At 47.5% G+C, this 243,793-nt stretch overlaps 3 protein-coding genes, 1 long non-coding RNA gene and 3 other non-coding genes across 8 annotated transcripts; 4 read left to right on the top strand and 3 right to left on the bottom strand.

Moving 5' to 3' along the window:
* The first annotated feature begins 6,472 nt into the window (after positions 1-6,472).
* RAB11FIP4 (RAB11 family interacting protein 4) lies at positions 6,473-177,837 on the top strand. Of its 2 annotated transcripts, XM_060203996.1 has the most exons (15): positions 6,473-6,662; positions 55,990-56,077; positions 58,197-58,285; positions 158,272-158,504; positions 164,130-164,324; positions 164,858-164,995; positions 165,225-165,260; positions 165,994-166,093; positions 166,357-166,460; positions 167,417-167,557; positions 168,936-169,017; positions 169,994-170,131; positions 170,208-170,366; positions 171,407-171,550; positions 172,242-177,837. In XM_060203996.1, the coding sequence occupies exons 1-15, from the start codon at positions 6,504-6,506 to the stop codon at positions 172,356-172,358; spliced, it is 1,923 nt and encodes a 640-aa protein (XP_060059979.1). In that variant the 5' UTR covers positions 6,473-6,503; the 3' UTR covers positions 172,359-177,837. The 2 variants fall into 2 exon arrangements, with proteins under 2 accessions (XP_060059979.1, XP_060059980.1); XM_060203997.1 differs by lacking the exons at positions 6,473-6,662; positions 55,990-56,077; positions 58,197-58,285 and adding an exon at positions 126,706-127,009.
* On the bottom strand, positions 40,182-40,309 carry LOC132542339 (small Cajal body-specific RNA 3). The gene has a single exon (XR_009553422.1). It is a non-coding gene; the product is annotated as a small Cajal body-specific RNA 3 (non-coding RNA).
* LOC132542288 (small nucleolar RNA SNORA70) lies at positions 88,764-88,897 on the bottom strand. The gene has a single exon (XR_009553384.1). It is a non-coding gene; the product is annotated as a small nucleolar RNA SNORA70 (small nucleolar RNA).
* Positions 177,838-190,756: 12,919 nt separating the features above from the next.
* On the top strand, positions 190,757-236,537 carry LOC132542125 (uncharacterized). Its single transcript, XM_060204898.1, has 4 exons — positions 190,757-190,926; positions 209,009-209,449; positions 231,735-231,836; positions 236,336-236,537. The coding sequence occupies exons 1-4, from the start codon at positions 190,757-190,759 to the stop codon at positions 236,388-236,390; spliced, it is 768 nt and encodes a 255-aa protein (XP_060060881.1). The 3' UTR covers positions 236,391-236,537.
* TRNAT-CGU (transfer RNA threonine (anticodon CGU)) lies at positions 197,543-197,614 on the top strand. Its single transcript has one exon. It is a non-coding gene; the product is annotated as a tRNA-Thr (tRNA).
* Positions 209,554-210,763, top strand: LOC132541740 (uncharacterized). The gene has a single exon (XM_060202446.1). The coding sequence runs from the start codon at positions 209,714-209,716 to the stop codon at positions 210,101-210,103; it is 390 nt and encodes a 129-aa protein (XP_060058429.1). The 5' UTR covers positions 209,554-209,713; the 3' UTR covers positions 210,104-210,763.
* Positions 216,946-222,755, bottom strand: LOC132542006 (uncharacterized). The gene is made up of 2 exons (XR_009553132.1): positions 222,605-222,755; positions 216,946-217,079 (listed from the first exon to the last, which is right to left on the bottom strand). It is a non-coding gene; the product is annotated as an uncharacterized LOC132542006 (long non-coding RNA).
* Positions 236,538-243,793: the final 7,256 nt, after the last annotated feature.

The following is a 243,793-nucleotide window of genomic DNA, read 5'->3' as shown; positions in this document are numbered from 1 at the left end:
TTTACCCTGATGTGGTCCAAACACCCCCAGGAGACTGGAGACAGAACGACAGAGATCACAAAGAATTTCTGACATGTCTGGTTCCACTATACAGGAAGTAGTAGAGAAATAGGTCACATAAGTGGTTAGGCATTATATAAATCACAGGGTCCCCAACACCTGTGCTTCAACCTCTGTGCTGATTTGGAAATTACACTAAGAACAGTGTACAGGCTCAGGACCACATGGTGCCCTCAACAACACTTTAGGGCCAGCTGCCAGCTGGGGAAGGGCACAGAGAGGAAGGGCAGGGAACTGAGCCCCAGCTTGGAACAGGGATTTTTTTTTTTTTTTGCTTATTATTTTTTTATTTATAAAAAGGAAACACTGACAAAACCATAGGATAAGAGGAGTACAACTCCACACAATATCTACCATCAGAACTCCATATCCCATCCCCTCCCTTGATAGCTTTCCTATTCTTTAACCCTCTGGGAGTATGGACCCAACATCATTGTGGGATACAGAAGGTGGAAGGTCTGGCTTCTGTAATTGCTTTCCCGCTGAACATGGGCGTTGACAGGTCGATCCTTACTCCCAGCCTGTCTCTCTCTTTCCCTAGTGGGGCAGGGCTCTGGGGAATCGGAGCTCCAGGACATATTGGTGGGGTTGCCTGTCCAGGGAAGTCTGGTTGGCATCATGCTAGTATCTGGAACCTGGTGGCTGAAAAGAGAGTTAACATACAAAGCCAAACAAATTGTTGACTAATCATGAACCTAAAGGCTGGAATAGTGCAGATGAAGAGTTGGGGGGGGGGGGGTCTCTGTTTTGCAGATAGCTAGTAGGCATATTTTAGTTATATTCCAAAGGCCCTGTGGCTATACTAGTTTGTTTGTTTGTTTGTTTTTCCTTGAGCCTGAAATCTGATATGCAGGTGGATCCAAGTTATTGTCTGGGGAGATGATGTCATGGTTAGAAAAAGGACCAGAAAAAGGATCAAGGAAGAGAGTAGCTCCCAAATATGGGAAAGATGTATAAATATTGTGGACTGAAACAGGAATTCTTTTTTTTTTTTTTTTAATTTAATTTTTTTTTTATTTAAGAAAGGATTAATTAACAAAACCATAGGGTAGGAGGGGTACAACTCCACACAATTCCCACCGCCCAATCTCCATATCCCACCCCCTCCCCCGATAGCTTTCCCATTCTCTATCCCTCTGGGAGCATGGACCCAGGGTCATTGAGGGTTGCAGAAGGTAGAAGGTCTGGCTTCTGTAATTGCTTCCTCGCTGAACATGGGCGTTGACTGGTCGGTCCATACTCCCAGTCTGCCTCTCTCTTTCCTGAAACAGGAATTCTTAAAGGACAGGGACAGACAGGAAGAAGAAAAAGCAAGGGCCTTCTGTCAAATTGACCTGATATAGCACCAATGCTTTGGGAAGCTCCTGTTCTCTCCCCTTCCTGGCTGCCCTAAGTGCTCAAGTTCAGAGCTTAGAACAGAATCTCCTCCATCTTGTCTGGAGAGCAGCAGGAGCTTCTAGGCCTGGGTCTTAGTCTTCCCCCAGTAGTATGCAGCTGAGTGAAGTAGCTCCTCACCACCTCTGTTTCCCGTGGGACCAGGCCAGGCTGTCCTCTCCCTCTGTGTTGCTTAGTTCAACAGGCGTTGTGACTCCATTTAATCTCAACCCAAATACAAGCCTTGCCTGAGCACACTCCCATGTATACCTTCTAGTTTAGATCAGAGGTTTCTGCACTCAGGAAGCCTTCCCTGATACTACTCCATCTTCAGTATTACTATTAATCTTTATTTATTGGATAGGAACAGTCAGAAATTGAGAGGGCAGGGGGAGATAGAGAGGGAGAGAGATGGGCCAGATTGGTAGAGCAGCTGGTTGAATGCACATGTTACAATGTGCAAGGACCTGAGTTCAAGCCCAGTCCCCACCTGCTGGAGGAAAGCTTCATGACTGGTGAAGCAGTGCTGTAGGTGTCTGTCTCTCTCCCTCTCCCTTCCTCTTGATTTCTGGTTATCCCTATCAAATAAATAAAGATAAAAATTATTTAAGAGAGAGAGATACCAACCTGCAGCACTACTTCACCACTTGCAAAGCTTTTCCTCCTGTAGGTGGGGACTAGGGTTTCAAACTCGGGTCCTTGCACACTGTAACACATGCTCTCAACCAGGTGCACCATGACCTGGCCCCAATAGCACTCCATCTTGCCCGCTACTCTGAGTTTCTTTTCCTACACATGCATACTTAGTTTGTACAGTTCTCTAGTGGAATGCCTATCTCCCCCCGCCATTCCTCTTCAAGGCAGGAGGAATTGCAGTCACTGTCTTGTCCTTCATCTCCAGCCAAGGATAGCTTTCGAGGAAGCCCCTGCCCAGAGGGAATAGGGCCCTGCCCCTTTATCTGCAGGAGCCAAGTGAACAAGTCTAGGGTGGGCTGATTGTTTATGGCTTCCTGGACCATTTCACCTCTGTGGTCTTCCTGCTCAACACAGACATCTGTGCAGGGACTGCCATGAGGTTTCTCTGACACGGACCAGAAGCCCTTCCCTCCAGCCAAAGCTTGAGGGGCAAGCCTGGCCTTTACTTACACTTTCCCCCTTGATACTTTAATTCTTTTTGAGCACTTCCTGGGAAGAGAGGGCTGTGCATGTGAGGATTGGCGAGCCCAGGAAATTGGGGGTAGGAGGGGGCTGGATGGTGGTGCAGCCAGTAGAATGCTCACATTACCATGCACAAGGGTTCAAGCCCCCAGTCCCTACTTTTGGGGGGTAGGAGTTTCACAAGTGATGAAGCAATGCTACACAAGGTGTCTCTCTTCCTCTTTTATCTCCCCTATGCCTCTCAATTTCTGTCTCTATTCTCCCCCATACATACACACACAGAAATTTAAAAATAAATAAATAAAAAGCTGCCAGGAGCAGTGAATTCCTCATGTTGTGCCCAGAAGTTCGGGTCCCGATCACACACAAGGAAGTCCAGAATCACATGCAAGTAAAGAGCCTTTATTAGCAAGCTTAAGCTTGGGTCTCAAGAGCCTCCACACAGGGGAAGTCTTGTGACCCCAAACATTTTCCATCTCAGCTTTTTTACAGTTAGCATAGAGTGGGTACAGGTGGGGATGTTTACACGGAACAAGGAACAGTTGGTTTCGGGTCAATGGCTGTTCTTATTTACTTACTCACTCATAGAGGCACTGAGCCCCACTGATAACCCTGGTGGCAAGGAGAAAAGAAAGGTGGAGGGGGGGGTCAGGGAGAAAGAAAGGAAAAGAATCTGGTCTGGGAGGTAGCACAGTGGATGAAGTATGGACTCTCAAGCATGAGGTCCCAAGTTCAATCCCTGGCTGCACATGTACCAGAGTGATGTCTGGTTCTTTCTCTCTCTCCTCCTATCTTTCTCATAAATAAATAAATTCTCCTCACCTGCAGGGGGAATGCTTTGCAAATGGTAAAGCAGTGCTGCAGGTGTCTCTGTCTCTCTCTATCATTCCCTTCCCTCTCAATTTCTGGCTGTCTTTTCTAGCCAATAAATAAATAGGTGATAAAATAAATTTTAAAAAATAAAAATATTTTTTTAAAAAGTTCTAAAAAAAAAGGAAAAGAAAGAGAAAAAAGGATATTATGATTGGGATGTTTTGAGATTGAGGGCTTCTTTGCTGACTAGATGTTCCTCACCAAGATATTAATACATTTGGGTCTCAGTTTTCTCATCTGAATAATACTTCCCTATGGAGTAGCTGACGATTAGAACTAATGTATGCCTAGCATCTGGGTGAGACTTTCCCTTCCACCTGCCCTGTGAAACAGAGGAAGAAGTGGAGAATGAGGATCAGGAGAGGAGAGAAATGAGAGACAGACTGCTGGAGGTCCAGCTAGCCCAATGGCAAGGAGCCCCTGTGGTCTTCCTGCTCAGCTCAGAATACATCCTTCAGGGGAATATGCAGTGATTGGCAGAGAACTGGGGGACGGGAACCTGGGAGAGTGGGCCTGAGGAGCAAAGAGCTCCACAGAGGGTGCAGTGGTACCCCTCCCCTCCACAGCTCTGCTAGTGGGCCCAGAGTGGAAGCTGGAGAGCTGCTGCCATCCCCCAGCACCCTCACATTTTTCTCTCCAAAGGCAGCTCACACTCATCTTCTCTCACCCAGAGGCTCAGCACAGAAAGGAGATGGGCAAGAATGGCCACCTTCTCTGGGGAGCTACTGAAATGGCTCTGAGTTTTCCCAGGCATTGAATTCCCCCCTCAAAACAGAGGATCAGAGGGAGACCTGGGAGCTCTCACTCACCTTAGTTGGCACAAGTGGGGGTCTGGTTTACGCATGAACAAGTCCCAAGTGAACCAAGTCAGATGCCCACATTGTTTGTTCTAAAACAGACTCACACCATATTCAAAAGCCCTCTCCTAAGGAGAGCCCACCTACCCTTAACTGTCCTTGCCCACATCCCTCTGACAATTTACTTTTTATTTTGCCATCAGGATTATCACTGGGACTCGGTGCCTGTGTGATGATTCCACCATTCCTAGTGGCCTTTTTTTTTTTTTTTTTCTTTTTCTTTTGATGGAGAGAGAAATAGAGAGGCCTACAGCACTGCTTCACTGCTCATGTAGCTTCGATCCCCTGCAGGTGAGGGCTGGAAACCCTGGTCTTTACACATGATAATTTGTGCATTCGATTGGGTGGGCCATCCTTCAGCCCCCTCTGCATTATTACTCCCCCCACACACAGACACGCCATTATACCCAGGGTCTAGAGAAAGGGTAGTAAGCACAGCCCTTCTCCTGGATAAATCAATGACCAGCTAGTCACCTGGGAGTCTGGAAGGACCTTTGGAGATGGTGTACTTTCCAAAGCTCCCTGGTCACTAGATAGGATCCTGAGAACAGAATGCCAGGGTTTCCAGCTCAAGTCAGTAGCCCCCAGTCAAGCCCTAGTAGATGTGGCAAGAGAATAGAGAATACCATGAGCTCAGCTGTGGTCTGGGGACCTCAGGATGGAGTTTTCTCAAGGAGACCCCCCTTTGAAGAGGGGTTGGTGAGCTGGCCAGAAACCTGTCTCCTCTCCTGTTCATCCGGGTGACCTTCTGCTGCTGTGACACAGCTGGGAAACACATGTCCAAAGGGTGACCAGGATCCCCTTGCACTTTCCCCCCAACATCCATCCACGTTCTAAAAAGAAACATGACTGGTTTGGTTGTTCCCATGCTGAGAGCTGCTCCATCCAGACTGGGTAGGAATGCAGGCTGGCTCTCCCAGAGCTGTGTGACCTAGGATCAGTACTTCAACCTCTCCAAGTCTCAGCTTCCTCTGTGACAGCTGAACACGCTAACACAGGAAACACTTAGCACCCAGTACCTCTGGGTACCCACAAAGGGGGAGGTGGGCAGGGATGGGCTGCCTGTGCTGTGGGGATCTGGGGGTGGGCCAGCGTCTCAAAACTGGATTGGGCGAGGGGAGGGCGGTGACACAACCCGTTGAGCACATACAGGTTCCAGCCCCACTGCCTACCTGCAGGGGGAGGCAGTCCCTTCCTCCCTCCCTCCTTCCTCTATCTCCCCTCCCCTCTCAATTTCTCTGTTCTATCGAAATAAAAAGAAAAAAAGAGGGGCCTGGTGGTGGCGCATCTGGTTAAGCGCACATGGCTTGAAGCATAAGGATCCGTAAGGATCCCGGTTCGAGCCCCCGGTTCCCCACCTGCAGAGCTGTCGCTTCACAGGGCTTTCTCTTCCCCTCCTCTCTCCATTTCTCTGTCATATCCAACAACAACAACAACAATAACAATAATAACAACGGTAAACAAGAGCAACAAAAGGGAAAAAATAGCCTCCAGGAGCAGTGGATTTTTAACCCTGGCGGCAAAAAAAAAAAAAAAAAAGAAAGAAAGAAAGAAAAGAGAGAAAAAGAAAAGAGAGAAAAAGAAAGGATGGAAAGGGCAGGAGTAGATAGTATAAAGGATACTCAAAGAGACTTATCAGCCCTGAGGCTCCAAAGTCGCAGGTTCAATCCCCCACCCCACCATAAGCCAGATCTGAGCAGTGCTCTGGTGAGAGACAGAAAGGAAGAGAGAAAGAGAAGGAGACAAAAAAAAAAAAAAGAGAAATAATGGGAGAACGGAAGAAAGAAAACTGGACTCTGCCTAGAGGGCGGGGCCTCGGTGCTGGTGCTGATCCGAATTTCCGTGAATTCTCTGCACCGCCTCCCCTGGGGGTCCCCTGGGGACGCGGGGGAAACTGAGTCCTCGAGGCAGCGTCCGGCGGCGCGGGGCGGCCCCTGGCGGGCGGGCGGCGCGCGGCACCTTTTGTCTGCAGCCGCCCCGCCCGCCGCGCCCCGCCCTCCCCGAGCGCCGGGAGCCGCGGGGCTGCGGCGCGGCGCCTGACACGGCGGGGCCACGGGGCGAGGCTGCGCCGCAGAGCCACGCGGGCGGCGGCAGGCGGCGGCGGGCGCAGGGATGGCGGCGTGGCGGGGCGGGCGGCTGCGCGGGGCGGCGCGGGGCTCGGGCTAGCTGCCGGCGGCCCGGATGGCGGGCGGCGCGGGCTGGGCGGGCGCCCCCGCGGCTCTGCTGCGCTCCGTGCGCCGCCTGCGCGAGGTGTTCGAGGTGTGCGGCCGCGACCCCGACGGCTTCCTGCGCGTGGAGCGCGTGGCGGCGCTGGGCAAGCGCTTCGGCCAAGGCGAGGAGGTAAGGGGCCGCCGCTGCACCTGCCGGCCGCGAGTCGGGCCGCGCCTTCCCCTCCCGCTCCCCTCGGGGGAGGCTCGAGGGAGCCGCGGGAGTTGGGCCGGAGCCGCGGAGCATCCCCGCCGGGCTGGACCCTCCTCTCCAGCGTGCGCGCCCGCGCCCTGGCCGCACGTCACGCCCAGGGTGGCCTCAGCCCATCTCCCTTCCGGCGGCGCGGGCCCCTGGGCCCGGCTGCAGCCCCTGGCGTTCGGGGCGGGGGGAGCTGTCGGAGCTCGCAGGGTCAGAGCCCGGCGTTGGCATCCCCTTTCTCCTCTAGTGGAGGGGAGGCCGGTCTGCGCTTGGGAGTGCCAGGTGGGGAGGTGTGCGGCTGCCGGGCCTGGCCGGGGGGTGGGGTGGGGTCGGGGGAGGACAACTAGGGGTGCTCTGCAGCCGGGGCGCCCAGACTGCACCCGCCCTGCCTACAGCACTGAAGGGGGTGACTGCTTGCGGCCAGCCTGGATTCTCCCGGCTCCGGCGCCCGCCCGCGCGGTGGGTGACTCCCGCTCTCCTTCCCGGGCGGCCAGGCCTGCCTGGCGGCTGCCGGTATTAACTACAGCGGGCCAGCGCGAGCTGAGGGGTGTCCCCTGCAATAGATTCATGTCTGTTTGGAGGAAAGCACGAGTTCATGTTGGTTTGTTTGCAGAACTGGATTCAGCGATGGCGCTGCCAGTGGGGCGGGTCGAGGAATCTAGATAAATGGCCCACAAACCATTGTCCTCTCGAGCCACGGGCACAGGGACCGGGTTTGGCAGGTGCACATCTGGACCTGGCAGGAAAGCGTGCCCACTCTGAAATGCTCACGGTGTCTTTTTGGAGACAGAAAGAAGCCTGAGCTATGTTTCTAAGGCCACTAAGGGCTTCAGACTGGGCTTGGGAACCTGGGGTTATTGGCTTCTGATGGGCACCGACTAGCATTCTGTTCCTGGGACTGCACAGGCTCCAAAGGAGTGGTCAGGGTATGCCCAGGCTACCTCCCTGTCACCTGGCAAGTGAAATATGGTAATCGTCTCTGCAGGGCACCTGGGCGTGGTGGGGACCTGGGACTTGGGACTGAGAGCAAGAGGCGGGAGAGGATGAGGGCAGGTGTCAAGTATGAGAACTCAGGTGCCCATCCCGGGAAGTTCATACCTGCTGAAGTTCTGCAGGTTGTTGCTCTCCTGTCCCTCTGTGGGGCTTGCCTGCTATCACCGTGATTCTTTCCCAAAGGCCACTGGAGCCTCTCCCCTCCAGGTGATTCCCCTGAGCAACCTTCTCCCCAAGGACTGAGCCTCAGCTCCTTTCTCTCAGGACACATGCTGCAGGGGAGATTCTGCCCATTCCTGGCTGACACCTAGAATTCCAGAGCCACAGCACCTTTGTGGTAAGGAGGACTTCCCAACAATCTCTAGTAGGAAGCCCCTCCACCCCATCACCCAGGTGTCCCCTCCAAGCCTCAGCTTATCCCCAAGCTGGACAGCTCCTGTGCTCAGAACTGTCTCCCTCACATACCCTAGAGCCAAACCTGCTTGTCACTTGTCATCCATGGCAGTTCTACAGAGCATTCACATCTTTGAGTCATCCTATTTGCTAACAGCACCCCTGCCACCTGCACTTCTCCCCATGCACTCCCTTCTGGCTTCCCTTCTCCGGGCCAGACACCCTTGCTTCTCAAATCCCAAGCTATTTTCACACCATTACCCCCAAGCTCCCACAGGGGCAAAAACCTCTGGTTTCAGTCCCTGGAGCTGCTCTTCCCTAATTGTGTGAGTTAGCTCTCCTATTAGTAACACAGAGGGCCAGTCCAGGAGACCCCTGAGGACCATCTCAACCCCACAGGGCACACACACACACACACACACACACACACACACACACACAGGCAGCTTGGAGCCTTTTGAATGTGCTTCCACTTCCACTCACAGGAAGTTTCTAGCGAATGAGCACCCCTCCCCCCCAGCTTTCTTAGGAACCTCTGCCAAGTCAGGATTCTCCATCCTGGAGGAAGATGGGCAGAGATTTTTTTTTCCTTTTTAAGCTTGACATTTTATTGGTATAGAAACAATTTATGTATTATAGGAAATTATAGAGACAAGCAAAATGAAAAGTGTTACAGCCTCATCTCCCAGGGACCCCTGCAGTGAAGGATTAGTGGCCACATCCTTCCAGGGTTCATATGTAGATTTTTCTCCATAAAATGAGATCATGCTGTGAATACTGTTTTGTAACCTGATTTTTTTTTCCCCCAGTGACAGATCAGCACTTTTCTGCTTCAATAAATTCTCATCTGGTTTAATATGCAGACTGTATTCAGGCTTCCCTACGTGATCCCAAAATGTCCATTGACTGTTCTGTTTAGACTAGATTTCCTCTCTACAACTGTGCTGCTTGGTTGTTGCGACCCTTAGGTCTCTCTTACTCTGAGGTGATTTGGGGAAGAAAGATGAATAATTATCTCTTGTTGAAGAGATATCTGGTTTATTGTCTGTGTCGATTTTTTTCAATCCACATTTGTTACTTGGACCTTATCCTGTTAATTTCATCCCAGTATGTCAGACATTAGAGAGATATAAGATCCTACCTCTGTCACTCTAGATGCAGGGCTGCCTTCAAGTTGAAGATGTGGGTGCCTTGTGTTTGAAATCATAAGGCTGATTAGAAACAGAGGGTAGGACCATGGATAGAGCCTGAAGGCACTTGCAGAGGCTGCTCTGCTTACAGTGTATTGACTGAAACCATAGAACTATTGGGTTGTCAGAAGCCATGGTATATTTCTTCTGTTTTTCTTTTCTTTCTTTATTTTTCATGTGTTCTTATTAGTGATTTATGAGACTATATCAGTGGTATAATTCCACACCACTCCCACCACCAAGGTTCTGTGCTGCCCACCTCCCTTCAGCTGTGTTCTCTCCAAGGTCATAGCTATGGTTGATTATATATATTTTTCAAGTTCATGTTCTTCAATTTCCCATATTCCACATATGGGTGAGATCATCCTGTAGCTGTTTTTCACTTCCTAACTTATTTCACTAAGCATAATCCTTGCCAGTTCCATTCATTTAGCTCCAAAGGTCACATTCAAGGCTTTATTTAGCTGATGAGTTTTCTGTTGGGTTGTCGAAAAAGTCATGATGCATTTTTTCATAGAAAAAAAAATACATCATGACTTTTCTGACAACCAAGTATGTGGGGTTTTTGTTTTTGTTTTTTGCCTCCAGGGTTATTTCTGGGGCTCAGTGCCTGCACTACGAATTCACTGCTCCTGGAGGCTATTTGTTCCCTTTTGCTGCTCTTGTTACCCTTGTTGTTGTCATTATTATTGTTGTCATTGCTGTTGTTGTTGGATAGGACAGAGAGAAATGGAGAGAGGAAGGGAAGACAGAGGGGGAGAGAAAGATAGATACCTGCAGACCTGCTTCACCACCTGTGAAGGGACTCCCCTGCAGGTGGGGAGCCGGGGGCTCGAACCGGGATCCTTATGCTGGTCCTTGCACTTCACACCTTGTGCTTAACCCGCTGCACCACTGCCCGGCCCCCCCAAGTATGTTTTTCTATGCAAAAATGCATCATGACTTCACCAGCAACCCAATACATTTTGCTCTATGCTCTGCATACCACACTCAAATAGGCACTGCAAAATAGGGATGTCATTTCCCTGCAGGCAAAGTTCCCTTACAAAATGATGGCTGCTTGGACAGTCTCTATTTTGTTTGTTTATTAAAAAAAAAAAAAAAAAAAACAGGTAGCAACATTCATTTTCTTTTCTTTTTCTTTTCTTTTATATTTATTTATTTTCCCTTTTGTTGCCCTTGTTGTTTTTCATCGTTGTAGTTATTATTGTTGTTATTGATGTCACTGTTGGATAAGGCAGAGAGAAATGGAGAGAGGAGGGGAAGGCAGAGATGGGGAAAGAAAGAGAGACACCTGCAGACCTGCTTCACTGCTTGTGAAGCGACTCCTCTGCAGGTGGGGAGCCGGGGGGCTCAAACCAGGATTCCTATGCTGGTCCTTGTGAACATTCATTTTCTAAACCACTAATTCTCTAGAGTGAATAGGCCTTTAGATGGGGGTGGGTGGGGGTCAGTGAGCTGATTATCCATATTTAACACCTACCCCTAGAGCACCTGTGATACCAGATTCACATGTTTGGTAAAATTGAACTAGGTCACACAGTATAAAATAAATATTCAAGTGGTCACTGATTTAAGTGAGTGAGTCAATAGTAGAAAAAGCTCCTGTGCAGAAGACATTCAGATGAATCATGAGGATGGTTCCCCACCAAGGACGTGGTTTATTCTCTCCTACCCCCTAACTGTCTGGCATGCACACTTCCAATGGGAATCATTTGGAAGGAGGGGAAAGAACAGCTTTCCAAGGAAGGAGTGTGACAAAACTGGCTGCAGTCAGTGATCAAGGTGAACGTCAGCAGTGACAAGTCTTGCTGCCAGTGTGCATTCTTGGTATGATGTGATGAGAATAGCCTTCCTTCCCAAAATCCTTCTCCCCGGTCTGATCATAAAGATATCAGACAAGGGGGTTGGGCAGTAGCGCAGCGGGTTAAGCGCACGTGGCGCAAAGACCAAGGACTGGTGTAATGACCCCGGTTGGAGCCCCCGGCTCCCCACCTGCGGGGGAGTCGCTTCACAGATGGTGAAGCAGGTCTGCAGGTGTCTATCTTTCTCTCCCCCTGTCTTCTCCTCTCTCGATTTCTCTCTATCCTATCCAACAAATGACAGCAACAATAGTAACCACAAGGCTACAACAAGGGCAACAAAAGAGGGAAAAATAAATGACGTCCAGGAGCAGTGGATTCATGGTGCAAACACTGAGCCCCAGCAATAAGAGGCAAAAAAAAAAAAAAAAAAAAAGACATCAGACAATTCCCAACTGAGGGACAGTATACAAAATACCTCACCAGGGCTCCTCAGAACTGTCAAGGTCGTCAAAAGCCAAGGAATGTCTGAGAACCTGTCACAGCCTAACAGAGCCAAAGGGAACATGACAGTTAAATGGAATGTATCCCGGATGGGCATTGGGGAGAACTAGACAAGTGTGAATAAAGCACAGGCTCTGTCTAATAGTGGTGTTATGTTTGTGCTAAGTTGGCCCCTATTGGCATAGGAAATCAGAGTAGAAAAAGAGAAGCAAAAGAAAATAAGTAACATGAGTAGGGCAAAGTGTGCGGCACAGAGCTTGCCTATTTATTTATTTACTTACTGGCTTTTGGGGTATCCAGGTTTTACCTCTAGGGTTAGCACACTATGAATTCACTGCTCCTAGCAGCCATCCCCCCCCCCCATTTATGGAGAGAGGATGGGGAGATAGAGAGGGAGAAAGATCTGCACATCTGCTATAGCTCATGATGTGCCCCCAACCCCCCGCGCAGGTGGGGAGTGGGGGCTCGAACCTAGGTCCTTGCATTTAGTACTGTGTGTGCTTAACCAGGTGTGCCACCACCCAGCCCCACAGAGCTTGCCTTTTTAGAAATGCAGAGATGGAAAGCACCACTGTCCCAGCCCTGAAAGTTTGAACCAGTAAGACCAGCACTATGACACATTCCTGAATGATGACCCAGTGCCCCAAGCTCATACTGGTTCCTAATGTCTATTATTATTATTATTATTATTTATTATTACCGTTATTTATTTATTGGATATAGAGAGAGAGCCAGAAATGGAAAGGGAAGGGGGTAGTAGAAAGGGAGAGAGACAGACAACTGCAACACTGCTCCACCACTTATGAAGCTTTCACCCTGCAGGTGGGGACTGAGGGCTCAAACCGGGTGGGATCCCTGTGCATTGTAACATGTGCTCAACCAGGTGCACCACCACCCGCACCTCCTGATGTCTTTTTGACTGTTAGTTTTAACTTCAGATTCACTTTATTGAGGGAATGTTGATTTACAGAATTGTTGTCTCAAGGACACATTTCCACATTTCCCCCAAACAAGCGTCAGAACTCCTCACTACCCACCAAGCCATCATCCTAGGGGTGTCTTTTTGCCCCCTAATCTTTCTAGACTTTTGTTAGTTCATCTATAAAACAAGGGTGCAGGTTAAGTGCACATGGTGCCAAGCGCAAGGACCGGTGTAAGGATCCTGGTTTGAGCCCCCAGCTCCCCACCTGTAGGGGAGTCGCTTCACAGGCGGTGAAGCAGGTCTGCAGGTGTCTATCTTTCTCTCCCCTTCTGTCTTCCCCTCCTCTCTCCATTTCTCTCTGTCCTATCCAACAACGAATGATATCATCAACAACAATAAACAACAAGGGCAACAAAAGGGAATATATATATATATATACATATATATATATATATATATATATATATACATACATATATATATATATATATAAAACAAGGGTGCTAGTAGTCCCCAGTTGGGTTGTTGTGGGACATAAGTCAGCTACTACAGGTATTTGTATAGAGGCACAGTATTGGAAATGTTGCTATTGTCATTACTTCCTTTTTAAAGAAAAAAACATGTTTACTTATTTATAAAGGGGATGTGTGAAAGAGGGAGAACCAGAGCTCCACTCTGGCACATGCAGTGCAGGGGATTGAACTAAAGGCCTCATGCTTGAGAGTCCAGTGCTTTATTAACTGCACCACCACTTAGGCCATGTTGTTATTTTCTAAATAAGCATCTTTGGATTGGGAGTGTCCTGAGACTTGGGGTCAAGGTCTGGGATCAGTCTCTGGAGTCCTCAAACCACCTTTCTTGTCCACCTCTGTACCTCTAGCCCCTTCTGCATCATTTCAGCAAACCAAGCATGGAAGAACTTGACAGCAGCCAGAGAGCTCATGGGACTCACTTCCTGTTACATAATCTCCTTTTTTCCAGTTTGAAGACTCTCCTTCTCATTAGAAAAATAGAAGCAAAAGGAACTAAGTAGTATCTCTGCCACTGGTTCATACTATACCAGCTCCCTGTTAACACCCCCAAACATGTTATAAATCTCTAGAGACAACAATTCAGCTTTACATAAACTGAGGCTAGACTGTAATTTCCCTTCTTTGCCACTTTGACTACCTATGATTAGAAGTAACTAGGTACCACATTGAGCAGCAGATGAAACAATGCTTACAGGTGAGTCCCCATGTCCCCTCTGCACTAGTGTCTGCTGTGGAGGAGGGAGTAATCAAGTAATAATCAGGGGGTCGAGGTCACTTCTGAGATTTGGGGGCTGCTGGGGTAGAGGTTCTGCCCAGAGAGGGGGGAATTGATGCTGGAGGAGAAGCAACCATCTTCCCACATGTGTGGCTGGAACTTGAAGGTCGGGGAGGGGGCTTGTCAGGAAAGGGCAGCCCTTCTCTGTAGCTGGTACAGGCTCCAGGCAGCCAAGGTCTTGTGCATGTCTGAGAACAGGCTGGATTCAGGAGGAACTGTGACACAGGGTGAGAGAGGAAGAGGGGCTAACAGGGCAATGGCAGGGGGAGTAGAATTGACAGTGACTTAGGCTTATTGAGTACCCACAAGTCCCTGGTGGATGGTACCATTGGAGGCTGTTTCTTGTTTGTTTTTACCAGAGCATGACTCAGCTTGTGTTGGTAGTAGTGCAGGGGATTGAACTTGGGACCTCAGGCATGAGAGTCTGTTTACATAACCATTATGCTATCTTCCCTATCTCCCCCACTGTTGGAGGCTTTTTCTTTTGAAAACTTGCTTGGAGATTCCAGCAGGAGAGTGCAGATAAATATCCATTGGGCTCCAATAGGATTTTGGAGTAGTGCAGTTCTGAGGAGACACACATGAAGTGGTGAGGAAGTCAGCCAGAAAAACATTGGCAATCAGTGAGGTGACAAATGTTGCATTCAGCTCACTTTCACTTCCAAGGTTGTTATTATCATCATTATTTTTTAGACAGAGAGAGAAGGCAGAGAGAGAGAGAGAGACTATAGCACTGAAGCTTCCTTCAATGCTGTGGGGGCCAGGCTCAAAGCCGAGTCAGGTGCACATGACAAAGCAGTGCACTATCCAAATGAGCTATTTTTTGCCAGCCCTCAAAAAGGTCTTTATTATTTATTTATTTATTTGGAGAACATACTCCCTGTGTGAGCCTCACCCCAGTGGGGGACACAATGCCTGCAATAGCTCTGACAAGACAGAAGGGAGGCCCAGGTCCTCTACAGATGGGAGTGCCTGTGACTTAGGGTGCAGGGCAGGGTGAGCTCAGAGAAACCCTCCCTTTTCTGCATTTGAGCCCCCCCCCCCCCCCCCGCTCTTGGTGCACCCGGGAGCATCCCAGTGCTCCTGGGGTTGGAGTCAGTGCAGAAGCCAAGCCTGGGGCGGTAGTCTCTGAGGGCTGGGGCTGGGCAGGGTGGGAGGGCTCCCAGCACCCCCAGGCCTCTGGAGAGCCTGCACTGCAGCTTGGCTGTGCTGGGAGGGAAAAGAGCCCACTGGGGCTGATCCATCTTGTCAAGATATTCCTGTCGCAGCCTGAGTACATGTAGCAAAACCTCACTGAGCTCTAGTGGAGGAGAAAGCCAGGATGTGGACAGCTGGCTGAGGGTGGGGGAAGTTCTTTCCTCTCTTGTGCAGAGTGAGCGAATGGGATGGAGGGGTATCTGATCTGTATTCAAGTCTCCCAAGTGGCAAGACTTCTGGGGCGGGGGGGGGGGGAGTTTCTATAGGCAGAGAATTTCAAAGCATCTACTGGGTTCTTAGGTGCCCTGTGTTCGTGTGTTGGTCCATGAAGAGGGACTTAGTCCCTTTGATGGATGCTGCAGGGGTTGGGGTCACCAGGCTGGGCAAGAGAGGGGCTTTCAAGTCTGGCTTGGCTCTGAAACCCAGGAAACCTCACCAGCGCTGAGTAGAAAACCAGGAAAGCAAAGGAGAAAGGAGATGGAGCTGGTGGATGCAGGGCAGAGGGAGGAGCACTTAGGCTATGACTGATGACTGAGGAGGCAGGAGAGGGGCTGGAAGGACGGGTTCCTGCACATCTGCCTGGGCCCGTGAGAAGGAAGGAGGAACCCAGAGGGGTTCGGTGATGGTGCACCCTGTAGAGCTCATGTTACCACGCACAAGGACCGGGGTTGAAGGCCCTGATTCCTACCTGCGGTGGGGGAAGCTTCATGAGGTGCAGACTAATGCTGTAGGCGTCTCTCTTCTGTGTCTCTCTACCTCTTTATCACTCTCTGTCTCTCACCATCTATCAGAAAGAAAGAAAAGGAGGGGAAATGGCTGTCAGGAATGCTGGATTCATGCAGGCACTGAGCAAACAGTGGTAACCCTATCGGAAAAATAAAAACAACAAAAACAAAAACAGGAATCTGGATGTGAGGGCAGTCTTGCTGCAACATCTGTCACCCCACTGATGGCCGGTTGATTCAGCCGAGCTGGCTGACCAGGCAGGTGACCCCTTTCTCCTTCACGGCTCCATATGCATCCCTCCCAAAGAGTACGGCCTTCCACCAATAGAGACAGACCGGTCTGCAGTTGAGGGTATACAAGTAGCTATGCTCCCCTGTTAGAACCTGCTAGGTGGGGGAGCAGGACTGAGAAACCAGTCCACAGGCTCCATTATCATCTGCATCTGTAGCAGGCAGCCATGCCCTGGAGGGCAGTGTAGTTGTCGGGGAGTATTTCCTCCCTAGCCCTGCAGTGTGTGTGTGTGTGTGTGTGTGTGTGTGTGTTGGGGCAGTGCATCCACTTCCTCTTGCAGTGACCCCTTCAGCAGGCAGAGAGCAATAGGGAGGACTGAAAGCTGGCGTGTGTGTGTGTGTGTGTGTATGTGTGTGTGTGTATGTATGTGTGTGTGTGTGTGTGTATGTGTGTGTGTGTGTGTGTGTGTGTGAGAGAGACAGAGCTGGGGTGCCCACTGGCCTGGAAACAGAGTGAATGTCATGCTTGGGTTCACTGCTGTCTTTCCCTTACCCCCTCAGGATTGCATGAGTACCCTGAAATTTTGTGAAGTTGTCTTAATGGGAATACCTTTTGCATTTGGGAGTTGTCTTAAAAACATATTTCCGTGTTCCTGGAGGTGGCACAGTGGTAAAGCATTAGACTCTCAAGCATGAGGTCCCAAGTTCAATCCCTGGCAGCACATGTACCAGAGTGATGTCTGGTTCTTTCTCTCCTCCTTTCTCATTAATAAATAAAAATAAATAAAAAAAACACATTTCCAAGATTAAAAAAAAAAAGTTTCCTTTTTCCACTAACACCTTGCATAACTACCTAACTTATATGCTCAAACTCTTTCAGAAGCTGGGATATGGGAATGATCTGGAACTTACATTCTGATGGGGGTGGGGGATTGCTGGGACCGAAACAGGCAAAGAAATAAAAAATTTATAAAAGGAATAAAAATCTCAAGCAGTGTTGATACTCCAAAGAAATGTAGTACTAAAGTGAAAAGTGATGGAAAAATTTTTGCCTTTAGAGTGACAGGGAAAGACCTCTTCTTGTTGTTGAGGTGGAGTGTGGAGTGTTTGGGGGCTGCACCTTGCACCTCTGTGGGAGAGGGGTTGGGTCCTGGGAGAAGCAGGCGTCCACCTGGGAACCAGAACCATCGCCAGTGTCCTTCAAGGCTGGAGAGCAGCAGAGGAGGGGCCAGAGAGGGAAATGGACAGAGGTGGACCGGGCCTCCACTTAATGAGAAGAGAAGCCCCCAGAGACTGAGCAGAGATAGGAGCTTGCTGGAGCTTCAACAGACTTGTCTTGGTCACTGTGTGGCAGAGGCCTACAGGGAGCCAGGAGATCAGGGGAGCTGTTACTTCATTCAGTGAAAGAGCTGGAGGCAGGAACAGTCATGAAGAGGTGACCATGTTTGGATAATCAAGTCCATTGGGAGCAGGTGAAGAGAGGAGAGAATTTGGAGACAGGTTACTATCAGCTGGCTTGGGAAGGCTAAGCAGGAGGAGGGTTGGGTGGGGAACCAGGAGTTGCTGGTGTGCTTGTGAAGCCCAAGATATGCTTGGCGTTGGCCAGCACTGAATAGAAAGCCAGGGTCCCTCAGCTTGCTCCTCCCAGCATCCCCATGGCTCTTTGTCCCTTTCTTCTGCTCTAGCACATAAGTCTCACTGCCTACAACAGAGAACTTAATATGCAGAAAGAAAAAACACAGAATATGCTTAAGGTGTGATTTGCGCCCTTTAAAATCCAGCAGTGGGTTTGGGGTTCCAGGGACTCAGCTGGGCTGGCTTGGGGGCATTGTGTCTTCTGGCCAGAAACCATCTCAGCATGCCCACCTTGCCATCTTCTATCTAGGATGTCAACTGCCTGTCTCTTAGCCTCTTGCTGTAAGAGCTGCCCCTCACCCCCTCCCTGCACAGAACTAGCTAGAGCCTTAATTAATGGCTTGAGCATGCTATTAACACCACTGCTAGTCCTCTCACTGGGCCCTAATTGAAACCACCCCTGCAATTAGACCAGGGGCCATTTGTGCCCTTTAATCCTTTACTGTGTCTTCTCCTACCCCCAGTGTTCTTGGTTTTTGGTGTTTTGTTTGCCTGTTTGTTCGTTTTTTTATCATCACCTAGGCTTCACCATTCCCAGCCAACTTTCTCAGATACAGAAAGACAGAGAAAGGGGAGAAACCACAGCACTGAAGTCCCCAATGTAGAAGGGGCTGGGTTCAAAAGTGGGCTGGTCTCCATAGGGCTGGCAAAGCGGCAGTTTCTCTTTTTTTTTTTTTTTGTCTCCAGGGGGCTCAGTGCCAGCACTACAAATCCACTGCTTCTGGAGGCTATTTTCCCCATTTTGTTGCCCTTGTTGTGGTTGTCATTGTTATAGCTATTGTTATTGCATAGGACAGAGAGAAATTGAGAGAGGAGGGTAAGGCAGAGAGGGGGAGAGAAAGAGAGACACCTGCAGACCTGCTTCACCGCTTGTGAAGTGACTCCCCTGCAGGTGGGGAGCCAGGGGCTGGAACCAGGATCCTTACACCAGTCCTTGCGCTTTGCGTTGCACTACCGCCCAGCCCCCAGCAGTTACTCTTCTAAGTATCTTCTGATCCTTGGAAATCCCCTAGGAGCCATCATTTAGGGACTGATTGCTTGCAACTTACCACCCCTGAGGCATGTTGTCCATAATATCTATGCTCTTGGAGATAGGGAGCAAAGCAGCCCAAATTCAGAATTCTGTAGACCAGTGATCTGAGAGCAGAGTAGGCTGTTTGCCACCGCTAGAGCTGTGAGGACCTCAAAGTTCCCTTTTGACTTAAGACCTGCTGCCTATCCTCCCCATACCCATCCATGCAGCCTCCTGACTGTGCATTTAATGATGCATCATTTATTTATCTATTAGCCAATTATATGCCTACTCACCACCCCCTCCATTCATTCACCTGCTCATCCACCTGCCCATCTACCCATCTTTCTTCCCACCCATCCATTCAACCATCCAGCCATCTATCTACGTGCCTATCAACCCACCCATCTGCTCATCTAAATCCACCCACCCATGTCCATTCATCTGTTCACCCACCTTTCCACCAACCTCCCCATCTGCCTACCTGCCCACCGAACTTTCAACAGTTACGAGAATCTACTGTGCATGAGGCCTAAACACAGACCCAGGAGTGGGGAGTGGCCTTTTCCAGGAGTAACAGATGGGCATAGGCTGGGCTGGAGGGGTGAGAGCTCAGCCAGGAGCAGAGGCCAGATGGCAACTCTAAGGAGCACCAGGAGCTGGGAGCACCTGGCTGGTTCTTGAGTTTTAGATGGGCAGCAACACCTGATCACAAGCCAGCCCTGATGGGACATAGCTGTGCTTCTACCTTCCTACCTCCCTTGTAGGCCAGTGAGTCTGGCAGTGATGGAGGCCTTACTGAAAAACAAAAAAAAAGGGGGGGGGGGTCCGGGATTTGAGATTGCTTCAAAGGTGCTTAGTATGATGGTGGATTTCAGTGTTCCTATCTGTAAAACAAGGTCATAAGCCCTACCTGTTTGATCATCTTGAGAAGTGGAGGAAGTGTGTAAAGGCCCAGTGTGGTGCCTGCTGGCATCATGTCTTCAGCCCACCCGCTCCATGACCCGAAGTGGCATCCTCGCCGCCCTCAGTCCCAGCAGGATCCCTTCCCTATACTCCCCCATACCTGGTGTTTTTCCAGGTCTGGAGCTTCCTTGTGCAGTGGCCAACAGCTTTTCCTGCAGTCACTGATGGACAGAGCCGTGAGAACACTTTGTGCAAACTGCCTTCCTGTTTCTTATTCTCCTGCTTCTTCTCCTCCTCCTCCTCCTTCAAAACAACTCTTCCAAAATTAAATTTCAGAAGATTCCAAATTAGATTCCAGAAGGTGGAGTGAGTTGTCCAGGGTTCCACAACCTGGACAGGTGAAGGAGCTGGGATTGAACCCAGGCCTGTCAGGTTCTAAAGATGCCTCCTTGGGCTGGGGAAATAGCATAATGGTTACTCAAAAGACTTGTATGTAGGGAAGGCGCTGGAGGGGGTACCTCTGGTTAACCACTTACATTACAGTGGTCAAGGACCCAGGTTCAAGCCCCAGTCCTCACCTGCAGGAGGGAAAGCTTCACGAGTGGTGAAAGCAGTGCTGCAGATGTCTCTCCCTCCCTCTCTATCTTCCCTCTTCACTCTCAATTTCTCTCTATCCAAAACACATAATAAATAAATACATATTTAAAATAAATATTCTTTAAAAAAAAAAAAAAGCTGCCTCCAGGGCTGGGGAGACAGCATAAAGATTATGCTCCAAGCTCCCAGGTTCAGTCTCCAGCTCCACCATAGTCAGAGCTGAGTGGAGCTCTGGTATTTCTCTCTGCATCTCTCTCATTAAAATAAAATATTAGGGGGCCCGGTAGTAGCGCAACAGGTTAAGCGCACATGGCTTAAGGATCCCACTTCGAGCCCCCGGCTCCCCACCTGCAGGGGAGTTGCTTCACAAGCAGTGAAACAGGTCTGCAGGTGTCTGTCTTTCTCTCCCCCTCTCAGTCTCCCCTCCTCTCTTGATTTCTCTCTGTCCTACCCAATATCAACAATAATAGTAACAACAAGGGCAACAAAAAGGAAAAAACAGCCTCCAGGAACAGTGGATCAGATCGGTAGTGCACCCACTGAGCCCCAGCAATAACCCTGGAGGGAAAAATAAAAAACAAAAAACTGCCTTCTTAGCTGCTAGCAGGTGGGAATCCAGGTTCTTCCCGATTGGGGGCTGAGCTTCGGAAATGTGACAAATTTGAGGTTTCTTCTGGTTTTTTAAATCTAGATGATCTGCGTTCTAGGGGGTGCAGCAGAGCCTGGCAGGAGCCAACTTTAGAAGTAGGTGTGTCAGGGCCAGGTGGCGCCCTTGGTTAAGTGTGCTCATTACAGTACACGAGGATCCAGATTCAAGCCCCTAGTCCCCACCTGCAGGGGGAAAGCTTCACGAGTGGTGAAGCATGGCTGCAGGTGTCTCCCTGTCTCTCTCTCTCTCTGTCTTCCCCTCTCAATTTCTCTCTGTCTCTATATAATAATAATAAATAAATAAGACATTAAAAAAAAAGAAGTAGGTGTGTCATCTGTAGGGCAAGCTGCCTCCTGTGCCAGCTGAAAGGTGGCTGCTATGGAAGGTGCCAAGCAGGCTGCCTGCAACCGCGCCCTGAATTATGCAGCTGTACTTCCTGTTCAAATGGTGATTGAAGAGCTCTGGGGCTGTTTCTCTGGCTGCTCTGGTTTTCTGCAGGCAGGCACCCTTCTGGATCCACCAAAGGCCCCTGAGTGCACCACCAGGGCCGTGCCCAGTCAGGACACTACATCACCATCCTGCCCACTTTCTGGACATCACCAGCAGTGTCTGTTAAGTCTTTTACACCCCGAGTGATGCATAGTAAATGCCAGAGACACTTGTAAATATAGTTGGTTCCACTCATCGTTCTGGGTGGGCCGTCTGTTTTCATCCTTTTATAGATCTTGTTGAATGTCTGCTCTCCTTTGAGTTTATATTCATTTTATACAGAGGAATAGGTTTCTTTCCTCCTAGTAGCTCACTCTGTGGGCTTTCTTTCTTTCTTTCTTTTTTGCCACCAGGGTTATTACTAGGGCTTGGTGTTAACACTACAAATCTACCACTCCTGGCAGCCATTTTTTTTTTCTTTCTTGCAATTTTTATTTGAGAGGACAGAGAGAAACTGAGAGGGGAAGAGGAGAGAGAGGGAGAAAAAAGGACACATGCAGAACTGCTTCACTGTTCATGAAGTGCCCCCCTGCAGCTGGGGGTGGGGCTTGAACCTGGTTCCTTCAGCTTGATGATATGTGTGTTGAATTGGGTGCGCTGAACTGGGTATGACACCTGTGAGAAGGGCAGGGCTAGAGGCCAGGCCAGGCATGGCTGGGGAGTGAAAACAGGAGAGAGAGCCAGGTATGGTGGCTCACCTGGTTGAGCATAAATTATCCCTAATCCCCACCTGCAAGGGGGAAGCTTCATGAGTTGTGAAACAGGGTTGTAGGTCTCTCTCCCCATTTTATTGGACAAGACAGAGAAATTGAGAGAGGAGGGAAAGATAGAGGGGGAAGAGAAAGATAGACATCTGCAGGCCTGCTTCACTGCTTGTGAGGTGACCTCCCTGCAAGTGGGGAGCCAGGGACTTGAACCGGAATCCTTGCACTAGTCTTTGCCACATTTGCTTTTTCTTTCACTCTGCCATTGACTATCTGTGTATCTTTCCTTTTCTCTCCCTTCATGCGTGTTGCTTTATTTTGCAGCGGCCACATTTCCTCCATGAACACTTGTGTGTAAGAACAAAGAGTCTCAGGGGCTGGGAGGTGGGCACCTGGTTGAGTACACGTGTTACAGAGCGCAAGGACCTGAGTTCAAGCCCCTGGTTCCCACCTGCAAGGGGAAAGCTTTGCAAGTGGTGAAGCAAGGCTGTGGGTATCTCTGTCTGTTTCCCTCTCTACCTCCCCGTTCCTCTCAATTTATGGCTGTCTCTATCAAAATAAATAAAAGATATATTTTTGGGGAGTTGGGCAGTAGGCACAGCGGGTTAAGTGCAGGTAATGCAATGCGCAAGGACTGGTGTAAGGATCCCGGTTTGAGCCCCCAGATCCCCACCTGCAGGGGAATCACTTCACAGGCGGGCCGTGAAGCAGTTTCTCTCTTTCTCTCCCCCTGTCTCCCCTTCTCTCTCCATTTCTCTCTGTCCTATCCAACAATGACAACATCAATAACAGCAACAATAATAACTACAACAGTAAAACAACAAGGGCAACAAAAAGGAAATAAATAAATATTTAAAAGATTTATTTTTTTAATTTTTTGTTATCTTCATTTATTTATTGGATAGAGATGGCCAGAAATTGAGAGGAGGAGGGGAGATAGGGAGAGAGAGACCGACACCTGAAGACCTGCTTCACCACTTGCAAAGCTTTCCCCCTGCAGGTGGCGACTGAGAGCTCGAACTCGGGTCCTTGTGCACTCAACCAGGTGCGCCACCACTTGGCCCCAAATAAAAGAGAATTAAAAGAGGGTGGAGCGGTAGCGCAGCGGGTTAAGCGCACATGGCACAAAGCGCAAGGACCGGCGTAAGGATCCCAGTTCGAGCCCCTGGTTCCCCACCTGCATACAGGGGAGTCGTTTCAGGGACAGTGAAACAGGTCTGCAGGTGTCTATCTTTCTCTCCCCCTCTCTGTCTTCCCCTCCTCTCCATTTCTCTTTGTCTTATCCAGCAACAAATGACATCAACAACAACAATAATAACCACACCAAGGCTGCAACAGAAGGTGGGGGAAAAGATAATTAAAAAAGAAGAAGAAGAAGAGAGTCTCCTGCCCAAATAAGTGTCGGCATCACACCCAGGATACACCATTAATTCAGTAACATCATCTGATGCTCAGTCCACATCCACACTTCCCCAGTTGTCCTTAAGACAACCTTCCTAGATGCTTTTTGTTTTCTGTATAGAAGCCATTCAGGGACCAAAGATGTCATCTGACTTGTCATATGCTGCTTTCATCTCCTTGGAATTAGAACAATCTCTGGGTTTTTTTTATATAACGTTGACATTTTATGCCAAGTCCAGGCCAGTTGTCTCGTAGGCTGTCCCCTAATCTGGATTTCTGATTGTTTCCTTACACTTTTGGCAAGATGGGTAGGTTGGTGATGTGTGCTTCTTAGAGCATCAGACAAGGAGCCACGTGATGTCGGTTTGCTGTTATTGGTAAAGTTGAGTTTGGTCACTTGGTTGAGATGCATCCACCCTTCTTCCCCTTTATAATGCACCAGTAATATATAAGACAAAGCTTCCTCTGGTGCTGTGCATGGTACTCCCATGTTACGTTGGGGACATGAACCTAGGTCCTCAGGTATGGTAAAGTGTGTACTTTACCAAATAAACTCCTAGTTCTCAAATTTTTACCTCTTTCTTCCTTCCTTCCTTCCTTTCTTTCTTTCTTTCTTTCTTTCTTCCCTTTTGTTGCCCTTGATTTTTATTATTATTGTAGTTGTTATTGATGTCATTGTTGTTGGGTAGGACAAAGAGAAATAGATAGAGGAGGGGAAGACAGAGAGAGTGAAAGAAAGATAGACACAGACCTGCTTCACCATCTGTGAAGCAACTCCCCTACAGGTGGGGAGCTGGGGGCTCAAACTGAGATCCTTATACCGGTCCCTGCACTTTGCACCACCTGTGCTTAACCCGCTGCACTACTGCCCGTCCCCCCCTTTTTTTTTTCTTAATTGAACATAAAATCTTGGGCTGCTGAGTTAACTGACTTGGGAAGGCACCTACTTTGCCCTGCATGTGGTCCATGTTTGAGTCCCTGACCTCCATGGCACTGGGGATAGCTTTGATACTGCAATATCTCTCCCTCTCTGTCTCTCTGGTTTTATCTGAAAAAAATCAACCCAGAGCAGTGAATCCTTGACAGTGACAAAAAAATGCAACATAAAATTTTGATCATTTAGGGGGCCAGGCAGTAGTGCAGTAGGTTAAGTGCACATGGTGCAAAGTGCAAAGATAAAAGCATCCCTGTTCGAGCCCCCGGCTCCCCACCTGCAGGGGAGTCGCTTCACAGATGGTGAAGCAGGTCTGCAGGTATCTTTCTATCCCCTTTCCTCCTCTCTTGATTTCTCTCTGTCCTATCCAACAACAATGACAGCAGTGACAACAGCAATAATAATAACAACAACGATAAACAACAAGGGCAACAAAAAGGGTAAAAATAGCCCCAGGAGCTGTGGATTCCGTAGTGCAGGCACTGAGCCCTAGCAATAACCCTGGAGACAAAAAAAAAAAAAAATTGCTTCTGTGCTTATGGTTTTTTTGGTTTTTTTTTTGGTGAGTTCATGTGAATCTGTTCTCTAGATTCCTCATGTTAAGTGAAATCGTCTGGTAGTTTTATCTGGTAGTTTTCTTTCTTTGTCTTTACTTATTTCACTAGATGTAATCACCTCCAGTTCTATCCATTTTGCTCCAAAGGACACAATATTGTCTCTTTTTTTTTTAATTGCAGAATAGTATTCTATGCAGTATATGTCCCATAACATTTTTAGTGAATTTTTAAATTTAGTTTTTTATTTTTAAAATTTTTCTTTTTTTCATTTAAAAAATTATTTTATTTATTTATTATTGGATAGAGACAGAGAGAAATTAAGAGGAGAGTGGGAGATAGAGAGACAGAGAAACACCTGCAACCCTGCTTCATGGCTTACCCTCTGCAGGTGAGGATAAGTGGCTTGAACCTAGGTCCTTGTGGATTGTAATGTGTGCACTTAACCAGGTGCGCTATCATCTGGCTCCCTGCCCCATAACTTTTTAAAATAATTTATTTGTTATTAATAGTTTGTAACAAGATTATAAGTTACAGTGTATAGTTCCACACCGTACCCACCACTTCAGTCCCATACCCCTCCCCTCCAGCCTCCTAAAGATAACCACCATAATTCGAACTAGTCTTGCTCAGTTTGCTTGCTTCTGTTTTGTTTGGATTTTTTTTTTTTTTTTGGCAAGTTCAGGTAAATCAGATTTCTAGATTCTACATATGAGTGAAACCATCTGGTAGCTGTCTTTCATCTCTTTATTTCCCTAAGCAGAATAACCTCCAGTTCCATATATTTTGTCCCAACTGACATAATTTCATCTTTTGATCACAAACTAATATTCCATGAAGTATATATACCCCATAACTTCTTCCCTCCCCCCCCAGGGTTATTGCTGGGCTCGGTGCCTGCACCATGAATCCACCGCTCCTGGAGGCCATTTTTTTCCCCTTTTTGTTGCCCTTGTTGTTGTAGCCTCGTTGTGGTTATTATTATTGCCATTGTTGATGTTGTTCATTGTTGGATAGGACAGAGAGAAATGGAGAGAGGAGGGGAAGACAGAGGGGGAGAGAAAGATAGACACCTGCAGACCTGCTTCACCGCCTGGGAAGCGACTCCCCTGCAGATGAGGAGCCGGGGGTTCGAACCGGGATCCTTACGCCGGTCCCTGCACTTTGCGCCACATGCGCTTAACCCACTGCGCCACCGCCCGACCCCAAGCCCATATAACTTCTTTAGCCAGGCATCTGTTGATAGACATTTAGGTTGCTTCTACTCTTTGGCTATTGTGAATAACTCAGTTATGAACATAGGATAGCATATGTTTCTTCTTTTTTTAATTGTTAATAATAATTAGTGATTTAATGACAATTGATAAGATTGCTGCATTTGTCTCTTCTAATTAGTTTTTTTTTAACCAGAGCACTGCTCAGCTCTGGCTTATGGTGGTGCAGGGGAATTGAACCTGGGACTTTGGAGCCCCAGGCATGAGAGTCTGTTTGCATAACCATTATGCTATCTACCCCTGCCCTCTCTTCTAATTAATGTTTGAGTGTCCACTAGGTAAATGCCAAGAGTAGTATTGCTGGATCATAAGGTACTTCCATTTTTATTTGTTTAAGGACTTTCCATATAGTCCCTTTGGACTGCACCCCCAGTTTGCATCCCCACCAGCAATGAAGCAGTGTTCACTTTTCTCCTCAACCTCTCCAGCTCCTGTCCTTTCCAGGTTTGTTGATGGAAGCCATTCTCTCAGGTGTGAAATGGTATCTTAGTGTAGTTTGAATTTGTATTTCTCTAATGATGAGTGAAGTGGAGCATTTCTTCATATGCAGTAGGCCTTGTATATTTCTTCTTTAGAAAACTGTCTGTAGAGGGCTGGGTGGTTGGTAGTGCAGTGGGTTAAGTGCATACGGCGCGAAGCTCAAGGACCGGCTTAAGGATCCTGGTTCGAGCCCCAGCTCCCCACCTGCAGGGGAGTTGCTTCACGGGTGGTGAAGCAGGTCTGCAGGTATCTTTCTTTTTCTCCTCCTGTCTTCCCCTCCTCTCTCCATTTCTCTCTGCCTTATCCAATAACAACATCAACAACAGACAGCAATAATAATAACAACAACAACGATAAACAACAAGGCCAACAAAAGGAAAAAAAAAACAGCCTCCAGGAGCAGTGGATTCATAGTGCAGGCACCAAGTCCCTGGAGGCAAAAAAGAAAACTGTGTTTAGTTCTCTGGCCTACTTTTTTATTGGGCTATTTTTACTTCTTTTGTAGGTCTGTACCAATTCTGCATAAATATTTGATATCAGTTTCTTGTCTGTTATGTGCTTATGGGATGTGTGATGTACAGTTATCTTTTCCTATTCGCTTGGTTGCCTGGTTAACCTTGTATAGTTTGTTCTTGGTGTATAGAATCTTCTTAATTTCATCTCATTTCATTTATTTGCTCTTGTTTTCATTTATTATGCCCAGAGGGTTGAGTCTACAAATACATCTTAATTCAAATGTCCTGCAAAGTTTCACCGACATTTTCTCCTATAAATTTTAGAGTTTCTGATCTAATATCCAAATATTTTTATTTGACTTTGGTGCATAGTGTTAGGTAATGGTCTAATTTCATTTTTTTTACATGTGGCTGTCTAATTTTCCCAGCACCATCCGTTGAAAAGACCTTTTTTTTTTTCTTTTGGCCCCATTGTCATATATTAAGTGGCTGTACATGAATGGGCTCATTTCAGGGCTTTCAAATCTGCTCCATTGATCTAAGTGTCCATTTTTATTCCAGTACCATGCTGGTTTTTTGTTTGTTTTTTAATTTTTGTATATATTTATTTATTGCCTTTTGTTGCCCTTGTTTTATTATTGTTGTTATTGATGTCATCATTGTTGGGTAGGACAGAGAGAAATGGAGAGCGGAGGGGGAGACAGAGTGGGGGAGAGAAAGATAGACACCTGCAGACCTGCTTCACCGCCTGTGAAGCGACTCCCCTGCAGGTGGAGAGCTGGTGGCTCGAACCGGGATCCTTACTCCAGTCCTTGCACTTCGCATCACATGTGCTTAACCCGCTGCGCTACCGCCCAACCATCCCCCATGCTATTTTTTAAAAAGACTTTTTAAATTTATTTACTAGAAATATAGGAGGAGGGAGAGAGAACCAGACATCAGTCTGATACATGTACTGCTGGTGATCGAACTCAGGACCTCATGCTTTAGAGTCTAGTGCCTTAGCCACTGTGCCACCTCCTGGACCACACCATGCTGTTTTGACTGCTATTGCTTTGTAGTATAAAGTGAAGTTGGGGAATGTGATGCCTCCATATTTTTTTTCTTTTTTCTCAGAAGTGCTTTGGCAGTTTGTGGCCTTTTTGTGGTTCAACATAAATTTTTGTACAAGTTGTTCAATTTCTTTTAAAATGCCATTGGGAAATAAAAATTTTAAATATGCCATTGGAATTTTGGTAGGGGTTGCATTGAAACTGAAGATTGCTTTTGGTACAATGGCCATTTTAATAATGTTTTTTCTTCCAATCCAGGAACAAGAAATGTACTTCCACTTATGTGTGTCCTTCTCTATTTCTTTTAGCAATGTCCTATAGTTTCTATTGTCAAGGTCCTTCACCTCCCTTGTGAGATTCACCCCAAAGTATTTTACCTTTGTTGTCCCATAACTTCTTATGCAATCATCTGTCAGTGGGCATTTAGACTGCTTCCAGTCTTTGGCTATTGTGAATAATGCAGCTGTGAACTTAGGGGTGTGTATGTCCCTTCTAACTAGTGTTTTCATGTCCTTTTTTTATTGTTATCTTTGAGAAGGATGCAGAGAGAGACACAGAGAGAAACACCAGAGCACTGCTCAGCTCTGGCTTATGGTGGTGTGGGGGATTGAACCTGGAACTTCAGAGCCTCAGGCATGAAAAACTCTTTGCATAACCATTATACTATCTACCCCTGCCCTGTTTGCATGTCCTTTGAATAAATGTCTAAGAGTAGTATTGGCTAGAATTTTTTTTATCATTTTTGCTTAGTATAAAATATTTAAAAGTTTAAACAAGCCAACTGTCATTACCTTAAAGAAGCTCTCTGATATCCTTCACCACAAATCAGTTTCTAAATATGCAACACGTTTTCCCAGCTCTTTAATTAGAGTGTATTTCCATCTTTACCATATATTCATTTCTCCCAGTAGCACCAAAATGTCAACCTTAAAAATAAATGTCTTAAATAAAATAAATGTTGGGAGTTGGGCAGTAGCGCAGCAGGTTAAGTGCAGGTGGCGCAAAGCACAAGGACCAGTGTAAGGATCCTTGTTTGAGCCCCCGGCTCCCCACCTGCAGGGGAGTTGCTTCACAGGTGGTGAAGCAGGTCTGCAGGTATCTGTCTTTCTCTCCTCCTCTCTGTCTTCCCCTCCTCTCTCCATTTCTCTCTGTCCTATCCAACAATGACAACATCAATAACAATAATAATAACTACAACAACAAAACAATAAGGGCAACAAAAGGGAATAGATAAATAAATACTTTACAAATCTTTTTAAATAAATAAATGTCAGGGCCCATGCAGTGCTGGTTAAGCATACACATTACAGTGCCCAAGGACCCGGGTTCAAGCTCCTGGCCCCCACCTGCAGGAGGATACTTCCCGAGTGGTGAAGTGGCACTGTAGGTGCCTTTCTATTTCTTTCCCTCTCTATCTCCTTCTCCCTTCTCAATTTCTCTCTGTCTCTATGCATAATAAAGAAATAATATAGGGGGGGTCGGGCGGTGGCGCAGTGGGTTAAGCGCATGTGGCGCAAAGCGCAGGGACCGGCGTAAGGATCCCGGTTCGAGCCCCCGACTCCCCACATGCAGGGGAGTCGCTTCACAGGCGGTGAAGCAGGTCTGCAGGTGTTTATCTTTCTCTCCCCCTCTCTGTCTTCCCCTCCTCTCTCCATTTCTCTCTGTCCTATCCAACAACGAATTGTGTCAACAAGGGCAATAATAAACAACGAAGCTACAACAAGGGCAACAAAAGGGGGGGGGGAATGGCCTCCAGGAGCGGTGGTTTCATGGTGCAGGCACCGAGCCCAGCAATAACCCTGGAGGAGGAAAATAATAATAATAATAATAAAATAAAATAAATAAAATAAAATAAATAATATAGGGAGTCGGGCAGTAGTGCAGTGGGTTAAGCGCAGGTGGCTCAAAGTTCAAGGACTGGCGTAAGGATCCCTGTCTTCCCCCTCCTCTCTCCATTTGTCTCTGTCCTATCCAGCAACAACATTAATAACTACAACAATAAAGCAACAAGGGCAAAAAAAAAAAAAAGGAAATAAATATAAAAAAAAATCTTAAGGGAGTTGGGCGGTAGCACAGCGGGTTAAGCAAACGTGGTGCAAAGCACAAGGACCAGTGGAAGGATCCCGGTTTGAGCCCCTGGCTTCCCGCCTGCAGGGGAGTTGCTTCACAGGCGGTGAAGCAGGTCTGCAGGTGTCTTTCTCTTCCCCTCTCTGTCTTCCCCTCCTCTCTCCTTTCTTTCTACTCTATCCAACAGTGATGACAACAATAATAACTACAACAATTAAAAAAACAAGGGCAACAAAAGGGAATAAAGAAAGAAAAATAAAAAAGAAAAATCTTAAATAAATAAATAAAATAAAAATAAATGTCTTAGTCCCCCCAATAGAAACATAAATGTCTTACAATTGGGCTAAATTAATATTTAATATGTTTGGATACTACTAAGGATAAAATACTTTTTTTCTGTGTATTTTCTGTTTTCAAAGTCATGTCACCAGCATATAGGAATACAGCAGGTGTCTAAATTTACCATTGTGTCTCAGCATTGGCATGCAATCATTTGTTACTTTTAGCAACTGGTTGATTCCTTTGAATTTTCTTATGCCTTCCTTTCCTAGATTTATGAGTCCAATTACTTTTACTTTCAAGATTAACGTCAGCAGCATTTCCAGAACTAGTTGGGATGTGTATGATCACAGTAACTGGACACTAACATAGGAAGGCTTGGGGTGAGGCATGCTGGAATGTTAGCCAGAGGTAGGACTCCACCATCTATCTTTTCCATTTCCCTTTCTCTTTCTTTCTTTCTTTCTTCCTTTCTTTCTTTCTTCTTCCAGGGTTATTGCTGGAGCTTGGTACAGGCACTGCCCCTGCAGCCATTTTTTCCATTTTATTGGATAGGACACAGAGAAATTGAGAGAGGGAGGGGAAGACAGAGGGGGAGAGAAAGCAGCCCTGCTTCACCATTTGTGAAGTGATCCCCCTGCAGGTGGGGACCTGGGGGGCTCGAACTGGGATCCTTGCACTTTCTACTACTGTGTGCGCTCAACTTGGTGTGCCAATGCCCAGCCCCCTTCCTATTTCTTTTCTTTTTTTTATATTTATTTATTTTCCCTTTTGTTGCCCTTGTAGTTATTGTTGTTGTTGATGTCACTGTTGTTGGATAGGACAGAGAAATGGAGAGAGGAGGGGGAGAGAAAGATAGACACCTGCAGACCTGCTTCACCACCTGTGAAGAGACTTCCCTGCAGGTGGGGAGCCAGGGGCTCAAACCAGGATCCTTACGCCGGTCCTTGCGCTTTGTGCCACCTGCCCCTTCCTATTTCTTTAAGTGGAGTGGCTATCGCTTACTCTTAGAGTGTTGATACCTTGGCCTGCGTTTCTACTCTTTAGTTCTCTCTATCCCTAGCCTGCCCCACCAGAGCGTTTATTTGTGTAGTTCTCCCAGCAAACAGACTGTAAGGATGCAAGCGTCACTTCACAAATGGTGAAGCAGGGCTGCAGGTGTCTATCTTTCTCTCCCCCTCTCTGTCTTCTCCTCCCTCTCTCAATTTCTCTGTGTCCTATCCAATAAAATGGAAAAAATGGCTGCAGGGGCAGTGCCTGCACCAAGCTCCAGCAATAACCCTGGAAGAAAAGGAAGGAAGGAAGGAAGGAAGGAAGGAAGGAAGGAAGGAAGGAAGGAAGGAAGGAAGGGAGAGAGAGAGAGAAAGGGAAAAGATGGTGGAGTCCTACCTCTGTCAGCCCCACCACCCTTACACCTTGTGGATCCACCAACTCCAACATCAGAACAGAAGGGTAGGGAACAACTTTTGTCTGCCAGAGAATGGCTCTGATTGTGGTCATCTATGCTCAACCAGTTTCAGCTTGTCATCACCCTTGTTGTGTTGTTTTTTCTGTCTTGGTTTCCCTGCCTTTGAAAGCTGGAATCATGCCCTAACGGGGGCCAAGACACCTGAGTATCTCTTGCCAGCCCCATCTCTGTGAATGAGACCACCTCCCATGGTGACACAAACATGGACTCACCTTGACAAAAGGACTCACAGTGCCTCTGGGACACTGTCTGTGAGGCCACCTAGGGCATCCCAAGCTCTTACTCCAGACTTTCCCCCAAAACTGGGTCACTTTGTCAACATTCCAGTCAACCCCTGACTCCCTCCCCCTGCTCACCCTCAGCTGAAGAACCTCCTTTTCTTTATTTTTTTAAAATATTTTATTTATTTATTCATGAAGATAGAAAGAGAGAGAGAACCAGACATCACTCTGGTACATGTGCTGCTGGGGATTAAACTCAGGACCTCATGCTTGAGAGTCTGATGCTTTATCCACTGCGCCACCTCCTGGACCACCGAACCTCCTTTTCTATACAAGAATAATCTTGTTGCTCATGGACCTGGGGCCCTACTAAAATCTCCACCTGCCACAGGGGAGAGTCCTTTGGGCTCCCTCCCTGTTTGCTGCCCACATTTAGTGTCTCCTGTCCTCCGTACACAGGGAGCAACTGATGGCTCCCACACCATGGCTGTAACTGTTCTCTTCCCTCCTGTCTCTGTTTCTGCCCCCCCAGCAATCTCTCTGCCCCCCCTTTGATTCTCACCTCCGTTAGGGTTCAGTATAACCATGATCCCCTCCGTGGTGTCTTCAGCCCTCAGGGTGTCCCACCTCCTCTAGGCTCCCGCTGTAGGAGGTTTGGGTAGCACCTTCTAGAGGGTCACATGATGGTGGCTTCTATTTTACCTACCCCCATGATCATGTAAGTAATTTTTAGTAGGATAAAAAGAGCTTTACTGGTTTATATGCCCCCAGAGTTTTAAACAAATGATCCAATTCATCTTTTTTAATCCAGTCAATTAAAAAAAACGTTAAGGGAGTCGGGCTGTAGTGCAGTGGGTTAAGCACAGGTGGCACAAAGTGCTAGGACTGGCCTAAGGATCCTGGTTCGAGCCCCTGGTTCCCCACCTGCAAGGGAGTTGTTTCACAAGTGTTGAAGCAGGAGGTCTACAGTTATTTATCTTTCTCTCCCCCTCTCTGTCTTCCCCTCCTTTCTCCATTTCTCTCTGTCCTGTCCAACAACAGTGGCAGCAATAATAACTACAATAATAAAACAACAAGGGCAACAAAAGGGAATAAGTAAATAAATATTTTTAAAAAAAAAACGTTAAAGGAAAATTTAGAGGACTGACCATCCCAGCACATGTTAACGTTTTGACCAACTCCCAAGCATAGTCTCTGTATATTTCTCTTCAGATGCAAACATGAGCAGGCTGCTGCTCCGAGAACTGACTTACTCACCCTTGGTCACACGGCTGGTCAGTAGAGGAGACAGGGTGAGAGCTCATCGCCATCTAGTTCCAGAGGCTGAGAGATGTTGTACTGGCCCTGACCAGGTGGCAGTATAACAGTCACCCATGAGCTCTCTATGCTGTTTCCTAGGTTATTTTTACTTCACTCAAAAATAAGACAGGTCATCTGTCCCTTCCTGGGAGCTTGTCTGCCTTCCCAGGGGGCAGAGTCTGGCTGAGGAACTAAGGAACCACTTGCTGAAGGCATGGACAGATGGACTGATGAATGCATAGGCCATTCTACCTCAGAGACCACCCAGGCTTCTGTTCCTTTCATTCCCATTTAGACAGGGAACAAAGCCTACTTGGGTGGCGTAAGAGATCTGGTCAGCAGTGGTGCTGACTGTCTCTTGGTGGCACTGAGACTTGCTGAGTGTCTCAGGAGGAGATGACCTGGGTACTGTGTGACTGGCCATTGAGCCTCAGTTAGCAGGAGGAGACTCAGTTTTGTACAGCCTCCCCCATGATGTAAAAAAAAAACAACAACAACAACAACAACAACAAAACACCTTTACTCACAAAGCTACCCCAACACACACACACACACACACACACACACACACACACACACACACACACACACACACACACACACCCCTTTTTACTCCTATAGCTCTTTGAGGAGTGTCCTTCACCATTCAAGAGCCTGAAGCTTTGAAAACCAGAAACCCATGCAGATAGCTTCTGCAATGCAAATACTGAGAGAAAGGAACTCTTTTCCATAATACATGGGCCCACAGTAGTGTAGTTCCAGGGCTGGTTCTTTCAGGAGTTGAGAGACTTCTTCTAAGACTCAACCCCTTCCCTAGTTCTTTCCCACCCTCTACATGGAAGCCCAAGCTGGTGCCCCTCTCCAGGAAGGTGTAGGTATTGGGAGCACTTCCTGTGGCTTTTCAGCCCACTTCTCCCCATGATAAGGAAAACCCCTCCAAGAGCCTCCAGCACTTGTGTTCTCTTTGGCCTCACACGTAGAATATGCTTTTGCCAGGGGTCAGTGCAGCAAGTTAAGCACACATGGCGTGAAGCACAAGGACCAGCATAAGGATCCCCGTTTGAGCCCCCAACAGCTTCCTACCTGCAACCTCACAAGCAGTGAAGCAGGTCTGCAGGTGTCTGTCTCCTCCCCCCCCCCCCCCCCCCGTCTCTCTTCCTCTCTCCATTTCTCTGTCCTTTCCAACAACAATGACACCAACAATAACAATGATTAAAAAAACAAGGGCAACAAAAGGGGGAAAAAATAGCTTCCAGGAGCTGTGGATTGGTGGTGCAGGCACTGAGCCCCAGCAATAACCCTGGAGGAAAAAAAAAAAAAAAAAAAAGAACATGCTTTTGCCTCAGCCAATCACTGGCAAAGGGGATGAGCGCCCCTGACCGGTTTGGTTCAATTAGGACTGGAGTCCTGGGCTTGAGGTTCCCCAGACTCCTGGTCAGACCTGAAGTGGACATCTCGGTCACACCAGGACTTCCCAGTAGGAAGTGAGAGGAGGGGAGCAGAGGAGTGACCAGCAGTATCTGCTTCAGGCCTTGTCATTTCTTGAGTTTATAGGAGAGGGGGAAGTAAATGGCTTAGAGAGGTTGAGTTATTCCTTCTGGGTCACACTCTAGAGTCCCCAAGCCATTCCCTGGTCATTGATGAAACTATACTGGATGGAAACATTCCCATCTATTTCTACCTCTGTTTTTCTTCTCTTCCTACCCTGAGGCCCACGTCCACCCCAGACACCCCCAGTAAGACATTATGATCATGTAGATGTAAGAATTGGAAAGGGGGGGTGGTAGCGCAGTGGGTTAAGCGCATGTGGCGCTAAACGCAAGGACCGGCGTAAGGACCCGGGTTCGAGCCCCTGGCTCACCACCTGCAGGGGAGTCACCTCACAGGTGGTGAAGCAGGTCTGCAGGTGTCTGTCTTTCTCTCCCCCTCTCTGTCTTCCCCATCTCTTTCCATTTCTCTCTGTCCTATCCATCAGTGAACGACATCAACAACAACAATAATAACCACAACAAGGGCAACAAAAGGGGGGAAAAATGGCCTCCAGGAGCAGTGGATTTATGGTGCAGGCACTGAGCCCCAGCAATAACCCTGGAGGCAAAAAAAAAAAAAAAGAATTGGAAGAGAGCTTCTATATCCATATCCATGCTCTCCAGTGTCCTCATTGTTCAAGTGTGGAAATTGGGGCCCAGAGAAGGGAAGGGTCTCCCCAAAATCACTTGGTGAAGTCACTGATGAGAGTTGGGACTGGGCTAAGAAGCCAAGGTTCAGTGTCCCTGAGTCTCAGAGGGGCTGGAGCTCCTGTGCACGTGTTGTAACAGCTCAGCACCTGCTGCAGAACGATGCCTGCTGGCTGTCCCGTGTCTGCTCCTCCAAGGAGCACTCATCTCTGTTGAGGCACCTTCTGCACTGGAAACTCCCATGGCACGTCACAGTCCACAGTGGCCCAGTCAGTCTTATCTTTAGCCAGGTGCACTGGTCTGGAGTGCACACGGGACAGGAAGCCCAGAGAAGTGGCATGACTTGCCTGAGGTCCCACCGTGAGTGTGTACTATGCCCCATGCAGGGCCGGCTCAGTGGGCATGCTCCCTGTGCAGTCACGTGGGTTTAAACTTCTGCAGTCAGTGGTCCAGGAGGTGGCACAGTGGCTAAAGCACTGGACTCTCAAGCATGAGGTCAGTCCCCAGCAGCACATGTACCACAGTGATGTCTGATTCTTTCTCTCCTCCTATCTTCCTCATATAAATAAAATCTTTACAATAAATAAATGTCTGCAGCCACCATCTAAAAATTCTGATTAACTTTATAATCTGGGGGACAGGGGTGAGGGATGAGCCCAGACCACTGAGGCTCAGCCCTGTCCCCACCTGATTCATCTGTAAACAAGGGACAGAGCCTTTGCATTTTGTACTAGGCGCTGCAAATTGTGAGTCTGACCCCCAGGGTCCTGACTTCCCTGACACCTCATCTGCCTACTACTAACTCAAGGTAAAATTGATGGAGGCCCTGGGACTGCCCTTCACAAGGGTTGGGGGGGACACAGCACATCCAGCTTGGCTTTGGGTGCAGGGAGCTGGGACTACTCGTTTTGGAACCCCTTGCTAGTCCTGGTCTCCAGAGGGTTTTGCTAAAGCCTGACTTCCCTCCCCCATCTCCTGAGAATCGAGGAGGCCAGTGGCTGCCTCCCTCCACCTCTGTGCCCTTTGTCCCTAAGGGGTGGGGTGGGCCCTCCAGAATACAGGGCCCCATTGTGTGTCCTGAAGTCGGGTAGCTGGGCTGCCTGGGAGTGAGTAAACAGACAACACTCTGCCCAGACCAGATGCCTCAAGGGAAGGGGAATTCCTGGGATGGCTGAAGAAGGGTTTGGGGTTGGGATCCCTGCTTTACCTCTGTGTGTTTGGGAATGCGGGCAGGGTTGTCCCTTGAGGCCCAGGAGTTGACTGGAGCCACCAATTATTTTGCTGGAGGCCTGCTGGAGCTAATACTCATTCATTGTTCTACATCTAACTAGCCATCCTGTCTGTTACCCCTTTATCAGCACTTCCAGATCTCTCTCCAGACCTTCAGGAGAAAGTCGAGCCACTTCAGTGTGGTTTCTAAATCTTCTTTTTTTAAAATTATTTTTATTTATTCTATAGAGACAGCCAGAAATCCGGGGGGGGGGGGTGTGATAGAGAGGAAGAGAGAGAGACACCTGCAGCCCTGCTTCACCACTTGTGAAGCTTTCCCCCTGCAGGTGGGGACCAGGGAATTGAACCTGCATCCTTGCACATTGTAACATGTGCGCTCAACCAGGTGCTCCACCACCCAGCCCCAATCTTCTTTTCTCTTTATACATAAACCTAGGTTTTTGTTTTTCTAGGAGAAGGAAACCCCCTTTCTTTAATGGATGTCAAATGTTTTCATTGCTTTGTATCTATTGAGGTGATCACCTGGTTTTACTTCTTCAGTCGTCTTCATTGATTACTTTTCAAATGTGAAACCACCCCTGGTTAGGCCAAGGCCACATTTTGGTATTGTTTTGCCAGCAAGGTTTTCACTGGGGCTCCATGTCTACATGATGATTCCACTGCTCCTTGAGGTCATTATTTTTATAGAGACAGAGAGAAATTGAGAGGGGAGAGACACAGAGGGAGAGAGGAAGAGAGAGACCTTCATCACTGCTTCACCACTTGTGAAGCTTACAGGTGGGGACCAGGGATTTGAACCCTGGTCTTTGCACAAAGTAGTATGTGCACTCTACTAGATGTGCCATCACCTGGCTCCTGTATTTTATGACAATTTATATATTTATTTACTTGTTTGTTTATTTGAGAGTTGAAAAAGGGGCTGGAGGGGGGGGAGAAAGAGAGAACCAGAGTATTGCTGTGGTATGATCAATGCCAGGGATCAAACTTGGCACCACATGCTTCAAGGACCAACACTTTATCCACTGTGCCACCTCTTGGGTCACTGTTCTATTATTAGTATTTGTTTTTTGCCTCCAGGGTTATTGCTGGGGTTCGGTGCCTGCACTACGAATCCACTGCTCCTGGAGGCCATTTTTCCCATTTTGTTGCCCTTGTTGTTGTAGTTATTATTATTGTTGTCATTGTTGTTGGATAGGACAGAGAGAAATGGAGAGAGGAGGGGAAGACAAAGAAGGGGAGAGAAAGATAGACACCTGCAGACCTGCTTCACCGCCTGTGAAGTGACTCCCCTGCAGGTGGGGAGCCGGGGGCTTGAACCGGGATCCTTACGCCGGTCCCTGAGCTTTGCGCCACATGCGCTTAACCCACTGCGCCACCGCCTGTCCTTGCACTTTGCGCCACCTGTGCTTAACCCAGTGTGCTACCGGCCTACCCCCGTTCTATTCTTTTTTTTTTTTTTTTTTTTTTTACCAGAACACTGTTCAGTTCTGGTTTATGGTGGTGTTGGGGATTGCACCTCAGACCTCAGAGCCTCAGGCTTGAAAGGCTTTTGCATAACCTTTATGCTGTCTCCCCAGCCCTCTATTATTCTTAAGAATAAATATTCTGATACTGCATTGAGGGTCTTTGATCATGAAAGATATTGTTCTGTAGTTTTGTCTCATATATTTTTGTCTGCTCATGGTATTAGGGTCATGCTGGCTTCGTTAAATGGCTTAAGAAATGCTCCATCCTCTTTTCCTGCAAGAAACAAAGTATTTGGTCCTGAAATTTTCTTTCCTGGGAATATATAAACTACGTAAGTTTTTTAAAATAATTGTAACAGTATTCAGATTATTTCTAAATGAAATAATTATTGTTGTATGGATTTTGGTAGTTAGTATCTCATATTTTCTTTTCTTTTTAATCCAGAACACTGCTCAGCTCTGGCTTATGGTGGTGCCTCAAACACAAAAGTCTTTTGCATAACCATTATGCTGTCTTCCTGGCCTGCCAGTTTGTATTTGTCAAATAACTGATACAGTTCGTCTGCTTTGTAGAAGCTATGTGCTCAGAACTGTTCATAGTATTTCCTTATTAACCTTTAAAAAATACCTTACTATTACTTTTTAGAATAGGTTAAGTTTACAACAAGATTGAGAGAAAGTACACAGAGGACTGGGAGGGGGCTGGGCAGTGATACACAGGCTTAAGCGCACGTAGTGCGAAGCATAAAGACCCATGCAAGGATCCTGGGTTCGAGTCCCCGGTTCCCCACCTGCAGGAGGCTTCGCTTCACAAGTGGTGAAGCAGAAACAGATCTACAGGTCTCTCTCTCTCTCTTCCTTCTCTTCCTTCTCTTCTCTTCTCTTCTCTTCTCTTCTCTTTCTCTCTCTCTCTCTCCCCCCTCTCTTTCTTTGCTTTTTATTTTTTTTGCCTCCAGGGTTATTGCTGGGGCTTAGTGCCTGCACTACGAATCCACTGCTCCTGAAGGCTCTTTTTTTCCCTTTTGTTGCCCTTGTTGTTTATTGTTGTTGTTATTATTTTTGTTGTTATTGGATAAGAAAGAGAGAAATGGAGAGAGGAGGGAAAGACAGAGAGGGGTAGAGAAAGATAGACACCTGCAGACCTGCTTCATTGCTTATAAAGCGACCCCCCTACAGGTGGAGAACTGGGGCCTTGAACCGGGATCCTTACACAGGTCCTTGCACTTAACCCACTGAGCTACCGTGCCTGCCCCCCCGTCTTTATCTTACCCTCCCCTCTCAATTTCTCTCTGTCCTATCAAAAAAAAAAAAAAACCCACGAAATAATGGTCTCAGGAGCAGTGGATTCATAGTGTGCAGGCATCAAGCCCCAGCGGTAACCTTGGAGGAAAAATAAAGTACAGATTTCTTTTTAAATTTTATTATTATTTTTAATTTCTTTATTGAGGGATTAATGGTTTATAGTCGACAATAAAATACAATAGTTTTTTTTTCTGTAAAAATAAATGAAATATTAAAAAATAAATAACTGAGATACGCACACCATCAATAGTTGTAAAGTCTACAGACTTACATCGGTGGTGGCGAGAGTGTCCCAAAGGTCATCAAGGAGAAAGTGAAGAAAAAAAACTTTCCACACACCCAAACCATGGTGATTCCAGGGAGCTAGCTGAGCACAGCTCTCTTACATTATCAGCCACACACACCTCCCAGATGACTGAGTACAATTCCACTTAAGTGAACCCTCACACTGATCTGGCTCCTTGGCTAGTCCTGGACTGTCCTGGCAAGAAACATGCTGGGCTCTGGGCATCTGTTGCCCCTGGGTGAGGTGCAGAGGCTGTCTGGAGGGAACGATCCAGCTCAGTGGCTGTCCTGAGTCAGACAGAGACCTCCGTGTTTATGTGGGAACCTGCGGAGTGCAGACAGAGGGTGCTTCACTCTGCCCGCCATATGCCGGTTCCGAAAATACAATAGTTTATGCATGCATAACACTTCTCAGTTTTCTACATAACAATTCAACTCCCGCTAGGTCCTCCTCTGCCATCCTATTCCAGAGCCTGAACTCTCCCCTCCATCCCAGAGTCTTTTACTTTGGTGTAATACACCAAATCCAGTCCAAGTTCTGCTTTGAGTTTTCTCATCTGTCCTTATTTTTCAACTTCTGTCCGTGAGTGAGATTATCCCATATTCTTCCTTCTCTTTCTGACTTGTTTCACTTAACATGATTTCTTCAAGCTCCATCCAAGATGAGGTGAAGAAGGTGAATTCACCATTTTAAAAAATATTTATTTATTTATTCCCTTTTGTTGCCCTTGTTGTTTATTGTGGTATTTATTTATTTTTGTTATTGATGTCGTTGTTGGATAGGACAGAGAGAAATGGAGAGAGGAGGGGAAGACAGAAAGGGGGAGAGAAAGAGACACTTGCAGACCTGCTTCACCACCTGTGAAGCAACTTCCCTGCAGGTGGGGAGCCAGGGGCTCGAACCAGGATACTTCCTCTGGTCCTTGTGTTTTGTGTTACGTGCGCTTAACCTGCTGCCCGACTCCCTTTTCACCATTTTTAATAGCTGAGTAGTATTCCATTGTGCAGATATATCACAACTTGCTTAGCCACTCATCTGTTGTTGGACACTTGGGTTGCTTCCATGTTTTGGCTATTACAAATTGTGCTGCTATGAACATAGGTATACACAGATCTTTTTGGATGGGTGTGTTTAGTTCCTTAGAATATATCCCCAGGAGAGAACTTGCAGGGTCATAGGGTTGGTCTACTTCTAGCCTTCTGAGAGTTCTCCAAACTGCTCTCCACAGGGGTTGGACTAAATTACATTCCCACTGTACAGAGATTTCTTACACATCTCCTCTACCCACACATGCATAGCCTCCCAAATTATCAATACCGCTCACCAGAATAGTACACTCGCTACCAAGGGTGAACCTACACTGATGCCTCATGATACCAAAGACCACAGTTTATATTAGATTTCACTCTTAGGTGGGGTACATCCTATGGGTTTGCACAAGTATGTAATGACATATGTCTATCATTATACTATAGTGAAGAGTACTTTATCTTCCCTAAAAATACACTATTCTTACCTGCCATTTTTATTTATGTACACAGAGATAGGTTGTGTGAGAGAGAGGAGAAAAAAACACCCCAGAGTACCACACTGGCACATAAAATGCCAGGGATTGAATTTGGGACCTCGTGGTTTCAAGTACAATGCTCTAGTCACTGCACCCCCTCCCAGGTCACCTTACAAGCCTTTTTAAAGTCTATAAGACTGTCTTGATAATCTGCCTTCATTTCTGATATGTATTTCTTTCCTTTTGAAGATCAGTTTGGCTAGTGGTTCATCAATTTAATCTTCTTCAAAGATCCAGCTTTTGGACTCTGGTTTCTCTCTACTGTTTTGTGTCCTCAGTTTTTTGTTTTATTTATTTTTATTTAGGTAATGTTGGCTTACAAGACTAGCTGAGTTTTACGTGTGCAGTTTGATCTCTCTTCAGTTTGTGCTACCACACTACACCCACCACCAAGGTGTCAGTCTCTCGCCCACAGAGCCCCTTGTTCCCTCTCTGGTCCTCTTTCCCTTGTTCTCAGTTTTAAAATTCTGCTTGATTCTTGATGACTTTTTTCCTCCTTTTTACTTCAGGTTTGAATTTTGTGTTGTCTTTAAAGTTTTTATTTAAGGCCGAATATAAATTTCTTGGAACTTCCTCTTTGATCTCCAGGTGACTTAGACACATATTGTTTGATTACCAAGTATTTCAGAGTTTTCAGACATCTGTTATTCATGACATCTGTCATCTCCATTTTGCTTATTTATTTTAATTGCGTGATGATTGGAGCATACACTTTGACTTCACTTCATTGAAATGTGTTATGTTTTGTTTAACAGCTTTAAGATATGGTCTGTCTTGGTGAATGTTCTATTATTGGGTGAGTTCTCTGAATATCAGTCAAGTTAAACTAGCTAATGATGTTCAGAGGTTTTCATTCTTGTTGATTTGCCATCTAAGTAGTTCTGTCCATAACTGTCCATAACAGAACTACTCCAGATGGAAACCTCCAGAGATGTTTGGAGTTTTCAACTGTAACAGTTTGCTTCTCTTTCTGGTTCACTCCCTCATGCAGGGGTCCCCACTCTTCTGAGACCCACTCCTGGGAGTCCTCCCCCCAACTCTTTGGTTTTTGCTTCATGTATTTTGAAGCCCTGTTACTAAGTACATGCACTTCATGATTTTCATGTCTTTTTATGTATGTAAATTTCTTCTTGATTCTTGGTAGTTTTCCTTGTTCAGGTAAAGTTATTTCTGCTGTCCTATCTTCAAGTTCGCTGTTTTTTTTTTTTCCTGTCATCTCCATTTTGCTTATTTATTTATTTATTGCCACCAGGATTATCCCTGGAGCTCAGTTGCAGCCCTACAAACCCACCGCTCCCAGCAGCTATTTTTTCTTTTCTATTTTATTTGGTAGGACAGAGAGAAATTGAGATGGAAGGGGGGCAGATAGAGAGGGGAAGATAAATAAAGAAGCCTGAAAACCTGCTTCACCACTTGCAAAGTGTCCCCCATGCAGGTGGAGAGTGGGGGTTTGAACCCATATGCATGATAGCATGTGCTCTCAACCAGGCCTACCACTGCCTATCCTCCCCCCTCCATTCTGCTCTTAATATCATTCAGTGAATTTTAATTTTATTTATTATATTTCCCCTTTCTACAATGTCCACTCATCATTTTAAGAGCCTCTGTTTTTCTGCTGAGAATTTCTGTATTCCTGTTTGTTCTCAGAGTATTCTCCTGTACTTCATGGAACATACTTGTAATTGTCTTAAAGTTTTTGTCTGCTAATGACAACATCTGGATCACCTTGTGGCTGGTATTTTATTGCTTTTTCCCTTACATATTTTTTTTGAGTTTTCCCTTTTTCTTTTTGCAAGGGAAAAGCTTCATGAGTGGTGAAGCAGGGCTGCAGATGTCTCTTTGTCTTTCTCCCTCTCTGTCTCCTCTCCCCTCTCAATTTCTCTCTATTCATTAATAAAAAAATTATTAACAAAAAAGGGGGTTCGGGTGGGGGTTGGGTGGTGGTACACCTGGTTAAGCACACATTACAATGTGCAAGGACCCTGGTTCAAACCCCTAGTCCCCACCTACAGGGGGAAAGCTTTGCAAGTGGTGAAGCAGTGTTGCAGGTGTCTCTTTATCTCTCCCTCTCTACCCCCCCCCTTCCCTCTCTATTTCTGGCTGTCTCTATCCAATAAATAAATTTTAAAAAGATAATTTAAAAAATTAAAAATAAAAAAATAGAACATTGTTCTTGAGTTCCTTCCTCTCTGTGATTCCCCTGCTTCCAACTCCCAGGGCCCTTTTGCTGGACTTTCCTTTAGAAATCTGTCTCACACCACCTATGATTGGCATATGTGCTACAGGAAGTGTCAGAGGAAAAGAGAAATAGTTAGTAGGAATTTCTCACACACCCTTTGACTATAGGATCTCCTTTTCCTAGTTTCTCTGTCTACAGGGTTTTTTCTTTCTTTCTCAGGAGTTTTAGGTGCCAACCTGGCAGTTGCTGTCACCACCTAATGTTGAGACTGGACCTCTGGGTAGATCTCGGAGGGGAATTAAAAAAAAATGCCAGGGGAGAGCCAGCAAAATAGCTCTCTTGAATAATATGCTGCTTTGTTATATGTGCAACTGAGGTATAAGCCCAGCCCCGACCACATTGGAAGGAGCTCCGGTGCTCTTTCCCTCTATGTCTTTCTCCTCTCTATATCTTTAAAAAAAAAAAAAGTTGGTGGGGACCAGGAGATAACTTACCCAGAGGAATTTTCCCAAACTTGTAATAATAAGTAATAGTGGTTATAATTGCTTCACTAGAACTAATACTAATCACTGGTTAAGAACATGAACTCTGGAGTCAGCCTACCAATATTCAGACCCCAGTCTGCCTCTTCCTAGCTACGTGACCTGAATCCTCAATGACTTGCCCTCCCAAACCTCAGTTTTCTCACCTGTATGGTAAGAACAATAATAGTATCTGTTTCTGAGGTTGAAATAGATACGTTCATATTTATAGAGTGTTTAAAACATGCCTGGCACAAAGAAGGAGTTACTAAATTGCTGGTTTGGTTAATAATGTAATGTAGCATTTATTAGGCAGCTCACCTGCAGACTGTCACTTTACTCCCTCTTATTCAGATAAGGCAGCTCAGACCTCAGAGAAGCAAAGGACTTGTTTGAGCCCGTGGGGCTTTTATATCTTGGTGCCCCTGGGGGATGAGTAGGGGGCACTCAGCCTGAAGGGAACTGCAACAAAAGTAGAAGGGGAAGCCTGATAACTGAGTGGCCTGAAAAAAAGAAAAATCAAAGCTTCACTGCCAGTAGAAACAGCGACTTTCCCTGGCAGCACTGTGTGTGCACATGCGCGCGCGCACACACACACACACACACACACACACACGCACACACGCACGCACGCGCGCACGCGCGCACAGTGCAAGCATCCCCCATTCCTGCCAGGCCCTGGGAACCCATCTCTCTTGACTCAGGAGCCTATCAAGGCTCCCTAGGGTGACCCATCCACTGCACTGATGGTCCAGGTTCACTGGGAGAGACATGTGGGTGGCTTCTTGCTGTACTGCTGTGTGAACAGGACCCTCCTGACCTGGAGCTTCGCTTCCCTAACTAACTGCAGGACTGACTCAGCTGAACACAAGCCCCTGCCCCTTTAGCGAAAGGTTATCAAGTGTCCGGGTAGGCTGAGATGCTTGGTGACCAAGGTGAAGAATTCCAGCCATGGGGATAAAGTTCCTTTGATGCCCAGGAAGCAGGGGTCCAAACAGCACTCCAGTATAGACAGATGGATAAGGGCCGCAGAAGAGAGTGTAGAAATCCATAGACTAGGGCCAAGGAAGAGTCATCACCACGGTGACCATCCATATGTCCTCACCTCTGGAGCCTCAGCTTCCCCAGCTGTAAAATGAGGGATGGGTGCAGGTGTTTGAGGTTGTGAAGCTGACATGAGACAAACATGGGACTCAGGAAGATTATTAATACTTCTCCACATAAGCCCACACTATTGTTTTTCTTTTTTTTTTTTTTTGCCTCCAGGGTTATTGCTGGGGCTCAGTGCCTGCACTATAAATCCACTGCTCCTGGAGGCCATTTTTTCCCCTTTGTTGCCCTTGTTGTTTATTGGTGGTGTTGTTACTATTATTGTTGTCATTGTTGTTGGATATGACAGAGAGAAATGGAGAGAGGAGGGGAAGATAGGGAGGGGAAGAGAAAGATAGACACCTGCAGACCTGCTTCACCGCCTGTGAAGCGACTCCCCTGCAGGTGGGGAGCCGGGGGCTGGAAATGGGATCCTTCCACTGGTCCTTGCGCTTTGCACCACATGCACTTAACCCACTGTGCTACCGCCTGGCCCCCACTATTGCTTATTTTTAAAATGCCTGTGAGTCTATAGCTGTGGTATTACTAGTGTAATTGCCATTTTATTGTTATAGTCATTTTACAAAAATCCAGCCTGTTTAGCTGGTACTTTCTGAGACCTTTGCTCTTTGTGGAGTCCTGTGGAGTAGCCTGGGCTGTGGCTCAGTGCTGACCTTCAGGACCTCCCCCCCCCAGTGTGGCCTTTCATCAAGCACCTCCTCTCTGTTCCAAGCTGGGGGATAGGCAGCCTGGTTCTGCTACAGTCTGTCACCCCAGGAAATTACAGACTCTGGGGACTATGGAGTCAGAACCTGTTGTTAAAATTCGGATGCTCCAGCTGGCCGGGCTAGCTTCACGGGCGGGTAACAGACGACCAGAGACATACAGCTGGGCAGGGAAGCTCTATTTTTTTATTCAGGAACAACGATTTATAAACTAAGACAAACTAATCACCAAACAGAACTCTCCTGCCTCCTTCCCCCGCAGCGGCACCAAGCACTCTCAAACTTTCCAACTCTGGAACTCTCGGGGTTCCTTGGGGGCGGGGACAAGCGGGCCGCGAAAACTAGCAGGACCAAACCACAATCAACTAGAGATGGGGGGAAAGGGGACCAAGCCACTATGAAGAATACCAACATATTACCAACAGAACCCACAGCCTCTGCACTGCTCTGGGCTCCTCACCAGTCGGTCAGCACTCAGTGGGACTCTGACCTTGACTGGCTACAGAGATAATTCATGCAGAGCCTCCTGGCCTTGGCACAGAGAGCTGGGGCTGGGGGTGGGTTGGGAGGGGGGCTGCTGCCAGTCCCTGCCCCACCAAAGAGCTGTGACTGCAAGGCAGAAGGCGGAGGTAGGGCTCTAGCAGGGAGGTGGGCGGGCTCCCCAGCTGCAGGCTATTCTCAGAAGCCACCTCATCGCCTGGCAGTGGTCTTGGCTGGGGGTGGGGTGGGGGACAGCTACAATGTTGAGGAGGCTGGAGCCTGTACAAACTGGCAGAAAGCTGATGTCCTGCTCCACTGGAATTCCTCAGCTACTCCACAGAGCTCACTAGCTGTCAGGCTTAGTGTGGCAACAAAGAGGGCGATGCCCAGCCCTGACCCCCAGGCTCACTCAGAGCAGACAAGCGGGGTCAGTGGGAATACAGCTACCAGCTCAGGGAGGGAGGAGAGGGACTCATGCAGGGTCCCTCTGTGCTCAGTGCCCACTCTCCAAAGCAGTGCCCACCCTTGCAGTCAGGCCACTGGCACAACCAGAGTTTCAGACCTCTGCTGCAGCTGCCACACTGGGAAGTGTCCACTGGGCTTGCAGGAAACACAGTCCTGGCTTTGGAGTGGATGGGAGACTGTGAGGGCTGGGGACCAGTCTGCCTGATAGTGTTAATAAGAGCAATGACAGAGATACTTGCCTATGAGCCTGCTTGGCTGCTTCCAGCGTACTTTCATATCCACCACCTGCAGCTCAGTCCAAAAGGCGTCTAGAACAGAACCCCTCCAAGGGCTGACTTTAGAGACTGGGGCTGGTTACTGGTGGGCTAGGGATGAAAGTGTGTGACAGTGGGTATGTGCATGTGTTCACGTGTGTGTGTGTCACTGACCATGTGGGTGGACGTGTGAGTATGTGTGCTCTTAGTGGGCCAGCAACTCTTGCAGTCATCCCTGGAGGAGCCCAGTCACTGCTGGTTTCCTGCTGAGATTTATTTATTCATGTATTTCCCGATAGAGAGGAAGCTAGAGGAAGATGTTCCTGCATCTTTTGTGCCAATGGTCTGTAGGGATTCAGCCATGCAAGTCCTGCACTCTACCAACTGAGCCACCTCCCCACTGCGCAGTTGTCACTCACTGAATGAGTGCTTGCCCATGTGAGGTGCTGCCGATGAGTAACAGGGCAGTTCATTACAGAAGTGGGCTTCTTGGGCCAGCAAGCTAGCTCATATGGAAAGTGTACCTGCTTTGTCATGTGTACCACCCAGCCTCAAGCCTGATCTCCACAGCATTGAAGGAAACTTTGTGTGATGTTATTCTCTCTGTCTCTATCTTTCTTTCTGAAAAAGTAAAACAGGATTGATGGGGTAAACAGCTACTTTTATTCATAGATTTTCATCAAGTTTGGGAGCTATTCTTTGTCTTAATCTAACTTTCTAGACCTATTCTCAACTCTGACACCATCTTCCAGACAGTATTTTTGTCCACCTCCATGTTAGCTATCAAACTCAAGCAAAAACTGATAGTCATGAGCCCCTAGGACTTTCTAGCTTTCCCCCCCCCCCAAGATCCCTATTCTTACCTGCTCATTTCCTACTTTCTGGTTCCTGTTCATTAGTCATTTTGTCCTGCTTTATATACCACCTTCCAGCCACCAAATTACACATGCTACTATAATTCTATCCTGACTTCCCTGGGCAGACGACCTCACCAATATTTCCTGGAACCTCACTTCTCCAGAGCCCTACCCAACTAGGGATAGATAGAAACATGCAGAGGGTATGGACCAACCTGCCAACACCCGTGTCCGGCAGAGAAGCAACCACAGAAGCCAGAACTTCTGCCTTCTGCATCCCAAAAAATAATTTTGGCCTATACTCCCAGAGAGGGGAAAGTGATAGGGGAAGATGACCAAAAGGCTCTGTACTCCAATTCCATCAGAACCAAAAGAGGAAAAAAGGAAGAACTTTCTGGGGGTCGGGCGGTGGCGCAGTGGGTTAAGTGCATGTGGCGCAAAGCGCAGGGACCGGCGTAAGGATCCCGGTTCGAGCCCCCAGCTCCCTACCTGCAGGGGAGTCGCTTCACAGGCGGTGAAGCAGGTCTGCAGGTGTCTATCTTTGTCTTCCCCTCCTCTCTCCATTTCTCTCTGTCCTATCCAACAACGAATAGCGTCAACAATGGCAATAATAATAACCATAACGAGGCTACAACAAGGGCAACAAAAGGGGGAAAAAATGGCCTCCAGGAGCGGTGGATTCATGGTGCAGGCACCGAGCCCAGCAATAACCCTGGAGGAGGAAAAAAAAAAAAAAAAAAAGGAAGAACTTTCAGAAGCAGCAATAGGTGTAGGCGTGACTTACAAAAGGAGAGAAGTAGGTGTGGGAGATAGCATAATGGTTATGCAAAGACACTCTCAAGCCTGAGGCTCCAAATTCCCAAACTCAATCCACCTGCATCACCATAAGCCACAGCTGAGCAGTACTCTGGTTAAACAAAAAACAGGGCCATAAGGGAGGAGATGGGCAAATATATATATAAATATAGACAGATAATTATAGAAATAATAGTCAACCTATGTTTTCAACCTTGGGAGAACTACTATAGCTTCCAGTGGAAAGAATGGGGACACAGAACTCTGGTGGTGGGAGTAATGCAGAATTATACCCCTGGTATCTTATAATTTTGTAAATCAATATTAAGTCACTAATAAAATTTAAAAAGAATTTAAAAAAATCAATCTGGAGCAGTGAAACCCCAATAAATACAAAAGAGAGAAAAAGTGAGCTCCTTGGAGAAATATCAAGCAGCTGAATTTCAGATGTTGCAAATCTCAGGGATTGGGGAAGAGACTCTAATTTCAGCCACTAGGTTCCAGATGCTACCATGATGCCAATCTGACTTCATTGGGCAGACGACCCCACCATATGTCCTGGAGCCCTGCCTCCCCAGAGCCCTGCCCCACTAGGGAAAGAGAGGGACAGGCTGGGAGTATGGATCAACCTGCCAACACCCATGTTCAGCAGGGAAGCAATTGCAAAAGCCAGAGCTTCCACCTTCTGCATCCCACAATGATCCTGGGTTCATACTCCCAGAGGGACAAAGAATAGGAAAGTTATCAGGGGATGGGATGGGATACGGAGTTCTGGGGGTGAGCGTTGTGTGGAAATGTACTCCCCTTATCCTAGGTCTTGTCAGTGTTTCCATTTTATAAATAAAAAATAATAAAAATGAAAAAATACAATAAAAACATTTAAAAAAAAGAAAGAAAAGAAAAGAAAGAATAGGGTGGTCCTGGAGGTGGTGCAGTGGATAAGGCTTTGGACTTTCAAGCATGAGGTCCTGAGTTCAATTCCCAGCAGCACATGTACCAGAGTGGTGTCTGGTTCTTTCTCTCTCCTATCATTTCTCATGAATAAATAAATAAAATCTTTAAAAAGAAAAAAAGAAAAGGCAGCACTTAAAAAAATTAACCATTGGGGGTCGGGCGGTGGCGCAGTGGGTTAAGCGCATGTGGCGCAAAGCTCAGGGACCGGCGTAAGGATCCCGGTTCAAGCCCCCGGCTCCCCACCTGCAGGGGAGTCACTTCACAGGCGGTGAAGCAGGTCTGCAGGTGTCTATCTTTCTCTCCCCTTCTCTGTCTTCCCCTCCCCTCTCCATTTCTCTCTGTCCTATCCAACAACGAATTGCGTCAACAAGGGCAATAATAATAACCACAACGAAGCTACAAGGGCAACAAAAGGGGGAAAAAAAAAATGGCCTCCAGGAGCGGTGGATTCATGGTGCAGGCACCGAGCCCACCAATAACCCTGGAGGAGGAAAAAAAAAAAAATTAACCATTGCCCAGAAGTAGGGATAAAATAGCCAGAGTTAAGAACTCTTGAAGGAGAACCGCTTGGCAACTTGTTTATAAGAAGCCTTAAAGACTTAGATGCTTTGCCTGGAGAGACCTCTGATCACCTACTAAACTGCCAAGTGTGAGAATTTCATTGAGTTTTCTTTGTGTCCTGTGTGTTTCTTGTGTATTAAAGGAACAAATTTCACGGAAAGAAAAAAAAGACGTGGATGCTTTGTGTTCACTTATGTAGCATGAAGCTCCTCATATATGCCAATAATGAGAGCTAACAGGCACACAGATGAACAAGACCGGTGCAGTCTGTGCCTTGGGGGAGCTCGGTTTGTAGCGAAGAAGACACCAATATAATCCCTTACAAGATTTATTTATGGGAGTCGGGCGGTAACGCAGTGGTTAAGCACACGTGGCACAAAGCGCAAGGACTGGCATAAGGATCCCAGTTCGAGCCCCCGGCTCCCCACCTGCAGGGGAGTCGCTTCACAGGCGGTGAAGCAGGTCTGCAGGTGTCTATCTTTCTCTCCCCCCTCTGTCTTCCCCTCCTCTCTCCATTTCTCTCTGTCCTATCCAACAACGACATCAATAACAATGGCAACAACAACAACAACAAAAAACAAGGACAACAAAAGGGAAAATAAATATAATAAAAAAAATATTTTTACAAAATGTAGCACACCTTGTTGGGTGCACATGTAACAATGTACAAGGACCAAGATTTGAGTCCCCAGTCCCCACCTACAGGGGGAAAGTTTTGCGAATGGTGAAGCAGTGCTGCAGGTATCTCTTTCTCTCTCTCTCTCTCTCTCTCTCTCTCTCTCTCTCTCTCTCTCAATTTCTGGCTCTCTCTGTCCAATAATCAATAAAGATAATTTTAAAAGGAGAATATATTTTAAATTATTTATTTGTTTATGAGAAAGGGATCAAGGGAGAGAGAGAACCAAGCATCACTGACGTACGCATTGCTGGGGTTAGAAGTCAGGACCTCATGCTTGAGAGTTCAACACTTTATCCACTGTACTAGCTCATGGACCATCACACCAATAAATTAAATGATGATATGAACATGCAGTTACACATTGCAACAAATAGTTTGAAAAATGCAGGATGCTACAGGGCAGGGAAGCAGCAGGGTGGTCCCTCATTAGATGGGGGTGGTCAGGAGAGGCTTGCCTGGTGGGGAATTGGGGCAGCACTTAATAGCAGAGTAAGTGGAAACCTGACGGGTGAATAGACAGTATCAGATGGTGAAGGAGAAGTCCCAGCATTCAGAATATCAGATAGCCTGTGCAAAGGCCCAGAGGCAGGAAAGTGCTTGGTTTGTTTGAGTTGCTAACTGAAGACCAGTGTGGTTGGAAATCAGTGAATGATTACAAGAAAAAGGGATGAGGCTGAGGGCTTAGATCATATGGGGCCTCCAGGCTATGTTGCAGAGTTTGGGCTTGGTGGAAAGCCACTGGATTTTTTTTTTTTTTTTTTGCCTCCAGGGTTATTGCTGGGGCTCAGTGCCTGCACTAAGAATCCACTGCTCCTGGTGACCATTTTGTTGTTGTTGTTGGATAGGACAGAAAGAAGTTGAGAGAGGAGGGAAACATAGAGAGGGGGAGATAAAGACACCTGCAGACCTGCTTCACCGCTTGTGAGGTGACCTCCCTGCAGATAGGGAGCTGGGGGCTCAAACAGGGATCCTTACACCGGTCCTTGTGCTTCTCACCACATGCACTTAACCGCCTGGCCTCCCACTGGATGGTTTTAAGCAAGGGAGTGGGTGATATGGAGAATGAATTATAGAAGTCTGAAAGTGGAAAAAAAAATAGATGAATTGAGAGACTTTCAGAGTCAGAGAGGGAGATGATGATGATGACTATGACCAGGCAAGGTCCTACGACTGATGTGAATAAGAAAAAAAAAGGTTTCTGGGGTGTGTGGGGTGGAGGGCTGCATGGAGGTGGCTCACCTGGTAGATAGAGCTCATGCTTCGTCATGTGTGCGGACCCGGGATTGAGCCCCCAGCCACCACCTGGGAGCACCAACAACACAAGGAAACTTCACAAGTGATGGGATGGTGCTGTGGTGTCTCTCTTCCTCTCTGTCTTTCTGTGTGTCTTACCTTCTAGCTAGGGGGAAAAAAACTTTATCAGGAGTGGTAGAATCATGCAGGCTCATAACTCCAATGATAAAATGGGGAGGGGTGAAGCAGGTGTCCTTGGAACATGACATTTGAACATGGACTGGATGAGTGTGAGAAGGTGTGGTCCCAGTGATGCTGGGAAACTGTGCAGTGGGCAGGAAGGGAGGAAGGAAGAAGTGGACTGGGAGTGGGTATTGGAGTGAGTGACATTGGAGGAGGGGGAGCAGTGGTAATGGCTGGGTCCTCAGTGCACCCCAGAGGCTCTGAGGTGGGGTGAGGAGACAAGAGTCTGATAAAGAGGATGCCCGAGCCGTGGGAAGCCATCATGGAAATGATTATCCACACAGCTTGTGGAAATGCTTCAGAATGAGTTCTAATAGCAAAGAGCTGAAAATAACCCAAATGCCCAACTCCTTAGGACAGTTAAAGCGATTATGATCTAGACACTGGGCAGGATATTTCACCATCACTAGCTGTGGGTGGCTCCCACTGGGTGTTGTGGTGTTTCCATATGCTGCCAAGCAGGGAGAAGCTCTCAACACTGACAGAGCTGGGTCCCTTGAGCTAAACCTTATTGACCTGCTTTAAATAAAACACAAGTGCCAGTAGGACCGAGAGGGGCACTGACCGCAAGCAGATGGCCCAGTGTTCACTGTGTAGCTGTAACCTGGTTCAAGAAGTGGGAACATCTTGGTGCCCTCCTCCCACCCCTAACACATACACATCCCATGAAGTTGATGCCAGTGTGGCCACTATCTGGGCCATAATAGGTTTTGCATTAAGTCTTGTTGGTTTGTAATTTTACTTTCATTTTGGCCTCCATGGTTCTACTAGGGATTCATCCTTGTGTGACCTTTCTACTCCTGGTGGACTCTTTTTCTTTCTCCCTTATAGAGGGCAAGAGACACAGATAGAGAGAGAAGGAGAGACACCACAGTACCGTTCCACTACCCGTGATGTTTCCCTTTGCACAATGCATTGTGCCAGGGCCTCAGACCTGAGACCTCACGTCTGGTGAGGTGTGCAGTTTATCTGCTGAACCATTTCCTACCCCTGTCAATTTATATTTTTCAATATTGTATATAAATGTGACATAGTTGTTTTCTTTCTGTAGACAAAGGGGAATTTGAGCAAGGATTCCCTAGAGCTGTCTTTTAGTAGTTCAGACCTTGTAGTTATAGCTTAGCTGAGTGGAAGGTGGAACGGCAGGCAGAGAGAGCTCTTGCCCTGCATGGGGGGAGCCTTGGCATTAGGGCCCTGGCACTGATACGGTGCAGTGGTGCTCTGGTCCTGTCTCTGTCTACAAAAACAAAGCCTGGGACATAGCGAGGTCTTTCGTTTGTTTCTTTTCTGTTATCACCACCAGGGTCATTGCTAGGGCTTCATATCTGCCTGATGAATCTACTGCTCTCTGCCATTTCTTTTTTCTTTTTCTTTTCTTTCCTTTTTTCTTTGCTTTTTGCCTCCAGGGTTGCCTCTGGGGCTTGGTGCTGGCACTACGAATCCACTACTCCTGCTGGTCATTTTTTCCTCATTTTATTGGACAGGACAGAGAGAAATTGAGAGAGGAGGGGAAGATAGAGAGGGAAAGAGACAGAGAGACACCTGCAGACCTACTTCACCACTTCTCAAGTGCCCCCCCCCCCATGCAGGTGAGGAACCAGGGGCTCAAACTGGAATATTTGCTCAGGTCTTTGTGCTTTGTACTATGTTCCCTTAACCTGGTGCATCATGGCCCAGACCCCCTTTTTTATTTATTTAAGATAAAGGCAGAGAGAAATTGAGAGGGGAAGTGAGAGATAGAAAGAGGGGCCAGGCAGTAAATCCACCTATCCCCCTCAACCTACAAAACACCAAAACCTTTTCCTACGCTCTCCCTGCACCTCCAAATGCACACACTCCACACCTTGAGAAAAAACAGACTCCACAGTCTTCTTCCAATACCAATTGTCGACATCCCTTTCTACCACCGAGGACTTAACACAGCAATTCCCCTTCTATTTTTCCTCTCTTCCAACACTACAAATCCACCACTCCTGACAACTAATTTTTCCTTCTTTTCTTTCTATTTATTTGATAGGACAGAGAAATTGAAGGGATGAGGAGATAGAGAGGGAGGGAGTTTGAGCTGGGTGGTGGCACACCATGCTGAGCACACATATTACCATGTGAAAGGAGCCAGTGCTTGGGGTGGGGGATGCTTCAGGAGTAGTGAAGCAGGTTGCAGGTGCCTCTTCTTGTCTCCCCTTCCTCATTTCAATTGTCTCTTGGGAAAAGCTCAACTAAAAGAGCTAGCTCTCAGTCCCAAGAAGCTGTTATTTTAAAAGGGTATAAAAATCATTGATGGGGCAGGGGAGACAGCATAATGGTTATGCAAACAAACTCTCATGCCTGAGGCTCCTAAGTCCCAGGTTCAATCCCCCGCACCACCATAAGCCTGAGCTGAGCAGTGCTCTGGTGTCTCTCTCTCTCTCTCCCTCTGTCTCTCTCAAAAATAAAATTAATAAAAAAATTTTTTTAAAAATTCAATGCAACAACAAAGGTTAATTAAAAAAAATCATCAATGCTGGGTGGGGGAGATAACATAATGGTTATGCAAAGAAACTCATGCCTGAAGCTCCAGAGTCCCAGGTTCAATCCCCCATACTACCATAAGCCAGAGCTGAGCCATGCTCTGGTTAAAAAAACAAAATGGCCACAAGAGCAGTGGATTCATAGTGCAGGCACTGAGTCCCAGTGATAACCCTGGAGGCAGAGACAGAGACAGAGAGAGAGAGAGAGAGAGAGAGAGCAATACACCTGCAACACCCTTCACCACTTGTGAAGCTTCTCCGCCCCAAAGGTGTGAACTGGGGGCCTGAACCCATGTCCTTCTGCATGGTAACATGTGTCCTACCTGGTATAGAGTAATGCCCTGGTTCTCTTTTTCTCACAGTAATAAAATCTTTTTTAAAAAATCAGAGTGGGGGCCGGGTGGTGGCGCACCTGGTTGGACACCTATGTTACAGTGCACAAGGACCCAGGTCCGAGCCCCCAGTCCCCACCTGCAGGGGGAAAGCTTTGCAAGAGGTAAAGCAGTGTTGCAGGTGTCTCTCTGTCTCTCCTCTATCACCCACTTCCCTCTTGATTTCTGACAGTCTCTATCCAGTAAATACAATAAAGATAATAAAATTTTTAAAAAATTTGGAGTGTTTGCTTTCCATGGGCTGGTCTCAGTGGAAGCGCTGGTGCCTGAAAGTCTGCCTGGACACACTGGTCTGAGTACTGCAGTGCTGGCTGAGTGGCCATCACTAATGTTCTCTGTCACCATGGAAGCTAGTGGCCCACCATTGTCTGGTGTTTAAAAGTGCCCCTAACCTGAGGGAGGGGGGGAGAGGGCACAGCTGGAGGGAGCAGTGGCTTCCCTTGGACTCAGGTGACAGCCCTCCCTTCATCTTAGGCTCCCTGGCCAGGCTCACCCCAGCTCCAGCTTCATGAACTATCTGGGTGACTCACACCTGTCCCTCTTCTCTTCTCCTAGGTAGAAAAACTTGTAAAATACCTGGACCCCAACGACCTGGGGAGAATCAACTTTAAGGACTTTTGCAGAGGGGTGTTCGCCATGAAAGGTGAGGTTCTGGAGGTGGGCCCTAAGGGTTGGGTCTTAACTCTGATCCTCTCATGTGGGGTCCTAGAAGTCCAGGGCGGAGCCCAGGAGTGGGCACTGCCCTGGACTTTCTCTAGGGGTTGTAGGGAAGGGTCTCGGACTCCCACTCCAGCTGTGGAGGGGCTGTGGTGCCTCTGAGGTCTGCATGGGCTCCCATACCTATCGCCAGGCCTGAGCAGCAGGCATTTCTGCCCTTCCTGTTGTCTGTTACCACCTGGAAAAGGACTCATTCTGGGCTAGAGAGGAAGTTCCTTAGGCAGCCCAGTGTGCGGTGCGGATCTAAGTCCAGCATGGGGGCGCCATGACGCCTGGGAAAGCTCCCGGGCTGTGGTGTCTGTGTCCTTCTAGATCTCTCTCTCTGTTTCTCTCTATCTAAATGGGGAAAAGTTGGCGTGGGGGTAATATAATCATTTGTCAGCAAGACCCCGGCTATACATTATTATTTTTTAATTTCTTGATTATATTTATTTATTTGATAGAGTCAGACAGAAATTGAGAGGAAGGGGGATAAAAAGGGGGCCGGGCTGTGGTGTACTGGGTTAAGTCCATGTATTACCTAGTGCAAGGATCCATACAAGGATCCTGGTTCGAGCCTCAGGCTCCCCACCTGCGGGGGGGGGGGGGTCACTTCACAAGCTGTGAAGCAGGTCAGCAGGTGTCTGTCTTTCTCTTCCCCTCTCTGTTTTCCTCTCCCCTCCCAATTTCTCTCTGTCCTATCCAATAAATTGGAAGGAGAAAAAAAAAAGTCTGCCAGGAGTAGTGGATTCATAGTGTTGACACCAAGCCCCAGTGATAACCCTGGAGGCAGAGAGAATGAGAGAGAGAGAGAGAGAGAGAGAGAGAGAGAGAGAGAGAGAGAGAGCTGCAGCCCTGCTTTACCATTCATGAAGATTTCCTCCTGCAGATGGGAACTGGAGGCTTGAAGCCGGGTCCTTGCGCATTGTAACATGTGTCCTTACCAGGTTCGCCACCATCTGGCCCCTACAACACATTGTTATTATATTGTTACTATTATTGTTGTTGTTGTTGCCACCAGAGTTATCACTGGAACTTGGTGCCTGCATGATGGATGAATCAACTGATCGACTGTTCCTAGTGGTCGTTTTTTCCTTTTATTTTTTTCTTGATAGGACAGAAAAAAATTGAGAGGGAAAGGGAAGATAGAAAGGGGGAGAAACAGAGAGAAACCTGCAACCCTACTTTACCACTTGTGAAGCTTCTCCCCTGCAGGTGGGGACCAGGAGCTTGAACCGGGATCCAGGTGTGACATTACCCAGTCCCCCAAAATTAATAATAATAATAAAAAGAGTATACTCTCTTTGTTTTCCTTTCCTTTCCCCGTGCCCCCCCCCCTTTCCTGAAAGAAGGTATCTTCTCCCTTGGATGAGCAAACGCCTAAGAGTTTCCCAGGACATGAGACCTGCAGTTTTAAATGGGCACAGGGCTGGGCAGACCTGCACCAGCTGGTCACATCTTCCCCACCTACTTCCTTTGTGTCCTCCCCCACTCTGTAGATTATACTTACTCTTTTCCTCTGTCTCATCCCACACACACTGTGTGTGTGTGTGTGTGTGTGTGTGTGTGTGTGTGTGTGTGTGTGTGTGTGTGGTCACTGGGGCTTCACTGCCCCGACTGACTTTCACATTTGGGGTGGGCGGGGTGGAGGAGTGTGAAGGGGGAAGGGAAGGAAAGACACTAATCATAACAAAGCTTCCCCTAGTACATTGGGAGCTAGACTTGATCCTAGGTCAGCTGCATGTGAGTCAGCCAGGGAAGTTATTGTCCCAGAAAGACCTCCTTTATTCTAGTCCCTTTGCCCAAACTGCCTGGCTTCAGCCTGTGGGAGTCTGTGTTCTGCATGTTCCTTGTTGGGGTTCATCCCAGGGAAGGATGGCTGAAAGGCAAGGCCCTGCACTGCTGACTCCCACCACCACCACCACCAACAACAACACCAACAGCCTGGGTGCTGCAGCCTTGCCTTTGGGTGACTGTTCTCCAGCCTCCCCACAGCCCTTCCCACTGAGACTCATTCGTTAGAGGCTAAAGTGTGGGGAAGGCTCTGACTCGCTGTCCGTCTACAGGCTGCGAGGAGCTGCTGAAGGATGTGCTGTCCGTGGAGACCGCGGGGACCCTGGCCTGCATGCCCGAGATCCCGGACTGTGTGGACCAGGTGAGTGGAGGAGGGTGGGCGTCTTCAGTCCCCCTCCCCATGCTTAGTGTCATGCCCCCTCCAAACACCTTTCCACTTCAAAGTCAGGAAATGGTTTTTGCAACCAGAGCAGTGACTCCCCTTGGGAAGCTACAGCAGAGAGCATAAGAGCTGGAGTCTTCTGTGACACCACAGAGAAACTGAGTCTGTGTGTGTGTGTGTGTGTGTGTGTGTGTGTGTGTGTGTGTGTGTGTGTGTGTGTGTGTGTGTGTGTCAGTGTCAAGGTGAACAGCAGTCGGGGCCAAGGCATGCTGCTCCTCTCCTAGCCCACAGCCCACCGAGCTGATAGGCGTCTGTGTAGTTTTCTTCCAAACGACAACCAGTTTTCCAGCTCCCCGCTTCTCTGACCACAAAGGGGTATTCAGTGATTCAGCTTAAGTCTGACATGATTACCTGAAGCCAGTGTGAACCTGCCACTCCCTCACAGACAGACTCTGAAGCAAACCTGCATTTCTACAGAGCCAACTACAAATGTGGGGGTTTCCACCAGCCCCAGGAGGCCTACTCTTCCAACTCACAGGACTCAGGGAAACACTGTGCTTATGATTATTAATTTATTATAATGGACACAACTCTGGTGTGGGTCCAGCATCTGGACCCAAATGACATGAGTTATTTTTTATGACTGAAGCAGCTCAGGGATCACTTTGGCCATTGGTACACTTCTTGGGACCTCATTAGATGCGTGTGTGTGTGTGTGTGTGTGTGTGTGTGTGTGTGTGTGTCTGTGGAGGGGAGCTGGGTATGATCAGGGTTAGGACTGGGTGCAGGGGGTTTGCACATAGTGTCACAGAACCCAGCAAAGTTGTGTTGCAGGGGCATCAGAGACCTACTCAGGTGCCAGGTATAATGTCAGTGTCACTAAGATGGGAACCAGGTGCCTCGACCTCAGAGTGGCATACGCCAAACAGAGCCCACTGGGAAGAGCAGTGAGATCTGGGTTCAGGCCTGCCCAAATGTTCTAGCAGATGTGGGTGACTATGCATGTGGGGCCAACCGTGGGACCAGAACCAAGGCAGAGAACCCCAAGTGTGCCAAGTGTCCCTTGAGTTGTTTGTTTTGGATAGAGACAGAGAGAAATTGATAGGGAGAGAGAAAGAGAGACACCTGCAGATCTGCTTCACTGTTCATAAAGCCTCTCCCCTGCAGGTGGGAACTGGGGGCTTGAACCTGGGTCCTTGTGCACAGTGTGTGTGTGTTCAACTGGTGCACCACCACCTGACGCCCTCTGACTTTATTGGAGTGTGACCCTCATAGCTTGCTGGGCAGTAAGCGGGGTGAAGAGGTGGACTGTGGGATCCAACATTCAGAACTGGGTCCAGGGCAGAGGGTAGTTAGCATAATGTTTATGCAAAGAGACTCTCATGCCTGAGGCTCCAAAGTCCCACCTGCAGGGGAGAGGCTTTATGAACATTGAAGCAGATCTGCAGGTGTCTCTCTTTCTCTCTCCCTATCAATATCGCTCTGTCTCCAAAGTCCCAGGTTCAAGCTCCAGCATCACCATGAGCCAGAGCTGAGTAGTGCTCTGATTAAAAAAGAAAAAGAAAACTGGGCCCATACCCCACTTTGGCCTTTGCCTCCCTGGCAAACAGCAGCAAAATGTTCTCTGTTCCTCTGAGCATCAATTTCCTCGACTTTCAGACAGGGCTGCCCAGCGAGCCTTCCACAGGAGGGCCTGTGAAAGTTTCAGGAGAAAAGGCTGTCAGCACCTGAGAATGCCTTCCTCCTGCTGTGCACTGGAGACCACTGTGGGAGAGCGGTGCTAAGGGGAGTGTGCAGTCTCCCTTTCCCTGTGGGAGGCTGTGTCTGAAAGGTGTGGCAGAGGAAAGGCCTGCTGGCAGGGGCTGGAATACCAGACTTCCGCAGCAGCAGGACCCAACACTCCCAGCTATGTGAGCCTGCTTTGTGGCGCCCACAGGAGACCACCGGTGCTGCCAAGACAGACAGAACATGGAGAAAGGCAGAAAATCGGCATGGAAGAGGGGCCCTCCATAAAGGTGCTCCTCTTTCTGAAGCAACATTTTTCTTTCTGAATACTGAATCTGGAGGTTATAGAGAAGCAAAAAGGAGGCCGAGAAGATACAGCTCACTGGGTAGGGCACAGGTGTCACCATGGCAGTTTGAGCTCTGGCACCACTTGGGAGGTTCTGTGACAGGGTAAGTCCTAGAGTGCCCTCTCTCTCTCTTTCTCTCTCTCTCTTTGAAAAAAGCAACCTGAGAGCAGTGAACTTGTGCATACATGAGGCCCCAACCCCATCAAAGGGGGGAAAAAAAAGAAAAAAGGGAGGGTGGTGGGAAAATGAAGGAACGAAGGAAGGAAGGAAGGAAGGTAGGTTGGTTAGAGAGAGAAAGAAGGGGCTGGGTGGTGGCGTATCTGGATGAGTGCACATGTTACAGTGTGCGAAGACCTGGGTTTGAGCCCCTGCTCCCCGCCTGCAGGGGGAAAGCTTTGTGAATGGTGAAGCAAGGCTACAGGTGTCTCTGTCTCTCCCTCTCTATCTTCCCCTTCCCTCTTGATTTCTGTCTGTCTTTATCCAATAAACAAATAAAGATAATTTAAAAAGAGGGGGCTGGGCTGTAGCACAGCGGGTTCAGCACACGTGGCACAAAGCACAAGGACCAGCATAAGGATCCTGGTTCAGGCCACTGCCCCCCACCTGCAGGGGGTTACTTCACAAGCGGTGAAGCAGGTCTACAGATGTCTATCTTTCTCTCCCCATCTCTGTCTTCCCCCTCTCTGGACTTCTCTCTGTCCTATCCAACAACAATGACAGCAATGACAATAATAACAATAAAAACAAGAAGGGCAAAAAGGGCAACAAAAATAGGGGGGAAATGGCCTCCAGGAGCAGTGGATTTGTAGTGCAGGCACTAAGCTCAATGATAACCCTGGAGGAAAAAATAAATAAATAAGGGGGGTGGGAGTTCCGGGAGATGGCACAGTGGATAAAGCATTAGGCTTTCAAGCATGAGGTCCTGAGTTCAATTCCCCAGCAGCACATGTACCAGAGTCATACCAGGTTCTTTCTCTCTCTCCTCCTCTTTCTCATGAATAAATAAATAAAATCTTTTAAAAAAAGAAATCAGGTCATCTATACCTTTAAGAGAGAGAGAGAGAGAGAAGAAAGGCAGAGTGGATCTCAGCAGACCATAGAAAATGTTCTGTCTTGGGACATTGCGTATGTGCAGGTTTTGTTTCTCCTGATTTCAGTGGCTCCCTCATGAGCCTTCTGTCCTCCATACAGACATGACCCTTTCAGGTGTCTGGGGGGGTCAGAGACCAGCGAGATGACCTTCTTGGCAAGCCCCGCCGTGAGTGCTCAGTGGGGCAGCTCTGCTCACCAGAAATCTGTCCTCACTGTGGCTTCCTGTGTCTGTCTAATGGGCTCAGGGCCCAGGATGCTAGGCTGTGACTTCTGGGCCCAATGGAGGCGCCTGTGATTCTGGGCTCCACTTAGCTAAAGGCCAGGAGGGGCAGGACTTCCAAGGGCCAGTTTGGGTCAGGTCCTACTCCTGTAGGAAGTCCCTTGCTGTGTGTCCCAATTGTCCCCTAGGGGTCAGCTTGAGACCAGAAGCCAGTAAGGAGCCTGGGTCACTGCTCAGGCTTCCCATGTGCTGCTTGGGGCCCAGATCAGAGTAGTTCAGGAACTATGCAGGTTTCCATACAAGATAAGACAACACACCCCATCTCCTCTGGCTCTAGACACAGTGGAACAATGAGTGAGGTTCATTGGCGGGAGGGATGTGCACCTGATTAAGAATACATGTTACCATGTTCAAGGACCTGGATTTTAGTCCCCACTTCCCACCCGCAGGGGGGAAACTTCATGAGCAGTGAAGCAAGTACTACAGATGTTTATCTTTCTCTCTCCCTCTCAATCTCCCCCTCCCCTCTCAGTTTCTCTCTGTCCTAGCAAATAAAAATTAAAAGAAAAGAAAAGAAAAAGGAGGAATGCAATAGTGTAGATAGTGGTGACAGGGAGAGGCTGACCGGGCCCCTGTGGAACTGTCCCCACTGGGTGGTTCCTACTCTGCCCATGACCTCAGAGCCTGCGACACCCCACCCAACTCATGGAGTTCTCAGTTCTGGTGCAAGGGGACTGGCTTTGATGGCATACCCTGGCGCAGGTACTGGGTGTCCCCATAGTCCATGGACAAAGGTCCTTGAGAAATGCTGCCCATTGACTTCCCTGTATTGAAGCCCCCAGTCTGCATGTGGGTGGTCTGATCTCCATGGGAGGAGGTAGACAAGATACAGAGAGCCCCAGGCCTCAGGGGTAAGTGGGGGGGGGGGGGCAGTGAGATGACAACCGACATCAGTGTTGTGAGGTCTAGGCTCCACTTGCACTAATAGGCTCACACAGAAAAGAGTTGGGACCAGCCAGTGGCACACATTACCATGCACAAGGTCCCAAGTTCAACTCCAGCCCCCACCTGCAGGGGGGAACTTCACAAGCAGTAAAGCAGGGCTGCAGCTATCTCTCTTTTCCATCTTTTTGTTGTTATTATCATCTTTACTTATTGGATAGAGACAGCCAGAAATCAAGAGGAAGGGGGGTATACAGAGGGAGAGAGACACCTGCAGCCCTGCTTCACCACTCGCAAAGCTTTCTCCCTGCAGGTGGGGACCAGGGGCTTGAACCTGGGTCCTTGCATATTGTAACATGTGCCCTCAACCAGGTGTGCCACCCCCAGCCCCTCTTTTTCCCTCTCTATCCCCTCTTCCTTCTTAATTTCTGTCTGTCCTAACAAATAAAGAAAAGGAAAAAAGGGAAAAAAAACATGACCCCCCCCCCCAGGAGTGATGGATTCATTGCCAGTGATAACCCTGGTGGCAATTGAAAAAAAAAAAAGTGAGGTCACCCACCCCTGTTTAACCACCATCTTAGTAAAGGATGCCACCATCTGTGCAGTGCCCCAGGCACTCTTAAGCTCCCTCCCCCCAGCAGAGTCCTCCTCCCTCATCACTCCGCCCCTCTTCTCCTCTCCCATCATTGCTGTGGACTCTCCTCACTGTCCGCATGGCCTCAGGATCTTGCGTAGGAGTTGCTGTGAGTGTGCCCGCTCCTCTTCCGTGCCCCCTCAGCCTTAATGGGACAAGACCCATCACTGGTCCTACCTGCTTCCCCAAGCTCATGGCACATCTCTCGCTCCAAGATGGGGACTCTGCACTGCTCTTTACTTTCTGAAATACTGTTCTCTCCTGCCTTGAGACTGTGCACAAGCATTGTCTTTCTTCCAGGATGTCCTCCCACCCACTGTCCCTAGGAGAACTGCTCATTATGTAAGACTTACACACGGCCACCTTCTCTAGGAAGCCTCCCCTGGTTGCCTCTGTCCCTCCTGCCTGCCCCTGCAGCCTGGAGGAAGACCTGCTTTGAGCTTTCTTTTATATGTTTATTATTTATGTATTCTTAGTAGATAGGAATTAGAGAGAAATTGAGAGGAGAGGAGGAAGTAGAGATGAGATAGAGAGATAGACCTGCAACCCTGCTTCACTGTTGGTGAAGTCTCCCCCTGCAGGTGGGGAGCAGAGGCTCAAACCTAGGTCCTTGAACTTGGCAATGTGTGCACCCTATCAGGTGTGTTACTACCGAGTCCCCCTAGTCCCACTGCTCTGAGCTTGCCTTTTTTTTTTTTTTTTTTTTTTTGGTAGGACAGAGAGAAACTGTGAGACGAGATAGAGAGGAAGAGAGACACCTGCAGACCTGCTTCACCACTCATGAAGCTTTCCCCCCTGCAGATGGGGACGGAGGCCTTGAATCTGGGTCCTTGTGCATGGTAACATGGTCAGTTAGCCAAGTATGCCATCACCCGGCCTTCCCTTTGAGCCTTCTTGAAACACTGTGCCCTCTACTGCTGCCTTACCCTTGCCCCTCATGACAGTTCCATGTTCTTAGAGTGGCTCGTGGTGGCAGGTCAGTCCCCATAGTGAATATCTTCTCCAGACCCTGCAGAACATTTTTCTAAGTATTTCTAGGATTAGAGATCTAGAAATAGACCTGATGTGTCAAAGGATTTGCAATTTTATTTTTCAGTAATGTAGCCCAAATCTTCTTTCAAAAAGACTGTGCCAGTGGTATCAGCTAAGAATGCGAGCGAGTGTCCAACCCCACCCCTTTGTCAGCTGTGCTGCTGACCTTCTTCCTGTGGCTTGGCCTCCCTTCCTCTCCACTCCCAGTGGCTATTTTTTCCTTTTATTTATTTTTTATTTTTATATTTTATTTGATAGGACAGAGAAAAACTGAGAAGAGAAGGGGAGTGGTCTGGGAGGTGTTGCAATGGATAAAGCATAAGACACTCAAACATGAGGTCCTGAGTTCAGTCCCTGGCATTACATGTATTAAAGTGATGTCTGGTTCTTTCTCTCTCTCCTCTCTTCTTCATGAATAAATAAATCAATTTTTTTTTGAAAAAAGGGGGCAGGGTAGAGGAGATAGAGAAGGGGAGAGGGGGGCAGGCCAGTGGCACACCTGGTTAAGTGCACACACTACAGTGCACAAGGACCCAGGTTCAAGCCCCTGGTCCCCACCTATAAGGGGAAAGCTTCACTAGTGGTGAAGCAGGGCTTGCAGGTGTCTCTCTGTTTCTTTCCTTCACTGTCTCCCCCTCCCCCTTTCAGTTTCTCTCTAGTAATAAATTTTTTTAAGATTTTATTTATTTATTAATGAGGAAGATAGGAGGAGAGAGAAAGAACCAGACATCACTCTGCCATATGTGCTGCCGGGGATTGAACTCAGGACCTCATGCTTGAGAGTCCAAAGCTTTATCACTGCGCCACCTGCCGGACCACAGAAATAATTTTTAAAAATATTTATTTATTCCCTTTTGTTGCCCTTGTTTTTTTTTAATTTTTTAAAATTTTATTTCTTTATTGGGGAATTAATGTTTTACATTCTACAGTAAATACAATAGTTTGTACATGCATAACATTCCCCAGTTTCCCATATAACAATACAACCCCCACTAGGTCCTCTGTCATCCTTCTTGGACCCTATTCTCCGCACCCACCCACCCCCACCCGAGTCTTTCTTTTTTAATTTTTTTAATTAATTTTATTTTTGAGAGAGATGCAGAGAGTGAGACACACACAGAGAGAGAAACACCAGAGCACTGCTCAGCTCTGGCTTACAGTGGTGCGGGGGATTGAACCTGGGACTTAGGAGCCTCAGGAATGAGAGTCTGTTTGCATAACCATTATGCTGTCTCCCCCGCCCCCAGAGTCTTCTACTTTGGTGCTATATGCCAATTCCATTTCAGGTTCTACTTGTGTTTTTTTTTTTTTTCTGATCTTGTTTTTCAACTTCTGCCTGAGAGTGAGATCATCCCATATTCATCCTTCTGTTTCTGACTTATTTCACTCAACATGAATTTTTCAAGGTCCATCCAAGATCAGCTGAAAACAGTGAAGTCACCATTTTTTACAGCTGAGTAGTATTCCATTGTGTATATAGACCACAACTTGCTCAGCCACTCATCTGCTGTTGGACACCTGGCTTGCTTCCAGGTTTTGGCTATTACAAATTGTGCTGCCAAGAACATATGTGTACACAGATCTTTTTGGATGCATATGTTCGGTTCCTTAGGATATATCCCCAGGAGAGAAATTGCAGGATCATAGGGTAAGTCCATTTCTAGCCTTCTGAGAGTTCTCCAGACTGTTCTCCACAGAGGCTGGACCAACTGACATTCCCACCAGCAGTGTAGGAGGGTTCCTTTGACCCCACACCCTCTCCAGCATTTGCTGCTGTTACCTTTTCTGATGTATGACATTCTCACAGGAGTGAAGTGGTATCTCATTGTTGTCTTTATTTGCATTTCTTTGACAATCACAGACTTGGAGCATTTTTTCACGTGTTTCTTGACCTTTTGGATCTCTTCTGTGGTGAATATTCTGTCCATGTCCTCTCCCCATTTTTGGATGGGGTCGTTTGTTTTCTTGTTGTTGAGTTTGGCAAGCTCTTTATATATTTTGGTTATTAGCTTCTTGTCTGATGTATGGCATGTAAAGATCTTCTCCCATTCTGTGAGGGGTCTCTTGGTTTGGGTAGTGGTTTCTTTTGCTGTGAAGAAGCTTTTTTTAAAAAAAAAAAAATGATTTATTTCCCTTTTGTTGTCTTTGTTGTTTTTTATTGTTGTTGTAGTTATTATTGTTGTTATTGATGTGGCCGTTGTTGGATAGGACAGAGAGAAATGGAGAGAGGAGGGGAAGACAGAGGGAGAAAGAAAGACACCTGCAGACCTGCTTCACCGCTTGTGGAGCGACTCTCCTGCAGGTGGGGAGCCGGGGGCTCAAACCGGATACTTCTGCCAGTCGTGCGCTTAACCCACTGTGCTACCACCAGACTCCCGTGAAGAAGTTTTTTAATTTGATGTAGTCCCATAGGTTTATACTTGCTTTAGTCTTCTTTGTAATTGGATTCATTTCATTGAAGATGTCTTTAAAATGTATGTGGAAAAGAGTTCTGCCAATATTTTCCTCTAAGTATCTGATAGTTTCTGGTCTAACATCCAAGTCCTTGATCCCCTTGGAATTTACTTTTGTATTTGGTGAAATATAGTGGTTCAGTTTCATTCTTCTGCATGTTTCAACCCATTTTTTCCAACACCATTTGTTGAAGAGACTCTGTTTTCCCCCATTTAATAGTCTGGGCCCCTTTGTGAAAGATTAGATGTCCATAGGTGTGGGTGCGCTTGTTTTTTTTTTTTTTTTTTTCCTCCTCCAGGGTTATTGCTGGGCTCAGTGCCTGCACCATGAATCCACCGCTCCTGGAGGCCATTTTTTTCCCCCTTTTGTTGCCCTTGTTGTAGCTTCGTTGTGGCTATTATTATTGCCCTTGTTGACGCAATTCGTTGTTGGATAGGACAGTAGTTATTACATATTTTCTCTTCCGCAACAGTCTTTCAAACAAGTCTATTAAAATTTCTACTTGTTAGAACCTGAGCTGGAATTGGCGTATTGCACCAAAGTAAGACTCTGGGGTGATTGTGGCAGGTGGGGGGAATACAGGTCCAAGAAGGATGACAGAGGACCTAGTGGAGGTTGTACTGTTACGTGGAAAACTGAGAAATGTTATGCATGTACAAACTATTGTATTTACTGTAGAATGTAAAACATTAATTCCCCAATAAAGAAATTTTTAAAAATTTAAAAAAATTACTTGTGGGCTGGGTGGCTTAGCGCACCTGGTTGAGCGCACATGTTACAATGCACAAGGAGCCAGATTTGAGCCCCCAGTCCCCACCTGCAGAGGAAAAGCTTTGCAAGTGGTGAAGCAGTGTTGCAGGTGTCTCTCTGTCTCCCTCTCTATCACCCCCTTCCCTCTCTATTTCTGGCTGTCTCTAGCCAATAAATAAAATAAAGATAATAATTTTTTTTTTAATTTTCTATTTGTGAGTCTGTGGGACAGCTCATCAGATAAAGTATGTGCCTTACCATATGTGAAACCGTGGGGTTAACTCCTCACTGATGGGAGTACTATGTACAGCACCAAAAGGACTTCCATAGATGGTGGAATGGTGTTTGGGTGTTTCTCCCTCTTTTTTCTTCTTCTTCTTCTTTTTTTTTTATAGACTAAGGTTTTTTCGTTTGTTTTAATTTTTTATTATCTTTATTTATCTATTGAATAGAGACAGCAGGAACTGAGAGGGAAAGGGGAGATAGAGAGGTAGAGAGAAAGAGAGACATGTGCAGCACTGCTTCACCATTTGCAAAGTTCCCCCCCTGCAGGTGGGATATTGTAACATGTGCCTTCAACCAGGTGTGCCACCTTTCCTCTCTTTCTAAGGATATAGAATAAAAAATTGGGCTGGGCAGAGTACTCAGCAGTATTGTGCGTGTGCAAGGCCCTGGGTTGATTCCCTGCATACGGAAGTTTCCAGCTGTGACCCAGGAGGTGGTATAGTGGATAAAGCATTAGATTCTCAACCATAAGGTCCCAGGTTCTACTAGCATCACATGTGCCAGACTAATGCTCTGGTTCTCTCTCCTCATCTTCTCTTTTTCTGTCATAAATAAATTAAAAAATAGATGTTTTTTAAATTTTTTTTCCTGCTAGAGATTTTGTTTGAAATTTGTACGACAAGTGGAGAGAATTCATTTCAGTTTGAAATTCATTTTCATTCAGGTTGAAATTCAGTCTTCATTTTCAGAATGAAAATATAACTGAAATTCTTTTTTTTTTTAATTTTTTACCTGGGAGCTCAGACCCTCAGGCTTATATAACCATTTTTAATTTTTTAATGTTTATTTATTTGTTCCTTTTTGTTGTCCTTGCTGTTTTTTATTGCAATAGTTGTTGTTGTTGTTGTTGATGCTGTTGGATAGGACAGAGAGAAATGGAGAGAGGAGGGAAAGACAGAGAGGGGGAGAGAAAAAGATAGACACCTGCAGACCTGCTTCACTGCCTGTGAAAGGAACCCCCTGCAGGTGGGGAACCAGGGGCTTGAACCAGGGTCCTTACGCCAGTCCTTACACTTTGCACCACGTGGGCTTAACCCGATGCGCTACTGCCGGACTCCCTTATATAACCATTATGCTGTTTCCCCAGCCCTAAGTGAACTTCTTATATTACATTTTTGAGAGTTCTTTTTTAATCCAGGAGCATAGTTTATATCATTTATCCTGATCTTCAGCAAGGTGTTATGATTTTCTCAACTAGGTTCTAGACATTTCTTCATAATAATTTGCCGGTGTTTCTTTTGCTGTTATGTAGGACTTTCTGGTCCTGATATTTTTTAATTGGTTGTGGCTCTGAATAGGACAGCTTTTCATACTGGTCTTGCCATGACAACCAACTCATCTCTTTTATTAGTTCTAATTGCTCACTTATATAAAGGAGGTCCTGGGATAATGTTTCATCCAGTGTCACTTTGTTGATGTTGAAACAAGCAACAGCTGATATTTCTCATCAGCTCTTTGAAGAAAAAGAAACAATCATTTCCTGGCGAAAGGCACTGTGTGTGGGGTTGGCATGTTCTATTTCCCCAGGTCTGCTTGGGTTTTTCTCTGAGCACTGATTTCCTCCCACGCCCCAGAGATGAGCACATTGAGCTCACTGCTGTGTCTCAGTCTTTACAGTGTGAGTGAGTGTGTGCGAGAGAGAAGGGGGGAGGGTGGGCTTGGCCGGGACTGGTTCTTGTCTTGTGCTCTGAGCTGCCAGGAATAGACTCTGACCACCTCAACCCCTGAAATGAAATAGAAGGATTGGAAAAAGAATGAATGGGAGGGGATGGCATAACGGTTATGCAAAAAGACTTTCATGCCAGAGGCTCCAAAGTGCCAAATTCAGTTCCCCATACCACCATGAACCAGAGTTGAGCAGTGGTCCAGGGAAATTAATTAATTAATTGATACAAATTATAGTTTGATATTAGAAGTATCTTAGGTCTTTACTTAGAAATGTACTGATGTCTTTATAACTAGAATTGTACCATAAAAACTTGCCTCTTGTCTATATCAATTAGGCTGTGGTGAAATTTGTTTCCTTAGAAATTCCTTCACAGGAGCCAGGCAGTAACACAGCGGGTTAAGTGCACATGGCATAAAGCGCAAGGACCGGCATAAGGATCCTGGTTCCAGCCCCCGGCTCCTCACCCCCCGGCTCCTCACCGGCTCCTCAGGGGAGTCGCTTCATAAGTGGTGAAGCAGGTCTGCAGGTGTCTATCTTTCTCTCCCCTTCTCTGTCTTCCCCTCCTCTATTGATTTCTCTCTGTCCTAATAATGATAACAACAACAACAACATGGGAAAAATGACCTCCAGAAGCAGTGGATTCGTAGTGCAGTAACCCTGGAGACAAAAAAAAAAAAAGAAAGAAAGAAAGAAAAAAGAAAGAAAGAAAGAAACTCCTTCACTTCACTGTGTCATACTCTTTTCCTGAAAGGCATGCACTACATTAAGTGAAGATTTACTGTGCTATATTCCAATCTGTTTAATCACTTTCTCATTTTTATTTCTGATTAATAGTTACAAGATCGTGGTCTGGGAGGTGGCGCAGTGGATAGCGCATTGGACTCTCAAGAATGAGGTCCTGAATTCGATCCCCAGCAACACATGTACCAGAGTGATGTCTGGTTCTTTCTCTCTCTCCTATCATTTCTCATGAATCAATAAATAAAATTTAAAAAATACTTACAAGATTGTAAGATTATAGGGTATAGTTTCACACTGCACCCACTACCAAAGTTCTTTGCTTCCACCCTCCCAAAGATAACCACCATAGTTTTCACTAAGTCTTAGAAACTGTTTGCTTCTGTTTTTTTTTTTTTTTTTTTTTTTTTTTGTAAATTCATGTGCATCAGTTTTTTTGTCCAATCTGTTGATAGGCATTGAAACTGCTTTCATTCTTTGGCTATTATATATAATGTAGCTATTAACATAAGGATGTGTATATCCCTTCAAATTAGTGTTTCAGGGGATGGATGATGGTGCACCTGGTTGAGTGCACATGTTACAGTGCACAAGGATGGGGGTTCGAGGCCCTGGTCCCCACCTGCAAGGGGGAAGCTTTACGAGTAGTGAAGCAGGGCTGCAGGTGTCTCTCTGTCTCTCTCCCTATCACCCCCTTCCCTCTTGATTTCTGACTGTCTCTATCCAATAAAAAAATTAGTGTTTCAGTGTACTTTGGATAAATTCCCAAGAGTGGTATTACAGGGACATAAGGTAATTTCATTTTTATGTATTTAAGGACTTGCCATACAGTTTTCCAAAGGGGCTGGCTGCACCCATGTGTCTTCCCACCAGCAGTGGGCAGAGTTCCTTTTTCTCCACAACTTCATCAACACCTGTCATCTCCTAGTTTGTTAAACCTGTTTAATCTTTATGGTAATATACTTATTATTTTTGCATAAATTTGAAAAGGTTATATAATATTTCATCATAAAGAGGTACCCCAGTTTTCCAGTTCTTTACTGTTGTGTGTGTATTAAGAAAACCAATGTAATAATTATTCTTTTTTTTTAATTGATTTAATAATGATCAACAACTTTGTTGGATAAGCCGGGTACAGTTCCACACAATTCCCGCCACCAGAGTTCTGCATTCCATCCCCTTCTTTGGAAGCTTCCTATTTTTTATCCCTTTGGAACTATGGACCCAGGGTCACTGTGGGGTGCAGAAGTTGGAAGGTCTGGTTTTTATAATTGCTGCTCTGCTGGACATGGACATTGGCAGGTTGATCCATACTCCCAGGATAATCATTCCTTTTTCTTTTCTTTCTTTTTTTTTTTTTTTTGCCTCCAGGGTTGTTGCTGGGACTCAGTGCCTGCCCTACAATTCCACTGCTCCTGGAGGCCATTTTTTCCCCTTTTGTTGTCCTTGTTGTTGTCATCATTGTTATTATTGCCATTGATGTTGTTGTTGGATAGAACAGAAAGAAATCAAGAGAGCAGGGGAAGACAGAGAGTGGGAGAGAAAGATAGATACCTGCAGACCTGTTTCACCACTTGTGAAGCGACCCGTGGGGGCTTGAACTGGGATCTTTATGCCAGTCCCCGCGCCTCACACCGTGTGCACTTAACCCACTGCACTGCTGCCCGACACTCAGAATAATCATTCTGCTATTTAAGTTATTCCCCATAGCAATGGTCATTGCTTTAGAGTGTCAGAGGTAGATGGATTATCTTGTCTAAAAGCCATATCCGGCAAACTTTATTTTGATTGGTTTGGTTGGGTGTTTGTTTTGGCCACCATGGTCATTACTGGAGTTTGGTGCCACTGTTTTTTTCTTTTCTCTAAATAGAGAATGAAAGACAGAGAAAGATTAAGAAAGGGAAAGAGGAGAGACACTGCAGCACTGATTCACTACTCATGAAACTTTGTCCCCCTTCAGGTAGGGATGGGAGCTTGAACTCACAACCTTGAGAATTAGTAACTACCATGTGAGCCATCACCTGGCTTCAACAAATGTTAAGTCTTTTCTGATACATCTGCAAGGTTTTTTTTTTTTTTTATTTTCCCTTTTGTTACCTTGTTGTTTAACATTGTTGTGGTTACTGATGTCATTGTTGTTGGATAGGAAAAGAGAAATGGAGAGAGGGAAAGACAGAGAGGGGGAGAGAAAGACAGACACCTGCAGACCTGCTTTACCGCTTGTGAAGCTACTCCCTTGCAGGTGGGGAGCCGGGGGCTCAAACTGGGATCCGTATGACAGTCCTTGTGCTTTGCACCATGTGCACTTAATCTGATGCACCACTGCCGGACTCCCATCTGCCAGATTTTTTTTAACCAGAGCACAGTTCAGCTCTGGCTTATGGTGGTGTGGGGGTTGGACTTGGGACCTTGGAGCCCTAGGCATTTAGAGTCTGTTTGCATAATCATGCTAGCTCCCCCACAACCCACCCCCCGAAAAAAGAAGATGTCAGATTCCTTTCCAGAAGAGTTGTCTCAGTCATTCTCTTATCAAGACTGTGTGAGATTTCCATTTACTCTTTTAATGTTGTTACTGATTTCTGACATCTTTCTAATTTGAGTAGTTAAAAATAGAATTAGCTCACTAGGGAAAGATAGAAACAGGCTAAGGTATGGATCAACCTGCCAACATCCATGTCCATTGGAGAAGCAATTACAGAAGCCAGACCTTCCACTTTCTCCACCCCATAAAGAATTTTGGTTCCCTCACAGAGGGGGAGAAATGATAGGGTAAGATGACCAAAGAGCTCTGAACTCCAACTCCACCAGGATGCAGAGAGGGAAGAGAAAGGAGAAAAAAAAGGGAGTCGGGCCATTGCACAGTGGGTTAAGCACACGTGGTGCAAAGCACGGGGACCAACGGAAGGAGTCCTGTTCAGTCCCCGGCTCCCCATCTGCAGGGGTGTCGCTTTCTCTCCTCCTCACTATCTTCCCTCCTCTCTCTATTTCTCTCTGTCCTATCCAACAACAAAGACAGACAACAATAATAATTGCAACAGTAAAGCAGCAAGGGCAACAAGAGGGAGTAAATAAATTTAAAAAAAAAAAAGAATCTACCAGTGAAAGCTAATAAATTAGAAAACTGTTACATAGGCATTGATAAAAGTAGATTACAAATTTAAAAATAAATAAACTATTTAAAAAATAAGATTAGCCCAGTGAAATAACTCACTTGGATAGTGCACTTCTTGGATGTGTGCTTGACCCAGGTTTCAGCCTGGCCCCCACCACATTGAAGGAAGCTTCAGTGCTATGGACTCTTTCACTCTCTGACTCTATCTAAGAAATAATACATACATAGATGCGTCCATACATACATACATAAGTGGAAAATATACATAGGACTCTACTTCTGAATTAGAATATGAGTGAACTTCTTAAATTATATTTGTCTGTCATTAGTTCATTCTTCATCTGTCACCTAGACACATCAACACCCTAATTTCTATAGTGTTCATTTTCATGGATTTAAAAGAAATAGAAACAGTACCTTTTGGGAGTTGGGCAGTAGCGCAGTGGGTTAAGCGCATGTGGTGCGAAGCACAAGGGCCGGTGTAAGGATCCCGGTTCCAGCCCCTGGCTCCCTACCTGCAGAGGGGTCGCTTCACAGGCGGTGAAGCAGGTCTGCAGGTGTCTGTAACAACAACAATAACTACAACAACAATAAAGAACAACAAGGGCAACAAAAGGGAAAATAAATATTTTTTAAAAATTTAAAATAAAGAACATCAGGCATGAAAAAAATTTAAAAAGAAACATTACCTTTTTAAAAAATTTATTATCTTTATTTATTGGATAGAGACAGCCAGAAATTGAGAGGGGAGGGAGTGATAGAGAGGGAGAGAAGCAGAGACACCTGCAGCACTGCTTCACTACTTGTGAAGCTTTCCCCCTGCAGCTGGGGACCAGGGGCTTGAACCTGGGTCCTTGCACATTGTGACATGTGCACTCAACCAGGTGTACTACCATTACCTTTTTGAACTATATTACAGATACTTTTTTTTTCCTCCAGGGTTACCACTGGGGCTCAGTGCCAGTACTATGAATCCACTGCTCCTGGAGGCCGTTTTTTTTTTTCCATTTTATTGGATGAGACAGAGAGAAATTGAGAGACGAGGAAGAGAGACAGAGAGACACCTGCAGACCTGCTTCACCTCTTGTGAAATGTACCCCCTGCAGGTGAGGAGCTGGGGCTCCAATCAGGGCCCTTGCCCAGATCCTTGAGCTTTGTACTATGGATGCTTGCCTGGGTGAGCCGCCACCCAGCCCCCATAAACACTTTTCTTCATCTTGTCATTTATTTTTAACCTTGTTCATAATAGAAATTTAAAAAATATTCATAGTCATCAAGTCAGTCTTTTCCGTTACAACTGTGGTCTTTGCTGGAATGCTGAAAAAGGCTTTCCCACTCAACACAGTGAACTGTTCCATTTTATTTTTAGATTAAGTATTCAGCTTTTATCTTGAACATTTTGATTCAGAGAATGAATTTTCTTGTCTCCAGTGGGAGAGCGACTCAAGTTTTCTTTTTTCTCCCTTAGCCCCTCCTGGCCTCTCTCTCATCCACCTCACCTGACGAACCAGGAGCTCATTGTGAGGTTGTGCTCAAGCTGGCAGCACAACTAATGGGGTTTGCTGGGAGCTGAGACGTCATACTGAGTCCTGACTAACTCCTCTCCTTGCATTCAGAAGGAGTCAAACCAAATCCCTTTGGATTGGATTTGGATTTTGTTTGGTCAAAAGAGTATTCAAAAATCTACCCTAGGAGCCAGGTGGTGGTGCACCTGGGTAAGTGTACACATCACAATGCGCAAGGACCTGGGTTCAAGCCCCCAGCCCCCACTTGCAGAGGGAAAGCTTCGCACATGGTAAAGCAGGCCTGCAGGTGACTCTGTCTCCCTCCTTATCTCCCTCTTCCCCCTAAGTTTCTCTGGTTCCTATTCAATAAAGTTAGAAATATATTTTCATATGTATACCAGAGCACAGTGGTATGGGGTATTGAACCTGGGACTTTGGAGCCTCAGACTTGAAAGTGTCTTTGCATAACCATTATGCTATCTACCCCACCCCCAAAATAAAATAAATTGTTATTTTTTTTAAATCTACCTTGTGTTTTTCCCTAGAACTGGCCTGGGGGGGTGCTTATGGACCTGAGGTCCAAGTCCACCCATTGCTTAACTTTATCCTGGAAGCAAACATTTCCATAGCCACATGTGACAACAGCACTTTTAAGTTCTAAATATACTTTTCCTGACAAACAGCAGTCTGATTCTGATTCACTTGTGCTGGCGGAGATGTGGGTGGTGGCATCATACTTGTAGTGGTGTGACGAAAGGGGAGGAGGGTTCACTGCTGTGGCAGGGGCCAAGCTCTATCCTTTCTGCTTATTGTGACTCCAGTGTGTGTGCCTGCCTGCCTGCCTGCCTCCCTCCAATATTTCCAAAAAACTCCTTTCAAAGAGAAAGGTAATTCACTGATCCTGAACCTCAGAGTTTCTGTAAGAATAAAACAATTCTCAGTTCATACCTGTGGGAGGTGTATGAATTCTGCTTAGTCCAAAGGTGTCTGAGACCAAAGCAGAGCAAATCTAAAAACGCTTTCGTTTGCTCCCTGCCCTGGTCTGCCCTGACTCTGTGCTCCCTGCCCCAGGAAGTTCTGGGCTGCGCTTGCCCTGAGCATCCACTGCCCAGGGTAGCTTTTCACACCACCCCAACCTAGTCTGCAGCTAATGCCCAAGATCACACCTACCTTTAGAATCTAGACTCTGAGTTAGAATTTGAGCAGACTTTAAGGAAGGGCCACTCCTCCTCCCCCATCTTTTTAAGGCTAAGCAAAAGGGAAATATTTGGTTTTATTACTTTTTAGTATATTAACTATTTTGGAATCTAACTTGGCAATCTGACTTTGGCATTCTTTTTTCTCATCTACTAAACATACTTTGAGCCCCCCCACCATCACCACCTTTGAAATATTTGTCCAACCCTGCTGTTTTTCTCATTAAGGAACCAAGAAAAATTTTGACACTGGTACCTGGAAAAGTACACACCCACAAAATCGTTAACAGAAACCAGGCCCATTGGTTGCTATTCAAGAGGCCAAAACTCGGACACAAGGAGCTTTGTGTTGAGGAAGGGCATTTTGTTTCCTCAAGAGGACCGGCAGTAACAAATCCTGAAATTACTGCCCCTCCACTGCAGGAGGGGGCTGGGGTGCTTTTAAAGGAGGAAAGGACACAGGTGAGAAAGATCCTGAGTGGGGTCTGGGGAAGTGTCTTTGATCTCTTTGAGGTGGTGGCTGCTAGACTTGCTGGCGACTGAGCATAGGTGAAGATCTGGATTTCTCGATGTTGTTTTAAGTCAAATAATAATATATTGTGTTGGAGTCATGGGGTAATAGTTCCCAGCCCTTTGGGTCCTCAGGGAGTAACAATCACATACATCCCTTTAGATTAAGGAAGAGACATTTATTTGAAAAGTAGTGTCTAGGCCATCAAAATAGCTCTCTTGAATAGTCTCCTGCTTTGCCATGTGTACAGCCCAGGTTCAAGGCTGGGCCATATTGCACTGAAGACAGGTTTGGTGCTGTGGTTCTCTCTCTCTCTCTCTCTCTCTCTCTCTCTCTCTCTCTCTCTCCCTTCCCTCTCCCTCTCCCTCTCCCTCTCCCTCTCTCTCACTTCCTGTCTCCCTCTTTGTCTCTATAGAAAAAGAGAGAATATATATTTATTAATTTTATTTTTCAAAAGAGACAAAAATAGTTTTCTTATTTTTTACCAGAGCACTGCTCAGCTCTGGCTTATGGTGGTCAGGGGTGGGGAGGGATTGAATCAGGGATTTTGTAACCTCCAGCATGAGGCTCTCTTTATATAATTATTGTGCTGTCCCCACCCCCCAAACCCATCACCACCACCACCAAAAAGTTGTGTTTACTTTTACTTCTGTAAAAGGAGAAGCAAATGTCTTGTAGGCAGAATGGGTTGGGTGAATGGGAAGCCATAAACTAGAGTTGAAGGGCGGGAGGCGGAGAGTGGCCCCTTTTATACTTTAAGGACATATGGAATCTTCCTGCCTGGTCTTAATTTCTTTGATCACAGTCACATCAAGACAAATGTTAGTTCTCAGAGACAACTCAGTCTGGACTAGAGATTGTCAACCCTAGCTACTGATTGGAATCAAGTAGGTACGGTACTTTGCAAAAGGCACTGGTCTCGCCCAGAGATTCTGATTTCATTAGCCTTGAGAAGGTACACTTAACTATTTTGAAAAATACCCAGGTTGTTCTGATCCACATCCAAGTTTAAAAACCAAATGTTTAAATCAGAAGTTCTGAAACCCATCTACTGTTAGAATTCCCTGGGTCTTGATGTCCTGGTCCTGAGAAGACCAGCACCTTGAAGGGTAGAACCCAGACTGCAGCAGGTGGTTTTCCTTTGTTTATTTGCTTTCTGTTTTCATTTATTTGTTTTACCTCCAGGGTTATCTCTGGGGCTCGGTACCTGAACTATGAATCCATTGCTCCAGGTGGCCATTTTTTCCATTTTTTTTTTTGTTGTTGTGGATATGACAGAAATCGAGAGAGGAGGGGAAAACAAAGGGGGGGAGAGAGAAAGACACCTGCAGACCTGCTTCACTGCCTGTGAGGCAACCCCCTTGCAGGTGGAGAGCCAGCGGCTCAAACCAGGATCTTTGCACTTCACACTATGTGTGCTTCACCCAGTGTGCCACCTCCTGGCTCCCTGCAGCAGGTTTTTAAAGCTACTCAGAGGCCAGAGAAATATTGTTACTCTTTTGGAGAGTGTGCTGCTTTGCCATGTGCACGACCTAGCTTTGAGCCTAGAACCCATTGAAATGAAGGAAGTTTCAGTGTTGTGATCTCTCACCCCCCCCACCTCTATCTAAAATAAACGAACAAATATATTCTTTTTTTTTTTTCTTTGCCTCCAGGGTTATCACTGGGGCTTGGTGCCTGCACTGCAAATCCACTGTTCCTGGAGGGGCATTTTCCCCCATTTTCGTTGCTCTTGTTGTTATTGCTGTTGTTGTTGTTGTTGTTGTTGGATAGGACAGAGAGAAATGGAGAGAGGAGGGAAAGACGGGGGGAGAGAAAGACACCTGCAGACCTGCTTCACCGCCTGTGAAGCAACTCCCTGCAGGTGGGGAGCCAGGGGATCAAACTAGGATCCTTGCTCTGGTTCCTGTGCTTAATCCGCTGTGCTACTGCCTGTCCCCCTCAAATAAATTCTTAAATGATTCCATGAAGTGTGATCCCTACAATGTCCTGGATTCTGGCCAATTCACACCAGCCCTTCATTCTCTGAGGAAGGAATACAAGAGCTAGGTGGTGGGGTGAGTCACCAGACTCAGCAGCAAAAAAATAAATGACCCCATTCAAAAATACTGGGGAGAGGCTATAAACAGAATACTCACCAAAGAAGAAATCAAAAGGCCAACAGACATGAAAAAATACTCCAAGTCATTGATTACCAGAAAAATGAAATGAAGACAACAATGAGGTACCACTTCACCTCTGTGAGACTGTCATACGTCAGAAATGACAGCAGCAAATGCTGGAGAGATTGTGGGGACAGAGGAACCCTCCAGCACTGTTGATTGGAATGTAAATCGGTTCAACCCAGTGGAGAGCAGTCTGGAGAACTCTCAGAAGGCTAGAAATGGACCAACCCTATGATCCAGCAATTCCTCTCCTGGGGATATATCCTAAGGAGTCAAACACACCCATCTAAAAAGATGTGTGTACACCTATGTTCATAGCAGCACAATTTGTAATAGCCAAAACCTGCAAGCAACCCAGGTGTGTGAGTGGCTGAGCAAGTTATGGTATATATGCATAATGGAATATTACTCAGCTATGATAAATAGTGGATTCAGCTTCATCTTGGATGGAGCTTGAAGAAATCATGTTAAGTGAGATAAGCCAGAAAGAGAAGGATGAATATCATAGACAGATGTTGAGAAATAAGAGAAACACAAAACAGACCTTGAACAGGGTTTGGAGTATTGTACCAAAGTAAAAGACTCTGAGGAGGGGAGGTGGATTTTCAGGTCCACTGTACGTGGTTGGGGGGTGGGAACAAGACCTTTGGTGTTGGAAACAGTGTTAAACTACACTCCTATTAATTCATAATCTTATAAGTCACCATTTATTCAAGATGTTGGGAAAAATAGATTGAATGTTTCAAATAAAAAATTAAAAGAAGTGGCCAACACATGGTTGGTGGAATAGATTGACTGGGAAAACATCAGACTTGAATGCCTGAGACTCCTGGTTCAATTCCTGGCACTGCATGTACCAATGTAGTACCCTAGTTTATCACTCTCCTTCTTACTGCTTTATATGTAACAAAATATTCAATAAATCTTTACAGAAAGAAAGGAAGGAAGGAAGGAAGGAAGGAAGGAAGGAAGGAAGGAAGGAAGAGAGAGAGAGAAAGAAAGAGAGAGAGAGAGAAATGGACAGTGATTGGCACAGAGTGTGTGCACAGCACATGTTGACTGTCCTTTTTCATGGTCCTAGAAGTCGCCACCTGGGAAGAGTGGTTTGAGCTGCAGGGCTCTGGACCAAATTGTCTTCCTGCCCACACCCCCTTTAGTGCCTGGCTGCCCAAATGCTCAGGCATGCAGGGTGCATTCTTGGTACCCAGTGAGCCATGACTTTGCTTTTCTAGAAAGAGGCCCTGCAAAGGTCTGTGGAGACCCTGGGTCAGCAGCACCAAGGATGTTCCGTGTGTCAGAGCCTGAGCAGGAATGTCAGGCTTCTGTTGGAGAAGGGTTAAAAATGGAGGGAGTTGGGCGGTAGTGCAGTGGGTTAAGCCTATGTGGCGCAAAGTGCAAGGACCCGCTCAAGGATCCCTTTTCGAGCCCCTGGCTCCACACCTGCAGGAGAGTCGCTTCACAGGTGGTAAAGCAGGTCTGCAGGTGTCTATCTTTCTCTCCCCCTCCTCTCTTCACTTCTCTCAGTCCTGCCCAACAATGATGACATCAATAACAACAACAATAATAATAACTACAACAATAAAACAACAAGGGCAACAAAAGGGAAAAATTAAATAAATATTCTTTTTTAAAAAAGAATGGAGAGTAGCTCACTTTCATTTAGCAAAAGCCTAGCACCTTACTTTTCCCTTCAATTTTTTATTTTGAAATTTGTTAACTTTTAGAAAAGTTGCCCTGGTCCCCGCCTACAGGGGGAAAGCTTCGCAAGTGGTGAAGCAGAGTTGCAGGTTTGTCTCTCCCTCTCTATCATCCTCTTCCCTCTTGATTTCTACCTGTCTCCAGTAAATAAATAAAGATCATTAAAAAAATTTTAAAAAGAAAAGTTGTAGGAGCATTACAGTGAATACATACATTTCCTCTACTATTTTGTTTATTTACTTATTTATTATTATTATTTTTTACCAGAGCACTGCTCAGCTTTGGCTTTTAGTGGAGCTGGTGACTGAACCTGAGATGGTGGAGCCTCAGGCATGAGAGTTTTTTTTGCATAAACATTGTGCTTTCTCTCTAGCCCTCTACTATCTCTTGGCTGGAATGTTTCTCCCAGCCTCCAGAGACTTCTGTCTTGCCAAAGCCAAGTGTTAGTTCTTGGTTTGAATTTTACAGGAACCCTCAGAGTAAGATAGGACACTTACAACTCACCCTCTCTTCTTGTCCTTCCCTTGGCTCCATTGGCTTCTTCCTACCTCTCAGGTCTCCTTCCTTGGTCACCTTTGCTGATTTCTGCTAAATTGTGGCAGGTCCTAGGTCTATGGTCCTCAGAACTTTGCCGTTCTTCCCCTGCAGTCTCTTCTGGTGAGCTTGCCAGGTCTCAGGACCCCAAATGAACCGTTTCCCTGCAGTTTTCCAAGACAGTTCCTCCCTTTGACTGTGCCTTTTGGCTCCAGACTCCTGGATGGAACCAACATCATGGGACACCTAGATGGCTCCCTGGGCATTCTAAGCAGGCCTGGCATGAAACCTTTCGATCCCACTGTGTCCTCTCCCCTCCTCACAAAGATTTCCCTCATCTTAGTAAATGGTATCACCATCCGCCTGGTTGCTCAGACCAGGAGTCAAATCAGTCTCACTTCTGTCTTTCCTACAGCCCATGAAGTGGTGCTTTGGATGACATGTTAGCCTCTCAAGTGTGAGGTCCTGAGTTTGATCCCTGACATCACATGTGCTAGAGTGAGACCCTGGTTCTCTCTCTTTCTCTCTTTCTAGTAAATACATTTAAAAATGTATTTCTCTCCTTCCTTGAAAAAGAACTATTGATTCTTCCTCCAGAATATGACCTGAGCAACCCACTTCCCTGCCATCTGCATGGATATAAAGCAGGTCTTCTAATTATTTCAGTTTGCATCAGTTCATCATGATATGGTTGAGGAAAACACCCTGGCTAACACCGAGTGAAATGGTGCTATTAGAACTAGTTTTGGGAGTCGAAGATCTGCCTAAAGTTGAAGTTTCCAGGAACCTAATGATAATGTTAAGTGGGGACTTACTCTGCCCCCAAGCCCATTCGAGCCTTCACTGTCCCCCAGCCTCATGCCTTCTCTTGTCCTTCTTTGGCCCATTCTCCATACAGTCTCCAGGGCATTCTTTTAAACTGTTCATTGGTCCTAGAGCTCCCTTACTTGCTTATTTATTTATTTACTTACTTAGTTAATTACCTTTTAAAATTTTTTAAATGTATTTATTTATTCCCTTTTGTTCTTGTTGTTTTATTGTTGTAGTTATTATTGATGTCGTCATTGTTGGATAGGACAGAGAGAAATGGAGACAGGAGGGGAAGACGGGGAGAGAAAGACAGACACCTGCAGACCTGCTTCACCGCCTATGAAGCGACACCCCTGCAGGTGGGGAGCTGGGATCCTTATGCCGGTCCTTGCGCTTTGCGCCATGTGAGCTTAACCGCTGTGCTACCGCCCGACTCCCTCCTTTCTCAATTTCTTCCATCTCTCTCTCTCTCTCTCTCTCTCTCTCTATATATATATATATATATATATATATATATATTCATATATATGTTAAAATGGTTTATTTTACTGTACTTGAGATATACAAAGAGGGTCTCACATAAGAGAGAAGCCAGAGCACTGCTCCAGAATGTGTGGGGCTGGGCATTGAGCCAGGAGGCTTAGCTATGCAGGCCTTGTGCTTTACCAGTTGAATTATTTACCCAGTCACTCTTCCAGAAAAAGGTATTTATTTATAGTTAGTTTGTTGCTGAGGCTTAGTGGTGGCACTTATTCCACTGCTCCTGGTGGACATCTTTCCCCCTTTTAGATAGTTTGAGTAACAGAGAAGGTGAGACACTGCTGTACTGCGCCATTTGTAAAGTTACCTCCCTGTAGGCACTCCCATCAGGTGGCTAGGGGCTCATACCCAGATCCTTTTATATGGTAAGAGTCCCCCTCCTGGGAAGCCCTTCCCCAGAGCCTTTCCTCACCACATTTAAACTCGCTTACCTCTGGAGACTCATTTACTGTCTTTCCTGACTCAGTGGAAGCTGTCTCCCTCACAAGTCTATCATGAAATGATTAGAGAGAAAGTGTGGAGAGCCCCTCAATATGTGCCTGGGAAAGGCTGCAGTTTGGACTCACAGTGAGGCAAACCCTGTAGATTGAATGCCTCCTGCCCAGGGCCAGGGACTTGGGGGGTCCCAGCATCATTCCACTGCCCACCTGCTGCTCAGGCACAAAGGAGGAAGTTCAGCCCCTAGGGCATTCCCAGGAGTAGGTTTGCTGATCAGCTCCTCTCCCAGGGTCAGGACTGGCTCTGTACCAGGGAGCCCCACCTACAGAGTCAGAGAGGCTGATTTGATTAAATCTCTGTCAGTTCCCTTCCTGGTCACTGCAGCCTCCACTGGCTCCTGGCAGGACAGTGAGGCCGACTGAGCCTAATACACCACACAACCACACAGTATCAGGTCTGGTTCTTGAGAGGGGGACTCTCAGTGGGCCCTATGAAGGGACTAAAGGAGCAGAGCCTATCTCCAGCCCTGGTGCCTCCCCTCCCCATCTCTTCTCTTCTCACTCCTCCCCTCCACTCCCTTCCTCACTCCTCTCTTCCCTTCCTCAATCCTCTCTTCCCTTCCTCACTTCTCTCCTCCCCTCCCCCCCTTCTCAGGCTTCACTGTACTGGATTGACATTTTTTTTTTTTGCCTCCGGGGTTACTGCTGGGGTTCAGTGCCTGCACAACGAGTCCACTGCTCCTGGAAGCTATTTTCCTTCCCTTTTGTCGCCCTTATTGTTTTGTTGTGGTGGTGGTTATTATTATTCGTTATTGGTGTTGTTGTTGGATAGGGCAGAGAGAAATAGAGGGAGGAGGGGAAGACAGAGAGAGGGAGAGAAAGATAGACACCTGCAGATCTGCCTCACCACCCGTGAAGCGACTCCCCTGCAGGTGGGGAGCCGGCTTGACCAGGGATCCTTAAACCAGTCCTTGAGCTTTGTGCCATGTGCACTTAACCGGCTGTGCAACTGCCAGACCCCCTGGATTGACTTTTTTTTAGATAGAAAGACAGGGACTGCAGAATAGCTCACTTGGGTAGTGCACTGCTTTGCCATGCGTGCAACCCAAGTTCAGATGCCCAACCCTGACCACATTAAAGGAAACTTCTGTGCTATGGTTTTTCTCTCTCCCTCTCCTTCCCTTCCTCTTTTCCTCTTTCTTACCTTCCCTCCATCTCTGTCTCTATCTAAAAAAAAAAAAAAAAAAGTCATCCTGAAATGGTGAAACCCCAACAATGACAAAAAGAGAGACTGAGGGAGAGGGGAAGACACCACAATACGGAAGCCCCCCAGTGTGCTGGGGACCAAACTTGAACCTGGCCGTTGGCATGGCAAAGGAGGCACCCTCCCAGGTGAGCTGTCTTGCTGGCCCAAAACATTTCTTCTGCTTCTTTAAAGTTGCTGCTGGAGATTTGACAGCTTCTCTTACACGTTCTTTTTAGGATTTTGTGTCAGAACAAAAGTCCTTATAGATAAATAACCTCCTCCTCTTATTGGAGAATATTTCTGTGCTCTCCCTTTTCCTACCTGGGTCTGTAGAAAACTTAAAAGCAAATGAGGTGAATCAGTAACTTTCTATTTAATTATTTACTTGCCTTTTCTGTGGGGCTTGCTTTCATGAGTCCAACTGGGAATGTCTTTTATTACAAATGACCTCCCAGTAAATGAGTCTCCAGCAGTAAATGAGTTTGGATGTGGTGAGAAGCTCTGGAGGAGGGGACACAAGGCCTGCAGTGGAGGCAGGGTGAGGTCCCTGAGGTGGCAAGGAAGAGGCCCTCAGCGCCTCCAGGGCTCAGCCAAGGGGTTTCCTCTAGAGGGAGCAATAAACACAGCCAAGAAGAAGGAGGAGGCGGAGGAGAAGAGGAGGGAGGAGGGACACTCACCTGGAATAGGGCAGAGTGATTTGCCCTGGGGTCTGAGTGCTGGCTCCCAGGGAGGGCAGGGTACTGAGGCCAAAGGTCACAGGCCTGAAGGAAGAAAAAAAAGACTGGTTAATAACCCCTGTCTTCTGGCCTGGGGAACCAGCAGCAGTTCTAGGCAAAGAAGAAATTGAGTGATGAGACCTGTTGGTCTGGACTGTGCTCTCTCAGCCAAAGTGGAGCCAGCCTCATGGATCACTGTGTTCAAAGCCAGCCCTGGGGTTGATCCAGTACTCCCTCTGTTTGTTGACTGACTGCGTGAGGCCTTCCAGTAGTCCTTCTGTAATCTGGGAACAAGCCCAGCCACACTCCTGCCTCCTCCTCTAGGGCTCTGAAGTCATTTGCTCAGGGGGATCCCCAGCTCCCTAAGGAGATCCTAGTGTACTCTCCCCAGCCCCAGTCCTGGCTCCAGCCATCATTGTGGTTGTCTGACTCTAGAGAACAGCCTCTCTCCTCTCTCCAGTTTGTTCCCTCTGGAGCCTCTTCCACCCCTTCTCTGTGTCACTCACTCCTCCAGGCCTAGCCTCCTCACAAGTCCCTTCTCCTCTCAGCCAGCTGCCAGCGGGGTTGACAAGTCCCTTTAGCTGTGCAGAGCGCCTGGGTGTGGAGTCCTGACTCTGGGCTTGATGGCTTCTTGAGAAAATGACTTCACCTCTCTGGTGCCAGCATATTCACTTGTAAAATAAAGATGTCTCATGGTCCGGGAGGTGGCACAGTGATAAAACTTTGGACTCTCAAGCATGAGGTCCCGAGTTCGATCCCTGGCAGCACATGTGCCAGAGTGATGTCTGGTTCTTTCTCTCTCTCCTCCTATCTTTCTCATAAATAAAAATAAAAATCTTTTAAAAAATAAATAAGAAATAAAGACGACTAACCTGGATGGTGCACCTGCAAACTCTTGACCCTGGTTTGAGCCCAGCCCCAACTGACTGCCCTTGGGGAAATTTCAGCTCCTCTCTCCCTCGTTGTCTGCCTTTCTCTTTCTGTCTGAAAATGTCAGCCGGAAGCAGTGAAGCCCTTGTGAGGACAACAACAATAGAAAGAAGGAGGAAAAAAAAAAAAGAAGTTAAAATATCTATCGGACAAATATTTGCCTTATCGATATTCTAAGCTTCAGGCAGAGAGAGAGAGAGAGAGAGAGCTGCCTCTCATACTCTGCCCCGGTGTGTGACACATATTAGTCCTGGGAAAAATTGTTTTTCCCTAGTGTAGCAAATGAACTCAGGGCCCCACTCAGGTGCAATATGGCTGAGCAATCTCTGGGGAAACAAAAACAGAAACAGAGGGAGAAAGACAGACAAAAGAGGAGGGAGAAAGGGAGAGAGTTGAAAATAGGAGCAGGAGACTCAGAGAGAAGAAAGAGATTGCAACATTGCTTTGCTACCCATAAAGCTCCCCCGATGCCACCCTGGGTGCTCACATGTCGCTCCCAGGCTTGACCCGGGGACTCACATGTAGTATGGTGAGTGCTCTGCCAGATGAGGTCACGGAGAATGTTTGTCAAGTAACATGTCACTGTGACCAGAACTTTTCTTTCTTTCTTTTCTTTTTTTGGAGGGCAGGGAGATACTTTATTTATGTTAAGGGGTTACAGGCTGATTCTTACCAGACCTGCACATACTAGTCCCACAGCACACAGCTTTTATCAATTTCAAACTGGGCACAGCACAAACTGATTGGTTAGAAACAGTGTCCATCAAGGTGCTGACAATAAAGGTGAGAGCAGGTTGGCCACCATCAAAGCCCGCCACTGGGACGCTGGAATGTAGAAGTGGGCGCCCACCAGGAGCCTATAGATTTTTCATTTCATCCCCTCCTCTTCTTGTACCCAGGAAATCTTTCCTGATGTATTAGATTACCTCAGTTTACATTCTCTCTGTACCAGCTGTAACTTAACTGTTTCTATAGGCACTCAGTTATAAACTTCACTAAAATGTTGAAAGGCTCTCATGAGCAGAGAAAAACCATACCCGTAGCACCAGTTTATAAACTTTTTTTGAGGATTCTTTACTATTATTATTACTATTATTATTATTAATTTTTTTGAGAGAGAGACACAGAGAAAGAGAGAAACACCAGAGCACTGCTCAGTTCTGGCTTACAGTGGTGTGGGGGATTGAACCTGGGACTTAGGAACCTCAGGCATGAGAGTCTGTTTACATAACCATTATGCTGTCTCCCCTGCCCTAAACTTTTTTTAAAATTTCTTTATTGGGGGATTAATATTTTACAGTTGACAGTAAATACAGTAGTTTGTACCTGCATAACATTTCTCAGTTTTCCACATGACAGTACAACCCTCACTAGGTCCTCGGTCATCCTTTTCCAGGACCTGTACCTGGCAATACAGGTACAGTACATCAACTCTAGTAGTTTATAAACTTCTAAGCTTGCCTGTTTCTTTTCTAAGCCGCACCCACATCTGTTACTTTTTATGTAATACTTCTTTCTAAATAACATGGGAAGCCTCTATGTCTAGGAAGCAAGTGCTCTAGATTGTCACAGTATTGCCTGTGTTCCCCAGGCTCTCCCTGCTTATTCCCTAGCTTCAACATTTCCCCATTTAGGAGTATGGACCAGAATTCCTTTGGGATGTTGAAGGACTGAGTTTCATGCTTCTGTAACTGCTTCCTGCTGACGTGTTTGGTCAATCCATACTCCAAAAGCGACCAGAACTTTTCTGCAGCTTCTCTTCTTTCACTTGATTGGCACACCTTGGACACCCCCCAGAGACCCAACTATCCTAGCTGCTTCTAGGCCTCTGCCCGACTGCCCCTTGCTTTCTCTGCTCCTCCATCTCTGCAGGGTCCACTTTGGGGACAGTTCAACAGCCCCGCAGAAGCCTCCCCCAGGCTCTCCCCCCCTCTCTGAAGGGGGATTATCTGGGGGGGGGGCACTCTGTCGATCTGTGCCCTCTTGCAATTCCCAGAGCAAGTAGGTTGCTGGGTACAGGACACAAGGACACAGAGTGGACTGGAAATTGGTGGTTGTCACAGTGCTCTTTTTCAATCACCCACCTGCGCTTTCAGGTGACCTTTAAGAGGAGAGGAAGCTCCATGGGCACCAGTGCTTTCTCTCCCAGCATAGCCCAGAGCAGGGGCAGGCCTGTGCGCTCACACTTGCTTTGGGGGGTGGGGGTGAGCATTGAAAAGGTATTCTTTTTTTTTTTTTAAACCCTCCAGGGTTATTGCTGTGGCTCAGAAGAATCCACTGCTCCTGGAGGCTATTTTTTTCCCTTTTGTTGCCCTTTATTTTGTTGTTGTTTGTTTTGTTTTTATTATTGTTGTTGTTGATGTCATCGTTGTTGGATAGGACAGAGAGAAATGGAGAAGGGAGGGGAAGACAGAGAGGGGGAGAGAAAGATAAGACACTTGCAGACCTGCTTCACTGCCTGTGAAGAGACTCCCCTGCAGATGGAGAGCTGGGGACTCGAACCGGGATCCTTAAGCTGGTCCTTGCTCTTTGCGCCATGTGTGCTTAACCCGCTGTGCTAGCGCCCGACTCCCCTATCTTTTTTTTTTTTAAAGAATTTATTTATGAGAAAGATAAGAGGAGAGAGAGAGAGAGAACCAGAAGTCACTCTGGTAATGTGCTGCCAGGGATTGAACTCGGGACCTCATGCTTAAGAGTCCAGTGCTTTATCCACTGTGCCACCTCCCGGACCACCATCTAGCTATCTTTTTTTAAAGCAGGATCTTGATTTATTGTAATTGGTTAAGGGATATCTGAAGATCTCAGGAGTGCAGGGCTGCCAGTTGTCCAGAGAACCATGGCTGGGGATGTACTGACTCCAGTGCTGCCTGGGATAAGGCACTTTTTCAGCCTCCATGTCTTCAAATTCATCTGTATTAAACTTGGTGAAGCCCCACTTCTTGGAGTTGCGGATCTTCTAGCATCCATTGGACCTGAACATGGCTCTGCGCAGGGCCTTGATCACATGCTCCTTGTTCTGCAGCTTGGTGCGGATGAACAAAATGACTTGACCGATGTGGACCCAGGTCACAGTGCCATGGGGCTTCCCAAAGGCACCCCGAACCCCTGTCTGGAGCCGAAGATTAGTGACAGCAGGGGGTCAGGCATGAAATGGATACAGAGCAGGAAGGGCTGTCTCCAAGGTCCCTTAGGACAGCCTGTACAAGCATCAGGCCGCATACACTACCCAGGAGACTGCTGTGAGCAGCCACTGCACACCAGGCGCCATGGGGAAGGCAGCACAGTTGGCTTAATTGGCTGCAGATCTTTATTTATTTATATATTTAAAATTTTTTTTATTTACTTACTCCCTTTTGTTACCCTTGTTTCTTTTTTATTGTTGTAGTTATTGTTGTTGTTACTGATGTCGTTGTTGTTGGATAGGACAGAGAGAAATGGAGAGAGGAAGGGAAGACAGAGAGGGGGAGAGAAAGACAGACACCTGCAGACCTGCTTCACCATTTGTGAAGGGACTCCCCTGCAGGTGGGGAGCCGGGAGCTCGAACCGGGATCCTTATGTTGGTCCTTGTGCTTCGTGACATGTGCACTTAACCTGCTGCACTACCGACCGACTCCCATCTTTTTTATTTTTATTTTTTTCTTTTACTGGAGCACTGCTCAGCTCTGGTTTATGATATGGGGAATTGAACCTGGGAATTTGGAGGCTCAGGAATGAGAAACTCTTTGCATAATGATTATGCTATCTGCCCCTGCCCTGAAAAGGTATTCTTTGAATCTGATAGAGAAGTAAGTGCATGGGAGACCTAGGCTTGGTGTCTAGGAGCACTGGTCTCATTGCTTTACTAAAAAAATGTAAAGCTCCAGGCTGGTTGTGAGTGATCTGCCGTGGAGGAGAAAGCTTAGCTCCTCGGGTGTGGACTGAGAGGCAGAAAGACCTGGGCCTGCAGCACAGCTTGATCCCTTCCTAGAGCTGAGTCAGTTCCCGCCACCTCCCCACACACCAGTTCCCTAGGCTGTGAAATGGGCACAATCCTCATGTTCCTTGTGAGATTTGAGCGGAAGTCCTTGGTGTTCCTTAGGGCATGTTGGAGACTGACTGCGAGGCCAGTGACTCGCGTTCTAGCTGCTTTGCTTCTATGTTCTGGCTAAGAACCTTTCATTTCGTAGACCTCTTTGTTTTCTCCTGCCTTCCACAATTGGCAGGAGCAGGTGACTTTCTCTCTGTTTTTCTTTTCACCTAAACAAAACTGGGTCTTTCTAAAATCACTTCACAGGTGTTATCACACATTAATAAAGACCAGCCCTGCTGTAAGCCCGGCTGGGGCATGTGCTGAGCCAAGTACTTGCCATTTCCCAGTCTCCCACCCACAGGTCCCAAGTCGTCTCCCCACAGGAGACCCTTACCCACACACTCTCAAGGATCCCCACTGACCCCTACCCACTGCCCTCCACAGCTCTTGGAACAACCTCACAGCGTCCCTCCCTGCCTATCTGACACAAAGATCTTCAGTCATTTGCCACAGAGAAGCCAGTGCCCTAGTGACGTAGGAAGGACCCAGCCCATATATAAGCCTGTGTCTGCCCACCCACATCATACCTCTAGCCCCCATTTCTGAGACCCTCAGCCCATTCCTGTAGTGCACAAATAAGCAGACATGGGCCAGAGAGGCAGATAGACAGTAGAACACGTGTGAGACCTTGGGTTCAAGCTCCAATTGCTATATGGGATGGTGTCTATCATTAAAAGCAAAAGAACTGCTGCCAGGATAGTGAGCACCAGTTGGGTGATGTAATCATGCCACATGTTAATGTCCTCGGGGATTAGGAGGCAGAGTGTGGTGTTTGGAGACAGCATTGGCCATGGGAAGCCTCTGTTCTCTTCAGGGGCCTGCAGTGAGAGCTGCCTTCAACACTGGGCCAGGTCCTTCCTTCCGAGCCAGAAGGTCACCTGGGGAGATCACGGGGTTGGGGTGGGGGCTTGTTAGAACTCTAGGCCCTGAGGCTGAACTCAGACCTGCAGGCTCAGAGTCTACATTTTAGGCTGGGTGGTGGTGCACCTGGTGGAGCGCACATGTTACAATGAGCAAGGACCCAGGTTCGAGTCCTCGGTACCCACCAGCAGGAGGAAAGCTTCGTGTGTGGTGAAGCAGTGCTGTAGGTGTGTCTCTGTCTCTCTTCCTTTCTATCCCTCCCTCCCTCTTGATTTCTGGCTGTCTCTAGCCAATAAATAAAGATAATTTAAAAAAATTAAAAAAGAAGAATCTGATTTTAACAAACTCCTAGGAGGGGCTGGGTGGTGGCATATCTGGTTGAGCACACATATCACATTACTTAAGGACCCAGAGTCAAGCCCCCAGGCTCAGTCCCCATCTGCAGGGGGAGAAACTTCATGAGTGGTCAAACAGTGTTGCAGGTGTCTAGCTTCCCCTTCCCTCTCAGTTTCTTCTGTCTCTATACAAAATAAATAAATAAATATACAAAAAAAGGAAAAGGTTTATTTACAAAAATATTTTTTAACGCCAGAGCACTGCTCAGCTCTGCCTTATGGTGGTGTGGGGGATTGAACCTGGGACTTTGGAGCCTCAAGCATGAGAGTCTCTTTACATAACCATTATGCTACCTACCCTCCATCCCCCCAAAAAAGATTTTAAAAAGAAACTGCTAGGTGACTTTTTCATTTTATTCTTTTTGTTTATTACGTATGAGAGTTTTTGCATGAGGCAGAACATCACTGTAATATGTCACTCTGCAGGTGACTCTTACACAATCTTTTTTTTTGGGGGGGAAGGGGGTTGCCTGCATGACTCCATTGCCCCCAGTGGCTTGTTATGCTTCCTTCCTTTAGGTAAAGAATGTGAGAGAGACAGAGGAGAGTCATTGAAGAACTCCTCCACCACGTGTGATGGCACCCCTACAGGAGCTCCCCTGTGGTCACCTGGGGCTCAAGCCCAGATCCTTGTGCATGGCAGCGTGCACTGTAGCAGGTGAACTACCTGCCAGCCCCTGACCCTTGCACACATCCTTGCTAAGTATTGGATGTACTTCTGCAGGATACTGTGTCTTGCCCTTTGTTGTCCTTGGGGAGGAGCTTTGAAACAGAGATGGCAGGGCCACACCCCCAGCTCTGATTTAATTGGCCTGAAGTTTGGTCTGGACAGGGACTGGGTACTTTTTTGTTTGTTTTTCCTAGAGCACTGCTCATATCTGGTTTATGGTGGTACAGGGGACTGAACATGGAGCTCAGAGCCTCAGGCATGGAACTCTGTTGTGTAAACCACTGTTTTATCTCCCCAGCCTGAAAGAGTTTTTAAAATTTCTCAGTGATTTGAATGTGCAGAGAGGTTTAGGAATCACTGCTCTCTGTTTTGTGGCTTTAAATTACTGGTCTTCATAAAAAAACAACAAGGGCAACAAAAGGGAAAATAAATTTTTTAAAAAATAAAATAAATAAATGGCTTGTCTTTATAAACAAGACTTGGCAAAAGGAAGGGGCTAAGGGAAGGCTTCTGGCTCTCAGGTGGGTAGGCTTTAACCAAGACCAGAGTATCTGTTTGGAGATACTATCAAAGACCTAGGAGGTGCCCTGTGAGGTACAGAGAGAATATGGCACTGTCTCGAACTCCTGGTTGCAAAGCCTGGCCCCCTAACTCTGCTTTCTAACACCAGTGCCCAGTGGGTGTCCTTGAAGTTATTCCTTCACTAGGTTCATACACACACACACACACACACACACACACACACACACACACACACACTCTAGAGAGAAATGGAGAGAGGAAGAGGAGAGAGAAAGTGAGACACCTGTAGACCTGCTTCACCACTCGTGAAACTTCCACCCTGCAGGTAGTGGGGACCGGGGACTTGAACTAAGATCCTTACGCATGGTAATGTGCATTGAACCAGGTGTGCCACTGCCTGGTCCCCCTGCACCAGATTCTTAATCACTAGGCCACCTCTGCTGAGCTCTGGCTGTGCTGGCTGCCCCCCTCAGAGTTGCAACAAACTGTCACTGAAGCTAGTAAATTGGATCCTTCAAAGCCCGAGGCATTAGCACATTATCAGCAGCACATGCTTCACCCAGACCTGTAATGAACACCAGCTGGAGACAGCCCCACTCACACAGAGGCCCGGGGCTCCAGGCAGGCTGGAGGCTGAACCCCAGCCCCCCCACTGTTAGCTATGTTGGCTCCCACAGTCCCTTCCACCACTCTGGTTCTCAGTTCCCTTATCTGCAAAGTGGGCACAAGATGCTCCCTGGCTGCAGGTGGCTGTGCAGGCTGAGTGGGGTCAAGCAGCTGGTGGAGCTGTAAGTGCCTGGCACACTGGGAGTTGGGGCAGAGTTAATTGGGGTTGAGGGACTCTCAGCCCCAAGTTCTAGATGCCTGAGGCTGGCATTCTCAGCTGGTCTTGGGTGGTAGGAAGTCCCTAAATTTCTAAGCCAGGGGCAGCTCTTTCCTCTGCCAGATGCACAGGCTCCTCCAGGTGTATGTCCAGGAAGGGGGGGGTGCTCCCCAGCTTTCCCAGGCTAATCCAGCAGTCTGAGTTGGCCAAGCGGCCACTGCCGTTGGTACTGTCCCCACTGCATGGCTCTACTCATGACAGAGCAGCTGTGATTGTCATGGTTACTTTATTTTTATTCCTCCTTCTGGGAGCTCAGATTCAAAGGGAAACATCAACTCTGAAAACCGAGGTGCGCAAGCAGTTAGGACATTTTCAGCCAGGACCCAACAGGCTCAGAATCCCAGGATCTCAGTGGGCAAGTCCAGGGAAAAGGTGTGGTCATCACTATCTGAGGTCCTAGAACGTTAAGTGTTCCCCAGCTGGGTTGGAACCTGTTTTTTTTTTTTTTTTTTTTTTTCTGGTCTCTTTCAACAGTTGTCATGGGGAAGCAGTTGAGAAAACAGTCCAGCGATATTTCCATGATAAATTCAGATTCCTGGGCCCCATTCACCAACTCAGGGTGACCCTAGGGCCTGTATCCTTAGCAAACTCAACTGGCTTAAAGAATCCCCACTGGAGGCTGTTCCTATTCCCCCTGGGGAGGGTGGGTTCTTTGCAAATGCTCTTATCTACCGTTAAGCTACTACTTCTGCTCTTCCCATTGTCATTTATTCTGACCAGTCAGTTCATTTTTCTTTTTATCTCTTTTCTTTCCTTCCCATTTCTCTTCTTTTAACCAGAACATAACATTCCTGCATTTTGGACAAAGGGAATGGTTTCAAACATAGCTTCTCCTTATTTGTTTGTTTTGTTTTTTAACATTTTATTTATTGTCATCAGGGTTATTGCTGGGGCTCAGTTCTTACATGGCTCTACTGTCTATGGTGGTCACTTTTTCCTTTTTGACAAAGGGTGAGAGAGAGAGAGAGAGACTGAGATAGAGCTGGAGAGAGACCGAAAGAAGGAGAGACACCTGCAACACTATTGCTCATTAATACCCCCACCAACCCCTGCAGGTGGGGACCAAGGGTGTGTCTGGCAATATGCACAGTTTACCAAGTGAGCCACCAGTTGGTCCATAAACATTTTTTAATTGAATTTTTTAAAAAATTCTTTATTTAGGGCTACAGAGAGCGCATAGTGGCTATGCAAAACAGATTTTCATGCCTTAGGCTCTGAGTTCCAGGTTCAATCCCCCCTGCACAACCATATGCTGAAGGGCTTATGGTGCTCCAGTAAAAATAAATAAGCAGAAATTAAGAGATTAGCCAACCAGGTTTTTGACAGAATGTTCAGATAATTATGAATCAACCGAGGCTTATCAATGTCTTTTCTTGGGCAATTTCCAAATGAAACTGAGGGTTTGTTTAATTCCTATCCATGTGTCATATCTCTGGACATAGAAATACCAGGATCAGGGAGTTGGGCGGTAGCACAGTGGGTTAAGCGCAGGTGGCGCTAAGCACAAGGACCAGTGTGAGGATCCCGGTTCGAGCCCCTGGCTCCCCACCTGCAGGGGAATCGCTTCACAAGTGGTGAAACAGGACTGCAGGTGTCTATCTTTCTCTCCCCTTCTTTGTCTTCCCCTCCTCTCTCCATTTCTCTCTGTCCTATCCAACAACAATGAGATCAACAACAACTACAACAATAAAACAACAAGGGCAACAAAAGGGAATAAATAAATAAATATTTAAAAAAAAAAGAAAGAAATACCAGGATCAATAAAAAATAATAAAATAACAGGAAAAAAAGACAAAAGAAGCCAAGAAATTAAAAAAAAAAAAAAAAAGAAGAAGAAGAAGAACAAGAACAAGAACAAGAAGAGATCAGCCAAAGCACTACTCCAGTACATGCAGTCCTGGGTATCAAACCAGGAACCTCAGGCATGAAAGTTTGATGTTTTCTCCTGATTCTTGTGTCATTGAAGCCACTGGGGAAAAGTTAAGATCCAGAATCCTTACCCATTAATGTGTCTGGAACTTTCTAGTATTCAAAAAGCTATTTCTTCTGTAAGTACCCTCCTCCCACTCCACCCCCAATCTTTCTCACAGAGAAAACTTCTTCTTTTTTATACTTATTTTTCCCTTTTTGTTTCCTTTGTTTTTTATTGTTGTTGTAGTTATTGTTGTTGTTGATGATGTCATTGTTAGATAGGACAGAGAGAAATGGAGGGAGGAGGGGAAGACAGAGAGAGGGAGAGAAAGACAGACACCTGCAGACATGCTTCACCGCCTGTGAAGTGACTCCCCTGCAGGTGGGGAGCCAGGGGCTCCAACCAGGATCCTTACACTTTGCACCACGTGTGCTTAACCCTCTGCACTACCGCCCGACTCCCGAGAAAATTTCTTTTCTCTCAATGGTTCTGGTGGAAACTCAGAGTTTGGTCAAGAGACTGTTGTCCCTGTTTCCTAGTTGAGACTCCTCAGAGGAGACTGTGGAGGGAGCCCTTCTGAGTATCTGAGGACTGAGGGTCCCAGTGAGGTTGTCTGGGACCTGGCAGACACTGCTCTTCTCTACCCACTGCCTGCCCCATGCCTTCTCAGGAGCCTGGGCAAGAGCAGCTCCATTACCACTCTCTCTCTCCCCTTTCATCTCCACTGTGATAGAATCTGCCTGAGCGGTCAGTGCCCGGTCAGTGCCCGGCCAGCTCTCGGGGCCCATTCTAATGAGGGTAACTGAATGCCGTGGCGCAGAAACCCGTCCTTTGTAGAACAGTCTGGGGAGGACTGCCCTTGAGGGTACAGCCTGCCAGCTCTTGTTTACCCCAGCTTGGTATTGGATACACACTGGGCCTTGCAGCCCTCACAGAGGGGCCCAGAAGGTTTATTTGGGGTGAGCTGGGCTGGTTCATTGCAGTTTGCACTTGGTGCTTTCAGGAGTTGGAAAGGCCAACAGCAGATTCGGGTCACAAGGAGGTGGTGGTAATGCTGGAGGTGGAGGGGCTGGCCAGATGAAGCAGGATTTTTTTTTTTTTTTAAACCAGAGCACTGCTCAGCTTTGGCTTATGGTAGGGCGGAGAATTGAACCTGGGATATAGGATCCTCAGGCATGAGAGTTTCTTTGCATGACTATTATGCTGTCTACCCCATCCCTAAGCAGGATTCTGATGCCAAGTAGCTGGGCTCTGGACTCAGGACCCTTCTCATCAGAGCCTCTCTTCCCCTTCTCCCACCTCCCCTCAGCTCAGGACTCCCAGCTGTAAAAATGCATGTGGGGAGACACATGTGAGTACTGTCATATGTCCAGGGCCCCTTTCCCCTAATTTGCAGGCCCTACAACAGAGTGGACTGGCCTAGGAGTCACGCAGTCAGCACCTCCAAACCCTGGAGCTTCACGTCCGTGGGCAGGCTAACTGCTCCATCCTTTGGAGCTTCAGCTTTCTCCTCTGTAGGTGAGGAGAGTAGTGCCCATTCCTGCAGACCCTGACTGTGGGGGCCTTTATGTAAAGGACCTCAGGGTGTCCTATGTCTTCAAATTTCACAAAAGAGATGACTATGAGGACAGACATTGGCAGGGCCCCTCCCAAGCACATGAGGGTTTTAGATGGTTAAGCTTCATTAGCTCCATGAAAAATCCAAATGTGTGCTATCTGCCCAGTGGAATGTAGTAGGATTTTTTTTCAAGTGTTTTTTATTTTATTTTCTTTTTTTTAAAAGATTTTATTTATTTATGAGAAAGACAGGAGGAGAGAGAAAGAACCAAACATCATTCTGGTACACGTGCTGCTGGGAATTGAACTTGGGACCTCATGTTTGAGAGTCCAAAGCTCTATCACTGCTCCACCTCCTGGATCACAATTTTCTTTTTCTTTTTTTTTTTTTAAAGGGAGGGACATTTTGAAAAATTTGTTTTAAATATTTACTTATTGATTTTGAATAGAGACAGAGAGAAATTGTAAGGGGAAGGGAAATAGTGTGGAAGAGAGACAGGGAGACACCTGCAGACCTGCTTCACCACTCCTGAAGCTTTCCCCCTGCTGGGGGGGGCGGAAACCAGGGAGTTGAACCCGGATCCTTGCACATTGTAATGTGTGTGCTTAACCAGGTACACCACCGCCTGCCCCCCCCCCTTTAAAATTTTCTTTATTGGGGGGATTAGTGGTTTACAGTCAAGAGTAAAATACAGTAGTTTGTCCATATGTAACATTTCTCAGTTTTCCACATAACAATTCAACCCCCTCTAGGTCCTCCTCTGCCATCATGTTCCAGGACCTGAACCCCCAATTCTTTTTTAATTTTTATTTATTTATATATTTTTTATTTATAAAAAGGAAACACTGACAAAACCATAGGGACTTCCGGAGGCGGAGCTACGAGCAGCAGATCGCTTTCTCTCCTCTCCTCTCCTGGATCAACTAGGAATACCAAAGGAGACCACCCGGACCGAAACAAGACAGGACTAGAATGACTACAGAAACCCAGTAAATCACCCGTGAGTACAAACACGTGTGGCTGGTGACAGAGAGGAGAGAGGGGCCTAAGGAGAGATTAAGTGACTGCTAACAGTTCGACAGTTTATCAGTGGAGACACCACCTCCACTCTGCTCCACCAACAAGGGGACAGCTGAAGGGAGGAAAGGACTCCCCAGAGATTCACCAAGTACAACTCTGAGTCTCCATTGCTACTACCCTCAGAATCTGGAGCAGCAACAGGGAGGGACACCAGGGCACAGAGATCTAACCGGGAAACTCAGGAGAAGACCTATACCTCGGTGGCATAGCTGAAGGGCTGTGAAAGTCTCTTTGCATAACCACTGGATTATCTCTGCCACACCCTGCTTTATCTCTTGGTCAGGAGTCATTGATTAAGCCAAGAAGCCTATTGATAGTTTAAAAGCCCTCAGGCTACCATAGCCTACAGGGGAAAAAAAAAAGGCTTTTACACCACTGAACTCCAACTCAGGGATTGAAAAAACTGTTAACTTATATAAAATGGTTAAAACAACAAGAAAAAATAATGGAGACTCAAACCAGGACAAGAGTCCAGCTAAAAGTCCTCCAGAGGGCGAAGCACAAAACAACGAGTTCAACATCCAAACATTAGCTAAGGAAATAATAACAGGAGTGAGTAAAGAATTTGAAAAAATTGTAATCAGAACTGCAGGAACAACAAATGAGAATATGGAAGAAAATTCTAATAATCTCATGGTTATTAGAGAGCTGAAAGCTGAAATTGCTGAGCTAAGAAGGCAACTAGCTGAACAAGCTAAAACAGTATCAGAGCAGGGCAACAAAATAGATGAACTCCAGAAAGCAGTAGAGGGCAGAGAGAATAGAATCAATGAGGCTGAAGACAGAATTAGCAAGATTGAGGATGAATTAGAGACAACTAAAGAAGAAGTAAGAGATCTCAAAAAGAGATTAAGAGATGCTGAAAACAACAACAGAGTCCTATGGGATGACTTCAAAAGAAACAATATACGCATTATTGGCTTACCAGAGGAAGAAAGAGAAGGGGAGGAAGAAAGCGTTCTCCAGGCCATAATAGCTGAAAATTTCTCTAGTCTAGACAACACCAAAGACATAAAGATTCAAGAAGCCCAGAGGGTCCCAAACAGAATTAACCCAGACCTAAAGACACCAAGACATGTCATACTTAGATTGGAAAGGAATAAGGATAAAGAAAGGATCCTCAAGGCTGCAAGAGAAAAACAAAGAGTCACCTACAAAGGAAAACCCATAAGATTAGCAGCAGACTTCTCCATACAAACACTACAGGCCAGAAGAGAATGGCAAGATATCTATCGAGTGCTCAATGAGAAAGGCTTTCAGCCAAGAATACTATATCCTGCTAGACTGTCATTCAGACTAGATGGAAGCATCAAAACCTTCTCAGACAAGCAACAGTTGAAGGAAGCAACCATCACCAAGCCTGCCTTGAAATAAGTTCTGAAAGGTTTCCTATAAACAACCAGACCACCACAAATAGGACATATATCAAAACACTCTAAAACTCTACAAGAATGGCGTTAAAATATCTTCAATCTTTGATATCAATAAATGTGAATGGCCTGAATTCACCTATTAAAAGACACAGAGTAGGAAGATGGATCAGAAAACACAACCCAACAATATGTTGTCTACAGGAAACTCACCTAACGCAACAAGACAAACACAGACTTCAAGTGAAAGGATGGAAAACTATCATTCAAGCCAATGGCCCACAAAAAAGGGCAGGAACAGCTATTCTCATATCTGACATGATAGACTTTAAAATAGATAAGATTAAAAAAGATAGGAATGGACACTACTTAATGCTCAGAGGATCAGTCAATCAAGAGGACTTAACAATTATTAATATCTATGCACCCAATGAGAAGCCATCTAAATACATCAAACTTCTACTGAAAGAGCTACAGCAATATATTAACAGTAACACAATCATAGTAGGGGACTTCAACATCCCACTATCTCAACTTGACAGATCATCCAGGAAGAAAATCAGTAAAGACATAATGGAGCTAAATGAAGAGATAGATAAACTAGAACTATTGGACATTTTCAGAGTCATTCATCCCAAGAAACTGGAATACACATTTTACTCAAATCCACATGGATCATTCTCAAGGATAGACCATATGTTAGGCCACAAAGACAGCATCAGCCTATTCAAGAGCACTGAAATCATCCCAAGCATCTTCTCAGACCACAGTGGAATTAGACTAACACTTAACAATCAACAAAAGATTAGTAACAGTCCCAAAATGTGGAAGCTCAACAGTACACTTCTTAACAACTTCTGGGTCAAAGAGGAAATCAAGGAAGAAATCAAAATGTTTCGAGAGTTCAATGAAAATGAAGACACAAGCTATCAAAATATTTGGGACACAGCTAAAGCAGTCCTAAGAGGGAAGTTCATATCTATACAAGCACACATTAGGAAACAAGAAAAGGCACAAATAAACAGCCTGATTGCACATCTTAAAGACCTAGAAGAAGAACAACAAAGGAACCCTAAAGCAACCAGAAGGACAGAAATTACTAAAGTTAGGGCAGAAATAAATAACATTGAGAACAGGAAAACCATACAAAAGATCAATGAAAGTAAATGTTGGTTCTTCGAAAGAGTAAACAAAATCGACAAACCTTTAGCCAGACTCACAAAACTGACAAAACCATAGGATAACAGGGGTACAAGTCCACATAATTCCCACCATCAGACCTCCATTTTCTGTCCCCTTCCTGATAGCTTTCCTACTACCATGTGACCCAAGCCTCCATTGGCTCATGTGACCAGGTTTCTTTCTTTCTTTCTTTCTCTCTTTCTTTCTCTCTTTGTTTCTTTACCAGAGCACTGCTCAACTCTGGTTTCTGGTGGTAGGGGATTGAACCTGAGACTTTGGAGCCTCAGGCATGACAGTCTCTTTGCATAACCATTATGCTATCTACCCCTGCTCCTGATAGCTTTCCTATTCTTTTTTAAAATGTTTTTTATTATCTTTATTTATTGGATAGAGACTGTCAGAAATCGAGAGGGAAGGGAGGGATAGAGAGGGTGAGAGACAGAGAGACACCTGCAGCACTGCTTCACCACTTGTGAAGTTTTCCCCCTGCAGGTGAGGACCGGGGGCTCGAACCTGGGTCCTTGCTCATTGTAATGCGTGCACTCAACCAGGTGCGCCACCACCCAGCCCCCAGCTTTCCTGTTCTTTATCCCTCTGGGAGCATGGACCCAGGGTCATTGTGGGATGTAGAAGGTGGAAGGACTGGCTTCTGTAATTGCTTCCCCGCTGAATATGGGTGTTGACTGGTCGATCCATACTCCCAGCCTGCCTCTCTCTTTCTCTAGTGGGGTGTGGCCCCGGGAAATCAGGGCTCCAGGACACATTGGTGGGATTGTGTGTCCAGGGAAGTCTGGTTGGCATCATCTTAGTATCTGGAACCTGGTGGCTGAAAAGAGAGTTAACATATAAAGCCAAACAAATTGTTCACTTCTTTTTTTTTTTTTTTTATTGTCACCAGGGTTATTGCTGGGGTTCAGTACTACATGGTGAATTCACCACTCCTGGTGGCCATTTTTTCCCTTTTATTTATTTACTTATTTATTTTTGGTTCCTCTTCTCTATTTTATTGGATAGGGCAGAGAGAAATTGCGAGGGGAGGGGTAGATAGAGAAGGAGAGAGAAAGGGGGTCAAGCGGTGGCACTCTTGGTTAAACACACATAATACAAAACGTAAGGACCTGAGTAAGGGTCCCGGCTCCCCGCCAACTGCGCTTAACCCGCTGTGCCACCGCCTGACTCCCACATTTATTTATTTTTTACCAGAGCACTGCTCAGCTCTGGCTTATGGTGGTGTGGGGGATTGAACATGGGATTTAGGAGCCTCAGGCATGACATTCTCTTTGCATAACCATTATGCTATCTACCCCTGCCCTGCATTCTTATTTTTAATTTCTGCACATCCTTCTAAAAGGCAGTCTGGCTAAGTGACATCAGTAGCAACTACTGGGTTCTACAAAAAGGCAAGCAAGGGGGTTATCTTAGAGGCTGGGGGTGCTCATGGTGAGAGATACAAGATACACTGAAACTATTAAGACAAAGGTCAGACTTCAAAGACTGGGAAGCAGGAAGAGCCCACATTTCAGGTCCTCCAGAAAACCAGAGGGGTAACTAGCTTGTCCTTAGGCTCCCCAATCAGAAATAGGGGTGGGGCACAGTACATAGCTCTCATGATGCAGTGGAGAGAGGCGATTGGACCCGAATGGGATAGCATGGGAGCCAGCTATCCTTAAGTGCCTACTACGTGCTGTCACCCACTCTGCTAGGTGCTTGAGCCCTATTACCAAATAGTCCTTAGGACAGCATTAAATTGTAGGTACTAGAGAGTTGGGCAGTAGCGGGCAACTCTTAACGTGCAGTTAAGTGCACGTGGTGCAAAGCGCAAGGACCAGCATAAGGATCCCAGTTTGAGCCGCAGCTCCCCACCTGCAGGGGAATCGCTTCACAGGTGGTGATGCAGGTCTGCAGGTGTCTGTCTTTCGCTCCCCCTCTCTGTCTTCCCCTCCTCTCTCCATTTCTCTCTGTCCTATCCAACAACAATAATAACAACAACAACAGTAGTAACTACAAAAATAAAACAAGGGCAACAAAAGGGTATAAATAAATAAATATTTTTTAAAACTTGCAGGTACTTTTATCTCCATTTTACATCAATGCAGCTTCAAGAGGTAAATGAACTTATTCAAGCCTTTATCCTTAAGCTTGATGAGGGATTATGGAGAGGTCTTTAGAGAGGTGACAAGGGCCACATAGTAGATCAGCTTTTCTTTTCCTTTTCTTTTTCTCCAACTCCAGTGTCACTTTACTAAGGAAATGTTGGTTTTTCAGGATTGTTGTTGCAATAAGAGTGCATTTCCACATTTCCCCAGGATAGATAACAGAACATTTCATGACCAACCAAACCATCGTCTTGTTCTACCATCGGAACATGGGTCCTCAACCTCCCCTTAGTGACCCTTCCTCCCCCTTCTAAGTCCCCAATCTCCCTCAATAGATCATAAATCCACTGAGGGCTCACCTGTATTTTCCTTTACTTTGTTTCTTAGAGCCCAGCTGTGCATAAGATCCCTTGGTATTTCTTCTTCTTCTGGTTAATCTGCTCGACAGGATTTCCTCTAGTTCTATCTATGTTACAGCAAAGGAGAATATGTCATGATTTCTTTCTTTCTTTCTTTTTTTTTTTGAGTGCCTGCTTTTAAAAAATATTTTTATTTATTTATTAATGAGAGGGGTAGTGGGAGAGAGAGAAAAAAAATCAGTTATTACTCTGGCACATGTGCTGCCAGGGACTGAACTCAGGGCCCCATGCTTGAGAGTCTAGCACTTTATCCACTGTGCCACCTCCTGGACCACTGTCATAATTTCTTACAGCTGTGTAGTATTCTATTGTGTAAACATGCCACAACTTAACAATTCATCTGTTGTTAGATACTTGGCCTGTCTCCAAATGCTGACTATTACAGATGGCACTGCCATGAATATAGGTATACATACATCTTTTCAGATAGGTGTTTTTTTTTCTTATATTTTTTATTTTTATTTTTTAACCAGAGCACTGTTCAGCTGTGGCTTATGGTGGTGCGGGGAACTGAACCTGGGACTTTGGAGCCTAAGGCATGAGAGTCTGTTTGCACAACCATTATGCTATCTACCCTCCACCCGAGATCGGTGTTTGGTGTTCTTTGACTAGATTATCTAGGAAAGGAATTCCTGGGTCAAATGATTGGTGCATTTTTAATGTTTTCAGGAATCCAAACTATTTCTAAATTTATTTATTTTATTTATTATTTATTTTAATTTATTATCTATTCATTTATTGACTAGAGACAGTCAGAAATCAAGAGGTAAATGGGACAGTGAAGGAGAGAGACAGAAAGAGACCAGCAGCCCTGCTTCACCACTTGTGAAGCTTTCCCCTGTAGGGAATTGGGGCTCCAACCTGGGGCCTTGCACACTATTGTGTGTGCTGAATCAGGTGTGCCACCATCTGCCCCCCCCTTTTTTTACTTTTCATTGATAAAAATGAAACACTGACAAAAACCATAGGATAAGAGAGGTACAACTCCACACAATTTCCACCTCCAGAACTCCATATCCTGTCCCCTCCACTGATATCTTTCTTATTCTTTAACCCTCTGGGAGTATGGACCCAGGGTCATTATGGGATGCAGAAGGTGGAAGGTCTGGCTTCTGTAATTGCTTCCCTGCTGAACATGGGTATTAGCAGGTCGATCGGCAAATGCTAGAAGAAGAAGCAGGTCGATCCATACTCCCAGCCTGTCTCTCTCTTTCCCTAGTGGGCCAGGGCTCTGGGGAATAGGGGCTCCAGGTGGGAATCGGGGCTCCATTGGTGGGATCGTCTGCCCAGGGAAGTCCAGTTGGCATCATAGTAGCATCTAGAACCTGGTGGCTGAAAAGAGAGTTAACATATAAAGCCAAACAAATTGTTGACTAATCATGAACCTAAAGGCTGGAATAGTGCAGATGAAGATTTGAGGTCTCCATTTTGAAAATAGCTAGTTGACCTATTTTAGTTATATTCCAGAGGGCCCATGACTATACTAGGGTTTTTTTTTTTTGTGCCTGACATCTGATATGCAGGTGGATCCAAGTTATTGTCTGGGGAGATGATGTCATGGCTGGAAAAAGGACCAGAAAGCTGGATCAGGAAAGAGAGTAGCTCCCACATATGGGAAAGGTGTATAAATATTGTGGACTGTAAACACCATTGGTTTGATGTGATCTGGGGCCCATATTCAGCTTAGGAGCCTATGTGACCTCTGCATTCCTGTAGATCTAAGCTCACATTCTGTGGCCATGAGTAGGTGTCGTATGTTTTACATTGGATTGTTCTAGCCCTCCCCCGCCAAGAGAATTGGGTGAGTCCTATTAATTTGGCGGGCCTGCTTGGCCCCGCCCCAAAAAGGGACCCCGAGAGAGGGTTCCTGAGACAGAGAGTTCCTGAGTTCCTGAGTTCGAGAGTTACAGAGTTACAGAGTAAGAGAGAGTTCCACAGTGGAAGAGTTTCAGGGGGTTCCCCAGTACGAGAGTTCCAGAGTTCCAGAGTTGGAAAGTTCCTGAGTTCCAGAGTAAGAGAGAGTGCTTGTGCCGCCGCAAAGAGACAGCCGAGTTCTGTTTGGTGATTAGTTTGTCTTAGTTTGTGAATCGTTGTTCCTGAATAAAGAAATACAGCTTCCCTGCCCAGCCGTTGTCTCCGCGTCTCTGTTACCCGCCGTGAAGCAAGCCAGGCCGGCAAGAGCATCCGAAATTTTAACAACAAATGGCGCCCAACGTGGGGCTGACCTGCGCATCTCTCAGATAAGTGAAGACAATTTGGCTACCTATGCATTATGGCCTTCTCTTCTGCTTGTGAAGAGATCTCCAAAGGCCTCTGCTCTTTCTTCACGAGACTGTTTTGCTGTTTCTAGAACATTTATCTCTAGACCACTCTGTGGTTTCCACTCGCTCGGGCGAACTCAGAACAGCCAGCGGGAAGAGCCAGTGGGAGTGAGGTGAGGCGCTGAGCTGCTGTTTCCACCTGGTTAAACAGCCAGCCAGCCGGCTGCGCCCAGACAACCCCGCGCACCGCGCCCGCAGCCTCGCAGCCCCACAGCCCGCTGGAGGCCTACGCCAGCACACAAAAGCCCCAGGAGCCCAATGCCAACATGCTAGAGCCCTATGCCAACACGCAAGAAACCGAGGCCAGCACACAAGAGCCCCTGGAGCCCAGGGCCAACACGCAAGAGCCCGAGGCCAGCCCACAGGAGCTGGCTCTCCACTGCGTGGCGCAGGACACTGGATGCGTGGTCCCTCCACGCTGCTCGGCCACTGCGAGCAGGGCAGCAGACATGGCAGGGCCATGGGGCAGGGCCGCGGAGTTCTATCATGGCCGCCACCCCTGGGCACCTAGGCTCACGCCTTCTACAAAGATGGCCTGCCTGCCCTCTTTCTATGAATTCTGGAACCATCCCGGGCCTCCCGGACCCCCGGGCTCCCTGCCAAAACTGGGCACACAAGATCTCCAGCTGCCGGTCCGGTCTGAAGGCAGACAGGCTGGAGTATGCAGAGATCGCAACCTGCAATTCCTAAAAGTGAAGCTGCGCGGGAAGCCACCTCTGGATGGTGAACCCCCCCCCCCCAACAACTAAGACAGTACAGATTTAAATTCGTGTTTAAAATGACATGTCTTCGTAACAAAGGTTTCTCTCCTTGTGTATTAATGACCATGTTTATGTGTATGTTTAAAGTTTGGTAAACAGTAGCTTTAAGGCTAAATTCTTACTAGTCAAAGTTAAAAAAGGTTTTCAATATAATTCTCATAAAGATAAAAATTAACTTACATTTAAAGTCTGAGGTAAAAATTAGTTAACAATCAATATATTTTAACTAAGTTGGTCTAAACAAAAGGTTAAATAGACTTGTTGATATGTAAAACACTACCTTCTCTATTAGAAATGGTAGATCGCACAATGGCTATGCTAATTATTCTCAGGCCTGAGGTTTCCTCTCCGGCCCACACCTAGGGTGTGTCTCCATCTTGAATGGGTGTAACAAAAGGTTAAAAGACGTTGTTGCTATGTAAAAGTATCAAATTCCTTCTCTATTAGAAACGTTGGATCGTGCAGTAGATATGCTAATAACAAGTTTTGTTTCATAGTAAGTAAGTTGCAGCCAGCTGCCTTTGGGACCCTAGGCCGTTCCCCACCCCCATACAATAGCCCATCGAGGCAAGTAGCCCCCCAGAGGCAAGAAATGTTTTTTTTTTCAGATATGGCCCCCTCAGGCCTTCCCTTGGCAACATGCTGGTTTTTGTTATATATGTTTCTGTTCACCCCACACCCTTGATACTATAGTCATTTAGTTAAAAAGAAAAGGGGGAATTGTCGTATGCTTTACATTGGATTGTTCTAGCCCTCCCCCGCCAAGAGAATTGGGTGAGTCCTATTAATTTGGTGGGCCTGCTTGGCCCCGCCCCAAAAAGGGACCCCGAGAGAGGGTTCCTGAGACAGAGAGTTCCTGAGTTCCTGAGTTCGAGAGTTACAGAGTTACAGAGTAAGAGAGAGTTCCACAGTGGAAGAGTTTCAGGGGGTTCCCCAGTTGGAAAGTTCCTGAGTTCCAGAGTAAGAGAGAGTGCTTGCGCCGCCGCAAAGAGACAGCCGAGTTCTGTTTGGTGATTAGTTTGTCTTAGTTTGTGAATCGTTGTTCCTGAATAAAGAAATACAGCTTCCCTGCCCAGCCGTTGTCTCCGCGTCTCTGTTACCCGCCAAGCAAGCCAGGCCGGCAAGAACATCCGAAATTTTAACAACAGACAACCAGGGGTGACGTGTAGGGCCAGGATTGGTTGAAAGGGGGCACTCTAGGATTTAGCGAGGCATAGAAAAACCTGGGGGCGGAGACTGCATCATAATAAGTCCTCAGCAACAAGTAGGAATGTTCCAAGCTGCCCCAATTTCAGGACCCATCTTCCTCAGGTGGTAGATAGAGTATGTTATCCAGCCTCCCTTAGGAGGATGGAACATTCTCTGCCATTGTTAATCTACATTGAGGGCAAGGTCCTGTGGTGGCCCACAAAGAGGTCTATTGTGTTGTTCCTGATGGAGATGACCAGTGACAATGGAGAGAGGGATCTGTTCGAGGTCTAGGCCCATCATGTCTGTGTGGGAATCTCAGGACTCCCTGACTAGGGCCCCAGATGATGGGGTGGCCTGATAGTGACTAAAGAGTCATCATTAAAGTATGCCAGTCTCTTGCCCGTATTCAGCTTTTGAAGTCCTTGCTTTGATAAGGTTAGCTTTGGAGTGACTGAGGGAAGTGTAATAGGAGGTAGGTGAGGAGGGTATCTATGTCTAAGTAGACACTATTTCATTAGGAGCTTTATGGTGTCTTTTTAGGTCTTTCTACTTGCTTGCTGAGTATACTGACTCACTGTAGACTGTTGTGCACTTTTGCTTTCAGGTATCTGTTTTGCCCTAATTTATGGATACATGTGAACATATACCCTGTCTCATGGGACCTGGTCTATCTCTAGGTTTTGGGGCTTTGTTAGGAAGTGAACCAGCCAACCCACCTAACTCAACAAGACAAACACAGACTCAAAGTGAAAGGATGGAAAACTACCATACAGGAAATGAACCACCTGGAATGGAATTAGGGAATCCTATGAGAAAGGAAAGGTTTTACCCAAGTAATGAGGCTGAAGGGTTGACATTCCACGTCTGACGTCTCTGGACATATTCCTAAGTGAAGTATGCTGAGGTTATTCTCATTGCATTGATTAGCTTGGGATCCGCAGATGCAGTATCAGTTGGTATGAATTGAGAGAAGCATGCAGGAAAGTGAGTTCCACCCTAGAGGTTCCAGGACTGGGGGAAATATAGGCTCTACAGAGGAAGCGGGAGGTTCCTGCTGTCTTAGGGTTTAAGAAGGGATAGTTGTTGCTATAATCACATTATTTGGCAATTGGATTAACTTTGAAAATCCCATTGTTAGGATTTTCTGTATCATACATGACATCACCATAATTTATGTCCATTGACATTTATATATAGCTGTGTCTTACAAAGTAACGCCACCAGGTGCTTCTGTTCTCCCTGGTCTAAGCTTTTAGGAGAGTCAACATTTCAGAGAAGTCATTATTAGAAATATATTAACAATTTGAGACCACTCTTAAGTGCTTAGATTGAAGGAAGATATACTCAGCCTGTCTGTGTATTAAAAGGTTTGAAATGGGGAGTCGGGCGGTAACAGTGGGTTAAGCATAGGTGGCGCAAAGCGCAAGGACCACCGTAAGGACCCTGGTTCAAGCCCCCGGCTTCCCGCCTGCAGGGGAATCACTTCACAAGTGGTTAAGCAGGTCTGCAGGTGTCTATTTTTCTCTCCCCCTCTGTCTTCCCCTCCTCTCTCCATTTCTTTCTGTCCTTTCCAACAATAGAACAACAAGAGCACCAAAGGGGAATAAATAAATATTTTTTAAATGTTTGAGACATTCAATCAGTTTTTCCCCTCTCATATTAATTAAATAGTGATTTATGAGACTACAAGTTAATAGTGTACGTCAACACCATTCCCACCACCAAAGGACTTTGTCCCGATATCCTCCCCACCCCCCAGTGAGGCTGAACATCTACTGGTGCCTTGTTCCAAACTCAGTTAGATCTTGCTTTGAGTTTCCCTTTCTGTTCTTCTTTCTCAGCTTCTGTTTATGAGTGGCATCATCCCATACTCATCTTTGTTTCTGTCTTAACTCACCTAACATAATTCCTTCTAGCTCCATCCAAGATGGGTTGGAGAAGATAGGTTCATTGTTCTTAATAGCTGCATAGTATTCCATTATGTAAATATACCGCAGCTTTCTCAACCATTCATCTGTTGTTGGGTACCTGGTTTGCTTCCAGGTTTTAGCTATTATGAATTGTGCTGCTATGAACATAGGTTTACACATATCTTCTTTTTTTTAACCAGAGCACTGCTCACCTCTGGCTTATGGTGGTGCGGGGGGTTGAACCTGGGACTTTGGAGAGTCTCTTTGTATAACCATTATACTATCTACCCCTGCCCTCCAAACTACTTTCCACAGGGGCTGCACTAATCTGCATTCCCACCAGAGTATAGATGGATTCCCTTCTCTACATCCTCACCATCACTTTTTCTCTCTGACCTTTTTAATGTACACATTCTCACAGGGGTGATAATACTATATGAGTCTCTGTCTTCCCTCAAAGAGTGTCGAACAGAGAAACAGGAAAACTAGTCAGTAGTGTAAATGCCAGTGGAGAGAAGGGCTTTGAAGAAGGTAGAGCAGAGTGAAAGGGGAGGAGTGCTGGGGTTCTCTGAGCGATGGAGGCCTCATGTGGAAGTGGGTGTGAGGCCAAATGCTGGCAACACAGCATCTCTGAGTTGAGAGAGAACAGATTGGTTTGACCACAGTGATGGAGGAGCGGTAGAGAGGGGAGGCTGGCTGCAGGGTTCAGTCAGGGGTGCTCAGGAACATGGGGAAGAGATTTTGTTTGTTTATTTATTTACTTAATTATTTTTACCAGAGCATTGCTCAGCTCTGGCTTATGGTGGTATAGGGAATAGAACCTGGTGTGACTTTGGAGCCTCAGGCATGAGAGTCTCTGCATAACTATTATGCTGTCTACCCCCCCCTCCTTTGAGAGGTTTTTTTCCTGGGTGCATCACAGGCTAGGAGAAGGCTTTTGGTTGGAAAGTACAGAGATCAGTGTTGTTGTTGCTTCTTTTTTTTTTTTTTTTTTTTTCCGCTAGGGTTATTGCTGGGACTCAGTAACCGCACAGTGAATCCACTGCTCCTGGAGGCTATTTTTCTCCCTTTTGTTGCCCTTGTTGTTTTAGCCTTGTTGTGGTTATTTATTTTCTTAAAAAATATTTTATTTATTTATTAATGAGAAACATAGGAGGAGAGAGAAAGAGCCAGACATCACTCTGGTACATGTGCTGCCAGGGATTGAACTCAGGACCCCATGCTTGAGAGTCCAGTGCTTTATCCACTGTGCCACCTCCCGGACCACGTTGTGGTTATTATTATTGTTGTTGATGTCATTGTTGGATAGGACAGAGAGAAATGGAGAGAGGAGGGAAGACAGAGAGGGGGAGAGAAAGAGAAAGATAGACACCTGCAGACCTGCTTCACGGATTGTGAAACGACTCCCCTGCAGGTGAGGAGCCTGGGGCTCGAACTGGGATCCTTATGCTGGTCCTTGTGCTTTGCGCCATGTGCCCTTAACCAGCTGCGCTACCACCTGATTCCCATGTCTGTTTTTTGAAGAGACCCTGGGGTGCATGCATGAGTCTATGGAACGTATGCCTTGCCCCTCAGTAGCTGTATAGCACAGACCCCACTGGTCTTTAGGTTTTGCAATTTCTGTATTTGTAAATGTGTTGCCTTCCAACTTGTATTTATAACCCCCAGATGAATACTCACCACATTTTCAGTCTTTACAGACTTGCTCAGGGCAATGAAAGCTGAGCTGGCTAAGGGAGGTTTTGTTTTAACTCTTACTGTAAACAGTACCCTTTTAGCCCCATACTTTTGCATTCCTACACCTTTCATGGATGATGTCAGTACTTAAAAGTGGCCTAGGCATTTACCCCCAGAGAGTGAATGCATCTTTAAGCATTCAGTGTTTGCAGGAGTGTCCACAGCTGATGTCTTGTGCAGGACACTGGGCCACATGGTATTTCAGCATGCAGTTTGTATTCTCTGCCTTCAGCCCCTTGCACTCTTAGCACCCTTGCTGCTGTCTTTCACTTTGTCACCACTAATGATTATTTTGGTTTGTCTAGGGGGAAAAAAAAGTGGCCTAGGAGGTAGAACACTGGACTCAAGTATGAGGTCCCAAGTTCAGCCCATGATATCCCAGGGTGCCAGAGTGATGCTCTGGTTCTCTCTCTGTCTTTTTTACCCTCTCATTTTCTCTCTTACCTTCTCTTTTTCTCTTAGTAATAACTGCATTATTTTAAAAAATATTTTATTTGTTTATTAATGAGAAACATAGAAGGAGAGAGAAAGAGCCAGACATCACTCTAGTCCATGTGCTGCTGGAGACTGAACTCAGGACCTCATGCTTGAGAGTCCAATGCTTTATCCACTGTGCCACCTCCTGGACCACAATAACTACATTATTAATGACCCACCCATATTAGTGACCCAAAAGATGCTGCAGTTGGTAGGGCATTGAATTCTCAAGGTGTCTTATTATTGTTGTCGTTGTTGTTGGATAGGACAGAGAGAAATGGAGAGAGGAGAGGAAGACAGAGAGGGGGAGAGAAAGATAGACACCTGCAGACCTGCTTCACTGCTTGTGAAGCAACTCCCCATGCAGGTGGGGAGCCAGGGGCTTGAACCGGTATCCTTACATTGGTCTTTGCGCTTTGCACCACGTGCACTTATCCCGCTGCGCTACCGCCCGACCCCCTAGATATATATTTTTAATGACCATCAAAAGTAGTACTGAAATGCTGTCTACTTCAAGAAGGCTGTGATATCCTTATGAAGAAAACATGAACTAAACTTGGGCAAGAATTATAATAGTCTTGACTATGAATGCAGTGTTAGTGAATCAACAACATGTATTTAATAATTTGCCTTTAAACAAGTACACATGAAACAAAGTTATGTTCTGCGTAGCTGAGGGAAACATGGCCATCTGAGGCTGGCAGAAAAGCAGCCCCTAGGAGCACAGTGCAGGAGGATTCACTGGTTCGGTGTTCACATGGCTGTTGTACATAACAGCAGTTGACTGCAGGCAAGCTGTGGGGGTAGCAGAGTGGCCATTGAACCTTGGTTGGCCAGGCACCAATGTACTACACTCCCATGAATGTGGCCTGATGGTTTAGAGGAGATGGCAGGGAGAGTGGCCTGGATAAAAGATTTCTTTCTTAGGACACTCTGGGTGCAACCTTTTCCTCCCCTGCATGGGCCTCCTCTGAGTCCAGGTCCTGTCCTGGGCTGGTCTGAGCACAGTAGCTCCTTCAGCTGGTCAGGCTGCGGGCAGCTGCTGCAGAGCCTCACAGGGCTGTGGTTTTCCTCTAAGAGTGGAAGGAACACTGGCTCAGTGTCCCAGGGCCAGGCGCCTTTGGTTTCCGCCTGCCAAGTTGGCCCTGGAAGGGAAGCCACAAAGGAGGTGAGTGTGCCTGAGCCGGGTGGAGACCAGCACTGGCCTGCAGACCGGCCCATCCTTTCTGCTGCTGGGACGGCTGTGTGCTCTGTGGTGGTCAGACCCCCGCCCAGGCGTGCCCAGCAGAGGCCCTCCCTCCACCCCGCAGTACCAGGCCAGCCTCATGCCTCTTCCACAGTGCAGAGCCCTGAGCCCTACTTCTGTTGTTTGTGCTGGTGCACAGCTTGTTTGTTGTGGTTTAGGGTCTTTGCTTTTGTTTTTTCCATTCTAGCTAATTTAGGATACAGTTGTGGAGAGCTGCATTTGCTTTCAAAGGGGCATCCCAAAGCCCCTCAGTATATGTCCTCTGACCTGAAAAAATGAGCAAGAGTTGTCATTGTCTACCTCTAAGACTTATTCTTTCTGGGTCCATACTCCCGGAGGGATAAAGAATAAGAAAGATATCAGTGGAGGGGACAGGATATGGAGTTCTGGTGGTGGGAATTGTGTGGAGTTGTACCTCTCTTATCCTATGGTTTTTGTCAGTGTTTCCTTTTCATAAATAAAAAATTAAAAAAAAAAGTTATTCTCTCAGGATGTGGCTAAACTCCTAAGTGACCACCACCCTGGAGGCTGAGCTGCAGGCCAAGGATGGGGTGATGCAGAGAGGACAGCCACTAAGGAGGGTGGGCTAACCCCAGAAGACCTCGTGGGCCACATGCTGTGGAGAGCAACTGAGGGTGGGCTGCTGTCAGCAGCAGCTTGAGGTGGGGGGGACTCATGATGAACCTGTAGAGAGCAGACCTAGTGCCAGGCTGTGGAGCTGTGGAAAGAGCCTGGACTGAGTGAGGGAAGCTGGGTGGGGACCCACACTCCTCCCTGAACTGCTTGCTGTATATATATACAACTGTGGTGAAGACATGGGCTGTGAGGGCAGTTGAGGTAGCATTCGGACTCCTGGCTCCTGGGCATGAATGTGTGCTCACTTGCTGATGGCCAGTGGGCACCCAGCCTAGCACACACAGCCCTAGGTGTCCAGCAGCATGGGTGTGAGGGGTTGGTGGAGAAGAGCAGGGCTCAGGGCTTTGGTGGTATCTGGCCTGCACTTTCTGCTCCATGGATGTTGTTATGGTAAATGAACTAGTGAACTATGGAATTGTTAATGAATGGGTAAATGGCCTTGATTGCACTGTGGCTACTTAGGAGTTGTCAGATCTGAGCTTCCCTTTCATCATAGTGTGATGGTCTCTGGAGTCACTTGCTTTGGGTTTGAATCTAGACCTTCACTTGCTAGCTTTATGTCCTGGAGTAAACTCTGAGCTTCACTTTCCTCATTTATGAAATGGGTCACTGTGATGATGACCTGAAGTAATATTACATGGGGCACTTGGAATAGAACCCGGTTCTTAGTAAATGTTACATAGATATTTATTGTTAGTAGATTTTATTTATTTTCAATTAATTTTGAAGACTTGTTGACTAATTGTTTAAGGGTTTTGTTTTCTTTTTCTTTGCTCTGTTTTGTTTTCAGCTCTGGCTTATGTTGGTGCTTGAATATCTTTTTTTCTTTATTGGGGGATTAATGGTTTACAGTCAACAGTAAAATACAATAGCTTATACATGCGTAACATTTATCCGTTTTCCACATAGCAATTCAATCCCCACTAGGCCATCATGTTCCAGGACCTGAGCCTTACCCCCAACCCCAGAGTCTTTTACTTTGGTGCAATATACCGACTCTAATCCAAGTTCGTGCATGGATGTCTTTTTACACAACCATTATGCTATCTCCCTAGACCTTGACTAATTTTTAAAAAATTTTTAATATCTTTTTAAAAATTTTTTAATTTTTAATTTAATTTTATATCTATTTATTTATTTATTTATTCCCTTTTGTTGCCCTTGTTGTTTTATTGTTGTAGTTATTGATGTTGTCGTTGTTGGATAGGACAGAGAGAAATGGAGAGAGGAGGGGAAGACAGAAAGGGGGAGAGAAAGATAGACATCTGCAGACCTGATTCACCGCCTGTGAAGCGACTCCCCTGCAGGTGGGGAGCCAGGGCTTGAACTGGGATCCTTATGCCGGTCCTTGTGCTTTGTGCCACCTGCACTTAACCCGCTGAGCTACAGCCCGACTCCCCCCTTGACTAATTTTTTTAAACTTTAAAAAAAATATTTATTTACCCTTTTGTTGCCCTTGTTTCTTATTGTTGTTGTAGTTATTGTTGTTGTTATTGATGTCATCATTGTTGGATAGGACAGAGAGAAATGGAGAGAGGAAGGGAAGACAGAGAGGGGGAGAGAAAGACAGACACCTGCAGACCTGCTTCACCACTTGTGAAGTGACTCCCCTGCAGGTGGGGAGCCAGGGAGCCGGGGGCTCGAACCCTAGGATCCTTACATTGGTCCTTGTGCTTTGCGCCACCTGCGCTTAACCCGCTACATTACCACCCGACTCCTGACCTTGAATAATTTTTAAAAGATTTATTTGAGAGAGAAGGGGGGAGAGAGAGAGAGGGATTCGAGATAAGTGGGTGAGAGATAAGTGGATAAGAGAAAGAGGACCAGAGCACTGTTTAACTTGGCATAAGGTGGTGCCAGGCACAGAACTTACAGCCTCCAGGGCCTCAGGCCTGTGAGTTGGTGTTCTAACAGGCTAAGTTATCTCCCTGGTAGAGAGTTTTATATGAGAGAGAAGCCAGAACACCACTCTGACTCCAGGGATCAAATCAGGAGCCTTGGGTGTACATGTGCTGTGCTCTACCAGCTGAGTTACTTCTTGGGCTGCAATATCTTTAAAATGAAAGTGTGTGTGTGTGTGTGTGTGTGTGTGTGTGTGTGTGTGTATGTGTGTAGTGTGTGTGTAGTGTGTGTGTGTGTAGTGTGTGTGTAGTGTGTGTGTGTGTGTGTAGTGTGTGTGTTAGGAACCTGTTACCTTATTTGCCCACCTCACAATACCAAGACCTTCTGTTGTCAAAGGTTAAGTGAGAAAGGGCCCTGTCCAAAGACTAGAGAAACCCTGGGTAAAAACAATACTGGCTAGAGGTTTCTCTCCAAGGTGCTCTGTAATAATCTCCAAGAAGTGAAGATTTTGTCAACCACAGAACCTTTCTAGACGCTTTCAGAGTGGGCTAGGGTTCTGCAAACTATCTTTAGAAAGCAACAAATACTTCTTCCCTCCTTGCTACCCTGTCTAGAGGGTCCCAGGGAAATGCCAAGATGCACCTCTCTGGCAGAAGTCAACACTGGGAGGTGCCCAGTAATCTGGGCAGGTAGGATGTCATTGCATCTTCAGTGGCAGGACACTCCCAAAAGGTGTCACAGAGCTGCATGTGGGTGAGTCACAGATTATAATCAGTTGTAACTGATTATAACATGGTACAGCTGAATAGTGGGTGATGGCGAGGAGATAAGGCCTTTACTTGTTCACCACCTCTTATCCTACTAATTGGTTTCTGCTGTTTACCAGACAATTACAGGTGCTGACAGTAAGCTGGTGATGCAATAACTGAGGAAGCAGGAAGTCCTAGAGATGGACCAGCAGACCTAGGTGCAGATCTTGGCTCTGCCAGCCTAGCCATGTCACTTAACACTCTTCCACCTCAGTCTCATCTGTAATATGGGCATCTTAGTACTTATCCCACAGATGGTTGGACTAAAGTAAATAAGAAGAAACCAAGTAGCTGGAACACAGTAGACCTTCAGTCATTTGTAGCTGTTCTTCATAATAAACTGTAGAGAAAGGCTCAAGAAGTGGTGCAGTGGATAAAGTATGTGACTCTCAATCATGAGGTCCTGAGTTCAATCCCTTGCATTGCATATGCCAGAGTGATGATCTGTTTCTCATAAATGAATGAACTTTTTATCTATTATTTATTTACTTATTTTTATTTTATATCTGGCTTATAGTGGTGTGGGAAATTGAACCTGGGACTTTGGAGCTTCAGGCATGAGGATCCTTTGCATAACCATTATGTTGTCTCCTCCTCCCCAAAAGTGAACAAATCTTAAAAAAAAAAAAAATGTAGGGAAATGACCTCTCTGGTTTCAGAGTCCCTCTCTGAAGCTACTATTAAGCAGGAATGTCTTTTCAGAGCTCAGACCCCACACATTCTGGAAAGAGAGATTTGGGGGGGGGGGGAACCTTCTCATATCCTTCTTTTCCTCCTTTCTGATCTTAGCATCTCAAAACCAAAAAGCTCTTGCTTAACTACAACTAAGCAACCTCTCAGCTCTCCATTGTCTGTGTGGGTCGCCCTCAGTCTCACTGAGAACCCCAAGTGTTCTTCCTAGTTTCTACTCAGCACCAGCCACATTACTGACTAGAGTACAAAGGCCTGAGGAAGTGGACCCTGTGCTCGAGAAGTACAATGTGAGGAGGCAAAGCACAGCAATACAATGTGCTCCTCACAGTAGCAGAGCTTGGGTGGAGGCATGGATATCATGAAGCCAAAGGTTGGTTTATTCTCACTGGGAGACAGGGAAAGCTTCACCAAGATGTTCATACTTGAGTAGAGTTTTGACAGATGAAGAAGAGTTTGCATAGTGGCCAGAGGGGGCCCCCAGCCCCCAGTCCTCACCCTCATACTCATCTGGGCTCAGTGTAGCTCCTGTCATTGTGACTCTAGATAAGAAGTCACAGAGACTTCTCTTTGGACCATTTGTAAAATGGAATCATTTCCAAGTTTAATGTGATTTCATCTGTGTGGTCCTACATAATGATTTCTTTAAAAAGTACTTATATTTGCAAGACACTTTCACAGGTTTAATGTTTTCTCTGTCAGCGCCCACCCTATCTTACAGACTTGGTCACACTCTCCATTTGTCAGAAGAGGAAGCAGGTGAAGATATCAGCCCTCTGCCTGTAACTGGCAGAATCAAGCCTCAAACCCCCGGTTCCTGACCGTGACTTTGGGGTTCTCTCCATTGTCCCCAACCATCTTTCTCCTTCAAGCCTAAAATCCTTCTCCAGGCAATGCATGAATGATCTTTTATTTATTTATTTTTTTAATTTTCCCTTTTGTTGCCCTTATTTTTTATTGTTGTTGTAGTTATTGATGTCATCGTTGTTAGATAGGACAGAGAGAAATGGAGAGAGGAGGGGAAGACAGAGGGGGGAGAGAAAGATAGACACCTGCAGACCTGCTTAACCACTTGTGAAGCGACTCTTCTGCAGGTGGGGAGCCGGGGGCTCGAACCGGGGTTCTTAGGCTGGTCCTTGCGCTTCGCGCCACCTGCGCTTAACCCACTGTGCTACTGCCCGATTCCCATGAATGATCTTTGATGGGCCATTTGCTTTACTCAGCTTTATGTCAGGTGTTGCTGACCAGCTGGGAGTGGGAGGCACCCAGAGCACTGTGTGTCAGGATGCCAGGTCCTGTCCTATCCTATGGGAGCTATTCTATGGAAGGCAGGAGGAGGGCCCATGAGACACAGGGGTGGGACCTGGAGGCTCATCAAGGGAATGTGGTGTTAGCTGGAGGGCAGGGCTGCCAGGCAGGGGTACAGCTACCATTTCCTAAAGCAGGATTTGGCAAGCAAGTCCAGAGTCCACACCCAAAACCCTCTCTGCCCCCTACCCTGCTTTGGTTTTCTCCAAGCATGTACCATGCATATCACTGATCCATTTATTTCTTCACTGTCTCACAAGAACTAAGACCTTATCAACCACTGCTGTGTCTCTACCACCTCAAGGTACAACTTATCATCTTCCTATAATAGTTGTCTGCGAGACACTCTCACCCCTTGGTTTAAGTCCTTTTCTATCGTCATTTACCAGGATCCTCAGGACTCCCCCCCCTTCCTTTCCTTCTCCTCCTCCCCTAGAGTCCTTTGATGCAATATACCATACCCAGTCCAAGTTAGTAAGAGGTTTTAAACAAAGTTGTTTCCATACATTACTGCACTGGAATTCCTTAGAATTTTAAAAAACAAACAAACAAACAAAAAAGACAGTTAACACCTGGTTCCTACCTGGGCCACTAGAATTTAATTACTGTGGGGGTCTGACCCAGACTTAGGCGTTTCAGTTCCCCTAAGTATATGGAGTGTGAGGGGCAGTTTGGGTACCACTGCTTTACTGTAGCATCCTAAAGGAGCCTGCAGCTGCCTGGTCTGGGAGGAGCTGGGGAGGGTGGAGGTAAGTATTTGGAGAAGAGACTTGTTTATGTCCTTCCAGGTTTGCAGGTCACCTGTGGAAGGGAAAAGGAAAGAGGTGCCAGGTGGTGGCACATCTGGTTAAGTGCACACATTATAGTGTTCAAGATCCCTTGTTCAAGTCTCTGGTCCCCACCTACAGAGGGAAAGCTTCACAAGTGGTGAAGCAGAGCTATAGGTGTCTCTCTGTCTCTCCCCCTCCTTACCTCTCCTCCTCTCTCAATTCCTGTCTGCCTCTATCCAATAATAAGTACATTTAAATATTTTTTATTATTTACTTTCCCTTTTGTTGCCCTTGTTGTTTTATTATTGTTGTAGTTATTGTTATTGTTGTTGTTACTGATGTCATCATTGTTGGATAGGACAGAGAGAAATGGAGAGAGGAGAGGAAGACAGAGAGGGGGAGAGAAAGATAGACACCTGCAGGCCTGCTTCACTGCTTGTGAAGCGACTCTTCTGCAGGTGGGGAGCCGGGGGCTTGAACCAGAATCCTTATGCTGGTCCTTGTGCTTTGCGCCACGTGCACTTAACCCGCTGCACTACCGCTCGACCCCCAGTTAAGTACATTTTTAAAAAGTGGTAAAGAAAGGAAAGGAGAAACAGAAGGTTTTATTTCTTGCCCATACCTTGTTCCAGTCAGAAGGAGACCTTTTCTGACTTAGTGCTCCCCTGCCACCTCTTCCTCTTAGCTAATTAAATGAGTCTTATTGTTTTCCCCACTTGCTGGGTAAGAAACAAAATGAATAAGAAAAGCCACTGCATCCATGTGTGCAGGTTGACAAAACTAGAGCTTGGCCTCTTTGAGGCTTCAGCTGAGACCAGAGTCATCGTTCTAGCACCCATCTGTCCGCACTGCATCCAGCCAGCAGGCAGCCAACATTTTGGCGTCCCGTTTCTAGGGCACACACCTGCGCCTATGATGTGGTCCTGAGCTAGCACAGGGTTCCAGGAGAGGAAGGGATCTTAGCAACGTGCTTGTCCAACTTGTAGCTTTCCAAAGGAAGAGATGGACTCAGATGCCACCACGTTCCAGTTCCTGTGCAGCCCCCTGGACAGGCTCTCGGGGGCACAGAAGGATTCTAATATTCAGTAGCACTCCTGTTTTCTCTCTTTTTTAGGTTCTTTCTTTATGCCACAGGTAGTCCAGAGCCTTACATGTACAAAGCATGTGCTCTACCACTTAGATACACCTCCATCTCTCTCTCTCTTTCTCTCTCTCTCTCTCTCTCTCTCTGTGTGTGTGTGTGTGTGTGTGTGTGTGTGTGTGTGTCTTTGCTTTTCATCTAAGTGGAAATGACTTCCCTTGGAGGTCAAGAGGCCACTGTAATCCCAGAGTCCTGTCTGCTGGTTTGATGTCTGCTTCCCTTTCTGAAGCCGCTGCTTGAGTCATTAGGATGGAACACTGAGACTGAGACTCAGCTGCCAGGACTTGTGGCTGTGGAGTTAAGATTGCTCTCAACAGAGAGATGAGAAGACACATACATGTTTGTAGTAAAGTCTGAGCTGGCTACAAGGAGGCCTTTTCCTACATAAAGTATACAGGTGCTACTGTCTGGAGAAGAATAATGCCAAGTATGAAGTCAGGTTTGACTAATGTTGACATTGGAGGTTAGTAACATATGTCCATCTTTAAAAAGCACTGGGTGGGACTGAGGAGATAGCATAATAGTTATTAAAAAAAAGTTTCATGCCTGAGGCTCTAAAGCCCCAAGTTCAATTCCCAGCACCACCATAAACCAGAGCTGAGCAGTGCTCTGCTTTCTCCCCCCACCTCTCTCTGCCTGTCTCGCTCTCACTCTGTAACTTTCTCTCTCTCTCTCTCATTAAAATAATCTCTCTCTCTTTAAATAATGGATAGACAGTTGTGAGACCTGGACCTATTCTGGCTGTCACTGCTTGACTGTGCAACCATGGGGAGAGAGAGTGATGCCTCATTCCACATCTGGGCTCATTTCCTTGTTGGTAAAATGGTCATCTTACAACCAGTGAGCTAAAACACCGTGAACACAAAGACTTCTGTTCACATGAGCTCTTACATGCAAGTCTACACAGATAGTAGACAGGAGTGGAGTTACATTTAGTGCTTGCTTGGAGCACCCCCTCCCTTTTGCAGGGGCTTTCCAGGTCCCTGAAGACTACAAGGAGCCCACCTTGAGGCTCACTGGACACCCCCCCAGCCTGTCCTGATATTATTTGTAGTTACACTCAGTTCAGCTGGTCAATGTTGATTGCTATCAGTTGCTTAGCTGATGTTACAGTAAGTAACCTCAGCAAGCTTTTTTTCTATTATAAGCACAACAACATATTTCTTCTGGCCTTCTAATGTGCCTTCAAACATGTAGGAAATGTTGCTTCTTTATATCTTGTTGCACTAACTCCTGCATAGTGACAGCAGCAGGAATGCAGACATAGGTAAAGAGCAGAGAGAATGTTCCTCACCCAGGTCAGATGACCACAGAGCCTCCACCCAGTCCGTTTCTAGAGGGTAGTTTCTCCTGCTTGTCAACATTCTACTTTCTTCTGGCTTTGGCAATCAGTGTCACAGGACTAGTCTCAGATCAACAGTGGCAGAATCAGTGTCATGATATAAAAAGAATTCATCAGAGTGTCTTGTCACCTGAAAATTATTCTTGGATACATTCCCTGGGAATGGCTTTCTTTCCTTCCTTCCTTCCTTCCTTCCTTCCTTCTTTCTTTCTTCCTTCCTTCCTTTCTCTCTTTCTTTCTTTCTTTTCTCTCTTTCTCTCTCTCTCTCTCTTTTTTTTTTTTTTTTTTTGCCTCCAGGGTTATTGCTGGGGCTTGGTACCTGCACTACGAATCCACTGCTCCTGGAGGCTGTTTTTCCCATTTTGTTGCCCTTGTTGTTGTGCTTGTTGTAGTTGTTATTGTTGTCATAGCTGTTGTTGTATAGGACAGAGAGAAATGGAAAGAGGAGGGGAAGACAGAGAGGAGGAGAGAAAGATAGACACTTGCAGACCTGCTTTACCACTTGAGAAGCGATCTCCTGCAGGTGGTGAGCTGGGGTCTCGAACCAGGATCCTTATGCCAGCCCTTGTGCTTTGCTCCATGTGCGCTTAACCCACTGTGCTACTGCCCGACTCCCTCTTTCTTTTTTTTAATTAGTGATTTAATAATGATTTACAAAATAATAAGATAACAGGAGCACAATCTACACCTTTTCCACCTCCAGGGTTCTGTGTGTCCATTCCCTCCATTGGAAACTGCATTAGTTCTCCCAAGATCATAGATATATTATTTCTATAACTGCCTATTTATATTCATATATATTTGCCCATTTTTTCCCCAATGGTCCTGCCTTCTCTTCCTTTCTAAGTCACACCTACTACTACTTCTGAGTGTCCTTCCTTTTTTATTTTCTTTATTCCTATTCTCTCTTCAGGTCCTGATGGAATTGGAGTTCAGTGTCTTCTAGTCATTTTCCCCTAACACTTACCCCTGTAGGAGTATGGACCAAAATGCTTTTTTTTTTTCCTCCAGGGTTATCACTGGGGCTCAGTGCCCACACCAATCTACTGCTCTTGGAGGCTATTTCCTTCCATTTTTTTTATTGCTCTTGTTGTTTATCATTGTCTTTGTTATTATTGTTGTTCTTATTGCTATCCTTTTTGGATAGGACAGAGGAAAATCAAGAGAGGAGGGGAAGACAAAAAGGAGGAGAGGTTAGACACCTGCAGACCTGCTTCACCACTTGTGAAGCAACCTCCCTGCAGGTGGGGAGCCAGAGGCTCGAACCGGAATCTTTATGCCAGTCCTTGTGCATTGTGCCACGTGTGCTTAACCTGCTGCACTACTGCCTGGCCCCCATAAAATCCTTTATGGAGAGCAGAAGGTAGAAGTTCTGGCTTCTGTAATTGCTTCTCTGCTGGACATGGGCATTGGCAAGTTGATCTGTACCCCCAGCTTGTTTCTATCTTTCCCCAGTGGATTAGGGCTCAGGAGAAGTGAGGTTCTGGGACACATTGGTGAGGTCATCTGTCCAGGGAAGTCAGGATGGATTCGTAGTATCCTCCGCAACATGGTAGCTGTAGCTTAGTGAGTTTCTGGAGAGATCCTGGTTGTATTTTGTTGAGTTTTCAGGTGATTTGTTGTGGTTTTCTAGTTTATCAGGAGGAGCTCAACCTGAAAAGGCTCCTGCCAGATAGCCATACCTCCAGAAGTCTTCTTTTTGTTTTTTAATTTTATTTACTTTATTTTTTTAAATTATCTTTATTTATTTAATAGAGACAGCCAGAAATTGAGAGGAGGAGGAGGGAAGCTAGAGAGGGAGAGAGACAGAAAGACACCTGCAGACCTGCTTCACCACTCACAAAGCTATCCCCTTGTAGGTGGGGACCAGGGGCTCGAACCCAAGTCCTTGTGCATTATAGCATGTGCGCTAAACCAGGTGAGCCACTACCTGGCCCCTTATTTACTTTTTAACCATAGCACTTCTCAGCTCTGGCTTATGGTGGTGTGGGGGATTGAACCTGGGACTTCGGAGCCTCAGGCATGAGAGTCTCTTTGTATAACCATTATGCTGTACCCCCACCCTTCTTTTTGTTTTTTAATATGTATTCACTGGGGAGGGGAGGGGAAAGGAGAGGAGAGGGAGGAAGAGGAGAGGAGAGAAAGGGAGGGGAAGGGAGAGGAAGGGAGAGGAAGGGAGGGGGGAGAGGAGAGAAGGAAAGGAAGGGAGGAGAGGAAGGAAGGGATGGGGAAGGTGGAGGAGGGGGGCAGAAAACAAGACTATCACTCTGACTTGTAGCGCTGGGGATCTAACTCAGGACTTCTTGCTTAAGAGTCCAATATTTCATTTGCTGTGCCAACACCCAGATTACAGGATTTCTCCTTTTAAAGGGAGCATTCTTTTTTTTTTTTTTTTTCCTAAAAAGGCAGTTGAGACCCCTTAGGAGACTCACAGTGCTGTGCTAGCTCCTGAGGGAGTTTGTCCCCTGTCTAGCTCACCCATGTAGTCCCAGTGGAAAGGTAGGGAGCAGAAACTACATTGGCAAGTTAGGAGCTGGGGTTTCAGTCCCTGCTCATCTGACATCTCAGTATGTAGCTCTGGATAAATCCCTACCCTTCTCTGAACCTCAGTCTACCCATCCATAAAAATGGAAGAAGACTGCATTACTGATCCAGAAAACCTTTTTACTTTAAAATGTTTGCTTCTAGGTGGGTACCATGCGAAATTATGTCCTGTAGTCTTACAATCTTGTAACCCACTATTAATCACAAATGATTTTTTTTTTTAATTTTGCTTCTACCATATATGAAGCACATCTATGTTTAGAGGCCAGGGCAGTTAACTCAGGTTCAAAGGTGGGTCTGTATTTCCTAAAACCTCTTCCAGACCCCATGAACCAATGGCGCTGGCTCCTCCAGCAGCCTTAGCCTGGCACCCTCAGTTCACACATTTCATTCTGGAGGTAGTCGGCTCCCACCCCTAAGTTAGCACAGCTGCCCTGAACCCCTGTCATAAAAGTCAGTATCCTAGGGGCCCAGTGAAGTCACTCATATGGATAGTGCGTTGCTTTGCCACGTGTGTGACCCAGATTCAAGCCTGGCCCCCACCTCACTGAAGAAAGCTTCAGAGCTGTGGTTTCTTTTCAGTCTCCCTCTCTCTGCCTCTCCTTGCCTCCTCCCCTTGTGTGTGTATGTGTAAAGTCTACCGTAAAATCTTCCACAAGCTATTTCAGTTCCAATCCTCACCTATGTTCTCTCCAGCCTTTGCCATGTGCTAGACCCTGTTCTAAGTATTTATGAGGCTCGACTATGTTGATCTTCACAGTAATACTAAAATACATACTACTGTTGTCTCCAGTTTACGCATGAGGAAATTGAGGCACTGGGAAGCAGGCTTCCCTGGGGTCATCCAGCTGCAAGGTGGTGAAATCAAGACAGGGCCCTCAGCTCTGGCTTCAGAACTTATGAAGCTGATGGGCTGATGTCTGAGTCAGTCTGGGGCTTGCCCTTGATGCCAGTAATAACTAGGAGCTGCTATTTTATTGAGGGCCTGCAGCATGGGAGGCCTGTACCAGACACTTACTTGATCATGGCAGGCACACCTCACACCTGGGAGAGGAAGAGCCTTATGTTCATTAATAGAGGTGGAAACTGAGGCTCTGACACATTCTGTGACTGACTTGACTACCTGTGGATGATCTGGTAGAAGGGGTCAGGCTTTGAACCCAACAGAGTTTACTAGCAGCTTCTCTTTAGTGCTAAATGATAATTGCCTAGAGATGCTCCCTGCCCTATCACATCTGGAAAAAATTAAAAAGGGATGGCTGGCACCATCTCCATCAAGGAGCTCTGGAAGTGCCCATCAGGCTACTTCTGGGGTGGGGAACAGGGGGAAGACCTGAGGTTCACCTTCTCCACCGACCTGCTGGGGAGAAAGCTAGGACCCAGAGGACAAAGGTCTTTAGGCTTCTGCTTCTCTTCCTTAGTCTAGGGTGCTTCTGTATTGTGACCTGTTTTCTGGAGACTTGCTGTAACATGAGACTCCGAAAGGAAGAAGGAACACTGAAATAGAACTCCTGAAACCTCATGGGAGGCAGCTGAACTAAGGTCTCAGGGTGGGGCTGGGAGGGCCGAGCGAACAGGCCAGAGTGTGCAGGCCCATTCACATGCTCCACATTTGGTGAGCCATTTGGTGGGCACCAAATGAATGGTGCCCACTGTGCCAGGGTACTCAGCCCAGTGGGTAGCCTGTGCCATTCCTAGTTGACAGATGCAGCTACTGTCAGAGGGGTCATGTTACTTGTCCCAGGACTCAGAGCTGGCAAATTGGATTCAAACCCAGTTCTGTATGTTTCTAAAGCCAGTGTTCTTTATCATACACAGTGCTACTGTGTGTCATGGTTGTGGGTTGGACCTAGAGAAGGGTGGGCCCAATCTGTGTGCCTCCTTCAGATTTCTGAGGTACAAGGCATATGCAAAGAGGAGCGAGCCAGGCTGGTGGAGCAACCCTTCACACCTGTGGCCCCAGCCTTCCCCTGTATGTTACCCCTGCCAGGAGACTCCCCTTTTAGTTAATTTTGTCTATCTTCATATCTATCTATTTCTGTTTTGTTTTAGAGGCAGAGAAGCAGAGAGATCAAGAGTGAAAGAGGCCTAAGCTTTCTGTAGTGCACTAGGGACTAGACTCAAACCTGGGTCATGCAAATGGCCAAGCAGCACACTATCCAAGTGAGCTATTTTATCTGCCCAATGCTCTCTTTTAGAGTTTCCCTGTGAGATACTTTGTCTCTGAGACAGGCCCTGAGAAACAGAGAAGCAGATGGGAACTTATTTGCAGGAAATATCTCAGAGAAAAGTTGGGAATAAAGAGCCAGAAACTAGCTGTGTGTGTGTCTAGGGTGGTGCAGACTCTGCCTGCAAAGCTTCACCTTGCTTTTCAGTGAGGACCCAGGGAAGGTATAGGTTAGTGTCATCACCACCTGAGCCAGACCTATCAGACAAATCTGCTGCCTCTAGTTACACAAGAACCAGCGTCAGGTGAAAGAGGTGCACATTTGTTGGTTGACATTCTTGGCTTTGTTTAATCTAGGTGATAAGTCATGAGGGGTACCAGGTGGGGGGTACATTAAAAAAAACTGAAGGGGAGAGAGGAAAGCACTTCCAGGCACATGTGGTTCCAGGGATTGAACCAAAGGTACCATTTATGCAGTTCCTGCCCTCTACCCGCTGAGCCACCTCCTAAGCTGCTAGGAACTGTCAGAGACATTGCTTTATTATCACTGTATATATTGGAACTCAACAGAGGAACAGAATGGGTCTTCCTCTTTTTTAGTTTTCGTTTTTGTGGTCACTTAGGTTCTTTGTATTCCAGAGTTGCTTATAAAGAAAAAATTGGTTTTGCTTATAAAGAAAACGGTGACTTTACTCGACACGGCTGGAAAGTTGTGGGCAGGATTCGCGATAGAATTCTTTTAGGAGCCCCCCAGAGTCAGGTCACTGTTGATGGCAGGGGAGGCGGGGGGCCAGGTGGGTCTTCATCTGAGTTCGCTGATGTGAACCTGGAAAGCGCTGGCCGGACTCTTGTCAGCGCAGGAGCTGCAACCTGCGAGTGGCCTCAGCATCGGCCAGGTTGGCGCCCTGAGCTTGCAGCCACTTGTCCCGGAATCCCTGAACCCAGATTGCCCAAACCCTGACTGCGGCAACCTGACGACGCGGGCTCGGGCGGGCCCAGGCGAGCTCCTCCTCCGGACCCGCCCGGCTTCGGGCCCCGCCCCGCGGCTGCGCGGCCATTGGTGGACACCGCCCCGGCCACCTGCCCCTACCTTCGGGGGCGTGGCTACCTGGGCCCCGCCCCTTCGCGACTCGAGTTCCCTGGGCGCCCTTCCTTCTCCGAGCCCCGCCCCCTCCAGAAGTCCCTCCCCGGAGCCCCGAGCCCCGCGCCTCGTGATGTCACGGCCGCTTTGATACAAAGAGCCCTTCGACCCACGCGGGTCTCCCGGCAACGGGCGCGGGTGGGGGCGGGGCCGGCGCCTCAACTGTTGCTCAAGTGAGCGCGCGGCCCGGCGCGGACGGCTTGTTTCTGGGTGCCCGCCGCCCCGCCGCCCCGCCGCCCCGCCGCCCCGCCGCCCGCCGCGTCCCCGCTGTCCTCCCGGCGTCCCAGAGCGTCCCGCCGGCTCCACGGTTCACCTAGCGGCGTTCCGGCAGGGGATGCGCAGCCCGCCCCCCGCGGGGGCTCAGGTAAGCCAGCGGCGGCCGCGCGTACCTGGTCGGGTCGGCGGCCGGGAAGTTGCGCAGCTCCGGCTCCGGCTCCGGCTCCGGCTCCGCGGGGAGGCGCGCCCTCAGGGCCCGGCCGGGCGTCCGGCTACCTGCGTCCCGGCGGCGGAGCGGCTGCCGCCTCAGGCCCGCGGCGCGCCCGGAGCGGGGTGGCACGGCGTCTCGGAAGTGTTTGGGGGGACCCGGCGGGCCGGTAGTGGGGGTCGTCCCGGACCCTTGGGACACCCCAAGTCCCAGACCTGTGCGCCTTCGCGGCTCGCGCTGAGGGGTCCGGCGGGGAGTGGAGCCCGGCCGCCCGGCCGCTGGTTTCTCGTCACGGCCGCCCCTCCGGGAGAGCCCCGACTAGCCTCCCCGGCCCGGGTTCGGTCTCCACAGCCCTGCTCTCCCGGAGGCCGGCGGGCGAACCAGTGTCCCTGACCGGCCTCCCGACCTGCTGCGCAGCGGCGTGCGGGCGGACCGGCTTTCCGCACTCAGCACCCATGGGTGGCGATCCGCCGGGTGGGCTAGGGCTGGAACATCCTCTGGGCGCTCCCCCAGCCCTTCCCCTGGTGAAATGTGATTGTGGTGATTGTCAGGTTCTGGAAAATAATAATGAAAATGCTTTCGAGGGGGCCGGGCGCTAGCGCAGCGGGTTAAACGCACATGGTGCGGAGCGCAAGGACCAGAAGGACCCGGGTTCGAGCCCTGACTCCCCACCTGCAGGAGAGTCGCTTCACAGGCGGTGAAGCAGTTCTGCAGGTGTCTGTCTTTCTCTCCCCCTCTCTGTCTTCCCCTCCTCTCTCCATTTCTCTCTGTCCTATCCAACAACAACGACATCAATAACAACAACGATAAACAAGGGCAACAAAAGGGAAAAGGTGGCCTCCAGGAGCAGTGGATTCATAGTGCAGGCACCAAGCCCCAGCAATAACCCTGAAGGCAAAAAAAATTTTTTTCGAAGTTGGGGGGGGGCGCTTGTTGGTTGTGTTCACATTCAGAGCTGTGCAGGGGGCCTTGAGTCCATCCCCACCTTCCAGGTAGCCGTGTGTCCTGGCCTTGGTGGAGGCGCCAGCTCTTACAGGTGGTCCTGCTCAGGCCTCTGCTGAACTGGCAGTCCAGGCTGTGTGTTGGGGGCTGTCGGACTTGAGGACCTTCCCTGCCCTCGGGGTGTTTACTGGCTGGTGAGGGAATGCAAATGCTAACCTGGGTTGCACCTTTTTCTGCCCAACTCTCCTGAGCCATAGGCAGGTTGCTCTAGGCCGTTTCTGAGTTCCTCAGAGTGCATGATTTGGAGGAATAAGGGCAGGCAGTGAAAAGAATTTGGATCTGGAGTCCATAAGCAGCCCTACTTGTGTTAAGTAGCTCTGGGATTTTGGGAGTCCAGGGATTTAGTGGAGGTGGGGTGGGTGACCAGGGCCAGAGGTAGAGATAACACTGCTTCGGGGAGGGACCTGCCCAGCTGGGAGGCCGGACCTTTGGCCCAGGAAGACTAGAAGGAGAGAGACTACGTGGACTTCCAGTCGGTGAGGCATGAGAAATGAGGGGGCCCAGGAGCAGCGTGCACTGGGGATGCTTTGGGCTGCACTCTGAGAATTTTCTGGCCCAGATTCCTCTGGTCTCCACTCTCTCCTTCTCCCTCTCTTGAGGGCAGCTGCGCCTCTCCCTAAAGCACGCTGCCCTTCTCAGCCTGCTGTGGTCCTCAGGGACCAGCTGACTCTCCATCCAGGGCTTTCTTTTCAGACAGTCTCCCCAGGTCCTCTTAGCACTCCCTGTCCTGAAACCCCCCACCCCCTCAAGGTGACTGGAAACTTTGCTTCCTAGGACTGCCAGTCCCTCCTGAGGTGGCCTTTTATGCCAAGAAACTTTTCACGGTTAAACCTGCCTCTGAGGATGTGACAATTTCATTTCATGCCTAAAAGGTGTAGGGAGGGAGCAACCTCTTCTCCCCCCTCTCCAGCCCGCACAGCAGCGGGCAGTTCTTGGAATGCAGCCTCTCAGAGGGCAGAGGATGTTCACCCTGTGCTCTGACTGCTGGTGCAGGGCTCTTTGTATTTGGAGAAGGAAACACTTTGTGGACTGCCTGCTGCTGGCAGAGGGGCACAGTGTGTTGTTTGGCCTTGTCAGGCCCCAGAACGCTGGGCCGAGTTTCCCCTGGGTCTGCCTCTGCTGGCTCCGTGACTGGGTATGGATGACATTGAATATTAGCCTCTCTGCTGGGGAGTGCTCAGGCTTCCTGCTTCCTGGTCTCTGCCTGGGCACTGTGAGACTGGGCACTGTGTGTTCTTCCCTCCTGGAGTCTCCTACAGATGGCATTTCCAGGGCATAGGCCCCTCCTCATTTTGTTTGCTCTGCTGCCACCCAGGGCATTGCCCAGCATAGAGCAAGTGCTGGCTGCCTTCATTCGTTCAATACATATTTAGCATGTCCAGTTTGTGTTGGACCTGTGCTGTCCTGGAAGTGCAGCAGTGAGCACAGACTCCTGAGGACCTTGATGGAGCCTGTGCCATGGCAGAGGGCGGGCAGACAGGTGACGCCTGTAGATGTGGTGGTGGGAGAGAAGGCCAGGCAGTGGGGAGGAGTGCTGGTTATTGTGTTTTTATACAGGACTGGCAGGGATGTCCTTGCAGAGAAGGCGACATCATAACAAAAGCGGGACAGGTTGTGGAAACACCAGCTGCAGGAGTAGAGGCTAAGTGAGGTGTGTCCACAGAGCCAGCCGCAGGGCGTCTTCAGTGATTGGAGAGTTGTGCCAGGGAAAGGGGCAGGGTCACGGCTTAGAGATCTTGGGGCACCACGTGCTGCCAAGGGAGAACCCAGAGCCCTCTAAGGAAACTAAGAGGACAGTTGGACCAGAAATACACAGACACAGAATGCATCCCCTGACTCTGTCCTCTTGAGACCCTGCTGCTGAGGGATCTGGGCATTTAGGCCTTTTTGGGGACAGGTGTCTGTATGAGGGGTGCTGCTGCAGGCCTCCTCTCTGTCAGTCTGCGTTTGGTCAGTCATATAAGTCCAGGCGGTGAGTGTAGAGACAGGTCTTGCCAAACTGGTTTCCACTATGAAGTGGATCCTAGCAAAACTTCATGGTGATGTCTGGAGCATTATTGGTATCATCGGCTGCCCCATGGCTTCAGGCATGGCTGGGGCAAACAAACACAGCTCTTAGTATTCTCAGAGTCAACAACACCAACACTGGGCTTGTCCATCCTCTAGCTTCCTTGGGCTCTGCTGTCCCACCTCTTGTGCTTCCAGACCTCCCTTAGCCCTAGGGTGCCCAGCCCCTTACCCCGCCCTGACTTGTTCTGCCTGTGGACAGCTTTGAGCTGTGGACAGGGCTTTGAGCCCTGGTCTCTTAAGGAGCCTGCAAAGGCACACACACAGCTGGGCAGCAGCACCAGGCTCTAACTTGTCTGTTCCAGTGTAGACACCCCCATGCCCCCCACCACCATGTGGAGAGAGAGAGAGGACATTAGAACATTCACAGGCAAACGGCTGCACCCCTGGAGGGTTGTGTGGATGTCTAAGGGGGCAGTGGCAGTGCTCAGCCGTGGGGTGCAGTGAGGGTGACCACTGGCTTGCCCCAGCTCTGTCTGGTGGGCAGGTAATATCAGTGTACCTCCCCCCACTTCCTGACTTCCTTGACAAAATGGGAAGTTGCTCAACTGCGGGGCTGATGGCTAATTGATTCAACCTGCTTCGTTTTCCTAGACAAGTGGGTTCTTTCCCAACAACGTAAATATGATTCAAATGAAAACAAAGCTCTGTGACAGCTATTATTAATATCAGCAGCTCTGCTCATGGGAACTTTCTTCTAGAGGAGCAGAAAGAGGAAGGCCTAAACAGAACTCGAGTGTGGGAGAGTGGGTGGGAGCTCGCTGTCTTGAGTCATCTTTTGTCACCCCCACCCTCTGAGCTCCCAAGCTGAGCACCATGAAAAGGGAGCCCACATATCCAGTAGCTGGCACTGCCTGCTGCCTGGGGTGGGCTGGAGCTAAGAGTTGAGCCTGTCTTAGCCCAGCACCAGACTAGTCTCCCTCTTCACATAGGAGAGCAAGTAGGAGCAAGTCCTGGGGAGAAAGACCCACCTGCATCTTTGTATCCACACGGGCATCTTTGTTCATGCTTAGTCACTCACTCAGGGGAGACATTTAGAAGCTGGAGAACATGGTGTTTGTGTTCTGGCTATACTGCTTGCTAATTGTGGAACTTTGGGCCATTTAACTTACCTTTTCAAGCCTCAGTTTCTCCATCTGGAGAATGGGATTGACAGCAGTATCTACCGCATAGGCTGATGGTAGAGAGAAAACATGAGCTTCTGTAACCTGAAGAGGAGTGGGTTCTTGTGGGTACCTTGGGCGTGGCTAGGCAGCTAGACAGCCAGGATAGAGTGCACAGGGGCCTGGACTCTGGTCAGGCTGGCTGGTTCAGAGTTTCCAGTCCTGGCTCTTCCAGTTACTATTTGTGGAACCTTAGGCAGATTATTTAATCTCTCTGTGCCTCAGTTCCCTCAGGCCAGAACCTGCCTTGTGAGGTGATGATGTGGATCAGATATGGAAAAGTATGAAAAGCACATAAAACATCTCCTGGCATATGCCTATTATTTTTAGTTCCTGCAAGCTTTTGCTGTTTTGTTTCTTGTGACTGATAACCTTAGCACCTAACAGAGTTTCCTGCTGGGAGGGTGTCTGCTGAAACAGGAAGGGGGCAGGGTGAAGCTGCACTACCTAAGGCCTTCACAGGAGGCTTCTAGGTTTTAAAATAAACCCTCCTGGTCTCTGCAGACACAGACTCTGGGGCCGGAAGTGGAGTGACTGGCACCCTTGCAGCAACCTGTGAATGAGATGCAAGTCACACTCAGAGGTGACAGCCACCTCCCTGAGGTTTGGTGTGGAGCTGCACCTGGCCCCTCCAAGAGAAGTGTGTCCACGGTGCCTGGCTGTGGCGTCCACTACTAGGAGCCAGCAGAGTCTCTGCCCCTTCCCCCTGCCTTCCTAGGCCTGCGTAGAGCTGAGCTCTACAGTCCGGCACAGCCAGCTCACGACACTGCCTGATTCAGGTGTTGTGGCTCTGGCTGGCCGTGGGCCCCAGGAGGCCTGGTGAGGGCTCTGCAGCCACCTGGCCACATTGGGTGACTGACTACTCTTGGTAGTTTTCCAAGGAGCAAACCTACCTGTTCCTCTAGCTTGGCTGCTCAGAAGTCTGCAGCTTCACTGAGGAGAGGCTGGCAGCACTGGACAGCATGGCCTCCCTGACCACATCAAGTGACCGAGTGACCATGCATTGATTGTCTCCTGGCTAGTTGAGGCTTTTTTTTTTTTTGCAGTAAGGAAGAAAATGACTTAACTGATGGAGCTCAGGACTTGCATGCCTGGGGCTCCTGGTTCAATCCCTAGCACTGCATTCATTTACTAGAGCGATGCTCTGGCTTCTCTTTCTCTGGTTTCTTCTTTTCTCTGAGGGTTTACTCTGAAACCCTCTCTCTCTTGTCAAATGTGAAGTAAACAAAATAGATCTTTACAAAGAAAATAAGGGGGAGGGGTTTCTTATTAATAAGGCAGGTCTGACGAACTCATTTTTTGTGTTTACCTGCCAGATTGCATCAGTTCTTAGCCAAGAAGCTTCATAGCAGCAGGGAGTATGTGAGCATGTGGGTGGGCTTCGTGGGTCCTTCAGTTCAAGGAGTGGTGACTGAACCCTCCACACCCCACCTTGACCTCTGCTATATTTACACACTTCTCAGAGATGCTTTGTCTCCCGTCACATTTGAACATCTCAGATTGGTATGTGTCATACATTCACTGGTGTGTTATAATGTAATTGATAGTGGGTTTTTTTTTTTGTATACTTGAAATAATGGTGTCTTAAAATGAAAGGCATCTTGGAGTTACTGAAATGCAGAAACTAGGTAACCTCTGGAGAACTTACATAATTTGCCCAGTTTCTTCAAGGAAGGGAGTAGAGCCACCTTGTAATTAATGGTGGGCAACTTTTACGATGTGGTTCAAGGAAATGAAATCTGACACCAGGCAGACCAGGGTTCAGATTCCAGTTTTCCAGCTCACCCCCTCTGTCTTGGGAAGCAGAGCAGTTTCTCCCTGGCCTGGGGTTGGTCTTCTGCCACATTCAAGTCCTGGCTCCTCAGTCCTCAGATTAGAGTGTGACTGAATGTCATCTAAGGTCACCCTGCTCAACTGCACCCCATTTAACCTGGGAGAGTTACAGTGAGGAGCTCCCTTGGGGAGCAAGTGGCTCCTGCCTTCCCAAGGTGGCACGGGGGGGGGGGGGGGGGTTGTGGTGGCTTTCTGGACTCAGGCTATAGTCCTTGAACATCATCGGTTCAGTCTTCCTCTTCACACTTTGCATTTTCACATGTGTTTCCTTTTATCAGTTCTTTCAAACCCCCTCTCCCTTTCTATAAAACCTTCCCACATGTGGCCCCTTTGAAGCTCCCTGGAGTGGGGGCAGGGCCGGCGCTGTGCCTGGTGACTGGGTGGTATTGGTCCCAAGAGCCTCTACAGTGGAGGTCTAAGTTCTGAAGCCACTGACCTTGCTCATAGCTGCTGTCTCCGCCTGCAGGGCTCATCCAGAGGCTGCTCCTGAGCTGAGTGTTGGACACAGCCGTGGCCAGCGTTATGCAGTGTCCTCTGAACTCTCCTTGCTGCATTTAAATTGGGCCCTGTTCATAGGCCAGTGCTGCAGGCTCTGTGATCTTTTGGAAGTTGCTTAACTTCTCTGAGTCTGGCTGGTGCACAAAAGCAGCTGGCACATGATAGGCGCTTAGTAGGTCTGTTCTTTCCCAGTCTTCCTCAAATGCTCACAGTCATCTTGTGTTTCTTTATTAAGGTGGTAGGACTGTCGGAGCATCACCGACAAGAAATACTGTAAGACCGATGGAACAGTTATGGGCAGGGGAGAGTGTGGGTGACAGACAGCACCAGGGGTCCAGACAAGCACAGTGTCCTGGGATGGCCGGGTTGTGGGTGACAGCAGGGGCCAAGACTGCTGTGGAAGCAAGAGGCAGGAGCAGGCTGGAGGGACAGGAAGATAGCCTCATTGGCTTATGTAGCCACAAGTGGGCTGCCTGGCACAGGAGTGCAATGCAGATATGGGCCAGGGGGAGTTGATCCAGGCAGGCAGTAGTTGCAGACCTTGTTCCTTCAGAGGTGAGAGTCAGTAGCCTGACTTCTTCAGTTTTGTCCACAGTGTCACCTTGGTGAGGTGGTTTCTAGTCTCTGGCACAGAGGCAGGCCTCAGCCCTCATGAGGACCAAGGGGATGAACTCAGCCAGCCCTAGCATATCAGACTGCAGGTGTGGGGGGCTTTATTTACAATGAACCATGGATGGGTACCCCTTTGGGCCCCCCAGGAGGCAGGGCAGCCTTGCAGCTCCTAGCTGGGGGTGGCCTTAGCTGTGTCCTGGCTGTGCTCACTGGGGGAATCATCTCTCTCTCAAATGATAGGTAAACATTGGGGAGGTGAGGGTGGGGCTCATGGGGACAGAAAAGACACACTGGGCAGTGCCCTGGAGTGCTAGAGTGCTGTCGGTTGTCCAGCTCTAGGAGGTGGGGTGTACATGGTATGTAAGTGTTGGGGGGAGAGGTGTTGGGTGTGTTTGTGGCATAAGACTAGGGGGAAGAGATTGGCCTTCAGATGTAGTGACTTTCTAGCTAGGGCTTAGTTAAGGACATTTTGACTCCAGGAAGAATTGCTTGAGGCATAAGGAGTAGCATGTTCCTAGAACTGAAATGAACTTCTTTGGACAGAGACTTGGGGTAGGAAGTGGGGACAGCAGTATCATGTCCTGGCTCAGGCCTGGCAGGAAAAGCTTGAGGGGCTGGAAGTGGGTTCAGCATCCTATAGGGAGTTCATAGATCTCTCGAGGGGATCTTGATGGATGGACTATAGGAGCCTTGGCGTCCCTGGGGTCCTCCCCACCAAGCCTCTAGCCATGACTGGTCAGAACTGGTGCCCTCTCACCTGTCCCCTCCTTAGGAAAGCCCAGGAGGGGTTTTAGCTGGACCTGACAGCCTGTGGCACAGAGGGGTTTCTGCTGGAGCACTGGGGGGGGTCTGGGCTCGGGAGATACTGCAAGGGTGTAAAATGGAGAGGAGAGCCACCCAGTTGGCCAGCCTATCTGTTCCCCTTGTGTCTGTTCCAGAGTGATGGGTCAGATGAAACCTTGTCCATTAGGTGCAGGAGAACACCCACTCTGCGGGGCCCTCCAGGTCTGAGGGTTTCTGTGGGTTGAGGTGGGCATCTGCCTTGGTTCTCCATTGTGTGTGGGGGGTCTGTTTAGGTGTGCCTTCCCTGAAGCAGTCGGGAGCTTCTCCCTGGAGAGTTACTGTCACCTTACTTAAAGGCATCCTACTGAAGGAACACTTGGGACTCTCAGGGGCAAGAGAGCACGCCAGGGCACTGTGGTGCTGCTTTTCCAGCCAAAGCCTTCCATTTCAATTCTTCTTATGATGTTAAAATATGGTGCCCCAAAGCAAGCCCCCACAAACTGTATGAGCAATTAAGCCCTCACTTCAAACAGCCACATCTCTGAAAGCTGTAATTTATAGCCCAAAATAGCTGCCTGTTGAAAGAGTCAGGAGAGCCCTTGATGTGTGCCCCTTTCAACTCTCAGCCGTTGGCTTTTGACATTTGAGTTGCTCACACCTGTGCCTGGTGTTTTTTCCCCCCCTCCTTCCAGGGTTATTGCTGGGGCTCTGTGCCTACACTATGAATCCACTGCTCCTTTGGCCATTTTTTTCTATTTTTTTGGATAAGACAGAAATTGAAAGAGGAGGGGAGGGGAAGGTAGAGGGAGAGAACCAGAGACACCTGCAGACCTGTTTCACTGCTTGTGAAATGATCCCTCTGCAGGTGGGGAGCCGGGGGCTTGAACCAGGATCCTTACGCTTCATACTTTGTGCGCTCAACCCAGTGTGCCACTGCCCAATCCCCTCAGTGGTGGTTTTCTCTCTCTCGCAAAGCATAGATGTAGTGGCTGGCTGGAAATTGGAGTTTCCTGGTGGGCACTTGGGAAATCTTTCTGGGATGATTGAAGTTGGAGTTAAGGTTCATAAGGTGTGACTACAAAGGAAGATAGAAAAAAAAAATGCCCTGTAGCTTCAGGGAAGTGATTAAACTCTGTCAAGAGGAGCCACTATTTACTTACAAGGACTTTCAGGCAGGAGAAGGTGAAGTGTACACTGGATGTGGCCCTGGGCTGGGGGCTGCAAGGCTCCTTTTTGTCAGGTGTGGCTCCTTTTGATATAGACAGAAGGGCCTGTGTAGGGATTCAGAATAGTGGCTCCATTAACAGGAAGCCTCCCCTGACCTGCAGTTTCTCCCTCAGCTGACATGCCTGGAATTCTTGGGGCTGGCTGCTGGGTTTGGTTTCCAGATGTGGAAGCGATTTTAAATTGTTTGTATAAACCCCAGCAGTGTGCCTTGGAAACCCACGTTCTCCTTGAAAAAGCTGGACAGTTGGCTTTACTTAGGAGGCTGGGTTGAGACAGAATGGATTCTTTGAATCCTTTCCGTTCAGAAAGTTGGTTCACTGGAGCACTGTGGTCTGGGGCCCAGGGCTTGGTTGTGACTGTTCAAGGGCTTGGTCTCTACTGGAGCAGATGTGACACTAGGACCACCTCCCATGTGAGTTCTCCTTTGAGACAAGTCAGTCAGATTGTGCGGCAGCACCTTCCTAGCCCCAGTTACTGACCCCCAGTGAGAAGGGGGTCCTCCAGTTCTAGCCATGTCCGAGGGAAGCCGACATCACCTCCCAGCCAGGTGCCACGTGTCCCAGCAGAAGCAGTGCCCTTTTCCCCTTACTGACCACAACAGAGGGAAGAAATCTGCTCTGGATTGCAAGACACCAGAATACACTGCCTGGCATGGAAAACCTGGTAATAGCTCGCGCAATTACTGAGCACCGCTGGCCTCAGAGGCGGTCCAAGCCAGGACTAGAGGCTCTGTGGTGTGACCTGTGGCTCCCAAACTAACTGCTGGTCTCTTTCTTGTAACCCAGTCACTATTTAGGTAAAACAACTTTTACATTTGTGTTATGACTGTACTAACTACAGTTCTGGGCAAATGAAAACTGTCCTTATAATTTTCAATGTCTCTGAACTTTATGATTAAAATATGCTAGAGATCACAAGAACTGGGAACAATTGACTTTGATTCATGTATAAACTTATGAAACATCACTCTGCTGATCATAGTTCCACCGAGATTCAGTTTCACCAAGATCTCTTTAGAGACAGCAGTATCTCAGAAGGAAAAAGGAATCATTCCTTTTGAGGAGATGGCCCCCCCCTGTTGCTATGTTTCATATTGGTTTGTCCCCCTTCCCCCCAACTCTGAGAGAATTGGTTTGGCCCTTGCTAGTTTCGCGCCCCTCTTTCTCCCCGCCCCGTATGCTAAGGACGCCCAGAGTCCCAGCAGCAGCGGCAGAGAGAGAATGATAGGGAAGCACATGGTGTGGTGATTTGCCCGTTCATGAATAAAGATTAAACTGCAGCTTCTCAGCTCAGCTGTGTGTCCCCGAGTCTCTGGTCGTCTCTGTCTACCGCCGCGAAGCTAGCCCGGCCTACTGGAGCCTCCGAAACTTTAACAACACCCCCCTCCCAAAAGAAAACAACCGGGGGAGGGGGCAGGTGGTAGGGCTCGGTGCCTGCATTATGAATCCACTGCTCCTGGAGGCCATTTTTTTTCCTTTTGTTGCCCTTGTTGTTTATCATTGTTGTTGTTACTATTACTGTTATCATTATTGGATAGGACAGAGAGACATTGAGAGAGGAGGGGAAGACAGAGAAGGGGAGAGAAAGAGAGACACCAGCAGACCTGCTTCACCATCTGTGAAGTGACTCCCCTGCAGGTGGGGAGCTGGGGGCTTGAACTGGGATCCTTACGCTGGTTCTTGCGCTTTGCGCCATGCGCGCTTAACCCACTGTGCTACCGACCGACTCCCAGTTTTTTGTTTTTAAGAATTATTATTTTTTTATTATTGTAGTTATTATTGTTGTTATTGATGTCATTGTTGGATAGGATGGAGAGAGGAGGGGAAGACGGGGAGAGAAAGAGAGACACCTGCAGATCTGCTTCACTACCTGTGACGCGACTCCCCTGCAGGTGGGGAGCCAGGGCTCAAACGGGGATCCTTACGGCAGTCCTTGCGCTTTGTGCCACCTGCGCTTAACCTGTGCTACTGCCCAGCTCCCTTTTAAGAATTATTTTATTGGTTACTTATTAAAGAGCTTCACATGAAGCAGAGAAAGGGAAAGAAAGAAGCCAAAGCCCACTCCAAGACATGCAGCGCTAGAGATTGAACTCTGTCAAGAGGAGCCACTATTTACTTACAAGGACTTTCAGGCAGGAGAAGGTGAAGTGTACACTGGATGTGGCCCTGGGCTGGGGGCTGCAAGGCTCCTTTTTGTCAGGTGTGGCTCCTTTTGATATAGACAGAAGGGCCTGTGTAGGGATTCAGATTTCTTCTGAGACTGCTCCTTGACTTCTTGTAGGCACTGTCCTCTCTGAATGTCTTCACCAGATTCCTCCCAGCCGGTGTGTGTCTGTATTCTAGTCCCCTCCTTATCAGAATACCAGTCATACTGATTAGGAACCGCCTTAGTCACCTCATCCTAATTCAGCTGCCTCTTTAAAGATTCTATCTCCAAATACAGTCACATTCTAAGGTGTGATGGGGTTGGGTGGGGACTTCAGCATACCAATTTGGAGAGAAGCCTATAACCAGAAGTCTCTTCTGGAACTACCCTCCAGAGGTCAGATGAGGAGTAGGGTGAGCAGAGCTATCCAGGAGTGCATGGGTATAGTGTATAGGGGTGTGTGTGTGTGTGTGTGTGTGTGTAATCAGTTCTGTCTTCAGGCAAAGTTCACTGTTGGTGAAGGGCCATTGGGGAAGGCTCTTGGCCCTATGTTCTATTTGCAAAGATTCTGGTGCTAGGATTACCACTCATCCTCTAGAGATGATCATTGCCAAGACTTGGGCCATTGTGCCTCTTGACTTGATCCTGTAGAACTTGCTTGCTCCTCATTCAATTAGTTCTTGATCTCGTGGGTTTGCACAGAGGCTGTGTAGTTCCTCTAGGACCCCAATCTGTTGATTGTACCTCAGAGATAGTATTGATAAGGATGGCATCACTTTTTCATATTTGTTAAATATCAGGAATTCTATGATTTTTCTTAAGCAGTTCACTGATTCTGGGGTATCATGCTTTGTATGAGGTTTATTGCCAATAAACCCCAAAAACAAGGTCTGTAAGAATTAGTGACAGCTCACTGCTGTGAGCCCTGGAAGTCATCAAGGATGGGGCCTGACCAGCAGTCTGTCACTTCCTAAGGACTTGCCTGAGAGAGCTTTGCAGTGTGGGTCCCGGTACCACACCTCTCCTCCTCCTGGCTCCAGAGACCACCATGTATACAGACAGGCCCTTCAGTAGCCATGTCTCCCAACCACAAGAGCACCCCACAGCCAGAACAGATCTTCACTACAGGGTGGAGGAGAAAACAACGTTATGAAAGAATTACTTGCCCCATTGCTCTCCAGTGCTTCTACCATTTTTGCTTTGTTTCTGTAGGGTGTGTAGCTCTTGGGAAAAGAAAAAAAAAGACAAAATATTATCAAAACATAAGGGCAGGGTCCATGAGAGGTGGTGCAATGAACAGTGCTGGATTCTCAAGTATAAGGTCCCAAATTCAGTCCAGGACATGGCATGTGCCAGAGTGATGCTCTGGTGTTCGAGTCCTCTCCTCTCTCCTCTCCTCTCCTCTCCTCTCCTCTCCTCTCCTCTCCTCTCCTCTCCTCTCCTCTCCTCTCCTCTCCTCTCCTCCCCTCCCCTCCCCTCCCCTCCCCTCCCCTCCCCTCCCCTCCCTCTCCCCCTCCCTCCTCTCCCTCTCCCCCTCCCTCCTCTCCCTCTCCCCCTCCCTCCTCTCCCTCTCCCCCTCCCTCCTCTCCCTCTCCCCCTCCCCCTCCCCTACCCCATCCTCTCTCCTCTCTCTCTCTCTCTCTCTCACACACACACATCCGGAGACTTGGTTGAGATTAAGTGTTTTGTTAGGAATTCATGGGAGGTTTGCTGTGTCCTTTATTCTGTATCACGTCCAGAGGGCTATGTCCTCCAGTTGTCCCAGTTAGTGTTGCCAGGTTTGAGTAGTGCATTCACGTGACTGTTTGCTCCATGGAAGAGATATGGGAGGGGAGGGGGTTTGAGATTTGACATCAATCTGTAGATGATTCTTTGGTATTGTTAGTGTCTAATTCCTTATCAGCCTTTAATCTTGTGGTTTTATTATACAGCTACTGGGAATAGTGTTCTATTGGGTTGTTGAAAAAGTCCTGAGTGTTTTTTCTATGTAAAAAAAAAATGTCATGACTTTTCTGACAACCCAACATTTTTTGTATCAAGGTCAAGTTTATGTTGTTCAAATCATGTTTCTTTTCTAATTCTTTTGTTTGCTTAAGCCATCGATTACCTAACAGTGAATTAAAATCTTCAGCTTTTAATTCTATTTTGTTTTGTATATTTTGAAACTGTGTTATTAGGTACATAAATCTAGGGGTATTAGCACCATGTTGAATTGATTCCCCATCACTTTAAAAAATATCCTCCTCCCTTCTTCCTTTTTTTTTCTTTCTTCTTCAATATGTAGTATGTAGTGTTGGGATTGAACCCAGGACCTTGCATATGTGAGACATGCATTCTACTGTGAGCTACTTCCTCAATCCCGTGTGTGTGTGTGTGTGTGTGTGTGTGTGTGTGTGTGTGTGTGTGTGTGTGTGTGTTCCTCCAGGGTTATCACTGGGTCTCAGTGCCTGCACTATGAATCTACTGCTCCTGGAGGCTATTTTTTCCCTTTTGTTGCCCTGGTTGTTGTTGTTGTTATTATTGTTATTGCTATCATCATTGTTGGATAGGACAGAGAAATTGAGAAAGGAGGGAGTCTGGCGGTAACGCTGTGGGTTAAGTGCACGTGGCACAAAGCCCAAGGACCAACATAAGGATCCCAGTTTGAGCCCCTGGCTCCCCACTTGCAGGGAAGTCGCTTTACAAGCAGTGAAGCAGGTCTACAGGTGTCTGTCTTTCTCTCCCCCACTCTATCTTCCCCTCCTCTCTCCATTTCTCTCTGTCCTATCTTAATAGCGACATCAGTAACAACAACAGTAAAACAGCAAGCACAACAAAAGGGAATAAATAAATATTTTTAAAAAAGAAATTGAGAAAGGAGGGAAGACAGAGGGGGAGACCAGCAGATCTGCTTTACCTCCTGTGAAGTGACCACCCCCCTGCAGGTGGGGAGCCGGGGCCTCAAACCGGGATCCGTACACCGGTCCTTGCCTTTTTTTTTTCTTTTTTCTTTTTAATGGTAGAGACAAGCACAGAGACCAAAACACTTCTCCATTTTCCGTCCACTTTTTCCCTCCTATCTTTGTTGCTGTCGTAGTACTGGAGCTTGAACCCAGAGTCTTCTTTGGGGTCTGGTCGTGTAAGCCGCCCATCTGGTTAACTGCCCTGGTTTTGCTGGTTTTGCTCTCCAGGCTCTTGGGAGGTTGATTTGATAATGTGTGACCCACAGATCGCCACCTTATGCCACAGTCTGCTTGGTATAGCCCAGGATCCTCAAGAAAACAAAGCTCTTTTTATCAGATAAACTATCATGTCTTGGAGATTACCTTCAAGATTCAAGGACAGAGACCAGGCCTCTCCTGAAGTATATTGCCAGTTATGTCAGTTTCAGTATATAGTCAGTTATATTACTACACAGCACAATGATTTGATAACCTTATACACGGAAATGCCCACTACAGTGAGTCTTGTTACCATGTCACCATACATAGTTCAAATTTTGTTTTCTTGTCATGAGAACTTTTAAGATTTACTTTCCCGGGGCCGGGGATTGGTGCACCTGGTTGAGTGCACATGTTACAGTGCACAAGAACCCAGGTTTGAGCCCCTGGTCCCCACCTGCAAGGGGAAAGTTTTTCAAGCGGTGAAGCAGGGCTGCAGGTGTCTCTCTGCCTCTCTCCCTTCCTATCATCCCCTTCCCTCTCAATTTCCAGCTGTCTATCCAATGAATAGATTTTTAAAAAAGATTTACTTTCCCCTCCGTTTTCAAATATTATTTACTTTCCCTGCAGTTTTCAGTTATTAAGTGTAGTCATCATGCTTTATGTATTATTAACTTAACTTTTGAGGTGTGCAGACATGTTGTTGGAACTGCACTAGCTTGATGGGAAGTGAGGGCACACAGTGACACCCCTATTAGGGTGGATAGCCTGTAGTCTAGTGGATGACTCCATAGTCTAGTCCTAGGTCTGGCCTGTGGCCCAGGAGACTGGAAAACCAGATCTTGTTGGCCCTTTCCGCACCCTTTGGAGATGAGTGCCAGCCATGCCACAGATATAGCTACATGGGAGCACAGCACCCACATGCTGACTTGTCTATTTTTGCTGAGAATTGTGCTCTGACCACAAGTCCAGCAGCCCTTCTCTGCCCCTCTGCAGCAGCACAGGAAAGCTGGCCAGATGGTCTGAATAGATGCTGAGCGCTTCATGCTCCAGGTCCCCTAAGCTGGGCTCAAGGCCTTTGGAGTAGACTGGCCAGGCAGTTATCTCTAAACCAACACCTCTGGGCAGTGCCTGACACCCGCCGCACCCCCTCCACCCCATCTCTTATTGGAGGTACGTTAGATTCCTCAGACCTCCAGTCGCTGTGCTCTGCCACCTTGAGGAAACTCACCTATCTCTGGGCTTGGTTTAGTTCCCCAGGGCCTCTTTGACCTCACTCGTTTCACATTTTTCTGACAGCTGTTTCATGACCCCCTTTTCCTTGAATTCCTGTGATGCCACCTTCTCAGCAATGTGGTTGGGGCTGGAGAGGAGGTTGGTGAGATTAGGGAGAAAGACACAGCTTAAAATTGCCATTAAAACACTGGAAGGAGGTTGGGCAGTAGTAGTGCAGCTGGTTGAGTGCACATGGCGCCAAGCGCAAGGACCGGTGCAAGGATCTCAGTTCGAGCCCCCGGCTCCCCACCTGCAGGAGTCGCTTCACAGGCAGTGAAGCAGGTCTGCAGGTGTCTGTCTTTCTCTTCCCCTTCTCTGTCTCCCCTCTTCTCTCAATTTCTCTTTGTCTTATCCAACAACAACAACATCAACAGCAATAGAAATAACAACAACAACAACATGGGGGGGGGAAATGGCCTCCAGGAGCAGTGGATTCGTGGTGCAAGCACTGAGCCCCAGCAATAACCTTGGAAGCAAAAAAAAAAAAATGACTCATCAAAACACTGGAAAAGGTGATTTGGGTGGTGGCCCAGTGGATTCTCAAGCGTGAGGTCCCGAGTTCAATCCATGGCAGCACGTGTACCAGAGTGATGTCTGGTTCTTTTGCTCCCTCCTATCTTTCTCATAAATAAATAAATAAATAAGTAAATAAATAAAATCCTAAAAAAAAAAAAAAACCTGGAAAAAGGCAGGCCTGCTGTGTGCTACATCTATTAGCAGAGGCTGCTTTCTTGTTGCCTTTTCTTGAGAAACTAGTGTGACTTCTCTGTCCTCTGTTCACTGCCAGCTCCCTCTTCCATGGTGAGTGGGCAAGGGGTGGGGTGGTTAGGTCCAGGACTAAATCTAGTCTCCCTCCCTGATTTAGCACTACTTCTGGGGTGATGTATGTACAACCAGAGACCTTTTTAGCTTTTCCTGCCTGAGATTGATTTGTACCTAAGGAAAAACCAGTTGAAGCCACTCGGGGCAGCTACCTTGAGGTATCCTCCTGGAGGCAGCAGGGGCAGGAGCAGTGAGCTGGTTGAGGGGTGCCTGGTGGTGCTCCTAGGAGGTTGATTCAGGACCCCTGACTGGGAAGGGTAGAACTGAAGGCCACCTTGACTGCCGCCCCACCCTGAGGTTAACTTCAAGGAGGGGCTTCCTGGCTGGCCTAGATGGTGATAAACCTGGTGCTCCTGTCCTTGCCCTTGGCCTTGTTGAGGGACAAGTAAGATCTCTGATCTGAGCTCGGGTTGATTTTTTTTTTTTCAGAAAGCAAGCAAGGTTGAGGCACCAATCTCCCTATGTGGATGCTTTAATCTCCATCCTTGGCCCATGATTGGCACCTTTAATCTCCATCCTTGGCCCATGATTGGCACCTGGACAGCCCTTGTGGAACCAGAGTTGCTAATGAGTAGCAGACACTTATCTGCAGAGTAAGACTTGGCTTAGGGCAGGAGCTGGCAGCCACATGCAGAAATTATACTTGGATCACTTCTTAATTTCTCCTGCCAGCCTCTTTGTGTGACAGGAGCAGCCAAGCCACCGTGGGGTATAAGGAGTGTAGTCAAGGAGGCCCATCTCCTCTCTGTGGACTTGGGGGCACTGGTATCCACAAAACTAGCTCCTTATTCTACTGCTCATGGGAGAGACCCAGCAAGACCTTGACTTGGCCATCACTGCTCCTGGGCTACTGTCTGGCTAGAAGTGTGAGGAGGAATTTCATCTCCACCCAGGCTTCCCAAGCCTGCTCAGCCTCCCCAAGGCCACAGGCTAGCTTCTCCCCTGCACAAGGCTTGGCTTGTGTCTGTCCTTCCCTACCCCCCCATACCTTCCCTACAGTGGGTTTCCACGTGTGCCTGCGGGTGCCTGGCTGTGCGGGAGGCTGGGATGTGCCCGCCCAAGCTATTTTTACCCAGCCCTGTCCCCACAGAGCTGTTCTTTGGCTCTGAGTTTCTGCCACGGGAGTGGAGCTGTTGCCAGTGCAGTGGGTGGGTGAGCCTTGGAACCTTGGATCCTCCTGGACTCCCTGGCCCAGGCAGCATCTCATCCTAACACTTATTAAAAGGTGTAATTAACATGCAGAGACCTTCCAGGAGAGTGGGCAGAAGACCCTGCTGGGAGAAAGGAGGCACTTGACTTTTTTTTGGTGGGAGGGAGGGGGTTGTAGGGGCAGACTTCCAGAAACTCAACCCAGCCTGCTTCCACCTGTGTACTACCAGCAGCTGGGGAGAAGCTGTTAGACCAGGAGGCGCCCTTGGTTGTCCTCTCTCACAGTGAGGACAGTACTAGCTCAAGTTCAGCTACTACTGCTATTATTATTTTATTATTATTATTTTTGGTTTTTGTCCACAATACTGCTCAGCTGTGACTTACAGTGGTTCTGGGGGTTGAACCTAGGACATTGGAGTCCCAGGCATGAAAGTCTTTGCATAACCATTATCATATCTCCCCACCCAATAACTTGGGTTTATTATTACTTTCTGTTTGTACTTAGAAGACGTACCAAGTCATTCTGATACTCTAATAAACTCCATTTCACAGATGGGGAAACAGAGGCACTGAGACCTTTACTCAGTCGCAAAGCTCATGAATGGTGGCACAGGCACCCCTAGCACCTTGCCCTGTCACCAGTCTGCCCACTCTTCTCAGTGTTTCCAGCCTCCATGGGCTGTAAGGCGGTGTTTTGGATCCTCTGCAGTAGTCATGCCAGGAGGTTTATGGATCAGCTCCTCTAACTGAACTTACTGCTCCCAGAAATGGAGTTGGGGTCACCTGGGGTTGGTATTTTCCATGTATTTTATTTATTTATTTTTATTATTTATTTATTTTCCTTTTTGTTGCCCGTGTTGTTTTTTATTGTTGTTGTAATTATTGTTGCTATTGATGTTGTCGTCGTTGGATAGGACAGAGAGAAATGGAGAGACGAGGGGAAGACAGGGGGAGAGAAAGATAGACACCTGCAGACCTGCTTCACCACTTGTGAAGTGACTCCCCTGTAGGTGGGGAGCCGGGGGCTTGAACCGGCATCCTTACGCCGGTCCCTGCACTTTGCGCCACCTGCGCTTAACCCGCTGCTCTACCGCCCGACCCCCTCCATGTATTTTATTACTTTTTTTTCTGTCATTATCAGGGCCTCATTGCACTGGGCTGACTTTTTCAGATATAGAGAGGGAGAGATACCACAGCACCAAAACTTCCTCAGTGTGGTGAGATCCAGACTGGAACTGGGCTACACACATGGCAAAAGCAGACACCCTCCCAGTTGAGCTATCTTGGAGCCTCCATAAGTGTATTTTCCACTAGAACAAATGCAGAGTAGTGATGTGTGTTTGCTGGAGGCAGTGTTTCACTAGGGTGAGATGGGGGGAATCCAGTGAAGTCATGGATTCTGGTCCCCACCTCTTCCCTCCCTGAGAATATGGACAATGGTGCTCTGTTGGCCTTCTGAAGCTTGGGAGTTTCCCCCATGGGTGTTGACACTTGGCCTTTTCCCAGCCACTGAATTCTGCCCGTGCCAACTGGTGGCAGAGAAGCTATGACTGGCACCTGCAGGCAGTGATGCTGCTCTTATTAAGCCTGGAGAGGGCCCCACAGGCAGGTGATGTGCCTACAGGCTCCCAGTTCCAGGGTGGGGATGTGGAAGGGATGGCACAGACCTACCCTGTGAGAGCAGCTGGCTGGGGCCTTTTTCCCCAGGCCCAGCCTCTTGATGAAGGCATTCCTCCTGACTGCCTGTCTGTCCAGGACTACACTGGCCAGAAAAAGACTATATTTCTAGATAGATGCAAATGTTCCATTTCTTGCAGCATACAATTTAATGTGTATGTGGTTAGTGGTTTAGAGTACCATTGTTAGTACATGGGTACAGTGTCCCATCTTGCCATGATAGGTGTCTGCAAAATACTCTCACTCCCAGATTAGGTCCTTCACTTTGGTGCAATCAACACAGCCAACCAGTTTTACTTTGTGTTTCCCCTTTAAATTCTCATTTCTTTTTTTTTTTTAATTTTTTATTTATAAAAAGGAAACATTGGCAAAACCATAGGATAAGAGGGGTACAACTTCGCACATTTCCCACCACCAGACCTCCATATCCCATCCCATCCCCTGATAGCTTTCCTATTTTTTAACCCTGTGGGAGTATGGACCCAAGATCATTGTGGGATGCAGAAAGTTGAAGGTCTGGCTTCTGTAATTGCTTCCTCGCTGAACATGGTCGATCCATACTCCCAGCCTGTCTCTCTCTTTTCCTAGTGGGGTGGGGCTCTGGGGAAGTGGAGCTCCAAGGAACATTGGTGGGGTTGTCTGTCCGGGGAAGTCTGGTCGCATTCTGCTATTATCTGGAACCTGAAAAGAACAAATTGTTGAACACTGTTCTCATTTCTTAAGTTCTTGCCCATGAGTGAGATCATCCCATATTCATCCTTCTTTTTCTTTTTTTTTAATTTATTTATTTTTTTTAAGAAAGGATTAATTAACAAAACCATAGGGTAGGAGGGGTACAACTCCACAAAATTCCCACCGCCCAATCTCCATATCCAACCCCCTCCCCAGTAGCTTTCCCATTCTCTATCCCTCTGGGAGCATGGACCCAGGGTCATTGTGGGTTGCAGAAGGTAGAAGGTCTGGCTTCTGTAATTGCTTCCCCGCTGAACATGGGCGTTGACTGGTCGGTCCATACTCCCAGTCTGCCTCTCTCTTTCCCTAGTAGGGTGGGTCTCTGGGGAAGCTGAGCTCCAGGACATATTGGTGGGGTCTTCAATCCAGGGAAGTCTGGCCGGCATCCTGATGACACCTGGAACCTGGTGACTGAAAAGAGAGTTAACATACAAAGCCAAACAAATTGTTGAGCAATCATGGACCCAAAGCTTGCAAAAGTGGAGAGGAAGTGTTAGGGAGGTACTCACTGCAAACTCTAGTGTACTTCTGCTTTCTTACTTTGGTGCCATACTCCAAACTCAGTCAATTTCTGCTTTGCGTTTCTACTTCTTTTTTTTTTTTTTTTACATGCCTAACATTCCCCAGATTCCCATTTAACAATACAACCCCCACTATTTCATTCATCATTTTTCATGGACCTGTATTCTCCCCACCCACCTGCCCACCCCAGAGTCTTTTACTTTGGTGTATTACGCCAATTCCATTTCAGGTTCGACTTGTGTTTTCTTTTCTAATCTTGTTTTTCAACTTCGGCCTGAGAGTGAGATCATCCCATATTCATCCTTCTGTTTCTGACTTATTTCACTCAACATGATTTTTTCAAGGTCCATCCAAGACCGGCTGAAAACAGTGAAGTCACTATTTTTTATAGCTGAGTAGTATTCCATTGTGTATATATACCACAACTTGCTCAGCCACTCATCTGTTGTTGGACACCTGGGTTGCTTCCAGGTTTTGGCTATTACAAATTGTGCTGCCAAGAACATATGTGTACACAGATCTTTTTGGATGGGTGTGTTGGGTTCCTTAGGATATATCCCCAGGAGGGGAATTGCAGGGTCATAGGGTAGGTCCATTTCTAGCCTTCTGAGAGTTCTCCAGACGGTTCTCCACAGAGGTTGGACCAATTGACATTCCCACCAGCAGTGCAGTAGGGTTCCTTTGACCCCACACCCTCTCCAGCATTTGCTGCTGTTACCTTTTCTGATGTGTGACATTCTCACAGGAGTGAAGTGATATCTCATTGTTGTCTTGATTTGCATTTCTCTGACAATCAGAGACTTGGAGCATTTTTTCATGTGTTTCTCGGCCTTTTGGATCTCTTCTGTGGTGAATATTCTGTCCTAGTCCTCCCCCCATTTTTGGATGGGGTTATTTGTTGTCTTGTTGTTGAGTCTGACAAGCTCTTTATATATGTTGGTTATTAAACTCTTATCTGATGTATGGCATGTAAAGATCTTCTCCCATTCTGTGAGGGGTCTCTTGATTTGGGTAGTGGTTTCTTTTGCTGTGAAGAAGCTTTTTAATTTGATGTAGTCCCATAGGTTTATACTTGCCTTAGTCTTCCTTGTAATTGGATTCGTTTCATTGAAAATGTCTTTAAAATTTATGCGGAAAAAAGTTCTTCCAGTATTTTCCTCTAAGTATCTGATAGTTTCTGGTCTAACATCCAAGTCCTTGATCCACTTGGAATTTACTTTTGTATTTGGTGAAATACAGTGATTCAGTTTCATTCTTCTGCATGTTTCAACCCATTGTTTCCAACACCATTTGTTGAAGAGACTCTGCTTCCCCCATATAATAGTCTGGGCCCCTTTGTCAAAGATTAGATGTCCGTATGTGTGGGGCCTCATTTCTGGGCTCTCAATTCTATTCCACTGGTCAGTGTGTCTGTTCATGTTCCAGTACCAAGCAGTTTTGATGACAATGGCCCTATAATACAGTTTGAGATCTGGCAGTGTGATGCCTCTGGTTCTGTTCTTTTTTCTCAAGATTGTTTTGGCAATTCTAGGTCTTTTCTGGTTCCAGATAAACATTTCTAGCATTTTTTCTATTCTCCTAAAAAATGTGCTTGGGATCTTGATGGGGATAGCATTAAATTTGTAGATGGCTCTGGGTAATATATTCATTTTGATGATGTTAATTCTTCCAACCCATGAACATGGAATATCTTTCCACTTCTTTGTGTCTTTTTCAATTTCTTTGAGTAGTGACTCATAATTTTCAGTATACAAGTCTTTCACTTCTTTGGTTAGGTTTACTCCTAGATATTTTATTGTTTTTGTTGCTATAGAAAAAGGAACTGATTTCTGGATTTCAATTTCTTCTAACTTAGTGTTTGCATAGAGGAATGCCACTGACTTTTGAATGTTAATTTTATAGCCTGACACCTTACTGTATTGCCTGATGATTTCCAAAAGCTTCTTGCTGGATTCCTTAGGTTTTTCCATGTATACTATCATGTCATCTGCAGATAAGGAGAGTTTGACTTCTTCTCTTCCAATCTGTATGCCTTTAATTCCTTGCTCCTGCCTGATTGCTATGGCAAGAACTTCCAACACTATGTTGAATAGTAATGGTGATAGTGGGCAGCCCTGTCTAGTACCTGATCTGAGGGGAAATGCTTCCAGTTTTTCACCATTGAGTATGATGTTGGCTGTAGGTTTGCTATATATAGACTCCACTATCTTCAGGAATTTCCCATCTATTCCCATTTTTTGTAGTGTTTTGATCATAAAGGGATGTTGGATTTTGTCTAAGGCTTTCTCTGCATCTATTGATATGACCGTGTGGTTTTTGGTCTTGCTTTTGTTGATGTGGTGGATCACATTGATTGACTTACGTATATTAAACCAACCTTGCATGCCTGGGATAAACCCCACTTGGTCATGATGAACAATCTTTTTGATATACTGCTGTATCCGGTTGGCTAGAATTTTGTTCAATATTTTCGCATCTATGCTCATCACAGATATTGGTCTGTAGTTTTCTTTTTTGGTTGTGTCCCTGTCTGCTTTTGGTATCAGGGTGATGTTGGCTTCATAGAAGCTGGCAGGGAGTATTCCAGTGTCTTCAATCTTCTGGAAGACTTTTAAAAGTAGAGGTATTAGTTCTTCTTTGAAGGTTTTGTAGAATTCATTTGTAAAACCATCTGGTCCAGGACTTTTATTTTTGGGAAGATTTTTGATAACTGTTTCAATTTCATTAGCTATGATGGGCCTGTTCATGTTATCCACTTCCTCTTGACTTAGTTTTGGAAGTTGGTAGGTATCTAGGAAATCATTCATTTCTTCCAGGATCTCTAGCTTGGTGGCATAGAGTAGTCCATAGAAGCCTCGCATGATATGTTGAATTTCTGCAGTGTCTGTTGTGATATTTCCTCTTTCATTTACTATCCGATTTATTTGGGTCTTCTCCCTTTTTTGTTTTGTGAGTCTGGCTAAAGGTTTGTCGATTTTGTTTACTCTTTCGAAAAACCAACATTTACTTTCATTGATCTTTTGTATGGTTTTCCTATTCTCAATGTTATTTATTTCTGCCCTAACTTTAGTAATTTCTGTCCTTCTGGTTGCTTTAGGATTCCTTTGTTGTTCTTCTTCTAGGTCTTTAAGATGTGCAATCAGGCTGTTTATTTGTGCCTTTTCTTGTTTCCTAATGTGTGCTTGTATAGCTATGAACTTCCCTCTTAGGACTGCTTTAGCTGTGTCCCAAATATTTTGATAGCTTGTGTCTTCATTTCCATTGAACTCTCGAAACATTTTAATTTCTTCCTTGATTTCCTCTTTGACCCAGAAGTTGTTAAAAAGTGTACTGTTGAGCTTCCACATTTTGGCACTGTTACTAATCTTTTGTTGATTGTTAAGTGTTAGTTTAATTCCACTGTGGTCTGAGAAGATGCTTGGGATGATTTCAGTGCTCTTGAATAGGCTGATGCTGTCTTTGTGGCCTAACATATGGTCTATCCTTGAGAATGATCCATGTGGATTTGAGTAAAATGTGTATTCCAGTTTCTTGGGATGAATGACTCTGAAAATGTCCAATAGTTCTAGTTTATCTATCTCTTCATTTAACTCCCTTATGTCTTTACTGATTTTCTTCCTGGATGATCTGTCAAGTTGAGATAGTGGGGTGTTGAAGTCCCCTACTATGATTGTGTTACTGTTAATATATTGCTGTAGCTCTTTCAGTAGAAGTTTGATGTATTTAGATGGCTTCTCATTGGGTGCATAGATATTAATAATTGTTAAGTCCTCTTGATTGACTGATCCTCTGAGCATTAAGTAGTGTCCATTCCTATCTTTTTTAATCTTATCTATTTTAAAGTCTATCATGTCAGATATGAGAATAGCTGTTCCTGCCCTTTTTTGTGGGCTATTGGCTTGAATGATAGTTTTCCATCCTTTCACTTTAAGTCTGTGTTTGTCTAGTTGAGTTAGGTGAGTTTCCTGTAGACAACATATTGTTGGGTTGTGTTTTCTGATCCATCTTCCTACTCTGTGTCTTTTAATAGATGAATTCAGGCCATTGACATTTATTGATATCAAAGATTGAAGATATTTTAACGCCATTCTTGTAGAGTTTTAGAGTGTTTTGATATATGTCCTATTTGTGGTGGTCTGGTTGTTTATAGGAGACCTTTCAGAACTTCTTTCAGGGCAGGCTTGGTGATGGTTGCTTCCTTCAGCTGTTGCTTGTCTGAGGAGGTTTTGATGCTTCCATCTAGTCTGAATGACAATCTAGCATGATATAGTATTCTTGGCTGAAAGCCTTTCTCATTGAACACTCGATAGATATCTTGCCATTCTCTTCTGGCCTGTAGTGTTTGTATGGAGAAGTCTGCTGCTAATCTTATGGGTTTTCCTTTGTAGGTGACTCTTTGTTTTTCTCTTGCAGCCTTGAGGATCCTTTCTTTATCCTTATTCCTTTCCAATCTAAGTATGACATGTCTTGGTGTCTTTAGGTCTGGGTTAATTCTGTTTGGGACCCTCTGGGCTTCTTGAATCTTTATGTCTTTGGTGTTGTCTAGACTAGAGAAATTTTCAGCTATTATGGCCTGGAGAATGCTTTCTTCCTCTCCTCTTTCTTCCTCTGGTAAGCCAATAATGCGTATATTGTTTCTTTTGAAGTCATCCCATAGGACTCTGTTGTTGTTTTCAGCATCTCTTAATCTCTTTTTGAGATCTCTTACTTCTTTTTTTGTTGTCTCTAATTCATCCTCAATCTTGCTAATTCTGTCTTCAGCCTCATTGATTCTATTCTCTCTGCCCTCTACTGCTTTCTGGAGTTCATCTATTTTGTTGCCCTTCTCTGATACTGTTTTAGCTTGTTCAGTTAGTTGCCTTCTTATCTCAGCTATTTCAGCTTTCAGCTCTCTAATAACCATGAGATAATTAGAATTTTCTTCCATATTCTCATTTGTTGTTCCTTCATTTCTGATTACAATTTTTTCAAATTCTTTACTCACTCCTGTTATTATTTCCTTAGCTAATGTTTGGATGTTGAACTCGTTTTGTGCTTCACCCTCTGGAGGACTTTTAGCTGGACTCTTGTCCTGGTTCGAGTCTCCAATATTTTTTTTTGTTGTTTTAACCATTTTATATATGTTAACAGTTTTTTCAATCCCTGAGTTGGAGCTCAGTGGTGTAAAAGCCTTTTTTTTTTTTCCCTGTAGGCTATGGGAGCCTGAGGGCTTTTAAACTATCAATAGGCTTCTTAGCTTAATCACTGACTCCTGACCAAGAGATAAAGCAGGGTGTGGCAGAGATAATCCAGTGGTTATGCAAAGAGACTTTCACAGCCCCTCAGCTATGCCATGGAGGTATAGGTCTTCTCCTGAGTTTCCCGGTTAGATCTCTGTCCCCTGTTGCTGCTCCAGATTCTGAGGGTAGTAGCAATGGAGACTCAGAGTTGCACTTGGTGAGTCTCTGGGGAGTCCTTTCCTCCCTTCAGCTGTCCCCTTGTTGGTGGAGCAGACTGGAGGTGGTGTCTCCACTGACAAACTGTCGAACTGTTAGCATTCACTTAATCTCTCCTTAGGCCCCTCTCTCCTCTCTGTCACCAGCCACGCATGTTTGTACTCACGGGTGATTTACTGGGTTTCTGTGGTCATTCTAGTCCTGTCTTGTTTCGGTCCGGGTGGTCTCCTTTGGTATTCCTAATTGATCCCGGAGAGGAGAGAAAGCGATCTGCTGCTCGTAGCTCCGCCTCCGGAAGTCAGCTATTCCATCCTTCTTTTTCTAGCTTATCTTACTTAACATGATTCCTTTAAGTTCCATCAAGATGAGATGAAGAAGGTGACTTCACTAAGTTCCAGGTTCAATCCCCTGCATCACTATAAGCCAGAGCTGAGCAATGCTCTGGTAAAAAATAAAATAAAAAATAAATAAATAAATAAAATAAATATATATACTTCATTATAGCAAAAAAGATACAAAGAAATGGAAGGATATCCCATGTTCATAGATCAGAAGAATTAACAATCAAAAGTGACTATTCTACGTAGAGTCATGTACAGATTTAATGTAACCCTCATCAAGGCTTCACCAAATTTCTTTAAGAGAATAGAACAAAAGCAGGGCCAGGTGGTGGCACACCGTGTTAAGCACTCACAATAAAGTGCACAAGAGCCCAGGTTCAAGTCCCTGGTCCCCACCTGCAGAGGAAAAGCTTCACGAGTGGTGAAGCAGGGCTGTCTCCCTCTCCCCTCTCAATTTCTCTCTGTCTCTATCCAATAATAAATAATATGTTATTATTATTTTTAAAAGAATAGAACAAAAACTATAGAAGTTTATCTGGAATCAGAAAATATCTAGAATCACCAAAATAGTCTTTAGGAAAAAAATGGCCAACAGGAACAGTAGGTTCATCATGCAGTCACTGATAATGCTGGTGGCAATAAAAGGGGGAGGAGTGGCAAGATAATATAATGGTTATGCAAAAGATTGTCATGGCTAAGGCCCCAGAGTCTCAGGTTCAATTCCTAGCACCACCATAAGCCATAGCTTAGCAGTGTTTTGGAAAAAAAAAAAAAAAAGACAGGGGAAGCTCTGTTGAGTATGGACTAAGGATGATCATATACTCAAGGATACTCAAGGAGGTCAGGGTCTTACTAGAGTCGGGGAACCCTTACAGGGTATCTGCCCCACCCACAGCCACTCTTTCCACCTTAGGCTAGCTACTGGGAGATAGGAGTTAGGGTGGTGATGTGGGTCAGAAGGTGCCTGCAGTCCCCACCTGCTCACGTGAGCGGAGTGTCTTGCACAGCGTGCCTGCCTGAATCGTGGCCCCTGTGTGTGTGCAGCGAGGTTAATGCCAGTTGGCGGGAGGCCAAACTGGACACCTGATATCCACTTGGATACCGATATCCACTTGGCCCCCTTCCTGCCTTCTGAGAGCAGGGTGTGCACTGTGGGGAGGACATGGTCACTGGTGACTCCCATACTCGCTTGCCCCAGCCAAGTCACTTCAGCTGCAAAGAGGGAGAGGAAGACTCAATTCAACGGGGTTATAAAGACCAAAAGAAATGCTCACTTGTAGGCCCCATACCTATGGACATTTAATCTTTGACAAAGTGGCCCAGACTATTACATGGGGAAAGCAGAGTCTCTTCAACAAATGGTATTGGAAACAATGGGTTGAAACATGCAGAAGAATGAAACTGAATCACTGTATTTCACCAAATACAAAAGTAAATTCCAAGTGGATCAAGGACTTGGATGTTAGACCACAAACTATCAAATACTTAGAGGAAAATATTGGCAGAACTCTTTTCCGCATACATTTTAAAGACATTTTCAATGAAACGAATCCAATTACAAAGAAGACTAAGGCAAGTATAAACCTATGGGACTACATCAAATTAAAAAGCTTCTTCACAGCAAAAGAAACCACTACCCAAACCAAGACACCCCTCACAGAATGGGAGAAGATCTTTACTTGCCATACATCAGATAAGAGTTTAATAACCAACATATATAAAGAGCTTGCCAGACTCAACAAGACAACAAATAACCCCATCCAAAAATGGGGGAAGGACTTGGACAGAATATTCACCACAGAAGAGATCCAAAAGGCCGAGAAACACATGAAAAAATGCTCCAAGTCTCTGATTGTCAGAGAAATGCAAATCAAGACAACAATGAGATATCACTTCACTCCTGTGAGAATGTCATACATCAGAAAAGGTAACAGCAGAGGGATAGAGAATGGGAAAGCTATCGGGGGAGGGGGTGGGATATGGAGATTGGGCGGTGGGAATTGTGTGGAGTTGTACCCCTCCTACCCTATGGTTTTGTTAATTAATCCTTTCTTAAAAAAAAAAAAAGATAATATGCCCCAATCTAAAACTGGGAAAGTAAACAATCTGCTCGTAAGATTTTACAATATAAATATGAAGATAAAAAAAAAAAGAAAAAAAAAAAAGAAAAGGTAACAGCAGCAAATGCTGGAGAGGGTGTGGGTCAAAGGAACCCTCCTACACTGCTGGTGGGAATGTCAATTGGTCCAGCCTCTGTGGAGAACAGTCTGGAGAACTCTCAGAAGGCTAGAAATGGACCTACCCTATGATCCTGCAATTCCTCTCCTGGGGTTATATCCTAAGGACCCAACACATCCATCCAAAAAGATCTGTGTACACATAGGTTCTTGGCAGCACAATTTGTAATAGTCAAAACCTGGAAGCAACCCAGGTGTCCAACAACAGATGAGTGGCTGAGCAAGTTGTGGTATATATACACAATGGAATACTACTCAGCTGTAACAAATGGTGACTTCACCGTTTTCAGCCGATCTTGGATGGACCTTGAAAAAGTCATGTTGAGTGAAATAAGTCAGAAACAGAAGGATGAATATGGGATGATCTCACTCTCAGGCAGAAGCTGAAAAACAAGATCAGAAAAGAAAACACAAGTATGGGAGTCGGGCTGTAGCGCAGCTGGTTAAGCGCAGGTTGCGCAAAGCACAAGGACCAGCATAAGGATCCTGGTTCGAGCCCCGGCTCCCCACCTGCAGGAGAGTCACTTCACAGGCGGTGAAGCAGGTCTGCAGGTGTCTGTCTTTCTCTCCTCCTCTCTGTCTTCCCCTCCTCTCTCCATTTCTCTCTGTCCTATCCAACAACGATGACAACAACAATAATAATAACTACAACAATAAAGCAACAAGGGCAACAAAAGGGAATAAATAAAATAAAATTAAATTAAAAAAGAATTAAAAAAAAAAAAAAGAAAACACAAGTAGAACCTGAAATGGAATTGGCGTATTGCACCAAAGTAAAAGACTGGGGTGGGTGTGTGGGGAGAATACAGGTCCATGAAGGATGATAAATGACATAGTGGCGGTTGTATTGTTAAATGGGAAACTGGGGAATGTTATACATTTACAAACTATCGTATTTACTGTTGAATGTAAAACATTAATTCCCCAATAAAGAAATAAATTTTAAAAAAAAGAAGAAAGAAATGCTCACTTGCAAAGGTAGCCTAGAGCTCACGTCAGCCACAAAGCAGGCCACTGGAAGGGCTGCTGTGTTGTGTGTGTGCACGCCCCCTCCCTCGCCCCCAGTCAGTGAAGGGCTCATGGGCGTAGGGACAGAGCAGGTTGCTCCACTGCCTGTCTCAGCACTAGCCCAGGGAGTGTCCTGCTGGGCTAGGAAGCAGTCAAGGTGTGACAGTTGCAGTTTCATAGTGATGTCCCTGTAATGCTTGCTGTGCTCGTCACTGTGTAGTTTGAAAATCCAGCAAGTGTATATGTGTGTTGTATGTGTGTTGGGGAGGGTTACACTGATAAGTGGATAATTGGCCCCCAGCATGTGGTGGTCAGAGGCAGGTGAGTCTACTGGCTGGTTACCCTCTCAGCCTTCATTTTCACAGTTAGCAAGATGTGGACTAGAAAACCTGTCCTGAGGGGAGACAGTGTGAGAACACAGGACTTGCATGCCTGAGGCCTCAGGTTCAACCCCTGGTAGGTACTACCACAGCCCAGAACTGAGCAGTATGGTGGTGTAGACATCTGTCTTTGCTCTTTCATGAAGTTACATAAATAAGAAAAGCTGTCCTGAAGAGCTGTTGAGAGGCCCAAGTGCTCAACCAGTGCCTGGCTCATTAATCACCCTCAATTCTTAGCTCAGGGGTAGGGGTATCCTGGTGGGGATCGAACCCCCCGGGGCTGCCTGCTCAACAGTAGCAGCAGACAGCTGGGTAGGCACAGCCATCCATGCCTGTCACCTACCTCCTTCCTCGAATGACCGTGATGCAGCCCTCCTCACTGGTGTCCACCCTGTAGCCTGGGAGCTAGGAGGGTGGCCCTGCCCATCCTGGCTGAGGAGCTGACCAGAGAAGCCAGGAATCGGCTGGTGCCTCAGATGGGAGCCGGTAGAAGCAGTGCCGCCCAGGAGGCAAAGTAGCTCTGAGAAGTGGGTGGCAGAGAGCTGACCCTCAGATGGGTAAACTCAATATAGGGGCTTGTCTCCTACAAACGGGTTCAGCAGAAGGTCTAGCATGTCTTCATGGCTCACCAGCACTGTGCTGGGCTTGTGCTGCTCATGGGCATGTACTCTACTCATCTAAAGATTGGAACTGAAAGGCCTGGTAGTGTTGCTCTCTGAGTGGCTGGGGCTGAGATTTATTCACTGTTACACAGTGCTTGTGTGAGACCCCATTGCCACTTTCCAACATGCGGGTGTTGGGGGGGGGGGGGTCCAGGTTCAGAGAGGTCCTGACAGGCAGAGCCACACGTGCAGGCACTGTGAAGCCTTCTCCAAGTCACTCAGCTTCCTGGGCAGACTTTGTGGTGCACCATGTGACTGGCCTGATCGTGGCCCTTCACACACGGCTGTCCTTTGGGGTTCTGACTTATCGATGGTCTCATGAGGCAGCCAGTGTAAGAGCCCCTCAAGTCTGGTGATGCTCATGTTTGAATAGTCAGGATCTGGGTGGTCTGCCTGAACCCCGGTCCCTGCCATCTCTGACTGTACTACCATTCTTGTCATCAAAGTTCTGGGACTAGCCTCACCTATTCTGTCCCCTTCTGTTTTTCCCAGGGCATCGAGGTGCCAGGCCCTGTGTTTACTGATGGCGAGCTCATCCCCAGGGAGCCCAGCTTCTTTCCTGAGGACGAAGAGGAGGCTATGACACTGGCCCCACTCGAGGCCCCCCTGGAATTGGACATGATGGACAGCCCCATGGAGAGCACCCAGAGCCTGGAGTGCTCGGTCGTGATTTCTGCCGAGGAGAAGGATGGAGGCCTTGGGGGCCTCTTCCTGCCAGAGGACAAGTGAGTTAAAACTCTGGAGCTCCATGGGGGTACCTCCTGACCCAGAGATGCAACTCTGGGGAGTGACTCCTGGGATGTAAATGAAACACATAGGATTTGCACCACAGACGTCATTTCTCAAGTGTTGTAAATAGGAACAAATTAAAAGCCACCTTAGTGTTACTTTAGGCAGCCAGTGCAGAGTCAGGTTTTCATTGGCTCTTTATTGTATGGAGTATATGAACTCTGTTTTTTAAAAACATTACAAAGATGTTCATGAGGTTTGTATAATGTTAGTTTTGTTTAAAATGAAAACAACAACCACAATTTAGGAAATGCCTAGAGAAAGTATACCAGGAAAATAAGCAGCTTTTTCTGGATGGGATTATTGCCCTTTTTAATTACTTCTTATCTACTCTGCTGTGTCTCCTGTATTTTCTTTATTGCTCATACAGTCTTATGATGAGAAGTATTTAAAAGCAATGGTACCTCCCCTCTCTCTCTGCCTCTCCCTCTTCTCTGTCTCTAAAATAAAGAATGAAAAAAAAATGGCCTTGGGGAGGCCTCATAGTGGTGGTACCACACATGTGCGCATGTCCCTGGATTCATTCCCTGGTGCTGCATTGAGAGCAAGCAGACAGTAATAAGACTGTGTGAATCCCCGGTGGAGACAAGACTGTCCTTAGGTTTATGTCAGCAGGGGGGGGTCCCTTCCCTGCCAGCCTCCACTGACTCTCTGGAGGGAGGGGACAGTGCTTGTGGGGCGATGGGCAGCACCTCTATAGCAGAAGGGGCAGCCGCATGTCAGGAGGTGATGTTGGTCAGATAGAGATCCTGTGGGAGGATGGCTTTGGTATCAGCTGAGCCATATGAGATTGTCAAGTTTTTTGACCACCAACATAATTGCTGGGGCTTGATGCCTGAATGTTAATTCATTGCTCTTGGCCATTTTACTTTCCTTCCCTGACAGAGGCTGAGAGAAATGGGGAGAAAGAGGGAGAGACAGAGAGACCAGCAGCATCACTTCACTGTTCCTGAAGCTCCTCTCCCTGCAGGTGGGGACTGGGGACTTGAACCTGAGTCCTCATGCATGGTGACATGTATGCTACCAGGTGCACCACTGCCCTGTCTCTTCATTTTTGTTGACCTTCAAAAAGCAGTTTCTTTCAGTTCAACTTAGTCTCTCTTCTCAGTGTGGGGGTACTCAAACCTGGGGTGCTGGGAATCATGCTGTTCTCTAAGGGCCGTCGGGAGTTGTCTATCTCTGTAGCATCCAGGGAGTGGTGTACCTGTCCCCGATTAGCCCAAGGACAGATGGCCACAGCCATCAGACCACTTAACCTTGTGACTAATCATTTGCCACTTGATAGTTCCCATTGTTTCTGGGACCAGGCACTGGGAGGCTGCCAGCTGTGGGTGCCAAGAGCTTTAGTAAATTTATAAGAGAAAGAACTGAGGTGTGTGATTAGTGCAACCTGAAGGTCTAAAGAGCCTGAGGTCAGATGGATGCATTACTAGGTAGACTAGAGTGGAGGCATCAATAAGCCTGCTCTATAGTAACACTTTTTTTTTTTTAAACTTTTGTTTTTTAATTGCCACTAGGGTTATCACTGGTGCTCAGCGTGGGCATTGCGAATCCACTGCTCCTGGTGGCCATCTTTTCAACCCCCACTCCCTTTCTATTTTATTTGATAAGACAGAGAGAAATTGAGAGAGGAGGGATGATAGGGAGTGAGAAGGACCTGTTTCACCAATCATGAAGCGTCCCCCCTGCATGTGGGGAGTGGAGGCTCAAACCCAGGTCCTTGTGCTTGGTAATGCTCAACTGGATACACCACTGCCCATCCCCTCTATACCACCATGTACTCCTCCCTCCCCCCTTACTGTTCCCCCATTTGAATGAGGAAGTTTGTGTTAGGTAAGCCCTAAATAATGAATAGCAATGAGCAGAAGTGACACACAGTGACTGAAGGGGAGCTGAAATTCCACACATGGTGAGGTGCACTTCTTAGTGTTGTCAGATTGTAAGCAGGACTCCACCAGCCTGAGGTCTGCCACAGGCCACATGGAGTTCACCCAACAGAGGCCCCAGGCTAAGGATCTGTGACCTATGTTCTCTGGGACTAGATGGTGCCTTTGGGCTAGAATACCTGAAGTAAGTGTCTTGCCTGGTAGCTCATTGCTGTTTTTAAAAATGGTATTTATTTGGGGGGTGGGGGGCAGGCCTCAAACTGTGACCTCATGCATACAAGGCATGCTCTCTACCACTGAGCTTGCATCCTTGGCCCCTGCTGTTTTATTTTTAAATTTCATTTTATTAACAAAGGAGTAGAAACTAGTAAAACAGATCTTGAGAAAAGTGGGAAAAGGGAAAACAGCTTCCTTTACTCAGAGTCCTACCAGCCAGTCCCAAACCCTGATAGCACTTAATTATTCCCTCCTGCTTCTGATTCATTGTAGACCTTTTACAAGTCTAGTCTGACTATAACTGAATGTTTATATCTAATTTTTATATGAATTTTTCCGTTGCTACCAATATTTTTATAAACCTTCCAAGGATTTAATATTCCACAATTTAATTACTGATATATTCTATAATTTAATAGCTGTAATTAATTAAAATTTTACAGGTTTACAACATAAAAATTTGGGGTATTTGGTTTCACACCTTGATTTCTTTCTTTTTTTTTTTTTTTTTTTTCCTAGAGCACTGCTTAGCTCTGGTTTATGGTGCTATGGGGATTGAATCTGGGACTTTGGAGCCTCAGGCATGAGAGTCTCTTTGCATAACCATTATGTTATCTACCCCCACTGTTTTACACACACACACACACACACACACACGTATATGTACAGCTTTTTAAATAATAAACATATATATTTATTTATACTATAGCATGGCTCAGCTTTAGTCTATTGTGGTGTTGGTGATTGAACTTGGGTGTATATACAACTAAACACACCCATCATCACAGTTCTTGTCATCACACCAAGTAAAACCCTCTTCCTATACTCATCCTTTGATTTCTGCCATTGTTTTTAGAGTCTGCAAGTAAATTTGAATATGGGGTTCATTCCATATTTTGGCTATTAGAATAATGCAGCTATGAACCTAGGGATACATTGTCCTTTAGAATTCTAGCTACTATTTTTTTCTTTTTTTAATTTAATTTAAAAAATTTTTATTTATAAAAAGGAAACACTGACAGAAACCATAGGATAAGAGGGGTACAACTCCACACAATTCCCACCACCATAACTCCATATTCCATCCCCTCTACTGATAGCTTTCCTATTCTTTATCCCTCTGGGAGTATGGACCCAGGGTCATTATGGGGTGTAGAAGGTGGAAGGTCTGGCTTCTGTAATTGCTTCCCTGCTGAACATGGGCATTGGCAGGTTGATCCATATTCCAGCCTGTCTCTCTCTTTCCCTGGTGGGGCAGAGCTCTGGGGAATTGGGGCTCCAGGACACATTGGTGGGATCGTCTGCCCAGGGAAGTCCAGTTGGCATCATGGTAGCATCTGGAACCTGGTGGCTGAAAAAAAGAGTTAACACATAAAGCCAATCAAATTGTTGACTAATCATGAACCTAAAGGCTGGAATAGTGTAGATGAAGATTTGAGGTCTCCATTTTGAAAATAGCTAGTTGACCTATTTTAGTTATATTCCAGAGGGCCCATGACTATACTAGGTTTTTTTTTTTTTGTGTGTGTGTGTGTGTGTGTGTGTGTGTTTTTTTTTTTTTTTTTTTTGTGCCTGACATCTGATATGCAGGTGGATCCAAGTTATTGTCTGGGGAGATGATGTCATGGCTGGAAAAAGGACCAGAAAGCTGGATCAGGAAAGAGAGTAGCTCCCACATATGGGAAAGGTGTATAAATGTTGTGGACTGTAAACACCATTGGTTTAATGTGATCTGGGGCCCATATTCAGCTTAGGAGCCTATGTGACCTCTGCATTCCTGTAGATCTAAGCTCACATTCTGTGGCCATGAGTAGGAATGTTCCAAGCTGCCCCAATTTCAGGACCCATCTTCCTCAGGTGGTAGATAGAGTATGTCATCCAGCCTCCCTTAGGAGGATGGAACATTCTCTGCCATTGTTAATCTACATTGAGGGCAAGGTCCTGTGGTGGCCCACAAAGAGGTCTATTGTGTTGTTCCTGATGGAGATGACCAGTGACAATGGAGAGAGGGATCTGTTCGAGGTCTAGGCCCATCATGTCTGTGTGGGAATCTCAGGACTCCCTGACTAGGGCCCCAGATGATGGGGTGGCCTGATAGTGATTAAAGAGTCATCGTTAAAGTCTGCCAGTCTCTTGCCCGTATTCAGCTTTTGAAGTCCTTGTTTTGATAAGGTTAGCTTTGGAGTGACTGAGGGAAGTGTAATATAGGAGGTAGGTGAGGAGAGGGTATCTATGTCTAAGTAGACACTATTTCATTTAGGAGCTTTATGATGTCTTTTTAGGTCTTTCTACTTGCTTGCTGAGTATACTGACTCACTGCAGACTATTGTGCACTTTTGCTTTCAGGTATCTGTTTTGCCCTAATTTATGGATACATGTGAACATATACCCTGTCTCATTGGACCTGGTCTATCTCTAGGTTTTGGGGCTTTGTTAGGAAGTGAACCACCTGAAATAGAATTAGAGAATCCTATGAAAAGAAAGGTCTCACCCAAGTAATGAAGCTGAAGGGTTGTCATTGCACGCCTGACATCTCTGGACACAGTCTGAAGTGAAGCATGCTGAGGTGGTAATCTGAATCTGCGGATGCAATATCATTTGGTATGAATTAGGAGAAGCATGCAGAAAAGTGGCCCCCACCCTAGAGGTTCCAGGACTGGGGGAAATAATAGGCTCTATAGAGGAAGTGGGAGTTTCCTGCTGTCTTAGGGTTTAAGAAGGCAATAGATAGTTATTGCTTTAATCATATTATTTGGCAATTGGGTTAACTTTGAAAATCCCTTTGTTAGGATTTGTTGTATCATACACAACATCACCATAGTTTATGTCATTTGACATTATTTGTATATAGCTGTGTCTTATAGAGTAATGCCACTAGTTGCTTCTGTTCGCCCTGGTCTAAGCTTTTAAGAGAGTCAGCATTTCAAAGACTCAAGTCTATGTGCATTAAAAAGTTTGAGACATTCAATCAATTTTTACCCCTCGTATATTAATATAAATAGTGGTTTATATGACTACAGGTTAATAGGAGAGTACATAAACATCCTTCCCACTACCAAAAGACTGTGTCCCATCCTGTTCTCCCTGCCCCCCACTCCAGCCCACCCCAGTGAAGTCAAACATCCATCCTCACCCTCAACCCAGAGATTTTTACTTTGGTGCCCTACTCCTATAGCTATTATTTAATGTACCTGTAGGTAAACCATTAGGGTGTAACTTTGTTATGCTGCTCTATAGTAACATGGGTTTAAATAACTCCCATGCTAAAAGTTTCTGTGCAGAGATATTTCCCTTAGGATACTGTCCCCAGAGTGGCCTTGGCAGGTCGAGAGGTACAAACTTAATGAGTCTCCTGATAGAGGTGCTGGAGTGCATTTGGCCTCCTGGAAGCCCTGCTGGTCTTCTCCCCACACCTGCCAACAGGGCTCCCGTCTCCTAACAACACTTTCTGGTCCCCAGGTCCCTGGTCCACACTCCCTCCATGACAACATCAGACCTCTCCACACACTCCACCACCTCGCTCATCAGCAACGAGGAGCAGTTTGAAGACTACGGGGAGGGCGACGATGTGGACTGTGCCCCCAGCAGCCCCTGCCCTGATGATGAAACCAGGACAAACGTCTACTCGGACCTGGGATCTTCAGTGTCTTCTAGGTGACTCCCTGGTCTGGAATGGAGTTTGGGGTCCAGGATAAGTGGCAGAACCAACCCAGCCTAATCCCAGAGGCTACATGGTGCTGCTCCTGGGATTCGAGGTGCAGCCTTTGCATCTGATTGATTTGAATTCCTCTTCCCCTTCCTCCTCCTCCTCCATCTTGAGAAGGAAGTAGTTAACCAGTTAGGGAGGCTGCAGATTCAAGGGAGTCTTGCCAACGGTCAGTGTTGAAAGATCCTTTGGGTAACCAGGTGACCTCCCCACATACTTGAGTCATCACTTAACCTCACATCAGTCCTCCATCCCCGATCTGTGAAATGAGTTCAATCCACTGGCTCCTTCACTTTGAGAGGATTAGATGAAAGAGAGGCCTGTTGGTGTGTTTCCACTGAAGCCCACACCCAACACACACTCCTCTCACAGGTCTCTTGAGTATTGGGTAATCAAGTGCAGTAAGCTTGGAAAAGTGGGGGAGAAGGTACCGTTCTGGGTGACAGTTAAGAAGGTACTTTCCTTCCTTCTGGTGAACCAGTGCAGGGCAGACACCTCGGAAGATGCGGCACAATGTGTACAACAGTGAGCTGCTGGATGTCTACTGCTCTCAGTGCTGCAAGAAAATCAACCTGCTGAATGACTTGGAAGCCCGCCTGAAGAACTTGAAGGCCAACAGGTGAGTCTCCTGGGCCCAGACCAGGGTGGGGTTGGGTATGGACCGAAGGGAGCAGCAACTGGCGAGGCAGTTATACCTGAGGGGGTTATTCTCAGGGGCTTGCATTTTTTCTGAAACTGGAAACACTGGGTGCCCTTCTCATAACCAAGGTGGTTAGTAAATTCCTTAGCAGGAAGGGAAGGCCCTGCTTCCTTTCTCAGTAACTATTTCTTTCCTCTCTCTTCTCCAGCCCCAATCGGAAGATCTCTAGCACAGCCTTTGGACGGTAAGGTCCCTCAGGAGGGTGGGTTATCCCCATAGCTGTGCTTCATGCCAACAGACTGGCCCCTCTCCTGCCCCTGTGCCCCTTCTGGCAACAGTTGGCATCTCCAGGTTCTTAGCTGCTGCAAGCTGGGAAAGTGTGCCAGGGAGCCCCTGAGAAATATAGCCCTGCTGGCAGACATGGAGGTACAAGTGTACCCCTTAAAGCTGACCACATGCTCTGGGTAGAGCCCTACACTGCTGACTCCCCTAGACAATAGTCGTCCTGTTCTCTCTGCTTCTGCAGACTAGCTGCATCCAGGGTTCTAGGAGCTACAGCCAGCAGAGATCTGGCCCAGAAGCTAAGGTGGGGTGGCCTTTAGCCAAGACCCTGGCTTCTGCCTATTGGGAGGGGCGACTCCACCCACCCATTTCAAGGTGAGTCTCCCCTGTGGACTGCTGGAGGGGATAGAGTCCCACAGACTGCCCACATGAGGGGCACTTACCCACCTGCTCTGGTCATGTGGCAGACATGCTGGCCCACACCCTGGTGTGCTGACCTTGCTGGGCTCTGGGCTGAACACCCTCCAGGAGTCAGAGTTCAGGCAGCTTTTCTCTTTTTTGCCTGGCTGAGGGCAGCCTCCTTCCTGGGGTTCCTGGTGCCACCCTGGGCACTCGCTCGCCTTGCCCCTAGCCTGAGTCTGTCTCTGGGCTCCAGAAGTCCCCTGCAGCCAGAGTACCTCCCTCCACTCCTGCAGGCAGCTGATGCACAGCAGCAACTTCAGCAGCAGCAACGGCAGCACAGAGGACCTGTTCCGGGATAGTATTGACTCCTGTGACAATGACATCACAGAGAAGGTGGGTCCTGGTGGGTGGAGGATGGATGCTGCTGAATCTCCCAGGGGTGGGGCTAGGTGCTCCAGGCTGCTGTCTAAGGGGACTGCCCTTGTCGATGAATTTGAGGGTAGGTGACCCAGTCAAATGGGCACATGCACCCCTGCCCAGCGTGACCTCATATATATGGTCAGAGGTCCTGGCCACCACTCCTGCAGTTTCTAGGCTCTTGGTTCAATGGACTCAAAAGCTGTTCTGTACCCCCACACTTGCACTCCCATCTGTAGGTGAGCTTCTTGGAAAAAAAGGTGACAGAACTGGAGAATGACAGCCTGACCAACGGGGACCTGAAGAGCAAGCTGAAACAGGAGAACACACAGCTGGTACACAGGTCAGGGGCCCAACATGGACTTGGGGGTCCTGATCAAGCCTGGGGAGGGGGCCTGTGCTATGCTCAGGGCCTGTGGAACACCCCCTCTTTACAGGGCTCTGTCCATACAAGGTACCTCAGAGGACTTGTTGACAGGGTGGAGCTTGATTCAGAAGTCTCAGGCCTGTAACCCCTGGGCTAGCCAGGCAAAGGTTGAGGTCTACTCTTCTATCTTTCTGTCTTGCAGCAGAAGCCTCTCTTCCTAGAGACAAGCTCTACTGGGGGAGAGGCTGGAGAGTCAGGGTCTGCATCTCCTTCTGGAGGGGGGAAGGTCCAGCATGGCTGCTTCCTCCTGCTGGAAGACCTCCTAACCCTGACCGACAAGAGTATGGAGGGGCTAGTTGTCCTCCTGGGAGGGCCTGTAACTTGGTCACATGATCCCAGCCCAGGGTCTGATCTTCAACCTCTTAGGCCCCTCTGTACACCCCAGGAAATCAGCCCCTGAGAGGACCTGTTAGCAGTGAAACATGCCCCAGACGATGTGTCAGCTAAGCTGCCAGAATGGGGTGTGAACACCACCATGGAGGCTGGCTCTTGAGCTGGTCTGCAGTGTTCAGAGTCACTGGCCTGCACCTGCCTCCCTTTGGAGTCCAGTGAGCTGAATTATTGACCCAGAAGGCTATTATGGCCAGGAAGGAACAGAGCAGAAAGGAGATAGACCCCCACTTTCTCAGGTGCAGCCCTGTTCCCCTTCAGGCTGGCTGTCAGGTCTGCCTCTGTGGTGTGCTTGACTGACACCTGAGATGCTGTGGTGTTACTACATATCTTCCCACAAAAACCCCACCACCTCCCACAGTGGGGGGTGCTAGTGACTCAGGGCCTTGGTGTCCAGATTCCCCATAACTTCAGCAAGGGTCTTGGGCACAGAGGGCACAGAAGATCTTGACCTGGACTGGAGTCTATGCTCCTCTCCTCAGGGTGCATGAACTGGAGGAGATGGTGAAGGACCAGGAGACCACAGCTGAGCAGGCCCTAGAGGAGGAGGCGCGGCGGCACCGAGAGGCCTACAGCAAACTGGAGAGGGAGAAAAGCACAGAGATCGAGCTGCTCAACACCAGGTGGAGATCCGGGAACGGGCCCCAGGACTTTCCACAGAGCCCACGGATCACTCTCCCACTCCCAGTGCTGCGTGGCAGGCAGGACTGTCCTCGGTTCTAGATGGACAGAGAGCCAGGAGGAAGGCCTCATGCTCTTGATCCCCGAACACATGATGGCCTCTAGGAAATCTGTGAAAGGGTGCTCTTGGTAGCACTATTCATGTCAGTAGAAGCTACTTGTCTACCACAAGAGAATGAGTGAAACAAATGCAGAGGTCCTGCCCTGCTTCCTGGGCCGTGTCTGATGCCCAGGTTTGGTGCTCCCCTGCTGTCAGGTCCTCCTGGACGTGGTACCAAGGTAACGGGAAAGCACAGGAGGCGGCCCCTTGCCCATTTACCTTGGCACCCATGTCCAGGAGGACCTGACAGCACCTGGGCCAGGTAGGGCAAGGAGTATGGTAGGCATCCAGGCCTTGAGTCAGAACCAGAGGCTCACAAGTTTCACTCATGTTCTGGAAGCTGCTATTTTGTATTTGTTTCTGGAGACTGGTAGCTCCTCAAGGGTGTTCAAATTCAGTGATGGAAAAAGACAACATGACAGGGAGCCAGGTCAAATCACAGAAAACCAGCCCTCTTGATACTGTCTCCTAACCTATACTCCTTGCACAACTCCAGGGGGCACCATTCACGTGATTGTGCTCCCAGATCAGGTGGTGTGCTTTGTCCTCACATACTCCCCATCATCTCAGGTCTCCTGTGAGCATGATGCCTAGCCTGGGGTCCTCTCCTGGAGGCCTCTGAGGGCAGTGGTGGCCAGGAGTCACCTATCTAGGTAGGAGGAAGTAACAGTAGGAGGAACAGGGAATAATCTACAGAAATCAGTGCCAACATGGACCCTACACTGTTATGGTGCCACTGGAAGACAGCCCAACTCGGCTGCCCCTCTCCATGAACCTGGTACTCCAGCTCTGTCTTCATGGAGTCACCTTAGCGCAGGCCCTTGTGAATGCTCCACAGAGGGCTCTGACTGTCAGAAGCAGCTAGAGTGGCCTTGAAATTGTGGTTCTAGCAGGAAGGCCCTGCCACAAGAGGACTTTCTCTTCAGCTAGCAGAAAACAGCCTCTCTGTGTTGCTTTAGTCTCTAAGGATGCACACAAAAGAATTGTACATTGTTATTCACAAATGAATATTTCCTTTTATCAAAAAATTCTAATTAAGTGTCTTTCTTTATCATTTTGCCTGGGATGACAGGAACTCAAGGTTGTGGAACGCTTATTGTTCTCTCCCTCCCACCTTTTCTTTCCCCTACTTCCTGCAGGGAGCTGCGACTTGCTCCAGCCTGTCAGCCTTTTATGAGATAATCCTCATTTCTCACATTTCCCTTCATTGTTACTCCTAGGGTGCAGCAACTGGAAGAGGAAAATACTGACCTTAGGACCACAGTGACCCGGCTTAAGTCTCAGACAGAGAAGCTAGATGAGGTGAGCTGGGGGGCACGGGCCAGCTATGCCAGCCAGCCAGGCCTCTAGCTTCTAGTTTCCCAGATTGCCTCAGTTTAAAAATAAAATAAAGTGGTCCTGGAGGTGGTGCAGTGATAAAGCTTTGGACTCTCAAGCATGAGGTCCCGAGTTCTATCCCTGGCAGCACATGTGCCAAAGTGATGTCTGGTTCTCTCTCCTCCTATCTTTCTCATAAATAAATAAAATCTTTAAAAAAAATAAATAAAATAGAAAGGACAACAAAAGGGGAAAGAATGGCCTCCAGGAGCAGTGGATTCATGGTGCAGGCACTGAGCCCCAGCAATAACCCTGGAGGCAAAGAAATAAAAAAATAAAAATAAATAAAATAGAATTTACCTTTTCTGTATTTCTGTTTTTCCAGTTATTTCACAGTGAGTATATTTATATCATGTGGAAAAATAAGAGAAAAAGAGGGCTGGGGAGGTAATGGTTATACCAGTTACTTTCATGCCTAAGTCTATAGGTGCCAGTTTAAGTCCCTGGCATCACCAAAAAACAGAGTTGAGCTATGCTCTGGTTTTATTTGTTTATTTTGGATGAAGATAGAAATTGAGAGAAGAGGGGAAGAGAAAGCCACTTGCATACTGCTTCACCACTCATGAAGCTTTCTTCCTCGCACATGGGGGCTGGAGGCTTGAACCCAGGTCTTTGCATATGGTATGTGTGTGCTCAACAAAGTGCTCCACCAGCTGACCACTAGGTTTCCATCTTCTATCACTGAAGGACTTTAAAATTAGCTTGAAATTTTTTCCAGTTAGGCTACTAGAAGCCTAGGGATTCTAGCCTTTTCCTTAAGCCATGGTGCAGAGGACTTGGTCCAGGGGACTGGTTTGAGTGTCTATCTGTTGGGCAGCTGATGCAGACCCCCAGCAAAATCTCGGGTACAGTGAGTCCCTCTGGGGACTCTCCTTCCCTAATGGGGTCTCCCCACCTCCAGGAGCGGCAGCGTATGTCTGACCGGCTGGAGGACACCAGCCTGCGGCTTAAGGACGAGACGGACCTGTACAAACGCATGATGGACAAGCTGCGGCAACACCGGCTTGAGTTCCAAAAGGAGCGGGAGGCAACCCAGGAGGTGGGCACCAGATCCCAGAGCATCCAGGCTCCCTCCTGCCCCTGCCCTTGCCAACCCACCTCTCTCTCTCATGCAGCTCATTGAAGACTTGAGGAAGGAACTGGAGCACCTGCAAATGTACAAGCTGGACTGCGAGCGGCCAGGCAGGGGCCGGAGCTCATCCTCTGGCCTGGGCGAGTTCAATGCCAGGGCCCGAGAGGTGGAACTGGAGCATGAAATCAAGCGACTCAAACAGGTGGGTCCTGGGAGCCTGTGCCCATGATGGGGTTTTCCTATGAGCAGCCAGGATCTGTGGTGCCTCTTTCCCTCCCATCGTTGTGTACTGTGCACCAGCCCTGCTCTCAGGACCTCTTGTCAGTCAGTGCCCCTTTTAAAGGAAATCCCAGGATCTCTCTCTCCGTGTCCATAAAGACGTGGCCACAATTCCATTAGTGTGTGGGGTAGAGAGTAAGACTACCCTCAGTCACAAATTATTGTCTTACTGTATCTGGATCATTGAAAAGCAGACCCTGAGCTCAAGACCACTCCGTAACTGGAGGTCAGTCAGGATGAGAGAAGCAGGGGCAGTGACCAAGTAAAGGAATGAGGGCAGGCCTTGTGCCTGACCCTGAGCAAGGAGACTGTGGTGCAGATTCTGTCTCTTGAGTGGGCTCTGGTGGAGACAGAGGCTGCTGGTGGTGCTCCCACAGAAACCCCAAATCCCAGCCCTTCTCCCCACATAGAAAGGACACCTATGTGCCCATGTGCAAGCGATCAGGAGATAGCAGGCAAAAGCTAGAGCACAGAGCTGATGAATGGAGTCTTGAGTGAGGCGCTGCGGGGCTGACTGTCATCAGGACCAAAGATGCCTCTGGGCAGAGCACCCACCTGCCAGCCTGAATATCACTTCTCCTTACCCAGGGCTGGTGGTGGAAAAGGATGCTTTGGGTGGGCAGTGTCCCTGCACAGACCTCTGGGGTTTCTAGTCTGGTTCACCCCCAACCCCAGGGAGGAAAGTGTGGCCTAAAGGCAAGTGATGATGCTGCAGTGTGGGGACTCTTCCCCTGAGCAGGGCTGCACATCTGCCTCAGATTCCCACATGCTTCTAGGACCAAGACCTTGTTCTTCCCCTAGGCCTGGCAAAGACCCCATCATTGCAGGACTCCTGAACTGATGGTTACTTTCTCCTGCGGTGTTGGTCCTGGTGGGAATCAGGAGATGGGGGTGCAAAAAAATAGGTTATGGTGAATTCTCAGTGCTTCTGGAAGTTGATGTTGCCTTTGCCTTACCCTACAGGAGAATCATAAGCTACGGGATCAGAATGATGACTTGAATGGACAGATCTTAAGCCTCAGTCTCTATGAAGCAAAGAACCTCTTTGCAACCCAGACCAAAGCCCAGTCTCTGGCTGCAGAAATAGACACGGCCTCTCGTGATGAGGTAACCTGTCTCTACATGCCCTCCCTTTGGACCCCAGCCCCTCTTGTTGAGAGCTTCACCCACCCAACCTGCCATGACAGTGAACTCAGGCTACCTAGACCTAGCCCCTAACAGTCTCCACCTGCCCCTAGCCTGAGTGACTGGACAGTTAAATCAGTTCTTTTGTATGTGGTAAAGGGAGTGCAGGTGTTAAACAGAGTGAAGTCTGAGCCTTAATTCTTCCAGAATTATGCAGGAATGCTGTCAATACCTTCAACATACAGTTCCATTGCTAGTGTGACCCACTTTCCTGAACAAGGGAAGGACTCTAGCATTTCTTGAACATTTACTGGTAGTATGTATGTCTGCTTTCTGACAACTGGGAAGTTATCCAAGCACTTCCATGTCACCACCACCCAGCTTGTGAAGGGACAGGGTCTGGGGTCTCTAGTCCCAAAGCCCATTCTTTCTGCCCCACTGGGCATCAGCATGTTGGTTGTTGCGTGAATGTGAGCTGAACCACGACTTTATATGTTAGTTTAGCATCTGGGTGCTGAAGTTGGATTTGGGACTTGCATTGTCCAGGACTGGCTGAGTCCCCCTGTCACTGGGCCTGACTCACTGCAAGCCTAGGGGCAGGGATCTGGACTCCCCCTGTACCCCAGAGGAGGCTGGCCTCTGACTACTATTTTCCCCTTCCCTTCACCTTCAGCTCATGGAAGCCCTGAAGGAACAGGAGGAGATCAACTTCCGGCTGAGGCAGTACATGGACAAGATAATCCTTGCCATTCTGGACCACAACCCTTCCATCCTCGAGATCAAGCACTGAGACCAGGGGACAGGCTGCAGAGCGGCCTCGGGACCTCGGGGCAGACCCTGCCTGAGGATGAGCCCGGGCAGGGCCTCACATGCATTGTCAGTGTGTCTCTGGCTGCTGTGCTACATGCACTAGTGGAGGAGGGAGGCTGTGTACACAGGGGAGGGTGAGCGTGGGTCCATGGCTGTGGGTGGCCCTGTGCAGTGAGCTGTCCATACACTTTGTGGTCCCTTGCAGAGGGCGTCAGGCTCTGAAAGTTGGAGGAGGTGAGGCCTACTGTAATAACAAGAACTGGAAGTTTTCTTGTCAAGATACTGGATACAATGGATTCTACCTCTGGGGATAAAAATTAAAAACACCCTAACGAGATGAACGTTCACCCACTCCTCTTCCCCCGGGAGCAGGGGGGAAACTATGACTTGAAGGCCCAACAGCTATGTCCCCAGCAACCTCTGGCCACCTTTCAAGCCCAGGTGCTGGAGCTCAGCGAGGAGAAAAGGGGTACCTGAGTCTCCCAAACCCCACCCTGGCCAGCAGCCTTCTAGAGGTGCCTCCCAGAGCCCCACGCTGCAGAGGAGCCTGTGGGAGGGTGACCATTCTGAGAGTGCTTGGCATTTTTAAGAGTTCTCGTATACATCCCTGTCCCTGACTGCTACCTCCCCATTTCTGTTTTTGTTCTGATTTTAAGACAATGAAAAATAAGCAGCAATTACTTCAGTCTAAAGGGAAGAGAGTAAAAGAAGAAGGGGCTTGGATTGGGCTCAGGGGCTAGTCCAAGACACAAATGACATCAGACAACCAAAGATGTGGTTTTTGGGGAGAATCATGCTCACGTCCTTGTCAGGTTCCTTCCCTGCGGCTGTATTTTGAGAGAAGCAGGGATATCCTATCTCCACAGCTTTCAGGGGCTCCAGGTGGACCCTGCTCACCAGGTTTTTTTCCCCATGGCCTGGTGATGATAGGCCTTTGACTTGGCCTTTCAGAACCAGAACTCTGGGCTCAGCTCTGTTCCAACTTTTAGAAATACATCTGTATCCAGTTCTCAGCAGGGAGTGGGAGTGGGGGTTGGGGGAGAGGCTCCCAGAAGCAGCAGAGAAAAACCTTAGTCTTCCATCCTTGTGACAAATGGTGGGAATTTACACTTATGGACTTTTTTGGGGGCTTTTAATGTGACTTGTTATAGGCAGCTGGGAGCAGATCTGGTACTTTTATTTTTTCCAGTTTGTCTCCAGTTAATATTGCTGTGCTCTCCTTAATCCAGATGTATATAAACATGTATAGCCTTCTTCTCAACCCGCAGTTGTTTTCTCCAGCCCCTTCAGTGCGGAACAGAAGGCTTGGGTATGTTGAGGAGGGGTGTATGCAGAGAAGAGACACAAGTCAAGGGTGAAGAGGAGATCATGGTTGTTTCTTGCACACACAGGCAGGACTATGGCCAGGATGACCTTCATTCTGTTCCAGGCAGCTTTTGCTTTTGTTGGACTTCTTGAGTTCTTTTTAAGCATGTGTGAAGAGATTGCTTTATGCTGCAAATATAGGGTTACATTAGTCTGACCTAGGACTTTGGGGCCACCCACACAGAGAAATAGGACAGTTTTCTGGGGCATTCTTAGCCACTTAGAGCAGGTGGTCTCCCTTGAGAGGCTGAGAGAATGGCAGTGAGAAGGCATGAGGAGTGGACCTCTTATGAATTTGCTAGTGGGAAGGAATGGGTCAAAGGAGTCGAAGCAAAGACCACGAAGAGTCATTCCATGGCTTTGGGCTGGGCTGTCCTGAAGATGGAGGCCTGCCAGGGCCATGTCCTGGTCTGGAGGGGACGGGGAGGCTTACCTAAGGGATGAACACTGTATAAAGAAAAATGTATGTGTTTTTCAGAGGTAATGGTGTGGAATTTCTGTGGAGGCCACAAAAGCAAGAATTGCATAGTCACTTAAGAGATGGACTTTCTTGAGGAAAGAACAGGCAAAGCCCTCAGCCTGCAGTGTTCTGCCATGCCTTGCCACTAGAGGGAGCCACGTGAATGCATTCTTTCTGGTCTGAAAGACAAGGGAAGACGAACTGGCTGTGATCAGCTCATTGTAAACACCATTGCACTCAGACCAGACTTTGAGATGAGATTGGTTTCCATGTAAGAGTGCTGCTCTGCGCTCTTGAAGTCTGTCCTGTGGGGGCAGATATCCCTGGTGGGTCCCAGCCCTACATCCCTGGGCAGGATCCAGAGCTATGTGGAGTCTGCAGGAGCAGGCAGACCTGGTACTCTCAGCTTGCTTTCTGCCTCCATTCTTTCCCACTGGGGGTTCTGGGCTTACCTCAGTGGTGAGGGGGCGGGGGGCTAGATAGCATACAGGATGCCCTGTTGAACTTGAATTTCAGATAAATCACTTTTAGTATATGTTCCGTGCAGGACTGGGATATATTTAAAATGGGATTTTTTTTTTTTTTTTTTTAATTCTAGCTGACATTCCAGATTCTGCTTTCATTGATGTGGGTATATGGGATCCAGGCTCCTCAGGTAATTGCAATTTAAGAGGTATCTTGTAGAGGCTTTGTGTTTTTACTAAACCTGACAACCTTTCCAGACAGGAATTAGCAACAACTAGTCTGAAATTTAGAGGTGCCATATGGAGGCACAAGGAGGGGGCTCTGCAGCAAACTAACAGGATGCTGGCCTCACATTCAGTTGTAAACCAGGGAGATTTTGCAAAAACAGTGAGTATTGTATACAGCATCTATAATAGAAAATAAACACCTTCTGAACTGGCTAGGGCTTGCTCTGTGGGAAAATACAAGAAATAAAATCCTCGTAAACATTTCTCTTTTAAACCTTGAACTATCCAGAATTGGTCCTGAGAACTGTCAAAGGCAGTGCCCTATCCTTTGGCTTTATTTCTGGTGTATTTAAAATACAAGCAGAGGGCCCTAGAGGCAGTATAATGAGTAGGGCAATGAACATAGGGGCATGAGGTCTTGAGTTCAGTCCTTGTTAACCATGCGCCAGAGTGATCCTCTGGTTCCCTCCCTCTCTAGGTTGTATTAATTAAATGAAAAGCAGAGCTCAATAGTCTTCCAGAGCACTCGGAACTAAAACTGGTTCTCCATGTAGACTGAGCACTGAGCTCAGCTGCTGACTAGCTGCCCCTCCAGACGTGCAGGTCAAGGTGGTGTGGCTCAGGCAGCTGGAGGGTTGCAGAGCCCAGTCTGAGACCCACTGTCCTAGAAGGTTGCTGGGCAGAGGTAAAGAGAATGAGGCTAGAAATGACTATTTGACTTGGCTTAAGATACCAGCACATGTTACTGGGATGTTGGTGACTTTTCCTGTTGTGGTGTCAGATGGTGAGAAGTTACCACGTCCCTTGCCCCTGTGGGAGACTGAATGTCTTCAGGAGCTGGTGGGCCCAGTGGTTCTTAGCAGTTTGAAGTGGGCAGGTCTCCGTCTAGGAGCCTGTGTTGGGATGTACAGGTCTGGAGTGAGTGTCAACCAAAGTCGGGGCTTGATGCTAAAAAGCCAGACTGTCTCCCATCCCCCTGGAAGCAGCCTCAGAAACAGCAGCTGCTGACTTGGACAGTGAGTTTGCCTCTGATCAGTTTATCATGGAGACAGTGAGGGTTGGCCCAGCTCCTCCCCAAACCAACATCCCCATGGAGCTCAGCTGCCTGACACCTGTGGCTTCTTGTGTCCTGATGAAGGACTTAGCAGCTGGAAAGTATCTCCAGGGGCCAGTGGGCCTGATGGTTTGGGAGAAATTCAGGCCCCAGTTTTATGCTGGGTACATGTACTTAGTGCATTAGCAAATGTAGACCTAAAGGGAAACTTAGCACGTGACTGGAGTATCAGAAGTATTTGGGTGCTCAGCATGCTAAGGAAATGACAGGTCACCTGGCACGGCTACAGTGACCTTTAAAGGGATGAGGTAGGTTTTAGATGGCAGAGAGGGGTTTGGGGGGGCGGTGTCTGCTGGTATCCTTCAGTCTTCCTCGTCTGAGGTGAGGGACAACCCCTTTGAGGCACTGCCTGGGCCAGTGAATCTGCTGAGGGCCCTCCTTTAGGGGCCACAGCCACCCTGGGTGGCTTTGAACAAGCCTCTCTCCCTGTCATGTCCATGTCCGGCACCTCCACCTCCTGCTTTAGGCGTATACACGAAGGGGCGGCCTTGAGCCTGTCCAGGGTCGTCCTCAGACTGCTCAGCCTACACAGGAGAATCACTTTGTAGAAAGAAAGCTTCTTTCCTAAAAGCGAAGCGCAATGTCATGTGGCTCTGGTGTTCCACCTCTTTGCACCCTGATTAAAACAGGACCACCTGCCCAGGTGTGTCCTAGAAATGACACTTGAAGGCTGCTCCTGCAGGAGCTCAGTGCTGCCATCCCCATCTAGCCTCCTGCCAGGCCCCTGCTTTGCTGTGCTGCACAGGCTGTGTTTTTGTCTGCATGGTTTGGGGTCATTGTTTCTGTGCCTTCCCTCCCCCCCCCCGTTGCTACTGTACAGGACTTTCCATGTTACTCCTGCGCCCTTTTTTAGATCCTGCTCCCAAGCCTGTAAATGTGTACATACAGTCCCCACTCTGTGTCCTCCGGCCCGCCCCACTCAAGGTCTGCTCCCAGGTCTGGGCTCCTGGCCGCTGTCCCCATAAAACCAGGCCCCGTGTCCTCTGTGCTCACTCAGTGTGCACACATGGTGACTTTGTACAGAATTTTTCATTGTGGTCATAAACCTGGGGGGCTTGGACCTCCTTAGTCCTTTGTGTGGCCTGCAGCTAGTGTAGAAGCCTTGCCCACCAGAAAAGGGTAACTTTGTCTAAAGCAGCTTCTCCTGCAAACCTCCTTCCAAGTTAGCGCCACTGTTAATAGACAGCAGAGTGCACTTTTCCCACAAGGTGCTGCCAGTAGGCAGCTCTCTGGGCCCCTCAGAGGGGCACTCCGGCCTCCAGAAGACTGTCTGGCTGTGTGACTCCCTGTGCTTTGGATTTGGACCCCCACATGGGCGGAAGGAAGAGGCTTCTCGATGCTGGCTGGCCTCACCTACCATTCACAACTGCTGAGTGGTCCTCATCTGTCCACGGTGCTCAGACCTGGGTGCCATTAACTCCCCGAAGGATGTCATCGGCCCGAGCAGTGCTGAGGATTCACTGCAGTCTCCCTTCATCCCAGCGCCCCTGCTCTCCTGCTGGATCTCCCGGGGGCCTGGGTAGATGGAGCTACACGTGTGGGCTCATACACGAGGGTGCGTTTGTGGCTTTGGCTCCCCTTGAAGTTCTTGCTCCTGGGAGCCTCCACCTGGAAACAAACTGGCTGAGCTTGGGGGCTGAAAGGAGACCTCCATTTCTGGGGGTGGGGTGGGTGGGGGTAAAGGCTGGGGGAAGTAGGGGGTGAAGCCCCAAGGTCATGGCTTCCTGTCTGCCTCTAGCCAAAAACAAGCAGTGCTCTGAGGCAGGCACCTCCCAGGGAACTCTAATGTACAGACCTAGGTGTAAATAAACAGTTTGTTCTTGCCTGACTTGGTGAGTTTCTTTTTTTTTTTTTTTTTAATTTATTGGGGAATTAATGTTTTACATTCAACAGTAAATACAATAGTTTGTACATGCATAACATTCCCCAGTTTCCCATATAACAATACAACCCCCACTAGGTCCTCTGACATCCTTCTTGGATCTGTATTCTCCCCACCCACCCACCCCAGAGTCTTACTTTGGTGCAATACACCAACTCCAGTTCAGGTTCTACTTGTGTTTTCTCTTCTGATCTTGTTTTTCAACTTCTGCCTGAGAGTGAGATCATCCCATATTCATCCTGGTGAGTTTCTGGGGAGGGTGAGGAGGGTGTGGGAAATAAGAAAGCAGTCCTGGGTTGGGGGAGATAGCATAATGGTTATGCAAATAGACTCTCATGCCTGAGACTCCAAAGTCCCAGGTTCAATCCCCCATACCACCATAAGCCAGAGCTGAGCAGTGCTCTGATGTTTCTCTCTCTGCATCTCTTTCAAAAGTAAAATAAAATATTTTAAAAAGAAAAGAAAAGAAAAAAAGCAGTCCTGACTTGGGTTATGGAGCAGACATCACCCTCAGATCCTTGTTTTAGTCTTTTGCCACTGGAGTGGGACTATGCACCGAAGAGTCCCTTTGGATGCTGCCATTCCAGCTATGGGCTGTGATGTTTGAAAATCTTGGCCCTGGGGCCGGGTGCTGGCGCACCTGGTTGAGCGCACATATTACAATGTGCAAAGACCTGGGTTCAAGCCCTTGGTCCCCACCTGCAGGGGGGAAGCATCATGAGTGGTAAAGCAGTGCTGCAGGTGTCTCTCTGTCTCTCTCCCTCTCTATCACCCCCTTCCCTCTCGATTTCTGGCTGTCTCTATCCAATAAATAAAAATAATAAAAAAAATTTAAAAAAAATCTTGGCCCCTTTCAAGTCTTTTCCAATGGTGTCATCTTGCTTTGACCACACTAATGGGTCACCACGTCAGCCTTTATAGCTGCGTAAGTCACAGGCCCAGGCTTTCTACTTGAGCCTGGTCTCCATATAATCGGCTAGTACTAGGGGCCAGGTGGTGGCACACTTGGTAAAGCACTCACATTACAGTGAAAAGGACCCAGGTTCAAACCCCTGCTCCCTACCTGAAAAGGAAAGCTTCACCACAAGTGTCTCTCTGTCTCTCTCCCTCTCTATCTCTCCCTCCCCTCTCAATTTCTGTCTCTATTCAATAAAAAAAAAATAAAATTGTATGCATAATATATAGTCTACCAGCACTGGCTCTGCCAAGCTAAGGTGTGCGACTCAGACCCCCATACTTCTGCCCTCTTTGTCCCCCTCTTCCTCTTTTTTTTTTCTTTTTATTAAGAAAGGATAAATTAACAAATCCATAGGGTAGAAGGGGTACAACTCCACACAATTCCCACCACCCAATCTCCATATCCCACCCCCGCCCCTGATAGCTTTCCCATTCTCTATCCCTCTGGGAGCATGGACCCAGGGTCATTGTGGGTTGCAGAAGGTGGAAGGTCTGGCTTCTGTAATTGCTTCCCCACTGAACATGGGCGTTGACTGGTCGGTCCATACTCCCAGTCTGCCTCTCTCTTTCCCTAGTAGGGTGGGTCTCTGGGGAAGCGGAGCTCCAGGACATATTGGTGGAGTCTTCAGTCCAGGGAAGCCTGGCCGGCATCCTGATGGCATCTGGAACCTGGTGACTGAAAAGAGAGTTAACATACAAAGCCAAACAAATTGTTGAGCAATCATGGACCCAAAGCTTGGAATAGTGGAGAGGAAGTGTTAGGGGGGTACTCACTGCAAACTCTAGCGTACTTCTGCTTTCAGGTATATATTTTGCAGTAGTTTATGGATATGTGTGAACATATGCTCTCTCTCACAGAAACTGGTGTATATCTAGGTTTTGGGACTTTGTTCCCAAAAAAAGAGAAAGTGAACCACCTGGGATGGAATTAGAGAATACTATGAAAGGAAAGGTCTCACCCGAGTAATGAAGCTGAAGGGTTGTCATTCCACACGTGAAGTCTCTGGACACAGTCTGAGCTGAAGCATGTTGAGGTGGCAATCGTTGTGTTGATTAGGTTGCAATCGGCAGATGCAATATTAGTTGATATGGATTGGGAGACGCATACGGGAAAGTGGGCCCTATCCAAAGGTTCCAGGACTGGGGGAAGTAGAGGCTCTATAATGGAGATGTGAGGTTCCTGCTGTCTTAGGGTTAAAAAAGACAATGGCTAGTTAATGTTATCATCACATTATTTGGTAATTGGGTTAACTTTGAAAAGTCCTTTTGTTAGTGTTTGCTGTACAGTACCCAGTATCTTGTATATAGCTGTGTTATTGGTTGCTTCTGATCTACTTGGTCTAGGCTTTTGAGAGAGTCCGCCTATCAAATACACAGCCTATATATTAAAAAGACTCAGTCTGTGTTTTAAAAACTTTGAAACATACAATTAATTTTCCCCCTCTCATATTAATTAACTAGTGATTTATATGACTACACTTTACTAGGAGTGTACATAAACACCATTCCCACCACCAAAAGACTGTGACCCATCCCTCCCACCGACTCCCACCCCCCACTGGCCCAGGAAGCTGCATGTCTACCCCTCACAGGGTTTTTACTTTGGTGCCCTACTTACAATTTAGTTAGGTCCTGCTTTTAGTTTCCCTTTCAGATCTTCTTACTCAACTTCTGTTGATGAGTGGGATCATCCCATACTCATCTTTATCTTTCTGACTTAGCTCACTGAACATAATTCCTTCTAGCTCTGTCCAAGATGGGTCAGAGAAGGTGGGTTCATTGTTCTTGATAGCTGCATAGCCCCTCTTCCTCTTCTTTTTTTTTAACTTAGCTTTTTTTGAAACCTGTTTTTATAAAAATTTGTGATTAATAGTAAGTTACAAGATTGAAAGGTTACAGTATCTATTTCCACACCATACCCACCACCAAAATTCTGTGTCCCCACCTTGCTATCTTCCAAAGGTCCCTTCCCCTTATGGGATGCCAAGTATAAGAGTGGCCCCACAGGTCAGCCAGCCCACCATCTGAAGAGTCTGTTAATGCAGATATGCAAGACAGGCCTGTGCTGGGGGCTCCTGTGAGCAGCAGCTCCCCCCTCACTGAGTCTGCTTGACCCCCAGCCTCAGAGGGAGCCCTGTGTTCTGAACCACCACCTTCCTAACTTGGCCTCTTTGCTTCCCAACTAGGTTTGCCAGATCCTGAAAATGAATACAGGATACCCAGTTAAATTTGAATTTCAGGTAAATAATTTCTCAGTTTATGTCCCATCTAATAATACTGATATCTAATAATAACATCTAGCACTAAGATCTAATACTAATATAACTAATATTGACTGATAATCCTAGCGATAATGATTCTTTCCAGGTAGCCTCCGATTCTTGGGTATTTGCTTGTGCCCCAGTTTAGAAACTAGGTTCTTGGGGTAGTCACAGATAGCATAATGGTTATGCAAAGAGACTCTCATGCCTAAGGCTCCAAAGTCCCAGGTTCAACCCCTCATAAGCCAGAGCTGATCAGTGCTCTGGTTAAAAAAAAAAAAGTTCCTTTTCTCTAAGCGATATATATATATATATATATATATATATATATATATATATATCTCCAAATCATTTATAGAGTAGGAGTTAATGGTTTTTTTTTCTTTTTTTATTATAAATTTATTGGGGAATTAATGTTTTACATTCAACAATAAATACAATAAGTTTGTACATGCATAACATTCCCCAGTTTCCCATATAACAATACAACCTCCACTAGGTCCTCTGACATCCTTCTTGGACCTGTATTCTCTCCACCCACCCACTCCAGAGTCTTTTACTTTGTTGCAATACACCAACTCCAGTTCAGGTTCTACTTGTGTTTTATTTTCTGATCTTGTCTTTCAACATCTGCCTGAGAGTGAGATCATCCCATATTCATCTTTCTGTTTCTGACTTACTTCACTTAACATGAATTTTTCAAGGTCCATCCAAGATCGGCTGAAAATGGTGAATTCGCCATTTTTTGTAGCTGAGTAGTATTCCATTGTGTATATAGACCACAACTTGCTCAGCCACTCATTTGTTGTTGGACACCTGGGTTGCTTCCAGGTTTTGACTATTACAAATTGTACTGCCAAGAACATATGTGTAGACAGATCTTTTTGGATGGGTGTGTTGGGTTCCTTAGGATATATCCCCAGGAGAGGAATTGCAGGATCATAGGGTAGGTCCATTTCTAGCCTTCTGAGAGTTCTCCAGATTGTTCTTCACAGAGGTTGGACCAATTTACATTCCCACCAGCAGTGTAGGAGGGTTTCTTTGACCCCACAACCTCTCCAGCATTTGCTGATGTTACCTTTTCTTTTTTTTTTTTTTAAAGATTTTATTTATTTATGAGAAAGATAGGAAGAGAGAGAAAGGACCAGACATCACTCTGGCACATGTGCTGCCGCGGATCGAACTCAGGACCTGATGCTTGAGAGTCCAAAGCTTTACCACTATGCCACCTCCTGGACCACTGCTATTACCTTTTCTGATGTATGACATTCTCACAGGAGTGAAGTGGTATCTCATTGTTGTCTTTATTTGCATTTCTCTGACAATCAGAGACTTGGAGCATTTTTTCATGTGTTTCTCGTCCTTTTGGATCTTTTCTGTGGTGAATATTCTGTCCATGTCTTCCCCCCATTTTTGGATGGGGTTATTTGTTGTCTTGATGTTGAGATTTGCAAGCTCTTTATATATTCTGGTTATTTTGAGAGTCGGGCTGTAGCGCATCAGGTTAAGTGCACGTGGCACAAAGTGCAAGGACTGGCATTAGGATCCCAGTTCGAGCCCCCAGCTCCCCACCTGCCTGGGAGTTGCTTCACAGGCAGTGAAGCAGGTCTGCAGGTATCTATCTTTCTCTTCCCCTCTGTCTTCCCCTTCTCTCTCCATTTCTCTCTGTCCTATCTAACAACGACAACATCAGCAACAACAACAATAATAACTACAACAACAATAAAAAAAACAAGGGCAACAAAAGGGAAATATATATATATTTATATATATATTTTGTCTTGTCTTGTCTGATGTATGGCATGTAAAGATCTTCTCCCATTCTGTGAGGGGTCTCTTGGTTTGGGTAGTAGTTTCTTTAGCTGTTCAGAAGCTTTTTAATTTGATGTAGTCCCATAGGTTTATGCTTGTCTTAGTCTTCTTTGTAATTGGATTCGTTTCATTGAAAATGTCTTTAAAATTTATGTGGAAAAGAGTTCTGCCAATATTTTCCTCTAAGTATCTGATAGTTTCTGGTCTAACATCCAAGTCCTTGATCCACTTGGAATTTACTTTTGTATTTGGTGAAATACAGTGGTTCAGTTTCATTCTTCTGCATGTTTCAACCCATTGTTTCCAACACCATTTGTTGAAGAGACTCTGCTTTCCCCATTTAATAGTCTGGGTACCTTTGTCAAAGATTAGATGTCCATAGGTATGAGGGCTTACTTCTGGGCTCTCAATTCTATTCCACTGGTCAGTGTGTCTATTCATGTTCCAGTACCAAGCAGTTTTGTTTCAATAGTATTTTAATCCCTGAGTTGGAGCTCAGTGGTTTAAAAGCCTCTTTTTTTTTTTCCCCCTGTAAACTATGGGAGCCTGAGGGCTTTTAAACTATCAATAGGCTTCTTAGCTTAATCACTGATTCCTGACCAAGAGATAAAGCAGGGTGTAGCAGAGATAATCCAGTGGTTATGCAAAGAGACTTTCACAGCCCCTCAGTTATGCCACCGAGGTATAGGTCTTCTCCTGAGTTTCCTGGTTAGATCTCTGTCCCCTGGTGTCCCTCCCTGTCACTGCTCCAGATTCTGAGGGCAGTAGCAATGGAGACTCAGAGTTGCACTTGGTGAGTCTCTGGGGAGTCCTCTCCTCCCTTCAGCTGTCCCCTTGTTGGTAGAACAGACTGGAGGTGGTGTCTTAACTGCTAAACTGCTAAACTGTTAGCAGTCACTTAATCTCTCCTTAGGCTCCTCTCTCCTCTCTGTCACCAGCCACACGTGTTTGTACTCACTGGTGATTTACTGGGTTCCTGTGGTCATTCTAGTCCTGTCTTGTTTTGGTCCCGGGTGGTCTCTCTTTGGTATTCCTAGTTGATCCAGGAGAGGAGAGGAGAGAAAGTGATCTCAAGTACCAAGCAGTTTTTATGACAATGGCCCTATAATACAATTTGAGATCTGGGGGCGTGATGCCTCCAGTTCTGTTCTTTCTAAGTATGACATGTCTTGGTGTCTTTAGGTCTGGGTTAATTCTGTTTGGGACCCTCTGGGCTTCTTGAATCTTTATGTCTTTGGTGTTGTCTAGACTAGAGAAATTTTCAGCTATTATGGCCTGGAGAACGCTTTCTTCCTCCCCTTCTCTTTCTTCCTCTGGTAAGCCAATAATGCGTATATTGTTTCTTTTGAAGTCATCCCATAGGACTCTGTTGTTGTTTTCAGCATCTCTTAATCTCTTTTTGAGATCTCTTACTTCTTTTTTTGTTGTCTCTAATTCATCCTCAATTTTGCTAATTCTGTCTTCAGCCTCATTGATTCTATTCTCTCTGCCCTCTACTGCTTTCTGGAGTTCATCTATTTTGTTGCCCTGCTCTGATACTGTTTTAGCTTGTTCAGCTAGTTGCCTTCTTAGCTCAGAGATTTCAGCTTTCAGCTCTCTAATAACCATGAGATAATTAGAATTTTCTTCCATATTCTCATTTGTTGTTCCTGCATTTCTGATTACAATTTTTTCAAATTCTTTACTCACTCCTGTTATTATTTCCTTAGCTAATGTTTGGATGTTGAACTCGTTGTTTTGTGCTTCACCCTCTGGAGGACTTTTAGCTGGACTCTTGTCCTGGTTCGAGTCTCCAATATTTTTTCTTGTTGTTTTAACCATTTTAAATAAGTTAACAGTTTTTTCAATCCCTGAGTTGGAGTTCAGTGGTGTAAAAGCCTTTTTTTTTTCCCCTGTAGGCTATGGTAGCCTGAGGGCTTTTAAACTATCAATAGGCTTCTTAGCTTAATCACTGACTCCTGACCAAGAGATAAAGCAGGGTGTGGCAGAGATAATCCAGTGGTTATGCAAAGAGACTTTCACAGCCCCTCAGCTATGCCACCGAGGTATAGGTCTTCTGAGTTTCCCGGTTAGATCTCTGTACCCTGGTGTCCCTCCCTGTTGCTGCTCCAGATTCTGAGGGTAGTAGCAATGGAGACTCAGAGTTGCACTTGGTGAGTCTCTGGGGAGTCCTTTCCTCCCTTCAGCTGTCCCCTTGTTGGTGGAGCAGACTGAAGGTGGTGTCTCCACTGACAAACTGTCGAACTGTTAGCAGTCACTTAATCTCTCCTTAGGTCCCTCTCTCCTCTCTGTCACCAGCCACGCGTGTTTGTACTCACGGGTGATTTACTGGGTTTCTGTGGTCATTCTAGTCCTGTCTTGTTTTGGTCTGGGTGGTCTCCTTTGGTATTCCTAGTTGATCCGGGAGAGGAGAGGAGAGGAGAGAAAGCGATCTGCTGCTCGTAGCTCCGCCTCCGGAAGTCGAATCCCAGTTCTGTTCTTTCTTCTCAAGATTGTTTTGGCAATTCTAGGTCTTTTCTGGCTCCAGATAAACATTTGTAGCATTTTTTCTATTCTCCTAAAAAATGTGCTTGGGATCTTGATGGGGATAGCATTAAATTTGTAGATGGCTCTGGGTAGTAAGTATATTCATTTTGATGATGTTAATTCTTCCAACCCATGAACATGGAATATCTTTCCACTTCTTTGTGTCTTTTTCAATTTCCTTGAGTAGTGACTCATAATTTTCATTATACAAGTCTTTCACTTCTTTGGTTAGGTTTACTCCTAGATATTTTATTGTTTTTGTTGCTATATTAAAAGGAATTGATTTCTGGATTTCAACTTCTTCTAATTTAGTGTTTGCATAGAGGAATGCCACTGGCTTTTGAATGTTAATTTTGCTTTGAGTCTGACAGTTTGCCTGCCCTGCCCTGCCCCAGACATCCAGAAGTAGCTGCCAACCTTTTCAGAAGCTGCAGCCCCATTGCCCCCTTGCTTTGGGAAATGTGTCAAGGTCTGGGGTCCTGGACAAGCTACAAGCAACCTACCACGAAAGTAGTGAACATCCAAGAAGTGGATGGGGACCAGGGTGGGAACAAAGTGCTGCCCAAGGACCCCAGGATAAAATCCAATTTGCTGGTGTGGCACAGTGATCATACCGTAACTCTGTTCATGGAAAGATTCCTGGGCTCAAAGTCAACAACCCACCGGGCACCACTGTGTGTGCCAAACTAAAGCAGCCCCTGAAGGCCGGGCAGGAAAGATTACAGTGGAGGCCTCTGTCCTCTTGGAGGAGTGAGGAAACACCAAGCTCACATCACAGAATGACCGAAGGAAGGGTTCAGTGGAGGCTGGAAATGTTGTGGGTTGTAGGCTGAGCCCTGCACCAGGGGCAGCATTCTAGGCAGAGGGACTGGAAAAAGCGCAGCTCAGAACAGCATGTTTGTACTACTGAGGAGAGCAGCACAGGACCAGGAAAGATGGTGGGTCCACTGTTGGTTGGTCCAGCTGACTGGGCCTCACCATAAGGGGGATAGGGGTGTGGTTGTGGGTCCTAGACCCCAGGAAGTCCAGAGTCAGCTTGCCAGTCCTTCCTGGAGCTAATCAGGAGACTAGGTTGAAGCTGTAGAAGGTTCCATCACCTGCCAACCCTGGTTTCTCTCTCTGGCTTACACTCCAAACTCCAGGATTTCACCTTGGGTTCTATGACATTGATGTGGGTTTAAATACACAGTATTGTAGGGGCCTGAGCTGGGGCACACCCAGCAGAGTGTACACATCACCATGCCCCGGCCCCAGGTCCCCATCTGCAGGAGGGAAGCTTCACAGGCAGTGGAGCAGTGTGACAGGTGTCTCTCTCCCTCTCTAGCTCCCCCTCTGCCTCTATCCCATCAAAAAAAAAAAAAAAAAAAAACAGATTAAAATGGTTACTGGAAATGGTAGATTTGTCAGATAGGCACCAAGCCCAGCAATAACCCTGGTGGCATAAATAAAGGCCCATACCCAGTGGACAAAGGGACTAAAGTCTGAGCCCATTTTGATGGTATCATGTTTGGGGAAGCCTGAGAGACACCCTCCCATATTCTATGTTTTAGGCCAACCAACCTCTTCTTCCCCCAACTGTCCTTCCCAGTTTATGTAGGTCAACACACTATCCCCACACCAAAGCCTGACTCAGCTGGTCTCTGGAGCACTCCATCGGTGCTCCAGCCTGCAGTCGGGGTGTTGTGAATGTGGACTCAGGAGTCTATCGGGGCTCAAAGAAGACCAGGACATCTAGTCCAGTCTGTCAATGAGAGAATTAAGGTGAGTCCAGTTTTTATGTAGGAGTGGAGACAAAGGTGGCCCACCTCATAGCCCTCTGTGTCCTGGAGAATCCAGCCGGTGGACTGGGCACAGTCAGTGTCTGCTCAGTCACAGGTGTGCACAGAGGGGTGCAAACAACATGCCCCTGTGCAGATCTGGGACTTCTTGTGAAATTATATACATGGCAGCTCCACTGCTCTGGGCTGCTTTTTTTCATTGGGGTAGGGGTAAGGGTGGGAGACACCACTGTAACTCCTGTATCACACCAGGGCTGAACCCTGGGTTGCCCACATGGCAATGCAGGTACCCTACCTGGTGAGCTATCTCTGGCTTAGAGGAAACATCTATTTCTTACCCTTAAAATGCACTTCCTTGGAGGCCAGCTTCCATGCAATGAGGAAGCAGCAAGCAGCCACAAGGAGAACTGAGGCCCTAAGGCAACAGCCTAGTTATCTTTAAGTTAGGCCAGCCACTTGAGTGAGACCATGTTGGGCTTTTTTTTTTTTTTTTTTTAAACCAGAGCACTGCTCAGCTCTGGTTTATAGTGGTGCAGAGATTGAACCTGGGACTTCGGAGCTTCAAGCATGAGAATCTCTTTGCATAACCAGTATGCTATCTCCCCCACCATGTTGGACCGTCTAATAGTCCTAACACCAGATGAAGTACAACGACCTGGTCAAGCCACAAAGCCATGAAAAATACTAAGTTGAGTTCACTGACTTTACAGCCAATAGATATTGAAACAGTAAGTCTTTCAGCTCTTCGCTCTTTCCAGGCTTTCTCTCAGAACATCAGCCTTCCCCAGAAGTAACTGTCTAAGCAGGACCCGGCTTGGGGAGTGACTTGGCCCATCCAGTAGCTCTCCCATGGAGAACCTTAGCTGTCCACAGTAGCAGGATCCCACACAGGGAAAGAGGCTCCCAAGAGCTAGAGCGACTGAAGGGTAATTCTCACCAAGAGCTTCTGAAGGCTGATTCTATTTAGCCCATGAATCATCCACAGCCTTCTCGCTCCTTTAAAACTATCTTGTGGGAGTCGGGCAGTAGCGCAGCGGATTAAATGTACATGGTGCAAAATGCAAGGACCTGTGGAAGGATCCTGGTTCAAGCCCCCGGCTCCCCACCTGCAGGGGAGTCGCTTCACAGGAGGTGAAGCAGGTCTGCAGGTGTCTATCTTTCTCTCCCCCTCTGTCTTCCCCTCCTCTCTCCATTTCTCTCTGTCCTGTCCAACAACAGTGACATCAATAACAATAACTACAACAATAAAAAGGGCAACAAAAAGGAATAAATAGATAAATGCTTTGAAAAAATATTTTGAAAAAGTATCATGAAGAAGAGTGGATACTTTACCAATAAATGGAAGAGGCACCTGAATTTAACCCCTGAGAAGGAGAAGGAAGAGAGACCCTCACTGTACTGACTCCAAGTATAAAAAAAGGATAACTGAAACAGCTACAAGTGTGGCCATATACTCTCCAGAAAGAGTTCGAGCCATGCTGACGTTCCTCTCCTATGAACAGTAGCCCTAATTTAGAACTCTCATGCTGGCAAAAGTGCTGGGAAACTTGGCCGAAGGAAAAGTGTCAGGTTGCTACAGCACCCAAGGAATAGAGGTCACTCCCCTCTCACTTAAGCAACGAATAATGTAGAAAGGTGTTTAATTTTTCATTAATGCAGGGCTGTGGTTAATAACAGTTCTGCTTTGTGGAAGAAAAAACTGGGGTTAAATGGTGGCTGAGAGGATAGACATGGCCCCTGCCGTATTCACCCAGCATCAGAAAAGATTTTTAAAAGTATTTTATTTTGGGGGTCGGGCAGTGGCGCAGTGGGTTAAGTGCACATGGTGCTAAGCGCAGGGACCGGAGTAAGGATCCCGGTTCGAGCCCCTGGCTCCCCACCTGCAGGGGAGTCGCTTCACGGGCGGTGAAGCAGGTCTGCAGGTGTCTATCTTTCTCTCCCTCTCTCTCTGTCTTCCCCTCCTCTCTCCATTTCTCTCTGTCCTATCCAACGACATCAATAACAATAATAACCACAACAATGTTAAACAACAAGGGCAACAAAAGGGGCAAAATGGCCTCCAGGAGCGGTGGATTCATGGTGCAGGCACCGAGCCCAGCAATAACCCTGGAGGGGAAAAAAATTTTTTTTTATTTACTTATTTATTGAGTAGAGACAGAAAGAAGTATGGAGGAGGGGAGACAGAGATGGAAAGAGAGACACTTGCAGTACTGCATTACCATTCATGAAGCTTGCCTCCCCATAGGTGGGAACCAGGGGCTTAAACCTGCTTCCTTGTACATTGTAGCATGCCTGTTCTGTCATGTGTACCACCAGCTGGCCCCAAGACTTCTTTAAGCCCTGGAGAATGAACCCAGGGCCTCACACATTCACAGTACCACTTCTGAGTGCCTTCCCCTGGCTGATATGTTTAGTCTTTACTTTAGACAGAAGGAAAGAGAAACCTCGACACTGCTCCGTCATCCATGCAGTGCCTTATTACTGTCCATGGTGCTCCCGTGTAGCTCGGGGCTCAAGTCCACAGCCTCATATTTGGTAAGGTGTGTGCTTTACTGGGTGAACTATCTCTTTGGACCCACAAAAGCTTCAGCTATTCCATTCAAATAACCACCAGCCCACACACCTGTGACCAGAGAGTGTGCTGACTGCATGTGATCTGTCAGTAGATTGTGATCTCTGTGTGAACATCCTCAAAGCCTGGGAAGTGGTGCAGTGGATAACGCCTTGCACTGAGATCCTCAGATTGAATCCCAGCATCGCATATGCCTGAGATATTCTCTCCTTTCTTTTTCTTTTTTAGATTGTACTTATTTATTAATGAAAAAGATAAGAGAGAAAAAGAACCAATTATCACTCTGGTACATGTGTTGCCAGGGATTGAACTCAGGAGTTCATGCTTAAGAGCCCAGTGCTGGAAGGAAGAGAAAAAAAAAAAAAAAAAAGTCCAGTGCTTTATCTGTGCCACCTCCCAGACCACATTTCTCATAATTTTTTTTAAAATCTTGATTATGCTTTATTATGGATAGAGACAGAGATATAGGGTGAGACAGGGAGAAAGAGAGAGACACCCACAGCACTACTTCACCACTTGTGAAGCTTTCCCTCTACAGGTGGGGAGCAGGGGCTTGAACCTGGATCCTTATATATGGTAACAAGTGCACTCAATTGAGTGTGCCACCGCCAGGCCCCAAGGAATATTTTTTAAAGGTATCGGTTTACAACAAGTGTCACTTACTAGATTCTGGGAGTAGACCGGCAGCTGGGTTGAAAGCTCCAAGATGGCCACATTCGCACATGTGGGTGGGCTGTCGCCATCCACTAGGAAGCTTACTCTGGCTTCTCCTGCTGCAGCAGCTAATATTCTCCCCACACCATGCCCTCAGGGCTGGGTGCTAAGCTGCTACAACCTGCTTCAGGACTTATACACATTTGCTTCTTTCTGTTGGTCAAAACAAGCCCAAAGGCCAGCCTTTATCCAGAGAAGGGAAGACTCCATGTTCCCCTGCCCAAGGGTGCAGAGTGCCCGTGAGAATGGGCAACAGGTGGAGTCCAGACATGAGCTTGCAGGCTTGGAGAGAAACTCCTAGCCGGGGTGCCAGTGAAGCCTTCAAGGTTGGGGATCCCCAGGATGGCTGCTATGGGGAGGCTATGGGGCCTCTGCTGCAGAGACTTCTGGCTGCCGTGCAGAAGAAGCCTTGTGGGTGGGAGACCCTGAGGCCAGCTCAGCTGCAGGGACTGAGCCCTGGAGTGCAGAAGGCAGGTGCAAGGGAGAGAGTGAGGGCTCCCAGGGACTAGCCCAAGGCCCCTCTGCTGCAGAGACTCCAGGCCTCAGTGGACACCCAGGCATCAGGCTAGGGAGCCTCCTGGTTCTGCTGCAGAGGCTCAGGGCTGCAGTGGAGTCCAGGGAGAGCACTGTGTGCTCCTGCCAGCTGTCCTGTTGGCTCTGTGTTTGCTGTATGTTGTCCTGTGGAAGCTGACTGCAGTGGGACTTGTGGTGGCTTCCTGTGGCTGTGTGCTGCTTAATAAATGGCTTGATGGGGCCAGGTGGTGGCACACCTGGTTGAGCGCATGCATTACAGTATGCAAGGATCCGGGTTCAAGTCCCTGGTCCCCACCTGCAGGGGGAAAGCTTTGCAAGTAGTGAAGTAGTGTTGCAGGTGTCTCTCTGCCTCTCTCCCTATCACTTCCTTCCGTCTTGATTTCTGACTGTTTCTACCAAACAAAATAAACATAGTAAAATTAAAAAAAAAGTAAATGGCTTGTGCAGAGGGTCTGGGGCTGGGTTGAGACTTGGGGAGGCCAAGGAGACCCCCCCCCCCAGTTCTGCAACAACCTTCAGACAGTCATGGAGAAAGGGACATGGCTCTGCTATCAGGATCCTCTGAAGAGGAGCTCTAGAACCCTTGAACTCCCATGCCTCCCGCCCCAAAGACTGGGGCAAGGGCCTCAGCCTAGCCTCAGAGACCACAGCCTCTTCGTGCATCAAGTGTAAATGAAGTGTGAAGAAAGATATAAATAAACAAATAAATAAATAGAATGGTAGGTCAAACCACACATGGCAACTCATTCCTGGAAAGATAAAAGTCAGACTTCTAGGCCCACTGAGCTAAGAAGCAGACCTCCACTGACCCATGGTGACTCCATTCAAGTTGGCTATAACTCAGAGCAGATCTGACAGCAAAGGACCCAGGAATTGTCTCCAAACAACAATAACAAAAATTATTTATTTTAAAACACAAGAGAGGGACTGGGCGGTAGCGCAGCAGGTTGAGCGCACATGGTGCAAAATGCAAGGCTGGCTTAAAGATCCCAGTTCGAGCCCCCAGCTCCAGGGGGGGTCGCTTCACAAGTGGTGAAACAAGTCTGCAGGTGTCTGTCTTTCTCTTTTCCTCTGTCTTCCCCTCCACTCTCCATTTCTCTCTGTTCTATCCAACAACAATGACAGTGATGACAACAGTGATAATCCCAACAGTATCGATAGGCAACAAGGGCAACAAAAGGGAAAAGGTGGCCTCCAGGAGCAGTGGATTGTGGTGCAGGCACCGAGCCCCAGTGATAATCCTGGAGGCAAAAGAAATAAACACAGAGGAAGAGGTTTGTTGTTGTTGTTTGTTTGTTTGTTTGAAATACAGAGCACTGCTCAGCTCTAGCTTGTGGTGTGGGGAATTAAACCTGAAACTCCAGACCCTCAGGCCTGAAAGTCTTTGGCATTACCATTATGCTAGCTGTGGAGAGAGAGAGTGAGAGATTGACTAGAGACCAGAGCACTGTTAAGCTCTGGCTTACAGTGGTATTGGGGACAGAACCTGGGACCTCAGCACTTGAGGTATGTAAGTTGTCAATGTAACGATCATGCTATTTCCTCTGCCTAGTTTTTTTTTTTTTTTAATTTATTAGAGACAGAGAAATTGAGAATAGAAGGGAAGGGAGAGAGAGACCTACCTGCAGTCCTGCTTTACCACTTGTGAAGTTTTCCCCCTGCAGGAAGAGACCAAAGACTTGAACCTGGGTTACTGTAATGTGTGTGCTTAACTAAGTGTGCCACCGCCAGGCCCCCTCTCCCTTAGTTTTTCAAATGTGGTTATGTGTGTTTTATTTATTTGTTTTGTTTTAGCTGGAGATTCACTTCAAATTGTAGTGTAGCTCTAAGTCTACAGCAGACTTTTGTGGAAAGTAGAGTTCCCATACGCTCTCTCTTTTCACACACCCCCACAGCTTCCAGCAACCCTGTACTGGCTGCTACACCTGTTACAATTGATGAAAGCTCTCTCTCCCTCTCTTTCTTCCCATCTCTCTCTCCCTGTCTCTCTCTCCCTCTCTCTCTCTTTCTTCTCTTGTTCTCTCGCTCTTTCACTCTCTCTCTAGCTCTGCTCAGCTCTTGTTTATGATGGTGTGTGAGATTGAACCTGGGACCGCAGAGCCTTGGACATGAAAGCACTACTATGGGGGGCTGGATGGTAGCTCAGGGGGCTAAGTGCACATGGCACAAAGAAGAAGGACTAGTGGAAGGATCCCAGTTCCAGCCCCCGGCTCCCCACCTGCAGGGGAGTCACTTCACAGGTGGTGAAGCAGGTCTGCAGGTGTCTGTCTTTCTCTCCCCCTTTCTGTCTTCCCCTCCTCTCTCCATTTCTCTCTGTCCTATCCAACAACGACAGTAATAGCAACAATAACAACTAGGGCAACAAAATGGGAAAAATGGCCTCCAGGAGTTACTACTCCAGCTGTAGCTTCATGGTGCAGGCATGAGCCCCAGGCAATAACCCAGCAAACAAAAAAAAAAAAAAGAAAGAAAGAAAGAAAGAAATGAAATAAAAAACCGGGCTATACTATTTTCCTGGAAAGTAAGAAAAATCAGGACACTGAAAAAACAAAACAAAACAATGTATGTGAAAATGATCAGCTCTGGCAGTGGCGTTGCACATACTCCATTTCATCAAACTCGTCACATTGATTTCAGCGATGTCATGTGCCACTAAAAAGGGGAAAACACTTTTAAGACGTCAAAAAGGTAAGCTTTTGCCGTCCTGTTCCCTCCCTTCCTCCCTTCCTTCCTTTCCTCCCTTCCTTCCTTCCTTCCTTTCCTCCCTTCCTTCCTCCCTCCCTCCCTTCCTTCCTTCCTTCCTTCCTCCCTTCCTTCCTTTCCTCCCTTCCTTCCTCCCTCCCTTCCTTCCTTCCTTCCTTCCTTCCTTCCTTCCTTCCTTCCTTCCTTCCTTCCTTCTTTTTGCCTCCAGAGTTATCACTGGGGCTCAGCACTACAGATCCACTGCTGGCAGCCATTTCTTCCTTTTTTTTTAATTGTTATTGGATAGGACAGAGAGGAATTGAGAGGGGAGGGAGAGATAGAAAGATAGACACCTGTAGACCTGCTTAATCTATTGTGAAGAGACCCCACACACTGCAGGTGGGGAGCCGGGGGGCATGAAACCAATTCCTTGCTCAGGTCCTAGTGCTTTGTACTATGTGTGCCTAACCCAGTGTACCATCGCCCGGCCTCCTGCCATCCTGTTTTCAAATTATGTTATTTTTTTTAAAGTCTCTTTTATTCATTTATTTAGGTATTTATTTATGTATACTTCTTTTCTTTTTTTGAAAAAAATTTTTTTTTGGTAATTGTTATTTATTTATCTTCCCTTTTGTTGCCCTTGTTGTCTTTTTTATTGTTGTTGTAGTTGATGTCGTCGTTGTTGGATAGGACAGAGAGAAATGGAGAGAGGAGGGGAAGACAGAGAGGGGGAGAGAAAGATAGACACCTGCAGACCTGCTTCACCGTCTGTGAAGCGACTCCCCTGCAGGTGGGGAGCAGGGGCTCAAACCGGGATCCTCATGCCGGTCCTTGCGCTTAGCGCCACCTGCGCTTAACCAGCTGCGCTACCGCCCGGCTCCCGTATACTTATTATCTTTATTTATTAGATAGAGACAACCAGAAATCAAGAGGGAAGGGGGTGATAGAGAGGGAGACAGACAGAGAGACACATGCAGCCCTGCTTCACCACTTGTAAAGCTTTACCCCTGCAGGTGGGGACCGGGTGCTTGAACCCGGGTCCTTGATCATTGTAATACATGCGATCAACCAGATGCACCACCACCCAACCCCCAATTTTTGTTATTTTTAAAGACTTTTTAATTTAATTATTAAAAAGGTTGGAGGAGAGAGAGAAAGAACCAGACATCACTTTGGTATATGTGCTGCTGGGGACCAAACTCAGGACCTCATGCTTGAGAGTCTAATGTTATATCCACTGCACTACCTCCCGGACCACTCAAATTTGCTACCTGAAAATATATATCAGAATAAAATCAGAGTAAATACATACCAGAATGAATCATAGTGATTTTTTAAAGACCTATTTTATTGATTACACGTGAATTTCACATAAGACAAAGGAAAGAAGCCATAGCATACCCTGGTGCGTGCAGTGCTGGGAATTGAACCAGGAACCCCAAGCATGTAAGTACAATGCTCTGCCAGTTGAGCCATTTTTCCAGTTACCATAGTATATTATAGTATGTTTCAGGTTTTTATTTAAAAAATTTTTATTATCTTTATTTTTTGGATAGAGATAGCTAGAAATTGAGGGGAAGAGAGAGAGAGAGAGAGAGAGACACTTGCAGCACTGCTTCACCACTTGTAAAGCTTCCCTCCTCCAGGTGGGGACCCGGGGCTTGAACCTGGGTCCTTGTGCATTGTAACATGTGCACCCAACCAGGTGTGCCACCACCAGGCCCCTCATGTGTTTATTTTTATTATTATTTTTTGGCCACCAGGGTTATGGATGGAGCTCCGTGCTTGCATGAAAAATCCACTCCTTCCAGCAGCCATTTTTTAAAGCTAGAGACAGAAAGAAATGGGGACAGGGGGAAGACACTTGCAGCGTTCCTTCCCTGCTCCTGAAGCTTTTCCCCCCTGCAGGTGGGGGCCAGAGGCTTGAACATGGGTCTTTGTACATGTCACTTGTGCACTTTACTAGTTATGCCACCACCCTGACCCCCATGGTATGTTTTAAAAACAAAACAAACAAACAAAAACTAGCTAGTTTGCTTCTCTCTGGTGATAAGACTGAAGGTCTTTTGAATTGTCTTATATACATATTATTGATTAATTGACTGGACAGAGACAGAGAAATCAAGAGAAAAGGGGAGATAGAGAGGGAGTCAGAGAGACACCTGCAGCCCTGCTTCACTGCTTGTAAAGCTTCCCCCCCCTGCAGGTAGGGACCAGAAGCTTGGACCTTGGTCCTTGCTCATGGTAATGTCTGTCTGCTCAGTCAGGTGTGCCACCACCAGGCCTGAATTGTCTACTTTATGCCCTGAATAGAGACCTTCTCTTCCCTCAGCCATGCCCACTCAGCTCACCTGAGCCAGACGAGTAGGCAACAGGCCAACCAAAGACAAAGAGACCACTTTATGTCTTTTTTAAATATTTTATTTATTTATTTATTTATTTATTCCCTTTTGTTGCCCTTGTTGTTTTAGTGTTGTAGTTATTATTGTTGTTGTCGTTGTTGGATAGGACAGAGAGAAATGGAGAGAGGAGGGGAAGACAGAGAGGAGGAGAGAAAGATAGACACCTGCAGACCTGCTTCACTGCCTGTGAAGCGACTCCCCTGCAGGTGGGGAGCCGGGTTCGAACCGGGATCCTTATGCCGGTCCTTGTGCTTTGCGCCACCTGTGCTTAACCCGCTGCGCTACAGCCGGACTCCCCACTTTTTGTCTTTTTAAAGAAAAAAGAGCTACAAAATATTACATTATCACAATCACTCAAGGTCCTACCATCTCCACATTGTGACTTTGATAAAATTGAATGGAAACATTACCAATAACGTCCTCTTTGTCTCATATCCCCAGCCAGTCTCCCTCTATTTTCCCATTTTTTTTTTCTCCTGAAAGGTAACTGCACCTTCTTGAAACTTTTCTGCCAATTATCCTCTTCTGTTCTGAGATCACATATGCATTGTAATCAGGAGCGTAGAGCTATTTGAAACATCTACCACTGTCTCCAGCCTAATGGAGATAGTTACCAGAGCTTTTTTCACTGTCAATTTATAAATGTTTTCATTTTTTAAGTTTTATTAGTAGTTTACAAGGTTCTAAAATTATAAGGTACAGAACTCTGATGATGGGTACGGTATAGAACTCCATACAATGTTTTTATAGTAGTATGCATTGTCCCACCTTTGCTTTTGAACCACACTTATGCTTTTGGCTTTGTTTATTCCTGATCATCATTCCGTGAGTTCACCAGTTCCTTGGGGTGGACAGACTATCTGACTGCTTCATACAAGTCGCCCCTAACATCCTAGGGGCATCCCACACGCTGGTGGTTCTTGCACAAGGCCCGTGCCAGGGGTTAAGAGCAAGGGGAGCCAGGCTTTGCGGACACGGATGTCTGCTCCTGGGGGCCCTCTCCGGGTGCCGGCTCCCGACCTCTGCTCCAAAGGCCTGTCTGCGCTGCAGCCCGCGACCCGCGCTCTGGGCGCCCCGGGAAGTGACCTAGACAGGGTCACTCGGTGGCGCGGGGCCTGGCTCGCTCGCGCTGCCCGCTCTCCGCTGCGTCGCCTCTGGCTTTTCCGCGCCCAGCTCTCCAGCCCCAACTCCCGCCCCTGGGGAGCGCGGCAGACTGGCTAGGTGACTGGGCTCCGAGGAGCCGCGGGTGCAGATCCGGTTGGCGGCGCTTGGCCCTGCCCGCGCGGCAGCAAAGCGGGTGGAGGCGGGCGGGTCTGCGGGGCCGAAAGGGGGCGTGGCCTGCGGCGGGCCGCCCCTCCCGCGCCTGCGCCGCCTCTCTTCCACTGAGAGCTTTCCCCGCTTGCTCGGCTGTCAGGCGCGGTGGCCAAGTGGTAAGGCGTCGGTCTCGTAAACCGAAGATCGCGGGTTCGAACCCCGTCCGTGCCTGCGGGTTTAATGTGGAGGTCTGACCACTGGGTGTGTGTTTATCCCTCAGTTGTGTTGTGCCGTGTAATTTTTTTTTTTTTTTTTTTTTTAGCTTTCTGATTCGGTCTGACATTGAGTTCTCTGTGGTCGCGAGTGCTGGGTCCCCACCGCCAACCGTGCGGCGTTTCGCGGGATGGGGCTGCCTGTGTGGGTCCCCCTCGAGGGCCACCCAGGTCCCCAGAGGGCAGGCGGGTCAAGCAGGGGTTTTGTCTGCGTGTCTGGAGGACGGGCAGGTGTTTTGTTGTTGTTGTTGTTATATATTTTTTAATCCTTAGTGCATGCACACAGCTGCGTTCTCCGGCCGGTCTGCTCCTTACAGAGGGACTGACTCTCCAGGCTGTCTTGGACGCATCTGTGGGCCATGCTTTCTTCCCCCGTCCGGGTGAGCTGACCTCGCAAGCCTGGCGCCTGGCCGGGCAACGATCTTCTTCTTCCTCCTCCCATTCTCCTCCCCCACTCCTCCTTCCACTAGAAGCTGAATGTCACCCCTCCCCACACGCGCCTCTCTCTGCACCCCTTCTCCCGGTTGTGACTCAGCACTGGATGCATTTCTTTTTTTGTTTTTAATTGTGATTAATAGTAGTTTATAAGATTGTGAAATTACAGGGTATAGAGTTCCACGCCGCACTCACCACCGGAGTTCTAGCATTGCATGCATTGTTCTATGTAACTTGTGTAACGCAACCGAAAATCACATCCCCCTCCCTGGCGGTGAACCTCATTGCCTTGAATGAGCTGCAGGTGAACTGAATGGCAGCAGAGTCCCTTTGAAGTCAGTGCCCTAGGCTTGTCGGAGGTCAGGATGTGGGATGTACATGCAAAATATGATTTTAACTTGTGAAGGGACTGCTGAGGAAGGGCGTCCATGTTATCACGGAGTTGTTACTAAATGCGAATTAAGGCAGATTGCAGATATTCAGGAGTCAGGAAGGAGACAGATCTTAAACTACTGGGTCGTGCCTCGAATCCTGCCCTTTAGTTGGAATCCCTGTTGAGCAGGAACTCGGGCTCTGCACATGAGCTTTGGTGCAGTATCTGGAGCAGAGAATTCTCCTCCCTTAACAACATAGATGGGGGTGGGCTGGGGTGGGAGAGCCTAGTCGAGCCAAGTCAAAGCCAAACAGAGGGAGTCAGGGCCGGTCACCAGTGTTGGGGGAAACACAGACCTCCCCAAAAGGTCAGAGGTAGGGGTCAAATGCTGATCCTAGTTAGTTTTGCTGGGGGCTGGGGGTACATCTGAAGGCAGGTCAGAAGTTAGAAGCCAGCCGCAAGGTGAGTGTATGGGCTTGTGAGCTAGCTGAGAGGTTTGGCAATTGCTTTAAAAGGCAGCCTCAGTCTGCGCTTTCCTCTAAGAACCTAGAGTCAGGGGCAGGGGCAGAAGGGGAGGCCCCTATGTTGTTTATTCATGACCTGTCACAGGCCTTCCCTTTGAATGTCACCTTCCTTTGCTGCAAACTTTGAAAACTAAAAGAAATGTTTCCTAAATGCCATGTCACATGATATTATTATACCTTAGAACCTTGAGGATCAAGGTGGTTCTCCCAGGCTGCCCCACCCCTCTCACATGCCTGCCAAGTTGTATCAGAGTGGTCCCTTTCTTAGTGGGACCTAGACATTGTCACCTAGTGGTGGGGTCTGTGAGACCCTGGACCCCCTATGCAGAGTGACAGCAGTCCTCCCTGAGAACAAAACTAAAGCTGCAAACTTCCTTCCCCTATCCCACACCCTTACAGGTCTCCTAATTGCTCCTTCAAAATCTCCCTCCCTCTGCTCAGAGTCTAAAATAGAATGCTACTGTGTTTTGAGAGTTAGGCAGGCACAGCTAAAGCCTGGAGGATATATACTTTAAAATATTTATTTATGAGAGGAGAGAGAGGAGGAGGATTAGAGCATCATTCTGGCACATGCAACACAGGGGGTCAAACTTGAGACCTTGTGATTAAGAGTTCAAGGCTTTATCCACTGTAGCATCTCCCAGGGCATGATAATTAATTAATTAATCAGTCAATTTTGCCTTCAGGTTATTGCTGGGGATTGGTGCCTGCAGTACAAATCCACTACTCCTGGAGGCCCATTTTTGTTGCCCTTGCTATTGTTGTTGTTATTGTTATTGTTGTTATTGGATGGGACAGAGAGAAGTCGAGAGAGGAGAGGAAGACAGGGAGGAAAGACCTACAGACCTGCTTCACCTCTTGTGAAGTGACCCTCCTGCAGGTGGGGACCCGGGGGCTGGAACCAGGATCCTTCCACCAGTCCTTGCGCTTTGTGCCATGTGCACTTAACCCGCTGCATTACTGCCCGGCCCCCTAATTTTATTTTATTAATTAATTTTTATTATTATTATTGTGGTCCGGGAGGTGGTGCAGAGATAAAGCTTTGAACTCTCAAGCATGAAGTCCTGAGTTCAATCCCCAGCAGCACATGTACCAGAGTGATGTCTGGTTCTTTCTCTCTCCTCCTGTCTTTCTCATAAATAAATAAAATCTTTAAAAAAATTTTAAATTATTATTGAATAGAGACAGCCAGAAATTGAGAGGGAAGGGTATGATAGAGAGGAAGAGAGACAGAGAGAGACACCTGCAACACTGCTTCACCACTTGCAAAGCGTTCCCTCTGCAGGTGGAGACTAGGGGCTCAAACCTGCATCCTTGCCCATTGTAACATGTGCTCTCAACCAGATGTGCCACTAATTTTATTTTTTATTATTTTTTTAAAGTGAGTTTTCATTGAGAATATGATTTATGTTGCTTCTTTTTTTTTTAAGACTTTATTTATTTATTCATGAGAAATGATAGGAGAGAGAGAAAGAATCAGATATCACTCTGGTACATGTGCTGCTGGGGATTGAACTCAGGACCTCCGGCTTGAGAGTCCAAAGTCTTATCTACTGCGCCACCTCCCAGACCACCCCCTAATTTTATTTTTAAATGTTATTTTACAAGAGCACAGTTCAGCTCTGCATAACGGTAGTGCCAGAGACTGAGTCTGGGACTTCAGAGTCTCAGGCATGAAAGTTATGTCATTTCATTTCATTTCATTTCATTTCACTCATTCATTCTTTTCTTTTTCTTTTTGATTGCTGCCAAGGTTATCACTGGGGCTTGATGCCTACACAATGAATCCGCTGCTCCAGGTGGCTTTACTTTCTTCTATTCTTCCTTCCTTTCTTCTTTGATAGAACTGAGAGAAAATGAGAGGGGAAGGGGTGATAGAAAGGATGAGCGAAAGTGGGTGACAGAAAAGCAGCACTGCTTCACCACTTGTGAAACTCCCCCCCACACTGATGTAGGGTGTGGGGAGTGGGCAGTTGGAACCCAGGTCCTTGAGCATGGCAACTTGTGGGCTCAACTGGATGTACCACCATTGGGTGCTGATGTCTTTTTATATAACCATTAAACCATCACCCTGGCCCGATATATATAATTTTTTATTTTATTTATTTATTAGAAAGATAGGAGGAGAAAGAACCAGACATCACTCTGGCACATGTGCTGCCAGGGATAGAACCCAGGACCTCATTGCTTGAGAGTCCAAAGCCTTATCACTGTGCCACCTCCCAGACCACAGCCCGATATATTTTTTATAAAAAGTATAAATTACTGTGGTCTGGGAGGTGGCGCAGTGGATAAAGCATCAGACTTTCAAGCATGAGGTCCTGAGTTCAATCCCTGGCAGCACATATACCAGAGTGATGTCTGGCTCTTTCTCTCTCCTCCTATGTTTCTCATTAATAAATAAATAAAATCTTTTTAAAAAGTATAAATTACTGTAGGTCTAGCTTCTTCCTATAAGTGAATTTTAAATAACTTAAAAGTGGAATTTCAGCAGTCAGGCGGTAGTGCAGCAGGTTACACACACGTGGCAAAGCGCAAGAAACGGCATAGGGATCCCGGTGGAGCCCCCTGCTCCCCACCTTCAGGGGAGTCCCTTCGCAGGCCGTGAAGCAGGTTGCAGGTGTCTTTCTCTCCCCCTCTCTGTCTTCCCCTCTTCTCTCCATTTCTCTCTGTTCTATCTAACAATGATGACATCAATAATGACAGCAATAATAACTACAACAACAATAAAAAACAAGGGCAACAAAGGGAAAATAAATAAATAAAAAGTAGAATTTGGTAAATATATACAATACACACACACACATTTATATCTTAGGCCTCATGCTGTCAATTTTTGTCCCATTTTCCACTCTGGAGATAGATTTAAACTTTTTTTTGTGTGTGTGTGTGTAATAAAACATTCAAAACCCACACAAGTCAACAAGCTCTTCTGTCCTTGGCATTTCCTGCAAATTTGCTGCTTGTGCGGTCACTGGATGAGAGTCCCACACCATCCCTGTGGTAAGACTTGAGCATTACCTCCTTCCAGAAGCCTCTGATTCATCCAGGTAATGAGCCATTCAGACTTCTGGCTGAACTTGGACCCCTCTGTGTGTCACACATCAGGACTGGGACAGAGGGAAACCTTTTCAAGCCAGGACAGTGTCCAGGCGATAGCCACTAGTGGGACACAGCATGCAACACAGAGCCAGAGCCTTGATACAAAGGAGGTCTCTTCTTGAAGGGACTGATGACATATTCACCCTAGGAGGCGACTTTATGACTGGGCCCTGGAGGGATGGCTAGATATTTTCCAGAACACCACACAGTCTTCGGTATTTCTGCTCTCATTCAGTCATCTTTGACACTCAAATACCATGATCTACATTTCTAGGAGCATTCTTCTGATTCTTGTGACCGCACTGACCTTGTAAGTAAAATGAAACTTTGAATTACGAAACAGATTCTCTGTGGGTGACTTGGTGAGCAAACCTTAAAAGTTCAACCTTATTTCTGGGGGGAAAAGTTGACAATTAGGAATCATGAACTGCTAAGAATGAACACAACCATTCAGCCATATTACTGCCTCAGAGGTAGAGAGGAGGGAAGTGACTTGTTCAGGATCATCCAGAAAACTACCTTGATCACATCAGGTAAGCTCTTATGTCAGATAAGCACAAATCTGGAAAAGCTGGAAAAATAGCTTTCCTTGAAGAGTGTGCTGCTTTGCCATGTGCATGGCCTAGGTTTAAGCCTGGCCCCCACTGCATTGAAGGAACATTCAGTGCTGTGGTTTTTCTCTGAGAAATATACTTAAAAAAAAAGGGGGGGTGCTTTAGAAAGTTGCCAGAAGGTGGCGCAGTGGTAGAATGTAGGAATCCAAGGCACCAAGTTCAGAGATTCACCCCCTGCATACATATGCCAGAGTCATCCTCTGGTCTCTGTCTCTCTAATAATTCTTTTAAAAATAAATCTTAAAAAGATAAAGTATTGGAGTCGGTCGGTAGCGCTGTGTGTTAAGCGCACGTGGTGCAAAGTGCAAGGACCAGCTTAAGGATCTTGGTTGCAGCCCCGGCTCCCCACAGGCAGTGAAGCAGGCCTGTAGGTGTCTTTCTCTCCCTCTCTATCTCCTCTCCTCTCCATTTCTGTCCTATCTAAAAATGATGACATCAATAACAACAACAATAACTACAACAACAAAAAGCAAGGGCAACAAAAGGGAAAATAAATAAATATTTAAAAAGATAAAGTATTGAGTGGGGGTAGATAGCATAATGGTTATGCAGACTCTCATGCCTGAGGCTCCAAGGTCCCAGGTTCAATCCCCCGTACCACCATAAGCCAGAGCTGAACAGTGCTCTGGTAAAAACAAATAAAAACTAGTATTTCAAAGAAAGCTTCCCTTCGTTTTTAAATGTATATACAACAAAGAACATTTATTCCCATCATCAAATCAATGCAGTGCTGCCTGATAGAGGAAGATGTTATAAATGGAACATATCAGCTGGCAGCAGTGATAAGATACATTCAAAATAAATGAGTAAAAGATGTAGCGTATTAGAGAGGGCAGTATGATGAGTCGGGCAACCCAGATGTGGCTGACCATCTCATTGCCTCCCTGGATGCAGCACGCCAAGCCCGCTGGCAACAACTCACGGAAAGTCTGAACTTCACCCACTCAAGTAGGAAGGCCTGGAAGCTTCTTCATAGTCTGGGTGCCGGTAGCCAACCCCCTCCCATCTCCCATCCTCCCGTATCTCCAAACTCAGTGGCCAGTCACCTAACTCAAATTGGATGTGCTAAGATCGACCCAGTCTGGAAAAGAGAAATTTCCCATGAGTGGTCATCCCACTTCCGTTTATCTTGTCCATCTCCAAAACTCTCTCCCTTTACACTGTCTGAACTGGAAGACACTTTGAAGAGGGTTAAACCGGGAACGGCTGCTGGCTATGATAACATCACCCCAGAACTCATTTTTAACTTGGGCCCCACGGCAAAGAAGTGGCTCACTACATTCCTGTCCCACATCTTGGAATCTGAATCTATGCCCAAAATTTGGCGTCGTGCGAAGATAATAGCAGTTTTGAAACCAAAGAAAGACCCAATACTGGCCGCCAGCTATAGACCAATTTCTCTCCTCTCTGTGTGTTACAAACCCCTTGAGAGGCTGCTTCTGTCACGTATTTCTCCTCTTACAGAGAAATTCCTATCACCCGCCCAAGCTGGTTTCCGCCCAGGAAGATCTACCTGCGAACAAGCCCTGGCCCTCTCAACTTACATTGAAAATGGATTCCAGAAGAATTTAAAGACGGGTGCTGTCTTTGTTGATCTCACAGCAGCCTGTGACACGGTCTGGCACCGTGGTCTCCTAGTCAAGATCTCAAGATGCCTGCCTCCATGGGTGGCCAACACTATATCGTTTCTTCTCCAAAACAGAAGATTCCGGGTGCATCTGGGTGACAAGTCTAGCAGATGGAGACTTGTCTCAAGTGGCCTCCCCCAGGGCTCTGTTTTGACTCCTACACTATTTAATATTTACATCAATGACCTCCCAGAAACTTCTTCAAGGAAGTTCATCTACGCCGATGACATCTGCTGTGCAACTCAGGCATCCAAGTTTGACATCCTCGAGGAAACACTCACGAAAGACATGTCTCTGATATCTGATTACTGTAAAAAACGGCAGCAATCCCTAGCACTGCAAAAACGGTATCATCTGTTTTCCATCTACACCATGCCTCGGCCTCGCGTGAGCTTAACGTGCAGCTTGACAATAGGAGAATCCGGCATGAAGCCCAGCCAGTCTATCTTGGCGTTACTCTCGATCGCACCCTGTCATTTCACGAACATCTCATAAAAACTGCAGCAAAGGTGGGCGCGAGGAATAACATCATTGCAAGACTGGCCAGCTCCTCATGGGGCGTGAGCGCTTCCACACTACGATCATCATCTCTGGCATTATGCTATTCCACTGCAGAATACTGTGCCCCAGTATGGTTCCGTAGCCCCCATGTCCACTTGGTCAATTCCAAATTATATTCCTCCATGAGGATAATTTCTGGAACCATCCGTTCCACCCCGGTTCCATGGCTGCCAGTTCTTAGCAACATCGCCCCGCCAGATATTCGTCGGGATGCGGCATCATCTAAGTTCATTTCCCACGTCTACGCTCGACCGGACCTGCCAATATACGCGGATATCTTCGCCCACCCTGTCCAACGCTTGACGTCTCGTCACCCAATCTGGTCCCCTACGCCTACACTGAACTTCTCTGTTCCAGACTCTTGGAAACAGAGTTGGCAGTCAGCTGAGGTCAAGAACAAACACCTCATCACAGACCCCTGCAAGCGTCAACCCGGCTTTGACCTAGCACGTTATGATTGGGCCCTCCTCAATCGCTATCGAACAGGCCATGGCCGGTGCGCTGCTATGTTCCATCGCTGGGGAGCCAGAGACGACCCGAACTGCCCCTGCGGCTACAGACAGACTATGACCCACATAGTCAACGACTGCCACCTCTCCAGATTCAAAAGAGGTCTCGAAACTTTACATCAGGCTCAACCTGACGCTGTTGACTGGCTATGGAAGAAGGGCAAACGCTAGAAGAAGAAGAGAGGGCAGGGGGTGTTTTATTGGATAGGACAGAAATTGAGAAAGTAGGAGGAGGATAAGAGGGCGAAAGAAAGATAAGACACAGGGCCAGGTGGTGGTGCACCTGGTTGAGTGCACACAATACAGTGCTCAAGGACCCAGGTTCAAGCCCCTGGTCCCCACCTGTAGGGGGAAAGCTTCACAAGTAGTGAAGCAGGGCAGCAGGTGTCTCTTTGTCTCTTTCCCTCCTCCTCCCCTCTTAATTTCTCTCTGTCTCTATCCAATAATAAATGAATAAAATGTAATAAATTTAAAAGAGAAAGATAGACACCTGCTGACCTGCTTCACCATTCATGAAGCATCTTCCCTGCAGGTGGTGAGTAGAGGCTTGAACCCAGGTCCTTGCACACTGTAAGATGTGTATTTAACATCACTATAAACCAGAGCTGTGCAGTGATCTGATAAAAATAAGTAAATAGTGCTTGCTTCAGCAGCACAAATGCTAAGAATAAATTAACAAATAAATAATATCTTAGTGGTTTAGATTTGTATTTCCCTGATGATTAGTGGTGTTGAATATCTTTTCATGAACCTGTCGGCCATTTGTCTTTTTAGAAAAAATGTCAAGAGACCAGAGAAAATGGTCACCTGATAGAGCCTGTGCTTTGCCATGCATTCAGCCCAGGTTCAAACACCAGCAACACAAGAGAGGTGCTATGATGCTGGAGGAAGCTCTGGTATTATGGTGTCTGTCTGTGTCTCTATCTGAATGAAAAAGGGAATGGAGCAGTGAAATCATGCATATACAAGTTCCTGGCTCCACCTCCCAACACGCGTCTAACTAGTTCTTCTGTCCATTTGAAAAGTCGTGTGTGGCAAGACAGCTCACCTGGGCAGCCCCCACTGCACTGGGGAAGCTTCAGCCCTGTGGTCTTTCCCTCTCTCTCTATTTCTGTCAGCCCAATTGGCAAAGCTCCATGATGACAATAAAGAGAGAAAGAAAATTAGACTTTTGTTTATTATTAAGCTACAGAAGCACTATTTTGGATGCTAATATCTTATCACATATATGGTTTTCAATGTTTTTCTCAAATTCTGTAGTTTGTCTTTTAATTTTTTTCTTTTTTCTTTCTTTTTTTTTTTTCCTCTGTGCAAAAGCGCCCTCTCCCTCTCCCTCACCCTCACCAGAATGCTCAGCTCTGGCTTATGTGGTGGTGGGGGGAGATACTGAACCTGGGATTTTGGATCCTCAGGCAAGAGTCTCTTTGCATAACCATTATGTTATCTACACCCACCCTGTGCAAAAGCTTTTTAAATTTTATCTACTCCTTTTCTTGTTTTTGTTTGTTTGCTTTTAAGATAGGAACAGAGAAGCAGAGAGGCAGAGAGAGAGTGAAAGAGGGTGGGGAGTATACAGCATAATGGTTATTCAATGAGACACTCATGCCTGAAGCTCTGAAATCCCAGGTTCAATCCCCACCACCATAAGCCAGAGTTATAAATAAGTAAAATCAAAAATAAAATAAATAAGTAAAAGTTAAAATAAAAAAGAGTGAAAGAGGTCAGAATACCAAAAGGATTGGTTCAGGTCACTCTGGTATAATTGCCCGAGGAGGAGGCTGGGGCGTCATGTCTAACTTTCTCTTGTGAGTAGCATCCTGCCACTAACCCTAACTTTGCAGAATTTCCTTTCTTGTCCAGCTTTGATTCCATTGATGGGATTAGGTGCTCTCCCTCAGCCATGTCTTTTGATGTGGTCAGGGAGTAGCAGGGAGGTTTCAGACTCAGGGAGCAAATCCTAATCTTCTGTGGGGTTTCTCTGGGATTACAGTTGGGGTAAACCCATTACATCCTTGCCCTTTCATCCCCCCAGGACACTAGCTCCTCCAGGCCCCTCCAGCCTCAGAGGTCCAAAGGGTTTGTCAGATTCAGAGAGCAATAAAAGGAGAAAATAAAGTAGAGCATGAACCCCAACCCCCTTCGCTGCTGGCAGCATCACTAGCATCTTCCTTTCTTCCAGTGGAATCCTGGGCTTCCAATAAATGGGGATTACAGAGGCTTGAGACCTGTGACACTCTACCCTGGCACTGGGTGCCTCTCTGCACCTGGCGGCCATGTGGGGGAGCTACACTGCCCCCAAAGCACCTGCTCCTGCACATCTGTCTTTTCAGTCCTAAGATCTGCATTGGGGAGAACTACAAATTGAGTAGACACTGCTTAAATCACACTACACCAAGGCTGGAAGGCATGATTTGGGTGCATGTGGCCACAAAGAAGAAGACAGAAAACTACCCAACAGCATGTCAGAAGGTGTGGTCCAGGAATAGCTAGAACATTGGACTCACAGACATGAGACCTCAAATTTGATCCCCCCCCCCAGCATAACATGTGCCAGTGATGCACTGGTTCTCTATCCCCCTCTCTGTTTCCCTCCTTTTAAAACATTTTTTATTTATTATTGGAGACAGAAATTGAGAGGGGGTAGACAGAGAGGGAGAGAGACAGACGCGTGCAGCCCTGCTTCATCACTGGTAAAGCTTTTCCCCTGCAGATGGGGACCAGGGGCTTGAATGAACCCCGGTCCTTGCTCACTTTAATGTGTGCGCTTAATCGGGTGCACCGCCCTCTGGCCCCACCCCCACCCCTTTTTTAATTTAATAAATCTGATTTCAAGGCTACACCTGAAGAGATGTGTGAATCCAATCACTGGTTGTCTGAGTTTCTCCACCACTCCCTCTTCCATAGTCCTAGTCCTCTGGACCATGCAGCTTTGGGCCTGTGGTAACTCCCAGATGAGCTACATTCTTACTCCTCCACCTTCCTGCGTCTCCAGAAAGGGGGGGGGGGAGTAACAGGCCCTCTCCAAAAGGGATTCCAGTGACTCCCGGCCCCTCTCCCATCTCGGGGAAAGGCTCCTCAGCCTAGCCTAGCGGCTTAGCTGCACCAGCTGCCCTTTCTCCCCGCACACCCCAGAGACTTCAGAAAAGAGTTTTCAGAGAGGGCAGCCAGGAAGAGAGGTTGTCTTCCCCGCAGGCGCAGTGGTCCGGGCGTGGAAAAGACATCTCCAGAAGGCACGCTGCTGGGTGCTGCGCTTGGTGCTTTCCTCTTGTGACCTCGTGCCTTTGCCGCTCAAGCCCCTAGGAAAGGGGGGTGGGGAGCGAGGGCCGCGCAGGGCGGGTCCCCGGGGCAAGCAGGGCGCGCGGCCGGCAGGGGGCCCTCTGCGCTGGCCTCCGAGAAGGAGCGTTGGCAGCAGCTGGACTGGTCGATGGAGGAAAGGGGAAAATTACTGACGCTCGGGGGCGGAAGGGCTGCGCGACTGAGAGGCAGGCACTGAGGGCTGGGGAGCTGGGGAGCCGGAGTCTAGACTCGATCCTGAGGCGGCGGGGGCAGTCGCCGAGAGGTGCGCCCCAGCCGCCCCCACCCAGTCTGGGTGTCTCCGGTGCTGCAGGCTGGAGAGGGCACGGCGGCTGGGGGTGGTGGCGGGGGCGGGACGGGGCGGGGCGGCGTCCCCTCCGCTTGGCCTCGGGCTCGGCTTCGGGGGCGGTGCCGCGCGCGCGGGCTGTGTGGCGCTTGGGGAGCCACGGGGCGCGCAGCTTTCCTGGTGTGTCACCAGCACGTGGAGCCCGCCCCGCCGCGCCGGCGACCGAGCACAACTCCCCCAACTTTCGAGGGGTCGTGCTCGCCGCGCTCGCGCTCCTCGGGAGGGCGCCCCGGGGCTCCGGGCCCCAACAGGCTGCGTGAGGCTCGGCCGGGCAGGCGCGCTCCGTGCGCCCTGGACGTCGGGGCCCGGCGCTCCGGCCTGCAGCTGCTGCTGCTGCTGCCCACCCGCGGCGGGGCAGCCGGGAAGACGCGGCTCGGCCCGGCCTGGCGCCCTGGGAGCGGAGCGCAGGTAAGGGCGGCGCGGGGCGGCGCGGGGAAGCCGCTCGCCGCGAAACCCTTCGAGGGCTGGTTTCGGGGCTTGCGGGCCAGAACGGGTGTTTTCTGGGGGGCGACCCCGCGCTTGGAGAAACCCCGGGACCTCGACCGAGCGGAGGCAGCGCTGTGGAAGACTGGCGGCCGCGCTCCTGCGGGGGGAACCCCGAGAGGGGCGCGCCTGGCACCCCGAACTCCTCCGAGACGCACGGGGACTGAGGGCTGGGTCTTTGCGGGCGAGATGAGGGTGTCGGTTCAACTGGCCTACAAAGTCCCAGTCCTCGGGCCCCGGACGACGGCAGCCCCGCGCCCCTCCGGCCTGGCCGCTTCCTGCCGGGCCCGTATGCGCGGCTCTCCCGGGGTCGGGGTAGGGAACGTGGACGCGCACCCCAAGCTCGGCCGCCTGTGCTTGTGGGTGGGTGGGGGGGCGGGGCTGGAAGCGCGCTCTCCAGGGCTCTTTGCTGTGATTCCGGGGTCCTCGCCCTTTACAGGGGGAGCGGGGACTCGCTGGGAGATTGGAGTCGGGCCGCGGGGACTTTCCCCCAGGAGCCGGGTCCTCGCCAGGCTGACCAGGGGCGAGGAACGCAGCCCCGCACCCCCCGCGCGGGCTTTCTCGGCTCCGCACCCTTGAATCTGTCTGGGTGTAGGGGACTGGCCCCGGGGAGACTGGCCGCTGTGTGGGGATCTAGCCTCTGACCTAAGAGGCCCCGTGTCTTGTCCCTCCCCCCTCCAACCTTTCTGTAAAAACGTGTGTCTGCCGGTGTTTAGTTCCCTGGCACTTGCAATTTAATGGTTATGGCACTAAACCTAACAACGTCTTCAGTTTTATGCCGAGATTCTTTTCTTAAATCCTCAGTTGGTTTCTCGCCCTCCCCCCCAAAAAAAAACAACCAACAACCAGAAAACGACACTGGCTTTGCATGATGTTGGAACTTTTTCTTGTTTGTGTGCTGTTTTGGCGGCCTTGGCGGGGACCTTGGGGGAAGGTGAATTGTGTGAAGGGCAAGATGACAGGGTTAAGGCACCATGTCCGCCCTTACCCTTTTTGACTTTGGGCCATAGAAATGTTCTATAATGGAAGCAGAAAGGAGGGAAAGAGAGACACCAGCCTGGCCAGGTCAGCTTCCCTCTCTGGTAGTTGTGGGGAAACCTACTTTAGAAAGTTTTCCCAGCTTGCCCTGGGCAGGGTAGAGTAGACCTCGCAGGAGTCCTACTGGCAGGCACATCTTTGTTGGTTTTGGTGGTCATGATTTGGTGGCCATGTGGGGACTGGGATGTAGGAGAGCCAGGGTTTGTGGAGAGGAGGGAGCCTGGGAAAGGGCACAGCCCTGCACTGCGTTTGGCTGTGCTTTCCTGCAGCTTCTGGTCAGACACACCGATGTCTTCAGGGAGAAGACAGATTCTTTGGCCCTGTATCCAAATGCACAAACTCGAGAAATTTTCAATTTCCAGGCAAGGCAGAATCATCTAGGAAGCAACTGGTAGTGCTATCCTACTAGGGACCTTGCTGTAATTAAGAAAAAAAAAAAATGCTGTCTCCTGGAAGCACCTGGTAGGAGATTCAGCTGGAGCTCTCATCCTTGATTTAGAAAAACATTCTCTTGTGGAGGCATCTGGTAGGACCTTCAACTGGAGGTCTTGCCTCTAATTTAGAAAAACCACTCTCTCCTGAATATGGTTCAGGTTGACAAAACAAAGTTTTCCCTTTGAACCCATGCCTCTACCATCCCCTAGGGTTGGGTATCTGAAGCAAATGAAGTGGAAATCTCCAGAATGTTTCATGATCATAACGTATCTGTAAAAGTAGACTGGAGTAATGAGATGGGGGGAAAGTGGGTCAAGTAGGCTGCTTAACACCCACAGTGGCGTGTGTGTGTGTGTGTGTGTGTGTGTGTGTGTGTGTGTGTGTGTAGATGGGTAGACAAGAATAAGGTGCCTGGTCCAGGTGCCAGTAGTTTGGTCTCAGTCTGTGGTCTGAGGCTGACCAGGATTTTAGGAATTTTTAGGAAATGCCTTGGTGCTTCTTGTCTTTGGGGTTGTGAGTGATTAATTACATTTTTCCTTTGCAAACGTTGTTGAATTGGCTACTCACTGGGCTGCCTGACCTCCAGCACCCTCTTTGTGCTTGATGTCAGCTGCTGGGTTAGGAGTTGTATTTTAGCTGAGATTTTTGATCCTGCAGACGTTTAAAAATTCCCACTGTTTTCCTTGGGGGTAAGCCTCTTCTCTCCTGCCCCATCTCAACCCACCCCTTTAAATCTGGATACCTGGAGGCTTTGCTGGAGAAGTGGCTTAAACCTCAGACCAGGAGCCTCTCTCAGGAAGCAGCTAAATGCAAGGTGGAAAGTGGTGGGAAGGGAGGGTTTTAGCCAGACCCCTAGGGAGACCTAGGGAAGAGGCCTGAAATCCAGCTGGTCCTGCCTTACTGGGAGGGAACGTGCATTCCCTCAGGTCTTAAGTAAATTGCAACCTGGTGAATAATTAACCTCACCCTTGCTTTTTTTTTCTTTTTAAGAAAAAGCCCCACACTATGAAAGATTTGAGATGGATATTTGACTGGCAGGGTTGGGTTGACAAAGCAAATGTTGGGAAAAGGTGTTCTTCTCATCTTCACTCCCACATCCAACAAGCTTGGAAGTTTTCTGATACTTAGAAATCCCTGTGAGTTCTTCCAGGGAAACCTCTGGGTTGCTTCCCTGGTCTCCTTTGTCTAGAGTTTAAGCGGCTCACACCTTCCCACCCCACCACCAGTTAGGATTCTGCCCCTCACTTTGTTTAGCACCAGCTTGGCCTTAACTCCTGCACCAAGTTGACTCTGCCAGTTTCTGGCTCTCTGCACGGGATTGGTAAATATTTGACCTGTCTCAGTTCCTTTGCACAAAAGAATAGTGCTCATAGTCTGTGACAAGCCTGTGAAAGAGTTGTCTCAGAAGTGGGGGATCGGTGTGGGTTCCAGGCAGGGTTTGACTTCAGGCAGCCCATGTGAGGGTAGTAGTGGTGGATTGGGGGGGTGGGGGTGGCTCCACCTAACAGCTGAGTGACCTTTGACAAGGAGCTTCACTGTGCCTGTTAGGGTTATGACACCTACCTTATTGTCACAAGGCTTGTAGATACGCAGAGACAGCGCCTGGCACACAGGCAACCCTGTAACCACCAGTCCTCTCTTGCCTCAGCTCTCCCAGTTTGAACCTGCATGTGTGGGGCTTGGTGCCGGCTGAGAAGGCTGCAGTCTTGTAGGTCTGACAGGTTCCCAGCCCAGCTCTTTCACTTGCTAGCCCATGACCTTGGGCAATTCACACAACTCCCAATAGCTTTGCAATTTTGAAGTGGGGGTACTACCTGGAAGTCCCTTCCCCCAACTTGAGCCTCAAACCTGCTTTTTAAAAAATTGTTCCTCGAACCATGTGCCAGAGACTGGGGCAGCCCAGGGCTATAGCCTTGGGCTAGATGGACTATTCACTGACTTTACTACCCGTCCTGAGAGTCTGTGGAGGAGGATTGAGAGTCCTCTAGTAGTAGAGGCTGAGACTCACAGGGGAAAGATCTCCCCCAAGACCTCACAGGATCCAAACTCCTCCTCCTGGTGAGCATAGCAGGGCTTCACCACTTGGGAGCCAGCAGGCTTGAGCTGTAGGACAGTACAGATCTGGAGAAGCCTGCAGAGTCCTTAAAGGAACCCTGCCTGTGCACACGTGGCTACCTCACACATCTGCTCTGCACGGCCTCTGGCCCAAAGGCTTTGGTTCCGATTGAGCAGAATTTACTAATGGCCCCCAGGAGAGGCAGATTGCCATAGGCCTGGCAAAATAGTTCACTTGGATAATGTGCTGCTTGGCCCCCACTACACTGGAAGAAGCTGTGGTCTCTCACTCTTTCTGCCTCACTAGTTAAGTGCGCATAGTACTAAGCACAAGGACCCAGGTTTGAGCTCTAGGCTCCCCACCTGCAGCAGGCGTGCTTCATGAGTGGTGAAGCAGGTCTGCAGGTGTCTATCTTTCTCTATTCTCTTTCTTTTGTTTCTTTATTTCATTTGTTTATTTTGTTATTTACTTATTTATTGAATAGAGACAGAGAAATTGAAAGGGAGGGGGAGGTAGAAAAGGAAAGAGATGAGGACCTGAACCTGAGTTCTTGTGCACTGTAATATGTGTACTTAACCAGGTATGCCACTTCCTGGCCCTTCCTCTCTCAATTTCTCTCTGTCCTATCCAATAAAACGGAAAAAATGGCCACCCAGAGTAGTGGATTTGTAGTGCTGGCACTGAGCCCCAGCGGTAACTCTGGAGTCAAAACAAATAAACAAAAAACAAAACAAACAAACAAAAAACCCAGGTAGCCATGGTTCTTGACTTGGTGACTCCCTGGCCCAGTGGACAAACTTAACACACTCTTGTGGGACCAATCAAGTAAGGTGCAAAATCAGAAGGGCAGGAAGATGGAAAGAAGCACTCCAATATTCCAAAATTACACAGCATAATACTCATCATGGGGGCCCCAAATTGGACTTGCTTTGTTTATGGCTCAGTGCTGTTTCATTAGGAGTTTCAAGTTGGTGGTGGAGGGTGGAGACGGACAGGCATCTTCTTAGTGCCCTAGAGCCTCCAGAAGACCTAACTGACCCTGGGCGCTGGGCAGGCGCCTTCTCACCCACTGCACAGCTCCCTCCTCCTCCCTCTGGCTTGGACTGGGGAGTTTTGAAATCGCCCTGTAGCCAGACCCCTTGTGCTCACTGCCCAGGAGAGCAGGAGAGGGAGGTGCTATGTAGAAAAACTCTGATTTTAATCTCAGTTGTGCTGCTCTGGGCCCAAATGCCCCTTTCTCTCTCAAGTGAGAGTTTGACCTGGAAAAAGTGCACAGCTCTTGCAGTCAGGAGGCATTGCTGGTTGTGTCGGTGGTGGGGTGGTAGTGGGGGGATGCCTTGAATGCTGAGCTGTGCTCTGGATGGGAGGGGGAAGGATTCAGATATGTGCAGCTGGGAAATTTGGATCTGTGTGAAGACCGGTTCATTCTCATGAAACTTGCTTCCTCAAACTGGATTTCTGCGGGGGGGGGGGGGGTGCTCAAGCTCAAGGGGGAAATGCAGCTTTTCCTTTTGGCGAGGCTTCAACTCTCCTGCTTTGTGGCCATTGTAAGGTAGACCTCCTGCCTCTGAACACAGTGGTGTGTGTGTGTGTGTGTGTGTGTGTGTGTGTGTGTGTGTGTGTGTAAATGTAGATGGAAGCTGGCTCTCCAGGACATGGGTAGGGGCAGAAATGCTCTTCTGCTTAAGGTAGAATGGGGGTGGGGTGGGGTGGGCAGTGACACACTTGGTTGATCGCATATGTTACCATGCACAGGATCTGGGCTGTAGCTCCTGGTCTCCACCTGCAGGGGGGAAGCTTCAGGAGTGGGGAAACAATGCTGCAGGTGTCCCTCCCCACCCCCATCACCTGCCGCTTCCATCTCAGTTTCTGTCTCTATCCAAAATAAATAATTTTTTTTTTTTTTTAATTTTTTATTTAAGAAAGGATTAGTGAACAAAAGCATAAGGTAGGAGGGGTACAACTCCACACAATTCCCAACACCCAATCCCCATAACCCACCCCCTCCCCTGATAGCTTTCCCATTCTCTATCCCTCTGGGAGCATGGACCCAGGGTCATTGAGGGTTGCAGAAGGTAGAAGGTCTGGCTTCTGTAATTGCTTCCCCGCTGAACATGGGCGTTGACTGGTCGGTCCATACCCCCAGTCTGCCTCTCTCTTTCCCTAGTAGGGTGTGACTCTGGGGAAGCTGAGCTCCAGGACACATTGGTGGGGTCTTCAATCCAGGGAAGCCTGGCCAGCATCCTGGTGGCATCTGGAACCTGGTGATTGAAAAGAGAGTTAACATATGAAGCCAAACAATTTGTTGAGCAATCATGGATCCCAAGCTTGGAATAGTGGAGAGGAAGTGTTAGGGAGGTACTCACTGCAAACTCTAGTGTAGTCCTGCTTTCAGGTATATATTTTGCAGTAGTTTATGGATACGTGTGCACATAAGCTCTCTCTCACAGAAACTGGTGTATATCTAGGTTATGGGACTTTGTTGGAAAGTGAACTACCTGAGATGGAATTAGAGTGTACTATTAAAGGAAAGGTCTCACCCGAGTAATGAAGCTGAAGGGTTGTCATTCCACACGTGAAGTCTCTGGATACATTCTGGGGTGAAGCATGTTGAGGTAGCAATCGTTGCTTTCCAAAATAAATAATTTTTAAAAGGTGGCATTGGGGAGAGGTCACCTGATTTCTTGTGACTAGCCAAGTGACTGTGGGCCACCGATACGCTTTCCAGAGACTCTGTTTTTCCACCTGTGTGTCCACTTTGTGAGGCATTTGGGTAGCATTTGAGGATGCCTATGTGAACCGCGGGGTGTGGGGACTGTAGGGGAGCTGTTCTCAAGCGGTGCCACCATCCATCCAGTGCCTGTGGGGCCGGTGAGGAAACCCAGTGAGGTTAGAGGATGAAGTAGCCTGGCAGGCTGCTAGCTGGCTGCATCTCTAGGGAGAAGACACTGGAAGCAAACCAAGCGCATGTGTGTGAAGGGAGAGTGGGGGAGGTTCTTGCTGCCTCAGGGAGACATCATGCCTGAGACAGCTGGAGGGGGACAGAAGTCACCAGCTTTTCTCTGGGGACTTCCTGCAGTGCTGTCCTCACAAGCCTACATGAGGGGACAAGTAGTGAGAGACTTGGGCAAATGTCCTCTCAATTCTCTTTTTAACTGAGCTTGTTGAGAAAACTAGAAAAGTTTAAGAAAAAATCTTTGACTTGGAACTTTGAGGGCAATTAACAGATTCTTGGAACCAGGACTTGCATATAAGCAAAATGCTGGTCTCCAGCTTGCCTGGCTAGACTGCTGTGTATCTGGGAAAAGTCAGCCAGACCGCTTGCTCCCAGCTGGTGAGCGTCCCTGCCTGGCCTCTCTCCGGCATCTCCTTGTATCACTCAGGTCTAGGTGCTCACTGGCCTGGACCAAATCACCAACTGCTAAGGCATCTGGCAAAATAGCATATTTCAACCAAGGGCCTCCTTTGTAGAGGTGGGGACTGAGGGGACAGTACAGAGATGCTGGAAAAGCACTTCTGTGTTGTTGGTGGATGGGGCAGGTCCAGGATTCTGACCGAGTGATGGGGTGGGCATGGAGCAGGAAAACAGCTTCTTAGAATTGAAGAGGGCCCAAAGACCAGCTGCTCCTATTTCCAGAGTCCAAGTGGGGGAGGGGGCTGCTGCCACCCTTCCTTGGCACTTTTTCTTTCATCTTCTCATGGAGGTTGGTTGTATGTAGACAAATTGTGACAATTATCCCACTGCCCTTTGGTCCGGGGCGTTGCAAGGGGTCCTGCCTGGAAACTCAGCCATGATCACTTGGGAGCTGTAATTAGGCAAGAGAACAGTTCACGGGGCTCTATGATTCAATAAAGACCCTTTTTATGATGTTGGTTTTTCCCAGAAAAAGAATACCACTTTGCCCCATTTATTGCATTTATATGTGTAATCACATTAGAACCAGGCAGCCTAGGGGGGCCTCGAGTTACGTAGTTGGGGTTTTCACCAAAGCTTCTTCTCCCATCTTCAGAGGGTAACAGTGGCCTCTGAAAAAGAAAGGAAATGACAGGAATATTTTTGAAGCTTTTCCTCTCTTGGCACTTAAAGGATATTTTCTTTTATTCTGGTGAGAAATAACCCAGGGATAAGGAAAACACAAAGTGGCACTATTGGGACAGGCCCCTGTCAGTGCCACTCCAGTCAACCAGGGGCACAGCATTTCCAGTTGGATGAGTAGCCCTGAGATGCCGAGGGCTGGAGGGACCCGTAGAGAAGATGCTTTGCTCCCTAGCAGGTGTCTTGCCCACAGGTGGTCATTCTTTGCTTCCCTCCTGTCAGGGCAGCCAGACCTGATTAGATTCAGCCTTGTTGATGGGGCCACTTGCTGCTGCTGCTACTCTTCCTTTCCCTTCTTTTTTTTAAAGACAGAGTGAAAGACTACAGCTTCCTTCGGTGTGGTTAGGACCGGGCTCAAACCAGGGTCACCCGCATGGCAAAGCAGTGTACTATCCAAACGAGCTACTCATCAGCCCTAGGGGCCACTTTTGTTCACAGTGAGGGTTGGTGCCTCTGTGGTATGCACTGGACTGCCTCCGCCATCTGGCTGTGTGTGTTTGGGGTGGGGGGCACCCCACCTCGGCACTCCCCACTCAGGCCCCTTCCCAAATGCCCTCCCCTCTTGTCTCCCCAGCCCTGGTCACCAGACAGGCCACAACTATTACCCAATCACACCCCTGCTAGGACTCTGCCCAGTGCAGATTAGGTAGGGAAGGGGTTTAGGTAGAGCACAGCCCAGAGTCTCTTTCTCAATTTGGAGTTTAGAAATCTCAGGCGATGAGGAAATTTCTGGGAGTTGTTCGTAGGAGTATTCTATTAAGAAATAGAGGGTATGACATTTCAGAGTGCTAAAACCATGTTAAAAAAAAAAAAAAGGAAGATCCATTTGGATCTAGCACATCTAATGGGATTTATTGCTGAAATACTTTTCCAGCAATCTCCCTTTATGGCAAAAGAACTGCCTTTTATAAGGAGATAGTGATAGTGTGTCTGTTTATAGATAATGCGCACTAAAGTATCCTCACCATATCACTACTCTCTTAAGGCTTGAGGTAATTTTTTTTTTTCTTTTCCAACCAGGATGTTTTCTTTTCTTTTTTTTAAAAATTTTTAAAAAATATTTATTCCCTTTTGTTGCCCTTGTTTTATTGTTGTAGTTATTATTGTTGTTGTTGATGATGTCATTGTTGGATGGGACAGAGAGAAACGGAGAGAGGAGGGGAAGACAGAGAGGGGGAGAGAGAGAGACACCTGCAGACCTGCTCCACCGCCTGTGAAGCGACTCCCCTGCAGGTGGGGAGCCGGGGGCTGGAACCTCGATCCTTCCCCTGGTTGTTGAGCTTTGCGCTACTGCCCAACTCCCCACCAGGATGTTTTCTGGTGCTTCATGCTTGTATGTTTCTACCACTCTGGCAGACCGATTGTCTTTCTTCCCTCCTGCCTTTCTTCTCTCTCTCTCTCTCTCTCTTTGACAGAGAGTGAGACAAAAGAGACTTCAGGCGGCAGCGCAACGGGTTGAGCACACATGGCACAAAATATAAGGACCTGCACCAGGATCCCGGCTCCCCAGCTGCAGGGGAGTCGCTTCACAGGCGGTGAAGCAGGTCTGCAGGTGTCTTTCTCTCCCCCTCTGTCTTCCCCTCCTCTCTCCATTTCTGTCCTGTCCAACAACAAATGCCATCAACAGCAATAACCACAACAAGGCTACAACAACCAGGGCAACAAAGGGGGGGAAATGGCCTCCAGGAGCAGTGGATTCATGGTGCAGGCACTGAGCCCCAGCAATAACCCTGGAGGCAAAAAAAAAAAAAGACTTCACACTACTATGCCACCAGTCCTGAAGCTTCCCCCTGCATGGTGTATGTACCCAGGCCCCTATTCATAGTAAAATGTGAGCTTTACAGGCCTGGGTGATTTTTTTTTTTTTTTTAACCTTACACTACTATAAAGTTTCTTGATATCTTAAAAAAATTTAGAGTGTGTGTGTACATATAAACCAATTATAAATTTATACATGGGGGGCAGGCGGTGGTGCATCGGGTTAAGTACACATAGAATAAAGCTGCAAGGACTGGCACAAGGATCCTGGTTCGACAAGGGGGTTGCTTCACAAGTGGTGAAGCAGGTCTGCAGGTGTCTGTTTTCCTCTCTCCCTATCTGTCCCTCCTCTCACAATTAGTCTCTGTGCTATCCAAAAAAAGGGAGGGGGAAAAGCCTCCAGAAGCAGTGGATTTGTAGTGCAGGCACTGAGCCCCAGCAATAATAAATGGTTTTTGCTCCCCTCCCCCAAAGGAGTAAAACTAGATCTCTGATTTTAAATGGGTACTTTTTTCTAGTTGTTAGGAATTCACAAGGAAGTAGGTTACTTCAGGTTTCCAAATGAAATTCTGGCCACAGAGAGAGTCAGAGTGCAAAGGGGAACAACCAGGGGGTTTCTGAATCTCACCTCTGAGAGCTCACCTGCTCCTCCCTAAACAGCTAGCTTCACCCCCAGCAACAGAGACCAGAGTTTTATTTTTCTTGTCCCAGGTAAACAGCAGGGTTGGAATATTATGTCTCTGTTCCTGACAATGGCCCTGCACACAAAAGCTTGACTAAAATACCGCTTTGTCCACGTTCCAGCAGTAATGCTAGTGTTTTTGGAGGAAAAAAAAAGTTCTGCTGACAGGAATTCACTTGTTCATTGCATGTTTCCTCACGCCAGGTGTTGCCAGGGACGGTCTGCAGGGTGGGCACTGCCAGCACAGCAGGGGATTAAAACTTGACCCCACTCTCAACTGTGCCATCATTGCAGGTGAAAGTCTGAGGTCCATAAAGCAGAACCCCCCCCCAAAAAAAAGTTGTTGTTGTTTTTCTTTTTCTTTTTTTTTAGCTGACTTTTGGGAAAACCTGACCCCAGCTGATTGGAGATTATGACAGTATCTTGGGGGAATGTGAATATTCACAGAATTCACAGCAGAGTTTTCATGTGTTTGATTATGAGGACTGCAGTGTGTGTTGCCTTCCTAAAACCTCGGCAATTCTGACATGTGGTTTGGAGGTCTGGTGTAAGAGATAGCTCTGTGGGAGCGTCAGCTTAGTGGAGATGACAGCGGCTCCATGGGCTGCCCAGACCTGTAGGAGGAGCCTGCTGACTAGGACCAGAGCTGCCTACATGGTCAGCCAGCAAGCCGAGGCCTTCTCTCACTAGGAAGTTCTCACTGGGCTCATTGCCAGCCTTAGCCCGGGCATGTAGTAGGTGCTGAGCAAATTCTGGTCAGAAGTGGGTTCAGCACACTGAAAGACTAAGTAGTGAGTATTTCAGGTTTTGAGGGCCAGGGGTTGGTGGCAGGAGACTAGCCACAGGTGATGTGTAAATAGAGCCTTTCCTTTTCTCCTCCATCTCTTTCTCTCCCTCTCTCACACACACATATCACTAGGCCTTCATCACTCCCTGCCAACTTTTCCAGTTCATGAGGGAAGAGAGAGGGAAGGAAAGAAATCACAGCTCTGGAACCTCCTCCAGTGCTATAAGGGTTGGGCTCAAACGTGGCTCTCATGCATGGCAAAGCAGCGCACTATCCAAGTGAGCTATTAGGTTGTCTGAAAAAGACATTTTTCTGTGCAAAGATACATTATGACTTTTCTGACAATCCAATACTTTGTTGTCTCACAGGCTTCCTCCTGTTTTTATTTAGACAGCTTCATATGAGCTTATGGATTTCTATTTAAAAATGCTATGTATTTATTTTGGATAGAGATGGAGAGAAATTGAGGAGGAAGGAGAGGTAGAGACGCCTACAACACTGTGACCCCGCCCTGCTGTTTATGAAGCCTCTCCCACCACACCCTCAGGTGAGGAATGGGCTTGAACACAGTCCTTGCACCGGGTGCTTCAGTCCTGGCCCTCAACAGGCTTGCTTCTAGTATAATTCCATCTTTTTCTTTCTTTCTCTTTTTTTGCATGAGAGAGACTAGAGCACAGCTCAGCTCTATGGTGATGGGGATTGGACCTGGAAACTCTTGCATGCAAGTTTTTTTTTTTTTTGTCCCTCCAGGGTTATTGCTGGGCCTGCACTGTGAATCCACTGCTCCTGGAAGCCATTTCTTTTCCCATTGTTGTTATTGCTCCTGTTGTTGGATAGGACAGAGAGAAATTGAGAGAGGAGGAGAAGACAGAAGGAGAGAGAGATAGACACTTGCAGACTTGCTTCACCGCTTGTGAGGCGACACCCCCCCCCCCCGCGCAGGTAGGGACCCGGGGGGGTTCAAACCAGGATCCTTGTGCCAGTCCCTGTGCTTCACACTATGCACTTAACCTGCTGTGCTACCACCCGACCCCCTTGCATGCAAGTTTTATGACTTAACCACTGAGCTATCTCCCAGGCCCCTGTTTTCTAAGAAAAGTTTATAAAAAATGGATAGCAGATGGCTTGGGTTTGACCTGTGTCCCCATGGGTTGCTGATTCCTTGTCAGAAGTATAAAATGGATGGATAAGTGCATGGAAGCTCTCTTCCTCTGCCCTACAATGTTAGGCCTGTCGGCTGCTGTCTTGTCTCCCCTCCACCCCAGCTTTGGTTCTGATGGTTCTGGAATGGAGGAAAGGCAGCACTATGTGGAGTGCATGCTGTATTCGGGCTCTGCTCCCACCTTGCCAAGGGGCACTCGGGCCTCCACCCACTGGGTTTCAGGGTCTGAGCCAACCCTTAAGGCACGCAAGCCAGCAGCACCAGGCCAAGCAGGGCTGAAGTACTTTCTGGGCGTGGGGGAAGCTGAGGGAGTGAGTGAGCTGTGAGGAGCTGAGGTGTTATTAGCAAAGAATTTCTGGCAAAGAGAGAGATGGGTTATCATAAAACCAGGGGTTCTGATGGATGAGTTTCAGGCTTTCTGACTTAGTTGATCCCAGCCCTAGAACAGCCAGTAGGGGTAGTCAGGGCCAGCAAGCCCAAGAAGGCTGCTCACAGCAGAAGCTGGAGTCCAGTGGCTCCCACCTCTACCATGGGCCAGTCCTGGACAGTCTGGGTGGGCAGGACCCTGCAGAGCCCAATCCTGTAAGCTGAGTACCGGCTCAAAGTGGGTCTGGCCTGAGGGCTGACTCCCACTGTCCGTTCCAGCAGCCTGTCTTTTCCTGTGACTTGTAGGGGGGCGTTCCCTGAATCTGTCCTGCCACCGCCCTCCCTAGTTAGGGTGGGGCCCGCACATAGTTTTGTCTCTAAAGCAAATTCACAATAAAGGTGATATTCTTGGGTGACTTATTTCACTCATCCATCATGATTTGATGGGTTCCTGGCTATTTTAGAGACTGGGTGTGTGTGTGGGGGGCTCCCTCACCTTGTAACTCCCCTTCGGTCCAATGACTTTTTAGTCCCCAGCTCGTGAGGGCTCAGCAAAGGCCTGTGGAACTGGGGGTGGTGGTAGTGGGGAGCTGGTATGTTTGGTGACAGGTTAGTGCTGCAGTCAGAGCCAAGCCCAGGTAGGTCATCTTCACACAGGGGGACCCTCTGGCCACTGCCAGGGCAGACTCCTTGGCCTTACCTCATTAGTGAACACCAGGTGTTGCCTAGTCCATGCCAATGAGACAGCCCAGATCCAGGGTCTTCAAGTGTCCTGGAGAACGAGAGCTGAGACTGTTAGCAGTACTGCAGTGGCTTTAGCATGTTAATAAGTGTATGTGACTGGTACAGGGGACCCCGGGGACACGTAAAGCCATGTGAGGAGTGGTGGGTTGGGGTTTGGGGACCAAGGAGAAAGGCAGGCCTCTCACTCAGGGAGGGGCTGGGTCAGGAAAGCTTATCCACAACAGATGAGCTGAGTCTTGAACAAAGCAGGAGATGGCGATGATAGTAGCCCTGAAGGAAGGCTCTTTGAGGGTGCATCCTAAGCCTTTGAGAAGAGTGAACCTGTCCAACCTTCCCAGTGACCCTGTGAAATGGGGGTCACCCGTGAATGGCTCAGGGTTCTGGGCTGTATCTCACCTCCACTGCTAACACTTCGCCCCCAGCCAGCCAGCAAAGGATGCTGCCCAGGGAGGCTCCGAGGGCTTCCTGGCTGGCAGAGCTGTGGTCACACTGGGTAGTTTAGATGCTGTCGCCTCAGCATGGGAGTACTGAGGGCAGTAAGTGCTGGGGAGGGAAGTCACTGTTGTGTCATTTTGAGAGGTTCACAGTAGTAGCTGGGGTTCTGAGCATGCATCTTCTCAGTTTGAAGGAGACAGAAAAGGGTTGGCAAAATAGCCTACTTGGGTAGTGCACTGCTCTGCTGTGTGCTCTGTGACCCAGGTTTGAGCCCGGTCCCCAAGGCATCGAAGCTTAAATGCTGTGGTCTCTTTCTTCCTTTATTTTAAAAAGAAGTGTCACGTGAGTGCTCAGGAGCAGTGAGACTTGTGACCTGTTACCCTCCAGGCTGCTCCTCTGAGAGGGGCCCCGGGAGGGCAACACACCTTGGTTGGGAGCCAGCTGTGTAAGCACACTGCACGTTTCGCAGCTCTCACGCCTCCCTGCAAGTGGGCTGCTGCGGCTGCCTATTTCATGTGTGAAAGCCAAGGCAAGTGCTGAGAAGCAGTTTGGTACATGTGTCCTACACGCACAGCAGAACCCGGGGACGGGCAGGCAGAAGGGATAGTCCCCACATAGGGAGACCCTAATCCAGGCTCTGACTCCATAAACACTCCACAAGAAGAAAAACATTGCCAGTCCCCTTCAAGATCTGCTTTATTTTCTTGAGAAACCAGAGCACTATCAGCTCTGACACTGGATAATACAGGGGTGGGAACTGAACTTATGGCATGCTGGATCCTCAGGCATGCAAATTTGGTGCCCTTATAGGGGGAGTTGTCCCCCCCCACTCCCAACCCTCCCTCCCAGCAAGCCCTGCCAGGTGGTTGGCTTGAACCTGGAAACAAACTGCCTTGTCCAGAGTAGGAGTCTTTGTCCCTCATCCCTCATGGTGGAGGAGCGGGGATGGGGTGCCATCTTCCACGAAGAACCGCTGAAGCTGCTGCCTTTTCCCAGGCTCACAGCCGAGGACAGTGGGGGTGGGAGATGGAGGACTGAGGCCCATCTCAAGCAGCTGCTGCTCTGGAGCAAGCTGTCTCTCACAGGTGGAAGCTTCTTGACTCAGTGGGAACCAGGGATCTGTGAGCATATGCTTTATACAGTAGGAACCATGCTTTTGAGCTAAGTCTCTTCTTTGAGATGGGAGAGCCAGCAATGAGGCCATTCCACAGACAGAGTGACCCCGACCTCACTGTGTGTGTCCCCAGCACCAGAGGGCTCGGGATGCTGAATGCCTCCTCCCTAAGGTTGCCGTGTTTTTTTTTTTTATCCCCTCTACCTAGACCAGGCCTGGTTCTGAGGAGGTCTGGAGGACAATTCTCCCATGCTTATGCCTCAGGGCTGGCCTGAGACCATCACTGGCCTCTCAGGAGTCCCATCTTCACCCTGACCCTCCGTCCTGTGAAGACCCAGCAGCCACCCACCCACCCACCACGGAGCTCCCCTGGAGAACACTCACGGACAGCAAGAAAAATGAGGGACTTTCAGGGGCAGCTGTGTTTTCTGACTCAGTCATAATGCCCCTAAAAATCCTTATTGTTCTTGCAGTGTGCATCGGGTCACGGCCACCCACCACCTGGGGGTCAGAATGGGTGTCCTCCCTCATCCTCCTAAAAAGCAAATGGCTGCTCCCTGACAGTGTCCTCTGCAGGGTTTTGTGGTTTCTTTGGGGAGAGGCTGGGCCTCAGGCTACCCCCGTGTGGACTGGAGTCTGGGACAATACCAGTCACTCAAGTTTGGAAGAGCCTGGCTGTGTGTGCAGGCTGAGTGATGTCAGGGCAGCTGGGTTGGGCTGGACACCCCGTCTTTCAAGTTGCAACTGTTTACGGGGGTGGAGGGGACAGGAGGCACCTGGGGGGGGATTAATGATTCACAGTAAAATGCAATAGTTTGTACATGCATAACATTTCATCCTCCGCTAGGTCCTCCTCTGCCTTCATGTTCCAGGACCTGAACCTTCCCCACCACCCCAGAGTCTTTTACTTGGGTGCAATACACTAAACCCTACTTTGTGTTCTTATTTTTCAACTTTTTTCTGACTTATCAAGTGCCATCCATGATGAGGTGAAGAAAGTGAAATCATTTTTTTCTTTACTGGGGGATTAATGTTTTACAGTCGACAGTAAATACAATAGTTTGTACCTGCATAACATTTCTCAGTTTTCCACATAACAACACAACCCCCACTAGGTCCTCTCTCATCCTTTTCCAGGACCTGTACTCTCCCCACCACCCACCTCAGAGTCTTTTACTTTGGTGCAGTACACCAACTCCAGTCCAGGTTCTGCTTAGTGTTTTCTGTTCTTGTTTTTCCAACTTCTGCCTGTGAATGAAATCATTTTTTGAAAATGTCTTTATTGGGAGGTTAATGTTTTACATTTGACAGTAGAAATCATTTTTAATAGCTGAGTAGTATTCCATTATGTGTATGTATCCCACTCAACTGCTGTTGGACACCAGGGTTGCTTCCAGGTTTTGGCTATTCCAAATTGATGCTCTGGGTTTTACTTACAACAGGAGGAGCCAAGGCTGTGTGGTGGTGCACACATTATGATGCCTGAGAACCAGGGTTATCACTGGGCTCAGTGCCAGCACTACGAATCCACTGCTTGTGAAGTGGCCCCCTGAAGGTGGGGAGTCAGGGGCTCGGACCGGGATCCTTATGCTGCTAGTCCTTGCACTTATTTAACCTGCAGTGCTACCGCCGGGCCTCCTCTTCAAGGTCTTTCTAAGGTTCCCAGGGCTGACTTGCAAGCTGTTGTGAGCCAAGAACACAACCAGTTAGGGAACCTGATGGCCAGCTCAGTCCCTTGGGCTCTGGCTGGCCTCCCGCGTAGTGTTGAAGGAGCAGGATTTGCCCAGGAGCTTCAGCTTCTCCTGTCCTGGGGAAGGGACACCTGCAAGGTAAAGTTTACAAGGGCTGAGGCGGGGCGGCAGTATTCATTCCTTTTTTTGGTAAGTGGTGCTTATGAAATGAGATTCCCGCCCCCCATCCCCACCTGCAGGGGGAAAGCTTTGCCATGTGTTCGAGCCTCGTCCCCATTGTATTAAAGAAAACTTTGGTTATGGTCTCTTTCACACACACGGAAAAAAATCTACAGAGGTTTCCAGTGGAGGGAATGGGAACACAGAAGCTGTTATCTCATAACTTTGTCAATCAATATTGAATCACTTATTAAAGCTAAGGACCAAGAAAAATCTTCCAGAAGGTAATACATCAACAAGAAGGCTCGTACTGTCCCTCCCTTCCCATTGTATGAGAACTACTGCTGGGGGTTGATGGTGCACCAGGTTAAGCGCACATAGTGCAAAGTATAAGGACCTGTGCAAGGATCCCAGTTCAAGCCCCCGGCTTCCCACCTGCAGGGGGGTTGCTTCACAAGTGGGGAAGCAAGTGCTGCAGGTATCTCTCCCCTGTTTGTCCTATTAAATAAATAAAAAGTGGCAATCAGGAGTGGTGGATTCATCATGCAGACACCGAGCCCTAGAAATAACGCTAGTGGAAGGAACACTGAAAAAACAAGTATTTCTACTGAAGAGCCTTTAACAAAATAGAGAGAAATGAAGGCTTACAGTAGCCCCTGCCTACAGATCACGTCCCTTTATTTAACCCCCAGCCAGCAAACAGGACTCAAAAGTAGGGAAGCTTAAAAGTTGTTTGAGCAATAGCCCAGTCCACTGGGGAGCCAAGCAGTCTCAGTCTCTCTCTCTGCCAAGTGGGACTTGTTACCTCAACATTGGAGCTCCTCCCTGGGAGACGTGACACTCATGTGATGCTGAGGTTTGAACTTGGACCCTAATTTTTTTTTTTTTTTTTTTGCCACCAGGGTTATTACTGGGGCTTGGTGCTTTCAATGCTCTACCATTGCTGGTGGCCTTCCTCCCTTTATTTTTAATAGAGGGTAAGAGGCCCCTGATCTTCCTACATTGGTAGGTAGTGTGTGAGCTTTACTGGATAAGCCACCAGCTGGCCCCTCCCAGTGACTTAGTAATTTTTTTTCTTTGCCTCCAGGGTTATTGCTGGGGCTCAGTGCCTGCACCATGAATCCACTGCTCCTGGAGGCCATTTTCCCCCCTTTTGTTGCCCTTGTTGTGGTCATTATTGTTGACATCGTTCGTTGTTGGATAGGACAAAGAGAAATGGAGAGAAAAATAGACGCCTGTGAAGCGACCCTCCACCCCCCGCAGGTGGGGAGCTGGAGCTCAAACCGGGATCCTTATGCCACCGCCCAACCCCCGATTTAATAATTTCTAAATGAGGTCTGAGCTGGAGAGCAGCAGAGAGTGATGTATGTGTGTGCTGCTGGTAGCTGTGTTAAATGTCTTCTCTAGTTTGACCATCAGAGCCTGCTGCAAGAGCTGAGGCCATCTGCAGCTGGCAAACTTTCTTTGCTGCACTTTTCCCCCCAGAGCACTACTTAGCTCTGGCTTATGGTGGTACAGGGAATTGAACCTGAGACCTTGGAGCCTCAGGCCTGAGAATCTCCCCACCCACAGAGGCATCTTTTGATCCTCCTCTTACAGTGAGAGGAGCTGGGGAACACACAGCCAGGGTTTAGAGCTGCAGCTTCACATTCCACAGACCTGTGCGCTCAGTAAGAATGCTGACTCAGTGAAAATAGAGCACTCACTAGTAGTTACGCATTTGGTCTTCACAGTTTCTGAGGTGGGTGATGTGCTCTCTCTCTGATGCTGGATGTTCACCTGCCCTGCTGCCAGGATCTCAGTTCCAGCTGGACCGGGGCTAGTTCCATTGTCAGAACAGGTAAGCTGTGTTGCGTGGGAGCAGTGTCTTGCTTGTTCTTGCTCAGAGCCAGGGCCCTAAAGACAGGAGCCCTGCTGGGGTGCCCTGGTCTGCAGAGCAGAAAGGCCAGTCTGCTACGGGTGGAGAAGGGAGCTGGGGGTGGAGAACATCACTTTCCCGCCCAGTTCTTTTCTTTTCTTTTCTTTTCTTTTCTTTTCTTTTCTTTTCTTTTCTTTTCTTTTCTTTTCTTTTCTTTTCTTTTCTTTTCTTTCTTTCTTTCTTTCTTTCTTTCTTTCTTTCTTTCTTTTTAATATTTACTTATTCCCTTTTGTTGCCATTATTGGGGAGAGACACCTGCAGACCTGCTTCACCGCCCGTGAAGTGACTCCCCTGCAGGTGGGGAGCTGGGGCGCCACGTGCTTAACCTGCTGCGCTACCGCCTGACTCCCGGCCCACTCAATTCTATGTGGCAAAGCACACACTTCTGGCAATGACAGCCATTAAACCTGCTTCCCAGAATGTGGGCGGTTGGGCTGGCCTCAGCTCAGGCTTTCTTTGCAGAGCTGTCCATAAGTTCTCTTGGTTTATCTGAGTTAGAAATAGCCTCCTACAGGACCAGCAAGATAGCACTTCGATAATGCACAAGCCAGGTTCATGCCAAGCTCCCACAGCACTGAAGGAAAATTTCCTTCTGTAGTTGGCCTAGAGCAGTAAAACCCCAAGGAGGCCAGAGGTTTGAAGAGTTGGCAGCACACAGCTTTGTCACTGAGGGCCCCTCCCCCACTCGCCCTTTAGGGGTATGTGGACTTTTAGGCATAGGGCTACTTTTTCATTCACATAGCAGGGAGAGACACTACAGCACCAGAGCTTCCTCCAGTGCTGTATGGTACTAGGGCTTGGTACTGGCACTACAAATCCACCACTCCCAGCTGCCATTTTTACAGGACAGAGAAGGAGAGTGACAGATAATTGCTTCATCACTTGTGAAGTGTCCCCCCTGCAGGTGGAGACCAGGGACTTGAATTTGGGTCTTTTCAGATGTTAAAATGTGCACCCCTCTACCCATCCCTATTATTTTTTTTTGGCAGTATTGGGACCTTGTGCATGCAAAATTCTACCTCTCTGACCAGCTTTTCCAGGTATCAATATACATACATAAATCACAGCACTAGAGCTTCCCCTGGGGGCTCAAATCTGAGCTGCAGGCTACCTCTCTGACCCTCTGACCTAGACTAAATCAGAGGTTGTCTGGAAACAGTTTGAGTGTCTCACTGTCTTGGAGGGTGGTTTCTGTCCTTCCCTTCAGTCTCCTCTCTGACACTCATAGTCGAGAAGCAACAGCCCAGCATGGGCAGGAAGAGCTTTCTGTTTGCTTTGGCTGATGGGGAAGAGATTAGCACTCAGTCTCTGCTTTGACATTTGTATCTATCTAGCAGGCAAAGCCCGTGTGATGTAGGAAAATAGCCTTGAATCTTGAGTTGGGGGCCATCCCTAGTGTCCTAGTCTGAACATTGTGGCTTTCCCCTTGGGATTCTTGCAGTAACTGTGAGGCTCCAAAGTCCCAGGTTCGATCACCCGCACCACCATAAGCCAGAGCTGAACAGTCTGTCTATCAAGAACATTGAAACTAACTGTAGTGAGCCCTATCCCACTAGGGAAAGATCGAAACGGGCTGGGTGTATGGACTGACCTGTCAGTGCTCATGTCCAGCAGAGAAGCAATTACGGAAGCCAAACCTTCTACCTTCTGCTCCCCATAAAAATCTTTGGTCCATACTTCCAGAGGGATAAAGAATAGGGAAACTTCTGGGGGGAGGGATATGGAACTATGGATGAGGGAATCAAGTTATATGGAATTGTATCCCTCTTATTCCATAGTCTTATCAATTATTATTATTATTTTTAATCTTTTAAAATATTTATTTATTGTTTTGTTGCCCTTGTTTTATTTTTGTAATTATTATTGTTGTTATTGATGTCATTGTTGTTGGATAGGACAGAGAGAAATAGAGAGAGGAGGGGAAGACAGGGGGAAAGAAAGATAGATACATCTGCAGACCTGCTTCACCGCCTGTGAAGTGAGTCCCCTGCATGTGGGGAGCCCGGGGCTCGACCTGGGATCCTTACACCGGTCCTTGCACTTTGCGCCACATGTGCTTAACCCACTGTGCTACCGCCTGACTCCCAGCTTTGTGCTTTTAAGATATCCCTTAGAGGGCCAGTGAGAGATAGTGTCCTCTGCAGTATCACAGACTCTTGCGTCAAAGGTCCCACTAGGTTCAGTTCCCAGCACTAGTCAGAACTGAGTTTCTGATTTAAAAAATTATATAAGGTATGTGTATATATTCACCTTATGTTCAGTAAATTCCATCCACTTTTTTTAAGATTTGAACAGAGGAAGGGGGAGATAAGACACCTACACATTGCTTGTGAAGCTTCCCTCTTGCAAGTGGGGACTGCTGGACTTGAACCTGGTTCTACCACAGTTGAGTTGTAGAACAGTCCTTATGTGCCTTTATTCTCAAGATTCATTTTGCCATTTCTAAAATTTCACATAAGGGGGCCGGGCAGTGGTGCACTTGGTTGAACGCACACATTATCATGCACAAGGTCATGGTTTCAGTGCCCAGGCCCCCCCACTCGCAGGAAAGAATCTTCTTGAGCAGTGAAGCAGTGCGTCTCTCTGTCTCCCCTCAATTAATTTCTATTCTATCAAATTAAAAGGAGAGAAAATTTCACACAAGGCTGATGAGGCAGCTCACCTGGAAAGGTGCCTGCTACCACAACAGGGGCAGCTTTGGTGTCTGTCTGAAAAAGTTAGCCTAGAACAGTGAGGCTCTATTAACAAAGACTGATCAGATGTCACGAAAGCATTATCCCGAAGAGTGTTTTTTCAGTCAGCTTACTTTGAGGTTGATCCATATTAAATGCATCCAAGCTTCATTTTTATTTGCAGCTAGGGCTTGGTGCCTGTACAACAAATCCACCATCCCATGTGGCTGTTTTTCCTTTTTTTATTTGAGAGAAAGACAGATACCCCTTGTGAAGCTTCCTCACTGGAGGTGAGGATCAAGAAGCACCACTGCCGGATGCCACCAAGTGTTTCACAAGTAGTGTCCTCAGCCTCGAGGAGGCACTGCTATCCCCAGTTTACTTTGCAGGGAACTATGGAATGACGTCTAGTCACATTGCCAGGACCACAGCTGAAGGTAGCTAGTCAGATGTCTCCCTGACGGCCACCCAGGAGCATGGAGGGAATTCCTGGGGGTGAACTCTGAGCACCAGGAGGATACATTTTTTTCTCCCCCTCCCTGGGACTACTGGAGGCATGTTTCTATTTGTGGTGGGGTTGCTGTAAAGTGGTAGCCATGTGGTCGCACAGCCCTGCATTGGCCTCCCATCTTTACCTTCCAGCTAAAGTACCAGCACTTACTCTCTTGTCAGGGGACCCAGAAGCATGCACGGCTCCTGGATGTGCTTCAGTGAATGTGGAACAAGAGGATAGATGTGGGAGTCGGGTGGTAGCACAGCGGGTTAAGTGCATGTGGCGCAAAGCACAAGGACCAGCGTAAGGATCCCAGTTCGAGCCCCCGGCACCCTACCTGCAGGGGAGTCACTTCACAGGCAGTGAAGCAGGTCTGCAGGTGTCTGTCTTTCTCTCCCCCTCTCTGTCTTCCTTTCCTCTCTCCATTTCTCTCTGTCCTATCCAACAACAATGACATCAATAACAACAACAATAAAACAAGGGCAACAAAAGGGAATAAATAAATATATTTTTTAAAAAAGGATAGATGTGTTCTAGTACCATGGAATTCATGCATAGTGTCAAATTCATCAGCTGATTCTCCTTTATCTTTCCTGCTCTCTAGATCTCATTCATCAAATCCTGTGAGCTGCCCTCAGTTCAGAGGCAGCTGTGACCTTCCCCACTGTCTGCTCTTCATGTGCTTGGATACACGACAGCCCACCTGGTAGGTCCATGGTACTACAGTCAACTGACACTTCACCTGGCACACAGCAAGCTTAGAGGACACTAGTGATGACTATGCTCTTGTGAAAACTACTTCTTCAGTCTGTCCCTACTGAGTAAGTATAGCTATTGCCAAGCAATACATTCTAGCACACATCACAGATACAGCTTAGGTCTGAGTGCGAGACCTCAGTCTTCAGGTCCTTGTGATCATGCCCCAGTGTTTGCTCCTCAGCGAGATCATCAGCATGGAGCTACCAGAGACCATTTTTACCCTTTGGTCACTTGAGAGGGAAATCAGAGATGGAGTACAACATAGAATCTTGGCCATGTCAGAAGCTAGTCAACCTTAATAATTAATACATAGAGCTACACTTCCTTTTTTTATATCTCAGCCAATTTGAGTTGAGTTTCTATTAGCTAAAACTGAATTGGCTTTTATCAATTCAGTAGGCTCTCTACAGATGATTACTGCTGTTATTATCGTTAGTACATAGTATGGCATACTTCACCAGGCTAGATCCTAAGGACTTCCAGGAGGAGGTAGTTAATAACTTCTGTTAAATGAAGTAGACTCCTTTTTTTCTTTTTCCCTGCAGCCAGGGTTATCACTGGGACTCAGTGCTGGCACTACGAATCCACCACACCCGGCAACCATCTCTCCCCCTCCCCTTTTTTTAACTGGATAGGAGTGAGAGAAATTGAGAAGGGGGGCAGTGGGAGACCTACTTCACCACTCATGAAGTGTCCTCCCTCCAGGTAGGAAGCTCAAACCCAGGTCTTTGTGTTTGGTAACATGTGGAAGTTGACTTCTTTGTCTGTTGTCTAATACACACTACCTTCCAGTACCAAAGGGCTCATTTCACCCTCTGTCTGCCATCTGAATTGGTGGGAAAGGAGACAGAGGACTCTTTCTTGACAAACTGATGCCTTGTCTTCAGTATCCTTTCTAGGGCTTCTTTTATGCTTCTTATATTTTGCTCAAACTGTTAAAGAGCCATTACTGGTTGCTACCTTATACCCTTCACCAAAATGTAATAGCTCATAGCCATAAAACTCCTCTAACTGGATCTTGGCAATTTTTTGTGGCTAAGACAACACAATGAAAAAGAAATGATTTCAAACCAAATGTTTGATATTTAGTAGATTTTCAGAGAGATATCTCAACAGTTTAGTATAGCACTTGTGAGGCCTCAGGTGCAATCCCCAGAACCACATATGCCAGAGTAGAGCAATGCTCCGGTCTCCCTATCATAAAAAATATATAAGGAACTTGTATTACTCATTTTTTTGTTACCATTAAAATGACAGACTAACACACAGAAGAAAGCACCACTATTCATCAGGGAAATGGCAAATCAAAATAACAGAGTGATCACCTCACACCTACTAAAATGGTTATCATTAAAAAGACAAGAAAAAAGTGTTCCGGGAGGTGGCACAGTGGATAAAGTATCGGGCTCTCAAGCATGAGGTCCTGGGTTCGATCCCTGGCAGCACATGTACCAGAGTGATGTCTGGCTCTTTCTCCTCCTGTGTTCCTCATTAATAAATAAAACATAAAAAAAAAAAGACAAGAAAAAGCATGTGTGAAGGAAAAGGGTATACTTGTGTGTTGACAGATTGTGATTTGTGTAGCTACAATGGAAACAGTGTGGAGTGCCTCAAAAATGTAAAAATAGAGCTACCATATTGTCCAGCTGTTCAGTCCTGTGACTCTGTTGACAAGAAATGAAAACACTAACTCCAAAAACGTGTGCCGCCTCTGTTCCTTGAAGCATCACTTACAACCCATGTCCATCAATAAATGAATGGATAAAGAAGCTGCAGTGTGAGAACACACACTAATTCAGTCATAAAAATCCTGCAGCATAGAGTTTAAGGCCATTATACTAAGTTAAACAAACACAGGGCCTATTGGACCAAGGTATTTCAGTGTACAGCTTAATAAAAACTATTGTTGTTGCTACTCCTTCCACCAACCAAAATTTCATGTTCAGCATCGTAGAGGTAGAAATACGATGTGGAGTTTCTGTTATTGATTTTTCTCTCAGCGATAACTTCCTGAATTTGTGTCTTTTAGCTGTAATACAGATTTAGAGGTATTACTGGCAAACGCTAGAAGAAGAAGAGGTATTACTTAAATGTGAAGTCTTAAAAGTAACAAACTCAAAAGGGGCTGGATACGGCCAGTAGGGTGCTCATGCTGCCATGAACACGGTTCACGAGTGCTGCAGGTTTCTCTCTCTCTCCCTATTTCTGTCTCTGTTATAAAGAGCCAGCAAGAAAGCTTCAGGACTATGTTGTTTTTGTCCTTCTTAAGAATTCTGATAGGACAGAAAAATTAAGGAGGCAGGGAGACACCTGCATCACCACTCATGCATCTTCCTCCTTGCAGGTGGGGACCAGAGCATAGCCCAATTCTTCCCTGTCAGTGGATGGAAGGAAGAGAAAGGAAATGAATAAAGTAGTCAAAAACACACGTTTCTGGTTTTTAAGATACATTAGTATAAGGATGAGTCTAGTTAATTAACTGGTGTGGTGGTTCAGCCTGGCTCACCATCCAGTTGTTTAGATCAGAGGCCAGAGCTGACAACTTCTCCCTGGCTGCAGCGAATTGCAAAGCTGGATGAGTTTCCAGAGACTCTCACTGCTTTAAGTGGCAAGTCCTACGCAAATGAGGTGCAGAGGATAAAGCATGAGATCCTGAGTCTGATCCCTGGGAACATATGCGCCAGAGCAATGCTCTGGTTCTCTCTCTCCCTCCTAGGCCTGGTGTTGATATCTGGCCCTGATCTAGATTTGCTGTGTGTCATTCAGTGAGTTACTTGCCCTCTCTGGACCATTTATTCCAGAGTCCACTCAAAGAGCTGATAAATGGGGAGTCAGGTGGTGGCACAGCGGGTTAAGTGCACGTGGCACAAATTGCAAGGACCTGCGTAAGAATCCCAGTTTGAGCCCCCTGCTCCCCACCTGCAGGGGAATCACTTCACAAGCGGTGAAGCAGGTCTGCAGGTGTCTTTCTCTCCCCCTCTCCATCTTCCCCTCCTCTCTCCATTTCTCCCTGTCCTATCCAACAACAACGACATTAATAACCACAACAATGTTAAACAAGGGCAACAAAAGGGAAAATAAAAAATAATTTAAAAAAGCTGATAAATGTTTAAATTTCAGGGCCAAGAAGACAGCACACAGGACTTATATGAGAGAGGGCCTAGGTTTGATCCCTGCCTTCACCAATAGCCAGAACTGAGTGCTGCTTTGGTAAAGATAAATATTGGGGACTGGGTGGTAGCACATGGACTGGTATAAGGATCCCAGTTTGAGCCCCTGGCTCCCCACCTGCAGAGGGGTCACTTCCAAGCAGGTCTGTAGGTGTCTATCTTTCTCTCTGTCCTATCAGCAATAACAAGGGAAGAAATGGCCTCCAGAAGCAGTGGATTTGTAGTGCAGGCACCAAGCCACAGCAGTAATCCTGGAGGCAAAAAAAAAAAAAAAAAAATCTAGGGTAGGGTGGCAGCTCACCTGGTAGACAGCATACTTTACTGTGTACAAAGACCTGGGTTTAAGCTCCCAGCCACTACATGGCAACGTCTGCATAGAGGAAATTTCACAAGCAGTGGAGTTTCTTTTCTACCCTCTGTCCAATGAAGAAGAAAAAGAATCCTCAAGGGGAGTAGCGGCACACTGGTTCAAGCACACATAGTAGAAAGCACAAGAAGGATCCTGGTTCAAACCCCTGGCTCCCCACCTGTAGTGGGGTCGTTTCACAAGCAGTGACGTAGGTGTCTGTCTTTCTCCCTCTCAATTTCCCTCTGTCCTAGCCAATAAAAAGAAAAAAGAAAAAAAAAAAAAAAAGGCCACCAGGAGCAGTGGATTCGAAGTACAGGCACTGAGCCCCAATGATAACCCTAGAGGCCAAAGAAAAAAACCAAAACAGTTAAATTTTCGGAGGCTGGAGGGGTGGAAGTCATCCTGTAGACTGGAGGATAGTAGTACTTTGGTGGTGGGCATGGTGTGGACACATGCATTCTGCTCAAGTGTGCAGACGGTACCCTTAAGAGATAATCCTATAAACCAACATTGCCTCAATAAAATTAAAAGTCCCCCTTATACAGAATCACTACACAACCAAAGAATAGAAGAGAGTGAGCTTCTTTTACAAAGTCCTACAAAGAAATACAAAAGGGTGAAACTGAATACCACTTTGTGGTCCCTAGCAGATTAATTGCTTGAATGACTGCTGGTATCACTGGCGAGAATCAGATATCACGAGTCCCCTGCCGAACCCAACAAAGTGTAATGACTTTGTCTTATAGAGAAACAAAGACAACGGGCTAGGGTGTAGCACAGTGGTAGTGCACCAGTTTTGCGCACATGGGGCCCTGCATCCAAATGACAAAAACAAAGAAATCACACTTGAGTCTTGTCAAAGCTTTGCTTCCAGCTACGAGACACACACAGTGGAGGAGAATGAAAATCCAATTACGTGCGTTACAGGGCTGCCACCAGATGGAATGAAATGACACAAGACACAGTTACTTTCTTCCAGTGAATGAAGCAAGCCAACCAAACTTCCCCTGGATGCTTCTAGACTTCAAGGACACACTGAGCAGCTGAAGTATGTAGGACTTATTTGGATGGAAATTTAATCTGTTAAGACATGATTCTGTGGCAACTGGAAATCTACTCCTGGACTGAAGAGCTCTTTGAGAAACATGCTGCCATATTTATGGAGGAGATGGCGCCTTGCCTGGGATTTGCTTCTCAATAACCCAAGCGGAGGGTGGGGTATGGGAGGGGGTAGGTGTCCGTGGCAGCCCAGGCCTGAGTGGGAGAGGGATCTGGGGAAGAGCCACCATGACTTCTCAAAGCAGGCTGGGAATTTATTTGGGAGGACACCTGTTTTGTTTGTTTTTGAAAGACAGAGAGAGAGAGCTCAACACTCAAAACTTCCTTCAGTGTGTTGGGGCCAGGTTTGAATCTGGGTGGCACACCGCATTGGGGATACCTGGTCTTGCTTCTGCCTGTGGCCAGACTGAAGTGGCGCAGTCCCTCAAATCCAGGAGCCAATCAAAAGGGTGACTTCCTCTTGTGTTTAAATGGATTTATGGAGCCAGACACTGTAAGACTCTGGCCCCAGACCCCTGCCCCTCTGGGGGGCGGGAGCTGGCTCTACATTCTAGGCATATCCTCTGCCACATCAGGCCTCTGGCCGCCTGTACAGGCCAAGAGAAGGTGCAGCAGCAGGTAAGGAGCACTGGAGCAGCCCCAGGCAGCTCCCACGGCAATACTGGCAGTGTGATCAAGGCCTGGCTGGGAGCTGAGGACCTGGAGGGTCAGACCCACCACCTAGGAGTGTTTCCCCAGTGGAGTGGGCGCTGACCACCTGAGTACCCACATCACTGGGTGACCTTGGCAAGATGCCCAAGATATCGGTTTCTCCAACAGGAGGTGGCTCAATGCTTCTCAGTGTACTGTAGACCTCTGGAGACAGATGATCCCACCCAGCCCCCCGCCCATTAAATGCCAGCAGCAGTCCCTGTCACTGTGGTGACGACCAAAGCCTGCCCCACGTTTGTCAGTTGTAGCTAGGCTGCAAATTACTGCAGGTCTCCTAGACCTTGAGAAGCCCAGAGCTCTGTGCATGTGTGTTTCTGGAGAATTCACACACACTGGGGAAGGGAAGGGAAGGGCAGCAATGATGTTAACGTGGTTCCAGTCTTGCAAAGAGACAGTATTTGAAAGGGGTTTGAAGTGTAGCTAAGAGAATGCCATGTCAGCAAGGCCAAGCAAACCGGGCACGTTCTCAAGGGAAGAATCATCTGTGTTTGGAGAACTGCAGAAGACCCTGGTGTCCCCAACTTTGATCTGTGATGACAAGATGTCCGAGAGCTGAGACTCATGGACAATGGGAACAAGCAGGGGGTTTAGGGGCTGGTTCCCCAACCCAGTCCCTCTGGTCTAAAATCTCCAGCTGCCGTCTTGTAAATGTGGAGAGTGTCTCACTCTTCCAAGGAAAAGGCTCATGGGTTAGAACCACAGAGAACACAGTCCTGCTGCTGGGGCTTCTGGTGGATAAGGTTGGGAGGATCAGTGAGGGGCTGCTCGAGCTTCCCCAGTAACTCAAGAGTCGTGTGTGTGTGTGTGTGTGTGTGTGTGTGTGTGTGTGTGTGTGTGTGTGTGAGAGAGAGAGAGAGAGAGAGAGTGTGCATGCAGTCAGTCTAGGCACGAGTGTGGGGGAATGAGTGTGCAAGTACGCACCCTAGGGTGCTCTCCTAGCCAGTGTGTGCTGGACACACAGCAGTGAACAAACACTGCATTGGTCTGGGGAAATCTAGGAGAGGAGAGAAACCAACAAGAAGAGACATCTCGCAGTGGCCCAGGTGACGCAGAGTACCTGACTCACAAGCATCAGGTCCTGAGTTGACCCCACAGACATGGTCTGGTTCTCTTTCTCATTAATAAATACAGTTCAGGACACATTGTATACACTCACTGTGAACTAGCTGTTCAGGAACAATTAGGGCAGAGATGGGAGCCAACCAAGGGTGTGCGTGTGTCACCTACTGGGTGCGACGCTGAACGCTCATCGCAGGCCTTTGCTGGGCCTGGACCACTCAGGTGCTTCCCCTTCCTAGCAGGCCTTTGATTTCCATAGGGGAGTGGTGACCACATCCTCACTGGACAGTCAGCCGTGGGCCTCCAGCCAGGTGCCTCCAGATCCCTGTCCCACTGACTCTTGGGCAAGTCGACCCGATGTTGGAGACAAACATATGCCACACAGCTGGCCCACTGGCGTGGACCCTGTTCTTGCCCATTTTACAGCTCTGCCTTCAATTTCCTGAGTTCACGTGGGTGTGCCTCGCCTTGTGGCTTTGGTCTTGACATTCACAAAGGCAGAACCAGCCTATACTCCACCACTGAGCCTGACAGGGCCTCTTCCCCTATCCTCGACACTCATGGAAGGGGGTGTGGGGGTGCTCTCTGTAGCAGCAGCACCTCTGCACAGGCCCTTGCACTGTGACACATACACATAAGTCAACCTGAGTGCCGAGCTCTGGCGGGCCTCACAGGGAGGAAATGCCAGCCCTGTTTCTTTAAGCCTCTCAGCCTCCCTGGGGACTCTACTGCCCAGACACTTCCTCTGAGGCTGTGTTGTGTCGGGAGCAGACCTGGGCTGCTGCAGGGTGGGCCTCCACCAGGGCCTGTGACTCAGGGCTCAGACAGGCGGAGAGGCAGGATGTCAGTGCCATTCACTGGGCCACGAGGAATCTCACTCTTTGTTTATAGGCAGTGTGCTGGCCCAGCCTGGAGGAAGTAAGTGGCCAGCATAGCCAGCACCTTGGGAATGGAACCCGGAGACTGGAGCTGGGGACACAGAAGCTGCACTGCCCCTCCCACCCCTGGAATGGCCAAGCCTGGGGCCAGGCAAGACAAATTGCCCAGAGTCCACTGGGTCCCTGAACTAAGCACCACAAAGTAATAGGTGCTGGGTGCTCAGTCTGTCATGAGCCTAACAAGGGTGAGCTGGGAGTCAAAAAGTCAAGTGAAGAGGCATCTGACATCCTATGGAGTCATATGACTCATCCTATGGCGTGATCCTAACGTGCTCCACCCGTTAGAGGCCCCTGTGCCTACCTGCTGTCTGGCTCATAACCAGGGTGGCTCCTGGGCCCTGGGAAGCCCAGGATATGACACCTGCTATGAGCACGCCTGCCACACACATTGGCTTTGCTCAGCGTCAAAGTCTTATTGTGGAAGCACAGGGGACTCTTCCTGCACCCCATGAGTTGGCAAATTAATCAAATCAGCATCAGACAGACTAATGGGAGTTACACAAGAAGTTTAACAATAACACCCACACCTCCTGTCTACATGGGAAATCCAGTGAGACCGTTTACCCACATGGCCTCAGTAACTACCTTAAATAAAATAATCTTGACTAAGACAAAGGACCCGTTGAGGCGGGAGTCTTGGTGAGTGGAGGGGTGTTAGCATGGGGTGCCACCGGGAAAGGCACAGCTGATGGAAGTGTGGCCTCTGTTCTGAAGTTCTGCTTCTTTCTGAGTTGACAGAGATTAGGTTTCCCTCACACACAGTCCACAAAGGGAGACTGCCTCCTAGGCAGGTCAGCCTCCACCCCAGAGTGTCTCCTGTGTAACTGTTCTGTCACAGAGACATGTTTGGGAGTGGCAATTTTTTCTCCTTCTACACTCACAACATAGGTGTCAATAAACCCATTTAACAGAAACCCAGTAGTGGGTAAGAGCAGGTAGAGTCTGAGCAGGGGTATGAATGTAGATTGTGGACTTTAATATCTAAAACCCAGAGCTGCTGTGGCCTGTCCTGTGGGCACTGTGAGAGGGTGAATGAGAGCCCCCTTCTCTCTGTCCTTTCTCATCATTTTATAGAGCATCTATCTACTCGGCTGATTGCAGCTCTGGTGGGACGTAAGGGTTCTTGTGTGTTGTGTCTGCTTCCTGCACTGGGTCTATGAGTCAGATTCTCAGAAGTCAAGAGAGGGTGCTGCTCACAGAGAGGCTACAGGTCTAAGAGTCAGCAGGAGAACACCTGTGTTCTTAGACCTTGTGTCCTCCTGGTTCCCTCAAGATACCCTCCCAGTCAGAATGTGAGGAGCCCTTACTTCTCACTGATTTCACTTGCCCAGTTCCCTCCTGAGGCCCAGATGTGACCACCTTTCAGCATTGAGGCTGCCTACTGCCTGTCACCTGAGCTGGCACTGTCTCAGCCATCCTCATTGACCCAATGCATGCTGCATCCTGAGGAAGCAGGGCAGTCACTAGGGCACAGGGGACAGGCTTGGGCACTTGTCCCAAAGGCAGGCAGGAGAGGAAATGGGAGGGGGGAACTGGCAGAGGTTATTATTGTCCATAGGAGCTAGATTCACCTGCCTTGAGCCACAGAGGAATCCTGCTCTAACTTTCTTGCAGACCTTCCTCCTGGGAACCTCATCTAGCACTCCCCTAACCAAAGCTCTTCCCAGCTTTCTTCCATCCACATTCACCTCTCCCTAAGGTGGTCAACAAACAGCCAGGCCTTTCCTGAGCCTTGAATATGTCACAGCCTCTGACAGTCTCTACAAAGAGAACACAAAGGAGAGGAGGGAGGGGGAGTGTGTATGTGTAGGGGGCAAGGGGAACCTGACAGGCCCCTGAGAAAGGCTGAGCCCTGCAGTTTGAGCTAGGGTGAAGAGAAGAGGGGTCCCAGGGTAAAGATACTGGGGGAGCATGTTTTCGCCGGGCTGGCTTCACGGGCAGGTATATAACAACTACAAACAACAATCTTGTCCTTATAAATATACTAGCCCAGTAGGGTGGGAACAGGATGCAACGCAGAGAGGGTGGAGAGAAAAGTGACTGGTGAAAATCAGTGTGAGACAAGGAGAGGGGGCGGAGCAAAAACATATCATGAACCAGTGGGGATTGAACCAATGCCCTGTAGTGGTTATGTAAATAGAATACAGTGGTTATGTAAATAGAATACAGTGTTAAGCAGGGGGTATTAAACCAATGAAACAGAAGGGGTCTCATGCATACCAGCAGGAGCAAGGTAAACCTTCCAGAATGTGGAAGGCATCCTGATCAGTGGAATGGACTTAGGGGTGTGGTGGGGACGTAGTGGGAGGATGGACGGAAATGAGGGGGCATCAGCTAAGCTTTCTGTTGATTTTCTGAGATAGAATTGTAGCCAGTCTGGAGGCTGTTTAAAAAACTTCCTCTGGCCATGGAGGTGCAGGGGCTGGAAAAATCTAACCAGCTGGCAGCAGGGGGGCTAGAAGACACCACAGGCTACCTCCCTGGTGAGAACTGATGGGATAATGGGTACAGAGTGTGTTTGTATGTGGAAAAGGGGCCTGGGAAGCACTGTGTGGTATTAGCTGGTCTTGATGCCCTCCTCACAGGATGGGGGAAAGGGAGCCCCCAGTGATGCCAGAACATGGGTCCAGAGGGCCCCTTGTCTGCATCAGCTGGATGGGGTGCAGAATTGACATCACTTCTATGTATTTAACACAAGGTAAACGGGGGAGGAACAAACCCCAAGCAATCATTATCTAACTCAGGAGCCGACTGCTGGCTCCCTAACGACTGGTTTCCTGGGCTTCTGCAGTTCCCATGCAGAGCAAAGTCAGACAGAGAGGCTCCCCCTACCCCCTATGTACAGCCAGGGTGGCGCTGACTCCTTAGCAGGGGGCCTCTTCCTTGGGACTACTTCCCACAAGTCCACGGAGAGCAAAGTGAGTGTGTCGGTTGGGGGGGGGGGGGATTGGGTTGTAAGGTCTAAGAAGGCTTAGGGGCCCAGGAGCACAGGAAGGAGTGGGGAGGTCAGTGGAGAGGTTGCCATAAATATTCAAGCACATGGGATGGATTCCTAGATGGCAACTTGGAGAACTTCTAGTCTAGCCCTTGATTCTACGGATGGGTAAACTGAAGCTCACAGCAGTCAGATGACATAACTAGAGTCATGCTCTAGGAAAAAAGCAGCGGAGGAGGAGAGGAGGGGCTAAACCCAGATATTCCTGGATTCTGACAGTTACAAGAGACACAACCTAATTCTAATTCAAGAATTAGAAAGGAAACTTAGGTCTGCCTTCCCTACCTCCTTTCAACACCCAGTCACAAAAGCAGGGTTTTTTCCAGAAGGTCAAAGATCTGCCTGGATATTTCCAAGTCCTTAATGCACATATTCTGGCCTAGATCCCCAGTAATAATATTCCCAGTTGCTTCCCAAACTGAAATCTGTTCCTCATCTTTCCTTCCTTGGTGGCACTGAGGAGCTTCCTCCCCAAGGAAGTCTCTCCCCAGTTGAGCAGTTTCTTTCCTTTCCCTCTTCTTTGCGTTTTAAGCCAGAGCACTGCTTAGTTTGAACCTGGGACTTTGGAGCCTCAGGCCTGAGAGACTCTGCATAACCACTATGCTATCTCTCCCCCTTTTCTGTTTAAGCCAGAGCACTGCTTAGTTTGAACCTGGGACTTTGGAGCCTCAGGCCTGAGAGACTCTGCATAACCACTATGCTATCTCTCCCCCTTTTCTGTTTAAGCCAGAGCACTGCTTAGTTTGAACCTGGGACTTTGGAGCCTCAGGCCTGAGAGACTCTGCATAACCACTATGCTATCTCTCCCCCTTTTCTGTTTAAGCTAGAGCACTGCTTAGTTTGAACCTGGGACTTTGGAGCCTCAGGCCTGAGAGACTCTGCATAACCACTATGCTATCTCTCCCCCTTTTCTGTTTAAGCCAGAGCACTGCTTAGTTTGAACCTGGGACTTTGGAGCCTCAGGCCTGAGAGACTCTGCATAACCACTATGCTATCTCTCCCCCTTTTCTGTTTAAGCCAGAGCACTGCTTAGTTTGAACCTGGGACTTTGGAGCCTCAGGCCTGAGAGACTCTGCATAACCACTATGCTATCTCTCCCCCTTTTCTGTTTAAGCCAGAGCACTGCTTAGTTTGAACCTGGGACTTTGGAGCCTCAGGCCTGAGAGACTCTGCATAACCACTATGCTATCTCTCCCCCTTTTCTGTTTAAGACTTTATTTCTTAGACAGAGACAGAGAGAAATCGAGAGGGAAGGAGGCGATAGGGAGAGTGACACCTGCAGCGCTGCTTTACCACTTGTGAAACTTCTCCCTTACTGGTGGGGACTGGGGGCTGGAACCCAGGTTTCCGCTCATGGTGGTGTGTGTGCTCAGCTGAGTGCCTCTGCCCAGTCCCTCAGCCATTTCTTTCTGGAGAAACCACCGACAAGGCACCACTATGCAGGATCTTGGGAATATTGTCCTTTGAGACTTTTACAACTTTTGTTTCTTGGTCAGCAGCTAACTCCTCAGGCAGGGTTCTTGCCTCCCTGTGTGTGTGACCTACGCTTAAGCCCTGCCTGGTACCAGGTAGAAGTTGTGGCTCTTGGCAGAGCCCTGGTGCTGGGGTGTCTCCCTTCCTGTG

This window comes from Erinaceus europaeus, chromosome 12, assembly GCF_950295315.1.
Source record: "Erinaceus europaeus chromosome 12, mEriEur2.1, whole genome shotgun sequence".
Lineage (NCBI taxonomy): Eukaryota > Metazoa > Chordata > Mammalia > Eulipotyphla > Erinaceidae > Erinaceus > Erinaceus europaeus.
Note: the sequence above shows the minus strand (reverse complement) of the source record. Positions and strands in the feature narration are given on the sequence as shown.

What these genes read in the sequence shown, in the direction of transcription:
- RAB11FIP4 (XM_060203996.1), top strand. Translation starts at nt 6,504, where the DNA reads ATGGCGGGCGGCGCGGGCTGGGCGGGCGCCCCCGCGGCTCTGCTGCGC. An exon ending in CTCTTCCTGCCAGAGGACAA is followed by an intron (nt 158,505 to 164,129) that starts GTGAGTTAAAAC and finishes TCTGGTCCCCAG; the next exon opens with GTCCCTGGTCCACACTCCCT. An exon ending in GGATCTTCAGTGTCTTCTAG is followed by an intron (nt 164,325 to 164,857) that starts GTGACTCCCTGG and finishes CTGGTGAACCAG; the next exon opens with TGCAGGGCAGACACCTCGGA.
- LOC132542125 (XM_060204898.1), top strand. Translation starts at nt 190,757, where the DNA reads ATGGGCAACAGGTGGAGTCCAGACATGAGCTTGCAGGCTTGGAGAGAA. An exon ending in GTGCAGAAGAAGCCTTGTGG is followed by an intron (nt 190,927 to 209,008) that starts GTGGGAGACCCT and finishes CCGGTGCTGCAG; the next exon opens with GCTGGAGAGGGCACGGCGGC. An exon ending in GCCCTGGGAGCGGAGCGCAG is followed by an intron (nt 209,450 to 231,734) that starts GTAAGGGCGGCG and finishes CCTGCTCTCTAG; the next exon opens with ATCTCATTCATCAAATCCTG.
- LOC132541740 (XM_060202446.1), top strand. Translation starts at nt 209,714, where the DNA reads ATGAGGGTGTCGGTTCAACTGGCCTACAAAGTCCCAGTCCTCGGGCCC.